The sequence below is a fragment of the Equus quagga genome, chromosome 19, assembly GCF_021613505.1.
Source record: "Equus quagga isolate Etosha38 chromosome 19, UCLA_HA_Equagga_1.0, whole genome shotgun sequence".
NCBI classification, from domain to species: domain Eukaryota; kingdom Metazoa; phylum Chordata; class Mammalia; order Perissodactyla; family Equidae; genus Equus; species Equus quagga.
In genome coordinates this window covers 30,322,613-30,531,198 of record NC_060285.1, presented here as the reverse complement: position 1 = coordinate 30,531,198, position 208,586 = coordinate 30,322,613, and the positions used below count along the sequence as shown (strand labels likewise).

The 208,586-nt window shown below is 39.1% G+C and overlaps 1 protein-coding gene across 3 annotated transcripts; it reads right to left on the bottom strand.

Annotated features, from left to right (window-relative positions):
* Window positions 1-61,968: 61,968 nt before the first annotated feature.
* Window positions 61,969-184,601, bottom strand: ATP2B1 (ATPase plasma membrane Ca2+ transporting 1). 3 transcript variants are annotated; one of them, XM_046646238.1, is made up of 22 exons: window positions 184,262-184,601; window positions 128,289-128,714; window positions 117,176-117,373; window positions 110,930-111,184; window positions 110,713-110,838; window positions 106,770-106,910; window positions 104,123-104,161; window positions 103,220-103,381; window positions 101,508-101,722; window positions 98,146-98,388; window positions 96,536-96,777; window positions 93,688-93,925; window positions 88,438-88,617; window positions 87,664-87,751; window positions 87,155-87,261; window positions 80,508-80,699; window positions 80,062-80,275; window positions 79,406-79,617; window positions 75,759-75,866; window positions 73,635-73,817; window positions 73,161-73,247; window positions 61,969-65,214 (listed from the first exon to the last, which is right to left on the bottom strand). In XM_046646238.1, the coding sequence occupies exons 2-22, from the start codon at window positions 128,494-128,496 to the stop codon at window positions 64,903-64,905; spliced, it is 3,750 nt and encodes a 1,249-aa protein (XP_046502194.1). In that variant the 5' UTR covers window positions 128,497-128,714; window positions 184,262-184,601; the 3' UTR covers window positions 61,969-64,902. The 3 variants fall into 3 exon arrangements, with proteins under 3 accessions (XP_046502194.1, XP_046502193.1, XP_046502195.1); XM_046646237.1 differs by lacking the exon at window positions 184,262-184,601 and adding an exon at window positions 183,651-183,986; XM_046646239.1 differs by lacking the exons at window positions 73,161-73,247; window positions 184,262-184,601 and adding an exon at window positions 183,651-183,984.
* Between the last annotated feature and the right edge of the window lie 23,985 nt (window positions 184,602-208,586).

Here is a 208,586-nt window from a genome sequence, read left to right as displayed (position 1 = left end):
TTGTTGCCCTTTTCCCACTAGGAAGAAAAGGTAGTACATGCCCCCATTCCCTCTCAGTCCTAATCATAAGCTTATGCATTGGAATGTCAGTGGATATTATGCGTCACTAGGACTTGTCAAGTGACTCTGTAAGAGGGCTGAAGGGGAAGATGGAATTGAAGATGGCTGGCAGGTCTTTGCTAAAATGTCACTCCTCAAAGAGGCTTTATAGACTACCCTATTTACTGTGGCTCCTCCTTCCAGTCATTCCCTATCCAACTACCATGTCTTATTTTCTTCCCGGCCATTTTCCAATGAAGACACACAAATGGCCAATAGGTACATGAAAAGTGCCCAACATCACTAATGGTCAGAGAAATGCAAATCAAAACCACAGTGAGCTACTATCTCACACGTGTTAGAATGGCTAGCAACAGGAGGACGAGAGATAACAAGTGTTGGTAAGGATGTGGAGAGCACTGTTGATGGGAACTTAAATTGGTGCAGCCACTGTGGAAAACAGTATGGAGGGTCCTCAAAAATTAAAAACAGAACTACCATATGATCCAGCAATCCCACTTCTGGGTATATATCCAAAAGAAATGAAAACAAGATCTTGAAGAGATATCTGCACTCCCATGTTCATTGCAACGTTATTCGCAATAGCCAAGACAAGGAAACAACGTAAGTGTCCTTTGATGGATGAATGGCTAAAGAAGATGTGGTAAACATATATATGTATACACACACACACACACATACATACTTACAGAATGGAATATTATTCAGCCATAAAAGATAAGAAAATCCTGCCATTTGCAACAGCATGAGTGGAGTTTGAGCACATTATGCTAAGTGAAATAAGTCAGACAGAGAAGGACAAATACTGTATGACCTCACTTATATTTGAAATTTTAAAACATCAAACTCATAGAAACAGAGTAGAATGGTGCTTGCCAGAGTTGAGAGAAATGGGGAGATATTGGTCAAAGGGTATGAACTTCCAGTTATAAGATGAATAAGTTCCAGGAATCTAAGGTACAGCATGGCAACTATGGTTAACAGTACTGTGTTGGATCTTTGGAAGTTGCTATGAGAGTAGAGATTTAATGTTCTCACTATAACAACAGCAACAACAAAATAGCAATGATGTGAGGTAAAGGCTGTGTTAACTAACCTTATTATGGTAAACATTTTCAATATATCCATGTATTAAATCGTCACATTGTACAGCTTAAACTTACACAATGTTATATGTCAATTGTATCTCAATAAAAGATAAGTGTTGGTGAGGATGTGGAGAAACTGAAACTCTGATAAATGGATGGTGAAAATGTAAAATGTTACAGCTGCTTTATACTTAGGGGTGCAATTGCTAAGTGATATGCTAATTCTATGTTTAACCTTTTGGGGAACAGTTTGGAAGTTCCTCAAAATGTTAACACAGAGTTACCATATCACCCAGCAATTCTACTCGTAGGTATGTACCCATGATAATTGAACACATATGTCCACACAAAAACTAGCTACTCACAATAGCCGAAAGTAGGAACAACCCAAATGCCCATCAACTGATTAATGGGTAAACAAAATCCATACAATGGAATATTATCTGACAAATAAAAAGGAATAAAGTACCGATTCTTGGTACAACACGGATGAAACTTGAAAACATTATGCTAAGTGAAAGAAGCCAGGCACAATATTTGACTCCATTCATACACAATATTCAAAATAGGCAAATCCATAGAGGCAGAAGGTGGATTAGTGGTTGCCAGAGACTGAGGGGAGGGAGGAATGAGGAGTGACTACTAGTGAGAAAGGGGCTTCTTTTGGGAGTGATGAAATTGTTCTGGAATTAGATAATGGGGACAGTTTCACAACTTGAAGAACATACTAAAAACCACCGCTTTTTATACTTAAAATAATTTTTTAAACACAAATAACCACTTATCTCTCACCAGAATGTAAACTCTATATCAGTCATCTTCATGGAATGAGAATGAAAACATTACAAAAAGGCCTAATAGATTAGTAGAGGATTCAACGATGTTTATGCTAGTGAAAAGTTAAGTACCAATGCATTTTCAAGTCAAAATGAGTAAGTAATTGGGAAATGAAGAGCTTGGAGAGTAGCCTGGAGATTTCCATTCATTTCCATAAAATAAATGAGTCGTTCATTTTAGAATTTAGCAGCACAGACGTACTGTTAGGTATTATTAGCATCCACTGCCAGGCAGATAATATGTTTAATGGGAGTTAGATTCTTATCCCTCTGCTGACTCTCCTAAAGTTTGAGTAAATGCTCTCATCAGAGAAGGGAGAAAGGATGCAGGTCAGAGGATAGCGTATGGTGTCTTAGCTTCCCCAGCCCCGTAGACACCGTCTGAGTCTCATGGAGAGAGGGAACACAGGAAGAAACAGAGAAGCTGCTTTATGATTGAGTCTGGAGAGACCCTTGGCACAGACTGCACTGCATGTGTCCCCAGAGGCTACGAAGAAACTAGAATGATGAAGAGGCTCCGTCTCAGGTCTGCCTCGACCACAACGTGGCCATGGCACAGTGAAGACTGTGGAGACCTTACTAATTTTTTAGTTCAATTGGATAATTTAAATCAGTGGTTCTTAACTAAGGACACCTTTTTCCCCCAAGGAACATTTTGCAATGTCTAGAGACATTTATTGTCACAACTAGGGATGTGGGTGTTACTGCCCTCTGGTGGGTAGAGATCAAGGACGCTGCTAAACATCCTACAATGCGCAGGACAGCTTCAAAAGTCAGTAGAGCCAAGGTGGAGAACTTGATTTAAATGAAAGCACTTAGCACATTGCCCGGCACTTGTTAGATGCTCACTAAATGTTGATTCACCCATATGGGCTGATCTCCTGGTGTTCATGATGTTTCAAATCATTGACAATCCCCTAAAGTCACTGTATGTACCAGAATTTCTTCATTATAAGACATGCTTTTATAAAGAACTACTGTTTTAGTTTTTTGAATTGACATAAGATGTGATAATTTATATATTTTTTCCCCTAAGTAGCTGTTATCAAATCATGGTGGGGGTCAGTTAGTGGCATCTTAAACTCCCAAAACAGGATACTGTATACATTTCTAAGGTTCTAGGATTGTATTTCCTGTATTAGATCAGAAGTTCTTGAAGTAGTGCTTGAAGATGTGAAAAAGTAGTGTATTTATATGTTAGCTGGCTTATTATCACCAATTACATTCTCATTAATTGACTTTTCTCCTGCTGCTGACAAATACCGCTGTCAACTTCTACACATGCTAATCGTTTTCTATGATGAATATGCAGACTGACAAAGAAACCAAAGCCATCAGCTTTGGTGGAGGTCCCAGAGAGCAAGTCTTTCAACTCCTTTCTTTTAGAGATGAGAAAGCAGAGGTCGGGAGGGCTCATTTAACTTGCCCAACTCCATTCAGCTAGACAGTGGCAGAGTCAAGCCTTCAAGTCGATGCGCCAGAATTCCAGCTCAGGGCTGACCCTCAAATAACCACAAATGGATAATCTTTATTCAAGATGAGCTCCGCAAGAGGTTACTACTTTTTATTCATCTTGTGTGACTTGGTGACATTCTCTATATGGAACGAAATTTTGGTCCTCAGGCTATATTGATATATTAATTCCACAAACATTATTGGGAACACTGCTAGGAACCAGGCAGTATATTAGGTATTAGACATATAAAGATAAGTAAAAATGGGTACAAGTGTAGAAAACTCAATTTCTAGGCTCAGGCAGATAAAAGTGAGAGAGGCCAGCTATGTTGTAGAGTTACCAGATACAATGCAAGGTGACCTTACTGAATTGCATGAATTGCCTGGGACATACTTACAGTAAAAACAATAAAATAAAATAAAATTGCTGTTTATCTGAACTTCAACTTTAAAGTAGACATCTTGCGTTTTTGTTTGCTAAATCCAGCAACTCTAACTGGATGGGGATTGGGAAGACTGAGAGAGCGTGCCTCATCTCAAAGGGGCAGCTGCTACTCAGCTGTCCCTCAGGGCAGTTGCCATGAGGAATGCAGCTGTTACCAAATCATTGAAATTATTATAAGCTGGAAATCCAGACTTTTAGTTAAAATCTCGCTAACTTTAAAAGTTGTAAACTGATTTGGAAAAATTTTAAGGGCTGTGTGGGCCCCCAAAAAATTATGTCTGTGGATTGTAATGGTGTTTAAGGGAGCCCCCAAATGAGACCTCTCTTTCTCACCCAAGTGGAGAACCATTTGAGCCCTACGGGTCTCAGACAGATGGAAGTTAAAGTGTCAGCTCTGATACTGTCACCAGAAAGGATTTGGCTCAAGTGTACAAACAGGCTTGCCAGCAGGCTCCTGAATGGAACTAGCTCTCCTCTCCCCTAATCCAGGGGGAAGGCCAAGAGTGTTCCTTCAGGGCAGTCCCTCCTTATATGGAAACGTGAGCTGGAGAATAAGTTCCCTGGGTCCCCCAACAGTTGGATTTGGTCCGCGAGTCTCCAGTTTTGTTCCCTTGACTTGGTCTCTGACTTTCAAAGTTGCTAGTTCAGTAGAGGAATTGATGTAGTCAAGTACATCCATGTGCTACCAGTACTTTAATGAACATCTATACAGCATCCGTCTCTACAGCATGAATCCTCCCTGGGGCAAGGTGTGTATATGGGTTAGGATGTTACAGAGAGACACTTCCTGCCCTTTCTCTCTGAATTTCTGCTAAGACCTGAAGACAATAGGTGGTTAAGTACACTGCATTCTAATGAGAAACACTGGGACACCTATGTAGGACTTGCAAGGAGGGGACAATCAACCAGATTTGTGACTCTCAACAAATATCCATCTCAAGGTTGAGTTTAGGAATAAGAGAATTTTTTTTGAAGAGTGTGTCAGTGTGTTTGTGTCTCAGCCCTGCTTCCCGTGCCTGTAGGGGGAGGGTAGGGGCTCTCTCTTCCTCCCCTCAAATCTGCTGAGAGGAGATTAGACTATCTTCCAGATATGTAACTCTTGGGTTTGCTGAACCTAATCACTGAGATATGACACATGCCTATGAAACCGAAAGGCAGGAGGCTGTGGCTGGCTGGCTGCTCTGAGGGCAGAGACCAGACTGCTGTGAGAGCAGAATGTTTTCCCACTGAGGATGAGGGCAAGGATGTATGTGTCTCTCCAGGACCAGAGGTGAGCTCTGTGGAGGAGAGAGAGAGCCAGCCTGCAGCCTAAGAGAACCTGGAGAGATGCCGTAAACCCAATAAGAGAAGTGGCTGCCAGAGTCCCAGGAGCTGGGGAGGAAATGAGAGTAACAGACAGAGAAATGCATTGCCCACATCACAGGGAGTACAGCTGAATGTTCTCAGTGAGGTCCTCACAGAATCCACAGAAGTGCCCATGAGAAGAGTTCTCTCAGGGCTCAAACCCAGGGAGAGTTGGTTTCAAACATTTAAAGAGCAGGAATCATCACCATATTACTTTGGAGTGTCCATACAAGTAAGATCTTCCCTGTTTCATCTCTCTCTTCCCTCTGCTTCAACTCAGGAGAAGACAAAGAACTTCTTAGTAAGTGAGAAAGAGGGGGAAATAGAGAAAAAGTTCCACCATTGCCCGAGTTAGATGGGGAAGTAGAAGCGTTCCCCTCCCCCACCCAACACTCACTGCAACTTCTAGGGGTTGAAGTTGAGGGAGGGGAGAAGCTTTAATACTGAATGAATTTCAGAGCTTTATGACATAGAGATGGATATTTTAATTGCTGAAATAAAACTATTTTCTAATTAAAGGTGACTGGAAGACATTTTATTATCAGTAAAGGAACAGATAAGGCATGGGGCTTTCCCCCTCCTCCTTGTATCCCACCAAGATTTCATCCAGGGGCAGGGGAAGAAGTAGTCCTTCTACTACTAGTAGTAGGGTGGATTTGAATAAGCAGCAGAAGAAAAGAACTAAGTTGTCTTCTAATTGCACCCTACAAATCTTGCTCTTTTGTTAACACAAATGCCATATTTTGTTTGTATAACTGAAAGCCCATCTCAGACTGTTCTTGCAGAACAGATTGGGCACAGTTTGATCAAGCCCACAGCTCTGTTTCCCAGTGGTTCTCTTGACTCTGCCCTCCCTCCATGCTGGCTTCTCCCTCAGAATAGCATTCTTCTTGGTTACAAGATGGCCGCCAGCAGCAGATGTAACTACATGCTCCCTGTTCATTTCTGAAAGAGAGAACATCACTTCCTGAAACCAAAGAACAAAGCCTCTCAAAGTTTCCTGCTGAGTAGACCACTTGTGAAGAAATCCCTACAGCCAGGGAAATGTCATGTACTGGCTGGATTAGGCCTGTATTCATTAATCCAGTCAATGGAACATAATCCTGTGGAGGAACCCAGGATCCTCCACAGACACTACAGAAAAAGGTAAATCCAACCAAAATGCAAACCTGTTAAACAATAGGATGGAAACAACATGGACAATGGTGAGATGGGAAATAAAAAATGTGCACCCCAGGAGATCAGGAAAAGACTGAGTGGAAGACACGGTCATTGAGCCCTGGCCTTTAAAGAGGAAAAGGGATTGGGATTGGGCAGGGGCCCGGGTGGGAGGTGGATGATAAAGGGCTTGGACATGGAGTGTGTAAGGGCACTGCAGATGAATGAATCAATGGGAGGATCCTGGGGCACTAAGAAGCATGATGATATTGTGGAAACTGTAGGTAGCTGGTTTGTTGGAGCGCAGAGTACTGGGGAGGTGAATTTGGGGAATCTGGACATAGTGTGAGCAGAATCTGGCAGGAGCCAGATGGCACACTCAAATAGGGTAATTGAGGAGAACTTAATAAAAAGGACTATTTACAAAGGTGTGGGCAGGAGTAAGGGAAACAGCTGAGATGGTGCTGTGTCATGGAGTAGCAACAGCAGGGATCCATTTTCAACACCAAGGGACCAGCGATCTTAGAGTCTGCGTGATAGGAGCTGGGGTCTCTGGCAAAAGGGTATTGTCTACTCCCAGCAACCTAGCTGGAAGGGGTGGGGGAAATAAAACCGCAATCTCTCTCCTCTTCCTCAATGCTGGTGACTTCCATTGGTTAAAATAAACTGATAGTCATTAGGCAAGGGAGCCCACAGATGCAGTTTAGACAGGTCAGCATCCTGAAGAGGAGTGGAGAGCAGATCTGGAGGGACACCCAGAAAACACCCAGCACAGAAGGACAGACTTGGAACAAACGAAAAATATCAGAAAACACCCTCTGGGTCCCAGGATGTCAAGGTTTCAAAGTTAGGAGCATCACTGGCCTCTAGGGGGAGCTCAAGGATTTCACTCCTTCCACTCTGCAGGAGAAGAAATATCAGTAGAAGCTAAATATTGTAAACTCCGGGCAAAGAGCCCTCCACTAGGGGATGGAACTAGGAGGCATACAGGGATTGCTTCTGCAATGGGAAATTTCCCCTTTGTCCTTAGATTTACTACATTTGAATTGATCTACAATAATAACTATTAAAATAATCAAAGCTAACACTGAGTATTCGATGTGTACTAAGTTCTTGACTCTCATTTAGTACAACTCTTTGAGGTAAATACCATTGTAATTCCCATTTCATAGATTAGGAGACTGATGGAGCCTGGATTTGAACCCACATTGCCTTGGACCACTCTCTGCTCTTTTTCTTCCTGCTGGTTTCGTCAGCCGGGTGAAAGCTTGCCCTTGCTTAGAAGGCTAAAACCAGGGCAGGGCCCAGGGAAAAGGGAAAACTGAAAAGAGAGAAAACTTTCTATGTTTAGATTTGTCTTCATTTAACAATTGTAAGCATATATTTAATGATTGAGCACTGGCTACCTGCCAGGCTCTGAGCCAGGTGCCGGGGATCCCCAGGAGAACGAGATGAGAGGCACCACAGGGCAAGGCCTGGAGACTGCAGAGCCTGACTGCGTCTCCTACGTGCTGCCTGTGTGACCCAGCACACGTCACTCAAGTCACCTAACTCTCTATTTCCTCGTCCCTAAAATATAAGTAACGAGTAAATACAAAGCACTTAGAACAATGCAGGGCATGTTGTTCATATTACAAGCGTATGAGCTGCTGTTCTTGCAACACATTGTCAGCCTCTGAAGCTTTTACAGTAGATGGAGAGACACAGAGAGACAAGATCAGGTTCTTGGTTAAGCGCCAAGGAGCTGAGAAGGCCACACTGCCTGCTACTTTGGCAAGGTCCAAGATTATAACGCAAAAGGAGTTCTAGAAGCTCTAATGGTCCAGCTTAGCTTTTGGGTTTGGGTTCAATGCCCTTATTCAGAGGTGACAGACACGTTCTTGTCTGACATTCCAATTCTGATCAATTGATACTGGCTGCCTGAACCACTGTGTTAAGAGGGATTCTCAGACTGCACGTACAATTAATGAGGAAGAACACCATGAGAGATAAGCGATGTCTGCCATCCATAGAGGATTGAGACGGGCAGCACATGGTTTTAGAACAGTGTTCTTTTGCCTGGATTCTCCCTTCAGCAAGGGCCTCTGGGCAGGACTCAGAGATCCCGGTTATAGTCACAGATTAAGGTAACCAGCCTTGTCCAGGACTGTCCCAATTTTAGCGCTGAAGTCTTGCATCCCAGGAAACATCTCAGTCTTGGGCACAACCCAATTAGCTTCACAAGCTTTTTCTCCTGGACTTCACCTTTAAAAAATAAAATAATAAGTCCTGAATTCTGACCAGTAGAGATGAATGTTTTTATCTTGGCCAATTTCAGCCTGTGAAAATGCCTGTGTTCTGGCCTGTTGTAATGTGCCAGCCTTATGTCCTCACATTTCCCCTGCCTCGCAACAGCTGACCACACAGCTCTCTCCTTTCCCAGTGATTTTCCTGCTATATTCATTGAAGTCTTAGCAGGAAACAGATGGCACCCTCAAAAGGGTTTAACTGGAAAGCATCTCATGCAGGGATTATTTACAGAGGCGTGGGCAGGATTTACGGAACCGACAAGATCTGGGGAGACACCCAGGGATTAGCACTCACCCCCGGAGGCCTGCAGGGTCGGGGAGGGAACGCTGTGCCCAGCCTGGTGAGGGCTGGAGCCTCTGCTGAGCTGTGGAGAGGCCAGGAGGAGGAAATATCCTGCCCTTGTTCTCCCCCTGCCCTCAGGCCTCTTTCCAGGGCCTCCTTGCCAGAGGGCAAGGAAAAGCAAGTCAAAGGACAGGTTTAGGAGCAGTCAGCCTCCCAGGCCACAGAGCATGGCAAGAAAGAGCAGAGGAAGGATCTAAATAACCAGCTCAGGCCACTCTGTTCTCACTCAGCTTCCATTACTTAGCTAAAGAAACTCAGGTCCCCCACGCAGGAAAACATGAAGTCTCACCACGGAGGGGTGACAGAGCTCAGTCCTACTCCTTCCTGGAACCTAAGCTGTCACAGCAGCCACCACCAGGATGCAAGGCAGCAAGGAAAGGGAGAAAAAGAAACAACTGCAATGAAATGTAGCTGCCGCAGCCTTGCGTCTAGCAGATCCAACCCGATAATCCTGACTTCCTTCTCACCACTCGTTCCGTGAGTCCCTAACTCTCAACTAGCACCTTGACAGCAAACGTGTTCCTACCTGACGGGGTGGGCCAAACCTTCATTTCCACAGGACCCAGGTTTGCAGTGGTTCTGTCTTTATCGAGTTGCTGCTGTTTGCCATTGACCGTTGCAGTTGAACTCGGGAGTGCAATAAATCCCATGGGCTCCCGACATAGTGTTGTCCTCATTTTGTAGCAACAATCCAATTTCTCCTTGATAAGCAGAATCAATCACACTGGCCCATACGAACATCCAATTCTCTGCCCTAGATTAGTGGCACGAACAGCCTGAAGTGGCCAGGGGGCATTCTCAGTGTTGTGTAATGGAAAGATTCCTCTCTGTTTGGCACAAGGACCTCAAACTCACTAGACACAATGTTTCAGAGACAGAAAGAAAGTCTTCTCGAACCAGGTTATTAAGTGTAACAATGAGAGAAGCCACTTCCACCTCCACTCCTGGGTTCCCAGCGCTGCATGTCCAACGTCTTATATTGACTACTGATCTGACAACAAGAGATTGTCTCCCCCTGGCTCCAGAACTGAGCCTTCAATAGGTCATTCCATCATTCCCTCAAGCCAGGTGCTTCTAGGTGATGTAAGAACAGTGGATTTCATGATGTGAGCCCAATACCCCAGTTATTTAACTGTAAATGAGTTCCTCTGTCAGAGGCAATGATATGTGTGTTACAATGGGGTGAAAAATGCAGTCGATTAACCACATATGATGGTGCTGGCAGAAGCATCATGGGCAAGAAAGGGAAATCACTCTCCAGAATTTACAACTATTTTCCTGAAGACAAATTTCTGCCCCCTTCCAAAAATGGAGTGGTCCAAAATAATCAACCTAGTCGGCTGGTGCCCCAGGAAATGATGCCAAATAAGGGCTCAGTGTTGGCTTCTGTTTTAGAAAGTTGAGCACTCAGCAGCAGCAGTGGCCAGATCAACAGTGGTGAGAAGAAGTCCACGTTTTGGTTCCCAGATATTGCCTCTGTCTCTGTTCCCACAGCCACTTGGTACATGTGCCATTTGCACAAGCATAGAGACAGCCAGGGAAGGAGACTCGCTGACAGACGAGGCCGTCATGGCCACCTCCTTATTTAAACTTCTATGCAGTGGATGTCCTCTGGGGGGCATTTACATGGGGCTCACAAAGCATCAAAGACTATTGCCATTCTTGTATGTCGACCATATAATTTCCCTTTGGATAATCTTGGCACCAATCTTCCAATCGTGTAAAATTACCAAGTCCCTGATAAGTTGACCAACCCATTAGCTACTGCCCATACTGCCCTCACTGTATTTCAGGAAACGTCATGTTATCTCTTCTTCCTTATCAGGTGGCCAACCAGATGTAGTGCCTGAAGTTCTGTCCACTGGATGCTCTCCCTCTGACTCGCAGAGCTACGCCATACCGTTATATCCTTAAACCAGGCCAGCATCCCACATCTTCTCATTAGTTGGTCATAGGGAATTCCCCGTGAGGCCAGAGGTGGGGTTTGAGGGAAAGACAGGAAGCAGCAGGAAGTCTGAGTCATCTGCTTCTGTAGGGAAGAAAAGTGCTGAGAATAGACCAGGGATGTGAAGGAATAAGGAATAGCAGCTCACCCACGTGTGTGCGAGTTCCTTACCCTTCAGTTTAAATAGAATGATTCTTCAGAAGCTTCTTCCTACTTTGAGTGAGAAAATCCCACAGATATAACAGTGTCAATACTACGAGCCAATAATGCAATAAAGGAATCATATCTTAGCACTCAACATGTATTCCTGACAAATAACGTATGTCACAATCCTTCCTAAAATGTCCGTGAAGCAACAGTATGCATCCAATATCTATGTTTAATTGATTTTTGCCAGAAACTCTCTTGAAATGTGAGCTTCTGATAAATTCCTTATGTTTGTGCTTTCTAAAACAAGCTCCATATTTATATTTTTTTGGTCAGTGAAGGGGAAAATCAGATCAATTCTAAAAGATCCATTTTATACAGGCATTATTGAAACTGTTGAAATCCCAAGATGGAGTAATAAAATGTGCTTAAACTAACCTATGGTATTAGAAGTCAGGAAGGGAAGCACGGGGCCAGGGGCATCTAGGGGCTGCTGATGTTGTGTTTCCTCCTCTGGGTATTGGTTACATGGGAGAATTCATTTCATGAAATTACAACAAGCTGTGTGCTTATGATAGATGTTCTATTCTATATGCATATTATACTTCAGTAAGAAGAAAAAAATGAAATGTGTTTTATATAATGATGACATTCTTGCAAAAGTTTCCATGAACTACAAACTGGGTTAGAAAATTTTGTGAAATGCTACACAATTAGTGCGTTCTTCCAGCTAAACCATCAGTCCATCAAAATCATTTATTGAAGGGCTAGAATGCAAGGAAATGCACTAGATAGAGCCTATCATCTTGTGGGGAGGGGCATGTATCTACATAGAAACTATTAATTCACAAAACAAATATTTATTACGCATCTACTACATACCAGACACTAGTCTAGACACCTGAGATTACACGAGTGAGCAAAACAGGCAGAACTGTTCTTGTGGAATTGATGCCTTGTGAGAGGAGATGGCCAGCCAATGAACAACAAATAGTAAGCAAATTGCATGATATGTTAGAAGGTGATAAGGGCTACTCAATCAAATGGAGCAGAGTAAGGGAGATAGGGCGTGTTGTGGGGAGAAGTTGGCAATTTTAATTAGGATGTCCAGGTAGGCTTCGCCAAGAAGGTGATTCTTAAGCAAAGATGTGAAGGAGATGATATCAGCTGTGTATATAGGGGGAAGTTTGTGGATGGGGGAAGAGAATCCAGGCAGAAGGACAGTGAGGCAGGAGAGGACCTGATGAGTTCAAGCCAAAGAAGCCAATGTGATTAGGATGAGTCACCAGGGCTGGCCTGGTGGTGCAGTTGTTAAGTTTGCACACTCTTCTTCGGCAGCCTGGGATTCGTGGGTTTGGATCTTGGGCATGGAACTACACACTGCTCATCAAGCCATGCTGTGGTGGCATCCCACATACAAAATAGAGAAAGATTGGCACAGATGTAGCTCAGGGACAATCCTTGTCAAACAAAAAGAGGAAGATTGGCAACAGATGTTAGCTCAGCATGAATCTTCCTCATACACAAAAAAGGAAGACAAGTCAGCACATGGGAAGGGAGTGGATGTGAGGTCAGGGAATTAATGTGGGGAAAGAGAATTGGAGGCTGTTGCAAGATTTTGGTTCTTACTTTCAATGAAATGGGGCAGCATTGCAGGAATTTGATCATGGGAGTGGCATGAGCTGACTTCCATTTTGAAAGGTTCTGGCTGCTGTTTTGAGAATAGGCTGCAGGGGAGGAAGGATAGGAGCAGGGAGACCAGTCAGGAGACTGTTGCAATAATCCAGGTGAAAAATGATGGTGGCTTGGACCAGGTTGGTAGCAGCAGACGTGTAAATAATTGTCAGAGTTTGGATATATTTGGAAGATTGAGCCAGCATGATTTGTTGAAGGATTGGATATGAGATTGGGGAAAAGAGAGGAGTCATCATGATATTGAGGTTGGGGCCTGAACAAGGGTGAAGCTGTCATCAACTCAGATGAGGAAGACTGTGGGCAGAGCAGGACTGGGGAGGAAGATTAGAAGTTCACTGTTGGGCACATTAAGTTTGAGATGTTTATTAGATATCCTCACGGAGAGGTCAAGTAGGCAGTTATGTATACATGAGTTTAGAGTCCAGTATAAATGTGTGGATACCACTATAAATTTCAGGTTAATAGGCAGAGAGATTATATTTTGCAAGACTGGATGAAATAACTAAGAAGAAAGTATAAAATAGAGAAGAGAACCAAGGACCAAGGCCTGGAGCGCTCCAAGAGAAGGACCCAGCAGTAGAGAAAGAAGGAACAGCCAGTTCTGTCCTAGGGTATTCTAAGCCTGGGACAGGACTAGTTGACTTAGCGGCACTTACGACTGTAATAATTACCTCCCAGGAAAATAAGTCCAAGGACATTTTTCCAGTTTCTATGCCAAGCCATGATCATGAGTAATTGCATAGTACCTGGCACATAGTAAGAGCTTCCTAATTATTGCAAATTGTTGAATGAATTATTTCAGGACTCTGGGGACAGGCCAAAACCTCTTGAGGCTTGAGCTCTTATTAGAGAGACCTGGTGTTCTAAATACATTTAGACTCCCTGCCCTTTTGTACCCTCCAGGCACACTGGGGACCAGATGAGTCAAGGTGGTTCCTACTTGAGACTGAGCTGGAAGCCTGTAGGCTACTCCATCCAAAGCTTCTGTTCTTCCTCCCTGATCAATTCTATCTGATCAGTCTTTTTTGGTCCTTAAACACCTACCTGCTGTGACCAAGCATTCTTCTGCCCCAGAGCATTGGTCTCGCTGGTCCCTCAGTCTGGACCATCTCCCCTTTGAACAGCTTACTGCCTGCCTCCACTGAAGCCTCTGCTTAACATCACCTCTTCAGAGAAGCCTATTATCATCACTGGACCTCAAACTGTACTGTCTCTTCCACTTTCTCTTTATACCACCCACTACTGCCTGCCATTATGTTATATTTATTTGTTTGATTGGTGCTAAGGCCTGAGGTGTATCCCCCTAAAATTTGTATGTTGAAACCCTAACCCCAGTGTGCTGCATTTAGATTGAGGAAGTAATTAAAGTTAAATGAGGTCTTAAGAGTGGAGCCCTGCTCCAATAGGATCAGTGTCCTTATAAGAAGAGACACGAGAGAGCTTTCTTTCTCTCTGCCATGTGAGGACACGAGAGAGCTTGCTTTCTCTCTGTCTGCCATGTGAGGACAATGAGAAAGTGGCCATGTGCAAGCCAGAAAGAGCCCTCACTAGAAACCAAATTGATCAACACCTTGATCTTGGACTTCTAAACTTCAGAACCGTGAGAAATTTCTGTTGTTGAAGCCCCCTAGTCTACAGTATTTTCTTATAGCAGCATGAGCTGGCTGAGACAATTGGTTACCTTCTGCCTCTTCCACTAAAACAGTCTCTTTAATGCAGAGAATTTCTTTTGTTCTTTCTCTATCCCAGTGTACAAATCTAGAACAAAGCCTCGCCCATAACAGGCAACTTATTAAATGTTGATGAATGAATCAGCTCTCCCAGATCTGGTCAAGATACCACTTAATTAAATAATTATATGGATTACCCCCATGTGGAAGGATCTATGCTTAGCCTGAGTAAAAGTGAAGAACATGTGACCCCTGGCCCACAAAAAGCCTGCCATCTGGCTGTTCTGGGTTAGGTTGCTCTGTTAGGTTGATAGCAATTCACTTCCCAAGATTCCAAATTCTGTTTCCTGCCAGGCTCCTGAGAGAAGGGACGGAGCTTGGGGTAATAGCAAGACTCGTTTTAGCAGAAGTTCCAGGGTGTTTTCCACGAGTATCGTCTCTGGGCAAACAGAGCAGATTTTCAAAGTAAATTTAGCCTCTCATTTGAGATGAACAGTCTGTATTTTTGTCTTATAAACTGTACCCAGCTATCCTTTATTCAACCTCTGCCCTTGAAGAGTGGGAGAAATGGTGTCGCTCACCAAATCACTTACAGGAGGGAGTCCATTATAAAGACACTTACAGGAAAAAGTTTGGAGAAAAAGCCTTGTCCACCCTGTCTGGAGCCTCCCAATTCAGGCCTTTATATCCTTGATTAAACTCTGACTTTGAAAAATTCTCCAAGTACACACGCGCACACACACACACACAGCACAGTTAATATATTCAGACTGAAACCAGCTAACACAGTGGCACATTGTGTAGAGGTTGATCTTCATTGTGACTTAACTCCATGGACTACGTGGACATGAGAGCCAAAACTAGCTATTTGTGTGGGCAAAGGTAATGATACTATGGACACACAAGGCTATTAAAGAACAAAAATAAGAAGATAAGCAGTAAGAAAAGTGTTCAGAGTCTCACAGCTCAGTCCCCTATGAGGAGGTAAAAGGGTTTTATTTCTGTCTCCAGCGTGGGCTCAGGCAAACCCGAGTCTTGCTCTTTGTGGTGGGCTTATGAGCAGGGTAAATGGAAAAAGGGAAATTCCTGGCAAGCCCTGGCTTGGAGATGGTACAAAAAAACCTCAGTAAGTATAGTGTATTTCCTTCTTTCCTGAATCCATACTAACTTGCCCAGTAAAACTTTCTTTAGTCCTTTACTGATTCCAAAACTTATTTTAATTCTTGCCTTTCACTTCTTATTTCCTTTCCCACAGATGGTACTGGGTAAAATAAAAGCCTGTAAAAGCAAAGCCTAAAAGACTTTCTTTTCTTTTTTTGGCTTTAAAATGTTTCACATGACTACATGACAGTCTCACCTCATCCACCCACACTAACATTTTTCCTCTCCCTAGCATTAATAGGTCTAAACATTCAGTTAGGCAGGAAATTTAGAATAAGGAACTTCATCCACCGTTCTCTTGCCTCTTGGAAGAGTTTTTCAAAACATTGAAGAGTTTTGATTCTAGATACAATGGAGAAAGTACATTCATTCTACCGTGTCCCTCCCACTGAATGCAGCTATAAAACCTGGACAGAGTACATGGGGTATCTGAGGACTCTGAAAGTACATAGTAGCAGGCAGATTGGAGAAGATGAACAAAATGGTGAGTTTATCACTTTTCCCCCTCTGCTATCTGTTGAAATAAGCTCAAGACTGCTTGAAACCCAGAGTGGGCACTGAGGCACAGACAGAGAGCGCTCCAGGAGAGGTCCTCTAATTCTAGCTTAAAGATTGGGAAAGGGAACTCCTAACACTCAGAGAAAATGGAGGAAACCATTACTTTAGTTATTTTTTTCTTCTCTCCATTCTCTCATTTACTTTAGTCTCCAAGAAATACTGCAGTGGTGGCAGTAACAGGAGCATGCAGAAGGCAAAACTCTGAGAAAGAGCAATACTCCTCCCCAGTTGGAGGAGCAGTGGTCCCAAGGGGACAAGGCAAACCCCTGTGGCTTTGTCTGTCTTTGTGTTCGCTCATCGCTTGGCCTCAGATGTGTGTCAGTTGAAGGACGTGCACAACAGAGTAAGATTACCCAAACCCCAGCTTTCTGGCAGAAGTAAGGTGAGCCCCAGGAAACCAGACTATACCAAGGAGATCACTGAGAGAAAGGAGTTCAGGATCGCAACTCCTTAAAGTTGTTTATGAACTCCTGGGCTTACCCCTGATTTTCACATGCATGAATCTGACCCTAAGCTACATGGACATTGAGAACTGAACTACTGCCCAAATCCTTGGGTGGAAACTAGGTGGCACATACCGGGGACAGATCTGAATAGGACTGCAAAGGCTTAAAACACTGGAGACATTGAAATCATAACCTACAGACAGCTGGGTTGGAGCTTGCAACTTGGACCCAACTGTGTCAATTGTCTGCTAAAACTAAAATATCAATATTTTTGTAGGATTTACCCAGAATCTAATAACATGGTACTCAAAATGTCTAGTATACAATCCGAAAGTATGTAGCCTATAAGGAACCAGGAAGATCATGACTCATTTGGTAAAAGTCAATCAAGAGATGCCAACACTAAGATGACATAGATGGGGGAATTATCAAAGAATTGCTAGCGGAACTATTGTAATAATGCACCACCAAATAAAGAAGTAAACTCATACATGGAAGAGCAGAATGTCTCAGCCAAGGAATAGAATATGTAAAGCAGAAAAACCTGAAAATATTATAACTGAAAAATATAACAACTTAAAAATAAAATCTCATTGGATAGGCTCAATAGCAAAAAAGTGAACTTGAAGATAGATCAATAGAAATTATCCAATTTTGAATAACAAAGAAAAAAAGGTTAAAAAAAGAAAGACCAGAAATTCAGGGGCCTGTAGAACAATACCAAAAAGTCTAACATTTGTATCATCAGCATCTCAAAAAGAGAAGAAAAAGGTGTGGTGCAGAAAAAATATTAGAAGAAATAACAGCTGAAAACATCCCAAATATGGCAAAAAGAAATAAACTTACAGATTTGAGAAAGTCAGCAAACCCCTAAAAAGATAAATCCCAAGAGATCCATTCCCAGACACCTTATAATTTAATTGTGAAAAAATAAAGACAAAGAAAAAATACTGAAAGAAACCAGAGAAAAACAATACATTACTTATAGAGAAACAATGATCTGAATGACTATAGATTCCTCACCATAAATCATGGAAAAGAAAATGGAGCAACACTTTTAAAGTGCTGAAGGAAAAGAACTGTCAACCCGGAATTCTAAAGCCAGTGACAATATTCTTTAGGAATTAAGGGGGAGAGGACATTCTCAGAGGAGGAAGAACTAAGAGAATTCACTGACTGCAGGCCTGTTCTAAAAGAACAGCTAAAAGGAGTTCTTCAAACAGAAGTGAAAGGATACTTGAAGGAAATTTGTAACATCATTAACGAAGGAAGAGCAAGAGACATGGTAAATAATCTTGGAAAATATACTCTCCTTCTTTTATTGAATATTTTAAAATATGCTTGATGGTTGAAATCAAAAAGTATGACATTGATGGAGTTTAAACATACATAACTCTAATACATAAGACAACTACAACACAAAGTAGAGAGAGAAAAGAGATCTATATGGTGGAAAGCTGTCAAGTAGTAAAATATTGATTCCTCGTAAAATTTGAAAAGTTAAGTATGTGCACTGAAATGTATGGGATTCAGCAAAAGCAGCGCTCAGAGGGAAATTTATAGCACTAAAGATTGATATTAGAAAAGAAGAAAGGTTTCAAACCAACAATCTAAATTCCCAATTTATGAAACTAGAGAAAAGAAGAGCAAAATAAACCCAAAGCAATCAAAAGGAAGAACATATTAAAAATAAGAGCACATGTCAATAAAATTGAAAACAGAAGAGCAATAGAAAAGTCAATGAAACCAAAATCTGGTTCTTTAAAAAGACTGTTCACACACACACCTCTAGCAAAACTAAAAGAAGACACGAGTTACCATTATCAAGTATGAAAAGGAATTTCACTACACACGCTGCGGACATTAAAAGCATAATAAGGGAATACTGTGAGCAACTCTACATATATAAATTAGGCAACTTATAAAAGTGGGCCAATTCACAGAAAGAAAACAGAAACTACCAAAACTTAGCTAGGAAAAACTACATATCCTGAATAGTTCTATAGCTACGAAAGAACTTAATTCCTAGTGGAAAACCTTCCAAAAAGGAAATTTCCAGGTGCGGATGATTTCACTGGTGAATTCCACCAAACATTTAAAGAAGAAATAAGACCAATTATACAAAATCTCTTCTAGATAAAGAACAGAAAGTAACACTGCCTAACTGATTTTATGAAGTCAGCATGACCCTGATGCAAAAACCAAAGAAAGTGCAAGAAAACGAAACTAGAGACCAACATTCCTCAAGAAAATAGATGCAAAAATTCTCAGCAAAATCAAATCCAACAATATATGAAAACAATAATATACTATGCCGAGTGGCATTTATTCTGTGAATGAAAGACTGGTTCACTGTTGAACATCAGTCAATGCACTCCACCGTATTAACAGTCTAAAGAGTAGAAAAACACACGACACCAAAAGCATGATCCACAAAAGAAGAAATCAATAAATTGCACTTCATGAAATTAAAAACTTTTGCTCTGCAAAAGACATTGAGAGCATGAAAAGACAGGCTACAACTGGGTTAAAATACTTCCAATAAGGGACTTTTGTCCAAAATATAGAAAGAATATCAACAATAAGAAAACAATCCAATTTTAAAATGGACAAAAGGCTTGAATAGAAACTTTACCAAAGAGCATATGTGAATGGCAAATAAGCCCATGAAAAGATGTTCAATAACATTAGCCCTTAAGGAAATGCAAATTAAAACTGTAATAACACATCTATTAGAATGGCTAAAACAAAAATTACTGAAATACAGAGTGGTGGCTACAATGCAGAGCAACTGGAACCCTCATACTTTGCTAGTGAGAATGCAAAATGGTACAAGCACTCTGGAAAAAAGTTTGGAAGTTTTGAATAAAGCTAAACATATTTACACCCACCTTATCCAGCCATTCCCACTGCTAGATATTTACCACGGAGAAATAAATATGTTTACAAAATAACTATGTCCATAATTATTTATATAGTGACTCTAATCACAATCATCAACAATTGGAAACAACCCAAATGTCCTTCAGTTGGTGAATAGATTAACTATGGTACATCTAAATAATTGAATCCTATTCAACAATATAATGAAACCAACTACTGAATCATGCAATAATTTGGAAGAATCTCAAACGCATTAAGCTGAGTGAAAAGAGCCAGTCTCAAAGGGTTACGTACTAGATGATTCCATTTGTATGAAATTCTGTAAAGGACAAAATCATAGTGATGGACAACAAATGAATGATTACTGATCTTTTAGGGTTTAGGGGTTGTGGCGAGGGTGTGATGTCAGAGCAATAACATGAGGGAGTTTTAGGGGGTGATAGAATGTTCTGGATCTTGATCCTGGCAGTGGCTACATGAATTTGTACACGTGTTAAAATGTACATACATAAAAGGTCAATTTTACTGCATGTTATTTAAAAAAATAAGACTAGAAAAAGCACAAAAGATTGCACAGATACATAAAACAGGCAGAAAATCATCGTTTTACTCAATTTTCCTTTTCCATTTCTCTGGGGTAGAAAACAGTTTAAGCAATGTATTTTCGGGTTCAATGCTCTACATGTTTGCTCATTCCCAACTTCCATCAAAGCGTCCATGCAACTTGAGTCACCAAGTGCAGATCTGGAACAGATAGCTGGGGGAGAGGACAGCCTATCAGAAAGTTAATGACTTGGCCTGATGCCATCGTCTAAAGAAACAAGGAGGACATTCAAACCTTAATGGAAGTATTCAGTCCATGAGACAAGGAGACACACTAAGCTTTAATCAGCTTTTCCTGCATAGGTTCCAAGAGTTTGCTGGGTCAGCAAATGACCAACTTCAAGTTCTGAGCTCATAAGAAAGAGAAATCATTGCTTTTCTTTGTTTCTCAAAAAAACTATACACAACAAAACTGTGCCACCAGGCCCAAAGTAAGACTACAGTTTGTTGATTTTTTTTTAGGCGGAAGCTCCCAGAGAACTTATCTGCCTTATGCACAGTTCTTCCCAATATCCAGCACGTAATAGATGTTCACGTAGCGTTATTGAGTTGAATTGAACATTAGAAAGTGGCTTTAACTTGCTAGGATGGCTTTAGGATCCCCAGTTCCAGACTAGATTAGCAGTAAAAATAAGAGGAAGATACCAGGTAGAAAAAACACAGTCCTGGTGAAATGCTTTTTGTGATTAGAACATCACTTTTCAGATCAGAAAAGGGAGGCATTATCTAGAATCCCACTGATGTAAGTCAGGAGAATTGGCCTTGACTCGAGCCTGGGTTCTGGCTCTCGAGCACACTCAGAGCAACCGGCCACAGGGATAGCATAGGCAGGTGGAGATGGCACCTCCCCACCCGGCAGCCCCCTGCCGTGTGGAGTAGAAGGCAGTACCTTAGGAAAACATCAAAGGTGATCTGGAACTTGCTCCAGCTTGCTTGGTTAGTCTTCAGGTTACCTCAGGAAAAGCAGGGACTGTGGTAGGAGTATGCCTGCATCACTTCTGGAAACAGTCAGCTCAGGAACAGAGGCCACGCTAGCCTAGACCAGCACTGTCTCAGCCTCTCCACTGTGCTCATCTATTTGCTTCATTTTCCTCTCTCTGCCTACAGTGTCTCTGCTTATGCATTTGCTCTTTATGTACATCTTCTCTTTTTTAGCTGAGGAAGATTCACCCTGAGCTAACATCTGTTGCCAATCTGCCTCTTTTTTTTGCTTGAGGAAGATTAACCCTGAGCTAACATCCATGCCAGTCTTCCTCTATTTTGTATGTGGGTCACTGCCACAGCATGGCTGACGAGTGGTGTAGGTCCGTACCTGGGATCTGAACCCTCAAACCTGGGCCATCAAAGCAGAACATGCTGAACCCAACCACTATGCCACTGAGCCAGCTCCTACATTTGCTCTTGTTCTCACTACTAACAGGAAGATCTCTTAGAATTTTCTAGTTCCAGTAGGTTACAGAATTTTACTGGGCCATAGTAATATGTCCCAGCCTAGCCAGTGATGGGCTACCCTTGGGTCATGAATGCCTGTACCTGGAATCACAAGGTACAAATGTGGCCACAAAAAGTCGGGGGCTGGGTGTGGGGCAGCTCCCTTCACAGGGAGCGTGAGGGGCAGTGGCTGACATTTAAGGACCGAGGTTCCTCTGGAATTTGGGGCTGGGGCTGATAGTTGTTGGCTGACACTCATACTCATTTATATTGCCAACAGGTGAAGTGGTGAGAAGGGTAGTGGCTTTCTTTAGGCTAGAAGGACAAATTTACACAAAGAGACTGTAGCCCACAGTTCTTGTTGCTGGCTGGGCGCCCTCGGGTCCCACACAGAGATGGAATGCTTCCCTCCCGGCATTGGAGGCGCCCTGTGTTGCATGTGGCTTTTGGGGACCTAGTCTATATGTTGGCTAAGAACACGAGTGTAGGATGTCTTGGGCTCCAATCCCAGCCAAGCCACTTGCTTTGTGATTTTGAATAAATAACCTCACCTTCTGAACTCCAGTCTTCTTAGTTATAAAATGGGAATAATTCTCAAACAAAATTCAGATTATGTTACTCTACTACCTAAAATCCTGCATGGCTTCCCATTGCTCAGAATCACATCCCAAGTCCTTACAATGGCTGACAATGCCCAGAACAATGTCTGCACCCTCCTCATTTCCAGGGCCTTCTCCCCTGTCTTGCTCTCCTGCAGCCACACTGGCCTCCTGGCTCCTCCTCGTATACTCTAGGCCTGCTTCTAACCTTGCACCAGCTGTACCTTCTGCCCAGAAAAATCTTTACCCGAGTGCTTCAAGACTCACTTCATCATCAGCTTCCAGTCTGTGCTGAAACACTCCTATCTCAGTGAAGTTTTCCCTGACGACTTTTTAAAATTGTAATCGCTCCCCCTCTTCCAGCATTCTAGATTCCCCTTGCCATGCTCTACTTTTCCATAGCACATATCCCTTTCTAACAAACACAGCACATAATTAATTATTGATCTTGCTTATTTTCTCTCTCCCACAGCAGAATATAAACCCTGGAGAACAGGAATCTTGTCTGTTTTCTTCATTGATCTGTCTCCAGTCCCCAGTACAGAGCAGGCACAGGGTAGATGTGCAAGAAATACTTTTGAATGAATGAGTTTGTGTATGTCAGCTGCCTTCTGGCTTCATTTCCTTCCACTGCAACCTCAGTTTCTGATGATTAACCTGAATCACCCTCTCACTGTTCATTCATTCATTTATTTGTCTGTTCAACAATTATTTATGTGTCTATTCTGTACCAGACATTGGAGACAGAGCAGTGAACAAAACTAAGTTGTTCCCTCTTCACTTGCCAGGAAGGCAGGCAGTACCTACAGAAACAAATAAAAATATACTATAATGTTTGGTGCTGTATGACACCAGAATATGCCACCCCAAAATATGCCTGTAAGAGACCAGAATATGTCCCCAAATCTACCTCTTTGCCATAAGAATTATTTTGAGCTTATTATTTTGAGAAACAGCAGACACAGGAGAAGCTAGGAAAACACAGCAGAAGTTGCCCTTTAGTCAGGGAAACTCACATTTATAAAGGAAATCTCCATTTGTCCTGGTGTCTCCCTCTCTGCACTCGGAAGAGAAGATGACTCTAAATCACAAGAGACTGTCATCAGCGGAGAGGGCCTGACTTAAATCTGCTTAACAAACCCTACTCTCCTTTACCTTGCTTTTCCTGGCCACTTTCCTGTGGCTTGCCTCCCCAACACCCTCCTCCCTTGTTTTAGCTGAAGACGGTGTTTAAGCCCAAATTCTAAACCACCTCTTTGAGTTACTCTTCCTGAGTTCCTCCCATGTATATATGAGATATACATGTTCATAAACTTCTGTTTGTTTTTCTCTTTTCAATCTGTTTTTTGTTAGAGCAGCCACAGCCAAGGACCTAGATGGGTTGAAGGAAAGATTTTTCTCTCCTATGGTGCCAAAACGTGCTAATGAAAATATCAAGCAGGGTGAGATAGAGTACTACTCTAGGTAGGATGGCCAGGGAGGTGTCCCTGTAGCAATGACATTTAAGGAAGAGTCTGAATGAAGTGAAGAAGTGAGCCATGTGGCTAAGGGGAGAAGGTGTTCCTGGCAAGAGAACAGTAGTAAAAACAAGGGCCCAGCGGCAGTGGCATGATTGGCATGTTGCTGCACTCACCCAGCCAAACATCAGGTGGTATAACCTGCTATTGCCACACCTGTACCTGATCAGCCCAACTCTGTTGGAAGAATTTATGCCAACAGGCAGACTGTAGTACTGCAGATCTATTATTGCAACTCTTAGATGGGTTTGAAGCTGGCTGGGTACCTGAGGATTACTGTAAATATTCAATAAGATTACCTTTCTACCTTGTCCCCAACACAGGCATAGACGAAAAGACGTTAATCTTGTCAATTTGCTGTTTTCTTATTTAACCTGAGGGATGACTCAAGGGTCACAAGGATTTATGAACTTGTTTTACAGAAGAAAAAGAATGCCTTCTGGGGCTGGCCCGGTGGCTAAGTGGTTAAGTTTGCACCTGCTGCTTTGACAGCCTGGGGTTTGCTGGTTCAGATCCTGGGTGTGGACCTATGCACCGCTTGTCAGGCCATGCTGTGGCAGGTGTTCTACATATAAAATAGAGGAAGATGGGCACGGATGTTAGCTCAGGGCCAGTCTTCCTCAGCAAAAAGAGGAGGATTGATGGCAAACGTTAGCTCAGGGCTAATCTTCCTCTAAAAAAAAATAATTAATTTTGAAAGAGAATGCCTTCAAGGAAGTAATGATCACCAGATAACCAGCCCCCAGCTGCCATGGCTGCCCAGAAGTCAGATCACCCAAGGGCTTATCTGGAGTGAAAGAAACATGGATTACCCCTTTGTTTCTCCAAAACTCCTCCTGCTCTATTAAACCCCCTGCTTTCTTCTCTTGTTAAGGTGGATTTGAGAGAAACCTATCCTCCCTCATTCTCATTTTGGCCAATTTGAATAAACCTTTCTCCATCTCCAAGCAGGATGTCTCAGTGATTGGCTTGCTGCATGTCAAGCACGTGAACTTGAGATTAAGAGGTTCAGTATCAGTTCTCAGCTTCCATTGTTCTTAGCTCCTTCTCCCACTCACCTCCTCCCATTCACACTCCACTGAACCAAATATAATAACAACAATAGCCATAACTAACCTTTATTCACACTTTCCATGGCCCTGGTAGCATGCTAAGATTTAAAAAAATTTTTTTTATACATTCATCTCATTTAATCCTCACCTCAAACATATAGGTTGGGTACTGTTTTTCATAGATGAGAAATCTGAAGCTTAGAGAGATTAAGGACCCCACTAGTAACTGGTTGAGCTAAGAGTCAGTCCAGAAGCAGGCTGTACTAATCCAAATTCCAATCCCATCCTTACTGGCAAACTACCTCACTTCATCTCCTACTTCATTTGCTCAGAAAACCAAAAGCATGGAGGTGGTCAAGCACGAAAGGTCTCAGATTACTGATATAGTTACCAGCTAAATTTCATCAAATCTAAGAGACTCTTGATTATAAGAAGCACCATTACTTCATACAACACTAAGAAAAAATGCTGCAGTTAAATTATAAAACAATGTTAAGACAATTCCTATATAAGAGATATTTCAAGAAATAAACTGTCTTCAAAAATGAATGATTTTTAAGTATGATATCCACACCCATCAAAACCTCTTTCCTTCTTGTGTCAAAAGATGAGGGGTCCCTCCTCCAAACTAAAGCCTTCTTCCCATGTTCTTTATTCTTTTTCCTCCTTGACCTTTTTCCATTGATTTTTCATTTCTCTCCAGTGTTTGCAACTTTACCTCCTTCAGACTAAAAACATCTTCAGGTCTCTTTCAGCCTGAAAATCATCTGTTTGACCTATGCTATGTCATCCTCTAGCTATTATTCCATTTTTCTCTTTCTCTTCTGATTTCTTCTTCTTTCTTGTCTTGTATTTATGTTGAGACCTTGAAGGGCTATTATAGAGACATCAGATATTTGTGTTCTAATTATAAAGCCTAATATTTGTTTGCGACATCTTTGTTGTGGGCGTATGTTATGATTGTTCTCTGCCCAGCAAAACTTTCATTGGGGAACCACTCTTCCCCCACACCATCCACAAAAATACTGTTCAGTGTATTTTTCAGGTTCAGGAGGACTGACTCTCTAATTCCTTCCCCCAGGAGTGGGCACATGATCCAGGCCTGCCTGGAATACAATATCAAGGTTGCCACTGGCCTCAGGTTGAAACAAGGATGGACACATCACCTAAGCCAGGTCAGTCTGAATTCTGCCCTGAACTTTTCTCTTGAAGTTCTCATGAAAGATGTACTCTGTCTGCCAAGACTGTTTGTGTACCATTAGGGGCCATTTTGTCCACCATGTGGAAATAGCATATCTAAGAGATGAAGAAAGATATGGGTCCCTGATGTCATTACTTGATCTCCTAGACCCAAAGATGCCGAAAACCAGATTACCCCTAGACTTTCAGATACATAAGCTAATAAATTCTTTTTTGTTCATGCTGTTTGATTTGTCCTTCTGTCACTTGCAATCAAGAGTGCTAATGCAGTGTTGTGTTCTCTTATGTGATGGCCAGTCAAGTGCAGCCACAGGAGGAGGCACAGGAGAGGCATAAGAAAAGAGTTTATTAAACTCACAGGTGTAGGGAGGGGGTCACAGCTTGCCACACAGGGTCATAGGGGAAGCGCCAGGTTTGGGTCAGGTGAAAGAAGACAGGAGCAAAGGGAAAGTTGAGACTAGAGCTTTTATGGAATTTGCATGGGAAAGGCAAGGCAAGGCAGGGTAAACAGTCTAGGAGTGCCTAGAATATTTGAATAATTTCAGTGGGTCTCAGCTATAGGCGTGGTCTCTAGTTGCCTGGCACCTGGCCCTGAGATGATTAAGGCAAAACAGTATTTTCTGCTGGGGTGTAAAGCCTGATAGAGGGGGAAAAGGAGGTTGGGCTCTGGATTGGTTAGTTTGCATACCAAATACATGCTCCCAGCTGAGTTCTTTGTTGTTTTTAAGAAGTGGCTATCTTCAGGAGGGGCAATCATTGCCCAGCCAGAAAGATTTGTTTTTTTAAGATGTCAAAATATCATAATATAAAGAAAATAAAAAATATATACAATACACACAGCGTTACAGTTTTCAAAGAGCTTTGACATGCATTCTTTTACTTGATCCTGTGGTTAGGGCAGGCAGGGTATGTGTTTGTCTTGTTCATGACTAGGTTTCTGGGACTCAGCACATGTTAGGTTTATGACAGGTGCTCAAAAATATTTGTTGAATGAAGTGAGCAGTGTGTGTGTTATTACTTACCCCACTTTAGAAAACAGGATTCTGAGTTCGGAAAGCTAGTTAGGTTGTGGACTTGGATCAGAGTGGACTAGTTAAGAGGCTATAGTGAAAGCCTAAACTGGGAGGGGGCAGTGTAAACAGGATGGATTTGGATTATGATACACATGTCAAATCCATTTCAGCCTTTTTTCTGGAGTTCTACAGGAGCTTTTAACTCTCTCTCCCATCAACTTTTTTTTTTAAAGATTTTATTTTTCCTTTTTCTCCCAAAGCCCCCCGGTACATAGTTGTATATTTTTAGTGTGGGTCCTTCTAGCTGTGGCATGTGGGATGCCGCCTCAGCATGGCCCGGTGAGTATTGCCTTGTCCGAGCCCAGGATCCGAACTGGCGAAACCCTGGGCCACTGGAGTGGAGTGCACAAACTCAACCACTCAGCCACGGGTCCAGCCCCTCTCCCATCAACTTTTGCTCCTCTACAATCCATTATTCACTCAACAGCCAGAGTGATCTTGCTAAGGCGTCAGATCAGATCCTATTACTCTTCTGCTTTAAATCCATCAAGGATTTCCCTTTACTTTCAGGAATAAAACCCCAAATCCTCAACATATCACACAGGTTTTTTGACCCAGCTGGCCCCTGCCTATCCCTTACCTGCATTTCCTCCTCTCCTTCTCTCTGCTCCAGCCACAATAGCTTCTTTCCATCCTAGAAAAATGCAGTTCTCTTCCCAACTCAAAGCCTTTGCCTAGAACACTATCCTTCCTCCGCTCTTTGTCTAGTTAATTCCTCCTCAATATTAGGTTCTCAGTTTCAACATCATCTCCTCCAGAACCTTCCCTGAGTTCTTCACCACTCTCATTCTAGATCAGACCCCTTGCTATCCACTCTTGTCCCTGTGTTGTTGTAACAGAAAGCAATAGGTTTGCTCCTTGGTAAGCGTGGGACCAGTAAGCACACCAGGGACACGCAAGAGTGAAATAAGGTTTATTACTTGCAGCAAGCAAGGAGGACTCTGGGAGGACTCCTGAATTCCAACAAGGGTTTGAGGGGTGCTCGTCTTGTTAAATCAAGGTAGGGTTTATGAATATTCAGTTAAAAGGAAGGCGGGAATTTGGGGGTTATTGTCCAACAGCCGTGTTCTTTCAAGGTGCACGCGTAGCATGCCCACATGCTATTACATACGTTGCATGTTCAAAGGAAGGGGGAGGGGACACATCTGGGAGGAGATTTTAGCATTGTAATGAGATCATAATGAGCAGGTTCACTCTCAGTCACCCAGAAGGGGAGCCGGGTGGCTCAGGTTGGTTTAAACCGGTTCCTCAACAGTAGTCTCAGCTGAAAAACAACTTAAAAGAGTGTTAGTTGTTGTGACAGGAAGCAGCAACTTCCCTCTGCAGGCACCAGTGCCCAGCCTAGCAGAAATCTCAGCCTAGCTACTAACATTTTGGCTTCATAGCCCCTGTCAGTTTGTAATGACTATTGACTATAGACTCTCTGAAACACCATCAACATAAGCTGTTGATCCAACAAAACTTAGAAATGTCTCAGAAGTCAGGAACTGATATTTATAAAGTTTTGAGGTCTGGACTCAAGTGGTTTTAAGGGGATCTGATTGAGATGGAGCAAAATTCTTCATATAATGATTTAGAATTGGTGAATTTAGCGTGAGGTGAGAGTCTTTCAGCAAATCGTTCTTTCCTTTCCTTTTTTTTTTTTTGTGAGGAAGATTGGCCCCGAGCTGACATCTGTTGCCAGTCTTCCTCTATTTTGTATGTGGGACGCCACACAGTATGGCTTGATGAGCAGTGTGTAGGTCCACACCTGGGATCCCAACTCGTGAACCCCAGGCTGCAGAAGTGGAGCAAAGGAACTTAAGCACTACACCACGGGGCTGGCCCTATAAGCAAATCTTGCTAAGTAAACAGTTGTTTGATGAGTGAGCAGTTCGCCAGTTAAGCCATCTATTGTCCTGAGAAATTGACCAAAAGCTGAAGTTGAGATAAATTGATTTTTAGGAAGTTCCTAAAGCGAACAATAAAAGTGTTTACTGGTATATGGCTTTAGCCCCCTGGGCAAGAATTACTGGAACAAATAAGCAAATCATGTTCCTGTAGGTGCCTTAGCTCTTAGGCTCCACTTCAGGTGTGTTGATGCAAGCAGTCTCAGTTCTGATGATGTGCCTGTGTTTATGTCACTCCTTCCGCATTAGCACCCGTGGCAGTTCCAACTTGACATTTGATTAATGTCCGTCTCTGCCAGTAGACTGTATACTCTCTGAGGGAGAGTCTGTTTTGCTCCCCATTTTATCCCCGGTACTGGTCACAGCACCGGGAACATGAAAGGTACTCAACTAAAATTTGCCGAATGAATGAGACCTTGGACAATAGCCTGGATGGGAGGATGGGGGAAGAAATCAGAGATTACTTTGTCTTCAGTCCTATGTTCGAGTCATTCTAGTCATGCCACGATGGGAGCTGGGGGAGCACATTTTGAAGGCAAAGGTGAGAAGCTCCACTTTGAGAAACTGAGTTTCATTTCCAACAGGAAATATACATCAGGAATTCAGAGGAAAGACAAAATCTAGGGCGATATATGCAAATTTTATGAATTTTGTTTCTTTGGAATGACTTAAAATCAAAGTAATGTCGAGCTGTTGGATGACTATCACTGCTATAAATCTGACTTTATCAGAGAAAAATCCTTCTCAAAATCCATTTAGTTTGAAAGTCCCCCTCGGTCAGGCAAGGGCAAGACTAATTAAAATGTACTAGGTTGTAAAGATAATATTAAATGCAGGCAAAGCATCTTCTGTGTGCCAGGCTCTTTTCTAAGTGTTTTACCTCCATTAACTCATTACACCTCACAATAACTCTATGAGGTAAGTGCTATAATCATCTCCATCTACAGATAAGAGACATGCAGAACTGAGCCAAAGCTGCTTGCGACTACATGAAGTAGGACTGGCTACGTGACTTAACTTTCTATTCTGGGAAGTTCTTGCCCAAGAAGATAAAGTTGCAAAATATTTGTTTCAAGAACCTCCTGAAAATTCACTTATTTGGAGAATAGATGGCTCAACTGGGAAAACGAGATTGCTTCTCAAAAGGTTATTGACTCATCAAGAGTCACTTCAAAACCCATGCCTTGCTGAATTCACCAATCTTAAACCATTACATCACAAATTTGGCCGCGGTCACAAGCAGGTCCCCACACTAACAGTCTCACCTTAAACCAGACTGCCTAAACCTTCTAAATATCCATCCTTGAAGTCCCCTCTGAGACACACTGAGATGATGTCAAGATGGTGCTCTCCCTTATTGCAATAAGCAATAAACTTGGCTTTATTTAGCAATAGGTTATTTTGGTTCTCTTAACAGAACCAAGAAATTAAAGCCTTGTGCCCAGTTCTTTGCTGATGTGTTCACTAATTTCACATGGAGAAGGAAGTTAAGGCCAGGATTTACTATCCAAGTGGACACCCACCTCACTTGGGTGAAGAAAGTTGTTTTACGAAAATTAAGGGCAGAATTCTTTGTATCTGTTACAGAACTCAGCATAGCATTATACTGAATTAAAATGAACCTAGACTAAAAGACAGAATCAAGATAGTTAAGTGAGTATAGCCAAAAACATAATCAAAACTAGCCAGGTGACAATGAAGGTTAGATTGAGGAAGGTCCCACCCACTGTCAGCCTCAGAGGTTAAAAATACTGGCTTTGGATTCATAAATGGGTTTAAGTTCTGGCTTTATCATTTTCCAATGATTTGACTTTGGGCCATTAATTTCCCCAAACCTCAGTAGCTCACCTAATAATGTTAGTACCTACAAGATAGAGTTAATGTGAGGACTAAATGGGATAGTGTATGCCAAGAGTTTGTCATGGTGTAATTGGTGGTATTTATTGTTATTATTGTAATTCACTGCAGGATTTTAGGGCTTGGGAAGAAGGAAGATAAGATCAGTGGTATACTTGAAGGGGACTGGAGAATTCAGAGAAGAAAAAGTCTTATAAGCTGGGAATTCGGGATTGGATTTTTCTGTGGTAGTCTGGTGTTTTTCCAGGAAGATTGGTTACCAAGGCGCAAAGGGTAGTTTCCCAACTAAACTCTCTCCACTTGATATTAGAGCACACTTTACCTCCCAAGAGGGCTGCCTGGGCAGAGTTTAGGACTGTAGGAGAAGCTTGATCTTAGAAGTTTTAGAATTTAGAACCCTGAGAGAGAGAGATGGGATCTGTCAACGAGAAACACCTAAGCGTTTTGTGGGGATATGTAGGAGGTGAGTACTGTGGTTTTCTAGATGTTATCACTGGTGATGAAAAAGAACATGAGCTCACCGAGCCCAAGGTTGTTCTCTTTCAGACTTACTTATTCACCAACCAAGCAAGTCCTGTACAGAAGTATGGAGAGGAGGTGTTAAGCGAGCCCAGTGCTTACTGCATGCCACACCAGCTTTATGTCTGGACTCCAAAGATGAATAATCATGGAGAGGGAGGTCATTTTTCCCATTATTTGTGGAACTATAAAGCTAATGTTTATTTTGTATTTACCATGTGCCTCTAGGGGCTGCTGCTTTGCATGCCTTACCTTATTTAGTCCTTCTCACAAACCCTCTCAGGTATTACGATCCCCATCATTGAATTCCTACTTGATTTACGTGTGTTTTCTTATCAAGTACTCACAACTTTGGAAAGAGCCCTGGGGTCAAGAAAAGGAGAGATGTGGTGTAGTGTTGGATGGAACGTGGAAGCACAGAAAAGTTGAGAGAATCAACAATGCCAAGTTCAAAGTCGAAGTGACAGGATGGAAGGATGGGAGGTTGAATAAGGAGAAGAGCAAACGACCTCTTTTTCAACAGTGTGGCCTAGCTAGTAACTACACATTCAGGGAAGTGTCTTTAAAGATGAAAACAGAATCTTGAGGGTGATCTTGAGATTATGGGGTTGGAAAGGGTGAACTATTTTCTGATTCTAATGTCTCACTTGGAACATTGAGTGGTTTTCTAGACTCCAAATGAATTCTTGGAATAAGACTAGAAGTTGTAAAACAGAATATTGTATATATATGTTCACACTCTCCTGCAATTTTATTTTGTGTGACATGATTTTTAAGTTAACACTATCTCAAGATGCAAATTATATGGGTTTTAATAATTTTAATTTCATCTCATCTCTTCCTAAGACATAGGTGGGTGATTCATTTTTGTGCTAGTTCATACCAACCCTTTGTCAGAAACAGTCAAAATATAAATAAAACTTCTTCAAAAGTAACCCAACGGCAACAATGGAAGTGTGCCAGTGTTGTGAGGTAAATGCCAATCCTTTCACAAATGTTCTAACTTGTTGAACTGTGTATTTCCAAGCTTAAAGGGTCCATTAAGGAGCCAGCCCAGTCACGTAGTGGTTAAATTCATGTGCTCTGCTTTGGTGGCCTGGGGTTTGTGGGTTTGGATCCCAAGTATGGACCTATGCATCACTCAACAAGACATGCTGTGGTGGCATCCTACATACAAAAAAAAAAAAAAAAAGGATCCAATAAGTAATCTTAAAAGAAGGGAAGCCTCCTTAGAAAGAATGATATTTGCCAAAGTCTTCATACCTCCTCCAACAACAACTTAGCAAACATTCCTGAGTGTCTTCTATGGGCAACAGTCTGTGCAAGTCTCCATAGGGATACAGGGATGAATGAACATGAACCTGGACAAAAATTACAACACAAAGTAGGAAATGAATTAGCAGCAAGCTGCACAAAATTTAAAGAAATCAGAGAGAGATATTGTCAGATGGACAGGCTTAGGACGTAGGTGGGATTTAAATTTGGTCTTGGATGGGTAAGTGGGGTGAGGTAGAGTGGCACAAGGAGTGTGGGTTTAGAGTAAGTACAGTGGTGAATAGCTTATTTTGATTGAAAAGGGAATTATGGCTTTTGAGGCCCAATAATAAGTCCAATGCTATGAACTTGCTGATTTGTTTTCTAAAGAAAGCCATTAAAAATTGAGTCGAGGAGTGATTTCCTTTGCTGTTACTGAATAACATGAAAAGTACTAGTGTCAGATATATCCCTCTGCCTTCCAGATACACCCTCCACCTTTCTCTTCCTGTTTTCATCTCTGGAAGGCAGACCTGTAGAAGCTACAACATCAAGGGTCTTCCTTACCTTCTGGTTTGACCAATGGGGTAACTTGCAAGAGATCCAAAGGAGGGAGGTGGGGATGTGAGGGGACTTATTTTCCAGGCTCCCTTCTTCGGGATAATCTTGGGCTGCTGCAGCCCTCACAAGAGTTTCACAACTCCTCTTGGCCTTTGGGTTCTGAAAAACACTGCTTCTCCTCTTCTGGTTGGGTCTAGGGGTGGGAACAGCCTGGCTTGGGTACTACTTTATTCTTATTCTTTACGCCCTGTCGTGCCTTTGTAAGGAGTCCTTTTATTAAACTTTCCTCAAGTTATCCTAAGGTGAGTGTACTCTGTTCCTTGCTGAGACCTCTATCAGACCTGGGATAGAGACACACTGGGCATCTGCTCACCTCCAACCCAGGAGGGGCACCAGAGTCTATGTTTATACTATGGGGTCCCACACTCCAGGCCAAAGTTTATTGGAAGCATGTTTGGACACCTGACCCAAATTCGGCCAATCAGATAGTCTTTTTGGGAGTCTGCATTAAGAAATTTTTCATATGGACTAGAGAGGAGGTGCACTCAGGAGGTGTGGGGTGCCATTTTTGCCCACTAAGTGGACTGAGAAGCAGATGAAATTGGTCTGTAGGGACACTTAGCGAAGTTGTCTGAGCTCTGAATGGTTTATCTGTCCTTTGTTCCAGTCCCTCCTGAAGGCCAGGTAAATTCTTGTCCTCAGGTTCTGTGAGATAACTCTACTTTCTTACAATAAACACCACACACACATAACCACATAGTTTTTTTTTTGTCAGTTTAAGCACATTAGAGTTATTTTCTGTTACTTGCAGCCAAAGAGACTTAACTAATAGAAGACCCAAGACACACAGTCCCAGTTACCACTTATGGAGTAGTGTGTGCCAGACTTCACATGACTTATCTTGTTTAATCCTATCAACTACCCTGAGAGGTAGTTTTCTTGAGACTCAGATCTTTCCTGGCTTAAAACTTCCTTCAAATAACTCCCTCTAAGTGTCCCTCAATTTTTTCTGGATGCCCCCCTGCAAGGATTCCTTATTAAAAGGATTCTGATAGCCAATTTCTGATAGGGGAGCTTCCCCATGCCACCAACAAGCATTTCTTGGACATCATCTGGGTGTCCTACAATTCAATTCAATTCAATTCTGACACTATCTACCTAGAGACAGCATCAGTTTCCACAGATAAAGGGCTCAGTCCCACAGGATGGTGCTCCACTTCAGATGCCAATCACAAGCCCAGGTTGTTACCTGTACTTCTGACTGACTGGCTATAAAGAAGACGTCTTGACAACCCCCTCCTTGGGTTGATTAATTTTCTAGGATGGCTCACAGAACTCAGGACATCTATTTACTCACTAGATTATCAATTTATTACAAAGGACATTAAAGGATACAAATCAACAGCCAGATGAAGAAATACGTAGGACAAGGCATGGGGAAAGGGTACAGAGCTTCCATGCCCTCTCCAGGTGTGCCACTCTCCCTGCATCTTCAGATGTTCACCAAGCCGGAAGCTCTCTGAATCCCATCCTTTCGGGTTTTTATGGAGGCTTCATTACATACACATGATTGATTAAATCATTGGACATTGATGATTGAACTCAATCTCCAGGCCCTCTCTGAACCTCCCTGAGGTGGGGGGATGGGACTGAAAGTTCCAACCCTCTAGTCATAGTTGGTTTCCCTGGCAACTAGCCCCCATCCTAGTGGCTTTCCCAAAGTCACCTCAATAACATAAACTCAGATGTGGTTGAAGGGGGTTTGTTATGAATAACAAGACACCAATTTCACCTTTATAGCTCTGAAGCAATTTCAGGAACTGAGGACAAAAGACCAAATATTATGACAAAAGATGCTCCCATTACTCACTGAGGAAACTCCAAGGATTTTGGGAGCTGTAAGCCAGGAACAGTGAACAAAGACTAAATATATATGAGAAATATATTTTGGTCATGTTTATGACCAAAATATATCTTTTTTATTAATCACAATATCACCCTGATGGTTTCTTATAAACCAATCTGTTGGCCTTGGTCACCACACAGTCTGTTCTGTTCTTTTTCTTGATTCACAGATGTTACCACACACATGAAAGTGACAGTATCTACATCTAAGATCCTGCCTGCAGATGCTACCAAATGTCTGGGCCTCAGGGTGCTCAGACATCTCTGAATTTGACGAAGAGAAGGGGAGAATGTCTCCTCTCCCTCTGTGTCAGTTCAGCCCTGTGGCAGTCTTTCATGTGGCCAGAGGCTCCTAAAGTCTTCTGAGGAGATCTGAGATCTATGAGCTAAGGGCAGAGCTTCCCCACTGTGCACCATGGCACAGCAGCGTACCACAAAGGTTACAGGGATATCGATTCCCCTGGCCCTACTGGCAGCCTTAGGGGAGGACTGGGTGGCTACAGCCCTAGCACTGTCCTCTGATGTTGAGCAATCTTAGTTCATCAACCCTCTAATGAACCTCATCTGTGAGCTACAGATACTGTTGTTTTCTGTCAATATCGTGTCATGAATCTAGCCCTCTACACAAATCCCCATCCTATGCCAACCCCAAAGGAATAAATATCCAATCTGGACGAGAGCAACAATTGACATTGTGCTGTTACTTGCATGCTTGCCTTTCCTGTTTTCTGGTTTCTCTTCTTTGTTAGAAAACAAACTTGCATGCAAATGAGGAGGCAGATTTTGGTGTGTGTGTATGTGTGTACTATTAGGAAATAAGAAAGATATTGTCTGTACTCTCATTAGCCAGCCCCAAATTCCCTATTATATATACCATTCCCCTCTGATCAATGAGGAGACAGTCTTGCAGAGTTCAGTCACCTACCTGAGGTCACACACTATGTGGCAGGGTGGAGATTCCAATCCAAGCCTGTCTGGCTTCAGAGACACATGCCTGATTCCACATTGCCACATCCCTTCTTCCCAGTGTTCCGCTGACTAAGATAAGACCTTCGAATCTCCATTTAGAGAACAAGTTCTGGAGTAGCCATGGAGGTGCACCTCTCAGGACTCCCTTCGAGGGAACTGTCACAAGTAATGCAGTCAGGTGACAGCCCCCAGCTGTAGCAACTTTGGGGTTTGGTGCTGTGGGAGATCAGAATTTGCCACCCTAAAAAAATCTCCTTGGCTTGATTATTCTTAAAAACAAAAGACTCAGAAAGAAACTTTGAGGTTTCACCTAACTGCCTAAAAGAATTTAACATAGAATGCCTGTCCCAGGAAGGAGCTAGTACCATAGATAACTTTAGGTATGATCGCTTAGGAGGAACCTTGCTGAGTCCATTTTTATCAGAGTTCTCTCTCCAGTTGCATTGTCTACAACTGGCCCAACAAACATTTGTTTATCAAACATTTGCTTTTCCATCTCCATGTAAATTGCCTTCCTCTCCTTTGAAGTCCCAAACTACTACCTCTAACATCCTCCTTTGTCTTCAACTAAAGATGCTATTTAAGGTGGTGGCTTCAGCCATTTTGGTAAGAACTCAGATTTCCTGTGTTTCTCCCATGTATGCATTATTAAACTTTGATTTTCTCCTGTTATTCTGTCTTGTGTCAATTTAATCCTTAGACCAGCCAGAAGCACCTAGAGGGTAGAGGAATAGCTCTCCCTCTCCTACAGTGCAATGTTTGAGGAAAGGACATGTTCTCTTCAGGAAGCTCCAACCTGGAGACTGGCGTGGCTACCAGGGCCTAGCCACCTCTGCTCAACCTTGGACTCCTCTACAGGAAGTTTATGAGCTGGAATTCCCCACTGGGCTGCCCAGGATGGTCTGAGAGCTGCACTGTAGTCTGAGGCTCTTCCTACGCAATCCTCCATCTTTCCTCCTCTCATGGGTGTCAGACCTGCATTGTGGTCTAAAGACTCACCCTGCCTAGTCCTGTTCCCTCACCCCTCTATCATTATCCCCCATAGATGTCCTGTACTCTTAACACTCTTAACTCTGTCTTAGTGTCTATGCCCTGACGTAAGCTCCCTGAAGGAAGGGCCATGCCACATAATTCTGTTTCTCCTCCACAGCACCTAGTACAATACTTTGCACAGAATGAGTTTCTTGCTTTCTTTTTTTTTTTTTTTTTTTTGGATTAATAAGAAGTTTTGCATGGTGGCAAATGAGCAGTTTCAATGTCTTCTTATGCCAGTTCTGGGGAAGCTCTGAGCCCAAAGGCCCAGAATGACACAGGTCAAGGCTTTAGAAGATCAGTCACCCACAGATTTTGTTTAAATGAGGATTCCTGGATCCCAAGCTCAAAGATTCTGACTCAGGTCCATGGGGCAGGGCCAGGACACACCATTTTTATTGAGCACTCCCAATGGATCCTGAGCCAGCAGTCCTCAGACTGTAATTGAGAAACACAACTTTTGAGAATGACTATACACACAGCTCCAACATTTTCCCATTTCCCCACCACTACCACCTTCAGTGGCATGGGTGTCCCTATGAATTTGGGAGGATCTTGGCATATTGCAGGATCAGGATTTTTCTGTTTCCTGGCTATGTTCCAATCTGCATTTAAAAATGAATAGGGCCCCAAGGGTAGAGTGTGAAGATTGCCTTGAACTTGGAAGAGACATAAATTGGCGGGATTGCCAGCTGACATCTGGATGTGGGCGGGGACTATGAAAGGTAAGCAGTTAGCCTTATTTCACAGTGTGGATGGCTGACACATGAGTCATTATGGATGGAGTGATTCAGTTTAGTCCAACACTGTCCCTTTGTTATCCAAGCAGGATGTCTTCTGTTCATCTCTAGCCTTCTTTTGAGGGTTGTCTCAAACATCACTTCCTGACTCCTCCAACTGCACATCTTCTTCCAAGATCTCATTGCCCCTAGTACTTCCTTCCATAGGAGTACATTATATTTAAATAGCTTACTTAATGTATCTTTTTCAACCATTAGCCCAAAAATTCTTTGGGAGTGAAGTCTATTTCTTTTCACCTCTTCATTCTAAGGCCTACCCCAGTACCTAGAATATGGTAGGAGCTCAATTGATGGGATGGATAGATGGATGGCTGGATGGATGGAAGACAGAAGGAAGGAATGATTGGAGGATAGAAGTAGGAATAAACTAAAGGTGATCAGGAATCTCCATTTCAGTGCTTCATTTCACTTTACCTCCTGCACCCATATCCAGTATCACGTTAACTTAAAAATAAATGATTTTGTCACAGAAATATATATATTCATCGTTTTTGTGGTTTCAATTGATTTAAATTTACTTTAAATGAATTGAAAATATTTATGAGAACATTTTTAAAAAGTAAAATTGAAGAAATTTTTCTAGTCAAGATGAAAATTTGGATTGGAAGAGGTAGTATGATGTAGTGGGCTTTGGGATCAATTAGTCTGAGGTTAAAACTCCACTTGGTTACTTACTGGTTATGTAGTTTCAGTATCCTCATGTGTAAAATTGGATCAATAATATTTATATTATAACAGTTATATAAACCCTAGCCAAGTGCTTGACACATGGTAAGGGCTCAACCAATATTAATTACCTTCTTCGTCTTAGCCCAAAACTTAATAGAATCCTTATACTCGGAGACCAAACTCATGTCGTCATTTTTTTTTAATTTCTAAACGCATACACAAAGATTAGATGCTCAGTAAGTACATGTTAGATGAATGAGAAAATTGTTTCATTGCTTCTGGCTTATCTCAACTTCTAATTTTAGTTCACTTCAGTGCTAGGAAGCAAATTTAAAAGCATAGCAATATGACTCAAAAAATTAAGATTTTTCTATCCAGAATTCTTGATTTAAATCTTCAGTGGTTGACTTTAGAGAAGAGTGCAAATGTTGGCATTATCTTCTTTATTAGCAATTTGTGAAGAACCAGGATCTCACACAGCTGTGTGCAGCTCAAAGATGTATCAAGCAAAGAATAAATTTCCTGCCCACACAAACTCAAGGCAAAAAATCACAAGCTGTCTTATATTATTCTGACAGCTCAAGCAAGGTTTCTTATTTTTCTCATAAAGAAACTTGACAAAATTACAAGAATTTTCCACTATGTAGAATTTTTACCTTGTGGGATTGTTAAAGCTGATGGTATATTTGTTCTAGGAAAGACTAAAGACTCAGAGTTACAGAAATTTACAGATCTCACTCTAGCAATTCAGCAAATAAAAATTCCTCTTTTAAGCCTCAAGGTGACTAGGGTATGAGCTGCACTGGGTCTGCTCATGCCCCTCTCCAAGATGCGTTCCAAAAGGTACAAGTACTTGGTACTCACAATTGCAGTGTACTCAAAATCATGGCTCAGGACAAAGTGGGCCAGGCCGCCTTGACACCCTGCTGCAGCCTTATTTAAAATGGACTGCAGTGGGAAAAGGGCATTCGATAGAGGCTGTGCTGCTTACAGCTCCATTTACTGGAATCCACCACTACAGAATACAGAGAGGGCTGCAGACATCTAATAGTCTCAGTAAAGCTCAGTTCTAGGCAAAGACCAAGGAAACTTGTCTATTGGGCATTCATCATGTAAGGAGTACTTAATGTTACTGTGTATTTGTATATCTATTTTATTTATACCTTCTTTCCAAAGGGACTATAGAGCTGCTTGTAAGAAAACACATAGGATAAGTGTGGACACTATACAAAACGAAATAAAGGTGAAGCCAGAAGGGTATATACATAGTGCACGTTCTCAGTTCAGTTGCTAGCAGTGGGCTGTAAACCCAGTTTGGAAATTCCCACCAGCCAACGAATGGTTCTCAGTGGTTCTATGTGGTTCTTAGTGGTTCTCTGTGGTTCTTAGTGTCCAAAAGGCGAAAGCAGGCTGTTGCTCTGAGACACAGAGCAATTCCTGGAATGAAACTCAAGAGAGATATTCCCCACCCCCATAAGCTTGTAAGGGTTGAGGAGTTTCAGTGAATTGCACAACAACCCAGATCTGCTTGAATCCTACCCTGCCATCCTGTCTTCGAGCTCATTCTTCAGGACCCTGTATACACAAAGAAAAGTGGCAGAATGGGAGAAAAATCACTACTCAATTAGCCGATGCTCAGCTACTCAAAATTTCCAAAACCAAGGTCTTCTGGTAAAAACCACCTTTGGCATGAAGTTGAGGCTGAAGCAGAATCAGGTCTCCCATCTCCTTCTGGAAATGTATATGTAGGTGTGCCTACAAAGGGGGGTCACGTCCCTCAAGATTTCTGAGCCTTCTTGCCTCGCCTACTACATGGAATGGGAGAGAGAACAGGACATAGCTAACCCGGAAAGTTGGACGACGTTAACTGCATAACATCACTCCAACCTTAATGGCATAAAAAAATGTCTCTTACTACTATTCTCTATTCTAGTTCTGAGGGTTGACTTGGTTTGGGGAAGAGGTTCTCACTGAGTGCCTCACACAGGTGCAGTCAGAAGGTAGCTGGGGCTGGAATCTCTCAGAGGCTTCCTCGCACACGTGTCCGGTGGGTGATGTTGGCCATTATTTGAAACTGCAGCTGGAACCATCAGCTGGAACACCTACACCAGACTCCTCCATGTACATGGACTTTCTTACAGCGTGATATTTGGGATCCAAAAGCGAGTGTCCCTAAAGATTGATAGAGAGACAGATAGACAGACAAGGCAGAAGCTGGATCACCTTTTTATGTTCAAATAAACTTACTTTTGATATGATTTTAGATTTACAGAAAAGTTGCAAAGAAAACACAAAGAGTTTCCATACACTCCTCAGCCAGTTTCAGTTTCCCCTAATGTTACCATCTTTCCTTACTGTGGTTCCTTTGTCAAAATTAAGAAACTAGCATGGGTTCATAACTATCAATTAAACTCTAGACTTTATCAGGATCTCACTAGTTTTTCCATTAATGTCCATTTTTTCTGTTCCAGGGTCCACTCCAGGGTCCCACTTTGCTATTATCTTTATATCTCCTAAGTCTCCTCTGGTCTATGAAAGTTTTGAGGAGTACTAGTCAGTTATTTTGTAGAATGTCACTCAAATTGGATTTGTCTGATGTTTTTCTCATGATTAGACTGAAGGGATGGCTTTTGGAAAGAACACTATGGATGTGAAATGCCCTTCTCACCACGTCACACCTGGGGCTGCATGATAGACACATGCTATCACTGGTGCTGTTAACTTTGGTCACCTGGTTAAGGTCGTGTTTCCCATGTTTCTTCGCAGTGAAGCTGCTATTTTTTTCCCTTTTCATATTCTATTCTTTGAAAGCAAGTCACTAGGTTTAACTCCATGCTCAAAAGGGAGGGGGGAGGCTACACTCCACCTCCTGAGGGGGTGGTATCTACGTGGATTACTTGGAATTCCTCTGTGTGGAAGACCTGTCCTCCTTCATTTATTTATTTATACCAGTGTGGACTCATATACTTTATACTTTGGGTTATAATCCAATACTACATTATTTTACTGCTCAAATCGTTCCAGCTTTAGGCATTGGAGGTTCCTTTACTTTGGCTCGTGTGTCCCTTTGACATGCCCTTGCCCTTTGATTGGTTTTTTTTGAGCACTTCCTTACATTCTAGAATAAAGATGCTCCAGGCTCACTTGTCTTTCCCTTTCCTATGCCCTAAAATCAGTCATTTCTACCAGGAGCCCTGGTTCCTTTTATGGGATGATGGTGTTTTATCACCTTTTATGACCTAGCCTCAAGTCACGTAGCGTCTCTTCAGCATGTGGAAACAAAGGTGCACCCAGCTTCAAAGGCGAAGGACATAGACTCCATGTCTTGATGGGGGAGTGGAAAGGTGACATTGTAAGAAGAGTCTCAGGATGAGAGATATTGCTATGGACATTTTTGGAAAATACAAGCTGTCACAGGTGGCCAGTGTATCTCAATGAGAAGGTGAAATTTGAGCAAAGACTTAGAGGAGGTGAGGAAGTCAGCCATGTGGCTATCTGTGGGAGGAAGGATCCAGAGAGAGGTAACAATTAATGCAAGGGCCTCACAATGAGACCATATCTGGTGTTTTGAAGGAGGAGCCAAGGAGCCATTGTAGCTAATGGAGAAGGAGTGATGAGGAGAATCATAGAGGATGAGGATGGAGAGGTAAAGAGAGGTTGGAGAGGATGAAATATAAAGGAACTGGAGGACATTCTGAGGATTTGAGTGAGCAGCCATTGCAGGGTATGGAATGATGACATGACCTGACATATTTTAAAATGATCACTATGGCTACTGTGTTGTGAATTGACCTCAGGGGACAAGGGTGGAAGGAGGCAAACCAGTCAGGATGCTACTGCAGGAATCTATGCCGGGATGACGGTGGCTGGGACCAGGGTGATGGCGGTGGAGGTGGTACAGAGTGATTAGATTCTGAACATCTAAAACTACAGTTAACAGAATTTCCTTCTGTATCGGAGATAGGGTGTAAGAGAAAGAGGAAAATCAAGGACGACTTCAAAATTTGGCCTGAGAAACTGCAAGGATGAAGTTGCCATCAATTGAGATGACTCTGGATGGGGGAACGATCATGAGCTTATTTTTGGAAATGTTAATTTCCAGATGTCTATTAGACATCCAAGTAGAGATGTCAAGTAAGCCTTGAGTATACAAATCTGGAGTTCAGGAAAAGAGTCTGGCCTGGAAACATACATTTGGATGTGACTGCATAGAGATTTGTATTTCAGGTCATAATGAGATCACCAAGGAAGTGAGTGAAGATGGAGAAGAGAATCCAGGACTGATCCCTGGGTCACTCCAATGATAAGAAGGAGCCGTTGAAAGAGACTGAGAGGGAGTAACTAATAAAATACAATAAAAACCAAGAATGTGTGGTGTCTGGGAAGCAAGTGAAGAAAGTGTGTCCAGAAGGAAAGCATCATTGACTGTCAGATGATGCTGCTCATTTCAGTAAGACGAGGGTTCAGAATCTGACCATTGGATTAAACAATACAGAGGTCGTTGATTTTTCTTAACAAGAGCAGTTTAGGTGGAACCATAGGGCTGAAAGGCTCAGGGGAGTGGTTTCATCAGAGAATGTGAGGAGAGGAATTGGAGATAGCGTAGATATCTCTTTGAGGAATTTTACTGCAAAAAGGAATAAAAAGAATGGTGTGGTAACTAGTGGGGAAAAATAAGTTCAAGAGAAGGTTAACATGCCCACAGGAACAAGCCAGTAAAAAGTAAAAGGCTGGTGATTTAGGAGAGAAACAGCCAACTGCTGAAGCAATGTCTTTGCGTCGGTGAGGGGGACTGGGGCCTGCTGTCAGGGCTTCAGTAGGCGCACATATAATTCTTCTGATTCCAGGCAGAAAGGCAGAGTGAGCGGGTGCAGATGCTGGCAAGTCAATGTGGTGTTGGGGTCAGCTGAAACTCTCTTCTGATTGGTCCAATTTTTTCAGTGAAGTAGGAAGCAGAGTCATTAGCTGAGAGTGAGAGCCTGGGAGGGTGTGTTAGAGGTTTGAGGAAAGAGGAAAAGGTGCAGAATAGGCACCTTACAGCATGGGGGAGTGAATGGATTAGGGACATATGGTATGAATTCCTGGCAGCATCATGGGTCCACCTGAGGGTTGTTGTCTTAAATTCAAAGTGAGGTTAGTCCGCACGGCTCTGTTTCCTCCAACCACCTTAAAGCGCAGGTGCTGAGTTGGCAGAGAGTTCGATTTAAGGAGGGTGTGGAGATGGTAATGGAGATGAGGATGTAAGCAAGGGGGTGATTATAATGACTGACTAAAGCATTTAAGCTGAGTAGGGAGGGTAGTGAGGTATGTCCTCCATATGTGGAGTGGGTGAGAGACAATGTGAAGTTTATAGGATCATTGGACTGAATGTTTAGTGGACAAAAAGCAGAAGTGTCGTCCCTGCGGGCTAACTTTCACACCGGGTCACCCTGCCCACCAGTAATAGGCAGTGTTATGAACATACCAATCAGATCATTCATTCTTACTCCCGTGAGCTGGAGAATTTCCTAGGGAAAAGTAACGTAACCTTGGAGTGAGAAGAAAGACAGAAATGCCCGCCTTGCCAATACTATTCACAAAAATTAGACAAGGCGATGAATGAAGTTCTTTGTGCAGTAAATGCAATAACGAGTTTCATAGAGTTTTTTTTCTTATAACAGCCTTTGATGAAGGCTTCTGGCTTCATCACACTAAGGCACAATGCTGACATTTAATACTGTTGTGCAGTCATCCCACAGGGGGTAGGATCAACACCGCCTGCCCAATTTTTGGGGATGTTGAGATAATGATGTCATATGAATACCAAGAGAATATGAAGAGATTTATTAGTCACACATTGGGGCTTTCTGGGGAGAACAGGACAGTCACCCAAGCTGGGCTGAAAATGTCTGGAGAGAAGGAAGGGGGAGGGGCTTGCTTGTGTGTGTGTGTGTGTGTGTGTGTGTGTAGGAGGTAGGGTTGGAGTGAGGTGAACTTCCACTATGGCGCCAAGAGAGGGAAGGTACCAACTTCCGTATAGGCTTGCCCAGATGCGGGGCAAAAAGGAGAAGGGTTGAGGTGGATGAGACCTGAAAGTTGTCACTTGTCAAACATCAAAAATGGAGTCAGAATCTTTATTACAAACATACGCCACTAATCTATTAGGCAACAAGTGTAGCGTGGTACCTAAATCTTAAGCTTTAGAGTCAGGCTGGAGTTAAATCCTAGCTCTCTAGCTGTGTGATTCTCATCAGCTCCTTGACCTTAGGCAAATTACGTAGTTTCTCTGCTGTGTCTGTTTTCCAGCTTTCTCACCTGGAAAAGAGGCACAAAAGTAGGTAACTCCTGGGTTGTCGTGAGGCTTAATAATGTTGGTGAACTGCTTTGCTAGCTTTGCAAGTTAGCATGCCACATACTAATTTCTGAGAACCCTGTGATTGACGTTTCTATTTCAGATGTGTGTGATCTTCATTGTTGAACCATGTCGTGTTGCCAATGGCTCTGAATATGTTCTTTTTCAATAATTTGTTTCCTTTAGTTCTGAAAGCATTCACGGCATAATTCATAAATTCACGGCACAAAACTTACATCTCTATGCTCTGTTCTGTTTAAGCTCCTCTAATAGTGTACCGTTAGAAAACAAAACTTAACACTAGAAAAAAAAGGGAAGGAATCTTGGCGAATCAGTTTGCGAAGTAAAGAGTTCTTTTAATTTATGTATTAATATTACCTTTGACGTTTAATTTTTCATAGATTCTCTTAAATCATAGAATACGTTTAATACATTTTGAGAAAGTAAAAGCCTGATTTTTTGACATTGTTTATTAGCATCTCTTATATGCTTAACACTCACTTATTCGTTCATCAAATAACTATTGAGCACCAACCTCGTTTGAAACAATGGGACAGGCCCCAGGGATTATGCCATGTGAACAAGCAGATACAGACTCTACTCTCATGGGATTCGGTAGTCTAGGGGGTCTAATGAACCATCAAATAACCTCATTCTAACAATCAGGGTTTTTTTATTTGCAAAAGACAGAAACCAACTCTGGTGACCATAGAAGGAAGCGGCAGTTTTAGAATGATGCTGCGTAACCCACGGATACCACGGGAAGCCTAGAGAGCAATCACACTCAGAGAATGGAGCCTTGCTAGGGGAGCCTGGGCCCCTAGGGTGGTCAAAGCCGGGACAGGGCATTCCTAGTGCCCCTGTTGAATTCTGCCATGGAAATCACTGCCACCACGGCACAGTAGTGCAGCCACTGCACCATTACCTCCACAGCCATCATGAGCCCTAAGCTGTCCTTGCTTCTTCATGGCACCGGCTCTGTATTCATCCAGGAGCAGAAGCATCCAATTGGCTATGCCCATAGCCATGCCCACAGTCTTGGTGTTGGATTGAGGTCAAAGGGAGGACCTCTTTGTTTTCCATGCTGGAAGCTAGGAAATGCTGGGCAAGCAACCAACCAAACACAATTAACATCCACAGCATGTGGAAAAGAAAAATTACAACAATTGTTAAGTGCTTTGAAGGGGCACCAGCAGCAAAAGTACACCATGTTCTGGGTGCTTCCCAGTCTTCTCTAGGGCTGGAACTGCTGGCAGCTCTGCCTCTTGGGGAGGCATCTTCATCCAGAGCAGTGTTGCCCACACCTCGGTCATTCCCAGGCCTCCTTCCCCATGTGGCCAGGTCTGTGCACCATCTGCACTCATATTTATACCCACTTTCTCTTACTTAACTACATCTGCTTTGTTTCACTGCTGTATATGGAAAGCCTGCATCATGTGCCAAAAATAGAAGGTAAAAGTAAGAATAAATACAATGAAACATGACAAAACTATGAAGATCTAGCTAGATAGTTTGCTGAAGGTTCCGAGGCCGCAGCCCACTTTCAGCAAGTGTTAGGTGTTGAAAATTTATTGGCATCCATCAGAGACTTTATACTTGACCTTATTAGAAAAATTAAAAGAGGACACAAGAGGAACAAGTCTTCAATCTTTGTATTTTAGTACTTTTTAAAATGCTTCTCTGGGCACCATTTAAAATTAACTTTCATACTAATATTCCATGCTTTGAGTGATAAATATTAGAAAGAGTGTGGGCTTAAAAACGGGCTAGATTGGACTTTGAATTTCAGTTCCCACACTTGTTTGTTCCGTGATTTTGGGCACATTATATAACCTCTCTGAGCCTCAGTATACCCATCTGTAAAATGGATGCAAGAATACCAGTTTTCCTGGTGTGTTAAATAGGTCAGTGCTTCCCAAACTATGCTGAGCACACGAGTCACCTGGACATCTTGTTAAACTGTAGGCTCTGATCCAGCAGACTTGGGGCGAGGCCTGAGAGTCTGCATGTCTAACAAAATCCCAGGTGATGCTGATGCTGTCACTTTGTGGACACACACTAAGTAGCAAGGTTATAATTCTGTGCTGTCAATACGGTAGTCATCAGCCATACGTGGCTACTGAGCCCTTGAAAGGTGGGCTCATGCACCTAAGAAACGGAATACTTTTATTTAATTTCAGTTAATTTTTTTTATTAATGTTATGATAGATTACAACCTTGTGAGATTTCAGTTGTACATTATTGTTAGTCATGTTGTGAGTACACCACTTCCCCCTTTGTGCCCTCCCCCCACCCCCCCCTTTTCCCTGGTAACCACCGATCAGATCTCCTTGTCAATATATTAACTTCCACCTATGAGTGGAGTCATATAGAGTTCGTCTTTCTCTGACTGGCTTATTTCGCTTAACATAATACCCTCGAGGTCCATCCACGTTGCTGCGAATGGGCCAATTTTGTCTTTTTTTATGGCTGAGTAGTATTCCATTGTGTATGTATACCATATCTTCTTTATCCAATCATCAGTTTCTGGGCATGTAGGTTGGTTCCACGTCTTGGCTATTGTAAATAATGCTGCGATGAACATAGGGGTGCAAGGGACTCTTGGGATTTCTGATTTCAGGTTCTTAGGATAGATACCCAGTAATGGGATGGCTGGGTCATAGGGTATTTCTATTTTTAACTTTTTGAGAAATCGCCATACTGTTTTCCACAGTGGCTGTACCAGTTTGCATTCCCACCAACAGTGTATGAGGGTTCCTTTTTCTCCACAACCTCTCCAACATTTGTCGCTCTTGGTTTTGGATGTTTTTGCCAATCTAACGGGTGTAAGATGATATCTTAGTGTAGTTTTGATTTGCATTTCCCTGATGATTAGCGATGATGAACATCTTTTCATGTGTCTATTGGCCATATTTATATCTTCTTTTGAGAAATGTCTGTTCATGTCCTCTGCCCATTTTTTGATCGGGTTGTTTGTTTTTTTGTTGTTAAGCCATGTGAGTTCTTTGTATATTATGGAGATTAACCCTTTGTCGGATAAATGGCTTGTAAATATTTTTTCCCAATTAGTGAGCTGTTTTTTTGTTTCAATCCTGTTTTCCCTTGCCTTGAAGAAGCTCTTTAGTCTGATGAAGTCCCATTTGTTTATTCTTTCTATTGTTTCCCTCAACTGAGGAGTTATAGTGTCCGAAAAGATTCTTTTGAAACTGATGTCAAAGAGTGTACTGCCTATATTCTCTTCTAGAAGACTTATTGTTTCAGGCCTAATCTTTAGGTCTTTGATCCATTTTGAGTTTATTTTGGTGTGTGGTGAAAAAGAATGGTCAATTTTCAATCTTTTGCATGTGGCTGTCCAGTTTTCCCAGCACCATTTGTTGAAGAGACTTTCTTTTCTCCATTGTAGGCCCTCTGCTCCTTTGTCGAAGATTAGCTGTCCATAGATGTGTGGTTTTATCTCTGGGCTTTCGATTCTGTTCCATTGATCTGTGGACCTGTTTTTGTACCAGTACCATGCTGTTTTGATCACTGTAGCTTTGCAGTATGTTTTGAAATCGGGGATTGTGATTCTGCCAGCTTTGTTTTTCTTGCTCAGGATTGCTTTAGCAATTCGTGGTCTTTTGTTGCCCCATATGAATTTTAGGATTCTTTGTTCAATTTCTGTGAAGAATGTTCTTGGGATTCTGATTGGGATAGCATTGAATCTGTAGATTGCTTTAGGTAGTATGGACATTTTAACTATGTTTATTCTTCCAATCCATGTGCATGGAATGTCTTTCCATCTAATTTCAGTTAATTTTTAAAATCTGATACCTGGTCCAGTTGATTAGAAAACAGTTCCTAATGTACTTGGAACAACTTGTGCATCTACCATTTCAGCTGTTAATTTTATGAAATCTAAATAACCGAACATCTATTTCCAATAAAAATTTAACATCCAAATTGAGATACGCTCCAAGTGTAAAATAGATTTTGAAGACTTAGTTTAAAAAAATGTAAACTATCCTGTATTAACAGGATTTCTATAGATTACACGTTGAAATGATAATGTTTTCAATATGTTGGGTTAAAATATACTATTAAAATTAATTTCACCTGTTTCTTTTTACTTTTTAAAAATGTGGCTACTAGAAAGTTTAAATTACTTATGTGGCTCAGGTTATATTCCCATGGACAGTGCAGGCACAGACCCTGAGCACAGGGCCAGGCTCCTGTCTAAATTGGGTGGGTGACCTCTGGCTGGAAAGAGTGAGTGAGGTGGTGAAGAAGGTTTCTTCCTTCCAGGCAGGATGCTGAGCAAAAAGCCAACATTAGCAGCAAGTTCTTCGGCTCACAGGCTATTTCTTCTGTGGTGGGTTATTTCTACCACATTCCAAGGCAGGCTCTGCTTTTTGGAGAGGTAAAAAAGGAACATGTCAGCAGTCCAAAGTAAGTTGCTCAAAGTTGGCTCTCATAAGAAGATGCTCACTTTTTAAAAGTTGAGGGTCACGGCAAAGGGCCCACTTACCCCAACCTCCTCTGTTAATATTAAGGGGAATTAATTAAAACAGCGTGGGCTCCTGCAAATCTGCTGCTTTATTTCCTGGTCGACTCAGCAGTTCCAAAGGAGGCTGCAAGTTTAATGAAGAGCAGTAATGAAGACATCTGCAAATTTGACACCAACCAAGAAATCAGCAGACGGAAGTGTGCAGAAATGAAAGGTAGTTTTCTCATATTATAAATTACATTATTGTAACCTCACTCCCCCCAACTCTTGTGAAAAAAAATCTTTTTTAAACAACTCAGGCAAATATTTATATGTAGAATCAGACCTGGCAGCAAATTCAAAGAAAACGATTAAGGCCAGCAAAGGCTGCTTCTGTATCAGAGGCTTGGAATCTCCAGGTCTCAGTTAACCTTTCTAAATAGGAACTGACAGCCTTGGATGGAAAATGTGGGGGAGACTAAAATGTTTTTGAAGAATTTTGACTACAAAGTAAACAGCATGAATAGAAAATATTAAATCAGACGCTGCCTCCACATTCCATACAACTGAGTACACAGTGAAATGCACTGTAGAGTTAAAAGGCTTAGATAAAAGAAGTCGAGACAATTTTAGTTTAGTGATGACTCAAACTTCACAGAATTAGTTATGTTGCCATAGGACGGAGAATTTATTTTTTCTGATTATGTTAGATCTTGACAAGAAGTTGTACAGTTGGCAGTGAAGGCATAAATGTGAAGATATTTATCTCTAAGTCTGTCGTCCTTTGTATCACCAAATCAAACCAGGAGAAAATACTTATTAGGTATATTATTCACTAAAGAGTAGAATGTCCTTTTGGTAACTAATTTTTTTTTTTTGAAGATTTTACTTTTTTTCCTTTTTCTCCCCAAAGCCCCCCAGTACGTAGTTGTATATTCTTCGTTGTGGGTCCTTCTAGTTATGGCATGTGGGATGCCGCCTCAGCGTGGTTTGATGAGCAGTGCCATGTCCGCGCCCAGGATTCGAACCAACGAAACACTGGGCCGCCTGCAGCGGAGCGCGCTAACTTAACCACTCGGCCACGGGGCCAGCCCCTTGGTAACTAATTTTTTTCCCACAAAATAGTACAGTAAATATTTACTATTCAGATTCAGGGTTTATTTTGCTTCAGATGGACGCAAAAGGAAGATGAGGTTAGCAATTCATAGCACAATCAAGATTATGAGGGGAAAAGTTTAAGTGCTAGAACAAGACATGTTAGAAGCACACATTTATGAGCTAATGTTTCATTGTTAGTTTCCAAGTCTTATTATCCAACAGTTATTCTCATCTGAATGGCTTTACATATTTAAATACAATATAATCCCACATCTCAAATAATCTAGTTGATCAAGATAAGCCTTTTCCATTAGCCTGTTCTAGAGAGATTTTTACTATATTTTAAAAATCTATAATTCAACTAGTCTCAAAGGGTAGTAAATTCAGAACTCTTGCTTACCTGATGAGCTCGTGGGTCATGGAGAGAATCTGTCTGTCTCCCGTGCTGCTTTGTGCCAGCTGTCGTCTCTGTCTGCACCGTCTCCGTCTCTCCAGGCCGGCAGAGCTCCGTCCATCTCTCAATTTCTTGCCCTGGGGATTTCTCTGCTATGCATCTCTAACCCTGGATTCCATCCTCACTAGAGTTAATCCTCCAACATACCCTATTTGGCACCGTTATTGCACTTATTGCGTTATTATAATTGTTCCCATATCAGTCTCAGAAACTGGGGATTGTCTTCTTCATCTTGGTACCCCTTCTGCCTAGAACAGTCCCAGAAAAGGGCAGATGCCCAGTGAGGTCTCTGGACCAGAATGTAAAGCATCACTTTGAGTCATTTGTGTAACAAGACTACTTATTGCTGTAATTTCTGCGTTCCTCTGGTCGGCTCGCCCCTTGTCGCCCAGCTTGGGTCTTCCACACTTGCCCCTTGGGACTATCGTTGCTGAGGCCTTTATTCACACAGCTCTTCTTGTTTTTACTACTTTCTGGGGAACAGCCTCATTGTGAACCAAGATCCTCTGCTCGCATCCCTTCAGCTGACCTGGTCAGTGAGATCAATGAGCTGTGCCTTAAACCTCCATATATGTGGATTTTTTTTTCTTGTAGGTGTCCCTTGTCCCTTCCTACAATCTGGATTGCATTAGGCTATTCCTAAATCCGTCAAACTTTTTTTTTTTTTATATCTGAAACCCCAACTGTGGGCAGTTCTGAAGACATGAGCAGTACTGCTAACTCACAGAACAAAAGCTTCCACGTATATACACCAATATTTTAAGTCTGGTTGATGGGACCAAGGATAGTTTTCCTTGTCATTAGATACTTTCCTTATTTAATAATGAGTATGGATTATTCATATAATCTGAAATAAAACCAAAGCTATTTATATTTGGGAATGTTTCATAACGAATGTAATCCAAAATCTCCCATATAGAACTGTTTCTAATTCAATGATGGAAGGTAATGTTCGAAAAGGGAAAGTGTAAATAGCTGTTTCTTTTTAAATAAAACTACTAGCTATAATTCATTTGTTCTATCTTCAAATTAACTCAATTAGTCACATGATAAATCTCAAAAGAGCTTTAGGGGCCAGCCCGGTGGTGAAGCGGTTAAGTTCCTGTGTTCCGCTTCTCGGCGACCCGGGGTTCGCAGGTTCTGATCCTGGGTGTGGACATGGCACCGACTGGCAAAAAGCCATGCTGTGGTAGGCGTCCCATGTATAAAGTAGAGGAAGATGGACAGGATGTTAGCTCAGGGCCAGTCTTCCTCAGCAAAAAGAGGAGGATTGGCAGTAGTTAGTTCAGGGCTAATCTTCCTCAAAGAAAAAAAAAAGAGCTTTATATTTTTCTACATACTAAAATGTCTCATTTATTTAATATAGATCTAATTGTGAATTATTCATGTGATCCCCTTTCTAACTGCTTTGCGCCGTTCCCTTTCTAGCGACTGGAGAAGGGGAAGAAACAGAACACAAAAATAAAATGGCTTCATTCAGTCATTTGTTATTTGTTTTAAGTAATGTTTTGGAGAAGAAGCTTGAAATTAATAGTTAAAAGAAATTATATACATACATATACCTATAAATACACACATATATGCAAGTGGATCTAGCATTCATGGGTCTTCTAGTTCCACAGGTAATCAAGAGCCACTGCAATGTCTTTTCTGACAGACTAAATGAAATCTACAACCTGTAACATCAAAACTACCTCCACATGTGCGTTTCAAGGTTGCACGGCTTTCTAGGGTCAAATTCTATCCAGGTTCTCCATTCTTGAAAAGAGGAAAATCCGTAACGCAAAATACAATACCTTTCAAATGGTCTCTTTAAATTCGCTACAAGCATTGCAGCAAAACAAGTTTATTAAGCTAAAAAGTTTATTGAAGTTACCAGAAAAAGCTAAAAATCTGCATTTAGAAAGCCATGAATCACATATGTGTTTTGTAGGAGGAAGAGGTATTGGAGGGTTTGTTTACTCTAAAGAGAATTAATTTACACTAATTTCTATTATTTAAAAATTAAGAAAAAATAACAAAACTTTTAAAAGCCTAATAAATATATAAAGACAACACCCTACCTCTAGATTCAGCCTCAACTTGATTTCTAACTAGAATCTTGGGCAAGTGACAATCTGTCAGGGGTCTTAACTAACTTATCTATACAATGAAGAAAAGATATGATCAACTGGCCCAAAGTGCTGGTTCCCTAGAGCTTGAGAATTTTTTGAGAGGCTACTAGTTCCACTCAAATGCCTATGAGGTTAGGCAGGTAACATATCTGAATGAAAAAGACCAGAGAGAGAAGAATTTTTCTTGAGAGTGAATCCTTATCAGTCAATCTTTCATTATTCTACACTCAATAGTAAGAAAAATATTTCACTTTCTTCTTAGTTTTACTATGAGATAAACAATAATAAATGGTCACCAATCCTGATAAATGATAGTGGTGTGGAGACCATAGGGAATGGTGGGGACTGTGGCAAACTAAAGAGAGTAGGTAAAGCATCAAGCTATTGTTACCACATGGAATTGAGGGTCTAATGTTGCTAGATGCCAAGAATTTGGATGTTTTTAGTGAAATCTAATTGTCAATGTAGGCAATCGATTAAAAACACTAAAAAAAACCCACCTTATGGGCCATTACCATTCTCTACAAACAAAACACATCACTGGATCAAATAGGGCTCACAGGACACCAGTTTACAATTTCTGTTCTACTATGTCCCTCCGATACTAGGATCAGTACATATTAAATAATTTGCTAATAATGTCCCTTTCAAGAAAAGTCCTACTAACATAACCCACAGAATATTCACTGTGTTCTTTTTATAGGTGGTACTCTGTCCTAGGACTTTCTGACTTATCATCTTAACTCATCATCACAATAACTCTGAGAGGTAGATATACTGTTATACCAAGTAAGGCTCATAAAGACCAAATAACGTGTTCTAAGTCACACAACTCATTTTTTACAGAATTGAGTCTAAAATACTGACATGGAAATATTTACAATATTATGCTGAATGGAAAAAGGCGGCTATAAAAAGTGTGTATGATTTTTAAATTGCTTTTTAAAGACACCTTTTATGATTGAATGTTATTCTATCCTGAAGATATGCCATAATATACATAAACAAGTCTCTATCATTAAACATTTGAGTTGTGATTAAAATCATGTGGGGAAGCATTTTTTAAATATCCTGACTTCATTTTTTTAAAATCATTAATTGATGGCCTATATGTCAGTTACTTTCATTAAAAGCTGTCCTCAAAGGGAAATATGAGTTGTAATGTATCTCTGGTAAGCAGGGTTTATCTTATGTATATGTAAAAGAAGCCACAGGGCTTCTTTGAACTTGAAGCAGGAATTCAGATCGGCTACACAAATTTTTAAGCTATCTAAGCAATCACCTCTGAATCGGTGGGTCAGGTCCCAAATTGCATTCTTTGTCTCTTTGGTGGAAAGAAGCTAGGCTTCCCTCAGGCAACTTAGTTTGGAGAATTGTACAAAGGATTATAGCGGTCTTCTCAGCTAGAAACTTCAGGAGACTTTATTGACATTTATGAATTGAACTTTGAGAGCTACTCCTATTAGCAGGCTATCCTTTGGAGTCCCTTTGTCAACTATACAGATGACAAAAAGTACATCTGCATCTTTTCTCAATTTTCCACTTTTCATAGCAGTAGAATCCCAAATACTACAATTTCAAAATAACAGCTGCCAGGCTGCAGACACAGAGGGATACAAACACTTTGGAGGAAAGGGACCAAAATGATGATGCAACTTGAAAACATGATTTTTATCCCTCAATCTAGAAGACTTTCGAGAATGAAAGGAGAAGCTCTTCATAATCACGTTGGGATGGCAGTCTTGTACGCAAAGACTCTCCCTGGTAACCTGGGACACACATACGGTCACTCTCCTATGAAAGACAGTTGTAGAAACTGGAGATATTGAGCACAGAAAAGAGAGGATGGGGATGAGTTTGGAGGGTGGGGGAGCTGCAAGCTGCGTTTAGGTGTCTGAAAACTCCGTGAAGAGCTGGTTTGATGTGATCCTAATTCTAACACTTGGAGTCACTGGAACATGATGAAGAGGCTTTACAGTTTGATGTAATGGTCGTGAGTTCGGTTGTCCTGTATTCAAATTCCAGATGATACTAACTAGATGTGTGGCCATAGACACGTTTCTTAACTTCATTATAAAAAGAGGACAGTGTTTTAATGACTTACTGAGGTAAAGAGGAAAGCAAGCGACTCGAAATAGGGGCTTAATAAATGTTAGCGTGTGCACGGTATCTACTGCTAGAAATAGTCAAGGATAGGGACTAACCACCCAAGACGTAATATTATGGGATCTTTTAGGGATTAACTAAATGGATAGTCAGAGCCAAAATTTTTGACTAATTTAACTTAGAGATTAAAAAAAAAATCAATTGGTAATTTTTTCTAGGTACGAGATAAGGTTATCTTATGTAAAATCTTATTTTAAAGACATATATCCTTAAATATTTTATTATAAATATTTTAATATTGTATTCATTATGAAATGACATTTTCCTATCAAGTAACACATGCTGTTTACTTTCAACCATGCAAAGAAAGCATAATGTGCTAGAAATAAATTTTAAAATGACATACTGCTTGATTTTGAGACTATATCTGTAAATATGGATTAGAATTTCAAAAACAAGTAAACTTTCATGATCTGATATTTGAAATCCTTTCATTTTGCTTCTACAAAACCAATCAGCTTATTTTAAAATTGGTCATAATGTTTTTCAAATAATGACATCAAGAGGTTTTAACTTATTAGTAAGCATATTTCCACAAAAAATATATTTCAGGTTAGTTTTTAGTCACAGTAAATATAAAAAACTAAGTTTAATATAATCCTCTATATTCTTCCTCTTCTTAACTTTGATGTTTAAAGTAGTAGAGACAACCTGATTTTTTAAAAGCATTTTGTCCAAGGAAACAGAATTTCTGGTACTGAACATCATCTTGATGGGAAAATTTACAAAATTATTTTTTACGCTCTTCATTAACTTCTTGTATTTCAGTACTGTAGTTCTCAATGCTTCCCTCTGTTTAACCCAGTAATTCCCAGACTTTGGCTGCATATTAGAATCATCTGGGAAGTTCTTAAAAATCCCAATGCCCAGGCCACACCCTTGACAATACCCTGGGCCTGGATTGGGTGTGGGGCGGTTTCCTGGTACCAGTATGTTTTAAAGCTCCCAGGTGACTTCAACGTGCAGCAAAGTTTGGGAAATACTGATTTAGCGCATGATCCATGATCCATGATGGGAATACAGATATGACCAGGAACCAAAAAAGCAATTAAAACTACACAACAGTCCCAAACCATCAGAGCAGCTTGTGGTGTTCAGCTAAATGATAACATGATAAAAAAAATTGAATGACTGGGTCACTAGCACACTTATCTGATCCCCACTTCCCAGATGTGAAAGAGGCAAGCAAGCTGCTTCTTTTTAACAGGGAAAAATGTTTTTGAAAGGAAATCTGACTAAAAACAGAAAACAGGGAAATGGAAGCAAACTATTATTTCTAATGAGATGAATCCCCAGGGTAACCTTCCTAGAGCCTTCGGTGTTTATGAACAGTTGGGACTTAAGGGCCCTTTCAACTCTGAAATCTTCTATGTAAACCATATTTATCGGAAGAGGGAGGTAGGAACAGCTCTTCACAGGATTGTTTCTGTTGCTGTTGATTCAACGGTACCGTCTTGCATTGCCCTTTATGATTGTTAAAGTACTTTCACATTTCCAAGTTCATCTGAGCACCCGAAGTTGGGCAGGAATTATAATACTCACAGTCCTGTTGAGGAAAGTGAAGGCTCAAGGTATTAAAAGTTGGGAAGAAGGCAGAGCTGGGACCGGACCCAGGTCTGCTAACTCCTAGGCAAATGCTCCTCTGACATAATACCGGCTCTCCCTAAACCTCAGAGATCCACTCTTTGAGTCTCAGCACCCTCCCCAGAGAGGTGACATTCCTCTGGAAAGTACCACTCCTATTTTTTCCTCACTTCTGTTGTGTTGAGGGCAGAGGGACATCCGGTGGGGCATGCACCGTGAGGAGGTATGAAGTACAAAAGGGCTCAGGAAGATGGAGAGCTCCAAGGAAGAACATGCAGGAGCAGGAGGAACACGAACAGAGAACGTGCTCATGGCAGTGGAGGGAGGAAGTGACAACTACGTAAGGCGAAAGGGCTGTTATGGAACAAATAAAGAGCCGTTCAAAGCTTTTTTTTTTTCGTATTTATTTTTTGAGGAGGGGAGGGAGGATGTGGACAAAGTGGCGATTTAGGAAGATTTTGGATTATGTATTTGATAGATTTGTGATGGTACGGATTTGGAGGGTTCAGAAACCTGAGTGGATGGGCCCGAAGTAAAGAGGGAATAGCCAAGGGTACTAACAGCGAAACTAGAGACTGACAAGAGTGCTTGAAACCAAGGAGCAACTATTTGTAGCCAAACAGGAAATGCTGTTGACAGCATTTCAACAAGACACCATCTACTTTTGGATCTGAGGGTTATTGCGTGTAGGATGACAGAACATTTAATTAGTGAAAGACTGGGTTAAACGGGCATTAACATCAACCTGGTAGTGGTTTCGGAAGTAAGGCAAAGGTCTGTTGGCAGATCTGCCCTGTGTAAGTCCTTCAGTTTCCCTAATGGAGTAGAAGGGAAGCTAACCACTGTCTTGGGCAGCATTAACTGGGAGCGGTTGAGGAGAAACTAGATGATAAAATCAGCAGTCAAAGTGATATGAGTTGACTACAACAATAGTTTAATACAGACAGATGTAAAATCTTGTTCTTTGGGACCATAAACCAGTAACAAAAGCACAAGGGGAGGCAAATGTCTGCTAAAATATGTGAAAAACTACAGGTTTGATTGACAGTGAGAGGTACAATGGAAAAGGTGTGTTCTAGAGTCAGACAAACCACGTGTTGCATCTTGACTCTGAGAAAAATGTAAAGGTTTGGAATAAATGCAATGAAGAATGACCCTGGAAAGAATAAGATACAAATTAAAGGTCAGTTTGAGCATCCGTGTGGAAGAGCTGGACATGAGGGTGAACACTGGTCACCAGCAAGACCGAGCATCCTCTAATGCTTCAGGTGTGAAGCTGACGGTGGTTCAGTTCAGGCACCAAGGCAGTGACACATCAAGGAGACAAAGCCATCTGGGTCCATGAGAGCAGGAGCGAGGGAGCCAGCCTACGTGGGTTAGGAGGCAGTCAGTGAAGCTTAGCAGGCTAGAAAAGATTGGGAGGTGATGGAGGATTCCAGAGACTAGCAGTCATGCTTAGTACAAGATCAGCAGGTGTAAAGAGCTTTTACAAAGCAGGAAATATTTTGGAGGAGATGCCGATTATAATCTTAGAGACTGAACAGCTGAGAAATGGCCATTTTCTGTTTGTGACCATGTTGCTGAATATCACAGAGTGAAAACGAAGACTATTGTGATCCATGAGGGCAACTGCATGGAGGCTAAGGCAAATAAGGAAAATATGTAGGGTCTTCTGAATTGACTGTAAAAATGATGCCAGCCTTGTGTCATCTGGAAGAGCAGGACGAGCATAATGATAAAGCAGATGAAAGAAAGTAAAAGATCAACAGAACTTGTTAGAAGGGAGCTACAGAGGAAACAGAGAAAGCAAACTGGTATGGAAGGAATCTGAACGAGGCAACAGCTTCCTAACTGGTTTCCTAACTTCCAATCTCTCCCCACAGAGCAGCCAAGGAGCCTTTCGGAGGTCAGATTACATTGCTGCTCTACTCAAAATCCTCCACTGGCTCCCATCTCAGTACTATAAAAGTCAAAGTTCTTGCCAAGGCGTATAACTACAAGGTCAGGCAGTCTCCCATTACCTCTCGAAGCCTAGCTCCTCCTCTCTCCCACTGTTTCCCTCCACACCAGCTACAATGGCCTTCTTGCTGTTCCTGACACTTGCCAAGCCCTATCCACTGGGATGTCTTCCGGGAAGGCTCTTCCAGACAACCAGGCAGGTGGCTCCTTCACTTCCTTCAGGTCTCTCCTTACATGTCACCTTATCTGAGAGGGCTTCCCTGACCACACTATGTAACACAGCATCGTCCCCTACCACCTGATATAGGTCTGTCTCTCTCACCTACGAGAACATAAACTCCTTGAGAAGAAGGAACTGGCTTGGTTCTCCCAAGTCCAGAACAGTCTGGATTCCCCATGACAGATACCAAATATCTGTTGAATGAATGGAGGGCAAGAGCAGTAGATAAAGGGCATGAAAGCTGTTGGTAGGTAGATAATTTGGGGGCAGGAAAAGGGGGACTGACTCTAATGTTCCCATAAGTTGAGTCCCAGACTCTAGAAACTTGGTATGACTTTACTGTTACGATCCACTCTCTGCTTCACCACGCTTCAAATGTTGAGATCTGCTTACAGCAGTGAGGAAGTGAAAGTGAAAGACCAATAACTTTAGATACTACAGACTTACCCTTCTCAGAGGGTGTGAAGCCAATGAGAGCAGGCTTACGGTAAAAAGATTTAGAATACTGGATAAATTAAAAGCATTCTAATTTGAATTTCTAACCTCAGATACCACAGGTGTCCCCGAGGTCCCATTCTTATTTTTTTGTATTCATTCCCAAGCTGTGCATTAAGGTATGCCTTTGACTAAATATTTATGATTTCAAAAATAGGCTTATAGGAAAAAAAATGTTTTAAAATAGCTTTACTAAGATAAATGTTAAACATTATAAAAATCAGAAAGCATCTTGTTTGTAGACTATGAGGCCAAATGACTATTCATAAACCACAACCAACCTTAATATAAAATGCTATGAAAACAGTAGTGAAATAATGGTTGCAATTTTCTTATTTTAAAAATTGTGAATTTGAAAGCCAATGTGCAAGTCAGTCCCTTAGGCTAAATATTAAAGCATCACGAATTTTCACCAAGGAAAATACTGCTGAAGGACAAAGTAATTCTTCAGAAACAAATGTAAGACATCCTGTTCTTTAGTTTCATAAATTTCAAGAACCAAAAATGCAAATTATCTCATTGTGATAATATTTTCATTTAGAAAATAAAGCAATAACCTGTCAAATTAATAGGTTATCTATGAAACTTAAGAGTAAAAATAACCTATTTTAAATGTACTGAATCATGAAATACTCTAGCCAAAGTATGCTATTAACAACACCACTCCACTGAGCTTATCTTTGACTCTTCAGCTAGAGGTGGTCTGACTATAAGACAAGCTTGGACTATATGCCTTAATCAATGATTCTTTGCCTCGGTCTCTTGAGTTATTCTCCAGCAAGGTTATGAAGATTCTTCAGATCATCTCGGAAGCATATGATATCAGAAAAGAACAACAACAAAGGAACGCTTAAAAGTTCAGCACAGATCGTTAGGCATTGGGCCCCGACTCAGGTTACCAAGATGCCAGTACTGCAGTGAAGACCAGTAGCTACCAGCTTGGGCTCTGGAGATCTCGTGGGAATCCCAGCTCTACCTCCTAGCCACGTGACTTCGATGGAGCAAGCTACTTAAACTCTCTAAGCCTCAGTTTCCCCGTATGTAAAATGGTAGCAGTGGTACACAAGGTTATTATTTACATAATCCATGTAAGGTGCTTAACATACACAGGTGCTCCATAAATACTAATTTATGTTGTGACAATATTCCTCGTAATAGCGAAGGAAAGTATTGGTGCTTATATTTAATCGTCTTAAAAGTAATCTGAAAAATATGTGGTCCTTGTAACTCTGATTTAAATTAAGAGAATCTTAAGGACTTCCTGCATTGAACCCAAAGCTAGACTTGTGTGTTAATGACTTGGGAACTAGTTTTCCTAGGATATAGTGCTGGTTAAGGAAGCTGTACCAGACTGATACTATAAGCAAGCATGCACATTTCTTACTTTAATCCCCTACTTTGGAACCACTAATATTATACTGTTCAATAGTGACACTTTGAATTCAAAGAATACAGATTAAACATGCTTACATTTAGTATATTTATCTGTAAACTGAAGTGTTTTTCTAATAAACAGGGAAAATGTTAAAGAAAGAGTTCTTAAGACAAAAAGCATCAAAGTAAAACTCTGAGTTGAGAGTTTAAGGGACAAAATTAACAATCTGTCGAAAAGGAAATTACATTGTAAGGATAAAGATCATTTCCTTTTTGACATGTATTGATGAGAGAACAGGAACACAACCACAACTTGCCTTACTGCATGCAACATTCTTGGTCTTCTTATAACACTTATCCTAAAAGAAGGTTATTTTTCAACGATCTTTCAAAGATTATTTTTAGTTAGGCGGTATAATTATGCTAATAAAAGTACCTTATTTTTTGTCTACGAATGAGTTTAACACTGTAATTTTAAAAGATAAAGGTTGATACGGGGTTTGGGCACCAGTCTTAGGGCAGCAATGGTGAAAAAAAAGAAGGCAGTGATAATATGACAGGAATTCTCTTAAGACATGGGGAAGGCAAAATGTCAACCAGCAAAGACTTCTGGAAACTCCCCTTCTTATTCTCTTAATTTTACAAAGGGAACTTAATTCCAAATTCAATCCTAATACATAATACACATATAAAAACTAATTTGACAAAATTGAAAATGTGTCTCATGTCATAAATAAGGTACTTACATATACCCCATAATTTACTAATTATTTTTACTAATGGAAAAATATGGTATTCATAATCATTTAAAGTTCACTCAGTATCTCAACAAAGCTGCTAATTTCTGTTAATAATTTATTACAAAAACCAACTAAAGGCAACTTGATTTTGTTACCATAGAGTTCAGATAATTGCCACGGACAAGTTTGGATTATTTAACAAAAGAATAAGCTCTTACAGTTAATGTGAAAAACTAATCTCTTCCAAAACCAAAGCATGACACTTTCATGGACTGCGGAAATGATCTATTGTGCTGCAAGGACTGAAGTCAGTGGGTAGGAGTAAGGAAAATATACCCACTTTCATTCTAGGGGCAAGATCCTGCACATTTGAACACTGATTCACTGTAACACAACCATAACATTTCAAGTATATTACAGAATTTTCATGAATCAGATTTTTAAAATTTCAAGCAGAAAAAGGTAATTCCAAAAGATGATGTTCAGATCAACTTAAATATTCAAAAAGTTCAGTCCCCATTCAGAAACAGATAAACAGTATATTTATTAAATGAGTTAAGACAAATAAACTTTACAAATAGACAAATAATAAAAGGCTCAGTGGCTAAAATAGATGGTAAGCATCATTGAAAGAAATCAACACCATCACGGTATCTCAGTTGGCTTACACGTGTAAAAAGAAATTTTCAAAGAGCAATTTCACAGAAATGAAGCCAGTTTTTTTTTCTTATAAACAAATCACCATTTCTTGGTTCAAAACTGACATCTGTTATGAAAATTACCATATCACATATTTGTAAGATGACAAGGAGTAACTCATCTTCAAAGTGCAAGTAAGTCTATTTACAACCACAAAAAAGGCAATGATGAGGAGAAAAAGATTTTTAAAAAATATACAAAGATTAAAAACATTTGGGATGCAAAATTAAACAATTTTTTGGTTAGAGGATAAAAGAGAAAAAGTGATTGAATTACAGATGCTGATTTCTGCTATACATATTATATATGGGATCCAAGATCTTTAACAGCTTGCTTGCATTTTTTTCTACTTACATAATGCTCTGGAAATTTCTGGTAGAAATTACAGTGCCTCAAAGAGAGATATACACACTAAGCATGTCTTGCTACTACTTCATGGATGTCTTAAGACCCGTTTATGGATTAGAGTTGGTGTAAAAAGCCATTGCCTTGAGTTGAAAAATGAATACTGTAAAAGCTCAATACAAATCCTCCAAAGCACATGCACTTCTAAATCTTTTGGTAATTACATTCATATTTAAGCATAACCAAAATAAAAAAGAAAACTGAAAACATTTCCCTTTTCTCTATTCCCTATGCCTTGCAGGCTCTCCAGTTGATAGGGTCAATTTTAGAGTTGAAAGGGTTCTTCGAGATAGTCTAGTCCACCACCCTTGTTTAGGGTAAATGATTTTCCCAAGGTCATGCAGCACGTTAATGGCAAAACCAAGACTAGAAACCAGGTCTTGACTCCTAGCCTTGTACGCCTTCCAGCATATCATGCTACCTCTTTTTACAGTATGATTTGCTATAAATACCTGATGAATAAATGTACAACTACAAATGCTGACAGAGCCAATGTATTTCTAAGACTTGCAGAGGATTACTGCAAAGGACTGATGGAGAGAAAAAGGTTTTCCCCCACCCACCAAAAATATCAAGCACCATCAACTAAATGTTTCCTGCTGGGTCAGCACTCTCAGATGTCAGAGTAGTCCTCGTAAACTTTACGTCAGCCTGAGGATTGTGTATCTGGTGAAATCTGGGCCCTAACACAATGCCAGTTCCTAAAAGGTAAAGACAGAGGCAAAAAAGGGGAGGAGATAGACAAAAGGAAGAAACAAAGACTTAAAGAATCCAATTGGCTTAGAGATGGGCATTCGAGCATACCGTTAATATATCTAAATATTTTTTTTAGGAACTTTTCCACCTTTTCATATAATCTCATTTTACCTAATGTGTTATTTGGCCACTTAAGAAGTAAAATAAATGTATCAAAGACAATGGTGGTCATTTTTGTGTTTTAAACTGAGACTATTTTAGGCAAACTAAATTCTCTGCAGAATATGTCAGATGGTGATTTTCTTGGTATGGTTCTATTAGATTACCACCAAGGAATTACAGCGGCACTTCATGGGGCTGTTACCATCTTGAAATTTATTCCAATTACGGTTAAAGGGAACAGACTGATGTACCATATATGCAGAATTGAGGAAGGAAGCTGAAATTTCTTTTTAAAAAAACAGTGCCATGTATTTATTCAATAAAAGGGCATATTTATTTATGTTTACAAACAAGTTTCAAAAACAAAAGGAAAACATGAATGCTTCTACTTATTAACCTTTTTCAAAATGCCAACAGCCCTCATGCTGTATGAAGGTTCCTAAGGATTTATTAGAAAAATCAATACAGTTCACTCACAGTTCACCAAGACATCACTGAACTAACATGTTTAGACAAAAACAAAAAGGACTAAGGTTCTCTTGTAGTTTGATAGTTTGATTTAATTTGATTTGCCTGAAATAACAAAAGCATTTCAAGCATCTTTCATTATGTAGTTGATGTCCCGCATTAAACAATCTACTAAATTCTGAACAAAGGTTATTAGCAAGTTTTCAAAAATTTTAAAAATTAAACAGTTCTTTCAAAACCATTAAGTAGTAAATGTATTTAAGAAACTAATTAGGACAGATGCCATAACTTCATTAGAACACCACTGCTCATGTTTTTTTGTTTTGTTTTGTTTTTTTTGTTTTTTTAAACAAAGCATTAGTGTTATCTATTTGGCTATTAGTATTAGCAATTTATCTACAATATTTAACAAGGTAAATTGTAGGCAAAAATTTAGTACAGTTTCAATAGAAACACCCCCCCCCTTTTTTTTCCTGAAAATACAGCAGTATTTGAAGGACTAATTTTTCTCTGCATCAGTTATAAGGAAGCTTCCCATCTATGAACAGGAACAAAAAAAGTATCTACAAACCTTGTAAACAGATCTGTATCATTTATAAACATAAATAATCCAAATTATTAACAGCCAACAGCAGAAATTAAAGTATCGATTCAATGATCCAGGGCTCTTTGCCTGCTTGCCCGGCTTTCCTCCTAACTCTCTCCCATCAAGGATGGAGATAAACTAAAGGTCTACATTACACTGTTCAGGACCATTCCTAGGTACCACTGATGATCCACAGGTCAACTTACGCTGAGTTACTGTTTATCTGTCAGTTCATTTCTCCCACCCCCCAAAAAGCACCCTCAGTCTGGCAGAAAGCTTTGCTTTTTTTTAAAAAAATAAATCTACATTCGTACAAGTGTGTCTTCTGTTGAAGTCCAAAGACAAGAATACGATCTTGTCCGTCACAATGTGTGAAAAGACCCAGTTTCAATTTGTTTCTTTACAATGCAGCTAGTGTGTTAACATTCAGCTTACAATCAGAGTGATGTTTCCAAACTATGTAGTGGGCTTCCTGGGGATGAAGAGGTAGCAGACTTGTTCATTTCTATGGTAAGGTGAATCCCGCTGTCAACAGCATTGTTATTTTTGTTGGGGGAGGGTGGAGGACTGGAGTTACGTTTTGTAGGAGCATCATCTTCAGCATCAGTGTCATCGATAAGGGGGATGTGAGGCTCTGAATCTTCTATCCTAAACTCAGGATGTGTCATAAAGTTGTGAATCGAACTTCTTGATTCCGGTTTTTCTAACCCTTCATATAAAGAACTACGAAATGCATTCACCACTCGAATCTGTAAATATCAGAAAACACAGAAGGATGTCAGTACACTACTGGGTTAACTTAAAAATGGTGCATTTATGAGTCTGAATCCACAAACAGCTAGGTATGAGTGAATCATATTTGCATGTAATGCAGTGGAACTTGCAATACACTGTAAAAAAAATGAATATTTTAGTAGGACACTACAGAACAACAAAACCACATACTCTAAGAATTAAGAGGTAGAGAATTCAAAGTAATATTAAGAAAATCTCATTTTCACTGGCTCAAAATTTAATAGCCATTTTATAGGATTTTTTCCACTAATAAAATCAAACAAAAAACAAACAAAACAAAAACTTAACCATACACAAGCTGTAGCTGATTTTTTTAAATTAAAAAAATGTAGTTTTTGAAAACAATTCAAGTAAGTTAAACAAAGTCAAGCACAGAGGGTTACTGTTTATCATGCTAGGAATTAGGGTGTCACCGACTATGAAAAAGCCAAGCAAATAGAAGCTGAATGCCACAATGAACTCACATCTACCCCACTACTCCCTTAATTAAAAAATAAAAATAAAGACAAAACCCAAATAAATATCTATAAAATGCCATTAAACAGCTATAAATATTTGAGTATATGCCATTTGTCTATAAAGTGTTAGTGTTTTTCTCTATAACAGATTAAAACTTAAATCAATTTATATACTACAGTTCACTGGAAAGAAAAGATTTAAAAGAAAAACAAAAATATGCCTCTGAGATTCTTCTGTGAAAAATTTCCCAAGGAGAAGACACAAAGTTTTCCAGTATTTTTGCCCCTAAACATACAGCCCAATGATTCCCCTTCCTTCTCAGAAGTCAGCCATATGGAGGAAAAGAGGTTAAGGGGCAATTAACAAAAATACACACCCCGACGTTAGGTCTCATTAACCCAGTGTCATACAGACTTTCCAAAAAAAGGGGGACAAAATGCAAATAGTTGAGCATCTGCTGTAACATATCAATTCAGATACAGTGTTTGCTTTTGTTTTGGTTCTAATGAGTCCTGTTTTGTAATGAGACATCATTTACTCATAACATTAAGAGAAGTAACTGACATTGACATTCCAAAAAAAAAAGATGTAGTCACCAAAATCACTTCATAAAACATTTATACATTTTTTTCAAAAGGATATTTGAATGTATTGTTAAAAAATGTAACAGCTTATGCCTTCTTTTTTAACCGTATATATTTAAAGTGTACAAGTTGATGATTTGATATACACGTACAGTATGAAATAATCACTACAATCAAGCTAATTAACATGGCCATCACCACAGTTAGGATTCTACCCAATTAGCAAATTTCAGGTATACAGGACAGTATTGCTACCTCTAGCTGCCAGGATGTGCATTAGATCTCCAGAACTTATCTTGTATAACTGAAACTCCGTAACCCTTGACTAACATCTCCCCATTCCCCTATCCCCTGCCCCTGGTAACCACCATTCTACTCTTTGCTTCCATAAGTTTAACTATTTCAGACTCCCACTTCTGGGAATTTATCCAAAGGACTTGAAATCAGGATCTTGAAAAGATACCTGCACTCCTATTATTCACAATAGCTAAGATATGGAAACAACCTAAGTGTCCATCAATGGACAAATGGATAAAGAAAATGTGATATATACATACAATGGGATACTATTCAGCCTTAAAAAGAAGGGAATCCTGCCATTTGTAACAACATCTGTCTAGTTCTGATTAAAACCTCATCTCTCCCCAAAGTGGTCTTCCCTGATTTACCAAGCCCTGTCTGTGGGCAGCTTTCCTCCTTGTTCACTTAGCCCTTTATAGAGAGAGAGAGTGTACAGCACAGCTGAGCAAGGAAGACAGAGGTAAAATGTCTGGGTGTGAATTCCAGCTCTGCCACTGAATAGATGAGGAACCCAGACAAACAGATTTCCTCAACTATAAAATGGGAAATAACAATGATGCCTACTTAGGGGATTATTATGGGAGATTGAATTAGTACAAGCACAGGCTTAGAACATGGTTAGCTCACAAGTGTCAATGTCAGGGCTTCTCAAACTTTAATGTGCACACGAAACAGCTGGGGATCTTGTTAAAATGCAGATTCTGATTCAGTAGGGGTCTGGGATCCTGCACTTCTAACAAGCTCCCAGGTGATGTGGAAGCTACTGGACCATAATCCACCCTTTGGGCAGCAAGCTTCCACTCTCTGTGTTGTGCTGCTTTATCGTATGCTACTGCATAATTCTATTCTACTCACGTGTTTGTACTTTAGTGCCTTCATGTGACACTATTAGCAGCAAATACATTTTCAGTTTCTTTTCTTACTCTTGTTCTGCCTTTACTAAGACGTAAAATGTTTTACATGTGGTGTGTAAACAATGCCTGCTAAATATACCATTATAATCATTCATTTAGTTGTTTTTTCTTGTGAAACCTCACAATTCACACTTTATGTATGTGGACATTTAGTAGGTATCCCCAGTGTCCTAATGATAAACTATACAGTTAAAAGAAGCAAAAAGATAAACTCTAAAAAAAAAATCTGTTGGTGTCAGTGGCCAGTAGGCCCAGAGGAGAATACAAACTGCAGGGTCAGCCAGCAACCCTGACGGGTGGGGTGAACTGGTCAAGATGACCCTGCAGTTGTTGCTTATCTGACTTGGTTGCTGGCATTTCTGCCTTGTTTTGTCTTGAGCAGTCTGGACAGAGGGAGATAGCGAAGAATCAAGGGGGAAATAAATCCATTTTTGGAAGATGCTAAATCTGAGGAGCTGCAGAACATCCAAGTGAAGACATCCCGAGCTCAGGAGAAAGGCGTGCGCTGAAGTCAGAGATGTGGGAGTCAGCAAGCTCCAAGGAGGGCAGAGGGTACAGAGTAAGCAGGTGAAGCGTGTGTGCACACCCAATCACACACACACACATCTGCAGCAGGTGAAATTAGATTCCTTTTCACAAAAACTTTTCAATTTTGGTTAAGATTTTTGTTCTTTCTGAAAGAACTTCTTAAGTTATCTGAGAACATCAGAGCTTGCAAGGATATTGGAGCTACTTTATTCTAACCATTTTGCAAATGATGAAACTGAGCAACTGAGAGGAATGGTGGCTGACTTATCAAGTCACTCCTAATCAGTGCCAAAGTGTCTTAGAACCAAGGTTTCGGGAGTGCCAATTCCCGGTTCTTTGGAAGTCAATGAAAGAAGAGAATACGTGGACATTAACTTTATAGCTCACGTCACCAGAATACAATACTTCCTAAGATTAAGGTTAAGCTGCCTTCCGCTGACTCCACTACTCAGCCACAGGATGGCTGGGTTAGTATGCGCACAGGAAAAGGACAGCTCAGAAATGCTTCAAAGCAACACAATTTTCAAAGAACAGTTCTCATATTAGATACATACAATAAAGTTTATTTTAACCACGGATCACTGAACCAGATTTGTTGTACTTTCTACTCACAAAGAACATAAATAAGAAAGCACTCTCGATCTAAGGCATGACATCGAGCTGACCTACACTTGCTCTGATATCTTACCTTTATATGTAAAATTCTCACAGGACCGTAACAATTCTGAGTAATTAAAAAGCCTAACTGTGTACACAATACTTAGGTAGGAAACTATTTTAGTACCACAAAGAATTCAGTTTAAACAGAGACTTAAGAAGTGAGCCTAACTACCCATTCCTCACAATCAAGCCTTATTTTATCCAGTCTTTTAACAATTCCTTTAATATTTATTGAGACCTACTATGCACAACATGGTAACTCCTAAAATTAAGAAAAATTCAATAATCCCTATGTCCAGAAAAATTGTTAAAGAGGAAATTATTCAACAGAGGAAAACACTGCATGAAGGATATATGATAAACAAAAAAATCAAAGTGATGATCATAATCATAAAGTAATTTTAAGAAAATGAAAATGATTATCAAGATAAATAATACATTAAATTTCAGTAACAAATCAAAACAAGATCATGCATCCTGCTAAAGCACCCATTTTCCTAAATACAAACCTAACTTTTGATAACACAAGAGAATGACAATATTATTGCCGAGAACGTGGGATGCAAGGACAGCTCTAAAATGAGACTTTTTAATCACTAGCTGATATACCTTATCTTCAACAACAGTTTGCCTATTTCTAAAATTTCTATTCATCGTTACTTTTACTATGTGCACTAACTTAAGGAATTGCAATGATAAAGCAAAAAATATTTTGTAACAAGAAAGAAAATTCTAGGTTGTTTTCCAAAGTTGGGTATTTGCATACTGAATTTTCTCAAAGTAAGACCCACCTGCGTAACGTATAATGTTTTAATTATTTGGAATAGGGGTTGGCAAACACTTTCTGTAAAGGACAAGAGTAAAGGTTTTGTGAGCCATACGGTCTCTGATGCAACTACTCAACCCTGCCCGTGTAGTGGAAAAACTACCAGAGACAATACTGAAATCAATAAGCGTGGCTGTGTTCCAATAAAAATTTATTTTCAAAAACAAGCAACCAGGCAGATTTGGCCCATAGGCTATAGTCTGCCAACCCTTCATCTAGAAGACCAAATTTTCTCTCAATTTCTCCTTTCCAGGAAGGCTTAACTATTGCTTGAGCACAAGAACATACGAACAGGGAAGACAGATAGTAGAATGATATGCTTTATAAATAAAGAAAAAGTATAGAATCCTTTGTCTAGAAATCTTTAAGAGTAAAGATCTGACTGATAAATGAGGGAAAAAGGATGATCTCTCCAGAGACATTTCAAGCTTAGTATAAGACGAAGTCGAAATGGATTACTATTTCTTCCATTTAGCAAAGCAAAGACTCCGAATAAGAGTCACAGAAGTCTGACCTCCACAGATATTTCTAAGACTCTTCTATATTAGGGCAGGAACGCAGAGGAAATGAAACCTTTCATGAAACATATTAACACTACTAATTAATTCTATATACTGGCTGATGTTCTGCACCACCTAAGACAATGTTTCACCAGCAAGGCTGAAAGAAATTCAAGGTAACGGCAATATAATTATGGCAACTATTAGTGTATAATGATAATCTCATGGAGAAGATGTGCCATGAGCCCTCGATATCTCCTTATGCTCCCAGAACAGAGAATATAGAATAAAGAAGTAAACACCTCAAACCCTGATGAAGTAACAGCTGCAAACCTTCCCTAGCTGCTCTCTGAAATACACCTCCATTCCCCTGGCCTCATGGGCCCAGCAACTCTCAGTTTTCATATACAGTTGCGTACCAGAAAAGAGCCTGGGCAGGTGTGGGTGGCTATGTCTCAAAACACAGTTTGTGATTGATTGGATGTTTAACATAAAGCCTGGAATACAATTATACAGAGAAATATAGCAGACCTAAGGTCATGTGACACTCTCCAAATGAAAAAAGTCCATTATTTAAAATTTTGCTAAAATAAAAACAGATATAATACACACCCATGAGATAAATCTGTCTAAAAAGTTTAACATGAAGCTACACATGAGGAATCAATCAGATAAATCCAGAAGTTAGGGCACTTTATAAGACAAGTGGCCCAGATTCTTCAAAAAGTCAATGTCATGAAAAATAAAGGTGGAGAAAATGGTTCCAGGTTAAAGGAGACTAAAGGGTCATAACACACACTGTTGAGGATCCTTTCTTAGATTCTGGATCAAAAAAGCTATAAAGGAAATTTTGGGGGCAGCTGGAGAAATCTGAAGATGGACTGTATATTGGATAAAATGGTATCAATGTTAAATTTCTTGGATGTGATAATATAGTATGATTGTACAGGGGACTTCTCCTTCTTAGGAGGTACATGCTGAAGCATTTAGAGATGAAATGTTACAATAACTGCCCCGCTTAGTTTCAAATGGCTCAGAAAAAAAGTACATATTAATATATAGATAGATAAAGCAGATGTCATAAAATATTAAGGAGTGCTAAATGCAGGTGAAGGGTATTCATGTATTAATCTTTCAAATTGTCTGTCAGTTTAAAATCTTCAAATTTAAAATTTTGAGGGGAGAGAGTCTTTCAGGATAAAGTCTTATTTTTGGATCTTTCTTATAGGATATAAACAGACACTTACCTTCCATTCTAGCCTCACGGACACCTTATATTTTGTTACATTTAGTATCAAACTATGTCACTAAGTCTCACTTTCCTCAACTAGTGAATTCCATCAAGGGTCAGCTCAGGAGTCATTTCCTGCAGGTGATTTTTCCTGACTTCTCAGGGTGGGTTAAGGACCTTGTTATAATATTCTATCTTTCACTATTGTGTAGAAATTCCCAACTACTTGTTTCCCTTACTAGATTACGTGGTCTGGAGGTTCTAGCATAGCCTGGCATATGGTAGGCCTTCCCTAAGTGTTTATGGAACACAACTAAAGAAACCCTAACAGAAGAAGAAGAAGGGATAAGGCATAACAAGCCACTGAGAGCCAGGAACAATGTGAAATCCACAGACAGACAGAGGGAAGGATGCAATAGACGTTAGCTGTCCCAGGCACAAAGTCAGGCAGCTTACATTGACCACTCATTCAGGCAGGGAGTGCCTGGGCAGTTTTTAAAAGGAAGATTCCTATCTGTCCATGTATATAAACTTAACATCCTATCTAATATTACAGGGTCAGTTTGTCCTTAGAGCAACTGTCTGCCCTTTCTCTACATCGTGCTGCCTCTGCTTATTAGCCATGGATGAGTCATTTCAACTCCAAGTCAGTTTTCACACCTGTAAAATGGGGCCAGTTCCTGTTCTGCCTGTTTTAAAACACCGTTCAAAAATACCATAGGAAAATCACTTAAGCAACAGCAAACAGGCCCTGAGCAGACCGTCCTCCAAACAGCACTGCTTTCTCCCTCGATTCCTCCTCTCTCCAGCTTCCCAAGGTTTCTCTTTTCCTCACCTGGCTGAAGACCAAACAGAAAAGACAGATCTCTACCCAAATAAAGATTAACTTAGGTATTTCAGCTGATTTCGGGAGTAGGGGTGAGAGGTGGCTGGGTTTATATCTTTAGTGCCTCCAATATACTGAGAATTCACCATGAAATCAAGACCCTAATTCGCACTAAGGATGATATGGGTTATAAGGCTTTTAGGGAGTTTGCCATTTACTAAAAACCTGAAAGAAAATTTGTTATTCTAGTCAATTAATGGAAATTATGACATGTGATAGCCCAATAATGACTCAATAGTACCCTTTCTCTACTGCTGTGGAAAACTTAAGACAACAGAATATTTCTTATCTAAGATGCAATTTTATATTAAGTTGATTATACAAACAAACAAAAACACCCCACGGATACCACAGAACTTTAAAGCTTATACAGGGACCTCCGCTCAAAAAAAAAAGAAAAAAAGAAATCCAAAGCAAAACCACCAAGTCCAGGCTAAGAAGGCCGAGCAACAGGCTCTACGCTGAGAACTTCCCTTTGGGGCACTGACTGACTTTCCAAACTGAATGAGATAAAAGTCAAAATGCTAAATTCCTTTGCAGCTTTAAAAACACAATTTCTTGGTTCTGTTAGATCAGTTTCAAATCACATGCTTCTGGGAACCATGCAGGAGGAACATGTTTAAAGGCATATACTCAAAAATTTATAGTCGTTTCACAAAGTCTAAGCTACAATTTTATTCCCCCTATTAACCATCCCAGTTAGCACAGAGACAAGCCCACAGACTTCATATCTAATCTTTGGTTGCAATTGCTCCGCCTGTTATCTAGCCCTCTAAGAAATAAAACAACAACAACGACAACACTTTGAGGTCTCAATCCACTTTACGAAAAGAAAGCTTTATGAAAAGCCTGAACAATGAATTTAAACATTAAGGAGAAAATGAGAAACGTTAGGTGTGTGAAGTAGGAAATGTTAATTTCATGCACTTAGGAACACACACTCACACCCCACAGTAGTAGAAGCAGTAGAAGAGGAAAACACTACATGTGTAGGGGTAGAAATATTTGTTACATCATGATGCTGGCTGGCGATGGAGGGTTGCCGCCTTAGAGCCCCCTGAATGGAACTTCCACTCTGGAAAGCATTCACTACATCCATCTGCAAGGAATCAGAGATTGTGACAGCTTGCTCAGCAAGAGAGAGAGAGAACAAGAGAAAGGACCATTCCATCTATCAACATATAAAAAGTAAAGAAAAAGGCACTTTTTACAGAGCAGATAAACAGGCAAGAGTAGCATTTTGAGATGAAGGGGGGGAAAAAAAGCTAGGAAAAAAGGAGCTTAGGGGCATATAGACACATTCTTTCATGATCTGTTAAAACTTCCACTCATTCCAGGCATCAGTATTATTTTTCAAAAGAATAAGTTTTGTGGGTTGGGAAGGCTGGAAAGGAATTTCAGGAGCACATTCAAACCTCCTCCCCAGGTCCAAAAGCCCTCGGCTCCCGCTCCCGGCACCTCTCCTACCTCTCCACCAGGCCCATACCTGCGTCTGGATTCTGTTCAGACCTCTAAACCACAAGATCTGGCCACGCCGCAACTCCCTTTCAGCGTGATCGATCTCTTCCACGTCCTCTGCCAACTCCTCCTCAGGGATTTCTTCCTTCTGTGTTCCATGACCAGCTTCTTTTAGGAATTTTAAACGGCTAGTTGGAATAGTTGAAATAAGCTACAACACAGGGGAAAGAACTTAGAAATAAATGCTATCAGGCACAATTAAACAGATCAACTTTAACACGAAGGGTACGAAGAGTTGCAAGCACAGCCAACTATCTTTACCAACGAGGCAATGAGATCCTGTCCATCAGAGGCTTTTTTCCTCAGAACACAAATATTCTTCTCTGAGCTACACAAAAGATTTAAGTCTGGAAGGGTAAAAAGTTCTCCTGAATGGAAATAACCTGATTACATTTTTCATATTTTATTGAGGACATTCAAGACAGTAAATTATACAACCATGCTTTGATATATATATTTACTTAAACTCATATTAGTTGTATCTGTTTCAAATAAAATAAAAATGGCAGGTGATCTTATTGATAAAATAAGCTTACATTTCATTAGTGCTGTAACAGTTCAATGAGAAAAACATACCAAAATTCAAAAAATCTTCAAGGTTAAATTGAAAATAGCTTGTTGTTTATTAAATGTATTCACTTTTTATAAAATGCAACTACTTAAAATTGAATTAACACTGATTAATAATGACACCCAACAGGAAGAGATGCCCCAGAAAACATAAAGGATACAAAAAGCACCAATAAATACGGATCAACCTCTAAGTGTGAGCAGTCACTCCTTAAGGAAGTCAGGCTTGTCAGGGGAAAGAGCACAGTCGGAACCAGAACTGCCTAGAGAATGTCTAGTCCAACTACTTCATTTTACAGAGGTGGAACAGACTCAGAGACATGAGAAGTGACTTGTTCACGGAGTGACTGAGACCTGAGGTCTCCTGACCACCAAAATCAGTGCTCTTTCTCCCACGACACGCTTAACATCAACAGACGACGTCCACCAGAGATAGTAACTGATGCCTGTTGGGTACGTCTGCTGTACTCAATTTCCTCCTGAAATTAGCCAGATTCTTTTGGCAAGGTTGTGGGTTCTGTCTTGTTGAGGGAACATTATGAAATAACCAGAATAGTAATCAAAAAAAAAAAAAAGGTGGACCAAGTATGGACACCCTACTTAAAAGAAGATCTCAGTTAAAGAGGTCTTCAAAATGAGTAAGAAGAGAAACATCAGAACCTAGAAGCACAATTAAGAAAAAGGTGAGATAAAAGGTGCCTGAAGACTGCATTAAGTGTAAGTAAACCCTGGATGTTTGGGTTGACAGACGTGTAGAATGGCAATAAATTAGCTCACTCCAGTTAGACAGCATAACATGTAAACTTTCATCTACGAAAATGTTAGTACAGCTTCTCCATCAGTTAGTTTTACAGTAATAGTAATGGACGTAAAACGAAGAATGCACACACCATTACTACTTATCTTTTAAAAAATAATGACGTAACATTTGCAAGTCAGCTGCCTACAGTAAGATGAAGTAACTCTCATTTTACAGGCATTGTATTTTATATATACACTGTTAAAGCAATTCCATCCCAATAATATAAAATGTCATTCTGTGGCTCATTATTCCACATACCACTATTTTTATGGAAACATTCTCCACGTGAACTGAAACTGAAGATTTTTCCTATGCTACATTTTTATTAAACTACATAAAAAAGGGTAAGAAGTCTAAAGTATATAGTATTTTTAATATTTTCATAAACATATTTTGAAAAGGCAAAAATAGGTCATAGAGCAAAAAGTATCAATATTAGCATCCTAACCAGTTATCAATACATCATCTCTAAAAAACACATTAAAAAACTACGTAAGAAATCAAAATAGTGTCTTATCGTATAGGCATAATCAAAACAGCAAGTGACATATTAGAACAAATATTACTTTTTAAAAAAACATTACTCCTGAATGCCCTTTCTTGACCCAGAATGATAACTACTTAGAATCAAGTAACAGAACTGATTAAAGAAAATACACACTACAAATTAAAAGAAAAAAGTCACTTTAGGTTTGAACAAACAAATGATGAGATTTTTACCTGGCCCCAGAGCAACGTTCCCATCCCTAGGAATATTGACCATAGCCACTGTTCTATTGAAAGTTCTGAACAACTGAAAGGCTTGCCACCAAACTGCACGATTAATATCTGGAGGAATAATCGAGAGTAAATTTATTTAAGTCTTTTAAATTTTACAATTCACATACTTCAAAAATTACCCAAATATGTGTCCTCTAAAACTCAAGCCAAACAACTGTCAGTCTGATGGTGATGTACATGATATTTGCAGCTGAAAATAAGACAAAGTAAAATCTCCCCTCCACATTTAAATGCATGCATATTTTGTGTTCAAATTAAGCTTACTAAAAATTCAAAAAGACAATTCTCACGACAACTTTACACTGTTCCGTTATGATCTGAAGTAACTATAGTCCCCTCTATTTAGTATAATTCCTTAAATAATTTAGGCCTTCCTGCAAAAGACAGTATACTTTTGTGGAAAACACTATAGGTTATAGAAAAATAGACATAATATTCAATCTTTTTTGTTTTCCTTCTACATAGCTGTTCATTCCTAGTTAACATTTAAATGTTAGGACAAATATAAATGGACTCTGAGAAAAGAAAAACAACTTGCAAAGTTCTATGAAATCTGTGCTAACGCAGGTGGTATGCCTTCAAAATTTGTTCTCCCTGATAGTGGGAAGTCCAATGATCCACACAAATAAAATTCATAATACACACTTATGCTTCCCTCTTTATTTTAAAAGACCTAAAACAGCGTATATGGGAATATTAAGAGTTAAATAATAATATTCACCCTCTTGTGTGCCTGACAGGCCTCTCTTTGATATGGCAGTTAGGAGCTGCCAAATATTGAAATCAAAAAGAATCATTTTGGTATTAACATTAAAAATGTTTTTTTTAAGTTACAAACTCCATTCTTTGGGGCTGTACTTTAACCAGTTCAAGCGATATGTATTTGTCAATTCCACTGTTCTTCAAAGTTAAGATTATTTGTATACTTGTACAGAGAGATTCCCAATTGGTTTGTTAGTAGCCCAACCAGTTGGATTATAACTGACTTGACAATCTTGCTTGAATTTTAATAGAGATATCAAACTGGAATAATTTTCTTTTGTAAACCAAGAAAATAATGTGCATGAAAAAGGCTCAACATTTTTATGAGTTTTCTCAATCTCTCTCTGTTTTTTAATTTAAACTTTATCTTTTCTTTGGTATAAGAAGGGATGTGAAAAGGAGGATGTTAAAATGCTGGAGAGACAATCAATGATTAATATGATAGTTGATTTAGTTTCGCTAGAAATAATAATCTTTCATTTTAGAGTTGGACTATAACTGTATAATTAGTTGTGGCACTTACTTGCACTGTCTCTCTTAATTCTTCACTCATTCTGTCATTTGAACTAACACTATTAACCCCATTTCACAGCTGAAGAAATGTAGCTTGTCAGGGTCACACAACTCCTAAGGGGCAGCACTTTGATTTGACCCTGGCCCTGACTGACTCCTAAGTTCATAATCTTAAGTACTATGTTAGACTGCTTCAAGAATCTCTAAGAAATAAGCGAACAGGCACAATTTCCTACACTAATCTGAGGATGTAAGAGCAACTCAAGGGACTACTACTTCAATGGAATCTATTTTGAAAATACTGATACTGCGTTAATTGCTAAAAAGTAGAAAAGAAACTAAAAATATTTATAAATACTTAAGGATTATTATATACTTCATGATCAGTTAAAAAAAAAGTGAAGAATGAGAATCAGCTAGTAAATAAAAGAGACAAATTAAATTTAATACAATGTATAAGGTGAAGCCCTTCAGGGACCTCAGATTTATAATCAAGACTCTGGCTACACTGTTTCAGAAACAAAATGAGCTATGTGTAAATGAAGGGTCATGCTTTCCTACCCAGCTGACTGTCTACAAAAGTGCTATTCAAGGTGCTGAGCCACCCTAAGAGGATGAGGAACAGGCGCCAGAGTGCAAGCTGACACACAGTCTGCACAGCACTGCTACCACCCCTACTACCCAACAGAAACGAAACACACCAACCCCAGAGGAAACACAGGGAGGCGGGAAGGCACAGGCTAGTTACCTCACTGTGCACTTGGAACAAACAGACCAGTGGCTGGTCTGCAGACCACCCTTGGCGCAGCACTGGCTTATTTACAAGGCACTGAAGAATGACACCTCACATGATCTGTCTGGGGTGTATCAACCTTTGTTGGGAACTAACTTACTGGATTTGCTTGATAGAGAGGGGCAGTTAAATCTCTGCAATTCTCCTATATTAAAAACAGATAACTCTAATTTCATAAACAAGTAAAAACTAAAACTTTAGCATGCCATGAACAATGGTTTTTATAAAATCTAAATAGTTCCAGAAACTACATCGCAAGTAAGCAACGTTTCCCCTAAGAATTACAGAAATTGAAAGCTAAAACAGAAACAGTTTTTACAGAAATAATTAAGTCTAGGGTTTTGGGTTTCAGTATCCACAGTGAACAAGGAAGAGGATGAATAAACTGTTTTAAACTCTTGGATCATCATTTCAAAACAAGCACCATCATTACTCCGATTCCATTGTTGAAAAAACTCACTTTTTAATTTTAAATTTTACTGTGTTTACTGACTTCCTGGTGTGATCATGCACCATTCACTTACCTGTTTTGATTCCAGATTCTACTATTAACAATCACTTACATGGAAGAGCACCACAGAATCCAAGATGACATAAAAACACAGGTGTAATACACAGTTGTATAAAAAAATCACCATATGCAAAGTGATCCTCAGTTTTGTTCTTAGAATGACCTCTAAAAAGTGGGAAAGTTTTTGGTCCTATTTAATCTCAACCTCACTTTCTACTTTCTTTTCTGCCTTGCTTCGACAATATTACAAAATTGAAAAATGGCATGGGGCCGGCCCTATGGCCGAGTGGGTAAGTTCGTGCCCTCCACTTTGGCGGCCCAGGGTTTCGCCGGTTCGGATCCTGGGCACGGACAGGGCACTGCTCAAGCCATAGCACAACCAGAGGCACTCACAACTGGGATATACAACTATGTACTGGGGGGCTTTGGGGAGACGAAGGAAAAAAAAGAAAGACTGGCAGAGAAAGACATTAGCTCAGGTGCCAATCTTTAAGAAGAGAACAATAAAAAGTCATGTACCAACTGAGGAAGCAGTCATTCGGAATCACAGAGATTTTAAAATATTCATTTCAAAACTTTTATTATTTAATAGTAAACAACTGTAGAAATACAACTGCTATTAACGGCTAGAAGCAATGAAGTGATCACTCTAGCTAAACTAGTAAATGGTAAACTGTAAGATTTACCTTAAATTACATAAGAATTCTAGCAGTTTTCATGATAATGACGTAGAATGAACAATCAGAACCAGAGCAGGGGACGAAGCATCACGACCAGAGGACCAGTGCAATGAAAGCGGAACTAGCTTCATATACTCTTGTCACACACAGAGTTTCAGGCTAGGGCCAATTTTCACTTGAGTTATGATTTAAAACTCTTTTTTGATGTCATCAAGGCAATACACAGAAACTCCACACATTGCAGTCAAGTAATTTCTGGAACAAGCCACCTGTTTACCTAATGTCTCCCACATAATCAGATTTGAAACTATCTTTTACAATTACCCACCTGTACCACAAAAGTGCCTAAAACAATTGTGCAGAAGATGGCATTATTAAAGATTCCTTCAAACACATTTCTTTCACCGTGAATTTTCCGGGCATTTATTTCGTTGAAAAGTTGCATCAGTACAAATGTATTAAAAACAATAGTATAATGTTCCGAAGGAGGAGCATGCAAAGGAGCATTTCTTCCGCTATCAATATCAAAAAACTTTTCTCCTGAAAGAATGAAAAATTACTGTTTTGTAATTATCATACAAAATAAGTTAACATTTCAAGGAAGTATGCAATAATAAAACGCAGTCAGACCTTTATTTGATCTTAAATGATGGCACAGCAAAGCCGGGAGGGACCTGGGGGTTAGCAAGAACAACTATTTTGTTCATAGATGAGAAAAGTGAACTATGGCGACAAGCTCAAGATCCCATCTCTAAGTAGTGGCAGAACCAGGATAAGAAATCAGGACTCTCTTTACTTCCCCCACCATCCATCCTACTGCCTCCCACAACTTACTAAGCATCACTGATAGAGGAAAAACAAAAGATAGATGGGGAGCCAGAAACAGAACAACTTATGTTCTTGAAAAATTTGTAACATTAAAACATCTGGGATATGAGCTTGGAAGGGAAACAAGTGAAGCTTCATCAGGTGTTGAATTCTTACCAGCAAACAAGAGTGTAAAGACGACGACAAGTTGATAGAATGCATGGCCCAAAATATTCTTCATCATTGTGCGTGAGATGAGAGGCTTGTTTCTACCGTAAGGTTTCCGAAGCAAGAGGGACTCCGTGGGGGGCTCAGTTGCCAGAGCCAGGGAAGCGAGTGTATCCATTATGAGGTTTACCCACAGCATCTGCACAGCCTTAAGTGGTGAATCCTAGAAAAGAGACGTTTCCTAATAGACATCCACAACTATTCAGGGACTCGGCAATTTTCAGGAAGCCTTTTGTATTTAAAAACTTAAAGAACAGAACAGGATTACATTTTTATATAAGTTAACCTAAAATATTAAGCTTCAGCTTAAATATTTATGTACTTTAAAAAGGCAGATTATACATATTTTTTTACTTTAAAATAAACAAGTTTTAATGAACAAATTGTCCACCTACTTGGGTGATGCACGCGCCCGTGAAGGCGACGATCACGGCCACAACGTTCACAGTCAGCTGGAACTGAAGGAATTTGGAGATGCTGTCGTAAACATTTCGTCCCCACATAACTGCTTTAACAATGCTTGTAAAGTTGTCATCTGTGAGAATAATATCAGACGCCTCTTTAGCGACGTCAGTTCCAGCGATACCCTATCAAAAAAAATTCTGTGAATTAGACTAATGTTTAAAATGTAACTTTCAAATATTTGAAAGGATAATGTATAATTAATAAACAAAAATTTACTATTACATTTAATAATTATTGACAAATTTATTGTAAAAGAAGATGATATCGTTATGCTAAGATATCATCTCTCAGAAAAACATTCTACCTGAGTAGAAATCAGACATAAAGAAGGAGGCATCGAAAATGAAGTTCAAATTGGGTTAAAAACAGAGTAATGGACGAAGGCATTACCGAAGTTCCTTCCGAAAGTCACAGAAAACGATATATGAAAAAATAAAAACCCACAAGGACAAAGTTAGTGGGAAAGGAAATGCTGCAAGAAACCTTTAGAGGCTAGAAAGCAGATAACCAAACAGTAACCTAGCAGACCGCAGAAAGCCGATTCCTAAGCCAGCGGTCGGGAACGTGGCTGTTTTTGCACAGAACTCTCTTATGCAAGGCTCAGGACTTGGCAGCACCAGGTAGCCCTGGATATAGGGGTGCAGGTGGAATTAAAAACAAGAGGATTTCTTGAAAATCTACTGAAGAAGTACTCAGAAGGTCCAACCCTAAAAACAAAAATGTCTACCAACAATAAAACGTGATGGATTAATAAATTGTGGATTAATGAGTGAACTACAGCTATAAAAAGCAACATAAATGAATCTCATGAGCATAATGAATAAAGGAAGCTGGACTCAAAATAATGTCTAATAGAGAGTAATCTTCAGGATACTGGTTATTTTTGTAGAGAGAGAGGGCAGTAATTAGAATGGAGTATGATTGGGGCTTCTAGGGGTATTAGTAATATCCTATTTCTTGCCCTCCATAGAACAGGTCTGTTCACTTGTAATAACCCATTCAGTTGTATGCTTATGACTTCAGCACTTTTCTGTACGTGTGTTATGTTAGTAACAAAATTAAGAGCAAAGGCAGCTAGATCCTCAGAGCCCCTTCCCAAGTCCATGCAACCAGGCAATCTGGTGCCTCCCCTGACCTTGCAGACTGCCTGCCAATTTACTAGAGAGGGTGTGACAGAGAATGTCTAGACTGAAGGGTACGAAGCACTGCTGCGTGGAGAGGTGCTATACCGACAAAGAAGGGGTTAACAGTAACTCTCGCTGACAAGGTTGAGACCACTGCCCTTCTTTCGCCACTTGTTTCCCAGAATACCAGGACTCAGGATTGCCCTCTAGGCAGCAGATTTGAAGATTCTTTTCTGGGAAATCTGATCATTTCAAGAGAAAAGACCTAAAAATACTGCATAAAGTTTCCCTAAGGAAGTGAAATGGACAAGCCAGACGCTTTACTGAGAAGCTTCTGGTTGACAAATCCCTCTTGCAGGCCCAAAGCTTTCCAGCTTTCCACTGTCAGCATGCAGAGACAACCAGAGTCCCCTGACCTCTGAGGAAGGCGTTAACCTGAAAGACAGACTCAACCAAAAGGCACAACGGGGGACAGACTTTGCAGAGACAAGAGCTTATTTAAAAAAATCAAATCCTTAGCAAGAGAGAAGGTGCATCGATGAAAGAACAGGATGTTAAATATGAAGGAAGACTCAGAGATCCAAAAACAAGTCTTGAAAGTTAAATATACGACAACAGAAATGAAAAACAAGTTGAGAGAATATCCTGAAAATAAAGCAAGATGACAAAGGAACGGTAAACAGGAAAAAAGAGAAGATAATGAGCTAAGTCCAAGAAGTCCAAAATCACGGGGAGTAATCCACCAAGAAGAAACAGTGGAGAGGAAATAAGACCAGTTTACGAAAATGTCACAAAACTGACGAAAATGAGTTTTCATAGTAAAAAGCTACTCTAAGACAAACAATCATGAAATTTCAGAGGACTGAAAACAAAGAGGAAAGACATATACCTCCAGAAAGGAAAAGAAACAGGAAGGTCAAAATTCAAAATGTTAATGACCGTGGAAAAATCAATTCAAAATTCTGAGTGAAAATGATTTTCAACCTAGATTTTTATACTAAGTCAGCTTAAGGATCAAGAGTGAGGAGAGGTTGGAGATTTCAGTCATAAACATTACGAAAAAGTTTAACTCTCACAAACCCATTTTCTCAGAATTACTGGAAGAGATGGCTCTACCCACGAGAGGGAGCAAACCAAAAAAGAGGATGACATCAAATCCAGGAAATACAAGATGCAACATAAGAGACGGGTAAAGGAAATCCTCAGGAATAGAGGAAAACAAGACAGCTGTGTAGCAGGCCCAGGAAACAGCCACTTCAGACTCAGCATATCAGAGATGTGGGAGACATATCTCTAAAAAGGCGAAACTGGTCAAAGTGCCAGACATTTCTGACACACGAAAGGAGAATCTGACGCTAAATCAGTGTTAAGTACATAAAAAAACTAAGCAAAAAAAAAAAAAAAAATTTTTTTTTTTAAATTAAGAAAGTGAATGAAGAAGAATTTAAAGGGAATACAAAAAGTTTTGCAAGGAAGTAAAAAGTGAAAGTAATTATAGTAGACAACACGGCTCAGCCTGGAACAGCATTTACCATCACAACAAGGACTGTATATTGACCTATCCAAAATTATGATATAACTCTGCCAGAAGAATGACAGGCTAGGTAGTGTGCATGAATGCACACGTGTGCCTGTGGGAAACTGCTAAATCCTTATCTTCCTTAATGAAAAGTCAACAGCAATGCTTTATATTAAAAAAATCAAAAAGCACATTATGATCATACCATTTAGATACAGGGAGGCAAACAACTAAGGAAAACAAAAAGCTAAAATAGTTGTTTCCCTTTAGTCAAAAAACGTGCTGGAAGAAATGACATGTGGTAAGGAACTTAGGTATGAAGTCTTATAGAACTATTTGTCTTTTTTTTTTTTTTTTTTTTTTTAGGAAGATTAGTCCTGAGCTAACATCTGCCACCAATTCTCCTCTTTTTGCTTGGGAAGATTGGCCCTGAGCTAACATCCGTGCTCATCTTCCTCTACTTTATGTGTGGGACGCCTGCCACAGCATGGCATGATGAGTGGTGATAGGTCTCGCCCCGGATCCAAATGGGCGAACCCTGGGCCACCAAAGCAGAGCGTGCTAACTTAGCTGCTACACCACCGGGGGCCCCCAATTTGTCTTTTTAAATGCTATGCATATATTGCTTTGATAAACACAAAAATAAAGTTCAAATCAAGCGTTTCTCAAAATATTCAATGAAAGAGCAATCTTAATTTAAAAGTTGAGCCTCCAGCTTGTAATGTGAATATTTTACTTTCAATGTGCAACACATTTAACACATCTAAGCCCAACATGTTTCCCTCTCTAATCATTCCCTGTCTTTTACAAATGCAAATCTCATCACTCCCTTGTTCACAATCCTTAAAGAAAGTTAAACAGCTTTTTCATGAGCTTCTCCGAGCTGTCTGATAACATGCAGGGTGAGTCTCCAAACTAATTTTACTCCATCAGAAGTGTGCTTGGGAAGCGCTGATCCACAGGAAGCAAGCACAAATTCCTCATCCTGGCATTCAAGGCCCTCTTCAGGAGGCCCCCTGTCAATTCTCCCTGCTTCACACCCCATCGTGCACCGACACCACACCCCCTTCTTGTTAATGTTAAACCACTGTAATTCACGAAACGAGCTTCTCCCTCCCTCAGTTCAAATGGCACCTTCTGCAGAAAACCTTTCCTAGTCTCTAGGGGCGAAGTCAAGGACTTGTCCCCTGAGGCACTCAGTGCGCTGCGTTTAGTCCTTCACCAGCTGCCACTATGCTCTGATTATTGATTTCCTTGTGTGCTGAAGCTTTAGGAGGCAGCCACTACTCACCTCTCACGCTTCTGGACCAGAACACTGAGAACAGCTTCTTAATGTTTGGAGAGTAAACAAATGAATCCCTTATTAATCCAAAGTTTTAAAAGACAGCATTTTAATTACCTTAGGGAAGATTTTGCCACCACAGATGTATTTGGCCATAGAAATACATCATGACATTCAGTCTTTGATGACAGAAATACCTGTAAATGTGGTTAACTGAATTTTGGTAAGAATAACGTAACACAATAAAAATGTAATCATATTTTAAAAGTACCATGGATGCTTGCTAACTAAAAGAATTCTAAGAGGAGTGGCTAAATAGGGGAAAATGCCAGACCTCTTTGCAAGCTAATAATGTACTCACATTACAGTCCTTCTGTAAATCTTATTTTATTGCTGTAAATTTTATTTGAATGTTGAATTTGCTAAATAAACTATGTCTATTTACAGTATATATAGCAAGAGAGAGACAGTATATAGATAGATAAATCAGTGTTCTAAAATGCTATTTCTGCCCAAAAAAATAATAGAAAAGTTTAGAAAGAATTAATCAATAGCAATTTCTTGTGGGCATCTAATAAATGCCCAAGACAAATAATTTTGTCTTTCAGTTTTAAAATATGAAATTGAAGAACTGAACAAATATGCAAAGTAAATTCCAGCTCGAGCAAGAGTGCTTTCAAGTCCAAGCCACTCGGCACTTACTCTTTCTCTCTGTTTTGAAAACACATTTAGAGATTGTGATGCACTACCTTAAAGAAAAAGTGGTACAGTGGACCTAACGCCTTGAGGGCTTTAAAAATCAAACAAGCAGCCACTGTGTGTGTTTTTGTCTGCACTACTCTACTTAGCTGTATTTATTTAAAGCCCTTAGTCGACCCTAAACACCTAAGTTTGGGGAAGAATTTCTTTTTTTACTTTAAAATGCACCTGTACGTAAATGCCTTCCAGGTCAGCTGTCCAGATGAAAGTAGCAGTAAGAATCCTGCTAAACGCTCAAAAGCAGCAGTGAGTGACGCTACATTCCTGAGCCAAATGCTCCTGTATGCCTACAGCCACGGGAACTGCTGACATAGTCCTTACCCCCCAGCCACTCTTCACAGGTCTTCAGAAGGTCAGACCAAGGTGCTGCCAACTGTACTAAGTTTGGGATAACTCGGGTTGGGGGTCTTTGGGTTGACAGTGATCGCTTGGGAGCAGTTTATCCATGTAACGTCCTTTTTCCACCTCCCTCACTCCTGTTGAAAGGTGGCCACCATGGCGGTGGTTCTGCTAAACTCCTGTTTTAGCAGCAAAATACCAGAGAGACAAATTATGCAAATGAACATTGGTACACATAAATACTCTCTTATCTGAAACCTTTGAGGCCAGACTGTGTTTCCGAATTTAAAGTCTCTCATATTTTAGAAAGATAATGAGGCACATACTTCTATCACAGATTCACCCAGATGGTGTTAGCACCCCCCAAAAACACATTAATATCTCCACAATGGCTATGAATGGTCATATTAAGTAGGACAAATACCATCCTCACATCAGTTCAGAGTAACTTCTGCAATCAAATGAGTCTGCTGCAAATTTAGGAAGGAAATTTCAGTTTTCAGATTTCTGGATTTGGGAATTGTGATTAAGGACCCGTATTTTCCAAAAATGCCATAAAATTAAAATTAAATAAACTACTTAAATTTTCTATGGCACTGAAGGTACAAAGATTCATTCCAACACTGAAAAACTGAAAGAAAGTGATTCAAAGATATAACAACCTAATGTCAATCTTAAACACTTATGTAGCATATGTATTTCATGATATCCTTTTTACAGCATTTCATCAGTACTATGGCTACAGTATGAGAAAATAATAATGAAATCCTGAAATTTTCTGGCACTTCAAATAATCATATCTAAATTGAGGACTTGGAGGGAATAAAGTAGATTTTTTTCAACCAAAAAAGATTACATCCAGGGCCAACCCAGTCGCATAGTGGTTATGTTTGCATGCTCTGCTTTGGCAGCCCAGGGTTCGTGGGCTTGGATCCCAGCACGGACCTACACACTGCTCATCAAGCCATTCTGTGGCATCATCCCCCATACAAAAAATAGAGGAAGATTGGCACAGATGTTAGCTCAGTGACAATCTTCCTCAAGCAAAAAGAGGAAGACTGCCAACAGATATTAGCTTAGGGCCAATCTTCCTCACCAAAACAAAAGAAAGAAAGAAAGAAAAAGATTACATCCATTATATATGAAATGATGACATTCAGTTACTCTTAAGAGACATTTTCAGTTTGCAAGATTCTCAATTATATTATAATTTAAATACAGAAGTGTTCTAAGCCTGTCTCCTACTTATGAGGATTGTTGTAAGGCTCAGATGAGATAAAAGACATTTATACATTTTACAGAGTACAAGATACATGTATGATCTTATAATTGTTCAAAAGAAGTCATCTTCCAGCCAGATTTCATTGCATCAAATAAAGGTAGTGTATAAACTAATTAGATTTATAAACCAATTTAGGCTTATATATTATCCCTCAAACTAATCTTGAGGTACAGTGTTTAAAATCAATAGCAATTTAATAATAAACAAAGCAAACAGATAAAAAAACCAAACCAGTAAATTACATCCGAATACTAGAATAGGTAAGTTCCTACCATTGCAAACCCAACATCCGCTTTCTTTAGTGCTGGGCCATCATTTGTACCATCACCAGTTACAGCTACAACCTGACGTTGTTCTGAGACAGTGCTGTCAATTATACCTGAAATAAAAGTAAATATTTGTGCAGTAGAAATATTTCCTTGAATTAATAAAGTGATTCTGCAGAATACCCTGACTAGCCAGTTTTAGAGACTCAAGAGTAAAAATAAATAATTCAACAAACAGAGAGAAATGGAAACTGCTGAGATGTTGGGCAAAGACCAACTCCAGAAACTAAGGTACATGAGGAGCAATATCCTGTTTTACTTCCTGAAGATAACACAATTCACCTAAGGTATCAAGAGGAAATGTATTTAGATTTTATTGGAAAAGATGATATCCATGATAGAATTTAATATTCAGTACCGATTACTATTTTAGGAAGCAGAATTACCATTTTAGGAAGCAATCTATTATTATTTCTGTATTAAGAAACTGTGAAATAATTGTAAAATCTGCTTACCTTTAACCAGTGTATGTTTATCAGTAGGAGATGATCTCGCAAGTACTCGAAGCTTTGGCCAAATCTTGTCTATCCGCTCTTGCTCAATCTATAAATTTTTGTCAAAGTTAAAATGTGCTGATACCTGGTTTCACAATTCAAAATTAGTTATCTAGCGTATATATCAGTGATGCTCAAAGTGTGGCTAACAGACCTGCAGCATCACCAATTCCCGAGAACTTGTGACAGGAGCAAATTCTTGAGCAAGGCCCTAAGCTTATCTTATCAAACACTGGGGTGGGTGTGGGGAGAGGCCGTGGGGGGTGGCCAGGAGCTAGCAATCAAGGCTTTCAAAAGCTCTCCAGGTAGTCACTCTGATGCATACACTAGTTTTAGAACCACTGCTATACATACTATTATAAGATCAAATTTTAAAAATCTCCCTGCTATGAAAATGGAAACTCCTTACTTTAGCACAAAAAGCTCAGAGTTCGGGGTCCCCTAAAATACACTCCACATGAACCTTTCCACACTCATCTCCCATTACTCCCTGACACGTTGTAATTCTGAAACTGGCCTAGACTGAAAAAGAGAAGTGTTCACTCCCTTTAGGGCAAATTTCTTTATCCTTTATTCCTTTTATTTCCTAAAATGTTAGTATTTTGCTTCTTGAGGTGCGGGCTGCATTTATTCATGTGCGATGCCTAACACACAGTGCACATTCAATATGTATTTGTTGAACGAAATTCCTAATACATCAAAAACATAGCAACTTAAAAAATAAAAAAACCTTACCTCTCCTTTTTCATTTCGTATTCTTCTATTGAAATCTTTACCTTCTAGGCACAGGAAATCTTCCCCAGGATGTAAAATGCCACACTTGGTAGCAATAGCCCGGGCAGTATTAATATTATCACCAGTGACCATCCGCACAGTAATTCCAGCCCTCTGACATTTCTTTATGGCATCTGGTACCTGGTTTACATGGAAAAACATTCATCTTATCGAGGAAAAGTAGCATTTCCAGAAGAGAAAAATCCCACTGAACAAATAGCATTACTCCATAGGCCCAGAAATAATGATAATTTTAATTTCATCTCAAGATAGTCACTATTTCTTGAATTACTCCCAATAATCTCTTCTCTCCTCTTCCACAGCCACAGTCCTAGTTCAGGCTTCATTTTCAGTTGTCATCCTACTTAATTTGTTTGCATTATTTATTTATCAAAGGCTTTTTAAAGCACCTTTGCCCCGTAGCAACCACTAGGCAATTCTTTTCTGGTTGGCTTTCTACCTTTCTGGTTTTATCGCTCAGACCACACCAGAGTGAAATGTTGGTGTTCTTTAGGATTAGGGTCGGCTCACTTTTTTAAGGGTTACCTCACCTACTCTTGTACCTTCAACTACCATCTGTGTGCTACTAACTTTCACATCTACCTCATTGTCCCAGCTCACTGTGAGAGCCGGATTCCTAGTTCCACCAGAAAGGTGGACACCAGAATCTGGAGACCATGTTTTCTAAACCTACCTATCTAAGAGAACCTAAAGGTCATCTGACCTCTTCCATCTCCCTTACCCGACACATCCTTAAGGGCCAATGAGTCCTGGGGGTTCTATCTCAAAGCGTCCCTGCACCGTGCCCCTACTGCTTGTTGCCTGAGCTAGTGTAAGAGCTTTTTAATGGGTATCCCTATCTATGTGTTTGTCTGTCTTTTAAAACACCTGATATATCTGGCGATAGAATTCTTCTTCTTTTCTTTTTCTTTTTTTTTTTTTTGGTGAGGAAGATTTGCCCTTAGCTAACATCCGCTGCCAATTCTCCTCTTTTTTGCTTGAGGAAGATTAGCCCTGAGATAACATCTGCGGCAATCTGCCTCTACTTTGTATATGGGATGCTTCCACAGCATGGCTGACAAGCAGTGTAGGTCCACCTCCAGGATCCAAACCCATGAACCCGGGCTGCCAAAGTGGAGCATGCAGAACCTTAACCACTCAGCGCAGGCCAGCATCTAGAGTTATTTTTCTAATACACTTTCTTAACAATGTATGATTCCTCAATTGTTAAAACTATAAACCAGAAAGTTCTCACATAACAGAGTATCACATTTGAGCCTCACAATAGTTTTCCAGATTTATCTAAAATTTTTCTGTACTATACACAACTTGACAGATGAATATCTATATATTATTTCTGTGCCTCTGCTTCCGCAGTTCCCTTTGCCTAGAAAATCCTTTCCTACTCTTCTCTAACCAGAAAATCCATACTGATCTTACTACAGCAGAGGCTGCAAATACAAAAGCCTGCAGGGCCACGCAGGGAACACGGATGAGGAAAACGAACTGAAAGTGACAATGCGACATGAATGCCTAAGGAAAGAGCTATTTCGCTCTAGCCTGTTTTCACCGTGGTGGAATGCACACCCAGTGTTGACAGAACCTACCATTTCAAGAGAGAGTAGAAATCTGGATTTGTATGCACTCTCTCAATACTTCATGTTTTAAATAGAGACACACACACACACACACACACACACGGTCCAAAGATAAATCTGGCCTGCAGACTGCCTGTTTGTGACTTTTATGGTAAACAGAATTTCAATGTAACGTCTCTGGGAGTGGTCATGGCTTCCCCTAGTCAGACTTATGGCTTCATATTATACACACTTCTACCACAGCTCATGACATCATATTGCAGTTATTTGTTTACCTGAGTTTTCAGCAGGTCAGTGAGCTTCCTACAGGTAGAACCCTCATCTTTGCATCACCAATGCTTAGTACAATGCCTTTCGGTCATTTAACAAATAAGTGCCTGGCCTATAACTGGAGATTAGTGTTTGCTGAACTACTGAATGTATCTATCTGTTTTAAGATTTACATTGTAGAAGTACTTCCTTTCACCTTGTCAACTCTTAGTCGTTCAAATCACTGAAGGGGAACATCATATGCCTTCCCTCAAATGAACACGTACTGAATGCCAGGCACTATGCTAGGTGCTAGGGACACAGAGGCGAGCGCAAGGACAGAACCTGCTCAGATTATTACTTAACAACAAAAATCAGTATTTGATTTTGAAAACACTAGTTGGCTATATAAATGTAATATACATTCTGGTATCTCATTTGAGATAAAATGTACCCCAAATTTGCCTATCTAAGCACTCAATGATTGGGTGGTATCTCGAGATCATCTGGAATAGGAGAACGGAAAAGAGGGAGAAACTGGTCTCAGGTGAAAATTATATAACAAATAAAAGAAAGCCAAACTAACATTTATTAATTGCCTACTAACCACCAAATACTCCCACTTGAAATTCACAAACTACCTCTACTTTTACAGATAAGAAACTGGAGAGAAGCCAAATATCTTGTTAAAGCACCTATGCATATGCAACAAGCTGGACTTACTCCAGCTAGTTAATCAAGGTTTTATACACCAGAACTACACAGTTCAGAACACCCGCTCAGAGAAAGCTGTTTCATATCACACTGTCTCACTTTAGTATAAAAGTACCCATCTCACTTTGTGACACTGAAAAAATAAAGTGCCGCTTACATGTTTAAAAAAAGATAAAACTCCCCGTCAACCTCAATGCCAAGAGCACAACCATAGCAATACTTTTTCCAAAGGACAAAAGTGGCAGACATGCTGATTTAATATTATATTTAGAAAAGATTTAAGCCATAAGTCAATGTATAAAACTTTGAATGGTTTCCTTTGACCAAAGCTTGGCAAATATTATCCACCTGGATGTTTTACAGGCATTCGAAATGCCACAATCCAACAGTGAATTTATCTTGATCTCTAAATAGGCTGCTTCTCCTGATTCTCTTATTACATTGGTAATACCATCTACTACCCACCCAGTTAGGCAAGGTAGAGACTGACTCCCCCTCCTCTATAAGACGTCTAATTGTGGAAATGTTTCCATCCTAAGCCCTCTTCTCTATATGCTTTCCTGGGGAGATCTCCTTTAGCCTCGTAGGTGAATTCTCCAGCCTACACCACTCTCAGGCTCCCAGGTCCAAACGCCTACTTGAATATACCTGGATGTTTCAGACACCTCAACAATGTCAAAAACAATGTATTAAAACCCAGCGTACTCATTCTTATCGGTATCTTCATTTATTTTGAAATCATCCCCTTCTTTCCATCCTCCCTGCCACAGCTGGAGTTCCAGCCCATGATCATCTCTTGCCTGGGGATCACACTGCCATCATCTTACTGGCTTCTCTGCTTTTACTCTTCTTTCTCTCTGATTTCTTATACCCTACCCCCAATACTAGTATTGTAACAACATGAATCATGTCACTTCCTAGCCTGCATTTTTTTTATCACTTCCCACTGAATTTCAGAACAAAATTCAGAGCCCTTATTGCTAGCAAGGCCAAAGATAATCTCATCTGTCCCTTCTTGCCCACACTTATGAGCACAGCGGCCTCCTTTCCATCTTTGAAATAGCTAAATACTTTCTCAAGTTCAGGCTCTGCATTTTTTGTTTCATTTGCCTGGAACACTCTTCTTGCAGCTATGGCTCACTTTCAGCCATCAGACCTCGGCTCAAATGTCATATCCTCAGAGATTCTTAATGTGGTCTCTCTCAGTTACCTTATTTCATCACCCTGTGCATATCCTTATAGCTCTTATCACAGCCGTACTTGTCTTACCTGATGTTACATCCCCCACATGCCATCCGGAGCATAAGGCCCATCAGGGCAGGGACCAAGTCTCAGTCCTCACAGAACGTGTTCTCACTTGGCATACCGCCTGTGTACCTATCATTTTTTTCTGTTTGGGTATCTTACTTCTCTAGAATATAAATTCCTCGACATTTTGTTCTGTAGTATTTGCAGTCCCTAGAAGAGTGCCTGGTACCACACATTGGGTGTTGAATCAATTAGTCAATAGTCACCAAACAGAAGCTGTTTTTCTCTTTGTCCTTTTGTTTATGTCGCGTCTTTGCTCAGAATGTGCTTACCGCTCTCTCTCTTGCTCTAGCTAATTCCTCCTCAGCCTTTAAGACTCCATCAGGTAATTAACCTTTAGGAAGTCTTACTTACCCCTCCAGTGGTTAATGTAGCATAGTGGGCTTTTAAGCACATGTGTTTTAGACAGAGCCAGGATTTGAACACACGTGCTCTACGGTCTAGAGCTAACCTCCATACAACTCAATTTTTTTTTCGTCTGTCAAATGAGAGTATTAATACTCATCACTCATAGAGATGAATGCTAAATGAATAATACACGTAAAGCACTTGGCATAGAATCTGGCACACAGTAAGTATTCAATAAAAAGATTCTGTACTTTACACTAGGTTGGGGGCTCATGTTCTGTGCACATAAAACATGCTCTGTATGTATCTGACAATGTACTAACATCCTGGGTTATAACTACCACGTGTTTGTCCATCCCCACCCAGGACAGTGAATTCTTTCAGGCCAGGAACCAGATCTCAAAAACCTTTATGTCTCTAGTACCCTAGTATGGTGCCTGGCACACAGGAGCTGCTCAACTAAACTAGAAAACAACCAAAAACCTCTACAACTATAGGCTGTCTAACATAGTAGCAAGATATTTAAATTTAAGTTAAATTAAATTAAAAATTCAGTTTTTCTGTTGCACTAGCCACCCGTCAAGAACTCAGTAGTCATATGTAGCTACTGGCTACTGTACTGAACATAAAGAACATTTCTGTCATCACAGAAAGTTCTATTGGACAGTGCTGGTCCTGAGACCATGAAAACAAATAACTTCATGGCATTTATTATTTAATGTAATATAAATACCAACTGAAAAACCTACCCAGCTCACGGCACTGTGCTAGGTTATGGTACTATAAACACATGGGATCCCAAAGAGAAGCTGTCTAATCAAAAACCATAGAGAAAAGTGAAATAACAGCCCTTGTAATACTTATCTTGGGTTCACACAGAAAATAATAAAATTAGAAACACTGAGAATTTTACTAGAAAACTGGTTACAGCTAGTGCCTAGACCCTCTATAGTTAAGAGATTCTGCACATGCAGAACACAGAACGTTTCACCACCTCAGGTCTCACAGGATCTTCAATCCCCACAACAGCAATGCATGTAAGGCCGGTGACAATATCATTTTCATTATCCCACTCTGGTTCTGGTTCTCCTGCTGGGAAATCTCTGAATGCAAGACATATGGTTCTCAAGCCTTCTGATGCCATCGGTTCAATCACAGTTTTTACAATATCATCACGGTCCCTTGGTCTGAATACTTTTGCCTCACCATTAGCACTCAAGATTTTGAAACACCTAAAAGGAAATGTTGAATCCAAATATCAATAATTAACAAAAATAATGGTTAATGCCATTTAAGTGAACTGGAAGGGCTAGAAATCATGGGATCTGATATCTGGAATTTAGAGAATTAAATATACTGCATTTTTATACACTCAAATCATATTCACTTTTCACTCATTTAAAAACAGATAGTTCTCAGTTCATAATTCTCCACTTTAGCAGTTACTCTAGACATTCTCTAAACCTAATCTTCTGGAAATGCAGAGTAATTTACATTTTCACAAAGAACCCCTAGTGGCAGAGGAGTGTAAACTATACACCTGTCCATTTTGGTAAAGAATGAGACATTAATTTTAATTAACACAAAATTCACACATATTTTCTTCTTTCAAATTAAAAAGACAAATCCAATCAACTCCTTACCTGAGATGCTGTTTCATCACCTATATTGTTTTAACTATGAAAGAAAAAAAGTAACTTATTGTTAAAATAAGTATTCTATTAGAATGAGAGAGATAATGCCAAAATAGTTTTATTTTCAGTGAAACTAACTACAACCTTTTCACTATGTAGTGAATCAAATTACACTGTGTACTTCCCTATTTAAAGTTTATTTTCTCCACACTTGTCTCTCTGCTCTTCTCCCTTGGTGATGCCGCCTCCTCCTGCTTCTAGGCAGGTGATTCTCAAATCCACGTCTTCTCTGTTCTGACAGTTTTCAGCAGCTTTCCATCACTGCTGAAGAGTTCCACTCGGATGTTGCACCAGGACCTTAAACTCACTGCATGTAAGACGAAAAACTGCCTCCTCAATGCCAATCTAACGGACATCCATATCGCTCCCAACAATGTCAACGTACGTCTAAAATCTCACTTGAATGACTTACTTTTTCCTCATCGTCTAGCTAGTAGTAGCTCCTAAGTTCCATAGATCTGTGCTCTCAACAGTCTTCTAAATGTTTCCTCTCCTTTCCAGTCCCCTGACACTGCCTTCTTCTGGCTCTGACTTCGAGCTAGACCTATTGTAATAGCCTTTTAATTGATAACTGTTTCCAGTCCATCCTTTTTTCCTCCCAATCCACCTTATTCCTTGATGCAAGACTTATGTTCAATTGCAACTCTGATCATTCCTCTACCTGATGAAAAAAAATGCTTCAGTTGCATTATCTGGCTTACTTCACTGTTTTAACTGCTCAGCCTAACATTTAAAAAGAGCCTCCACAACAAAAAGTAAATATCACTGTGGAGATAGTTACTGTACACTATCTATCAGATTCCACACTAGATGCTTTACATGCATTATTTTCTTTCACTGCCACAGAGTTGGTGGTCATCACCCCCTTTTTCAGTGGAGGAAAATGGAAGCTAAAGGAAGAATTTGCCTAACATCCCAAAGCTAGTTAGTCGCAAAAGAAGAGTCGAAGCCTGACTAGTTTTGATTAAAAAATCCCCCATGTACCATCTATCTGCTACCCAACAAGCCACGGATGCAAGATTTCTAACCTTTCACACTAAAATCAGATAATCAAGTATCCTGAGACAGGAAGAAGGCTCTATATGGCCTACACGTCACAAAAGCCATCACTACTCAGCTGAAGTCTACGACTAGCCGTTCTCCCCAGCTGGCCTGCATATCCCCACCTCGTTTCCTCTGACAGAGCTTCCTTCACACCTTGATGTTCTTACTTCATAACAAAACCTACCTTAAACGCCAAATCCTTCACAGTACAATCTCTCACTCTAAACCTTTGTACACGTCTGTCATATGCTACATTTTCATTTATTTATATACTTATCTCTTAAACCTGTTAGACAATCTGTCAAGTGTTCATTAAGATAACACTGGATCATAATCCACATACAAGCAAATTAAAAGTAGAAATATTTTAAATGTCACAATTTCAAATGAGTTCTAATTTTCTAAAATTGCTCTTAAATGTGTTTTAAGGTTCTCTACTTCTCTACTGAAATTAAAGAAACCAAAATAATTTCAACACCTGTAACAACACATAAGCATTAGGGAAATTATACATAAACATGTAATGTCAAAATTGAAGTTACTGGTCTGTATAAGGACAGTACAAAAGAAAGATTATCATTCAAAATGACAGGAGATATTTAAATTTGACAGTGCAGCAGCATAAATATCATAAAACCTCACTCTGACATAAAAGGAGAACTCTCAAGATCTAATTTTAGTGCTTTGCTATTCTAAAAACTAATCTATAATTCATTCATCACATTTTCGAGTCCACTAACTACAATGCAGCACTGAAGATATAAACTTGCGTTTTTCTTCCTGGGATGCTTGTATTTTTCATAATCCTACATAATAACGGAATCAACATGTCTAAGAACAAATTTTATTAAATCTACCAGACTGAATGTAATGAACTTATTTTCCCTACAGTAAAATACTAAGAAACAAAAAGCAGCTGGAGTATGAAAATGGTAGAACATCGCGGGCAGATATCTGGACACCATTAAAATACACCAAAAAAACTGAGGTCCTATCAAATGCCTGAGGTTCACAAAGAAGAACACAGCAACAATAACAGCATAGTAGGCATTCCAGAAAGCAACTACAGTTAGCAATTTATTCATCTAAGCATTTTACTCTTACTTTTTCAGAATTATCTCAGATGCACCCTTGCTGAATATTCGAAAACTTCCATCTGAATTTTTCAGGACAGTACTCATGGACTTCCTAACAGAATTGAAGGTGTAGACTTTGTACAGTGCTTCTTCTGGTATTTCATTTCTAACATCCTGATAATCCCGTTTTAAATCCAAAAGAAGTCCCAACAAGGCACATTCAGTTTTATTACCAACATGACGAGGTAATCCACCCTCTTTCTCTGGTGGCTATAAGAGAAAAAGGTTTAGAAGCTAGTATCATCTTGTTTCTTCATGACAATTTAATTTATAATGTAAAACAGAACGCAACATTCTAAAACAAAATTATATAGGAAACTTCTACTAATATTGGCATTTCAAAGAGGGACACAGAAAGGTAAGGTAGAAAGGAGTTCTGGGGTAACACAGACATGGATTCCAATCTCAGCCCTGCCAGTTACTAGCTATGTGAACTTTTGGCAAGTTACCCAACTGCTGTGGTCCTTGGCTTCAGCATCTGGAAAACAGGAGCACTTATGACCCAAGAATTAAAGGGGATAAGACATGTAATGTTTAAAGTTGGTTCCTGACATGTAGTGGGATGTAATAAACTTTAATTCCTTTCCTTGTCTCTTCCTGTTTTCTCTACGGGTTTACATTAAATAATTCAAAATTAACTCTACTTTACAAATTTTTATGTCTTAAAATAAAAGTATATACATTAAAATAAAGCACTGTTCCCTTAAAAATATATAAAAACTTTATTTCTCTCACAGTGTCTTCACAAATACCACCTTATACAGTCATTATAACAGTATCAAGGGCAGATGTGATCATCTTTACCTAAGAACTAAAGAAGGCAAAGCTCAGACTTTCAGCTAGTAAAAGGCAAAGCTAGATCTAGAACCAAGATCTCATAACTTCCACTCCAATCATCCAATTCATGCATATTTTCACTAAACAACTTGCAATATTAACTTTGTTCACGGTCTTCATCCATAAATCACTAGAACACATATCAAGTCAAATAATTTCATGCTTTATGCTATAAATGAGACTTGTAAAACTTGCAAAGTTCAAAATACTTTATTCTAAGGTAGCATAAGTCTAGAATTCCTTTACAGAGTTAGTTCCAAAAGGTCTAAACATCACCTTATAGGTAGGATCTACTGAGAAACCAAACAGAGTATATAGCAAGCATACATAAAACATATTAAGTTGAAATCTGGCTTCAAAATTTTCTGCAGAAAATTGAGAGTTGACTTTCTACAGTAAGATAGCCTGGTCTTTCACAAAATGAGCTTAGTAAGAATTTAAAGTTATGAACTTGTACTGGTTATAAAGCTTGAGTTTCTAAACAAAGAAAATTCAAAATATAGGAGAAGAAAAATAAAAGTAAACAGAATGCATATGTTGATCAACAGACCTTACTCATAATGCAAACTGCAGCAAAAAAAACTTATATACATTATATGGATATATGCCTTTCAAAAACTTAACACAATCCAGTGCCTTCAATTTATATATAGTAACGGTAGGTCTCAAGAGCTACCTACAGTCTAATCATTACAAACTGAAAACCTAATTTTCACATATAAATTATTAAAGAAACCTTACCAATATTTTTGATGTATAAGCACAATTCACAGAAATTCCTGTTACAAGATAGGACAAAATATTTGGTGGAATAGCTTCTGGTTCAGGAACCTTTTTATAATGTTTTTCATTTATGTAAGCTTGAACAACTGTCATTCTGTTCATTGTCAATGTTCCTGTTTTATCTGAACAAATAGCTGTAGCATTTCCCATGGTTTCACAAGCATCCAGATGCCGTACTAAGTTATTATCCTTCATCATTTTCTACAGTGACAAAAAAAGAATCTAGTTAAGTTACATATAAAACCAGTCATCTCATTATATTAAAATGAGTATAAACTGCTTTAAAATCAGAATTAAAACTTATAGTTTAAGCACCATTTTAATACTGGAAGAATTTTAGTGTATTTGACCTATTCAAATAAGCTAAAGAGAGTACTAGCTTTCTGTGGTTTCAATCACTTTACTGCTGCATAACATAATCTAGTAAATGAATATAGACACTCGCAACCACAAGCAAATCATGTTGACAATATGCCTCCAACAGCTTCTGCGAAGTGTCCTTGCATTACAGGAACAATGGCGATCTATACTCTAAGTACAGAGGTACTTATAGCAATGCAAGAGTACGTCACATTTAAGGATTAAGTCTCCTTACTAAGTGGAAAACAAAAGATTCTTGTATCAATCACCAAAGAAAAAGAAGCTTTCATCAGTTAAAATATAGAGCTTGTGGGCAGGTATGTAGTTGCCTGATTTTTTTTTTTTTTTTTGACTCTGATAGATTAACACATCAAACCTAGAATGGGTCATTTTATCTTTTCCATATGCTGGTATGCTTGGTATTCTGTTCCTTATGATCATCTCTTCCTCTGATTTACAAAAACAAAAAAGATAGTTTCTAAAAAACCAAGAGTTTTCACTAAAACTAAAAGGCATTTAATTTCACTAAAATCAAAAGGCATTTAAGTTAAAATGCTTGATAATTCTCAAAACATATGTGGAATGGGTTAAAAATTACATAGAGTTATTTTACAAAGTGTGTTCTCTGACTACTGATACACAAAACACCAGTTCCTTGAAGAAATACATATGGTGAAGAAAGATGTATACCTTCCAAATTACTTGTGACTTGCATCAATATTAAAGATTAAAAGAATGAAGTTCTGCAGTAAAGAAAATGTGTTCAATTTTGCAAAACACTAACAGAGGATCCATTAAGACTAATTTGGGTTAGATAAACATTTAATAAAAGCTTAAAGAACAGTAGTTAAAATGCTCTTATTCATTGGCAAAAATATCCAAAACCAAGAGTGACAAATGTTGGAGAGGCTGTGGAGAAAAAGGAACCCTCATACACTGTTGGTGGGAATGCAAACTGGTGCAGCCACTATGGAAAACAGTATGGAGATTCCTCAAAAAGTTAAGAATAGAAATACCTTATGACCCAGCCATCCCACTACTGGGTATCTATCCTAAGAACCTGAAATCAGCAATTCCAAAAGTTCCATGCACCCCTATGTTCATCGCAGCACTATTTACAATAGCCAAGTCATGGATCCAACCTAAGTGCCCAGCAACTGATGATTGGATAAAGAAGATGTGGTATATATATACAATGGAATACTACTCAGCCATAAAAAAGGACAAAGTCGTCCCATTCACAACAACATGGATAGACCTTGAGGGTATTATGTTGAGTGAAATAAGCCAGACAGAGAAAGACGAACTCTGTATGACTCCACTCATAGGTGGTAGTTAACATATAGACAAGGAGAACTGATGGGTGGTTGCAAGGGGAAAGGGGGGTGGGGGGAGGGCACTAGGGGTGAAGTGGTGTACCTACAACATGACTAATAATGATGTACAACTGTAATTTCACAAGGATGCTAACTTTCATAACCTTAATAAAAAAAAATGCTCTTATTCATTTTCCATTAAAGGATGCAAATCAGTCCCGCCTATATCTTTTTGATCAACTGAAAAATTAGTATCATTAATGACTATTCAAAATGAACTAATGACAGTAGTGGTAAAATGACTGATCAATGCATCTAAAACTTATGTTGAACTCAATTATTTCTAAATATTTTAAAACATGAAAAAAAGGACAAATGGATGATTATACTGTATTTCATCATCACTTGGACACAATTAACATTTGATTTTTGAAACGGAAAATGTGAAATGCCTGAAAAGAAAATAAACTCAGAAAGCAAAAAATACTCTTATTGTGACAGGTCTATTGTAAAATACTTGGGAAAACTGGAGATAATAATAATGAAGTAGAAACTACGACTAATTGTATTGCTCACTGTCAGCAATGCTACTTTAGGAGAACTGCTAATTAATGTTAGACAATTGAGAAGAGCAGCATTCTTCCATTAAGTATAATTTTATTTGCAAAGCCATTTTGAAAGAAAGATCAAAATTGACCAAGCTAAACCTTTTTTAAAAAAATCCATACCTTTTCCATATAATAAAATTGATAAAAATAAATTAATAATCTTCAAACAGATTATTACTTTAGGTAAACAGCAGTTAGCAAAGCCACCGAAGCTTACTTTCAAGCATTTTACCTGGAAAACAACAAGCACTGAGCTACTGTAAATTGAGTGGTCAGAGGTGACATTTGAAGAGATGTGAATAAGATAGGTGAGCAAATGATTCAAAGGAAGGAACAAGTGGGCCCTGAGATGAGAAGATGGCTGGGATATTTGAGGAATAGCAGGAAGGCTGGTGAGGCCAGACGAGGGGAGAGGCAGGAGAGGAGCATCCAGAGATAAGTAAGAGCCAGCCTGGGCAGGGCCCTGCGGGCTATGGTAATGAGCTTGGATTTTCTTCTCAGTGCACTAAGAAGCCACTGGAGGGTTTTACACAAGGAAGTAATATGATGTGAATTATTTCTTAGAAACATGAGTCTGCCTACCGTGTGAAGGCTCAACTGTGGAGTGATGGGAGCAGAAGGGTGGAAACAAGGAGGCACAGAAGCTCAAACTCCGGTGAACTCTCTTTGCTCTCGTACCACAGGTAAATGACACACGTCCTTACTTTAATTTGACAGATGGGAAAGAGCAGGGGACATGACTTGACAACATTAACTATCATAAAATGAAAAATTAAGCCAGAACTCTGCCTAGCAGAGTCGTGCTCAGTTTTGTGTCAAGGCTGCTCTCCCAGGAACGTGTGGGTCTCGATGTACAGAGATCTTTAACTGGGGGGGAAGAGGAGGAAATTGATGACAGCATTTCTAAAGGAAACAGTGTAAGTTTATGGAAATCTCCTATTTTCAGGACCAGAAAGAAAAGAGCAACCAGATGTGCATTTTCTACACCAGCTGAGCCTTTAAACTTAGCATAACACCTTAACTATTTTCTACTTACCTTGACTGAATAAGCCAGGGAGATAGTGACTGCAAGCGGAAGCCCTTCTGGTACAGCTACCACTAAAACCGTAACTCCAATGATGAAGAACTTCACAAAATATTGGATGTAAATTGGTGTACACTCAGCGAGCCACTGCCTCTTCTGAACCCAGAATGTATCAATTACAAAATATAATACTAGAATGATAACTGTGATGGCAGACATCAACAAACCTTTCAGTATATAAAAAAAAGAAAAATGCAATTATTTAAATATTCCAGACACTACCCATCGTTAGTTACATATTAGCCACTGGAAGAATGATAACTGGTTTGGTAACAGTTATTTTAATTTCTCTGAGAAACAGTTACCTCCTTTTTTGCACCTAACTCATCTTGTGACATTGTCAGATTTAATTTCTGCTCCAAGTATAGCCCTGTCCCCAGGAGAGCTGGGAGAAAAGCATTTACGATTCTTTCCTCGACTTAATTCTATCTTGGGTTTTTGACTGAAGCTGAGACAAAATAATGAGCAGTGCTAAGGAAACACCAAAAGCTTAGCATAAGCTGGTGCTTTACCTGTTGGCAACTTGCCTAATGCTGAAAGAGAAGTTGATGAGAATCTGATAAATGGAGAGCCTTGGAATTAAACATTCAATTCAAACCTACGTTTTTTAAGAAAAAAACAAATTATCTGAATAATTCTGTCTTAATTTCTTTTCATCTATCCTTACTGCTTTATTAACTTAGAAAACCAGAATTAATCACGTATCACAAATCTTTGACCTCTCTATTTTATAGGATATTCAGTCCCTTATCAATGAGTAACAAAAATAAGGCACGTCCACATATCTGGGTCTAATAACCCAACCCACTGTCTACTAAATGCCATCACCATCTGAAATCCACCCTTTTCCCCAACACTACATCAGCTGGTATTACCATCTGGCTACATATTACAGGAAGCAAATAGTTGCTATTAGATAATAAGCTTTCTGAGGACAGAAGCAAAAATTTGACTTTTCCCAACACATTCCCAAGAAGTAACAGAATGATGCAATTTAAGTGATTTTAATAATACACGCTGATTCAGCCACACATGTTCTTTTACAAAGATGACACTGCTGGAGGGCATGCACTGTTTTAAGCTAAGAGCTCTGCTTTTTTCTTTTCCCCCTAAAGAGTGGTTCCATTAACAGGCGTTTCCCAGGGACGGAGGCAATTTAGTAACTTCAGGCTCACCAGGAGGCTGAAATCCATTCAATTAGAGTAAATGGTAACTTTTAGAAAAACATACACCTAATTTTTTTCATAGATAGTGGGAAGACAGCAAGATGTGTACCGTAATTCCTTTTCATGAAAATATAGTTGGGTAATGTGCACTGAACAACCTCACTGCTGGCCCCCTCTCCAGAAATGCGGAGATGAGAGCATGGGCTTATGGACTGGGCAGACTTCGCGTGACTCCTAACCTGACCACTCATTAGCTAGTTGACAGAGGTCCTCCCTCTAGTAAAATGGAGATACAGCTCCCAAGCTGCAATCATGTTATGAGGATTTACAATAACTCCCAAGGCCTGGTTCACTGTGGATAAAATTGAAAATATTTTTAACTCCCTTTCCACTCACAAAGCAACAACTTTGAGCCTTAAGTGCGTCAAAAGATGATTTTTAGGTAGAAAGTTAGTGTATTTTAAAACAAAACCCCTTATTTTCTTTTACAGATCATACCTGCTTTGCCAATCTGAACAGCCAACTTTGTAAGTTTCCCTTGTAAAACAGACTTTTCCTTTTTTGGCAAATTTGCTTTCTTTTTGTCTTTTTCATCACCGTCTCCACCTTCTTCACTCTTCAAAGGCTGCATTTCCATGGCTGCACCATCCTGGGCTTTTGCTACATTTAAGAGCAAATATAACGTCAGTACATTTTAAGGGTACACATCCATTAACATGTGCAAACAATTTTTGAAAGAAACCAGTTTCTTACAGAAACTAGAAAAGATTTAAACATTCAGCTTTGTGTGTGTGCATGTCTATGTCCACCAAGAGAAAATAAGACAACAGTGACACCAGGCTGTGACATTTTGAACCAGATTTGAGAATGCTGTGCTAGGTAACAGAGATGGGGCATAAGAAGAAAAGGTCCTAAAACTAAGAGCTAAATACCCCATCACTTCTCTTCCCCTGTGTTGTGGTAGATAATGAGACTCATTCCAAACACCATAAATTCCTCCCATATACGTTATGACCATCATAGAACGTTATGTATAACCATACATATAGAGAAATGTACATAGGTTTATACTCTTAAATGCAAAAAACATGTTATACATTTTCTTATGCATTTTTTCTAGCAATTATATAGGAACCGATGTAAAAATATCCCAAACACTTAAGTTTAAAGTCAATTACATCTGGATTTTTCTAAGTTTACTACCCTAAGACGTAACTAAAATCTTATTATTTAACACTGTAAAGGCAGCTTGAGTAAGGCACTGGAAGAGAGGTTACCCAAGTTAACATACTGTTTTCTCTGCTACATGTGTCCTACTCTTGGATGAATATACTACACAGTAGATACATTTCTGGATATAACGAGAACAAGCTAACTGTACTTTTATCCTTCTGAATTTACCTTTGTTGCGATTCTCAATAGCTCCATCTTGTTTCTTATCTGTAGGAACAAAATGGGAATTAAAGCTTTCCAAGAGAAATGAATACAGCCCTGCTAAATTATGTAAACGTAGTTCACATTTCTATAACAGAACTGTTACACAATGATCTGTGTTTGTGTGTGTGTACAAATTAGAAAGCATTTGGCTTATCATGACCTGCTGGGGCAAACACTCCCTAGGTTTCAACCACAGGGGAATACCCCAAAATAATCTGGGGCATCTAAACTTGTTTGACTTCTCCATAAGACTTTACTCTTTTTTACACTGTAATAAACCCAAATATGGTCTAAGAGGTTTTCAAACTAAATACAGATATAATCCTAAGAAAGTAGAAAAGGGCAGGGGTAGAAAGAGAGGGAGGAATGTCATAGGAAGACAAGAGGCACACAGGAGAGCTTTGACAGAAGTGAGAACAAAAATGGTATGTGTAAAAGATGGGAGAGGCAAGCAAGTAAAACTAGAATATGAAGATACAAAATAAGCCAGTGAGACTACCACGTAAGGTAATTCCCAAGTTAGCTTAGATGTGGAGAAAACAGAAAGATGAGAACGTCTGAAGCAATAAAGTAATCCAGGAGGGTATGGGTCTATTGTTTGGAGAAGGCAGTATAATATTAAAAATGACAAAGAGGAAGTGGAAGTAGAACCATTCAGCCTATTTTTCTTCCAGCTTCTCTATCAAGGAGAGCTATCTTCAAACTTGAAAATGTGGACCAAACATGGTCAAGAAGAAAGAGACGCTCAAGATAGGAGGAGACAGTAAGAGAATACCTAGCTACATTTAATGAGCTCAAGTTTGGAGAGAGAGCCAGACCATGAAGGGAACTGAGACCGATCACCCTGGACCCTCTGGAGTGACCACCAAAGCAGTCAAGGGAACGGGAGGAGAGCTGGAAACCCACAGATGGAAAAATGGTGTTCTGTTCTAAAAAGGAAACCAAAATACCCCCAAGAATCAAAAATGGTAGATAATCAGTTATGTGTTAATTCCTGGGAATACTCTTGACTGGATTAATAAAAAACAGGGGTATAAAATCTTAGAAAGAAGGGTGCTTATTGGAAAAGACACTGTGGGGTCAATAAGAATAAAGTCATGATCCAAACTTCCCTTTCTGTTTTAATAGGGTCTGCTGACTTCAGTCTCCTATGAATCAGGACCTACACAGTGTTACAGTTAAAAGAGCACAGACTCTTGAGCCAGATAAGAGGGTCTGACTGCCACCTAGTAGATCTTTGATCTGAGCAAGTTATACAACCTCCATAAGCCTCAGTTTACACATCAGGAGAAAGAATAACAGTCTCTACGTCATATGGCCGTGAGGATTCATGAGATTATGCACACGAAGCACTCAATAAATGGTATCATTACTCCGGGTTTTCAAATTGCCTTCCACTCCATGTTAAGAAAGCCAAGGTGACACATGGAGGGCTATTATGAGGAGTGGGATAGGCGAAACCTAGAATGTGGGGCTTGTTACCCTCGCTTGCAGCCAGAACTTTTCAAACACATTTCAGTTTGAAATACAGATTGCATAGCTAAAGCCAAAACTCAAAGAATAAAACACCTAAATATTCAAAACACTTCTGTAGTGCAAACCAAGACTTTAGCGAGGCATTCATTTTAGATCTCAAAATACTTCTGAGTGAGAGAAACATGCACTTACTTTCCTAAGTAAAATTAAATAAATCTAAGTGGTTAAACCACAGTTAACTGCTTTCAGCCTAAAGGGAAAAAGCACCAGAGGAGTGATCCTGAATGGGAGAAAAGGGTGGTACAGCAGATACTGAGAAGCAGGGTGGGGAGGGCTTTTTAAAAAAAGGAACATGGCCCCCAGCTAAGTGATTCTGAGCTGTTTCCTTACATAGGACAGAGCTTCTTATAAGATCCTTGCAGATAAGCTGTGATTATAAAGTTTGTTGATGACAGATCACTTGGACGGACAGCAATCAAAACAAAAAAATGTTGGTAGTTAATGATGGGCTGAATATAACAAGACAAACCTAAGAAGTGTCAAAGTGAAGCCTTGGTCTTATGTTCAAAAACCAACTGCGTAAGTACAGACTGGGAAATGTGAATGCTAGCAGAAAATCTGAAAAAGATGAAAAGCTCAATGGGACCAAAGTGTGAGATGCTGACAAAGAAGGCTACTACTCAAGTAGCAGAAAAAATGAACAAATAGAAAGTGAGAGTTTAATTCATTTTGCTGGTCAGATGACAGGGAGATTCTAAAACTAGAGAATTAACAGAATAACAGAATTAACAGAAAAATTAATTAACAAAAAATTAAAATTAAAAGAGTTAACAGAAAAAAACAGAAAAAACAAAATAAAGCCAATGGAAGTGTCTGAGGAGATGCTGAATCTGTCTGGCTATGGTAAAGGCTTCAATGTATTCACTAAAGACGCTTCATAGACTGTTAGGTCTGAAAGGAAAACTCCCCATTCGTTAATTCTACCACTTCAAAGTACAATACTGGGTAATTAACTTTTCGTAGAACTTTTCATTTCAGAATCTCATGGAAGAAGCGTACTTTTTTGTACCAGTTCTTCTGATCTTAGTTGCTGTATTTCCACATACCAATTCTTATAGTAAACTGCGATTCTTACTTTTCTTTTCCTTTTTCTTCTCATCTTTCTTCTCTTCCTCTTCACCTCCAGCTCCAAGTAAGGTAAAGATAATTCCAGTTTGAGAATTTACACCTACAGCAGTAACTACCATTCTTCCAGAGCCTTCCATTACATGAGTACCTACAACAACAGAAAACTTGTTTGTCTTTTAAATTCAGTAAGACATTAAATAAAACCTAAGTTCTTGGGCTTAAGGTTTTAGCTCTGTAATAAGTCATATCTGAGTTCAAACCTCACTCTACCACTCATTTATCACGTAATAGCGGGTAAATTATAACATCTCAATTCCCCATCCACAAAACGAGGAAAACAGTACCTACACTTTATAAAAACGAGACTCAAATAAGCCTATAAATGTAAAGTGCTTAGCACACTGCCTGGAATTTGTAGCAGTTCAATGAATGCTCAATATTTTAAATTATTATTATTGTTATTATTAGGGACATTTCCCTAAGAAATAAGTTGCTTATAAAGAAATGTGCTTATAACCAAAAGGATTCCACAGCAACAAATGCCATATTTCCCACATTCAACCCCACAACCGCTACCTAACCCAGGCTTTCTACCACAGCCTGCCTAGATTACTGCAATAGCCTCCTAGCTTGGTCTGTCTTTCCAGTTCATCCTGAAATCAGTTTTAGTCTTCCTGAAATGTGATTTTTTTTGAAAGATATGCCCTGAGCTAACATCTGTTGCCAATCTTCCTCTTTCTTTTTCCCCCTCCCCAAAGCCCCAGGGCATAGTTGTATATCCTAGCTGTAAGTCATTCTAGTTCTTCTATGTAAGCGCCACCACTGAAAGGGAGTGGCTACTCAAAGACGGTGGTGTGGTTCCCAGACCAGGAAGCAAACTCAGCCTGTGGAAGCAGGGAGCGCCCACCTTTAACACTACACCATCAGGACTGGCTCACTAAAATGTAATTTTATCATAAGCCTCTCACTACTCAAAAACTGACTCTACGTCGCCTACTAGATTAAGTCCAAAGTCTTACCCTGAAGCCAACCAATCTTTCACACCTTCTCACCCACTACTCTGACATCTTCTTATAATAATATGCCGACAAACTTGTTTACAGTTCTCCAGCTTGTACATCCACATCTCTGCATCTTTCCTCACTCATTAAAAGGCTTCCCATCTCTCTATTCTAATATTTTTGTGAATTCTAAGTAGCTTTCGAAACTTAACGCTTTTTTTTTTTTAACACTCAATAAAGTCTTCTTTATAGTTATCGCTTACTTATTTGATCTCCTAGTTCACAACCATCTGGAGGGAAGGGCCTGTGGCACCTACCACCATCTTATGTACCAAATCAATGCTCAGGGATATTTGCAACATAAGATCATAAAGCATATGTACTTACTCCAATACCTAAGAATTTATATTTGGCTATTAATTACTGACTAATTTATCCAATATGAATTTTTTAGGCCTTTGATTTTGTTTTTAAAAATCTATATTTTGAATACTTCTCTAGTAGCTTCTTTGCCAGTGAACATGTAAAGGAAACAAGAAATGAAATTAAGGATAGTGAAACGATAGTTTTTGTGCGAGGACTATGTATAAAGACAGTTTGTTTCTTTTAACAATTTTGGCTTTCGGTGGATTTCAATTTTTTATGTTCTTACCACAGGTAATCAGAAGTTGGCAGTTAATGTGCTCAGGCAGAGTAAACAGTTTTTGTTCTGGTTATACCCCCACTGCTGAGTAACTGCTTTTAAAAATCTAAATTTAAGAAGCCAAGCACAGCAGCCAGAGATGGCATCATGAGAATAAATTTAAAAATAAACGCATTTCATGTTTTTTAGTACATTTTTGGAAAAGGGAAATAAATGCAGAAAACTTTCCCACCCGGCCTGTGATAAGGGACTCCACAAAGTTGCAGTCTTTTCTTAAACACGGAAAATTTATAGAGTTCTCTTGGTATACTTGGTGTGTTAGGAACCTGCGTCTAGCTACACATCTCTGTTAAAACAGAAAAGGACCAAAGTTCAGTTAAAGATGTCAACCTGAAGAGCTAAGCATTATGTAAATAAGATAGATGTACATGAAAGTTCATGAAGTATATACGGCAAAAAGGCAAGAGGCGACTATCTCAGTTTACCAAATACTGTGGCCCAGTTACTCTGTGATGATAAAGTATGATTAGCTAGCTTCCCTCTCCTTTGGAAAGATTATAGACTATTTGGTTAACAGTAACTACAATTTCTTAGTAGTATGGCAAGGAATGAGTATACATTACACTAAAATACATTATATATCCAAGATATTTGTCTGCTTTAATGAATTACAAGCACACCAATATAAAGAAATACCCAGAGTATGAATGTTCTTAGTGGTGTAGGATATTGAAGGTATACAAATCTCATGATTTTTTCAAAGAAACCTAAGTCTGTATTACAACTGAAACTTTCACCATTTATAATGGTGTTTATAATGCATATATAGTCATGCATCGCTTAATGACCGGGATATGCTCCGAGAAATGCATCGTTAGGCTATTCTGTCATTGTGCGAACATCACAGAGCGTACTTACACAAACCTAGATGGCAGAGCCTACTACACACCGAGGCTACATGGTACTAATCTTATGCGACCAGTGTTGTATATGTGGTTTGTCACTGACCGAAATGTCATTAAGTGGCACGTGACTGTACTTGTAATTACTCTGATTTTTAGTGGTGGGATGTTTTGCAGTAAGCTTTTTGGCACATATGTGCAAATCTTAAAAAGGTAACAGTTAAACAAAGCACACGCCTTAAATTGTAATTCTAACTTAAGTGACCCTTCTCACAGGTTTGACTTTGGTTTCAGCAAAACCACGTTCAACGAATTAAAACAAAAAGTTCACAAAGAAGAACTGAAAACCTGTAGCTGCCGAGTTACTAAATAATTAAATCAGCAGGAATTTCCCTACAATATATAAAATGTTAGCATTCCATTAACATCTGAAAATAATAGAAGACAAATAGGCACCATTTTGCTTCCTCCAAACTCTAGTATAATTCAATCTAAAAAATATATTTAAAATAACTGTTGTACAATTTTATAAATTCTATAAAGAATACTAGAAAATTAAGAGTAGGAACCTGGAAATCCAAAGTTAAAGAACTGGCATGTTTGGGAGTCAAGGTGTGGTACTACGGCTTCCTCTCATTCATCATTTTAGAAGGCAGCTTGTAATTTTTCCCATCAGCCCATTCACTTCATTTCCAATTAACCTGAGGTCAAGCTATCACAGTCAGGGTAGCACAAGAGCCTCCCACGTAGCAGCCACCTCCCCTTTTCCAACAAATCCTTCCCTTCTCCACGCTCAGAACATGTCTTAACCACGTGCAAACTCCACCCTGCCCAGTAGATGTGGTGCTACCCCTGGACCTTCTGTTTATGAGTCATATCGTCTTAGATAAGACAGTTTATGTCTCACTCATTCCTCAGCAGTTAAGTGAGGGAGTTGGATTAGGTAAACTTAAAGGATTTTGTTAGTTCTTTAAAAAAAAAAAAAAAACCCTGTCCTTTGCAGACTGTCATAGAGAATTCATAAATTTGCTGTAAACACAATCATTCTTTAATTTTATACTTCAATAGGCCTTAAGAACAAATGTGATACAGAAAAACTGAACAATTCAATAGAGATCATAGGCTTACATTCTACCTCTATCATTACACCAACATTAACTGAGTTTCAAATCTCTTCATTTTTTGGACACAGATTCCACATTTGGACAATATAGCTCTGGATTCAAAGATTTCTAATGTCTCTGCTAGCTTACAAAAAAAGGTCCCTAAGGATTTTAAGGGTAGAAGCTAAGAAAAAACATAAAATCCTCTCCATATTATTGGCTTGTAGGGAAACTGTGTTTGCTGGCAATGGTATACAGTTGTGGAGGAGGAAAAGTTCAAAGTTGTAAAAGAAATTCATACCTGATAGAAGTAAGGGATCCTTATCTAAAGACTTCTTGACATGGTCAGATTCTCCAGTCAATGAGCTTTCATCAATTTTAAGATCATTGCCTTGAATAAGTATGCCATCAGCTGGAAGAAGATCACCTAAAACAAAAAGCAATGATGTGCTAAACTGTAAACAAGATTGCAATAATATTACACCTAGTGTGAGGCGTGCTGCTCTTCTTTTACTTACCATATTTCACTTGAGCAATATCTCCAACGGTAATGTCAGCTACAGGTATCTGAATGACCTGACCACCCCTGATGACTGTGAACTTCTGTTCTTGCTCAATTCGACTCTGCAAACCTCTAAACTGTTTTTCCTTACTCCAGTCATTGAAAGCGGTTACTAATACCACGCACACCACTGACAAGAGGATTGCAGCGCCTTCAATCCAACCGGTTTCACCTTCACCTTCTTCCTCTCCAACAGAAGGTTGTCCACAAACTATTTGGAAAGAAAGAAAATGCTTATCAAAAGAGATTGTGAATTGATGGCAAAAGATACGCAACAAGTTCATTATAGTGTTTACATACCCCATTTATTTTACTTATAGCTCTAAACATCTTACTGAACTCAAAGCATTCCATAACGACAAGAATGATTCCTAGGTCAATTTCAAGTTCCCTGCCTCTCAAGATTCTCACCCCCCGGATAGGGAGGCAGTCTAGGGTACTAGTTAAGAGTAAGGACACTGGGGAAGATTAATCTCAGCGCTAAGGCACGTTAATTATTTTTGAGACTTGGTTTCTTCATCTGTCAAATTAGGATACCACCAACTACCACAGAGTTGTTGTGAGGACTGAATCAGAGGATACCTGTAAAGTAGGCAGAGCAGTGGCTGAAACATCCTTTGCACTCAGTGATTACTGCTATTACCTACATTGCATATGGTCGGCAAGACAGACATGAAGTTAGGTATTATACGTTATTTATGAATCATACTTATTTACTGTATCACTTTTACTAGAGTATAACCAAAGCTTGGCTTTCAGAACATGAAAAGTTAAGCAAAGTGCTACTCAGGAATTCAACTATTTGGGCACCTACCCTAGGAGCCAGACACTATTTTGGGAGCTAGAGATACAGCAGTGAGTAAGACATACAAGCTCCCTCTCCTCAGGGAACTCACACTCAGATTGCCAGGTGTGGATGGTGCAGGAAAAATTCAGATGATAAAACACAAATAATTAATTTCAGATACTGTTATGTGCTATGAAGAAAATAAAACATGATGACATGCTATTAAATGAAGAAAGAGGGCTAATTGTGGTTGGGTGAACAGAGAAGGCCCCTCTGAGGAGTCCATGACGTTTGAACTTGGAGCCAATTGCTAAAAGGGAACCAGCCATACAGATCTGAGGGAAGAGCATTCTAGGGAGAGATTAGAGTTAGTACAAAGGTTCTACGGCAGAAGAGTTCGGAAAAAGATAAGGGAGTGGAAAAAAACAAAAACTCAAAACTGTAGGGTCGATAATGGTGAAAAAAGAATAATGGAACAGAGCTTTTTAGACTTCGGGCTATAATCTATCTGTGAGTTCAGAATCAATTAAGTGGCTCATGACCAGCATTTTGAAAAATAAAACAGAACAATACAGTAAGGATATACATATAGCAAAGGTAAGTGTTGTTTCTTGAAAGCTTACGTTGGTTATTTACAAATTCACATGAAGAAATACATTCTTCCGAGATCCTACGTAAAGTTATTTCTTATTGAGGGTTAAGCTGAAATCTCTGAAAGCCAATGGTTCTCTTAGGTCAGGCAAAGCAGGAAAAGGATTATTGAGAAGAAAAGAAGGAGTAAATGAATAACAGCAGAAATGGCTGAAGCATATTCCAGAATACTGAGCATGAACTGAAGAGAGGATGTGAGGTGTAAGGGTGCTGAATAAAGATTAATCTGGGAGAGGTATGTGGGACAGGTGAAGGGACAGAAGACAGAGGCTAGAGTAGGATCAACTGGGGCTGAAATGGAAGGGATGATGTGAAAACTCACAAAAAAACATCCCTAGGACCATCAGTAGGATGTAGCCATCAAAGGGTATAAAGAAAGTTCTCCAAAGAAGATGGCAGGATGATCCAATTGTCAGTGCCAGTGCCACCAGCCCCACCAGATACTAAAACTCCTATTTTAATTATATTCAAGCTGAAGAAATGACCATGTATCATTGCGTACAATAACCAGTTACATGAATTAACGGTTTACATTTTCTTAAACAGTACAAGCTGTAAGGACAGCTGTCCCTTATCACTCCCCCTGCCCAGAAGACAGGAGGTCTGCTCTCTGAATTAGATAAAGCAAGTGTGGACTCAAGAACAGATGAAGGGTGAAATGCCATGCTGACCACTTTCACCAATCTGGAAACACAGCTCAAATATTATCTTCCAAATGAAGCATTTCAGTGGGTTTTGATCTCATTGGTTAAACACATGAAAATGCAATACTTTACAACAGTGTGCAAGAACAGCAGACTGACATCAGAAGATGGAATTTACCAGTCACATCTCAATAAAAACCTTCGCATAACTGGTGGATGGGAGTGAACATAACTACCATGATTTAATGAGTACACTCTTCCACTTAGATTTTCCTGACATTTTGAGTTTCTTTTTCAGCAAGAGAGACATTAAAACCAAGTTCTGAAATAAACCAAACTTAGACTCAAATCAGGTTAAATCAAGATTATAAAGTATAATTATGTATATGCAATAATGCTATAAAAATTTAAAATTTCACCTTTTTAATTTTTCTATTTCTATTTTTATATATGTTTAAAAATACACTCATTGTATATAGTTACAAATATATATATATAATTCATAAATACATCATTTGGAGATATGTGCTCAGATTTTTTTTCCTGATAGGTAAGTAACCAAAACAGTTTAAAGATCAATGCAACAGAAGTTAAGGGGTCTGGGGGCCGGTCCTGGGGCTGAGTGGTTAAGTTAGCACGCTCCACTTCGCTGGCCCATTTCACCAGTTCGGACCCTAGGTGCGGACCTGGCACTACTCATCAGGCTATGCTGAGGTGGCGTTGCACATAGGACAACTAGAAGGACCTACAACTAGAATATACAACTATGTACTGCAGGGCTTTGGGGAGAAGAAGAAGAAAAAAAATTGGCAGCTGATGTTAGCTTATGGCCAATCTTCAAAAAAAAAAAAAAAGGTAAGGGGAAGAAACTGTGAGACAATTATTTAATTTTCAGCTTTAAATTTCACCTGCATATTTATAACGAAACTACTGAATATTTCAAAAGAGAACTTGAAACAAATTAATGACATATTTCATTTCATATATAGTTCTACTTTATATTACACAAAGTTAGAATGATCTTGAAATAGACAGCAGTAAAATATTTCTAGAAACTGAATCCTTTTCCTATTGATGAACATTACAAATCTTTAGAGGGATAAAAATAATCCCTAAATCAAAGTGAAGAATGGACTGTAGTTTACCAGTCATATATGAAAAAAAGTATGTTAATAATCTTTTCAGTAAAATGCAAGTATAAATACAACAATAAAAATTGATTTTACCAAAGGTGTTCCCTTGTAAATATATTCACCTGAGAGAGATGCACAATCTAAATTCAGTCTACGTTTTCTACCACAAGGCATATATTCCATTCTAAAATCCCCAACTTGAGCTACTTCTTCGGTGGTATGTAGCACCTGTCTGCATTAATAGCATAACGAAGCAGTTCTTAAAGTGTTGTCCAGGAACCCCAGGGGGATCCTTGAGGTCAAAACTGTTTTTTTTTTTTTTAAAGATTGGCACCTGGGCTAACAACTGTTGTGAATCTGTTTTTTTGGTTTTTTTCTGCTTTATTTCCCCAAACCCCCCCTGTACACAGTTGTGTATCTTAGTTGCAGGTCTTTCTAGTTGTGGGATATGGGACGCCGCCTCAACGTGGCCTGATGAGAGGTGCCATGTCCGCGCCCAGGATCCGAACCCTGGGCTGCCACAGCGGAGCACGCGAACCTGACCATCCGGCCACGGAGCCAGCCCCAAAACTGTTTTTATAATAACATTAAGACGCTATTTGCCTCATATTGCATGAATGTATAGTGAAATTTCCAAAGACCACATTACATGTGCTAATACAACACCATGAACACAGAAGTAGATGAGAATCCAGTCAGCTTCAATTAAGCCAGACAGCAGCGATATGATGAAATGAAAAACGCTACTCTTTTCATTATTTCCCTTAAAACTTCATTAATAACAATAATCATATTTTATTATATATGTTACTTTAAAACACATTAACATTTTTAAATTTCTCAGTTTTAATTTAGAATATAGTAAATGTATACAGATATAACCCACAGAATCAAAAGCTCTTTGGAGTCCTCAGTACTTTCAGAGTGTAAAAAGGCCCTGGGACCAAAGAGTCTGAGAAACACTAGTACACTAGTGACTACAGTGCTTATTTTCACACAAAACAGTACCAGTAAGAAATTGTGACCATTTAGATTTCTGTGATGGTAGATTACAATGAATAGGTTTCCTTTTAAGTAAGTTACTACCTCGTAGTGTTAAAACATAACATGATGAAAAGATACATCAAGTACACCAATAAATGTTAACACAAAGTGCAAACACTAACTTTTCAGCATGGAACAAAAATATCTTTCTATGTTTATTAACACCTTCTGGGAGATTTTGAGTCTCTTTAACTGGTCTTATGACACTGACAACTAGATTATCTTCCCAGTTGGATCTAATACCAGTATCTCCTTAAGCAAATTTGGGATACGGCCTGTCACTACATCCTATAAAAGAAGCAGTCTGAATTCCAAAAAGGTTTGTCCACCCTTTGTCAGTAACAAAATCCACTCCCATTGATAACAGTTTTCTTTAGTTCTTAGTCTTAGGAAAAAAAATGTTAAAAAGTTTTTAATAATCTGCTAACTGACTCAATTCTAGAATACCAATTCCTAGTATTCCACAACGACAGTTGGGTAAACTGAACACTAAAGAATTTATCTGGATGTTGCTGAACATGGTATTCATCCTTTGTCAGATAAAAAGACACACATTTACACATCCTCACTTAGCACACATACACATACATGAGCGCACACACACACATATATACACAAAAATATATTTTTGAAATCTGGGAGGATACATATCAAAATGGTATAGCAATAATCTCTAAGAAGTGGGATTTTCAGTGAATATCATTTCCTTTGAATTGTCATTTTCCCCCTAATTTTTCTACAGCAAAATATGTACTATTTATCTAATAAAAATAAATAAAAGTTCTAAAAATAATTTGGCTCAATACTGACAAAAATATTCCCTAAATCCTTTCTTATCTCTGCATTAGCGATTCTCAACCACAGGCAATTCTGTCCCCTGAGGGATACCTGGCAATGTCTGGAGACGTTGTTGGTTGCTTCATTTGGGGGGTGGTACAATGAACATGGCAACAAAGAAGGTTCCAGTGCAAAATGTCAACAGTGCTGCTGCTAAGAAAGCCCGATCTCCATTGATCTCAGATAAACTGGCTTATTCTGTGACCAACATTCTCCAAAAGAAAAGTTCTCACATTAAGCTCCAGGCACACCTTTGAAGGAACTACTTCAAATGATTACCTAAGCCAACTTGTAGAGTTAGCAAATATTTGCTCAATTCTTCATAACTTGAAAGGCATAAGAATGAAGCTTTCACACACAAATACTTTGGTGAATCACTCTTCTGATAAACAAAATACTTCTGGCTCACTCTATAGCGACTTAAATACAGTGAGCAAAACCCAAGCTAGATTTCCTAGCAATTCTAGACTATACTCTCGGGGATATCCATTTTAAATAAATTTTTTTAAAAGGAGAAGAAGAAGAAATGTAAAGGTGGGAGAAAAGCAAAACCGTTTGTAGCTACAAGTTAAAGCAGATCTACCATTCTATAACGTATTTTTCCATCACACAGGATACTTTGTAGTATAAACATTTCTAGAATGGCAAGGAAATTACCCAAATCATGTATATAGCAACAAATTTTAAGAACTTGAAAATTAATAGATGGGAAGAGAACAGAATTTTGCTTTCATATGAGTTTCCTAAAGATTTTTTAAAAAATCAAAAAACAAATTAAATACCAATTTTTTCACAATAATGTTCTAAAGAACTTAAAACCTGTGATGGCACAGACACATCATATATATGGCTTAGCTCCTACCAGACACACAGTATGCATATATGGGAGGGTTATCGAGAAGTGACACCATCTATCTCATAGAGTTATTGTGAAAATTATCTGAGGTAATATATTTAAAGAACCATTAAAAGCACTATTAGAATGGTGCCTAGCACAGAGCAAACAGTCAATGAATGCCCACCTGTTATTACGATCTATCAAGTAAGTAAATGAGTGAACTTAGTACCACACATAGAAGTCCTCTTTTCTTCCCCAATTTACTTACGTGCATTATCCCCTTCTGGAGGTCGATAAAAAGAAAGGCCCAATGATACTAGGGCTGCAATTTCTAATATAATTAAAGTGACATCTTGTAATGCTTCCCATACTAACTGAAGAAAGGTTTTTGGCTTTTTAGGAGGTATAAAATTCTTTCCAAACACTGCTTCTCTTCTCTCTATATCTGCAGGGTTTCCACTTAAACCTAATAAAAAGAAAACAAATTTCAGTGAACAGTTTTACAAATGAAAATATCTACTTTATACAAAACACATTCATTTGTTATACTTTAGGTTCCAATTCGGAAGACCCTACCAAAATGGTTTATTTTTGTGTATTAGACTAAGTGTATAGAATTTAAATCACTGAAAAACATGTGCAGTGCTTTAAAAGAACATTTTGAATAGATAATTCAAAACTGGATTAAGAATTTTCACTCTTCCCAACTGCTTATTTTTGATCATACTATCTTATACCGTCTTGTAGACTGACAGAGACCAGAACTGACCCGACAGTTTGGAGGTTTTATATTAGAATTAAACATTTCCCTGACCTTTACTTGTGTTTTCCCTCCAAAGATGGACGAGTATTTAAAGGTATTTATTTGATTCACTTATTGCATTTTGGTTAACTTAATCAGTGAAAGTCTGCTTTTCTCTCTTACTCACTGAAGAACAACGAAAAGTTAATCTATTACAGGCTTTCAAACTTCTCTACTAAAATGTCTGTTACAATTAGATTGATAAAAAATTTGCAAGTCACAAAAAACAGGAGACCTACGACGACCTTTCAAGTTTTACTTTTAGGATTTATTTCCAATTGAAGAAATAGGTGGCGCTATTGACTGACTGCACCTGCGGTCCCTGTAAGGGAAAGGGGACACTGTAGGACCTAAAACTTATTGCCTGGAGTGTGGAATTAGAAAGCTATGAGGGAAGAGGTTAAGAGAGTTGGATAAACATCAATTTTGCCTTTCCTTCACCCCATCAAGCAAGTCCTCCTCCAATTTAACCCAACTGGTCCTGTCAAGCCTGATACATCCCAATTAGCTAAAAGTATATACACATTTACATTATTGTGGGGGTCTGAAAGCACAGCAGTGACAAACGACATTTTTCCTTAGTTTAAGAATATCGAAGAAGGGGCAGAGATACTAGGATGATACAACTTTCAATTTACCATTATAGATTTAAATTTACAATTAATTTAATTAACTTCAACTCTTTTTTTTTTGGCAAGAGCTCATTCTAAGAAAACATCAAAGGAGGAAGACAGGAAAACAGCAGATTACTGGAAAGCTCTCAGCTTTAAATGTTTTAGCTATTAATCTCAACGCAGAGGCAGGCAGAGAGCAGGAGAGAGAGAAGAGAGAAAGTATATTGTTAGAATAAACAATGAGAAAGGAATACATAGATTTTTAAAGTAATTATTTACTTTATTAAAGGTAACGAAAAGATTCCAGAGAATGTTTACACTAGTAACTGTAACACACTCGGGTTCATACTGGGCAGTTCAGAATGCATTTTAGACTTCTGATGAGAAAAGTCATCAACAGAAGGGCTCCACAGAGCTCTAGGCTTGAGACAGAGTAACAAAAGGAAACGCAGTGAAGAACTGGAGTAACTGATCAGGGAGAAAGACAATATGAGAGAAGAAACTTGCAAATTATAATTTCGAACCCACATACTGTTTCTTCAGACTAGAGCAATGCTCCCCAATCACACATGGCTGCAAACAGTTAACACGAGTCCATGGTTTAACCGAGGGATAGGGGAATCAAGGCAGTGAAGTTTTCCACAAAACAAAATTTATTTGTTTTAAAGAACTATAGTTTGAGAAGTTCCGAGATTACATGCTTACTGATTCTCAAATTAAATGTTCTTTCTTTTATGAAAGGATGATATTAGATAGTGGGAAAGTTTGTTCTGTCTTATGATTTAATGCCCTTATTAGCAAAAATAAAAGACTGCTATCCCTCCTGTGTCAGTCTTCAATTTTTTCTAAGAAATTTGTTTGAAGATAGTGGTTCTATCAGTTGAACTCACATTTAATAGAACCTACCATTAATTACATACATAACACCTGGTAGTTCTAAATATCACTACTGTAACTATAAAAATAATTGATCAAGGCTGGCCCCATGGCATAGTGGTTAAGTTTGGCGCACTCTGCTTTGGTGGCCCAGGTTTGGTTCCTGAGCGCAGACCTACACCACTTGTTGTCAGCCATGCTGTGGCAGCACAAAACATAGGAAGATTGGCACAGATGTTAGCTCAGGGTGAATCTTCCTCAGCAAAAAAATAAAAATAAACATTGATTAAATCTTAACTTATATTGAATATAACACAAACCAATATTTTATGTTAATGCTGAAAACAACAGCCATGGAGCTAAAGATAGCTTAAAAACGTTATCTTGGAGGGAATTTAGGAAGTAAAAATGTAGCTGGTCCTAAGGTTGTAATTATTCTATCCTACAAGCACACATCTGGGTCATTATACCAATGAAGTTGTCTGGTTTAGGAATTAGAAGCCCTAGGTTCCAGTTCACCTACTGAAATCTTGTGCCAGTCGCTCAATCTCTTTGGAGGCTGAGGGGGAACATTAATATTTGTTGGTGTAACTGAAAGACCAAAGGAGAAGGTACAAAATACGTACATCATAAACTACAGGATCATAGTTAATAAACGAAGTAATGGAGAAGACAAGTTACAAACTGAACACCACAGGTTTTAACTCCATTTTGGGGGCAATTAATTTCTATTAATATAAAATAATAACTTACATAGTCTAAATATAATGAAGTTAACAGTTTTGTAACAAGAGTCTGTTCTCCACATCTAAACATCTACTACTGAACATTTCCTACTTCCAGGCGTTGTTCTGTGTGCTGAGGCATCAGTGCGAGCAAGGCAAGTCCTACATTCAGCAACCTAGTGTTATACTGGAGGGAGACAAAGAGACAAGTACAACAAAATAGAGAGAGAATTGGCATTTATTCTAACTGCCAAGGAAACCACTAGAAGATTTTATAGCAGGGTAGTTACATGAGATAACTAATCGCACCAACGTGGCTGTGTGAAGGATAAATTCAAGCGTGCGAGAGTGGAGGGAAAAGAGCGGTTGGGAGGCTGTTGCAGGACAAAGCAAGAGATGACCGTGGCTTGCATCTGGGTTTTAGAAGGGGAGGCAGAGTGATGGATCTGCCACGTATCCTGTACGGAGATCACACAAAACCTGCTGAAGAACTAGGTCTGGTGAAAGAGAAACAGAAGAATAAGAATGATACTAGATTTTTTTTTGTCCATTCCCTTAAGTGGATGGATGGTAGAGACATCTACCAAGACAGGACAGGGTTTGGAAAAGGGAGGCAGGAGTTAATGGTTGTTTGATAGACTTAAACATGAGATGCCCATTAAACAAACAAGTGGAGATGTTTGCAGACAGCTGGGCAGCCATATTCAGAACTCAGGGAGAGGTCTGAGCCAGGGAGTCATCAATACGTAGACAATTCTGGAGCCATGGGCCAACGAGAACTCCTAAAAGCTAGAGTACGCAGACAAGGAGAGAGCAAGGCTGAGGCAAGAGCCTTAGAACACTCCAACATTTGATGATCAGACAGGGGAGGAGCGCCCAAACGCAACCGAGAAGAAACTGCAGGAGGCAGGGAGGGCAAGCACACAACAGATTCGTGTAGTACTACGGAAGCTTGGAAAAGGGGAATTTTAAAAAGATGATGCGGCCGACTATATGCGATGGTGTTACAAAGGTTAAGTTAGATGAAGACAGAGAATGGACAACTGGCTTTCACTAGTGGAGGCTGATGACCTTGATAAAGAATCTTCCAGTGGAGTGGTGTGGAAGAAAGTCCGATTAGAAAGAACTGAACAGAGAATGGGAATGAGTAAGTGGAAACAATGAGTATAGATAACTTTCTTCCAGGAGTGTGATGCAGTGGGGAGAAATAAAGCAGTAAAGGTGAATTTAAATGGGTAAAGAAAACCCATTTTATTCTTTTAAAGATGAGTGACAGATTTTAAGGCAGGTTTATTTACCAATGGAAATGATCAAGTAGAGGAGTGAATGATGATACAAGAGACACAGGCTAATGCAGGAGGGAAAGCCTTTGCAGAGGCAAGAGGAATAGAATCCAGAGTGTGGGTGTTAGTCTAGGTTCCACTGTGAGGAGGGAGAAACCAAAGTTTGTAGGGAAGCGATATAGCTAAACTGGTGGAACTGGTAATGAGATTACATGGTCCTAGTTTTAAAAATAGATATGATACCAAATCATTAAGAATAACTTATGAACAAATATAACGAGAAATCGTCTGCCTAGTCCTGTTGGCTCAGTTGACTGTAATGCAGTGGTAATGAGGCCAAGGGCACACGTGGTATTGATCTCCTTACGGCCCAGTTAGCTTCAAAGAGAAAACAGATTCAAAACCCATCAAAAGCAGTCTCAGAATATATGCTTTTGGGGCCTGGATCCACCATTGTGGGAAGTTAAAAAAAGCCTATATTCATTCTAGAATAGATAATTGCTCCAGAGTACTGTCTATATATTTGAGAAGGACATATTATGGAATAAAATGCAAATTCTATCAATAGCTTGACATCTTACAAGAAAATGTAGCATTCCAAAAGCTGGGACTAATAAAAATCATGTCTCAATTTGGGAAATGAAGAGGGGGGAGTACTGGAATGTAGGAAGCAGGTGGCTTTAACTGAAAATCACAGCTAATATACAGCACATATCACAGTCTTATCAAATTCTGTACATGAAATTATGTCAGTATTTGTGTGTACATATGTGTCCATGTGGTAGTGGTGATGGCAGCAGCCACCTTGACTTCTTTAAGTGAGGGCCACATGGAAACATACAGACCAAGAAAGTAGGTGAAAATTTATGTTTAGGTGCTTTCTTCTTGGGAAATAAACTAATACTTTCATCATATTGTCAATTTCAAAAGAGGAGGAGACCCCCCCCTGCCAAATTTATGAATCACTGATCAAACGTCAAACTTATGCATTCATTCCCGAATGCCTACCATGGGCCAGACACTGACAGGCACTAAACACACAAAAGGAAATGAGTCAGACAGGATGCCTTTCTCTGGCACTTGCCCTCAAGGAACGCATAGTGTGGTGGGGCAGACTGACAGTAACCAGTGAATCACAAGCCAGGGTATATTACAACGGGGGTGGTGAGGATGTTAGGGCAGTACACAGAGAAGTGGAATCCAACACGTAGGGGTGGGGATGGATAAGGGAATTCCAAGATATCTGACCTGAGAGCTCAGGAATGATTAAGAGGAAAAACAGTCATAGGAAGGACGAGGTAAGGTGTTTTAGGCAAAGAGATCAGGATGTAAGAGGCCCAGAAACAAGAATGACTTTAGCAAAATAGTATTTAAGAAATTTTGCTATGCCTCAAACATTGAGGAGCAGCGTTGGAAAGAAGAGATGACATTAGGAGGTAAGCAGGGGCCAGATCCCAAAGAGATCTGTTAACTTAAGTGAGAAGTCTGAACTTCATTATAGGGCAATGCGAAACCACTGCCAGCTTTAAGCAGGAAAGTGACAAGCAGCATAAAGGGAGACAGGAAAAGCCGCCAGTTTGTTGTTACCTGAATTACTACACAGAAGACAGCGGCCTCAAACAGGGCCATGGGGATGCAGAGAAGCACACGCCCTTGAGTTAAGACAATGCTGGGAGTCAGATTTCCCATGTCTTGCAAACCAAATGAGCGAGAGTGGTTGAGAGACTCCTGTCAAAGTCAAGGCCACGTAACAAGGTGGATAACAGTTTCGTTGGAAAGGGGAAAAAGAGAAATATGCTTCCAGAAGGGGAAGTTCAGCAAAGCTGAGAAAATGAAGATATCGTAAAAGAATTGATTAGGCTTTTGGGCCCAAAGCTTGGGAGAAACACCTGGACTGAAGCTACAGATGGTGGAATCCTCAGCATCCAGATGATATGTGAAGTCTCAGGAGTGTATGACATCACCCAGGGGAAGTGGATAGATGAACAGAAGCCTGAGGCCCGCCAATTTCTAAAGGAAAGCAGAGGAGGCTGACGAGACCAGCCAGATAGGAAGAAAGAAAACTCTGAGAGCATAATGTTATGAAAGACAGAATGTCTGAGTTCTGTACTCAGAAACTGAACCTAAAAATATTCTAACTAAAGCTATGCTACTTCAGGTTGTATCAAGTAAAACTTTAATACTACGAAGTTAGAGAAGTAGTAGTCAGTGTTACAACTATTAGCAAAAAATTCATAAGCAATGAAAATTAGTGACCTGAGCAGGTATTAATTAAATGTATAATTCTCTATTACAGCAGCAATCAATTTCTAGGACGAGGTCATGTAGGATCATCCATATAAAGCCCTCACTGGTAACTCCATACAAGTACTGAAACCTCCACAGCTGGCACACCACAGCTATGCAAATGCTTGCTGAGCACCTGAAAGGGCTGTGCCACCCCGAATAACCAAGGACACACATCAGGGCAACAGAGCGTTCTCATGGTAGTCTATAAGTCAATAATGACTTCTCCTGGGCAAGCGGCTGATTTTTTAGAGAGTTAAAATACATTTCCATGTGTGAATGTTAGTTTTATCATACTGCACTGTGAAGACATGGTCAAGGCACACCATGACCAACAGCCTTACTTCTAGTGAGTGCAAATATCAACTGCCAGCTGAAACACGAGGGAAACATTAGTCAGCCAGGGACAACAGCTGTCGACTCTACCCTGCTTCCTACCACATACTTCTTTTGTTTCTTTCTACCAGTTTCCTTTCTTCACTTCCTTTGCTTTTTTTTCTTCTTCTTCTACCTAATTTTAGCAACCACCACCTAAGAAGCTTAGTGTCTCATGTGTTTTCTTGCCTTTAGCAAGTAAACGAAGCTGTGCCTCTTACAGATTACCACTTGATACCCGTCTTTAATTTTTATGAATTCATTTTTATCCTTTGTTTAATGCAGCACTATTGAATGATAAACATGATACCAGGCCTAGAGATCTGCATTCTAAAAGTCTTATTATCAGAGTCTATTCTCCTATTCAATGTAAAATATAATATAGAGAACATAGGAACACATTAAAATGGAAAAGATACCAAAAGCTAGTGTAAAACTAAAAGGATCAAGAAATATGACTTAGAATAAGAATAAGAAGACAATGTAGGGAAACAATAAAGATACAGGAAAAAAAAAACCTGTAATGATAATTTTATGCAGTTAGGATGTTATAAGCAGGTTATTTTGGCATAAAGGTACATTCTTGGATTTGGAGGACTATAAGATTTGTGCTTCTTCTAACAGATAAAGCTAAAAATATGAAGTGACAAGTCTCAATTTCTGTTTACCTTGAAATTTATAGTTCTAATTCTATAAAGTAAAGATGGGTAATCAAAACCATTAGGAAGTTTTTAATACGAAAATCACATGTGGCTCAAAACACTTCCTATTGATCAGTATAAATACAATGTGCTTCAAATCAAGTTAAAGGACTACTCTGCCAAAAAACAAGCAATAAATTAGCAAGTCAAATAAGAAAGCACACAGATACAAAAATAGAACCTTAAACCCAATTTTTTCTTCATTATGTTATTCCTGCCATCAAAAACATACTATCGAAGGGCCAGCCCAGTGGCATAGTGGTTAAGTTTGCATGCCCCAATTCTGTGGCCCCAGGGTTTGCAGGTTCAGATCCCAGGTGCGGACTTCACACCTCTTGTCAAACCATGCTGTGGCAGCATCCCATATACAAAAAAATAGAGGAAGACTGGCACAGATGTTAGCTCAGGGCCAATCTTCCTCACCAAAAGAACCAAAAAAAATCCCAAACTATTGAGAAGAGAGAACACAGGTACCTCTTTTCTCACAATCTTTTTCGCAAGCTGTACGAGATGAACTTTTATAACACGTAGTACGCTACAGTGGTCAAAAGCATGTTCTCCGTAGCTAAAATGTCAAGGTTTGAACCCCTACTCTGGGCTTATGAATTGTGAGACTTCAGGTAAGTCACTTCACCTTTTTATGCTGTGAGTTCTTTGGCTGTAAAATAGGATAAAGCTGTTGCGAGGACAAAATAAGTTAAATATCTTTAAGTGTTAACAACCAATCTGGCACAAAAAGCGTTACCTAAATGTTACCTACCATTTTTGTTGTTATTAAGAAATGTCTTAAATTGTTCCTCCACACTTTATAGCAATCTAACATCAACAACCCCAATATTTCTGATTTCCCTTCTCCACTCATTTTTCTCTTAAGCACATATCACTAACAAACTACACATTTCATTTAGTTGTCTCGTAAATTGTCTCCCTCATGTAAAAATAAGGCAGGCATTTTTGTTTTATTCATGGATGTACATCCAGAGCCTAGAAAAGTGCCCTCCACACAGCAGATCCCTGATGGATACAATATCCTGGTAATTCTAAGACACATATATTCTTACATTTTATAAACTTCTCTGAAATTGGGATGTAATTTAATTATACACTCACAGTTATCTTACAATTAAAACTGCCGACATAATTCTTTCTTTAGGGGGTATACAAAATATATGATAATTAACAACCCAGATCTGATCAAAGACTGGATTGTCAATGAATGAATTAATGAAGGAAAGAACTAAAGGGACAGATAAACTTCAGTTTTACCTAAGCAAAATTCATGCACTTTGAAGAATCATTTTCATCTCAGTTTCCCTGACTATAAGCAGGTTACACCAAGAGAAGAGTACCTGTCATCTAGATCATCTTCTTGGGCATACAAACCCCTTGCTACCTATCCCTGATGATGATTCATTTACTATCATTTGCCTAGTTGATCAGTGAAAAATGTTCATTAGCTTTCTGAGCGACTTAGTTCTAAACTTTGGAAATAATATTCCTGTGAAAGCTGCTGTTTTTATTTATTCTTACAATTGTAAACAAATATAATGCTTAAAATGGCTTTTTTACATTCTTCAAAAGAGTATTTCCAAATGACAAACTGTTTATATATAAACAGCGAAGATAAAAGTTTGTACAGATTTTAACAAAAATTAAACTCACAACACTATGAAGAAGATGAGAAAGAATGTTCTAAGAACAAAAGAGGGAAAAATATTGCATACACTTATTTAATAGCACAAAGCAGCAGTAATACACATAAAATTTTGAGTGTCAAGTGAATATTTCTAGAGATCACCCACAGCTTCTATCATATTGTAAAAGAGGTACATAATCATCCCTTTACCAGACTTTAAAAACTACTGTAATAGATGCAAAACTTTCAGTTCACTTGATAAACTTCACTAAGACAAAATCAACATGAGGAGCACCGCCCAAAACGACAAAGGAAAGTGCAGTGCAAACTAAGGAGAAATCATGTCCATTAAAGATGAGAACACAGGATGGACAGGTATTTAGTTATTAGAAGACAAAAGTTTTGATTAACTAACAGCATAGCAACAGAAAGACATGATTGGGGGAAGTGCAATTAAGTGTAGCTTTGAAACTGAAGTTCAACAATGCTTTTATGAACAAACTGTGTTGTTATATCGAGGGCTTTTTTATGTCAGTGTTTCCTATCAATTTGGTAATCATGAAACATCCAACTATTAGGTTTTAGATTAAATGCAGTAAGTACATACAGTTGAATTAATAAATCTACCAACTGAGAACAGCATATTAATGTACAATCTCTAAAGTGATATAAAGTTAGCTAACATTTCAAAGTGGGTTTGCATAATGAACAAGCTCTGATTTTTGTCAAATTACTGTCTATAAAAGTCCATGGGCCTATTTCTGATTCCCTGAATTTACACCAACAAGAGGGAGCCCAGCTATCATTAAAACGGCACAGCGTATTTAAGGTATGACTAAGAAGTTCATGTTTCTAGGATTCTGCTGACTTGAGGAAATGATCCAGAAAATCGGGAAAACTTAACAACAAGTCTTGCGGAAAAGAGAACATACTGCAAGTGATCTGAGGAAGCCCTTTTAGGATGTGTGCGAAGGCGGACACTGGCGCCCTCAAGATCATGCTACCTCAGAAAAATTAAAGTAACTATCTACCATTAAAACAATTAGCAATTCACAGAGAATTATATAAAGGTTTTAAGGAATTTGTTAGTGTGACTTAAAACTCTTGAACAATTTTGGAAATAACTTTTTGCTATTACTTTAAGTTGTACCACAAGTAGTACCATGGCATAAGGTGTTTCAGAAAAAATGTTAAGAAAACACTTTTACATAATTTCTCTGTAAGTGCCTTTGGAATATATACCAATATACTTCAAGTTTTAACATTAATAATTTCCCATCCTTACTAAAATAAATTGTAACCAGCAAACACTCATCCTCACATATCCACTCTGCTCCTTTGCAGTCTGGAAACTCCTTCCTGAGACTTCCTAACCTTAATTTTATATTCAACGTGATCAGTATACAAAAGGTCATCCTTCTCACACCATTTCAAAGACCATAATGCAATGAAGTTATAGTGAATTTTCCTTTCTTTAGTCTCAAAAAGAAACTTACTACAAAGCAAGAATTATGAAACCAAAGCCTTCCTTGAACATAGGGAAAATGAACATAATTCTAAGAATGAAAACTATTTTTAATCAAAGGAAATGTCTGCTAGGTAGAAAATTGCCATCTAACATATACTCCATTTGCTTTAGGACCTTCTGAACTAATTATTAAAGTTTAGGTTAAAAACAACTTGGGCAGCTACTGGCAGTGACAACTATTTTAAGCCAGGTGGCGAAATGAAGGATCCTGGGCCGAGTGTATTTCCACTGAATCCCCTGAGGGCCACCAAGCCTGGTTCCATCCTCTATAGCTCGAGGGGAAAGACAATCTTGCTATTGTAAACAAGCAGCAATAATATGTCCAACAGTACAAAATATTTCCCCCCACCAACCTAAAAGAGATAAATTAATTTGCAACATTATTTTCTTGATCTAAAGTTACTTCAACTGAATCAGAGAGCTGACTCATCTTTAACGTGACTAAAATTATGGGATAATCCTACAATAGCCAGGACAATATAAACATGTTTATGATGAGCCAAATATACTGAACTCTCCACACAAAGGACTAAAAATGAACGTAATAAAACCCACCTTCATTGGGAGATGTTTTCAACCTGGTGCAAATTCCATAGACGTCGCCATAGCTTTCCTGTATTTTTCGTAATGCATCTGTAGACCTGAGCTCCATGAGGGCCCGCAGCTCCGCGAGCGTAATTCCAAAGTCTCCATCATGATTAGCTTCCTTCAAAGAGTTTTTTACTCCACCATATGCAACTGAGTTGTTTGCCATGTCGCCCATTACAAGTATAATTTATTAGGAGGAAAATGTTTCCCAAAAGACTCTAATTTTCACTTGATATATTTCCAAGATGAAAATCTTCTAAATATCAAAATCTTTCTTAAACCACACACTCATTGTATGACTTTGTACAGCAGCATCAGCAGCATTTCCCAGAGAAGTATCTTGACCTTTGGCCCATGACTAGTTTCTTCACATCAAGCATGAGATGTACATATCTGCAGAAGAAAACATTTAAGAGTTAATAAAATCCATCTTAGGGTATTATGCATATAAGTGTACTTTCTAAATGTCATCAGGTAGCTAATCACAGTATACCATTGAATTATAAAAAAATATTTAATTGTCATCTCATGCCTTTAAAATGTTTTACATGATAAAAAAAATCAAAGTATAACTTCTAAATAAAATTGTATATCAAAACACATTAGATCTCACCGTTACTAAATGAAACTGCATTTCACATGACTGAATTTTATGTTCCATTCAGTATGACTGTTATTAATAGTTATCATTAAGCACTTATGTTCCAAGCACTATACTAGTTGCTTTAAATTCATTCTCTCATTTAATCACCACAATTTAATCCCATGAGGTGTTATTACGCCTTACTCTACTGAGAAGAGTAAGCTTCAGAGAAATTGAGTTGTTTTTGCACAGCTAACAAATGCCTGAAACCAATGAGCTGGGATATCTCCAAGTCCATGTTTCTTCTAACATAACAATCCTATTTCTCTAAACGTTTCATATAGAATAACCCCTGAAAGGGCAAAAAGCACAACAAACTTTCTAATACACTTTCTTGCAATTCTCCTTGGCCCCTCTATGACGCCATGTGTAGCTCTGTTATGTATCCTCATTGTTGAGAAATTTAAAGATGGCTTTAAAGTTTGGCTTCCTAAAACGATCTTCCACCACGATTTCTGTCACATGTCACCGCCTTAGGTCCTCCCCTGACTGGCTATATAAGAAATTCCCTACCCCTTAGTCACTCTTTATTGTAACTCTATTTTTATGTTCTTTGCTAGCCCTTAGGATTATCTGCCATTATCTTGTTCATTTATTTATTTGTTATCTTTTTGTCTCCCTCCACCAACAATATTAGTTCTGAAGACAGGGCACAGGTTTTTATCCATTATCATATCCTGAGAACCTAGAAATGTGCCAGGCACATGGGAGACACTCAATAAATGTTTGAGGAATGAATGGATGCATTACTTTAATTTTTCCTGACAATACTTTCAAGTTCTCCTTACTCTAAACTTCCAGAAGATGAGAGTTCAACTCTTCTTTCTCCATATACAACCTTTAAACAATCATCTCAAAGTTTTTAACATGCCCAACAATGGATTCTTCTCACTCCCTAATTAGAGCTCCCTCCCCCTCTCACCATTATCCTAATCACCTGGGCTTGAGATGGTAAATCATCTTTGATTCCATCCACCGCAGCTTTAGTCAGTTACTAAATTCTTCCCTTCAGTTAATTCCTCCTTTGAAAATCCTATTCTACATTATCATTTTTCTTGCTGATCTTCAAGTCCCCCTGAACAAATTATAACACTACCCCTGCAGGTTCTCTCATTCTAGTATCTCCTACATCCATTCCCTTCTGCATTTTGCTGCTACATTTAGTTTTATAAGTAGGCATCAGGCCCCTATATGTAAATTTATAGGATGAAAATACAATCCCATTGCTCATGCCTGTTTGGCATTCAAGCCTAAACTCTATTTTACCTATTCAACCTCTCTCTCTCCCCAAATATCCTGCCCCATATTTCATAAATAAAAAGCTTAATGATTAGGAACTAGAAAAGATTACTGCCAAGTGCAATTAATCTTCAGCTATGAAACTGTCACCGGGATGTTTGCAAAACATGGTATGTGGTTCTCACAGTTCAGTATCCGTCAAAATCACCTAGGGTACTGTTAAAATACAGATTGCAGGGCCCCATCTCCAGAGTTTTAGTTTCAGTCAGATTAGGGTGGGCTCCATAATTTGCTTTTCTAACAAATTCTCAGGTGATATGATGCCATGTATCCAGGGAGTGCACTGTGAGAACCACTGCACAGGAGAATGGGCTGAAAACTTTGAATCCACACCAGCTGGTAGAGAAGTTTGCTTGCCTGGGTTAAATGTGCAAGGATGTGATAGTTATGGACTCTGTAAGACATTTTGTTTCAGTGCCCGCTTCCTCCCATTTCACAAATCCTTATGCTTGCCCAACTATTACCAATTTTACTCATGTCCTAGGCAAAGTGGGCTTCCTCCTACTCACACATCAATTATTATAACAACCCAACTTCAAAAACTGGAGACGGTGGTTATTTGATAATCTCCCTGAGTTTTCATACCCAAAATATGTTGGTATCTGAACCATCATGGCAACTCTAAAATAAATTATTATTATTAATTTAAGAGAAAATAATTAAGATTCACAAGTCTGTGTGTTGGGGGCATGTGTGTCATCATTCCTCTGGTTTCCACAAAGAGGAATTTTCCTTAACAACTTCTGGCTCCCAACTCACCCATTACCACTGAGGTGAAATGAGCTGCCTGACAGGAGATTTTTCCAGGAGCAACTAAACGTATGTCACTTCCTCACCTCTCTGCCTTCTTTTGGAAGGCAGAGGTCTGCAGGACTCATGCATTCTGGTTTGAGTTAATTAGGGGCAGATCCCCAGGTTAAAAAACCTATTGTTCAAAAAAAAAAAAAAAACCTATTGTTCAAAGTGCCCAGGGTGGGGGCAAATAACTGTTTGGTTCTGGGTTCAATATTAGAACCTCACTATTGTCACAAAAAAACAAACCTTCATTTCAGCTTTAGTCAGTAATAAAACTAGTATTTTTATTCCTACATACCAATCTTTGTCTTTTCTCTTGACAGAATTCAAGCAGGAGAGAAGGGTGTTATTTATTAGGTGCCCTTAAATTTCTCAACAATAAGGATACATAATAGAGTTACACATAATAGAGCTGGAATTTGAATCTCAACTTGTGATTCAAAAGCCAGGCTCCTTCCACTGTACTGTCTCCACTTTAAGTCTTCACGTTTATTAGGTTGAAACGGAAGCCTCGGTAGGTCAAAAAAACAGCTAATATCAAATACACCAATTTATATAATAAAATCAGAATTTAAGAGACATTATAGCGGATATTTGTTATTTGTCACCTCAGCATCCCTTCCCCCATTTTTCAGCAATAGCCCTACTTTTTGTTTAGGGGTCTGCCCTCCCCAACTCTCAATGTAGTCCATTCCCATATCCAGACACTGCCCTGGCCATAACGATGACGGGTTCAAGAATGTGCATGTGACTCAAAGGGCAACATGCAGCAATGAGGCTGCTGCTGTGACTCTGGGGCAGAGGCTTGTTTCTTCTCACAAACTTAAATCTGAGATGTGGAAAGCCCCCACGAATAGATCTAAAAGGGAGAGACAGAGGAAGGGGGAAAGGAGATGTGCCTGTTAGTGCTGGATCATTTGAGCCCCTTGGTCAATCAATGCCTAAAGTCTGTCCCATCTCTGATCTTTTCAGTAATTTGTCAATAAACTTCTTTTGGGGTTGGAGTTTCTATCACTTTGCAACCCACAGGACCTTTGATGAGAATATGATTAAAGAAAGGGAAATCCAGGCAAAAGCACCACGTGCAAATGAGCCACTTTCCAAAAGTGGACTATTTACCTACAAATTATACAGCAACCAGGTTGTTGTCTATTTCTGGATCATCTACAGCCTCTTCCACTACTTTCCTATCTGCCGACTCTTCACTCTTCCACTGACCTAACTAGTGGATTGACAAAAATGCTAAGCACAACAAAAAAGTTTTGCTTTTCACTTGTTAGCTACAACATGGCAATCAAGAGAGAGACCCACTGTTTGGGATTGAGATACAACAGAAAGTAGAACATCCATTTTGCTTCTCTTTGTTCTCTAAATGATATGATCTCGCCTTTAAAACATTTAAGAAGAAATGTTAAGAGGAAGCTGAGTCCTCAAAAGAGGAGGATTTTAAAGAAAACACATAGCTACTCTATGTGGACCTCCTGGCCTACATAACTTATTCCAGAATCCCTAGATGATGTCTCTGATCAAAGCACCGTTGGCAGTCTTTAAGGGGTTATGGAAAAAACAGGTGGTTTAAGACTAGAGTTGGGCAAAGTCAGTCTTCACAAAGAAGAATAAGGTGGATTCCAACTGACACATAAGCTTTACTGTGAATGGGTAGGGCCCCAAAAGAAGACAAAAGGATGACTGTGAGGTCCTAGTAATGAGTGAAGCTCATAAAGAGACAGCTTTGATGATAATACAATTTCAGTTCCTTCCTTCACAAGGTCACCTGACTTACAGTCATGGAACAGCTGTATGGATGTTATCCAGACTCAACAATAACAACAAAATCACATATGAGAAAAACTGAAGGAAATATAGGGAAATTAAATTATGGGAAGAAATATGGCGCTGGATGAAATATGGAGCTCTGAAAATGATGATTAATATTATATAGTAACATGAGATTCCTGCAGGCAAGATAGAAAATATATGCTAATTTAACTAAGTGCATTAGACCAAGAGGAACAACCTAGAAGGTGTTTTTTAATGCATTATTGGGTCCCTAATGCCTGACTCTTCTAAACTTTTGTTAGTGATGTGAAAACACAGAAGTAATGTCTCTCCAATCTGTAGATGACTTGAAGCTCAGTAAGTCCGCAAACATGTGAGATGACAGAATCGGGATCCAGAAAGAGGTGGGAATGAGAGGCTAAATTTAACTAGGTACAAAAGTCTGATCTCCTACACTTCATTCCAAAAAACATAACTGTACAAATCTGACATATGAAAAATGCAATCGTGTAAATTCAAAGACAAAGGTTCAGTTTACTCAAAGCTCGGTATGCATTAACTTGATGCTAATTACCATGATGTAACTGCTTTTCCCTCCCACTCTCAAGCTGTCTCAGGCAGCAAGGACAGGAGTGTAATATCTAACAAAGGGAGGTAACAGAATTCTATTTCGTCTTGGGCAAACATACCACTAATGTTAAAGCTTCATTGGTAAAATACAGACATACTAACAGCACACATCCTTAAATGTGTTAATATATGTAAAACAATTTGAACTTAGCCTGGCAGACAGTAAATGGTAAATATATGTTAGCTATTTTTATTGTTATTTAAGAACATTTGCAGATACATTCTGCAGAGAATAATATCCTCCCTCACCAGATGTGGCAGACCCCCCCAAGCCTCTTCAGACAAGGAATGTTTAAAGATGTCTAAACCTAGAGGAAAAGAGAATCCTGATGGTAGTCTAACACAAATGCAGCTCGGCTATACAGATAAAGCCTATGATGACTGAATGCATGAAAAAGAGTGATGAATGAAAGAGAGGCACCAGCTTCTGTGTGTATTACAGATAACAGGCTCACCAGACTTTGCATTGCAGGTCTGAATTATTATGAAACACATACTCTAAAATCGTTAATAATAAAGAGAACGTTGAAGAGTGAGGAAACCAGTTCACTGAAGAACTGGAAGGAATTTAGTCCAGGGTAGGAATTTTTCATGATAGCTACCTTCTCGCATTTGAGATTTTATAGTGTAGAATAGTGGCTAGATATTTTCTGTGGAGTACTGGAGGTCACAAGTAGAATGAAATGAAAGAAAGTTACAGAGGTAGATTTTTGGCTAAGGCAGAACCTTGTAACAATAAATTATCCAAAATTGGAACGGGTCTGTAACAATTTTATATCAGCCCGACTGGATCACAAAGTGCTCAAATATTTGGCTAAACATTATTTCTGGGTGTGCTTGTGAGGGTGTTTCTGGATGAGATTAGCATTCGAATAGGTAGACTAAGTAAAGCAGACTGCCCTTCTTAATCCAGTTGTGGATGGGATGGGGGTGGATATCATCCAATCCACTGAGGACCTGAATAAAACAGAAAGTGAAGAAAGGAGGAATTGTTTCTCTGGAGAAACCTGACTAATAAAGGGTGCCTCCTTAGATAAAACTCTCTACCCCTGGAGCTGATCAAACAAGATGATAATAGAACACATGGGAGAGTGCTCAATACCTGAAAACAACCCACGCCCTTTTCGTGACAACTCTAATCTTTAAAAACCCATTCCTATTTTAAAAGTAACACCGTCAGCCCTAATGCACTAAGTATGCTTTATACATGTACACAACTGACTTCCTGTTCAGCACTCCATTCTCCACCAATCCTGCTTAGCTTTTAAAAATCAAGATTCCTTTTAGGCAAGATTACTTCAAAGACAACATACCCCAGACAAGAAAAGTTATTCTTGTATATAATGTATGAAAGATACCACTTAATTTGATGATCTGCTAATTATAGTCATAAGCTTAGGAAAATCATTTGATTAATTTCAACCCGAAATTTAAACTGGTTATAAATCAAAACGAACTTATTTGTTAGAAACCAATCCTTTCATTTAAACTTTCATTACTCTCTTAACATGTCCTTTGAGTCAACTAGTTAAAGATTCTCAAGTAATCTTGATTTTTCAAATCATTCCCAATGCAGAATGAAATTTCAAAACTAACAGAAAAAATTATAGTCCTAAATCTTACTCTTCAATTTTCTAATGTTTCACAGATTTTCTAACTACTTCAGTGCATGAAGTTACTTTTGATTTCATATATTCTTTTCTAAGAAAATTCAAACAGTTCTCTAAAGGTATCCATACTGATATAGCTCAATGAAATGTCCTTGGATTTTCATTCGACATACTGAAATAATTTAAGTGTTAAGTCAAATTTCTATTTACTAGTTAAATTACATGTCTCAGCAAACTTTTAAAAATAAAAAATTAGTATTTACAAAGGTTCTTAATCCATGACTTATTCTACAGGAACACAAACTATGGATCTGAGGTTTTGGGGGAAAAAAAATCCTCTAAAGATAACACAGCTTATTTTCATTCACTATAAGAGAATAGTTATTTAAAAATTTCTAAATCAAAATAAAATACTAACCATAATCAAATTTTAAAAAGCCATCATTCTGTTAAAAAATGGTTACAAAGCAAAGAATCATAGAATTTAAGAGCTGAAAGGGATGTTGGAGACCAAATTCAATTGCTCATTTTAAAGCCACTGAAACCACTCATAATCATCTACTTTCCAAAAGAATAAAGATGCTTATAATAAAGAAAAGCAAGGATTAAATATTCATAAAAATCACTGAACAGAAGAGTAAAAGACCAACATTTAAATCACGGGAAAAATCCTAACAATGTCTGGGTTTTAAGGAGGCCACTACCAGGGAAATAACCGGTATTATACTTCAAAATGGATACTGACAACCTCGCTGTGAGACGCACCATTTGATGAACAAAAAACTTAAAAAACAGTTTTTGGCTGCAGCCTTTCACAAAAGATCACTTCTCAAGAAATCCCCACTTTCTTAGTTTAACATAACAATTAATTCAACTTCCTGTGCAGATAAGTAACTGTGCGAAGAGGGATAACTAACTAGTCTTTATAGCAGTTTGTCACTGTGGCTGCTCCGGACATGTTACCGACAGTGAGCACTGTCTCAACAATTAAGGAAGCCAGCCCTGCCCTGCTCGCCTCACCCTACCCCACCAGATGCTGGCAGTATCCCTCAGTCTTATTCACACCTTCTTCATCTTTGACTGCCAGAGCTTGAGCAAGAGGTACTATGATCTTTCAACCTTTCTGCAGGAAAAAAAATAACCACCTTATTCCTGATTCACGCTCTAAAAATTTAGCCTTCCAAAAATTAAAACAATTTTTAGTAAGAAATGATAAAAATGTACTGTATATGAAATACTGGCATTTACTATCTGACAGTAATGGCGGAAAGAGCAGATGGTCTAATACCATACGTGTCAAAAGGAGACACCTCAAGATCATTAACGGTGGCGAGTTTCTCTTACAAAGTTTTGTCATATTCAAGTTATTTTGTTAAACCACTCTGAAGAACCAAGGATAACTCAATTTTAATGTTAGTCTGAACTCACATTTTTCACCTCGCGGCTTAAAGAAAACATACACTGCATAAACGACCACAGAGATTATAAAGCTTGTTTAGAAAAGCACGGTCACGCGTTGCTTAATGTCAGGGATACATTCTGAGAAATACGTTGCTAGGCAATTGCGTTGTTGTGCGAACATCACAAGAGTGAACTTACACAAACCTAGATGGTACAGACTCCCACACACCTGGGCTACATGGTACTAATCTTATGGTTTCCACCGTCATAGATGCCCATGGTTGACCGAAAGGTCGTTATGCAGTACATGACTGTAATTTCTATCAGGTGAGTAAAGAATTATAAATATAAATAAGATTATATTCACAAAAGGGGATTTCAGTTTTACAGAATGGATAAAGCATAAAATAAGCACTGTCTACAATGCCTGATTTATTAGTCTCAAAGGACTCATAAATACCATCGCTGTGTCTGCGTTGACTAAAATTAGTCGGACTCCCCTCGGTAAGCTACTGATCTAGCAGACTTGCGGAGGCAGAGACTAAGTACAATACTTTGAAGGGAAAGTTACAGCTGCTGCCAGTGATAAATTCAGCATGACCACTTTAGCAAATGTCTCAGGGTGGGAAATAGGCAGATTAGAAGAGTGGAGGCACCAATTTGTTCTTCTAGTGTCGCTTTTATCACGCAGCTGCAATGATTTGTTTACCTCTGTCTTCCCCAATGAACTGTGAACTCAAGGCAGGATCTGTGCCATTTATTTTTAGCCCTCAGCACTGTCAGGAAGATAGTAGGCGCTCAATGTTTATTGAATAGAAATGTTTGAAACCTTAAGCTAAAAATCAATTTATAAAACAGGCTTTACAATAGTAAACAATGTCAATTCAAACAGAGCAAAACAAAACCTCCTAACTCTATGATTAAAATAATGTGCTAGGTGTATAATGAATTAACAGAGTCATAACATACAAGGAGTTTTCAAACCACCTAGGTATGAAAATATATAAACTTAACTTTCCCTTAAATCCGTTTAGACAATATAAAAGATATCTCAGATTTTCAAGTGAATTACACAATGACTGCTACATGGAAATGGTTTTTAACCAGGCTCCTAGATCCTTGAGGCTATGCAAAACAGTAACACCAACTTTCAATATTTCAAACAGCATAGAGGAAATGATACATTTACTGGAGAAATAATTTGTTATGGTTACTCATGCTAAATTAAAATTATACCAAATCAATAGTAATAAAGTTAGCAATTAGGTCCAAATAATAAAGAAATAAAAATTTTACCCAGTAAAGGCCATTTGGTAAGAAAATCCTCAATCCCACGTCTAGCTACCATCCTCTCTGAAATTTTCTATTTCTACTTTATCTCCAACTCACAGATCAACTGATTTCAATCTAGCTGCTTCTCCTGTGCTGCTGTGCTGCTCTTCAAGATGACCACAGAACCCTGTTGTTCCCATATCTAATGGACACATTTAGTCCCCCTTATTTGACCTTCTAGCAACCTTTGCTACTGCTAACCGCTCCCTCATTCTTGAAATGTTCTGCTGCCTTCATTTCTCTGATGCTCCTCTCCTGTTCCCACCACACTGCCATCTCTGGCTGCTTGTTCTCATTTTCCACTGCTTGTTCCTCTTCTTGAATAATTGTCAAGGGAGTCAGTGGGTAGGAGCTGGGTGGCACTGTAATCCTGACCATAATTGTTTTCATCTGTTTTTAGTCAGCGAGCATCAGATCAGTTTACAGATAATAGTAAAAATTTATTTGCATGTGCATCTACAAGGTTTATTTATTTTTCTGTTTCTCTCATATTTCAGAATTTCACAATTCAATTAAAATGATGAAACCACACTATAGCAGTCTGGCTCAGTGAAAGTGTGAATAAAACCACTCAGTTTCCTTATCCTAGCCCAAAACGCAGCCCCGTATTCCCCAAAGCCTTTAGCTTATAAAGAAATATGTCAGCCCAAAGCAGAACAGGTTCCATAAATTGATGATTCACCCCCCTCCCTGGGGCTGTAAGACAATTACTCTTGCTTTTGATCACTGTCATTTCCAGCACACATTATTTGTTTAAGCCAACAAGGTACTTAATCGAGCAGAGCACAGGATACAATTTTAATGTGAATGATCCCAAACACAGATATCTTGAAGTTCATCATAGATATTCTTGCTTTATCATCAAGTCAGGTGGAATTATAACCCACACATTGATGATTACCTGTATCTCTTGAAAGCTTGTCCTAATTTTGCAAGGTTGTATTTACAGAGTTAAAAAACACAACCTCTCTGTATTTACCACAATCAGGATAAATTTATAAGTCCTGGGTCACATATTGGATTATTAAAATCATTTATACACTAATTCTGCATGCTACAGACCCGTGGTTCTCAAACTTCAGCATCACCTGAAGGGCTCCTTAAACCACAGATCACTGGGCTCCACCCACAGACTTCAGAGCAGTAGATCTGGGACAGGCACAAGAACTGACATTTCTAACAACTTCTCAGGTGATGGTAATGCTAATGCTACTGGTCTGGAGAACTACTATTGCAAATAATAAGTGTGCCCTAAACTTTGACTAAGGACCGAATTGTTGGATTATCACCTTAATCCAAAATTTCCTGAACACAATACAGGCGAATGACTCATGGCTCTTTATTAGGTTATTCCTAATTTGCATGAATAATTGAAAGCAGACCAAATTTAAGAAACATTCTATGAGTGTTACTTTGTTTTAATTTTTAATACCAAGTATATTGATATTTTCCTACTTAAAAACCTTATATTACACAAATATTGCAAATAATTTTCTTCATTCAAAGTAAGAAATGTGGAGAATCATATTGCTACATTTTGAACATATGTAAAATGATTTTAAACACCTAAAGTATTAAATTTTAGCAAAGTTAACAGAGAACTATAATTGAGATAACTACCACTCCTCCAAAATAAACTATATTTGGTTTTTCTCCTATTAGATTGTTCCATTCAGGCATTTTAGGAACTTTCATCCTAACAATAGTTTCCTAGTAAAATATAAGCCTTCAAAAAGCTCAAAAAGAAGGAAAATTAATTTTATGTAATCTGTGCAGTTTACCACCAAATATAAGAACATATTATATCTCCATTTAAGTAGGAGAACGAGATGTTCTCTCATCTTTTAGTCTCACTGGTTTTGAGAATTTCAGCTACAGTCAAGGAAGAGATTTCTAAATTAAAACAGTGTTTTTTTCCTTCTGTTCAGGAGCTAGAAAGGCAATACGAACACTTGAATGTCACACCAGCTGCTCTATCAGCCTACTCAGTTCTTAAGAGCTTCTATCCTGTCAGTTCACAAGAACCTACACTTAAATGCTTAAGGAAACAGGATGCTCATTATATCCCTGAGCGAGCGCACAAAAATAAAGTTGGCAGTATTTAGGGAGGCATAATTCTTATCTGTGAATTCAACATGAGCTGTTTGCTTAATTAAAAACTCTAGATTTCAAGGATTATTTATTCCAATATTTAAACAACTGAATACAGAACTAAGGGCAGAAGACATTTTTCCATTTCTTTCTCTTCTTTTTCTTTCTTTATACAGTTTGACAGACGATGGTCTGCAATTTCCAGCTGTGGTTACTAAAGAACAGCTCAGTAAATCAATACTCACTTTTACAACACATTTAAAGAATCTGGCTGAAAAATAAGGAAAGCTATATTTTAAGAGGATGTTAGGCAAGAATCTGATTTACAGTTAACTCACCAAAGTGCAAAGAATACGGACATTAGGGGATGCGCTGAGCCGGAACCACTCAATCACATCATGGTGATGATCCTTCAAACCCTCTGGATTCACAGCGTGCCTGACCTTCATTCTGAGACTTTGATTTGTACTCTGTGGCTGCTACTCAAGGGTAGAGCAGCACATTAGAAGTCATCATCATTGGAACTGTTCTTTTTTCAAGATTTCCTCTCTGGTACTACATACTTCCCTTTATTTCTCTTTACTTACACGGAACCCTGTGCACACATTCTCACCTCCAGACTCAAAGGCAGTCAAGACCCCTTCTGATCATACTTGCCTCCCTAAAAAAGCTAACTTCCCCATGGTTGGTGACTCCAGTTTTGCTCTTCTGTCTCACTTGCTCTTTTATCCTCCTACTATGCCCATCTGGTTAACGAGCTACCCCTGAATAGACATAACATCTGGCTGAGCGATGCTGGCTAAAATTTTTAAAACTGAGTTCTCAGTTCCACTAGAAACATATTTTTCTCTGTCATATGTGATCCACTGACACATCTCTAACTTCCTAGCATAGTCCTCTTTCTATTCCAAGTCTCCTCAATTACTCTCATCTCTACCCAAGCTACTCCAAGACCTTATTTCCTTAACTGCCACTGCAAGCCACTGGCTCCACTTCGTACTTGTTCCTTCACTTAGCCTACCCAACATTCAGATACATTCTACCACATAAAGGCTGTTCCTCCTCCTCCCCGCCAAATACAAGCCTCTCCTGTATTTTGTTAACCAAAAAAGTTATCCTTTTTCCCCCCTCCTTTTACCATACCTGTTAATAAGATCTATCCTCAATGTTTCTTCCTGAGCATCCACTTTCCCTCTGACCCCTGGCAAACTGGATTCATCCTCACACTTCTGAGTTGTCTCTATGTGCTGATTAATGATCTCAGGCTTCTTCTCAGTCTTCATCCTCCTATATATTTTTGTGTCATTTGACAGTATTCTTCCCTCCTATCCATTACATTACCTACTTCTCTCAGGTCTCCAAGCAATCATCCTTAGCCTACATTCCTTGGCTTCTTAAATCTGTACCACACCCTAAAATGAGGTTACTACCCCAGGATCTGTCCACGGACCTCTCTTTCCTACAAGCTCTCTCTTGGCAACTCATACAACATCATGACCTACATCTAAGGCCTTGATCAAGTTCCAGGGCTAGTTTTCAACCTGTTAGCAGATATCTCCATGGGAATATCTTGCAGCAAATCAAATTCACTCACCAATATTAAACTTATCACCGTCCCTCCAAAATCTGTTGTTCATCTCTGAAGCTCCTATGAGTCCCAAACATATCTGAGCAAGCCCTACACCCAATGCTCTTTCTTCACGAAGTTTACAGCCTAACTGAGGGAGAAAGACAAGTATACGAGTAAATACAATTAAATGTTGCAGAGAGTATTACAAAAGGTTTAGAGAAGCGAAACGTTACATGCATATGTGGCTTCAAGAAATGCTTCACTGTCTAGGGCACAGCTAAACTGAGGAAGAGTGGGGCAGGGGTGGGAAGGGGCTGAAAACGCAGAGGTGTGACTGACAGTCTGATAAACCTGAGCACAGGAGAACAAGGAGGCAGCGCAGGAAAGTGCTGATACCTTGATTAAAAAACATCAGTTTGTTACCTCTGCGAGGTTTCTTAAAAGGTTTCTCTCTTCAAATACAACTTAAGTTTCCTGAGGGCAGTGGCCACAGCTTGTATTCCTTTTATGGCTCTTACAGAGGCTAATAAATTGCTTAACTGTTCACTGGAATAAAAATGGATAAGAGTAAAGTTTAAATTGTGAAAGATTAATGCAATTAAAATCCTCAAGCTCCCTGAATAGCAAATTGAAATAAAGCAAACAGGCACACACATAAAAAAGAACATAACCAAAACTTCAGGTTAATACAGTACTGAGATGGAGAAAATACGCAGTTTTCAAAAGCTCCTGACTTCCTAATTCTTCTGATAATTTTTTAATACAGAGGATTTAAATAATCTTATAAAACTAATGAGAAACTGCATCATCTTTTGAGAAGGTCAGAATGTTTTCCTTTAGTAACAAACGCAGAAAGTAAAATGAAGGAAGCAGGAAGGAGATCAGAAGGCAGGAGTACTTTCAAGACAGTGACAGACAGTGGGCAGTATCCAGGCTGGAAGCATCCCCCTTCTGTGGAGGTCTCCAACAGAGACGTGGACACTGACAGCTTCAGCATGGGCGTCAGGCACCGACTGGGCATCTCTCCTCTCATCCATTTGTTTCAGTAGCACTCTCAGACTCCCCGCCTCCTTTTTCTTTGGAGAAGTTTCAAAAAAACACTCCTACCATCGTTTTCCCTAATAAAAGCTGGCCAATTCCCTTTGCCTTTCTACTAACTTCCCCCTCGAGGAACAGTCAAAACGCCCCCTCTACTGACCCCATGACATGGAATTAGTCTATTTCTACTTCTGCAGTCTTTTTGAGCCACTGTAAGACATTCAGTATGTACTACAATTCTTTCTACCTGATTAAACTGTAGGCTCTGAGGGTGGGATGTTCTTGCTCATTTCTGTATCTCCTAGTGATCACTGAGCAATATCACCTTGGCCATAGAAACTACTGAACACTGGATAACCGGAATGAACTGGAGAACGTGCGGCAATGCACTGAAGACAAGCAGTGGTCCTTTAGTAAGGCCCCTCCTGGGTGCCAAGGAAAGAGACGGCCAATTCCAGAGAAGCAGAGACTCGTTCATCACTCAAGAAGTTGCCTGGCCCACCACCGAATCCTAACTATGATGATGGCAGGTGCATAACTTCTTAGATTTCATTCTAGCACTTTCCTGTACTGGTTGAGTGACCTTGGGCAATTTATCCAGTGTTCCAGCTTCCTCATTTGTAAAATGGGATAACACCATCTACCTCATAATTTGAGAGGTTTAAATGAATTAATACATGAAATATCTTAAAATCATTCCAATGTCGTAGCGCCTGGTACTTAGTAGTAAGCACTCAATAAACTATAGCTGTTTGTTATAATTAGCAGTAACACATTTTTAATTAGTTTTCAATGAACTGTCATATCCAGCATCCATTACATAATACTTAAGTTAGCCTACTGATATAGAAGGCAGATAATACACAGTGTTAAAGATATTTAATTAAATATTTGAATGTGATGTCCTTATATATGACACCTAATAGTATTTAAGAATTAAAAAGCAAGAGAGCTGTATCACACATCCAGAATTTTGTAACAGCTGATCTACAAACTACAAACTAGTTTGGTCTGCTTTAAAAAGAACAGTAGAGTGACACCCCAAACAGAGAAAAAGGTTTTCTCCCCACAATTAAAATTAGATGATTAACTACTGAAGATTCTTGGAGACTTAAATAAAATAATGAAGAAAACTAAACACCAACCTGGAAAACTCTTCTCGACACTACATTGAGGGGAAAAGCACAAAAATACAGCTACCCAATGATTATAACCACACAGAATTCACATACTGTAAGTGAACAAGAACCAGAAAACATGAGGGGTAAATGAGCTAATTTGTCAGAGTAGTCTACAGATTATTTTCTTTCCTAAATGGTTTGGGTGATATTTGTACAAAATAAAACTGAAGTATTTCTCTTCAATTGTTAGGCATTCTGACTTTGATCCATCAGCATTACATTGAAATTCTAGTGCAAGAGAAGATATTTGCCAACTCTGGTATTGACCCACAATATCCTTACCAAAACTGAGAACATCTGAAAGCTAATGTCTATGATCTAGGATATCATAAGCAGAATGTATACTGAGCAGCACACTTTGGTTTAATAATCTTAATAACTTTAATAAAAAATGTACCATGTAAACTATCAATCAAGGCAGTACAAATAATCAATCCTATGTTCAGTGCTGGTCTGAGCCAACAGACTAAATGTAAAGAGGAAAAATGGCATACTACACAAAGACACAGGCACATACACAACAGAAGAACCTTCTCAGAACCTGATCATAGGGAAAAATATCACAGTGCAGCCCTCTGCATTTAAAGGAGAGGCTTCCTAAATCGTCAACAGCCTCAGCTCTGGAAATAGGAACTGCTGGGAGGAATTAAATTTTAAAATCAGTATGTTAGAGTAAGCCATATGACACTGCCATTTTTGTAGATGAAAACTAGTAGAATACCAGCAATTTCATATAGTTCAACCTAATATAATCAATTGAGCAGAGCCCCCAAAATGAGCATCCTAAAAAGAACAAAATGGAACCCAGAGCTCGAGACCTGACATTAGCAAGACTGAATGAATCAATTTAACTCAATGGGGGAAAAACATTCAACAGTCAGAAATGAGCTGGTCAACCATGAAAAGCACAGGCAAAGGGTGGTTAGAACAGAAAAAGAAAATCTGGGCTTTCTCATCCCAGCAGGGTTTAGGAGAGAGAGTATTCTAAGCCACAGTGAGATTCCAGTAGTATTTGTATCCTAACTGTAAAGAATTATAAGACTGATACAGTTATCAGAGTTAAGAAGAGGATGTGCTAAGCAATTTACAGTACACTCTACACAAGTCATTCTACTTAATCCTCCCAACACCCCATGAAAAAGGTACCATTATTACCCCCAAATGCTAATGAGATAACTGGTTTTTGAGAGGTTAAGTAAAGCCTGACTCCATTACACATTCCAAACATATAATACCACTTGTTCTGCCTACACACTCACTAAGCAACCTTCTAATTATAATGTGGTTTCCCATGTGGCAAATCTACAGGGAAGAGAATATGCTAGCCAAGACTTAAGATTCTGTTTCCCAAGGCAGTTACGTTTTTTTTTTCTTTACTGTAAATTAATAAATTGACATTCTAATTTTTACATCAATCTCATGAGCTTTGATAACACAAGCCTGACCCAAAAAACAGATTATTAGAGTGCAGATACATGGACTGGGCTTCAGAGCCTGCAAGTCTTAAGACTCTTTACCACAGTAAATCTAAGGGATGCAATCCTCATTCCCCTGACAGGACATCCCTCAACAGCAACATTAGTAGCCTCTTCTTTTTTGAAATTTCTAGAGTTCAAAGAGGCAAGAATGAAGGGACAAGATTCTAATCCTGACTCTGCTGCACTAACATTTAATCCTAAGTAAATCACTCTATCTCCTTCCTCAGTCTCATTTTTCTCACATATAAAATAGATGAATTGGGTCCAATGATCATACACTCCTTTCTTATCTAACACCTATGGCTGCCTAGCCTGGGCAACACTCATCGCTTACCTTCCATGTGCAGTTTCTCGTTTTATACCTATTTCTCTGAGCATTCCTTCTCTGTCTCTCTGACAGCCTCCAACTGTCCACTTTCTGCCTCTATGCCCATCCAGTAAAGTCTGGGAATCTCTACTCTTATCTCACCAGTACTCAGTTGTAACTCTAGATTTGTATTTATAAACATTACCTGTATTCTTCAGGTAGATCCTGACTACTACAGATCATACAGAGTCTAGTACATACTCAAGGTAGTAAAAAGCATGCCTTTACCTGAAAGACCCATATGCAATTCAATAGTCTTGGGTTCAGGATTACAACTGGATATCAGTATTCTCTTTTCCAGGTTTTGTTTCTTGCTTCCACTTAGTTCATCTACAAAATCACACTTCCAAGTCTCATTTCTCTCTCATCTCCAAAATCTCCAAAACTTTCATGGTAATGGTAATTTAGTTTTCAGTCCTAACCTCAACCTGAAACCCAAAAACTCCACTCCTATTACCAATCCCCAAATCATTCTAGACCAGCCTTTTGCAAACTGGTCTCCTAGAGAGGGCTAATTCACAGTATGTTCATAACGATGACGTGCAGAGATCAGCACAGTAAATAGGTTTCTTTAGTCAGAGACTTTTCATAGCCTTGTGCATCTGTGAATCTACAAAAGGGAAATGTTATATGTAGCATTTCCTAAACTTATTTTTAACTACTTTTTTTCATGGAGCACCTATTAATATCTCCTGGAACCAGTGTTTCACAGAATACTTTAGGAAAAGCTGTTCTAGTCTTTCCTATTTCAGTTAAAGTATAGACCACTTAAGCTCAAAAGCACCTCTGATTTTTCACTCTCTCCCCAATATCCAATCAGTAGCTAAATTCCTTTTTCTTCCCAATCTTACTATATATTCATCCCTCCTATTCCCTCTAAAACACTGAATATCATACCTTGTCATAGATAAGCATTACAGATCATATCTACAGAATAAATATTAGATATGTTGCCATCAACCCCTCAAGGCTGTCATGAGGATTAAAGAGAATGAATGTGACATCTTGCATAATGTGTCTTTCATAAGCAACCAACATTTCTCCGAGATAGCTGGAATTTGTTCTTTACTATGGCAAATTTTAATTCACAGCTTAAGGATACCCATCTCCTTGATAAGGGAGGCAATAGTTATATACATATCAGCCATGACTGGGGACTTTTAAATGAAGTAAATAAGAAATGCAGATAATATGAATATAGCATCTATAACAACAGTGGCACGTGGCTGTCATGCCTACCACTGGGCTATCATCCCCTTCAAAATATCATCAGGAGGTACAGAATAGGTAAGAGCTTACTGCTAGTTTCTCATCTACTCAACCATTTAAAGCTGGGTTTTTCTAACGCCGTATCTGTAAATTGCACACCTCCTCAACTAGCCTGTAAGTTTCAGAAGAGGTGACGAACGTCATTCATGTACATTTATTTGTACAGTCATGTGTCGCTTAACGACAAGGATATGTCCTGAGAAATACATCATTGTGTGAACATCATAGAGTGTACTTACACAAACTAAGATGGTATAGCCTACTACACACCTAGGCTGTATGGTACTAATCTTAAGTGACCACCATTGTGTATGCTGTCTATAGTTGACTGAAATGTCATTATGCAGTGTAATCCCTTACTGACATTAGCACAAAAAGAACATTCAAACGTGGTTTCCTCATTCAAAGTGTATCTGAGTGCTAGGTGTTAGGGATACAGTGAGGAACAAGACAGAATCTCCCTGTCTCCTCAGAACTTATATTTTTCTGGAGGAGATATATATATGAAACTACTAATTATACAATTAATTACAATTGTGCTAAGTATACATCAGTTGATTATTTTTTAACCTTTGGTTATTCATAGTTTGGTAAGAGGCAGGAAAAAAGTGGGCATTGAACTCATACAAGTGTGTCTTACTAGAGCCTTTTGGAATTGGCCAGAAAATGTAAGTAAACATTTGGAAGAAGACAAAGATGGTTAAATGTGGACACCTTTGGCCACAAGGTAGCATTAAAAGCAAATTCTTTGAGATTATGCCTACGATAGCAAACACACCTCAGAGTACTACCTCTTTGGCTTGTTGTAAGATGCAAAAGAAAAACCACCCAATTTTGAATACTATATAGAGAGAGGACTGTGCTATCAGTTTTATGTAAGCTGAAAGATTATGACGACAATGGTAACAATAATTAATAACTAACATTTACACAGTGTTTTAGTTTCCTATGGCCCTATGAGACTGGTATTATTACTTCCCATTTCACAGTTGAGGAAACTGAAGCGAAGTAGGTTAAGTAATTTGTCCAAGGTCACGAAGCTATTAAGGGCAGAGCTGGAGTTCACACACAGACTGCGTGGTTCACTCCTCCCCACTCTGCCCAGTACCTGATCTCTCTGAGATGCCCATCGATTTGGAAAGTCAGCACATATAATTAAGCTGTCACTGAAATTCTCTGGGAATTTTAACTCTGAAGGATCCTATGTTTAAGAGATCAGGAATTTTCAGTGAACAGCTTTATATTACACTATGAAAATACAAAGCGGCTAAAAAAAGGCAAAGGTGCTGTCCGGTTTACAATCAAGAAGAGAATTCTTCATTAAAAATAGGATAGAAAACCTCAATTTGTGCTGGCAATTAAGCTTATGGCCATGCTTTTCACAATTAAGACACATATGTAATAGCATAGAGGGAATCACATTACATATACGTCACTTTATCTCATTAAGAGTCACAATATTCATCTATTCTGAAGAATGACATACTTGTATTCCGAAGGCAGCATTATTACTTATTCTTTGAAAGATATTATTCTCAACTTTGAGAATATCTGTGTTCCTCTGTAGTATTAACAATGACCTGGAGTGGAGTATGTGGTCTGGTACAAGGTAGGCACTTAAATGTCTGCTAAATGAACGAACGGTACTATTTTACTATAATGCTAGAAAACACACACAAATATAAAATTTGCACCCTCCCCAATACTGCTGTTACATACCTTACAACTGAAGCAATGAAGTGCTTTTACTACGTTTTTAGAAAAGTGAACCCGTAACTCAAGTTCCTGATCATCCAAATATTTCACACGATTCAATCATGAGTTAGCATGTTAGCACATGTAAGAAAAGGGTCCTTTTGAGGCTGCCCCAGACTCGCACAATTACAGCAGTGGGAGTGCTGTTTATCTTTTAGGGGGAGACACTGCTTTAACCTTAAAGCCCTATCTAGCCAGGACTTATTTCTAGGTATAATTTATTTAAAAAAATAAATGGTAAAAGGTTCTCAGAAAATAGTGTTACTTAAAGAACACTTAACAAATAAATCTATTTAGGGCAGAAGAAGTATTTTCACTCTCTCAGAGATTCGTCCTCAAACGTTCCTCACTGGAGGAAGGGGGTATATTAGTAGATAGGCGTTAACTTTTAAGGCAGCCGAACCCACTGCTTGCGGGTGTCTAATATGTAAAACACAAAATCCAAGCCGGGCGTGGATGATGGGGACAGGGAAAGAAGGGCAGTGATGGAGAAGCTCCCAATCTCCTCTCCCCCACTGATGGAGCTCCTAGGAGGTTCTGGAAAGAACAGATTAAAGGGATAAAACCAAAGGTTTTCCATTTACGTTCAATAATAAATACTTCTGAATTCACCTTGGATGCGCAGAACCACAATAAGCTATTGCAAAAGAATTACAGACAAGGTTTATCCAGCTGATGGCTGGAAGAATTACTGGTGATGTATTTTGTTAGACTTTCGTGCAGCAGCATCAGATATAACTGCGTATGACTTGGGACACTCATTTACAAATTATAATGCTCTCCTAGAAAAGGTCTGAAAAAAAGCATTTACCATATTTCAATTTTTAAATGAGACGTGTTTCTACTGTTGTGGTTATGTAGACAGACATTATTTACATTAAAAGGACAACAAAGTGGTATGCAAAGTTTGGTATACAAAGTATTCTCTAAGAGAAGACACCACTTTTACTTAACTAAGGGTATAAAAATTGCAAATAGATGCGGCTTATTCATTTTATAGCTGTTGCCACATTCGCATAAAACAAAACAAAACTTTCTGGCTTCCAGATTCTTTCAAGATAATTATCTTTAAAAATTCACTTTTAAAACAATTGTAATTCCCAGATTACAAAGCAGCCATTTATGATGATGATGATGATGATGATGATGATTATAGAACACAACGGAAAAAAGTGTGTTTCGAATCATGTTCTCTCCTTAGAAGAAACTCTGTAGAAACTAGTATCCATTATGGATCGAAAAAACTTTCAGAAGTCACTCTCTCAAAAACAAAAAACCACCACCACCAAAAAAAATCAAAAACAATCACAGTGCCACTCTGAAAAGTATTTCACAATTATGAATATTAACAACTACTTGGTATATCCCATAGCGCCCGGAAAGCAACACAAGGACCAGAAGATAGCAGCTTTCTTTATCGTGCCAGATGATACTGAATACAGACCCTGCGGGATATTAAACACCTCCTATTCTTCACGGACCCAGGGCCCAGCTCTGAGGGACTCCAATCCAGCGCTCAGCCTTTTTGAGAGATTTATCCACAGGGGTCTAATTTCAACCGTGTGCTGGAAAGTGGGAGGCAGTGATTATACCCTCCCCAAATCTTTCTAGCACACTAATGAACATTTTAAGGAATAGTTTCCAACTGAGATTAATTTGTCCTTCAAATATTCTCCTCCTCTCACTAGTGGCGAGATCTGATTCACCATACTTTAAAAGGAAGAACAGAGGACGAAGCTTATAATGAAACTTACGGTTTACTCATTTTAAGGCTGGCAATGCCACACAACAAACGCTCGCTCTCTGCATCCTCCTCTACTATCTCCAGAGGAAAGCTGCACTGCAAGTACTACTACGTATACTTCCTTGAAAATACATGAACCAGCTCCTTCAACTCTTTGCCCGTGCTTATTTCTCCCGGTACCAAGCTGCACCAGTGTTCGCTTCTCCTCCTCTGCAGTGCCAGAAAATCAGGTGTGGCTATTGATAATTCTACCAGCAGTAGACTACTGATTAAATGATATGTTCATCCTGTTCATCGTTTTCAAAAATCCAAAGGAAAGCATAAAAGAGACAATTTTCAAATGCCACAATGAGGGGAGATCTCATAGACCAGAAGCAGATGGCTCGATGACTGGGACAAAAAGGGCACAATATGAAATTTTACAAATACTAAATCCTGCGTTTAGATTTCTTAAGGAAATAGCCATATATATGAGTACAGAATGGAGAAATCTTCAAAAAAATCTAGGGGTTTTATCTAGTTCACCACAAAGTCAACCTAAGCCTGCCTGTATTAAGGCTTTATTAATGTAAATAGGGGAGGCAGTGGTGGATCTTTAAAGTTTCCTGAAGAAGCTAATTAAGGAAAAGCATGATTTGCCTGAATAGGTCTTTGATACTGAGGAAGCTTGGCCATTTCAGAAGCACTTGATTCACTGGGGCGTGCAGGTGGGGCTGGTGTCAGGCTGACAGCACAAGAGAAGAACTCCCTTTGCGTGAGGTCAACGGTTAAGGCGAGGTCAGGGGGAACTCACTTTCACAGAAATCTAAATTCAGATGCTCTTATGGGAAGGCACAAAAACCATCCTCCTATTTAAAACAAAACCAAAAACCATCCTCCTGTTTTTCCGGCAATCAAACAAAAGTCCAGGCAAATGCAACTCCTCATTAGTTAATTCATGAACTGAACACTGAAGATTTATTTTAAAAGGGTAAACTGATGACAGACAACTTTCCCAGTTGTAGTGACCGAGGCACTATTATGTGCTTACCCTTAATGATGAAACGTTCCTCTAAAAGACTTCACTCCTAGGGGCTGGCCCCGTGGCCGAGTGGTTAAATTCGCGCGCTCCGCTGCAGGCGGCCCAGTGTTTCGTTGGTTCGAGTCCTGGGCGCGGACATGGCACTGCTCATCAGACCACGCTGAGGCAGCGTCCCACATGCCACAACTAGAAGAACCCACAACGAAGAATACACAACTATGTACCGGGGGGGCTTTGGGGAGAAAAAGGAAAAAATAAAATCTTTAAAAAAAAAATAAATAAATAAATAAAAAATAGACTTCACTCCTACAAGCCACGGATCACAGATGGGCAGAGCAGGTTACAGGTACCATCAGGTACATTTCCAAGCTCAGCTGAATCAGCCCTTAACTCCCACCGAGAGAAATGGAGTGGGGTAAGGGGTTACACCATTGTGCATATTCTATCAATAATGAAAGAGATTATAATAGAAATCAAAATCACACACCCTGGCAAAAACTTCCATTCATTCCTCAAAATGAGTGTCTACTGTGTGCTAGGCAACATTTTAGGAACCCAGAACTCAGTGGTGAACATGACCGTGCTACTGCCCTAATGAATCTTCAATTAACTAATTATCTGTCTCCTCCATCTATTTTCTAAGAATGATAAATACTTGAAAGGACAGTGTGCAAGGGAGGGGCACTATTGTAGTGAGGAAGAAGAGTATTTGTCAACAATGCCAAGGAAGCAGGCTCAAGAAGATGTGGAGAAAGGCATTCCTGGTGGAGGGAAGAGGAAAGTCCTAAAGTAGGAACAAGGTTGAAATGTCCAAAAGAGATAGGAAGAAGGCCAGTGCAGCTAGTGCACCGTGCACGAGGCAGAGATCAGCAGGGGATAAATCAGGAAAGAGTTGGAAAGGGCCAGATATTGAGGTCCTTGAAGGCCACAACAAGGAGTCTGAATATTAATTATAATGTGATATGGTCCGATTGGTGCTTTAAGAGTATTCTGGCTTCCATGAAAAATGGACCACGGTGCGAGGAGAAGAAATGAAACTTGACCTCTTTTGTCCATTTTTCTTATTAGACAAGAAAATGAAAATCTCCAAAACAGTGGAGTCAAGGACACTGCATCAAGCAAAATAACTAATCCCTAACGGCCCCTCCCTCCTGCACAAAGTGAGTCTGTGTGAAAGACTTTTAGACATTGACTGCATCAGTGAATAACGAAGATAAACAGGATGACTTGTGACCAAAAATAAAGGTGACTAACATAGTGCCTTTCTTTTTAAACCCCATGCTTCAAACCATAGTGAACCACAGTGAAAATCAATCCCTTCATGGAACACAGAAGGATTAAACGATGCGACTCTAAAAGTTTTAAAAGGTCATTTTTTTTTTTTAAAGTGGGCATTTGACCTCTATTTCATGTTTTCTCTTGGTGGGTGAAGAAAGAAGAACCAGTGAGTGAGTGACATTCCGAGATGGCTCAACGACCAACAAGCCTGCTGATTAAGCCTTATTCCCTCTCACCTCTATCCTGCTATTCATGTTACTTACCCTTCCAAAATAATCTCTTTGCTCCTTAAGTGAGACTTATGCTGTAAAGCCTGTTTAAAACTACTGCTGGGGAATCAGAAATGGTAAAGATGGTCAGACATACAGTAAGATTTCATGTACATTCTCCAATACATTTAGACAATATAGTAACAGCTCTAAGACTAAGAACATGCCCTCTGGTCACGGGAAATAGAAAGCTGTTTTGCGTCTGTCTCACTAACACAAACCAAGAATTGCCTCAAGAAGCAACTGAACCTGTACACTGCCAGAAAAGCTCAATGTCAGCTGTGCAAAGAGTCAAAATAAATTTGGTATTAAAGAAATAACTTTGGAGGGATATTTGCAACTTACTTATTCTCCAAGGGCTCCTCATTCACATATTTGCACACACTGTGGTGGTCAATATGCTGGGCACCCATTAAAGTACAGCAGTTTGTGAAATCAGGTATTTTACAAGAATCATATAAATTCTTTTGTTGTTGAAGCAGCTAACCAGTAACACCTACATTTCCCATTTCATATTGTTACCTCCATGCTTTCTAACTTGTACTTCAACCCATATCTTGATTTATACTCCTGAGTAGATCCAAAGCTTTAAGGCCTTCAAGATAGTCCTCGTTTCAGGCACTCAGAAAAAGGTAAACATTATACTAACTTTCAAGCCAAGATCAGAAAAAGGCATCTGAAGATGCTCTATGGCAGAGGTTAGCCAAAATCGCCCACAGCCTGTTTTCCCAAGGCCTAAGGATAAGAATGGTTTTTTAAACAGTTTTAAAGAGTTGAGGAAAAAAAAAAAAAAAAGAATATGCAACAAAGACTGTAAGTGCTCTTGAAAGCCTAAAATAGTTAATATCTGACCCTTTACAGAAAAAGTTTGCTAACCCCTGGTCTAAGGCAAGCCGTTCCCAAAACAAGCTCTGATCCCAAATAATCTAAAGAGCTTTAAAAAAATAGAGTTTTAGGCCTCCCTCCACACCAACAGAATCAGAGTCTCCAGGACAGGATCTAAGAATCTTAATTTTTAAAAAGCTCCTCTGAGGCACGAGGATAATGGTAGCAACCTATATCCCAACCTCTCTTCCCCCAAAATATAAAATCATAAAGAATGCAAATAGAACCACATGTGACTTCCAGTATTACTAAAAGACAGAATATCATAAATTTCAAATTACCTGTAAGTACAGAAATAAGCACCAAAACCCAACGGAACTCCTATTGCCTCTACAAGCCTGTGGGTGCAGAGCACAGGAGAGTGGAAGCTTAAGAGACGTTAAGAAAAAGAGAAGACAGGACCAGGGGACACATGACGCACAGACAAAACCACCCACAGAAAAAGAAAGTCCAACAGCAAATGACAAAATACTGAACACGGGAATCTGGCAGTTCACACCATCAGCTATCCAGAAAGAGACTGAAAGGCAACAGCAATGGAAATGCAGGCTTAGACAGGCAGTGCTTCTGGGGAAGAAGCTGGTCAGTGGTGAAGAGAGGTGCCCATGGAAATATGGCAGTGAAGGAATAGAAGGAAAAATTAAGGAGCCTGCAGAAACCAAAAAGAAAAAGACACAAATTTCCGCCTAATCCCCTTCACTACTGCCATCCTCCATTAAAGAAACTATTTCACTATTTTGACATAGGGCATTTATAAACTGAGAACCCTGTCCATAAAATGCCTAGGAATAGGGGGAAAAAATCAAACCAATTCCATACAGAGCTAATGGAAGAAGAAAACAGAAAATGAAAATCACAACACTTCCGCTGATGAACATTCTCCCCACAAAACAACACCACACACCAAAAAAGGGAGAAACATTAAAAAACTGTAAAGCAATATTTCAAATTGATGAAATACCTTCAAGCAAGTATTTGAAGATATTAAAAACAAAACCAAAAATCACTTAGAACCAAGAATTCAAAAACTAAAAACAGAAACGAACAAAAATCCAGAAAGAAATGCAGTAAGAACTGATCAATCTCAGAGAAGGAATGAAAGAAAAAGACAAAACCATTTCTGAAATTAAGAATAAATTACAAAATGCTCAAGGGAGAATGGATTTGAGTGAAAATCTAGTAAGAGACACTGAAGAAAGGCAGGAAAGTAAGAGAATAAAAATGAGATAAAGAAATGAGTCATGAGTCAGAAGAAAAACGCTGAAATACAAGACATGCAAGAGATCCAACATTGTATAATTGGAGTCTTTTAAGAAAACAATGGAACAGAATTAATATTTAAAACTATAGTTCAAGAAACCTTTCAGAAATAAAATCTAAACCAGCATACTATATTGAAAGGGTCTACTGTATACCTGGGAAATCTGACCTAGAATAATCTCCTTCAAGACATGTCTTAGTAAAAAGACTAGAGTTTAAAGACAAAGGGAAAAATCCTCAGAGCAAAAAAATCACATTTCTTTAAAAAAGAATAAAATTAGACTTCAAAAGCAATATACAAAAGAAAAAAGACAAGAGTGGAGCAGCATTTTAAGAAATTTAAGAATGTGGGAGCCAAGCTTTCCTTCAAATACTGTCCACAGAAAGAGAAAAAATTTTGAATGTACAAGAAAAACTCAGGACTCAAGAAAAACTACTATACACATATGCCCTTCCTAAAGAATTTACTATTAGATGAACTTCATCTAGCCAAGAGATAACTAGGGAAGCTTTAGCAAAAGGACTAATGGTGAACATTTAATATATTCAACTGTAGAACTAAGACAAAGGTGGGAACATGGTTAAAAAACAATGTACATGTTGGTAAAGCGGACAGAATGCACAAATATACTAAATAAAATGACGAAAGAGGAAACAACTATTTATGCAGAGGAAATTTTAAAAAACAGACTGAAGACCTCTTACGTAAATAAGTCTTAAAATCTACATGAAATGGATAATTTCTTAAGAAAATACAGCTTACCAAAACTGACTACAGCAGAGATAAAGAAATAGAGAACATCACCAAAGAAAAACCTCCACAAAAGAGCACCAGGTCCAGAGAGTTTCATGGAGGAATTCTACCAAATCTTCAGAGACCAGAGTCCAAATACATACAAGTACAGCTACATAAATTGCTACAGAGAACAGAAAATAGAAGAAAACTTTCAAGTTTCTTATGAAGCAAGTCTAACACTGATAAACAGACTCCAATATTATATCAAGGGAAAAATACACCATGATCAAGTGATATTTATATGAGGAATGCAAGTAGGGTCCAGTATTAGAAAAGGTATTAGTAAACAGGAATGAATGGATACTTCACGTGAAAAATTATGTATGCGTGATATATATATAATCTCAACCCTAAAGTCAGTTAATTAATAGGGAAATACTAGGGGCATTCAATATAAGGTCAAAAACAAGGAAAAAATGTCCACCACGTCCACTACTATTTAAAATCATTCTGAAGCTATCAGCCAATGAATTAAACAAAAGAAAACAATTAGAGATAGAAGAACTGGAAAAGAAAACAAAACATTCTCTATAGATAACATGATAATATACCTGGAAAACCCTAGACTCCAGAACTAAGAGAATCAATGAAAACTAACAATGAAACAATTGAGTAGGGTATGAGGATTAAAATTAACACGCAAAAATCAATGGCCTTCATAGACACAATTAATCACCAATTAGAAGATGTAATGGAAAACGCCATCACCAAAAAAGGTTAAAAATACTTAGGAATAAACTTAACAAGAAATGTTCGAAATCTATATAAAAAGCCTGTAAAACACTCCTGAAAGACGACAATGCAGACTTGAACAAATGGAGAGACATTCTTTGTTCAAGATTAGAATATCTCAACATCATGAAGATGTTACTTTTCCCTAAGTCAATTTGTAAATGTAATGTAATCTAAATGTAAACAAGCTTTTTCTGGAACCAGACAAGCCAATGCTAAAGTTTATATGGAAAAATAAACACACAAGAATAGCCAGGAAACCAGAGCAAAAGGAAGAGCTATGATGGGGAGATTAGTCCTACCAGATATTAAAGCATACTGGAAAGCCCCTATGAATAAAAGAGTGTGGTGCTGATACATGGAAACACGAATGGACTAGAATAGAAAGTCCAGAAATAGACACAACCACATACTGAAATTAGTACAGTTGTCCCTCGGTATCCCTGGGGGATTGGTTCTAGGACGCCCTGTGGACATCATAATTTGAAGATGCTTAAGTCCCATATATAAAATGGCACAGCATTTGAACACAGCCTACTTACATCCTCCCGTATACTTTAAAAAATCATCTCTGGATTAATTATAATACCTAATAAAATGTGAATGCTACGTAAATAGTTGCTATACTGTATTGTTTAGGGAATAATGACAAGAAAAAAAAGTCCATACATGTTCACTACAGGCACAAGCATCACAGGTCTATCAATCCATGGCTGGTTGAATCTGTGGATACAGAACCTCCCCACACCAAGGGCCCAGCTGCTTGTGATGATGGGAGTAACTCAAGTTGCTTGAGAGGGAAAGAAAGCAAAGACGGGCCTTTTCCTAAGTTGTGCTGGGACACTCAAACAGTTATTCAGACGTAGATAAAACAAGATCTACCCACTCCTTTTATAAATTCTTGTAATTTATAAGAATAAATTCCAAGTGGATCAAAGAAATGAAAGCATGCAAAAACTAGAAGAAAACACAAGTGAATCCCTCTGTAACTGGAATGTAAGGAAAGGTTTTCTTCCTACGACTTAAAATTCAGAGGCATTAAATAAGATTGATAAATTTGACCACAAAATTAAACTTCTACATGGTAAAACACAACATAAGCAAAGTCAAGATATAGATAATAAATGTGGAAAAAGTACTAATGACATCATAGAAAAAGGGCTACTTTCTCTAACATATTAAAGAAATTTCTTAAGTTGAAGGAAACAAGACCAGAGAAATACAGAAAAATGAGCAAAAGTCACAGACTATTCACAAAAATACAAAAATAGTCCGTAAAAAAGAGGAAAGATATTCAACATCACTCATAAGAGAAATGCAAATTAAAACTATGGTGAAACATCATCTCTCACCAAACACATCAAAAATTCAAAAGCTGGAAAATGTACTGTTTAGTGAGGCTTTGGGGAAACAATCAGTTCAACATCAATGTATGCAAAATGTCATGTGGCAGTTTTAAAACAGAGCTACAAATTTTTTGACACTAGTCCCATGGAGAGCTGGGGTCAATGTCCTACCCTTAAATCTGGGCAGAATTGTGACTGCTTCTCCCAACAGAGTACCACAGGAACACCATTGCGGGACTTGAAGCTAGGTTATAAAAGGTGGTGGAATGCCCACTCTCCTCATCTGCTCTCTCAGAACCCAGGCTGCCATTCCTGTGAAGAAGCCCAAGCTACAATGAGAGACCATATTTCTGGCTGAGAGTCCAAAATGAGCCCAAGTTCAGTCATCTCAGTCAGGCACCAGTTATGAGTGAAGAAGCTGCTGTGTAACTATAGCCCCTAACAGTTCTAGCCACTCCCCAGCCATAAGACTCCCCAGTGGAAGCTCCAGACACTGTAGAGGAGAGAGACAAGCCACCCCACTCTCCCTCACCCAAATTTCTGACTGAGAATCAAGGAGTATACATAACAGGACTACTTCACACAATTAAATTTGGGGTGGTCTATAAAGCAGCCATAGATAACAAGAACATGGCATATCCCTGTGGAAAGGAATCCAACAACAGCTAATAAAACTACTATTAATTTACCCTTTATCTTGGCAATCTCACTTCCAGGAATGTACAGTCATGCACTGCATAACGATGTTTCAGTCAACAGCAGAGCGGATATATGAAGATGGTCCCATAAGATTTGCACCATGTAGCCTAGGTGTGTAGTAGGTTATACCATGTAGGTTTGTGTAAATACACTCTATGGTGTTCATACAAAGACAAAATGGTCTAACAACACACTTCTCACAACATATCCCGTCATTAAGTGGAGCACAACTGTACTTTGAAGATAGATCTTAACAATATGAAAATACATATGCACAAAGTTATTCAGCACAGCATTATTTCTAACTTCAAAATGCTGGAAACTACCTAAATGTCCAAATACTGGAGAGTCTTTGCATAAAGAATAGCTCATACAGAATACCACGCAGCTATAAAAAAGAATATGGAAGATGTCTACAAGCCAATATGGAGGGATTTGTAGGATATATCAAGGATGGAAAAAAGCAGAGTGCAAAACACACACCACTTTTTGTGTAAGAAAGAGGAAATAATATATATATCTGCTTACTAGGGGGAAAAGAAACACAGAAAGAATAAACCAGAAAACAAGAAAATTGGTTACTTGCAAAAGGAGCAGTGGTGGGAGGACAGAAGGGAAGAGGAAAGGACTGACAATTCCAGTACAGTCACGTGCTGACTAACAACGCTTTGGTAAATGGCAGGCCACACATACGATGGTGGTCCCCTAAGATTAGCATCATGTAGCCTGGGTGTGCAGTAGGCTACACCATGTAGGTTTGTGTAAGTACACTCTACAATGTTCACACAGCAACAAAATACCTAATGACAGATTTCTCAGAACACATTCCCCTCCATAAGTGACACATAACATTTTTTACGTGTAGTTTTGACTCCAGAAGCACGTTAACATTCTACTTATTCAAAATATAAAATTGACACAAAAAGTGTTGGGGGGAGGGCTAAACCTGGATACAACGTAAGTAAATGAACCCAACTGTACTTCAAACGAATAAAAGGAACACTCAGAAAAGGGTGTTGGGGAGAACCTAACACAAGTAAATTTTAGACACGCTAGTTTTTTACTACATAGACTTAGTTGGGGGGGGGAAGGAGTGTAATGAATCTTAAATTTCTCTTAGTACCTTTGTTTTTCATAGTGGCATGGATGTAGAAGTTCTCAAACTATATCATATGTACTATAGGACCGAGCAAAGAATTAAAAGTATTAATGCTGGAAGCTCCAGTTCTCACTGTGGAAGTAGAGAGACAACAAATGGAATGGGGGAAGGCAAAGAAGAACCCCGTGGGCTAGACTGAAATGGGAAGTATCAGTATGAATTCATGATTTCATATATATTCATATATAATTACACACATATACAGATAACATATACACGTCTATACACTTCCTAAAATAAGGATGCTAAGGATGAGGGAAATTAGGTCTTTCACACATGCATGATTATGATCTGAATTAGGATTGTTCAATACCCAGTTAAAATCAGCCACACCAAGAGAAAAGCAGTTTTTGAAAAAGAAAGACTGGGCTATTTTGGAGCATCTAATCCACAGCTTTATGTTCACCCAGAAAACTTATCTTCTCTTTCGGTCCATCTGAGACTGGATGAGGGAAGAGACCTTGGCCTCTCTCCCTCTCGCCTGCTTCCCTGTGTTAATGTAATGAGGACTCCCAGATTCCAGGCTAGCAGTACTAGTTAGCTTCATTTTAGAATTTTGTTGACCAATTGCTCATAGTTTTATTTCTATGAGAAAATCTGTTTCAAGTTCTACCTCAACAAAAATGAACTTTTGGAGCACAATACAATTTGACTCACTGCCTACACTTTAACCCAAAAGAGATTGTTTAAACTATGTAAACATTAAATTGTGAGCTTCTGGCACCACTCTATTTAGTTGATATGACGGAGCCTCTGCCTTTGCCCTCTCTTCTTGGGATAGTCTTCAAATTCATAGATGCAAGTGAATAGGACGGTCAGGGAATGCCTCACCAAGAAAGGAACATTTCAGCAAAGACTTGAAGGATGTGACAAATATTCTGGGAACTAAATTCCTTATTAACAAAGTCTAGAGTCAGTCTTCCTCCCATAACAGACAACAGAAGGGCTTGCTTTCAACCTCCAATCCAATGTCTCTCTAACTCTTCAAATTGAGAGTGAACACAACAGTCAGTAAGCACAGCCAACAGTTCCTCAACATTCCTACTGAGTCTTCTACTTCCCAGTGCAGTCCGTCTCATCACTCACATCGCTCTGGGTTTTTCCCCCTTATTTCCGGGGCATTCTTGTGCAACTTCCCTCAATCCAAACAGGAAATATGACATCAGTGCTTCTCGAAGTATGGTCCCCAAGACCAGCATCATCAGCAGACCTTGGAGCCTGTTAGAAAGGCAAATTCTCACACCCATTCCAGATCGATTAAATCAGAAACTCTCCGAGTGGGACCCAGCAATGTTAACAAGCCTGCCAGATGATTCTGATGACTGCTAAAGTTTGAGAATCACATTCTATTTGACTAAAATTACTTATTGTGGATTTCTTTGCTTTCCCTGTTATGGACTGAACTGTGTCTCCTCAAAATTCATATGTCAAAGCCCTAACTCCCGATGTGACTGCCTCTGGAGAAAGGACTTTAAAGAAGTAATTAAGGTCATAAAGGTGGGGCCCGAATCCAATAGAACTGGTGTCCTTGAGCTCAGGGATCTGCTCACAGAGAAAAGGACATGTGACGATACAGCAGGGCAACCATCTACAAGCCAAACAACGAGGACTCAGAGGAAAACCAAACCTACCGACACTATTGATCTTGGATTTCCAGCATCCAGAACTGTTGAGAAAATAAAGTTACATTGTTTAAACCACTTGGCCTGCGGCATTTTGTTCTGGCGGCCCCAGAAGACTAATACATTCCCTTCTACCTCAAGCAATATTTAATTTCAGTGCTTTTTCTCTCTAGGTATGAACTGAAAATACTGGCTATTGCTAAAAAAAATTCTCTGAGATTCCCTTAAGCATCAGTAGAACTCGTTCCTCAAGTCATTCTTCCACCCTCTTTAGATGAGAATGGGAGGATTATCTTACACTTTACTCCCCTGAGGTGATAAACCAGAAGCATATCCAGCTTATTCTGTTAGAAGTCTATTTCCAAGGGCAAAATGGTGCTCCTTCCAATGTCTACAAACCGTCCTAATTTGACTTTTGAGCACACTCACTTTCCAGTTTACACTGGATAAAATGTGATGTGGAGCACATCATTAAACCTTCCAAAAAATCCAAAAGGAAATTTTAGCAAAAACGGCACTACATTGAGTACACCTCCTTAAGAAATACTAACATGTAATAGGTGAATATTAGCCAACCAATCGTATTCATAAACAACCTAACCAGCCTAAGAGCACTTTCCAGACACAGGCCATTCCCACATGCTTCACTAGACTTACATTAGTGCGTGACATTTATGTTTAATTCCAACATGAAACTACATGATCAAGAAGGGTTTCATATTTCAAGTGTGTGGTGCGTGATGTGTGCGCATGCATAGATGCACGCAGCAAATTTACAATAGTTAAACTGTCAATAAGTGCCACTACGGAGGCCACATACATACTAAGAGAAAACAATTGGATATTAATTCAAATAAAAATATGATCCCATCCCTACCATACACCCGTAACTAGTTTAACATAATACTCTTATGGGGTTACATTTTTCAGAAATACAAATTAGTCTCTTTCAACTTATTTGGCAGTTAAGATCGAGAAAGTGGCTGATCTAATCACACAGTTCCTTCCTCATTTAAAAAATAGTGACGATATCATTTCGCTATAAAGATACTACCACACAAAATGCCTTTTAAAAATGGTATGAAACTCTAATTAGAATGTAACCTGAATATTTATTGAATTAGAAAAATTTTTCTCCAGTTTAAGGAGGTAGTCAAGTTTATAAATGAGAGCCATTTTAAAAACACATTCCAATTATTCTTGGAAAAGCATAAATTTAGCTCATCTTCCCCTTAAGGTACATCATCTGATACAGTATTGCTGGTAAAAATTATAAAATCGGGGCACCTAAGTAAAAGAAACATTGTTTTATCCCATACACTCTATTTGCTAAGACAGAAAAATACTAATATCTGGGGGGAAAGTTCAACAAGGGATTGAAATAAAAGTTACCTGGTAATTTTAGTTGCTAGATTCTACAAGTCATAATAATATTTCCTTTTCTATGTTGAAATCAAACCAAATATGCTTCATATATCTGGAAACCAGTGAAAGACATCTAAATAAGGAGGCAAAACTCATAGAGCATATGGAAGATCATCCTCTCCAACAATTTAGTCATATGCAGAATACTAAGCCAGATGTTTAAAAGAAAAAAAAGAAGAAAGCCCAAGAACATAAATGAACACTCTCCTCCAAGCGAAGACTGGAAAACCAGGACCATAGGGCCAACCAATTGAGAGCTCCTACATAAGCACGCAAAGGATGCATCCACCTTCTTATAAATTAGCCAACATTCTAGATCGAGGTCCTTGGTGGGCATCTAACCCAAGAAGATGAGGCCTTCAGTCAAGGTCAGATTTTTGACACTTCCCTGTATCAGGGAATGAATTTATACCGTTCTTTCATAAAACCATTGAGGCTCGTCGATGTTACTCTTCATTACTGAGGATAACTGAGTGAACTACAAATAAAGGAACAGTTAAAGCCAGCCTATCAGGTGCACCAATGTTCTAGGTTACAAAATATGTGGAAACTCACGTGAGTCTGTGTGCAGCTATTACAAACTGCAGAACAGGAGAGTGGGCCGCAGGGATTAGGGGTCAGAGTTCCAGCTCTGGACCACTCATGGTAATGAGACCATTTTACCCTAAATCTTGCTCATTTAGCACTCACTACTTACAATAAATAAATGGAAAGACAATAAATTTCCATTTATACCAGAAAGAAACTGCCTGTTTTAACCAATAGTATCCCTAGCATCCAGCAAAGCACCTGAAACTATGCTGGCACAACATAAAGCTGGCACTCAAACATTTTGCTGAATGAATACTATTTCCGTCAAAGCTTAGGAAAGCTAAACACTGAACGGTGGAACAGGCATTAAGTTGGGAATCACATCTGGGTTTTCATAATCACTGCATGATCTTGGGCAAGTTGCAAGGTCCCCAGGTCTCAGTTTTCTCCTCGACAAAAGAGAGGGTTAGACCAGGTTCTCTAAGATCTCTTCTAGCTGTGAAATTCTTCATCTACCCTCAAAATGCTGCCCCTCATTACCTCCCCAAGGCCAAGTGCAAAACCATCAGTGTTCCCATCCATGGATTTAGGGCCACTCATATCTTTTGCATACAGTCTTCTCTACCAGAAAATGCAGAATACTAAGCCAGGAGTAGAAGAAGACGGGAGAAGAAGCCTCAAGCTGAGCCACGATGGAGAGTCAGTATCAAGTTCACTTTAATGGTTCAGAACCTCGGTTCACTGACTACCTCCAGTTGTTCCCAACCTGAATCTGAAAACTCCTGTCTAGTCCGACCGGCAATAAACAGATGCTCTTCAAACTTTGTTTTCCATATTGGCATCCCTTTTAAAACCTCTGTATGGTCTATATTTCAACTTCCTGTTTTCCAACTTAGAGAAAAGATTCACTCTCCAATAACACCTATGTTGTCAGGTCCTAACAGGGCTGCCAAATAAAATACAGGAGATCCAGTTAAATCTGAATTTCAGACAATCAGCAATTTTTTAATCTAAGTATGTCCCATCCAATATTTGGGTGTATACAAAAAAATTATTCATTGTTCATCTGAAATTCAATTTAAATGGGTGTCCTTTATTTTTGCTTACTAAATCTGGCAACTCTGGTCCTCATTTAACATTATCAGCTTCCAAAGAAACAGAATTTTAAAAAGTAACTTAAATACTAAATATAATTTAATTTTTCTGCGATTCAGAAGGAAATTGGGTCTTCCAGTAGCTAAGCTGCACCTCTCTCTGGTCTTTCAACATATCACACTTACAAAACCTCGGAAATGAACTGCAAAACAGCCCATTCCAGCTGGCCTTTTTTTTTTTGAGGAAGATCAGCCCTGAGCTAACTGCTGCCAATCCTCCTCTTTTTGCTGAGGAAGCCTGGCCCTGAGCTAACATCCATGCCCATCTTCCTCTATTTTATATGTGGGACGCCTACCACAGCATGGCTTACCAAGCGGTGCCACGTCCACACCTGGGATACTAACCGGCGAACCCCGGGCCGCCAAGGCGGAATGTACGAACTTAACTGCTGCGCAACCGGGCCAGCCTCTCATCTGGCCATTTTATGGCCTCAGACTAACAGAAGTAATAACCTTCATGCTTCTACGACGGAACTTAAAAACATCAAATTCCCAATTTGCAGCTCAGAGGTTGCCTTCTTCCAAATGGCCAGTACTCAATATGGTTTCCTTTTTTTTTAAATTAAGATATAATTTTTCTTTTTTAAAAAAATATAATTGACAGATAACATTGTATTAGTTTCAGGTGTACAATACCATTCAGTATTTGTATATAACATGAAATGATCACCACAGTAAGTTAATATCCATCACTGCATACAGTTACAAATTTTTTTCTCTTGTGATGGAAACTTTTAATACCTACTCTCTGAGCAACTTCCAAATACGCAAAACAGTATTTACTATAGTCACCACGCGGTACATCACATCCCCACAAACTTACTTATTTTATAACTGCAAGTTTGTGTCTTTTGACACCTTCATCCATCTCGCTGCCCCCTCCCCAAACTCCCAGCAACCACCAATCTGTTCTCTTTGTCTATGAATTCAGTTTTGCTTTTGGGCTTTTTTTTTTTAAGAGTCCACATAAGTGAGATCATACAGTATTTGTCCCTCTCTAACTTATTTCACTGAGCATAATGTGCTCAAAGTCCATCCATACTGTTGCAAATGGCAAGATTTCCTTCTTTTTATGGCTGAATAATATTCCACTGCGTATATACACATTGTATATAAACTATCTTAATCCTTACTTGTTCTCTCATTTGCTATATTAGTACTTATATTTCTCTCTCTTACCTAACATGTCATAAACCAGTTAGGAAGATACTTCTTTTGTATCCTCACTTTCATCTCCTACCCTTCCCCACACACAGAGTACACACAGTGTTATGTATACAGAGGTTCAACAAGTGCTTCCTAAATATTAAATGTCACTGTAGAATAGTATAAATACAGAAGCTGTGATGGTCTGCATTGAATTCGTACTGATCCTATGACAAACCTGAAATTCACTTTTTGAATTAAATTCATATCATGCTTGACTTTCTATAGCTTAAGGACAAAATGTATAGAAATTCCAGTTATGAACTTTCTGGATAGCTGGATTCTTTCTAGTAAGCATTTACTGAGCATCTAATAAATCTAGACTGTGTCCTAGATGTTGCTTACTATGCAGTACGACTATAAAGTAATGAGATATATCGAAATATACATCAGACACATATAGCCTAAAAATATTTATTTTTCCACCAAGAATTATTTGAGCTCATCTCAATAAGGCTGTCATTGCTAAAAACATTTCAAGCACTCCAATTTTGAAATTTCCTTTAGAGTCTGGGGCACTTTTTTAAAGAAAATATCCTCAACAGCAGTAAATCATCTTTTGTTGAAGACACATCATCAAGAGTAATTTAGTAAATAAGTTTCATTCACAAGGTGGATGGCTCACACACTACATGTTACAGGGACATTGGTAAAAAAATTATATCATAGAAACTGTTATCAGAGGCAAGTTTTCTATGAAAGGAAATATTTTGTAACATAGAATCTCCTCAATCAATTCAGAATGCTAATATTCTAAGCCCAAATGAATTGTTCTGTCTTGTAGGATGAAGTCAACAAAATTACACTTTTTAAAAATTAACAAACGTGTTTTACCATTTATTATTTATCACTTAATAGTTTTGACATGAGTGCTTCCTTAGATCTCAAGTGCTATGTTTTTCTACTAGACTCCCTTTCCCTAGATATCATCAGAAATACCACATTTCATCAACAATTACTATTTCCTCCTAAAATCTCTGGTAGCATAAATTCTCCCTTTAAGTTCAGAATAATCTCAAGTCTTCATTGTTTGTCACTTTAAATGTGTCGCACAATCTTCCCACAACCTAAGCAGAACTAGATTTAAATTTGGCTTTTTGCAGTCAATATTTAAGAGTCAGCAAGAATAAAACAAATCTCTAGCCTCTTGTACAGTTTTCATCAGTCCTTAGGTAAATAGGCAAGCACTTCTAGAATCATCCAAGAACATTTTAATTCCAAGAAAAGAAAAAGAAAAAACATCTAGCTCTTGACATTAAACTTCTACTAATACATCAGAGGCTCACCAGTGTGGCAGAAAGAGCGGCGGACCTGGGAGTTAAGAGAGCTGGGCCCGCATGCTGTCTCTGCCCCGCCTTGCCACAACCCCCCACCAGCATTTGGGTCTTTCTCTACCTGCAGAGAAAGAAGCCATCATCCTATTTGGAGGGCTGCTATACACAACAGATGACAGCAACTGTTACATGCAACATGCTTCTGACACAATCAATCCTCTTCTAACTACAAAAGAAAATCAGATTCTTTATCCTCATGACCTCAAATACTAAAGCCAGTAAGTTCAATCCATTTTCTCTAACTAAAGCAGTGGTCTGAAGTCTGTGACTGTCACTAGCATAACACTCCAACTCTTCATGTCAAAGCATTTATTTACTCAGCAGAATCGGGTTATGAGATATCTGCCATAAATGGAAGCTTATCTTTATAAAGAAAAAAGATTCATTTTAAATGTTTTACACAAAGATCTTCCAATTACATACCACAAAATTATCTCGGACAATTTAAAAAAATCAAACATAATTAAACCGGCAAGTAATCACTGAGGATTACTATTCATTTTTTTAAGACCTACAATGTGTCAGGTACTAACCAAAGTCCTGGGGATCTAAACTCCCACCAACCCAGACTCGCCCTTGAAGAATTCTGCTTATCTAGGGGCATGAACTTGAAAATAGATAAGGATAACAAATGATATTTTAGAAATACCATATTTCCCTGGCTCAAATATATTTCAGGAATCATTCTTTCCACTTTCCAGCACTCTGAGCCCATAAAATGGCGAATTCCACCCTTTTTTCCATGTTGAGTCAACGGGAATTTGAATCTCTAATTTTTGCTTAAAATATCTTTCAAAAGTCTGTAATTAAGAAGTAACACTGAATCCAAAAGCTGGTTTATACACAGATAGCTTGTCACATGCCAGACAAAGCAATTAAAGCGAACAGAACTTGTTACCTCTCGGAAAAATCACAGAATTATCAAACTAAGAAACGGCAGTGTTTCCTTTTTTTTGCATCAGCACTCAGAGTTACTATTATGGACAAAAATTTAAAAAACACATTGACAACAAAATAAAATCTTTTCAACCAATAGGAAATGCAAACGAAATCTATATACTTCACTAAGTTTCAAAGTTATAGGTCAAATGTAAAGGAGTTAAGGAGATTAAGGAACACAGGTTATAAATAGCCCCATGTTACCATGTTGTTATTCTTAATCAATGGCCAAAATGATTCAGATGACTTAAAACTCAGAAAAGGCTTAGACTCAGATTTTTCTATATTGAAGAAGGTGGAATATGCCTATAATTAATATACTTCTGTCAGTTAGTAGAAGTATTTCCGTATGTCTATTTAATTTTTCATTTTACTCCCCACAGTTATTATTAAATCAATAATTTATTTCTGAATAAATAAATCTGTAATTTATTTTCTTGATTCTGGTGTTTCAGAAGCAAGAAAACAGTAACAATACAAAGTGATGGCAACACACACATGGAAATGACCTTGCCTAGGGAAGCTGGGGGAACGTCTCATGGAAGAACTGTGTTTCTTGAAGGAACAGTGGTATTTTGTAACATGAGGAATCTAGGCAAGGGAAGTATGAGGTACAAAGCATGTCACAGAATAGGGAGTAGGCTGGGCATGTCTGTAATACAGTGAGGTCTCCTGGTGTGACTCCAGGTGACCTCTGTGACAGCAGAGATGGGGCAGTACAGGGCACTCAGAGCCTAACTGGACACACGTGAATTCAGTAAGTGCCAGGGGAGAAGCATCTAATTTTCTGGAGATGTTGGAGGGCTTCGCGAAGAAGTTTCATGATGAGTCCTAAAAGATGGTTAGTCCCTATGAGGGTATTCCAGATTGGAAGAGCAGCAGAGAGCTACTGTATTTGAACCAAAGTTTCCGTGATGATTAAGTTTTGTGAGTTCCTATTTTTGATTTCAGAAATCTCCTTTTTCACTGTCAAGATGTCAATTCCCCATTCTTTCTTGCAATACTTATGCTTGCTTCTGAACAACTTTCAGTTCTTCCAAATTTGCTCTCAACTGCAGTGTGCTGGGAAACCAGTTATCAAAATGTTACAGAAATGTATATAAAATACATGTTAACACACCAAGTAAACACCTAAAGCAGAGTGAGGCACCCAGACGGATAGACTTCTGGCTTCTAAGAGTGTTTTCCTGCCAATTTCCTGGTTCTCTACTTGTTGTACATGGTTCAGGAAGCAAGATAAATAATAGCCTTCAGGCCAGGAGAGAAATTACCCCACACCTCTCTCCATTCTTGTAGTCTCCTTCCTCTTTCATTCCTTCCCATGTCAGAGGCATTCCAGATGGCAAGAGTCCACTAAGTTGTACTCCACGACAAGAACACCATTATTCATCGGAGGAATGGCATGATACAGTTATTTTGGCACATTTTATCCTTTTACACCTATAATTTGTTTAAGTAATTTTAGAGGCAGTACTTGAGAGGAAAAAAAATCTGCTTTGAATATTCAAATACCTATATATTAATATGTATCTCCTAAGTAAATGCAAAAAAGGCACATTCAATCAACTACGTAATCTGTCTCCCCTCCCCTATCACATACCACCTCTAGAGCTGTCATTTTAAAGTCCTCAACACCACTACAATCCAGTGACGATAACTCCAAACTGTGTACATTCGAAACTTTAAGCTATAATCTCTCTTTTCAAGTCCCTGGGGTACCTGCCTTCTGGGGCTACTTAGTATCAAATATATTGGAGGGGCGTGGCCAAAGAATCTATCAAAGGAGGAGTTTTCCCTCCTTTCAGCACAAAGACCTTCACCAACACAGCCTCCACCTGGGGCGACATTCAATTTGAACCTAGGGGTATGCATCGAGAGACGAGACAGTAGATGCAAGTCCAAAATTAGGATGCAACTCAGAAGGGCCAGCTTGGCTCACCACCTTAGCTGTATGTGGAAATACAAGCAGGGCTTGGCATAACTTAAAAAAAATTCAAAAGTAATAGTGACAGAAGGACAGAGATCACTCTCAAGAGTTCCAAGAAGAGGATGATGATAGCAAAACTATCAAGATTTGAGGGTTTGCTAGCTGATTCCAAAATGCCTTTCTTCTTTGTATAAGAACAGCTGGAAACAATATATCCCTATTCATTATGGGAAAAGATCAAAGACAGGAAGGGGACATTTGCACACACACACACTGCTTCCCTGGAAGCATACAGCACCTGATGAATCACCGCACAAAAAAGGAAACTGAGAAACACCACGGGCTTACCCAGCCAGGCTGACCTAAAGCTCGCATAACAGCGTCTCTTCACGGCAGGGCTCAGGTGTCACTGTCCAGCACAGTGATTATACAAGTGTTTTTTGAAGAAATATATTTATCCAAAATCTTAAGTTTTTCATTCAACATATGAGAATTAAAAAAAAAAAAAAACTGAGATACAATGTCACAGGAGGAGTCTGCTAGGACAAGAACACCTTCCTGAAACTTACAAGTTTTGTTTCACATACAATACAGAACCTTCACTGTTTTAGATTATCTCAACGTAACATTTGCACTTAAAAGTTTAGATGTTAAACTTTTGTAGAGTTGTCTCCTCTATCAAAAAAAAAGATACATTAGTCTTAAAAAAACATTTTAGAAAAACTGTTTACTCATTGGCACTTTGAAATAAAAGTAACTTCCATTTTGATGGTTTTCTTAGTGTTCTATTCCACTTAGTAAAGTCTATCCCACCCTTTAAAAGCAAGGATGGTGGAATTAGCTCAGAAAGAATTAAATTTATATAGCATCGTTACAACAAAATATTTCTCATCCTTGATAGTGTCATTCAGCTGACATATTAATCAGCTGAAATGAAAAGAAACAGTGCTTTGTGATAAATTCTCACCACAAGCATGTTACAGTTTCTAAGGAGAGGGAGGAAAAAAGCATTGTACCAGAGTCCAGTGTCAGTGGATTCAAGATCCAGACCGAGCACAAGATGCTCATTCAAGAGTCATGAGGAACCTCACAGGTATAAGGCACTGTGCCAGGGGTGAGCGATTACATCCCCTGCTCTCAAACTGAACCCCACACGGAGATGTCAAACATGTAAAAGACAATAAAATATGAATTTTTAAGACGGCTGTGAGGATTTGAGGAAGTAAAGCAAAGACCTAGAAGTGAGTGGCATGAACTGTGCACACAGCAGGAAAAGACAAAGAACCCCAAATACCTAACCAGCCTGACAGAAAGGAGGACGGCAAAAATTTTAATCAAAAGATAACTACCAAAATCCTCTAAACTCAGTAATTGCAAAGGAAATAATTGTAAATGAAGATAAGCATCTACAAATAAAGATGTTCACTGAGGGATTATTTAACATAGGAGAAAAACTCAAAACCCAAACATCCAGTAACAAGAGAATAGCCATGGGATGAAATATTACACTCATTAAAACGATGTTAATGAAAACCATTTAATAACATGAGAAAAAGAATCTAAAGCTTTTTAAAAGCACACTATCATACCTACATTATCTCATGCATGTTAATAGGTATACAAAATTTTTAAAAGATCAAAAATAAATTAAAAAGTTGAAGCTGTTTATTTCTCAGAGGTAGGATTACACGTGATTTTGTTTCATTTTTACATTGGTCTATATTTTCCAAACATTATACAGTAAGTGTTGTTACATTTTAGTTGGTAAAAAGGTTATGTAAGTCACTGTATTTTAGGATTTCCCTTTAGATCCATTTACAGCCCTTTTCATCTTTTTTGGTAGAAAGTAAATCTCTCAGTATTCCACAGAACCCACTCATTTAAACAGGTTAATATTTGTAAATTGCTTAGAACAGTACCTGGCAGGTAGAACACAACTACACAGGTGTTCATTTTATTCAGTAATTTTAAATTCCCTTTATCTAGTCAAAGTAACAAGTGTTTTAGAGCTGGTCTGTTTGTCATGGCACCTTGGTATAAGAACATTAGTGGTTTTTTTCCCTCCTAAATTCTAACATCGCTTAAGAGATGACTGCTGTCTCCCTTTCAAGGAAGAAATTCAGTCAAATATCAAGTTCCTCACAGAGAAGACAGGAAATTAATGAAGGGGGTGGAATTTTAAAAGACGGTCCAACTGTAAAGAGACACAAAAGTGTGCTCAACAGATTTATTAAAGAGTCTCTCTCAAGTCAACATTTCATGGGATTAAACTCTAACATTAAGAAGAATATATACAGGGAGGCTGGCCCCGCAGCCGAGTGGTTAAGTTCACGTGCTCCGCTGCAGGCAGCCCAGTGTTTCATTGGTTCGAATCCTGGGTGCGGACATGGCACTGCTCACCAAGCCACGCTGGGGCAGCGTCCCACATGCCACAACTAGAAGGATCCACAACGAAGAATATACAACTATGTACCGGCGGGCTTTGGGAAGAAAAAGGAAAAAATTTTAAAAATATCTAAAAAAAAAAAAAAGAAGAAGAATATATACATATCCAGATGAATAAATGGAGAAATCATATACCAGACTCTTAGTGGGGAGAGGGCTATGTGTAATTATTTGGAAAATAATGTTTTCAGGAGTTGCTTGAGGGTGTGATGAGTAGTGGTGGTGTGGTGGTGAGGGACACCCCAGGGGAAAGTCAAGAAACTAAAGATGACAACCAACTGTTCTAAATAATAAAAAAAAATGAAGAATTTGAACTTGCAAAGCAGAGGAATACTTGAGGGAGAAATCAAGGAGGACTTTAATTGTTTGAGGACTGTCTTTGCTAAAGAAATTTTCGATCAAGTCTACACTACTCACTTACGCTCTTGTAAAAATGGATTCTTTTATCCAAAGTAATATTGAGTTCTGCATCTAAACTGCACAAGACTGCACACAGACACAAGACCTGGACAACAGGTAACAAATCTGGGTTATCCACACATATAAACCTATTCCATACATGTATTCATTTCTGGTTTTGAGAAACTGATACATGCATAAAGTTTGCTTAGAGAAACAGATCGACAAGGACTTTTTTATTTTTTTTATCAGCAGTTCTTTTAGTCCCCCTATCCCATTTTCGATGCAGAGGCAATGAGGAAGAGGTGCCTTTCATTTTAGTACCTAACTCCATCTCTACAAAGAATACTTACAATGCTCCCATTTGCTTTTTCAGTTTTAGGCATTATATATATCTTTCAACACCATTCTTCCTTCCATCCCCAGCACAAAGACAAATGCTTCACAAAGGACTTTTATCTAGAATATATTAAAGAAACAACAACTCAGTAATAAGACAAACAACCTAACTTAAAAGTGGACAGAAGATCTGGACACTATATGTTACTGGAACCCAAAATGTCCATCAATGCATAAAAGGATAAACAAACTGTGGTATATCCATACAATGAAGTCCTCTTCAGCAATAACAACGATTGGACTCTTAATAAATGCAGCATGGATGAATTTCAAATAATTATGCTGAATGAAAGCAAGACCAAAAAAGAGCACAGACTGTGTGATTCCATGTACATAAAATTCTAGAAAATTCAAATTAATCTATAATGACAGAAAGCAGATTAGTGGTTGCCTGAGGAAAGGAGGTGGGAGAGGCGAAGGGAGGGAAGAAGATCGCAATCAGGCACAAGGAAATTTCTAGGGGGATGGTTGTGCTCATTAACTTGACTGTGGTGGTAGTTTCACTGCAGTATACAAACATCAAAACACAAGTTTTTCACTTTAAATGTGTGCAGTGTACTGTATGTCAATTATACCTCATTAAGTCTGTAATAAATGTTTTAAATTATGAGAGAAAAGAATAGGACACAAATAAGCTACACAGGTGTTGCGGACTCAGATGTGGGCTTTCTGACTACGGCGTTCACTGTAGGATGATCTGACTGGGACATTTTCTTTGGACAACCCCGCACACAAACACAGAGCCAGTGTCAGAATCTTTAGGTCCTTTGCCTTGAGCTCGTCAGAGACCTCAGAGAAGACACTTCAACTCTGGCCAGCATCCCGAAAGCTAAGCGAGGGAAGACACCCGGGGATCTTAACATAAATATGTAACTCATACTCACTCTCATTACTATACTTCTGGCAGGGAGCAGAGTTAAATGCCAGTTATATGCCACTTCTTTAACTAGAAATCTTAGATTAATATATTTATTGAAAAGCTAAACTATCTTCATAAATGAGAGACAGCATGTCACAGGTGAAACATCAAATGATGATAAGCTAGATAAAAGACAAAATTAACAGGCAAACCTAAAAGAATAAAGAATTAACGTGGTTGAAAATTTGGGGAAGGGTGGGGGACAAACAACTACTATGACCATACAAATTTTTTTAAAAGTCAAAACTGCCAAGAAGAAAATTAATAAAAGTCCCTGACTTTATATTTTGAGAGGAAACAAATCAAGTGATTTACCCAAGGTCATTTGGCTTTTTAGTGACAAAGATTAAACTCAAATTTAAATCTGGAGAGAACTTAAGATAACGTCACAGAGTGAAAACCTAAATCAGAAGTTTTGGGTCCAGTCACACATAGGAATACCAGAAAGATACAGAGGCCCTGAGAAAGGTGGGCATTCCCGGCAATAGGAACACTGCAGCCAGAGGTCCAGAGGCCAAAGAGAATCAGGTAAGTTCCAGGGTTCAATTACGTATATAAAAATAGTGGCGTTTAAGCTCAAAGGGAGCTGAATTTAAACTTTACCCTAAATCTGCTGTGCATACAGAGGAAGACTGACTGACTGACTGATGTTTGTTTTACTGACACCCGACATTCCGAGGGTTTGAGGAGCTCCTTTTCCTACACTTGGCCATCATCTATCTCTTCCCCCAATGCACTGACCGCCCTTCCTTGTTTTCAGTCCTCTCTCTGCTCTGGTGCCCTTTAACTCAGTAGTTCTCCACCATGGTTACAAGGAGCCAGGAGTGTCCAAAGGAAAGCACCTGAAGTTGGTGAGTCACTTTTCAAACAAACAAAAGAACAGTTAAAGCATCACTCACTTGATTTAGGGCAGAAGTAGAGAAGAAAGGACAGAATAATAGCAAAGGAACTGAAAATCTCACATAACTCTAGTTATTAGCATGGAAGCTTGGAGTCTATGCCAATGTCATCCTCGTGTGTCCCAGTAGGAAATGATCAAATCCAGTAGGAAAAGCTCACGTTCTAACCCATTTCACGTTTGCTGCTTTCACTGATTTCTGCCTTCACAGGCTTCTTTTTATTTTTTTTTCCACTACCAAAACCACTCTACACTCCTCTTTTGATAAAATGTATTGTGATTATTATTGCCATGTGAAAGCAGCAGCAAGTCTTAGAGTTCCTTCTACAATACCTTCCCAACAATTAGATCTACAAAGTTTAACAGGGTTCAGAGAACATGCAACAGCAAAGCACCTGTACGGTTTCAGCTGTGCTAATCACTGGGAAATGAATACGCTCTAGAGAGCAACTCTTTTCAAGCATTTTTTAATATAATGGCATACACCCTAAATCTATATAAATCATTAGTTGCTTAACATTTGAAATTATGACTCCATGTACTACATGAGCATTCAACAGAAATGATAAAATCAATTACAGGCTTTCCTCTCTTGACCTAAGGAAGGCAGTTACAAGAAAAACCGCATTACTGTGCTTTAACTAAACTTTAACGAGACTGTCTACCTTCACTTCTTCCTGATGCCTACAGTGATCCTGAACCAGGTTCATTCTCAGTTCGGAAAAGAACTGTTTCAGAAAAATTAGAACCTGAAGCAAACAGACATTCAAAAGCTTAGCTCCAATAGCTTTCCAATCAATAAATACCAACTGCAAGTATCATATTTTCAATTTTGAACCATGATAGATGTTTCAAATTATGGCATTTTACATCATGCAATGTGCTAATGGATTACAGAGCCAATAAGCACATCTTAAGAACATCAATCTTGATGAAAGGAAAAGATGTCACAAGCCAAAGGAAAAGTGAAACAGGTCATTTTAAGATATAAATTTTAGCTACTATAATGACTAATTACAATCAGAATAAAATCTAAAAATGCACAAATCAGCTACTACACTGAAATTAAGAAATGGAACAGACTTCCTATATAGAAGCTAAGTTCTGTTGTCTTAGCAACATTCCATGAAACGTAGCTGCGCTCCAGAAGTAAAACGGGTTTTCCTGCAAATCTAAGAAAAGTTAAAATTTCAAAGGTAAAAAGGCTTTAAAAATTCTCCAAGAAAAATTCCTCAACCATATCTACTGTGCCTTAACACAAGCTACACAATGTCTGAGTCCAAAATTAATATGCCAGAAAATACTGACTGAACATTTACTGGATAAAATTCTATATATCCTCAAGAATCCAGGTTCTTATCTCGGCTCCTCTGTATTATCTCCAAGTGAAATTACTGAGTAAGACAAAAGGATATATAATAGATGGGAAGTGTATGACCCAGACTACAAATGCAGAAAAATTCAGACAAGAAAATTAATGAGTGACGACTAGAAAAGGGAGACTAATGCTGAGTTTTGAAGGATGGGAACATTTTGATAGACAAGAAGATTGAAGGTCTTATCAGGTGAGACGAAACACACACATGCAGTCACAGCAAAGGGAATGAGAGGCTGTGTGGAGGAGACGGCCAATGATGACCGTCACAGAGTGGGCAGTCAGCGGTAGCACAGTACCGCAGCTGTGCTCTCAACTCCAGGAAACAGGATTTATCCCGCGTTCTATGTGAACGGCACCAGCTGGAGGTGTGCAAAGTGGGGATCCTGGGTAGGTACTAGAGAAAAGTAACAGGTGAGATGCTCCACTAAAGAGTTTCTGTGAAACAGAGGAGCCAAACACTGAACACATCCAGACAGACTCAGTCCACATTAGCACATCAAAGTACAGGAGCTGTCCCAAATGGGGAAACTGCATAAACCAGCTTATCTTGGATTGTGGTTTTGACCCTCTCCCCCTATGAAACCCCTATTAATATTTCTTAAAGCACATTTTAGAAAATACTGAGCTGCTTTATAAAAGGCCTTCAGAGTCAAGTTGCGTCTTGATAGAGAAAAATGAGGAACCACTGAAAGTTTTAGTGAAGAAATGATGGCAGGAAGGCTATTTAAAAACAAAACAAAAAAATTCTACCACAAATATGAAAGGTAGATTAAAGCAGCAGATCTGAGAATCTTGAGAGTAAAAGACTGTTTAAAATCCTTCTTCTGGGAGCGAACTCACTAAGTTAATACAAGGAACAACAAATCCACATTGTTAATAATCAAGTTACTTAAAAAGCATCTTTTAAACAGTCAAATCCTTTTTAAGATCTACTTTTCAGGAAATATAACCTTTACTCCTAAATTCACCAGGTCTTCACGGTAGTCATACCAGTTTACGGTCAGGCAGTGAATCTCAGATTTCACAGTGTAAGCAAGCACTGGCCCATTCAAAACGACCCTTAGTCGTCCCCCAGAGGCCCAGGTGACAGCACTATTAATACGAAGTAGGTATCACAGATTTTGAGAAACCATATTGTTGGAAGTTTTTGTACTCAAAAATAGCAAATAATACGCTTACCAAAGAGGTAACTAAAAACACCACATACTGTTCAGAACAGTGGACACTGTCCTACGAAAAACTTAATAAAAAATAAAAAGCTTTAAAAGAACAGGATGAAAAGTTTACCCATAGTTTATCTGGATCCTTCTGCTAGAAATCTTTATTAGTTTAGATTGCCACAATCATTAGTAAATTATAACCCATGATTTCTAAATAGATGCTTAAGGAGGGTCAACAAGCCTAAGTTTTGGAACAAACAAATGTTCTGCATAGTCTTGAGACAGATCTGTTTGGAAATCAATTTCATTAGAAAACGCATTTTAAAAACAGATGCAGGCGATTTACCATATTTTATAAATGAAGCAAAAACAACTGCATTTTAAAACTGGTCTTAAAGAGAAAGTAATCCATATATTAGATAAAATAGTTCAAAAAGTCAGATGAGTTTATATCAAATGGACCTTACAATAGATTGGTGAACAATATAAACTATTATTTAACATTTAAGTGAAATAACAGCAACTTCTATTTTAAGGCACAGAATGGTAAAGTACCAATGTCTTATATCATTAATATTCTTGAAAGATCATTAGGCATTAACATGCTGTTTCTGTTTTTGGTTTTTTTTTTTTTGAGGAAGATTAGCCTTGAGCTAAGATCTGCTGCCAATCCTCCTCTTTTTGCTGAGGAAGACGGGCCCTGAGCTAACATCCATGCCCATCTTCCTCTACTTTATATGTGGGACGCCTACCACAGCATGGCTTGCCAAGCCGTGCCATGTCCGCACCCGGGATCTGAACCGGTGAACCCCGGGCCAAGGAAGTGGAACGTGCGCACCTAACCGCTGCGCCACCGGGCCAGCCCACTGAGCAACCTGCTGTTTTTGAAGGAACAGCTGCTAGTTAACTGAAACTAGTAAGAACCACCACTTATCCACCAATTTATATCCTTTTAGTTTGAAGTAACGTCCAAAGTATGTCCTTCTAACAAAACATAAAAGCTAGACTAAAGCATAAATATATAGTACTGTACTAACACAGCATACATTATTTCTACAAAAATAAGCCCCCATGTTCAAGTCACATGGAAATGGCAGACATTGAGGCATAAAAACAAAAACAGAAGAACATTCTCTGTCTAGAAGTTTACAGTGCTCAACAAGTAACTTAATAAATAACCACAGGTGGATCTTCTGAAAGAAGATAACAGATAACAGAGAGACTTTCAATTTATCAGTTTTGCAATTGTCACACAACCCACCAATTCCACAAATCAAACCTGGCTACCACAGTCCAAACTGTTTGAAAGCACTAACTCCACTGTTCCAAGTCAAATAAATCAATGATGTCCTTCTAATTTAGAAGTGCATCTCTACTACATAATATAATTTTAACCCAGGTATAAATCCAACGTTAGTGTTTCTCAAAATGCAAACTACTGGGCTCCCCCCCCCAATCTGCTGACTCAGAACTGCAGGGGTGATGCCAGGGGATCCGCACCTTCAATTACTCCACCAGGTGATCCCCATGCACGCAAATGCTGGAGAGCCACCACCTTCCTCGTGAGCCTGATAACAAGGTTTTGGCTTTCAGGCACTAAAATCTCCTCATTTGGGACCTTTTCAAACTAAATTTTATTACATAAATTAATACTTCAAAAAGATTTAGGTAATAAATATGTTGTGCCAGAAAAAGAAGTGCACAATAAAATCACAGCAGAAATTAAAAGAAGAAAGTTTTTGTATAGGCCATTTTATTTTTAACTCAAGATTTAAGACATTCCTAATCAGGTCTTTGACATCAAAATTTCTAACTTAAAAATAATCCAATCCACACTATTAAAAATACAGTATTTCAAATATGTTCAGATTCATTTACACAGCTGTTAAGTAAATCAGGGTGTTAACTGTTTACATTATACCAAATATAAGCAATGATTAAACTTATAAAGCTAAATCCAAGCAAATCAGTTTATATGCAACTATTAAATTTACTCTGGACAAAAACTGATTTTTCATAAACTTACATAATTTTCACAAACTTACATAAACATGTATAACGGAAAGAGCAATGGAGCAAAACCTAGAAGCCACCTAGAGTCCAGTTCTGGTTAATATAGCTGCTAGCCACCTGACCTTAGGGCCCTGACAAATCATTTTACCTACCTAAAAAAAGATACAGCTATCTACTTTACTCACTTCACAGGATTATTTCCTGTGCAAATCAAATGAGATGGTATGTCAATACATTCTGAAATACTAAATACTGTAAAGCACTTTATAAATCAAAGGCATTATCATTAAGAGTACAATTTGAGACACTATCTCTGGGTGCCTGCTGTAAGAGAGACTTACAGAAACAACGGAGAACATAAAAATGGACCTTTCAGATTCAATTAGATATTGAACGCTCTTGTATATATTCCGTAAATTACAAACATAAAACCTAAGAATCCAAATCAATTACCCATCCTTGGTCCTTATTTATAACAGATCCATTTCCTGCATAAAGATATAAACAAAATTAGATAGGCCATGAGTTAATAATGTCAAAACTGGTCAGTAAGTATGTTATTCTCTCTCCTTTCACGTTTGACAGTTTCCATAATAAAAAATTTTAACAAAACAACGATGTATATGTGTGTGTATATAAAATATTTGTAAAAGCTTAAAAATAAATCTCTTTTATAAGTTATCTTTTTGAAAACGATTCCCATACTGCTGCATCATTTCCCTTCAATGTTACCTCAGATTCTATACTATATTCCAAAATAAGCTAACTCGTGACACCTACTAACCTACTAGAAAATAATTATTCCCTTCCAACTAGGCAAGTAAATGCTCTTACCTGAGCTGCAAAAATTTAATTCATACGTTTCTGCTTCCTGATCTTTACTCCTTTGTTTTTTAGCTCATTCATTACAAAATCTCAGAATTAAAAAGTGAAATGACCCGTTTCAACTGCATTTATGTGAAAGAAACTTAAGGGAAAAAAGGTAAATACTCTTGTTAGTATTGCCAAAGACCACCCATAGTTGGGATTGGCCATTCCTCTTAAAACCTGTTGACCTATACAACTCAACATAGTAAGAGACTGTTTCATCCAAAATAAAGTTAACATGTTTGTCAGACAAAGGAAATTAGTAAATTTAACCCTCATATCAAGGATTCTATCAAATTATGCATAACAACGTATAATTACTCTGCATACATCAACCTAATTGCTCAAATATGTCCTTTAACCAGGGGCCATATTCCACAGATTGAAAAAGCATAAACCACCTTTCATCTCAAGCAGATTTTTTGTTTAACTTAATAAAACTTATCTATATCTCAATAGCTTACACTTCAGTAGTCAATGAAGAAACTGCAAGCGCTCAATGAAAACTTAAATGCAGACAGAAGGGCAATAATATCTTGTGGTTTGTACTTAAAAGTATATTTGGCAATATCCACATCAATTTGTTCATTACGTGGGAGCTAAATCTTTGTTTTTTCATGTTACACCTGCAGTCACAATAACCAAAAAGTATCCTGTGCCTGAAGAGATAGTGTACCTTAAATCGTTGATTTGGGAGGGAGGGGGCCAGGAGACAGCAAGTGGGCAGGGAAGGGGAGCTCACCAATTCAGCTGTCATGACAGCATTTGTCTTCTCAGCATTAAAAACCCCATTCATTTTTATATGAGATGCATTTGAGAGGAGCCATATATAGAAACCACTTTTTCCAACACAGTCTTTCATAACTTTGAATGTAAAGACTCCTGATCCAAGTCCTCATTTGTATTATTTAAAAACAAGTAATTGTAAAACTCTCAGTCAAGCCATAAAAGGAAAGCTGTTGGAAGATGAAAAACAAACAAAAAGGAACTACCATACCTGATTCAAGTAAGGTTAATAATTTTACAGATTTTGCATGTTTACTTTAGAGTCTGTTAATAGTACAGAAGCAAAAAAGAAAATTGTAAAACCACTAGCAGGCTGGTAGGTACCCTTATTTGGTGGCAATGGCTAGAGTTAAATATCTATCTATTCACAATGCACCTATTACTTCCCTTATTTCTTTTCCTAAGTCGATGAGACCATCATTACCCCTACTATCGTGTTCTAAGCACACAAGTAAACAGCTTTCTCACCTCATCTCAGAATCCTACACTAAATCCCAAGCTTCAATTAAAAAATCATTATTTCCCATACAATTGCAGAAATCCCCCCTAAAGAGTGAGGAATTACAGAATACAGAAAAATGAAGACAATTTCACCTCGTACATCTAAATAGGGATGCCAGTAACAACAACTGCAATAAAAAATCAACAAGGCGTACTCTGAATTTTCATGATTTTAATAAAAGAAAATCATGAAATTTTAAAGTAAAGGTGGCGCTCTGTCCTCAATTCACCCTATTGTGACTCACTTTTGCAGACTATATGGTAGGAAATAACAGTTACTTTTCAAAGATCTTTGCAGTTACACCCAAGCCAAAATCAGGACAGAGATCCACCCTTAATTACAGCAATTTAACTGTCTCATCCAAAGCAAGGTAGAAACTAAAACGTCCCCCTGAAATCAGGGCTAAATAAGCCCATTTCATATACTAGTTTTCAAAGGCTCCCTTTAAGGGAAATGTTTCTATTTACTTCATATTTGAACTCAGCAGGAGGAAAAAGAATAAAAGGGGGGGAGGGGGACCCAAATTGAACGCACAAGTACAAAAAGCAGATTCTCCTCCAATCCCTCTTAATTCCCCCAATCCGCCTCTGCCACACACAAGGACAGCGAGTCTGGGGAAGGCTGGCAGCAGGGCAGACGGTGAAGGCCCTCCATTCACTCACGTGGGCCACCATCCAAAGGGTTACACACACACTGCCCGAGGAGAGCTCATACAAAGCAGATCCTTACAAGTACTTCTTATTATAAAATACACCCACGCTGAACAAGAGCTTTATTTTAAAGTAAGACTGTGTTCAGGTGGGGGAGGTTAAACACAACAAAGGCTTCCATGATGAAAGGCTGACAGCACAAATATATGCATATACCTACACACATATGAAAAAAAATCCATCTAACTAATTTATCAGGAACAGCAATCGATACCAACAAGAGCCATTAGATTAATAAATCCAAAAAAGTAGCATGCGTAACAGCCAAAAGGGCTGCCTGCTGCGCTCTAAGCCCAGAAAGGTAATGATACGCCTGCGGAGGAGGGTCGAGCCCTGCGCAGACTGAGAGACCCCCCTCAGCGCCCCCTTAGCACCCCCTGCCCGCCCCTCGGCGCCAGGCACCGCTGCACAGCACAGGATGCGAGCACCATCAGCGCTGCGAGTTCCGCAGAAAACTGGTGAATGAAATGCGCACGGAGACCAACCTGGCCAGTGACCGCGGCGCAGAACCAGGGGTCGCTAACTAGCTTAGCCACGGGATTCTCCTGCAGGATGGAATAAAGGGAGCACACCCCAACCCCGGCAGCTGGAATGCGGTTCTTTCTCACTGCCTCTTTCCAAAAAGAGGGTGGAAGACGCAAGGGTTTTTTCTCTTTCTTTTAAACTAACTCCAAAAAACGCGAATCGGAAGCAACTGTGAACATCCTGGGGGACCGGGCGGGCGACGCGGGGAGAAAAGCGAGGCAGCTCTCCAACTCCCGGGGAATCACCGTCCAGTGTGACATGCATCCATCAACCAGTCCCGGCCGGGGGACGACGGCGGCCCCCGCTCTCCGCCCGCGGAGCACCAGCGGGGCTGAAGCCGGGGATTAGACGGGTGACCCTCCCGGGGCGCGGGGAAAGAATGCCGGGCACCGCTGCCCTCAAGGTCACCACGCGCCGGGGCGGGGGCGGCCGGCGGTGGGATGGACTACGGCGCGGCCGACGCGGCTCGGAGAAGAGCTGCGGGTGTAGATGCGAAGCCCCCCCGAGCCCCGTCCCTCGGGCCCTGGGCGGGGACTCCCGGGCCGACACGGCGCAGAGGTGCACGCCGAGGAACCCGCTCACCTTTACGATCTGCGGGCGCGGCAGGACACATGCCGCGAGGGGCCCCCCGCACGCCCCCGCCAACTTCTCCCGAATCCGCCGCAGTCCGCGGGGCAGCCGGCTGTCAGGACCCCCGCGCGCCGCCCCGACCTCCCCCACAGGTGACCTGCTCCGCCGCGGCCGGGCGGCGGCCGCCACTCACCTCGCGCGGCAGCAGAAACCATTTTCCGAGGGGGGAAAGGAAGGGGAGCCGCTGGAGGGTCGGGGGTTGGGGGATCGGGGAGGGACCGTGAGCAGCGCAGAGATTGGGGACTCGGTCCTCGGCGCAGCGGCAGCCAGCTAGCGGGGCTCCGGGCACCACGCGGAGGTGCGGCTGCACCTCGAGGAGGAGGCGGCCGCGGAGCCGAGAAGCTCGGCGTCCACCAGCCGGGGCTCCCTACTCACGCTGCACTGCGAGCAGGCGGCGGCGGAGGCGGCGCCCGGCCCGGCCCCCGCCCAGAACCCGGCAGCCGCCGAGTGGCCGCCCGCGTCCCCGCAGGACCCGCCTCCTCGGCTCCGCAGAGCCGCACACTGGGCGCGCCGCGCTCCGCACGGGCTGCTCCGGGGCCTCCCGCAGCCGTCCGCAGCGGCAACGGCGGGCGGGGGGCAGCCCCCCGGTGAGCACCGCTGCCCGGCCGCTCGGGCGGGGCCCGCGGCCACCGGCGAGCGGCCGGCCGAGCACGAGGGGGCTGCGCACAGCTCCGGGCAGGGGCCCCGTTTGCACCGGGTGGCCCGCAAGATTGCCGGGTCAGGCAGCGGGAGGAGGACTCTCACCCGTTCCGGTCCGGCGCTCCCTTCTCTCCACACCCACACGCCTCCCGCTCCACGCTGGCGGCGCAGCTGCTCCCGCTGCCACTGCCGCCGCCGCCGCCGCCGCCGAAGCTCGCGCCGCCGCTGCTGCCGCCTTGGCTGGGCGCAGTCACGTGACGCGGCCCGCGGGGAGGCTGGGGGCGGGCAGGCGCGCGCGCGCGCGCGGGGGAAGCGCGGCTCGGACTGGGACTGGGAGCCGGGCGGCGCGGAGAGGGCGTTTAAGGGGAGGACCCGGCGAGCGCGCGCCCGGCGATTAGCCCCGGCGGCGCGGTCGGGAAAGGGTGGCCGGAGTGAGGGCGGGGGCCCCGCGCCTCCGCACGCCCCTCCCTCTCTTCCTTCCCCGACCGCCTCGGCCCGCCGCTGCCCCCGCCCCCCCTCGCTCCTTTCCTCCTGCCGCTGCCTGCGATTGGCCGGGACGCTCTGACGTCCGTGTTTCCATGACGTATCGGGGCAGGGGGGCGGTGGGGGAGGAGGGGGTGGCTCGGGCGCGAGGCGGTGACTCCGTCAATCACAGTTGCTGTTTCGGCGCGGGGCCGGGCGCTCCCGCGACCGTGGAGACAGGAGGACGGGGACTGCCGCAGGCGGACGCCCTTCACCTGGGGCCCCGCCCGAGCCACCCCGGGCCTGCGCCCCTCCAGAGCCCAGGAGTGGCGATGGCGGGTGGCCCAGGACTAGCGCTCCTGGCGAGGACAGGTTAAGGCTGACCACTGGTCAGCGGACATTTGAGCAGCTCCTCGCCGCGCCTCGGCTCCGCTCCGTACCGGACTCGATGCCTGTCCCGAGCCGTGGCGCACGCGCCGGACGACCCAAGTGCCTCCCGGCTCTCTCCCTTCTTGCAGAGGAGAGCCCACTCCCCCTGTGGGCGCCGGGCGCCGCATCTCTCTTTTTGCCGGTCGGGCCCGCAGACCCCGGGGCTCCACGCTGCAGCGCCCAAGGGTTAGCGCAGGCGTTGGGCCAGTGCCAACAGGCCCCTCCGGACCCGCGCTTAAAATCCCCGTGTTTTCGTTTGGGGCTGGCTTATTCTCCGTATGCCAAGCTGTTGGCTCTTTTAGTTCACTTGTAGCAGCTCTACACAGCACCCTTCTTTCGTGTGGGGACAAGAAAATGAAAACCCACAGGGTAACGTGCAGGATGTAGATGCTAAAAGGTAACTTGCTTTGCCCCAACCTTCAGGAGCTTTTGCAAGTTAATTTTTTTAAAAAAACAAAAAACACCCGTAGTGACAGCTACTTTAAAAATAAAACGGTTTCTCCTTCCTACACACACGGATGCACCTATGGAAAGATTTGTGCCTTACCTAAGACACTGTTCTCCATCTTCATCTGATCGGCTCTATTTGAACTAACCATCTCCGCTCGTTCAGAGACCTTGTCAATGTTGTTTTCAACACCGCTTAATCAGAACAGAAAGATAAGTTCTGCAGACTCTTCTCCTTTCTCTTAACTCCAGGACTGGAAAAATCAGTATATGTAACTTCGTCTTAAAATCATGCAGGCAATGCGAAGGACTTTATTATGTGTGTTAGCTCTCTGGTAGCATTTATTTTTAAATATTTGTAAAGCCTTCGAAACAAAATATGTAAAAAGTTTAAAAAGCAAAAAACTCCAAGTTAACCCTGTTGAAAATAAATTTTTATCAATTTGCGTATCTTACCAGGTCAGGCATTACCAACCTTTTGAGCTGCGCTTAGATGTGCAAAATTAACAGTGGGCAGAGTGACATTGTTTTTCCTCTCTTTAATCCCTGTGAAGGAATTGGTTGATGTGGTACAATAGCCTTTCCTGACGTTATTTCAAAACTTCTTAACAGAAGAACAGATTAACTTTTCAAAACGGCTTAGAGACATTTAAGTATCATTGGCTTTTGTCCAACTTTCCCTCCAAGGAAGTTGCAATAGAAAATTGAATTACATATTCCACTTTAATCAAGAATTTGACATTAAAGTAATATATGAATCATTGCTATAGTACACTAGCAAAACGGATAATAGGTTAAACTAGAATCTATTCACTTTGTGGGTTTGTTGCAGTTCAAAATAAAATGTATGCTCTTATAGTGTTGTGGTCATGAAAAACTACTCAACATCTTCATTTTAGAACATGGTTTCAATAGTTTTCATTTATGGAGATTATATACATATTTATCCCAGAACATATTTATATGCATTTTAATGAAATGTGAGTCACATACAGTAATGTACTGTTACTGATATAGTCAAGATAATTGTACTGTGTAGTTTGGTTTTTATATTTTCATTCTTCAAATAGCAAATAAAGGCTGAAAGCAATGTAGAAATAGTTGCACACATTACCTTTGAAATTCATTCTTTTTCTCCCAAAGATTTAGTATGCAAATCTCCTTAATGGCATATTCTCTATGTAAAAACCCAGGAAATATTTGATTGCTTAATTAGCATTTCCTAAAAAAATGGAACTACTTGAATTCAAAGATGCCACTATGTATGATATAACCATATCCTCTTAATCGTAGACCCTACTTATCCCGTGGATTTAATTGATCCAGAGATACATCATTGCATAAGAACAACATAATAATGCAATTTATGTTGAAATACTTAATCTTACAAAGTCCTTTTAATATGCTTTAAATATCTTTTTTAGTTACAATGCAAAATGTATAAAGATGTTTAAATCCAATGGCAAGTTACTATTTGAGATGTTAACGTTGAAGATGGGTCATGCGTTCAAAATAATGTATTCTGCAAAATATTAAAGTATATTCCTTTTAGTGGATTAAATCTAAACTATTGACATCTTTTCTGATGAGTTGATCAACTCAACATGAATTAATCATGTATAACTCATGGAGACAGTTTTCTAAAGTTCTCAAAGTAATTAAATGTAAAGGGAAACAGTAGAATCTTTATTCCCTCAAGAATTGTCAACATGTGTCTAGCAACAGGACAAAATAAAGACATACCAACAGCGACATAACATAACAGCAACAACATTTTTAAAACCATATCATTTCCCCAAATAGACATTTATACATATGTGAATATGTCCGTTTTGATCATTGCAGAATGCTAAGGAGAACTGACACATGTAGGGAGGCAGGAGTGGAAGAATATTCAGTGCTTCATAAAAAGCAATTGTACACGTTCTCAAATTTCCATTAACCTAGATCACCAGAGAGAGATGTCAAGAGAAACATTACCAAGCTGGAAACCACAGAGAACTCTTATCTATTAGTAACAAATTAATTACATTTGCTCAATTAAATGAAGTATGATTGCAGGTAAGCCTAAAATAAGAATTTTCAAGTCACATTATGGAAAATTTTTATAGGTGAAAAATGTAAAATGGTTAGATGTCATCGTTTGACAGGAATTATTTAACACCCTGTACTCTTCTAGAATAAGGCATTTTTTCTACTTCAAATGTTGCATAATCTAGGTCATAGAGTATGGTCCTAAATCTGAATTCCAGAGAATCAAAAAAGGGAAAGCTCATACTTAAATGTCGTTAAGAGAGATTTCCTAACAGAGGATTTGGACTTACCTTGTGCCACGAAAGATATATAGGATTTAAATTAATGCAAAAGAAGATAGGCAGTAGAAATGCCAGGAAAAGTACTTGGGAATTAACAAGTTGACCACATCCATTTTCCTATCCTTTCATTATCCATGAGACATCCATTTACTACCTTTGGTACGCTGCATGTCCGTAAGTGGAGCTCATTTATTTTCCTATTAGTAATGGTGAGTTATGGTGTATCATAGGGTTGTGATGGGGTTTTGGTGAGATATTTGTATAAAGCTCTTAAAGCGCTTGATGTGTAGTAAATACTCAATAAGTGTTGTCATTACTATTCACAAGCATTCATTCTTTACCCGTTATTACCAAGTAAATGTACTGCAAACAAGAATATACACTCTTACTTTAATTAAAAGGGGTTTATTTTTCTCACGTTGGAAGTCCGGAGGCAGGTGATGTTATGGTTGATTCAGCTGCTGAACACAGCCATCAAGGATCCAGGTTCACAGCTTTCTGCTCCACCATCCATGGGGTATGTTTACTTCAATATCTTTTTAGTTTAAAAATAGGAAAATCAGCAGGATTTTCTCTCATTTGTGGTGAATCTTACATTTTTCATATTTTTTAGTGTTTACATTTTTATATAATTTTTCATTGTTGCCCACCTTTTCTTTGAAACTCTTCCTTTGTTTTTCATGACGTTAGAACATGCAGAAGAATCACCTGTGTGAGCTTAGCAATGCAGATTCCTGGGGCCACACTGGCAGAGCTTCTGGTCAAGTCTGTGTGGAGTGGAGCCAGCAGATCCACATTTTTGACAGTCCCTTTAGGTGGTTCTGATGCACCTCACTGGCTCTCGTTCCCTCCTCCGTCATGATATTCTTTTGTTGGTTTCTTCACTAGTTCTTCTTTCTCTTTCCCTGGCTATTTACAATACAAAGTATTTACACTTGAGCATTTCTTTCTATCTTAACTTCTAGAAAGTTCACCCATTTTTACGACTTCAGTCTCTTGAGGATAAGGATGATCTTATTCATTTTTCATCAACCATTTGTTGATCCTGACAAATGGCCTCTCGGCTTACTAAGGTAGGAAAACAAAGAGGATGCCTATTTAGAAGACATTAACATCAAAGTGATACTTCATCTATTCATTTATACATAGAAACTTTTATTAAACACTTATACATGCCAGGCCTAAAAGGGCTTGGCCCATAATAGGCGCTTAAAGTAAAATTACTTTGAAATGAATGAATGAATAAATGAACTATCTCCTCTCTGATGATGAATTCTAAATTTATATCCCCTGACTTTTTCTTTTATTCTGGTGATCTGAGGGAACTTTTTTCAGGGTCATTTTTTTCCTTCCATATAGAAATATTGAAAAGAAGCCAATTTACCAGCCATCCAAAACCAAATAACTGAGAGCCAATTTTTTGAGGGAGAGGTCAAGGGAGAAAGCTGAAAATGCTGGGGAGTGGGCGCAGAGTTGGGAGAAGGGAGGCTCTAAAACAAACGGAAGGGACTCGCCTTCGAAAGAAAAAGGAATATCTCTTTTTCTGATGTAGAGGCAAAAGGCAAAAAAAAAAAAATGAGTGGGACGGAAGAGTAAAAATTGAAGTTTAGAGGAAAGATTATATAGGTACATAAATGTCCTTATGTATATTAATATTCCTTATGTAATAATAGGTGCTTGTGGTCATCAGCCAGAATCGAGAAAGGCTAAGAGCTGGAAGGGGCAGAAACTGAAGGATAAGCAAGGGATAAACAAAATGTTATTCAAGGCCCAGGCAAATTTAGAGTATGATTTTACAGCAATATAGGTTTTCACGATATTCTCTAGTGACTCAAAGTTGGGGGTTCCCGTTGTGGTTACAGTTTTTAAGAGTTCAAAAGCAGGGCTGGCCCATGGCCAAGTACTTGAGTTCTTGTGCTGAGCTTCAGAGGCCAGGGTTGTGCCGGGTGGGGTCCTGGATGCAGACCTAGCACCGTTCCTCAAACCTTGCTGGGGCGGCGTCCCACATAGCAGAACTAGAAGGACCTGCAACTAGAATTTACAACTATGTACTGGGGGGCTTTGGGGAGAAAGAAAAAAAAAGAGTTCCAGAGAGTCTGGTGCAGAGCTTCTCAGTGGGGGTGGACGTGGGCACAGATAATCAGACGGTATGAGCTGCTAGGGCTGCCATAACAGAACGCCACAGACTGGTGGCTTAAGGAACAAAATTGATATTCTTATAGTTCTAGAGGCTAGAAGTCCAAGATCAAGGTGCCTTAAGTATTGGTTTCTGGTGAGGCCTCTCTTCCTGCCTTGTAGACAAAGATCTCCTGTGTCTCTTCCTCTTCTTGTTATGTCTCCAGTCATATGGGATTAGGACTTATGATCTCATTTAACCTTAATTACTTCCCTAAATGCCCTATCTCCAAATACACTCACATGAAAGTTAGGGTTTCAATATATGAGTTTTGGGGGGGGGGGGGCACAATTCAGTCCATAACACAGACTCAACTGGTGAGCATTTTTCAGAATTCATGTATCTGGGTCCATCCTCAGATCTAATGGATCAGATTTCCTGCATTATGCAATTCTACTCCCCAAATGTGTGTGTTGTACAATGCTGGAAAAAATATAGTAAACAATGTTAATATACAGCTAAGTACAAAAAAAAGAAGAAATCTGCAGTGCTGGAACGGCAGCTCTGAGAGCTCAAAGGTGGAGAAGCCAGTGTACAGTAAGCGGCTATCAGCCCAGGGGACTCCTGAACCTGGAAATAAGTCATAAGTGTGTAAGTGCAGAGTTTTAAGGATAGGAGATGTGGCTAGACCTGAGCGAGGACGGGAGCTGGAGTTGAACCCCGTGTAAAGTCAGAATCCTGCCTTCTGGCCAGTGGTATGCTGGTACCAGTTCCTACAAATGGCCTTGCTGGGCTCTTCCAAAACCTCCACATGTACCCACAAGACAGTCAGTATTTGGATGCCTGCCATGCCAAAGGGGCCTGGAGTGTCTAGCCAAGAAAATAGATTTTGCCCTTTTCTCCTCCTCCATGCTCCCTCTCCTCAACACCAAAAGAGCCTTAGCTTCAAGAAGGGAGGGAAGAGGGGAGAAAAAGTGCACAGAGACAGTGAGGGGGAGGGGAAATCTTTGACTCAGATGGAGATTCAAGTTTATAAGAGCGGTGGGCTAAGTTTTCATAGTTGAGAGGTCCAAGAACGTTAAAGAATCTGCATTAGATATTATTAAGGAACACATATGGGGAGATCCATTGGATCATGGTTGAAATTAGTAGGTCAAGAAAAAAATGCATTATTAAGGCCATAACCTAATAGATGAGCAAATGTCATCAGAAGAATAATCAAATGAGTGAATTGGAAGAGAAAAAGCAATTGCAAATCATAGCTACGTGAAAAGTAGCTTACTTAGTTTTCTAGGGGTAGGGCTGAGGTGACAGGTAAGGAATTACTTTGTGGTAAAGATAGGGAGGAAGCACCAACTTTGAAATTTTGTAGACAAAACTGCTGAATGATTATCGCCACGAAATCCTGGCAATGAGCTGCATCGGGTCAGATGCATCTTCCTATTTCTACTCTCAAGACCCAGAAATACTGATTTCTTCATGACTTTTCTTTAAGGTCATGGTGGAGAAACTTCTGGAGACAACTTGTCACAGAATCAAATTATTCTTCCTACTCCACTCAACTGGCTATTGTGAGTTTTCTGGTTCCAGACTATGAGCCAAATTCAGACTGTTTGCTTTGCTTTCTGTTTTGGAACCTACGTCCTGCAGGTTCTCACGCTTTGCCCTGAACTCTAGTCACTGTGTCCTCTTAATCTTCTGCTTGCCTACCCGATTTCTGACCCAATGATTTGACTGACTTCTCAATCTAGTTATACTCACTTCTGCTTGCTTGTTGCTTAGTTTCGGACCTCACTGGTTCATGTTGAACTTTAATTATGCCTCTTTATGAAAAAATGTCCTGATGGTTGCTTCCCTTGTCATGTCAAGATTCTCAACTCCTCTGCATTTCTGGCCTCCCCAGTTCCAAATTCTGGCCCCCTTTTAATGCTCTGCTACCATGACACACAATCTCAGCATTTAGAGTTGTGTGTTTGTCCATTATCATTTCGCTTCTTATTTTATTCACCTCACTTGTTTTTTACATTTCTCATATGCCTTGTTTCAACGTAAGCTATATGAAGTCACTCCATGATCGAACAAAGAATTTATCACAGCAAAATTATTTTTCCCAAGTAATAGTGCCTTGTTTATAGGATCACAAGAACACTTCTATACAAAATAATCTGCCAAAAAGGACGAAGATTTAATCATTTTGATTTGATCATGTTAAATTCTCTTTGAGCTACCATTATTCCACTGATATAATAGCATGTATATATGATGTGGTAATATTTTAGGGAGAGTTCTATTCTAACTAGTAAATGTTTTTACTTCTCCCATTTTCTTCAGTATGGCATGTCTTTCTTTCTTATCATCATGTTAATGTGTATCTTGCATACATTTTGCCATCCCTTTCTGTGGTATACATGGTCACTATCCTTTATAGTTCCTCTTTATGTCTTTAAAAATGAAGTACTAGCGGGGGCAGGCCCGTGGCATAGTGGTTGAGTTCAGTGTGCTCCACTTCAGTGGTTTGGGTTCACAGGTTAGGAACCCAGGCATGGACTGTCAGCCACACTGTGGAGGCAACCCACATATAAAGCAGGGGAAGATTGGCACACATGTTAGCTCAGGGCTTATCTCCCTCAAGTGAAAAAAAAAATGAAGTACTAGGTACTTAATAACCTCATGTTCTTCCCATTTCTGTGCTTTAGTCATCTTTTCCCAATTTTTGGAGCCTTATCCATTACTATTATAAACAGAAAAATAATTAAGCTGCCTCTTGCACTTAACTCTTTCTTTTTTATCTGCAATAATTGAAACAGCAAAACCGGATATAATGTCATATAAATGTGTATATATTCTTTATACTTTTTTCCTAATATCTTCCACATTGGACATTTATCATTAGATTTTTCTAATATTAGATATAGATAATTATCTACACGTATGATGTGAATTTTTTCTAGTTCAAACAATACAGATATGTATAGTGTAAAAGGTGAAAGATCTCTGTAACCATACCCCAACATAACTAGTGTAAAAAGTTGTATTACTTGTCCAGAATAGTTCTTGCTGTGGGGGCATAAAAGGAAGCAGAGGATACAGTGCCTGAATTTAGGAAATGTACGCAACTAGTAGTCTTGACAAGTCATGAAATAGCAAGAAAATTAACTCCAAAGAAATATATAAATATGTGATGGTGTAGGACGCATTGTATAAATTTGTGCTAAGAGAATTAAAATTCATTGCAAAGATTATTATGAAAAAGATGAAGCTTAAACTTGGCTTTGAGGAGGAGGCAATGTGATATTTAGAAAGAGCCTGAGCTTCCGTGCAAGGCAGGCCTGGATTCAAATCCCAGCTCTGAATTTTACTAGCTGTGTGGTCTCGTGCAAATTCCTTAACTGCTCTGATTCTTTAGTTCCCCCTTATGTAAAATGAGGACAATCTTTTAGTGTTTCTGTAAGGATGAAATTAGATCATGTAGGTTTTCATAGTATTCACTGAATGAATAGGTGTTTACATTCTTCATTTTCCCATATAATCTGCCACATTTTATGTTGTCTTCATATTCTCTAGTGTATGTAAAAATAATACAATTTACAGGGAAATGTAGAAATTATAGCTAAAATTTATACAGCTTCAAAAGGATTTTTTTTTTTAATTTTTTAATTCTTTTTTTTTTTTAAAGATTGGCACCTGAGCTAACAACTGTTGCCAATCTTCTTTTTTTTTTTTCTGCTTTATCTCCTCAAACACCCCTGTACATAGTTGTATATCTTAGTTGCAGGTCCTTCTAGTTGTGGGATGTGGGACACCGCCTCAACGTGGCCTGACAAGCAGTGCCATGTCCGCGCCCAGGATCTGAACCCTGGGCCGCTGCAGCAGAGCGCGCGAACTTAACCACTCGGCCATGGAGGTGGCCCCAGGAATTTTTAAATTTTATAATCCGTCTTCATCATTAAGAAGGAGATTTTAAAAGTATAAAGAATTTTCAAATGGTAGAGCCGTTGAGTTTTAGGTTCTATCTGTGTGACTTGTATACTAAGTTAAACTAATAAGTCAGATGATTTTTTGATCATACAGGATCCCTCTATGTCTGGAAGATTGGCACCATTTGTTATGTTAAGGCAAAATCAACTACTGACTATACAGTTGTGGCAAGAACACTCGTAAGTGTTCTGAGTAATGATTAAGCAAGAATCCATATGGTCTTCCCTGAGAACAAAGACAGGCAATTCTTTAAGATAGCTTAAAACGACCACTGAACTCTGAACCAGAGCCCAAATAATGAATACCAAGCTACCTCCCCAACAAGGAATGTTATCCCCGTAGTGCAGCTGCGAGCTAATTAAACAGCACAGATCGCTGTGCTGAACTTTAATACTGCATTTACAGAATTAATTCAGAGGACATGTTATTAAAGTCTAGGGTTTATCAGAAGAAAGCAGCCTCTTTTTTTGAGCAGCATTTAAAAATTAACATATTGGATAAGCTGCTTATTATAGATGGACCCTATGAGATCTTTCACATAGATGCAAAAACTAAGCAATGAATTTCTAAAAAAATAATAAGGCTATGGCACTCTGACACTGAAATCCAAAAATAGTGCTTTAGATACCCCAAGAGCATTTTCAAAAATAAATTTATATTCTATACGATTATTTCTAAGATTCTAAAAGACATATTGATGACCACTAGTACCTTAGAATCTAACAGCTAGATATATATCTGAAATATGTAGCAATTGTGTACTTAAGAAATAAATCAACAGTAATTGGAATGTGTAAGGCAAGAATATTTTAAATTACTGTGAAGTATAATGCTTTCCCTCTTAATAAATTTTAATAACTGGGCTTTAAATTTATATCTAGAAATCTAAATAATAAACAGAAATTCTACTTTATCAATAAATTCTGCTGCCATTATTTAAGTTATTATACATGGGCAGTAAGAGTAGAAGGAAGGTATGGAGACATTTAACGACTGGAAACTTTTTGGAGGCTGTAAAATATGTTACATCATTTCAGGCACCTTACCATAGTTATCAAGAAGACGTGGAGCAAGTCAGTGAATTCTTTACAACCCTATCCACTCTCAGAGAGAGCAGCACTTATCTTGTATTCCTTTCAGTGCTGTAACAAAATAAGATAACAGCTTTTGAAGAGTTGAGTAATTTTGGTATTTGTGAAGTAACAGGTAAAAATCATTCTGAAAAAACCAATAGGAGCCTAGGTAGACACTTCAGATTGACAAACACTAAACCTCATATATGATCTATACTCCTATTTTTAAATTTAATAGATGCATAAAGAATTAAGGAAAGCAGTGGGGCAATATGAGGGAAACTTTCTATATTTTTAAAAGTTATTTTTAGCTTTCATTTTGAATCATGAAAATGTTAAACATATAGATAAGTATAGAAAATAATGTCAGATACCTATGTACCAGACCTACTTTTAAATTAGAGGCAAAGAAAATCTGATGTAACCTTGTTAATAGGGTTGACTGAGCTTTTTTTACAAGCAGGTACACATATTTGCTCTAATTGGTCCATACAGGTTCCATCAGATTGCCTTCTCGATGGAACAGCAAGTCCTTCTCTGATAGAGGAGTGCCATACTTTGGTCAAGTAGTTTACTTCCTCTCTAGATCCTCCAAATACTTCCTAAATAATTCTAAGTAGGAATGAAAGACTTTCTCGAGGATTGGTCTTTCAAAAGCAATTAAATGAAAACAGAAAGTTTATTTGCTTGGTAGATTTCCCAGCAGTCTTAACTTTTTGAGCTAAGACACAGGGTTTTACAAATATCCATTCTAGCTCATCCAAGCCAGACATTCCCTTGACAAGATGCCATGGTCAGCTCTTGCCCTTGTCCCCAACCATTACTGGAGCTGGTTGATCTACATATCTTGCCACATTTAGGATGTAGCTTGGAAGAAAGCTCTGAGGCAAAGATTAGATGACTTGATAAAATGAGATATCAGCAATTTTTTTTGGAGGGAATAGCTTTAGGAGTAAGAGATGACAGAGGAATTGAATTATTCAGAAGATGTCTAGTTTTACTCTCAGGAAATGAATCAGATAGAATTTAGATAGTATGTTAAGAATTTTTAGAAGTGGAAGGTCAAAAAGCAAGATGGGGCTAGACAGGAAATCTGTTCAAAAGAGTTGGTAGTCACCAAGGCAAAAATGACAACAATGGGGCTTACTGGCGATGTTGAAAATAAGAAAATAAATTTAAACACAATAGCTAGCTGTCTTTCAAATTTTAGGGCTATTATCCGGAAAAGGTAGTAGACCCATGCATAGGCAATTTTTTGCTTAATGGAAGCAATCTCTTGTTCATTCAACATTGAGTACCTAGCTATATTTCAGGAACCATAATAGAACTGTGGGTACTGGAGATACAAGGCTCACAGTCTAGTGGGAAAAGCAAAGAAGAAAAAGTTCCAATTCAGTGTGATAGGTGCCAAGTATGCATGTGTACTGTGGGAGCTTCAGGGAGTAAATGATGCCCAAGTTGAATTTTGAAAAATTAGCTTGGCCATAGGAGGAAAGAGGAGAGGGCTTTTCAGATAGAAGGAACAACACATGCAAAGATAGGGAGTTGTGAGGAAGCGCTCTTTACAAGTTGCAGATTATTAACAATGGCTGGAGTGTAGGATATAACTCAAAGTTGGATATGGGAATGAGATTGGTGAGAAAGAATGAGGTTGGCTTGGACCAGAGTCTTTACTGTGATTCCAAGAAGTCTGGTTTTAAGCAGTGGGTGACAGGATCAGATTTGTGTGTTAAAAAGTTACTCTGACAGCATTATGAATTAATGGTTGCAAGGGGTGGGGACAACTCTCCAGGAAGGCTGGGCTATTTCAGTAATGCAAGTGGAAGTCATGATGACATAAACCAGGGAAGTGGTGTTGGGGAGATGAAGGGAAATATTAAGGAGTTGGTCTCTATAGGACTCTGAGATCAACTGAATTGGAGGGATAGAAAGGAAACAGAGAGGAAGGATTCAGACTCATTCCCAGGTAAGCTTGGAATACTGTGCTTACAAAGTAGTGAGGTCCTCATCTCTGGAAAGAAGAAAACTTCCAGTAAAATCTGCAAGATTGTCAGAAACTTCTGCATTGAGTAGATACTTGGAATTCCGTGATCTCTAAGATCTCAAACCCTTATGACGGCAAAAAAAAATCCTACTTATGTTTGTACTACCAGAAAGTTAAAATATAAGAGAATCATGTTAAATGAACAATTTCTCTAGAGATGAAATTCTATAGGTTTTCCTATATTTCTTCATTAATACACAGGCCCATAGGGATTTTTCAATAATTATGTAGATACAATTTCTTATCTAGAGAAGAATAACCATCTAGGCAGATTAAGTGTCTTAAAATGTTCAGTTAAAATTTAAAATGTGCATACACATGTCTTTGTCTCTTTCTGTCTGTCTTTGTATTTTTATGTATATATATAAAACACATATTTGAAAGTTCTATATATACAAAAGTTTTGAGAGTATATCCATATCCATATGGTTCCTATAAGCACTCTGTCTGAACCAAACTCCAAAGATTTAGATAAAAATATATCTTGGATTTGATATAAATCTCTCTATATTAAGGCATTTACTCCATCTGAAGCTGAAAGCTGTTGCAATCAATAGCCATTAATGGTGATTAGAAAGGAATTGATCTGGAAAGGACCCAAATGGCAAAATTACTTTCCAAAAAGAAACAAAGCCTTCATAATAAATATACAAAACACAACTCAGTGAGCAGCAAAAATAATTGAGGCCAAAAGTGAGTAAGATAAAAGGATAGTAAATATAAAACTCTTCTTCCCTTTGGACCAAATTCTTGGACAATATTAGGAAGAGCTATTTTGGGTACCTTTCCATTCCCCTGCTGCTGCCCTTTTTGTGTCATCTTTTGAATACAAAGTCCTGCCCGGCCTCCTTGTTCTTGGTGCTCCATGCTGGCCTCGTTTCCCAGTAGACCCAGGGTCTTCCTTTCCATCTATAACCCTAAAGTGATAAGAGATTGTGCGAATTCTAGACACCTCAATAAGTGGGAGACATATTTTTGATTAGAGAACAGGCACCTCTTTGGGTGGGTCTTAAATCATTGAGCATACAAGGAGCTGCCTACATTTATAACACTTTCCTTCCCAAACTGCCCAGTATAATATTACACCTGAGTTGCCCTTCATTATTTTCCATCGTGCAAACATGTATCTTTCTCCTTGCCCCTTAAAAAACAAAATAGAGCAAAACAAAAAACCAGGATGTGTAGCAATCAGCCAGTTCACATTCTTGCCACAATGATGACTCAGGGCATTGATCAGCATGTGACTTTCAGACTTTCCCCCTGTCACTTTTCCACTGTATCTTGTTCAGTGTGTGTACTAATCATAAAATTGCACACTAGTGCAATAATTTGTAAAATTTTCCATGACTGTAATGAGAAATAGAGTTTTATAGAGCTTGAATATCATCCAGGATAAAAAGTCCACTTTTTTTTTTGATTTTTATTTTCTTGTTTGGCTGCTAAACTTGTTGATAGTAACTTAATGGGCAAAGAGTAAACTATTATCCTTTTAATTGATCTCTATTGGTTAATTCATAGGAGACTTTTAGAAATACAATTATTATATACTTATAGAGATCTGTGCCTGCTTTCCAAGTCATTGGCCATAAAAGCCTTTGTTTAATAATTGTCCATCACCTGTTCTATTGCTGTGGCAACAGCACAGTCTCACCTCAGAGATTATTTCTCAAAGTCCAAGCAGTCTCCTGCATCTTCCATGTTTCTCTTTAGGTTCTCTCTGAAATCAGTTCTCTTCAAAATCCCAGTGCTCCTGTTTGTCTCCTCATTGGTAAAAAATAGCTTGATAATTTTCAAGAAGATTGGAATAATCAGACTTTGTTTACACTTCCATTTCTCTTACTTCCGTAATTATCATATTCTATTGCTTTAGAGTAATCTTCTTATTCTGTGATGCAAAGCTCTAATTTTGAATGTAGTCCATTATAAAATATAGGCTAGGAAACAATTCTGGTCTTCCAGTGAGGTACTTATAAATGTAGCTTTATTAGGATTCTGGAATGTTTCCGTCTTTTGTATTTGTCATGATTTGTCTAGGCCTCTGTGCCGAACTATTCTGCATTTGACCTCCAGCTACTTCTTCTCCTTCTTCTGATAGTTACAAGCTTTTTCCTTAGGTCACCACAAGCTGTCCTACTTCTTCTCTGGGCTAATGGTGCACTTACGTTCTGTGTACTTGGGCCACCTGCTTGCTCTCAAGTTTATTTCTCATCCTTTTTCAGAGAGCACAGAATTTGAACATGGTAAAGGCAATTGATATTCTTTGTTGTTTGTCAGGCGAGGAGCTACTTTAAGAAAAAATAGTGTAAATTATTATACATAACAGTCATAAGTGGCTGAGGGCCAATCTTGTGCTTTTAGCTGTAGGAAAGGAAATTTTCTTACAAAACCGAGACTATATACTATTGGTAATAAAATATTCATGCTAATCACGGTGGTAAAATTGTGAAAGTTAGAAATGCTGATTTCCTAATATCACTTATTCTCCCCCTATGATACTTGGTAGAACATGGAACTAGATACTGAATCCAGAGCATTTTCTTTCCAATTTTATTTTATAGGTCATTCTAATTTTACTAAAAACTAAGCCTTTTCTAAAACTATTTCTATTACCAATGAAAAATTGTGTTGACAGCTCCCTACTACTTTATCAGTGGTAACCTTACTTTTGTTAGAAGAATTGATTCTATCGTCCACGCTAGGTAGGGCAGAAACTGAACTAGCGAGGGAGATAGATAAATCTAAATTTCTGGAGCATCCTTTTTTTCTCTAGTTATAAATATTTAATTATGCCAGGAGAAATTCTGAAAAATTGTCACACACAATGGGGTGATTCTTCCTATAAGTAGGACACTCGTTATACATCTGAGAAAGGAACTAACACTTTTCAAATCTTTCTAAGTGATAGCTCTATTCTAGGCACCTTAAAATATTCACTTGCATCTTCACTGTAGCCTACAAGCTAGACATTATCATCCTTATTTTACAGATGATTAATTAAGGTAAGTAACTTGCCCACTGTTGCACAGTTATTACTAGGAAAAACCAGGGTTATTACACAGGGCTGATTCTAGAGCTCACGTTCTTTTAATTTTTCTTAAAATAGACCCCTCCTGCTCATTCTTAGGGAGAAATATCAGCCCTGCAATATATTATGATGCCTACCCTGAGAGTCCTATGGTCTGATGGATTAGAATGTTCGCGTCACTCAGGTAGTATTGTAATCATCACAATAATATCCACTCAATAGTGTGGTTTGTGAGGATTAAAGGAGAGAATACATATAAAGTACTGGGTAAAGTGGTCGATACATAGTAATTGTTTAATAGATATTGTTTCCCAGAGTCTGACCTCTCTATAATTTGGTCTTTTTGTGGGTAGAGAAAAGAAGTTTAGGTTGTAATTTCTTCTCTTCTTGGTTACTTATGTCTGGCTCATTTAGCAATCAGTGTTTTGTTTTAGATCCCAACCCATTTTACACATTAATTTTTTTCTTCATGCAGTGTAGAAGATTGAAACATGGCCATAAATTCTTTCCTAATCCCTCTTTGAGAGATAAAGTCTAATTCTCCTTCTCTTGAATATAGGCTATACTGACTGACTTGCTTGATGAATATGACAGAGTGGGACTTTTGAAGATCAGTAATAGGAAGTCTTACATCTTCTGCCCATATACCTCTTTAAATGTTCACTCTGGGAGCTCTCATCCACAAAGTAAGAAACCTGACACCCTTTAGACCTCCATGTTGGAGAGGTCACACGTAGGCACACTGGTCATCAGGCCCAGCTAAGCCCAGCCTTCCAGTCATCCCTGCCAAGGAGTCAGTAACGTAATTAAAGCTGTCTTGGACCCTCCAGACCCGCTCATTCACCAGCTGAATATTACTGAAGGTCTTCAGCTGCCAGAAGAGTCTCCCAGCTGAGCCCTGCCCTAATTCCTGACCCACAAAATCATGAGATATAATAAAATGGTTGTTGTTTTAAGCCACTAGGTTTTGGGGTAATTTATTACATAGCAATGTATAACTGAAATGTGCATTTATTTACTCAAAAAGAAACTATTGTGCCAGCAACTGTTCTAGGCACTGGGGGATGCATCCCTGAACAATCTAGGCAAGGCCACTGTTCTCGTATAGGTTACATTCTACTGAGGAAGACAGACAATAAAAGATAGATAAGTACATACATAATTTCACATATACTATGGAGAAAATAAAGCAAAGTAAAAAGACAGAGATTGGCAGAGGTAGATCTGTGTGGATATTCAGGTAGATTGACTGAGAAAGGCCTCTCTGAGGACAGCTCATTTGAGCTGAAATGAAGTTTTAAAAATTGAAGTTTTAAAATTATGCATTCACAGGGCTGGCCCCGTGGCCGAGTGGTTAAGTTCGCGTGCTCCACTGCAGGCGGCCCAGTGTTTCATTGGTTCGAATCCTGGGCGCGGACATGGCACTGCTCATCAAACCACACTGAGGCTGTGTCCCACATGCCACAGCTAGAAGGACCTACAATGAGGAATGTGCAGCTATGTACCGGGGGGCTTTGGGGAGAAAAAGGAAGAAAAAAAATCTTTAAAATTATGCATTCACTCACTCACTCAATCTATCTACCTCTTCAATGAACAAGCAATTATTAACCACTACTCTGTATCAGGCACTGTGCTAAGGGCTGAATAAGATAATCATAATGTCTTCTGAGGCAAACAGACAGTAGAGATAATAACAGCATCATGTGAATAGGCTATCAAAGAGATATACACATGGAGCTTTGGAGGCACAATAAAGAGGCATTTGACCCAACCATGTGGAAGCCAAGAAGACATAAGACTTCTTTAAGTAATATGTCTTTCAAAGGAGTCAATTAAGAAAACTGAATACTTATTCAAACGATGCTTATTCAACTGCTATTGCTCAAAACACATCAGGAATTTCCCTTTTGCTCTTGTACACATAAAAGCAACGTGCCTGGCTCATAGACACAGCAGAAACATTTGTTGAATTAAAATTGCTTTAAGATTCAGTTATAAGTCATGTAGAAAACCTTTCTTGCTACTTGCTACTCCTCTTCTTTGAGCCAAAATGATGTTATATAATATGATCATTCATTCGCCTTATTCATCAGACTTGGCTCTGAAGTTTCTTTGCTTCCTCCACCAAATTTATCCAGAAACAATGAAGATCTGCCATTACTGAGGATATTCAAAAGAATATCTTGTTCACTTTTTAAAGGGTGGCCAAAAAAGGAGTGTTGAAAATATTTTTAGCAGTGGCAGCGCAGAGTCAGCATGAGGGCAGGGCCTCCTGAGGTGACTCAGATGAAAGAAACATCATTCATTTGGATGTTTAAGTGATGCTGTTGTTTTTCTTTTGAAGAAGCAATTGTATTACTTTATAGTCACGCCATGTTTTTGCAGATGTTCATTAAGTTGTGCTTGATCTCATTTGTGCCCATGTTTTCAACTATCTTCTATGCTCCATTGATTCCGTCAAATATGTCTTCCACTTCAAACTTGTAATTTCTTATCCCCTATACCCAAAAGTTTCCCCAAACCCCAAAATTCTGCTTCTCCTAAGCTTAGCTAACTTTCTCATCTTTCCAAACATTTACTTCTCCTTTAATCTCTACTTAACAAATGGTATTATCACCAACCTAGTTGCCTAAGGTGAAAATGTGGAAGTCATCTTGGACACCTGCTTCCTCAACATTTACAACCAATCTCTCAACAAACCTGTTGATTCTACTTTCAAAATGTATCTTGAGAGCCAGCCCTGAGGGCCTAGTGTTAAAGTTCAGCACGCTCTTCTTCTATTGTCTGGGTTCGGTTCCTGGGTGTGGAACCACATCACTTGTCTGTCAGTAGCCATGCTGTGGTGGTGGCCCACACAGAAGAACTAGAAGAACTTACAACTGTAGACAACTATGTACTGGGGCTTTGGAGGAGAGAAAAAAGGAGAAAGAATGGCAACAGATGTTAACAAAGGGTGAATCTTCGCCTGCAAAAAAAAAAAAATCTCTCTCTCTATTTTTCATTTTTAAATCAAGATATATTCATCCTCTCTCACTACAACTGCCTTGATTCAGGATTTTATTAGTCTTTTGCTAGGCTATTGTCTCTTCTGCCTGAAATGCTCTTACCCACCCTGACGATCTGGTGAACACATTTTTCAAGACTCAGGTTAAACTCACCTCTTTGTATTCTGTAGCATCTCATTCATGCTTCCGTAGTAGCCTTAGCCACACTGTAGTATTACTCATTTATCCTAGATCTGTCTTCAGTTTTCTTTTTTCACAGCTTATATGGCATTCTATTCATTCATTTATTCATTCATTCATTCAACAAGTATATATTAAACATGGGGCAGGCAGTCTGCTAGATCCTGCTGTTCAACACAGACATGATCTTAAACGTTTTGGGGCATTTAATATAGTGAGGGAAATGGATAGTAAAACAAATAATTATAGTAAAGTACAATGACCATGATGATAGTTGGATGACATGCAGCCATGAAAACATATAATGTAATTATATGGGGTTAGAAATGGTTTTCCTGAGGCAATAACATTTAATCTGAGATCTGAAGGATGAGTTGGAGTCAGCCAGGTTTAGGGATGGGAAGGTGGGAAGAGAAGGGAGAATATTCCATTTAGAGGAAACAGCATGTGGAAAGACCCAGAAGTCTCAGATAAAGGCCATTGAAGGGATTGACAAAATACTGTAAGGCTATCAGTAAACATCTACTGAATGAATAAAGTCTGGGGACTTGAGTCCATTTGTTATGCTAAATTGTCTGAAGAACATACAGGGGGTTTAATTACACAAGGAACTTTTACAATAGTTTGTGGACTTCACTCCATTCTTAAACAGAAACCATCTAATTTCACTTTTATTTGACAATTCAAAATAGTCAAAAACAATTTCAGTAATTGCATTGATGTGACAGTCATTGTTAGTTGCTTCTCTTCATGTCCACTCTAACCTCTCTTCTCCCCTTGTTAACAAAACCTGATTTGATCGGGGTGGCAAAGTGCTCTGCCCCAGGCAATGGATTGTGATTGCTCTAGAATTGCGAGACCCAATACGGGAACCACTAGTCACAAGTACCTGCTGAACATTGGGCTACTACTGTGGCCAGTCCAAATTGATGTGCTGTAAGTGTGAAATATACACTCAATTTCAAAAACTAAGTCTAAAAAAAGAAAAGAAGGTAAATTATCTCAACAATTTTTATATTGATTACACTTTGAAATGATAATACTTTGTGTATATTGAGTTAAAAAGGTATTGTTAAAATGAATTCACTTATTTCTTTTTACTTAAAAAAAAAAAGCCCTGTAGAGTATTACACATGTTGCTTGTATAATATACCCACTGGACAGTGCTGATCTAGGCTGTTTATAACTATATTTTTTCTCTTTCCCTTTCCCAGCCTCCGTTAAAGATAAGGTTGACTGTGGGATCCAATTCTGGCCAATGAGACTTGAGCAGAATTCTGCTGGGAGTTTTCTGGGAGTTTTTTAAGAAAATTTCAACTCCTGGTAAGAAGGGACTGAAACCGCACTGCTCTTTTCTTTTTTTTCTTCTAACTTCTTTTCCCCTAGAATTGACAGGATGGCTAGATTCCCTGCAGTTATTTTTTAAAACCCTTTTTGAATGGCTTAATATTCATAGGAGAAAGACCAAGAGAATCACAGAGATTTTTGTCTTTGAAAACATTGATTTATTGCTACCATATAAGAAAAATGACATTCTATTTACATAAACTACTATTGTGTCCACATTCTGTTCCTTAGAACCAGATGAATTATTACCTGAGACAGTTGTATCCAGTGCTGTCTTCAGGGTGGATTGGATTGTGTGGAGCCATAATCTTGTTCTCAGAACCCCCTGACTGCCAGGTACTTGTGTCTGCTTTTTAAAAAATAATCTTTTAAAATTATCTTTTGTTGGGTGGAGTCTTCTGTAAATGTCAATTAGGTCAAGTTGGTTGGTAGTGTTGTTCATCTTCTGTATTCACACTGATATTTTGTCTATTTGTTTTATAAATTATTGAGAGAGGGTGCTGAAATCTCCAACTGTCATCATGATTTGACTGTTTCTCCTTTCAGTTCTATCAGTTTCTTGCTTCACGTATTTTGAAACTCTTTCGTTAGGTACATAAAGGTTTGGGATATTTATGTTCTCTTGATGAATTGACCCCCTTTATCATTATGAAACGATCCTCTTATCTCTATTGTTTTTATCCTGAAAATCCACTTTGATATTAATATAGCCACTCCAGCTTTCTTTTGATTACTGCTACCGTGGCATATCTTTTCCTATAGTTTTAACCTATTTGTGTCTTTGCATTTTAGGGCATTTAACGTTTAACATGACTATTGTTATGTTTGGGTTGAAATCTGCCATCTTAGTATTTGTTTTCTATTTGCCTCATCTGATTTTTGCTCCTCTTTTTTTTTTTTTCTGCTTTGTTTTGTATTGAGTATAATTTTCCGATTTCATTTTATCTGCTTTGTTCCCTCCGCTCAGGAAGACCATCAGTCTCTCCTGGGTTCCCTCTCACTGGGTCATGACCTAGAAACTCTCTCCCAGCAGTAAGTGGGGGCAGTAATAGGGCTCACCTCACTGGTCTTTTGTTTCTGAGAAATCATTGCCCTTCATGGCCTGACGCCTAATGTCTTAAAAACCATTATCTCTCAGGTATTTTGTCTTGTTTTTGATTCTTTCAGATGAGAGGGTAAATTTGGTCCCTATGACTCCATTTTGGTTGGAAGTGGAAGTCCCCTTCATTATCTTTTTGATATGAGTCGAAACATATAAAATATATAATACACATGTAAATAATGAAATATAATTAATACTCTGTCTAATTTCAGTAATTTTTCTGTTATTTTTCTTCTTTTCAAGCTGTGTGTGAGCTTTCATATAGAACAATACAACCCTTATCTCTCTTCTTTCTCTCATACTCTACCCCCAATCAATTGAGCTGTCCTGTAATTCCAACCTTAAAAATATATCCCAATCTGACCACATCGACTTCCAGTGCTCCCTGGGCTGAGCCACCATCATCTCTGGAGGCTACTGCAGTGGCCACTTAATTTGTTTCCTTGGTTCAAAGCTCTTCATCCAAATGGAGTGCCACCATACTCAGAGGAAAATTCAAATCATTTTCTATGACCAAAAAAATCCCACATGAGTTGGTCCCCTACCAGCTATTTGATCTCATCTCCTATCTCTCTTCTTCTCACTTCCTCTAGCCACATTGGCCTTCTTACTATTCTTTAACATGTCAAGCTTTTCCAACTGCTGTTCCTTCTACCTACGAAGCTCTTCTCTCAGATCTCCCCATGACTTACTCACTTCATTCATTCACATTCAACATTACCTCTACAACGTGGCTTTCCCTGAACTCCTGCACCCTTTTATACTACATCTTCTTATCATACTTTATGTATGTTCATAGCTCTTACAACTCTTTGAACTTATATTATATATTTAATAACGTCTTCCTGATCTTGGACATAATGTCCAGGAGGGCAGAAATCTATCTTATTAATAGGCTTATCTACAGTGCCTAGTCCCATACCTTACACATAATATTTTTATTGAATAAAACAAATACTTTTTGAATAAATGCTTAGAATTTTAAAAACATAAGAGGACCTTAGGAATCATCTAGGTTCATGGGTCTCAACTTGTATCTTGTAAAACTTAAGTTCTCCTTACATTAATGGACAGCTGTTTCAAAAAATAAAAAGATGTGAGTCTCATCATTTAATAACTTTGGGAAACACAATGGGTTAAAAACACAACTTCAGGAGTTCTCTGAACTTTTATTATGCTAATGTTCTTTATGAATTTCTGCTGGGGCAATACTATGCAAAGTTACACAGTATTTTTGAATTTCATTTACTATGAAATCTTGTTTTGTGGAATACCTCTATTAATCATCTCACAAAATCACTGTTTCATTAGTACATAATATGGTAAACATTGATCTAGTTTCCTCATTTTACAGATTACAATGTTGAATCTTAGAGAAGTTTCCTGATTTGCCCAAGGTCTAAAACCTATTTAGCCACGTAATTGTGGCTTAGATCCAGGTTGACCAACGCTGTTGACCAATGCTATTTCCATGGAATCAATTTTTCACCTCTGCTATGTGCTTTTCTATAGCTTTTCTCTTCCTCTCAAATGTGCTGCTTCTCTTCTTCTGTTGGATAATAAGCCAAATAATTCTACCTAAAATAGTGGTAAGTAGGTTTTTATTAAGTGTCTAAGGTGTTCTCTTCTGATTAAAGTACTTGAGCTCAAGTGCATGAATTTTGTGACACTTAGAAATCATTTTTCCCCCCATTACTTCCAGGACCCGGTTCTGTTCTATAGAGATATGTTCACTGGACTCTGAAGTCCAGTTTAGGGTTATTTTATTGGAGATAGGAATGTAGAAAAAGAAAAATAAAAAGAGAAAGACTGAATATTGCTGGTACATGTTGCAGAAATTATCATAGTTCTATTTCAAAGAATAAGCAGTTGATAATTCAAATAAAATTTTATGTATAGATAACTGGCTATGCTACAGAATGAATTTTTGTTAAGAAATGTAAGCTATGGAAAATTTAGAAAGCCTGGGAATTAAAACATGTTTTAACAAACATACAAAAACATTATCAGCTTTAATCAAGAACATTTGACTTGGGGCCAGCTCCGTGGCCGAGTGGTTAAGTTTGTGTGCTCCGCTGTGGTGGCCCAGGGTTCGGATCCTGGGCACGGACATGGCACTACTCGTCAGGCCACGTTGAGGCGGCGTCCCACATCCCACAACTAGAAGGACCTGCAACTAAGATATACAGCTATGTAAAGGGGGATTTGGGGGCATAAAGCAGGAAAAAAAAAAAAAAGAAGAAGAAGATTGGCAACAGTTGTTAGCTCAGGTGCCAATCTTTTAAAAAAAAAAAGAACATTTGACTTATAATATCTTAGGATTATTTTTTATGATAGATATGTTACGAGTTTCAATTCTGCATTATTCATATGACCTTGAGCAGGTTACCTAAACTTTCTGGGCATTTGAAGGAATTGACTAAATAATCTCTGAATCTGGAGTCTAGAGTAGGGGTGAGGATAACCGTAGTCCAGACTGGGGGTCAGCGGACTCTCTCTGGAAAGGACCAGAGAGTAATTATTTTCGGTTTTTCAGGCCATGTGGTGTCTGTCACAACTGCTCAGTTCTGCCTCTGTAGTTCAAAAGCAGCCATAGGTACTATGTAAACAAATAGGCATCTCTGTGTTCCAATAAAATTTTATTTACAAATAAAGTGGGCTGTAGTTTGCCAAGTCCTGGCTTTAGACAATCAATATACTCTCTCTGACTTACGTGAATATGACCTAAAATGATTTCATAGGTAACGATGAACTCTTTCATAGGCATGGCAGATCCTCTATGGTAGCATTGGGTGGCACTGGTGTAATCGCCACCCCTTCTACCTCTCCTACTGTGGAAATCCTGTACTTTTATTGGCAATCCTTGTTTTCCTTTTATATGAGCCCATGTGGATATATCAGTTAAGA

What these genes read in the sequence shown, in the direction of transcription:
- ATP2B1 (XM_046646238.1), bottom strand. Translation starts at nt 128,496, where the DNA reads ATGGGCGACATGGCAAACAACTCAGTTGCATATGGTGGAGTAAAAAAC. An exon ending in GAAAACATCTCCCAATGAAG is followed by an intron (nt 117,374 to 128,288) that starts GTGGGTTTTATT and finishes TCTTTTTATTAG; the next exon opens with GTTTAAGTGGAAACCCTGCA. An exon ending in AAGATCCTGTGAGACCTGAG is followed by an intron (nt 88,618 to 93,687) that starts GTGGTGAAACGT and finishes CATGTAAACCAG; the next exon opens with GTACCAGATGCCATAAAGAA.